General features: G+C 43.3%; 11 protein-coding genes, 1 non-coding gene and 1 pseudogene across 21 annotated transcripts; 9 read left to right on the forward strand and 4 right to left on the reverse strand.

Moving 5' to 3' along the window:
• Positions 1 to 17,036: 17,036 nt before the first annotated feature.
• Positions 17,037 to 61,326, reverse strand: akap12b (A kinase (PRKA) anchor protein 12b). Of its 2 annotated transcripts, XM_029002168.1 has the most exons (4): positions 60,927 to 61,326; positions 37,935 to 38,034; positions 19,633 to 24,531; positions 17,037 to 18,638 (listed from the first exon to the last, which is right to left on the reverse strand). In XM_029002168.1, the coding sequence occupies exons 1-3, from the start codon at positions 61,032 to 61,034 to the stop codon at positions 19,637 to 19,639; spliced, it is 5,103 nt and encodes a 1,700-aa protein (XP_028858001.1). In that variant the 5' UTR covers positions 61,035 to 61,326; the 3' UTR covers positions 17,037 to 18,638; positions 19,633 to 19,636. The 2 variants fall into 2 exon arrangements, with proteins under 2 accessions (XP_028858001.1, XP_028858002.1); XM_029002169.1 differs by lacking the exons at positions 37,935 to 38,034; positions 60,927 to 61,326 and adding an exon at positions 28,008 to 28,221.
• Positions 61,327 to 64,557: 3,231 nt separating this feature from the next.
• mthfd1l (methylenetetrahydrofolate dehydrogenase (NADP+ dependent) 1 like) lies at positions 64,558 to 103,669 on the reverse strand. The gene is made up of 28 exons (XM_029002170.1): positions 103,387 to 103,669; positions 102,331 to 102,415; positions 102,115 to 102,165; positions 101,969 to 102,022; positions 101,751 to 101,875; positions 101,337 to 101,437; positions 100,578 to 100,714; positions 100,159 to 100,270; positions 99,960 to 100,042; positions 99,786 to 99,883; positions 99,100 to 99,273; positions 96,397 to 96,533; positions 95,642 to 95,688; positions 94,744 to 94,851; positions 94,433 to 94,507; positions 93,324 to 93,426; positions 90,761 to 90,837; positions 88,653 to 88,793; positions 87,953 to 88,021; positions 84,602 to 84,713; positions 78,761 to 78,900; positions 78,563 to 78,604; positions 77,485 to 77,585; positions 76,079 to 76,256; positions 72,538 to 72,645; positions 72,170 to 72,322; positions 65,364 to 65,465; positions 64,558 to 65,203 (listed from the first exon to the last, which is right to left on the reverse strand). Exons 1-27 carry the CDS (start codon positions 103,584 to 103,586, stop codon positions 65,376 to 65,378), a joined length of 2,901 nt encoding a protein of 966 aa, XP_028858003.1. The 5' UTR covers positions 103,587 to 103,669; the 3' UTR covers positions 64,558 to 65,203; positions 65,364 to 65,375.
• Positions 103,279 to 108,061, forward strand: LOC114802979 (syntaxin-11-like). The gene is made up of 3 exons (XM_029002171.1): positions 103,279 to 103,372; positions 105,871 to 105,942; positions 107,001 to 108,061. Exon 3 carries the CDS (start codon positions 107,017 to 107,019, stop codon positions 107,818 to 107,820), a length of 804 nt encoding a protein of 267 aa, XP_028858004.1. The 5' UTR covers positions 103,279 to 103,372; positions 105,871 to 105,942; positions 107,001 to 107,016; the 3' UTR covers positions 107,821 to 108,061.
• Positions 108,062 to 108,654: 593 nt separating this feature from the next.
• Positions 108,655 to 108,759, forward strand: LOC114763993 (U6 spliceosomal RNA). The gene has a single exon (XR_003742466.1). It is a non-coding gene; the product is annotated as a U6 spliceosomal RNA (small nuclear RNA).
• A 340-nt stretch (positions 108,760 to 109,099) lies between these two features.
• LOC114763799 (syntaxin-11-like) lies at positions 109,100 to 111,614 on the forward strand. The gene is made up of 2 exons (XM_028953575.1): positions 109,100 to 109,324; positions 110,224 to 111,614. The coding sequence occupies exon 2, from the start codon at positions 110,230 to 110,232 to the stop codon at positions 111,133 to 111,135; it is 906 nt and encodes a 301-aa protein (XP_028809408.1). The 5' UTR covers positions 109,100 to 109,324; positions 110,224 to 110,229; the 3' UTR covers positions 111,136 to 111,614.
• Positions 111,615 to 115,328: 3,714 nt separating this feature from the next.
• On the forward strand, positions 115,329 to 116,513 carry LOC114763692 (choline kinase alpha pseudogene; annotated as a pseudogene).
• A 7,027-nt stretch (positions 116,514 to 123,540) lies between these two features.
• Positions 123,541 to 141,483, reverse strand: ncoa7b (nuclear receptor coactivator 7b). Of its 6 annotated transcripts, none has more exons than XR_003742348.1 (17): positions 141,171 to 141,483; positions 140,303 to 140,427; positions 136,982 to 137,169; positions 133,709 to 133,773; positions 133,394 to 133,501; positions 133,128 to 133,214; positions 132,606 to 132,731; positions 131,489 to 131,673; positions 130,264 to 130,991; positions 130,015 to 130,186; positions 129,079 to 129,226; positions 126,961 to 127,086; positions 126,724 to 126,876; positions 125,768 to 125,863; positions 125,442 to 125,515; positions 124,819 to 125,033; positions 123,541 to 124,702 (listed from the first exon to the last, which is right to left on the reverse strand). XR_003742348.1 is itself a non-coding variant. In XM_028953272.1 (17 exons), the coding sequence occupies exons 3-17, from the start codon at positions 140,338 to 140,340 to the stop codon at positions 124,898 to 124,900; spliced, it is 2,430 nt and encodes an 809-aa protein (XP_028809105.1). In that variant the 5' UTR covers positions 140,341 to 140,427; positions 140,603 to 140,694; positions 141,171 to 141,483; the 3' UTR covers positions 123,541 to 124,897. The 6 variants fall into 6 exon arrangements, 4 of the variants coding, with proteins under 4 accessions (XP_028809105.1, XP_028809106.1, XP_028809103.1 ...); XR_003742349.1 differs by having other exon boundaries at positions 123,541 to 124,743; XM_028953272.1 differs by adding an exon at positions 140,603 to 140,694 and having other exon boundaries at positions 123,541 to 125,033.
• A 19,798-nt stretch (positions 141,484 to 161,281) lies between these two features.
• gata4 (GATA binding protein 4) lies at positions 161,282 to 168,810 on the forward strand. The gene is made up of 6 exons (XM_028953345.1): positions 161,282 to 161,717; positions 165,818 to 165,984; positions 166,614 to 166,739; positions 166,984 to 167,065; positions 167,698 to 167,828; positions 167,922 to 168,810. Exons 1-6 carry the CDS (start codon positions 161,282 to 161,284, stop codon positions 168,045 to 168,047), a joined length of 1,068 nt encoding a protein of 355 aa, XP_028809178.1. The 3' UTR covers positions 168,048 to 168,810.
• A 1,003-nt stretch (positions 168,811 to 169,813) lies between these two features.
• On the forward strand, positions 169,814 to 176,317 carry fdft1 (farnesyl-diphosphate farnesyltransferase 1). Of its 2 annotated transcripts, XM_028953344.1 has the most exons (8): positions 169,814 to 170,016; positions 171,574 to 171,671; positions 173,150 to 173,333; positions 173,665 to 173,793; positions 173,875 to 174,066; positions 174,669 to 174,845; positions 175,139 to 175,291; positions 175,664 to 176,317. In XM_028953344.1, exons 1-8 carry the CDS (start codon positions 169,918 to 169,920, stop codon positions 175,886 to 175,888), a joined length of 1,257 nt encoding a protein of 418 aa, XP_028809177.1. In that variant the 5' UTR covers positions 169,814 to 169,917; the 3' UTR covers positions 175,889 to 176,317. The 2 variants fall into 2 exon arrangements, with proteins under 2 accessions (XP_028809177.1, XP_028809176.1); XM_028953343.1 differs by lacking the exon at positions 169,814 to 170,016 and having other exon boundaries at positions 171,050 to 171,671.
• A 1,408-nt stretch (positions 176,318 to 177,725) lies between these two features.
• On the forward strand, positions 177,726 to 181,774 carry ctsbb (cathepsin Bb). Of its 2 annotated transcripts, none has more exons than XM_029002614.1 (10): positions 177,726 to 177,748; positions 177,908 to 178,039; positions 178,180 to 178,265; positions 178,341 to 178,455; positions 179,077 to 179,192; positions 179,398 to 179,483; positions 179,568 to 179,711; positions 179,797 to 179,913; positions 180,054 to 180,182; positions 181,050 to 181,774. In XM_029002614.1, the coding sequence occupies exons 2-10, from the start codon at positions 177,917 to 177,919 to the stop codon at positions 181,124 to 181,126; spliced, it is 993 nt and encodes a 330-aa protein (XP_028858447.1). In that variant the 5' UTR covers positions 177,726 to 177,748; positions 177,908 to 177,916; the 3' UTR covers positions 181,127 to 181,774. The 2 variants fall into 2 exon arrangements, with proteins under 2 accessions (XP_028858447.1, XP_028858446.1); XM_029002613.1 differs by having other exon boundaries at positions 177,731 to 177,760.
• A 675-nt stretch (positions 181,775 to 182,449) lies between these two features.
• LOC114763693 (protein ABHD1-like) lies at positions 182,450 to 191,187 on the forward strand. Its single transcript, XM_028953453.1, is given in 12 exon segments — positions 182,450 to 182,456; positions 183,768 to 183,879; positions 184,215 to 184,245; positions 184,247 to 184,261; positions 184,953 to 185,065; positions 185,156 to 185,308; positions 189,022 to 189,070; positions 189,618 to 189,765; positions 189,818 to 189,858; positions 190,025 to 190,145; positions 190,148 to 190,197; positions 191,182 to 191,187. Coding segments are annotated over 12 exon segments (846 nt in total).
• A 1,855-nt stretch (positions 191,188 to 193,042) lies between these two features.
• prkg3 (protein kinase cGMP-dependent 3) lies at positions 193,043 to 204,403 on the forward strand. The gene is made up of 22 exons (XM_028953267.1): positions 193,043 to 193,377; positions 195,207 to 195,296; positions 195,442 to 195,504; positions 195,591 to 195,723; positions 195,806 to 195,972; positions 196,059 to 196,172; positions 196,877 to 196,982; positions 197,832 to 197,895; positions 198,278 to 198,355; positions 198,567 to 198,655; positions 199,110 to 199,175; positions 199,450 to 199,497; positions 200,936 to 200,980; positions 201,075 to 201,186; positions 202,159 to 202,295; positions 202,538 to 202,627; positions 202,715 to 202,856; positions 203,059 to 203,222; positions 203,536 to 203,652; positions 203,837 to 203,899; positions 204,013 to 204,088; positions 204,235 to 204,403. The coding sequence occupies exons 2-22, from the start codon at positions 195,209 to 195,211 to the stop codon at positions 204,319 to 204,321; spliced, it is 2,049 nt and encodes a 682-aa protein (XP_028809100.1). The 5' UTR covers positions 193,043 to 193,377; positions 195,207 to 195,208; the 3' UTR covers positions 204,322 to 204,403.
• Positions 204,404 to 210,749: 6,346 nt separating this feature from the next.
• On the reverse strand, positions 210,750 to 228,807 carry LOC114763566 (potassium channel subfamily K member 2-like). Of its 2 annotated transcripts, none has more exons than XM_028953327.1 (7): positions 228,638 to 228,807; positions 227,485 to 227,845; positions 222,149 to 222,266; positions 219,111 to 219,271; positions 215,528 to 215,711; positions 215,008 to 215,147; positions 210,750 to 214,275 (listed from the first exon to the last, which is right to left on the reverse strand). In XM_028953327.1, exons 2-7 carry the CDS (start codon positions 227,815 to 227,817, stop codon positions 213,949 to 213,951), a joined length of 1,263 nt encoding a protein of 420 aa, XP_028809160.1. In that variant the 5' UTR covers positions 227,818 to 227,845; positions 228,638 to 228,807; the 3' UTR covers positions 210,750 to 213,948. The 2 variants fall into 2 exon arrangements, with proteins under 2 accessions (XP_028809160.1, XP_028809159.1); XM_028953326.1 differs by having other exon boundaries at positions 215,528 to 215,714.
• Between the last annotated feature and the right edge of the window lie 40,759 nt (positions 228,808 to 269,566).

The raw sequence follows: 269,566 nt of genomic DNA on the forward strand, positions 1-269,566 counted from the left end.
AGGTGACCGGGTCTGGCTCTCCACGAGGGACCTGCGCCTCAAACTCCCCTGCACCAAACTCACCTCGCGATTTATCGGCCCCTTCCTTGTTGTGTCCCAAGTAAACCCAGTAACATTTAAACTGAAACTCCCCTCAGATCTTCGCATTCATCCTGTGTTCCATGTTTCCCTACTTAGGCCAGTCACGAGGGGACCCTTGCACTCGGACGACGCGGACGTGACTCCCCCAGTGGCAGTAGAGGTGGATGGTGCCCCTGCCTACAAGGTCCGGAGGCTCCTAAATTCTCGGAGGCGGGGAGGGGTCTTGCAGTACTTGGTGGACTGGGAAGGTTATGGTCCGGAGGAAAGGAGTTGGGTACCGGCCGGGGATGTGCTGGATCCGGGATTGGTGGAAGAATTCCATCGAGCCCGGCCCGGCCGCCCAGCCACGCGGCCGAGGGGCCAACCTCCCGGTTCATCACAGTCCTCGCGCCCACGGCCAGGATCAGTGAGAGGGCGTCGCTTCCGGGTCGGAAGCGTGCCTGGAGAGGGGAGTACTGTCACGTCCGTGCCGGCTCCGCCCCCCCCAACACGCTCACCCTCCCCAGAGTATTAGACTGTGTGTCCGTGTCATGTCGTGTAGCCGCGGGTGCCCGGGTAAGTCCCAATTCCCTAGTGTGCATGGGGCGTGTCCCTTATCACAGTCCTGGGTCGTGGGTTCCTCAACACATTCCCTCTCCAGGCTCCTTCGGCACGGCTAGTGATCCTCACGGGCTAACGAGCGTCAGGTGCGGCTGGTTTAGTCTAATCCGCCTCATTATAAAAGACCCGTGTGATCCAGAGTCTACAGAGCGATTCTCCAACGTGACTACTGGAGTCTGAGCCCCTTTGTGTCTGTCAAGTGTGGTTGTGTGTACGAACGCCCCAGACCCCTGCGGATTCTCACGAACCTGCCTGGTCGTTTTGTTACGTCCTGGTATTTTGGGGTGTGTTTCTGTTCTGTGTTTTGTGTTGTTTGCAGGTGCCTGGTGATTTGTAAATTGAGCCCACCTGTACCTGCTGTGGGACAGACAGAATAAAAGGAGCCTCAGTCTCCTTTTTCGGGGGCTGCGCTTGCCGTGCCATCCACCCACCCGCCTTCCTACCCTTTCCCTTTGACATCACTTCCGGTTTCCCCTGCGCTTCCCCTAGGAGGCGACGCAACTTGTTGTGTCGGCCTGCTTCGGTGTTTGTCTGTTTTTCTCTGTTTTCCTGTTTTGTTTGCCGTTATTCGTTGTAATTCGTTTTGTATGTATTTCTTCTTTATTTATATATTTAGTAGTTAATAAAATACTTGTTAAAATTATCCGTTTCGTCTTAGTAGGTTTACGTTTGTGTCCTTTCTTTTGTTACGGGCCGGAGCCCCTAGACCGGTTCGTAACAGTTTGTGCAGGAGCGCTCGTGAGGAGGACCCCGCCGGCGAGCGCCGCACCAGCCTGAGGGTCGAGTGGGACTCCGCCCCTTCCCCCGGTTCAGCGCAAGGCGCCGTGGTTTTGTTCTTTGGACTTTTGACCTTTCTTTTTCCCTGACGTATTTTAGTTTTTGAAAAATAAACTGTTTTCCCCTTGTCACCCTGCCATCCGTCATTTTTCCCAAACAAGACTCCGGCGTGACACCCTGACTGGCGGGGGGCTGCAGTGATGGTTGACTTTCTACAACTTACTCCCATCTCCTGACTGTATCACTGGAGCTAAGCCACAGTGATCTTCTGGTTCTTCTTTACGTCTCTCACCAAGGCTCTTCTCCCCCAACAGCTCAGTTTGGCCTGAATACTCTCTGTACCCACTGTTTCTCTCTGTACTCACTATCATTATTTCTCTGTATCACTATTTCAAGCCACTGCAGGATCATAGACAGGCTAGGGGAACCTGTATTAATGTTAAATCTCATAAAGTCAAATTTCTATAATGGCTTTGGTCAGTAGAAATAAGTGAAACTATTGGGTAAATTGGTAATTGCACATTGCCAAGATATTGCGCAGGGCCATAGTCAATAGCAGCAGTGAGACGACTGTACAGAAGAAATCTGCACACACACACACACACACACACACTGTGAGAGTTCTGACTGCCCTTGTGTAGGAGCTATTCTTTTGTCTGTTGGTTTAGCACTTGATGGATCTGAACCTTTTACCAGAGGGCAGTATGTTGAATAGGTGGTGGTTAGGATGGAGATGGTCTCTGGAGAGACATCAAGAGCTGGCAATGGAGACCAGGGAGGGGAGTGGGCAGCCGATCACCTTCTCTGCTGTTCTGGTGACCCTCTGGAGTCTCTTCTAATGTACAACCAGCGTACCACACGGGGATACCGTGCACCAGCACACTCTCGATTGTGACTCCGTAGAAGGACACAGGTCGGTTTGCACCCTGTTCCATCCCTTTTCCAAGCTGCTGGGCTTTCTTCACTAGGGTGGTTGTGTTTGTAGACCAAGAAAGATCCTCGGAGATCCCGAGGAACTTGAAGGAGGACACTCTCTCCACATAATCACCTTTTATGGAGAGGGGAGGGGTGATTGTACATAGAAATCCCGGTCCTGGCGCGTCTCCCCACGGAACTCCCAGACCCCACGGGCAATCCTCCAGCACCCCCCGCTGACACCCTGTCTTTTACATTTTACATTTACACTATTTATCAGACGCCCTTATCCAGAGCGACTTACAATCAGTATTTACAGGGACAGTCCCCCTGGAGCAACTTAAGGTTAAGAGTCTTGCTCAGGGACACAATGGTAGTAAGTGGGATTTGAACCCGGGTCTTCTGGTTCATAGGTGAGTATCTTACCCACTAGGCTACTACCACTTACCACCTGTCTGAGTTCTTCCTCATAGTTGTCCTCTGCCTTTTCACTCTGCACTTTAGGTTTGGGCTGCGACATTCTGTCACGTCCGAGAACTGACGGGGGGAAAGAAGCGCAGAGGCAGGACATAATGGAAACAAGATTTATTACTATAAGATAACAATAACCAAACCGGCGTGAGGGCCGAAAACAGGAGAAACAAAAGGAAAGAACATAAAAAAAACCCGCAGGTCGCAATTGCCATTTGTGAAGCCCTGGCTGAGGCTGGTAGCTCCTGATTTTTGGGGAGGGCTTGGGAGTGCAGACTATATATGGAGCACTGGATTGCTGTGACATTTCTGGTGGGCAGAATTGCATTAATGGATTTTTTTTCCTTTACAAGTAGTAATAATAATAATAACTAGAAGCCAAAATTCCAGGGGAAATTTTGATGGGTCTGTCCGGGCATTGGTCACAGCTGCGGGCATGGGATTTGTAAAATGGGGCTTCTTTACTGTGGTACTGCAGTATCACTTCAAAGAAGTTTTATTTTACAAATCCGTTGTTTCTTTACGTTTGACGGTCTTCGCGTGGCGGTCTTTAACGTAAGACATGTTCTTTTTTGCCATTCATAGCACAATAATAAATGGTCTGTCTTCCTGACAGACCCAACTAGAAGCCAAAATCCCCAGGGGAAATTTTGATGGGTCTGTCCGGGCATTGGTCACAGCCGCGGGCATGTTATTTGTAAAATGGGAATTCTTTACAGTGGTACTGCAGTATCACTTCAAAGAAGTTTTCTTTTACAAATGCTACCAATGCTAAAATTAGCGATCAATACATTCCAATGGGAAATGACCCTGTTTCAGCGTTAATAGCTCGGCCAGGCCCAGTCCGATCGCTTATAAAAGTAATAGCACACCTCACACAACAAAGTTCTAATTTTTGATATATAGCACGCGAGTGTGCGTGCTTCGGTACGACCCGCATTAATTGCCGAAAAAAGGCTGAAATAAATAATAATAAATAAATATTTTTTTTCTCGCCCATTTACACTTTTTTGTTTTCCCAAGTTTGTGCATGATCCGTAAGACGGAGATAAACCATACGTCAAATCGTCGGCCATGGCGAGATCTACGAGACGACATCAATATCTTCTTTGTATGTCAAACCGTCTGGACACAAACTCCAAAAAAGTCCAATTTTGGGCTAGAATAATAAACGCGTTCCGAAAACGCTTTTTGGCTAATTGCGCGCGGACCGTAAATCCGGCCGAGCCGAGCCATACGTCAAACCGTGCGTAACGACAAGCCGCACGATTTGATATGAGATTCGTGTGTGTGCTGTGAAGCGTTTCATCGCAAATTCTTGGAAACCAGATTTTTTCACACTTTTAATGTTTTGGACGTGATTTGTGGCCCTCCTGTAATCCCCAAAGAAGCAACCAATACGTCATTGTGTGTGGAGAGGTCAGGCCTTCGGCCTGACCTCTCCGTTTTTTTTGTGCGTCTCACGGCCTTAGCGTGGCAGCCACAAATGCGAGACATGGCCTTTTTGGCCTTCTTCCCTATTTCTCATGTTTTCCTGACCACTGTTGGCGGTAGCAACACGTCCAATATGTCAGATCGTGTGTCTCGGCGAGGCCTTTGGCCTCGCCTCGACTCCCGTGTCTCTAGCTTTTACGGCTGGTCACAGGGAGCTGAAAACCTCTTCCTCTGCGCAACAGTAAACCACACTTTTTACGCTTTGAACCCGATTTGTGGACGGGCCTTGCGACCTACCAAAACAAAACACTCCGTTGTTTCTGTGCGTTTCACGGTCTTATCGTGGCGGCCTTGGACGTAAGACGTGTCCTTTTATTGCCTTTTTCCCGGTTTTCCGGCTTTTTCCGGGTTTTCCAAACCCCCGTTGGTGCCACCGACTCGTCCCATACGTCGGATCGTAAGACTCGGCGAGGCCTTTGGCCTCGCCTCGATTTTCGGGTCGCTAGCTTCAACGGTTAGCCCCAGGGAGCCAAAAACGCGTTCCCGGCACGATGGTAAACGGTACTTTTTACACGTTTTAACTCGATTTGTGGCCGGGCCGTACGACCTACAAAAACAAAAAATATATCATCGTGTGATGGGTCTGTCCGGGCATTGGTCACAGCTGCGGGCATGGGATTTGTAAAATGGGGCTTCTTTACTGTGGTACTGCAGTATCACTTCAAAGAAGTTTTATTTTACAAATCCGTTGTTTCTTTACGTTTGACGGTCTTCGCGTGGCGGTCTTTAACGCTCTTTAATGTTCTTTTTTGCCATTCTCAGCACAATAATAAATGGTCTGTCTTCCTGACAGACCCAATAATGATACATAACTTTTCTATCAGAACCCATTGTCCTCTGGTCAGCACTAGATTACCAGGAAATATGGCATATAAAGGTTATTGCAGTGCTGTTGTGTATTGTGAAGTGATGTAGCATTTTTGAGTTAAGGACAATGACTGTAAAAGTTTAGGCAACAGACACTGACAATTGATGCTAATTATCTGGGCAACATTCTCCAACACCAGTCAAGTTAACATTATTTGTGTCAAACAAGTTGTGAATATGTTGAAACATTAAAACAGAAAATGACGTACTCTGTGCTTGAATCTTCTCTTGAAGCTCCTATGAATGGGGTCAACAAAAGTTTTGGAATGTTCGTTAGAAGTAGCAGAATAAGGCAAAGAATTCAGTAGGCCTTTTCATTGTTGGTTGATGGTGATGTGTTGCATTTTAGATATCATACTGCTATTTTTCTGATTGCCAGTTGTCTAGGCCAGTAGGGGCAGGCTTTAGGCGCACTTATTTCAGAGTAAAGAGAGCCCTGTTTACAGAGGAGGGGGTTGGTGTGGACTGCGGTGGCCTGATATGAAAGTTAGGCATCGTTATTATTATTACTTCTATTTTTTAATAGGTTTTGCTAACCCGGTAAATTCATGTTAGCATGTTCTTTTCATATTGTAAGAATGGACATCACGGGAGCCTGCTTTTGTCTTGCATAACAGATGTCTGCAGGGGGAGGTGTGACATTCCTGTGTCGACGGTTGTGGGTGAAGATTCGACACCCCGGTTTTTACATGCCTTTTGTCCAACGTCAACGTGTGAAGTATCAGCCGTCAGGACCGCCCACCCTCTTTGTCTTCCCCAAATGGGAGGCACCGGGGGGCGTGACATCAGAAACAACAGGTTCTGATTGGTCAGTGACAACTTCCTGTAGGCCAGTGACAACTTCCTGTAGGCCAGGGGTATAAAAGTCTGCTCACATGTGGAAAAAGGGACCTCTGAGCTTCTTGCTCTGGGGGGTTTGCCTCAGAAGCCGGAAGGCTTCTGAGACTTTATCTCCCCCTCTCTTTCTCTTCTCCCTCTTTACTCTTTCTTCTCATGTTTATTTTCTCTGCAACCTTGGTACCTTTTTACATTCAATATTCACATGTAACTACAATAATTATTTACCGGTGTTTATAAATTAGAAACTGTTCATTTTTAACCTCTATTGTGCCATGCCTCTGCAAACCCTATTTTATGTTGCAGCCACCATTAGCCAGGTAGTTGTAACACTATCAATATCACTATTGTGATCAACCACCCTGCCCTGAAATTGTTGACATCATTATCATTAAATTATTCTTGCCAATAACCAAAACACAACTATTTAAAGGCAATTAAAAAAAATCTTAAGGAATTTATAATGGAATATAATAGATCTTTAGGAAATTTTGGTTCATCCCATCCTAAAATATACACGACACATAATTACACCGGAATCGAGGACAAGTATACCACAGGGTTCACATCATGGCCTATACCTGATGTAGCAGAAATAGATCTTCCCGCATCCATTTTTCAGCCACGTTATAAAGAGTTTGAAAGGTCTAGATTCGCACAGCTTGATGTAAACCATATAGAATAGGAAAAGGACATTTCAGCACTTGTGGAGCATTTTAACATGGTAACTTACTGCCACCTGTAAGGTGAATGGTGCAAAAATTGCTATCGCCCTATAGATGTTGGGTTGATCAATGCATTCAGAATGGCCCAGCTCACCCTGGAATATCTGCTCCATGTAACACAATTCCTGAACAACAAATTGAGTTTAACTGAGTTGGCTAAGGAGTGCCAAGAAATATAGAATGAAGGCCTCAGAACTGAGCTGACATAAAATTTGGATGTCCTTACATCTTTGAAAAAGCAGATCAAAGCAATGGAGGAAAAGACTGAAGGTCTGAAACTTGACCACTCAGTTAAATTGGATGATTACCTTAGAAAACATGCCGAAAAGGAAGAATGGTCCAGTAAAAATTTTGTAAGAAAGCAAACAAAATGGAGAGAAGATAAAAATCACATGAAAAAGCTAATTGATGAAATAGAAAGCAGCAAATAACAAGAAATACTCTCTCTCCAACAGACAAATGCAAGTTTGAAAAATACACTCCAACAATCTGAAAAAAACAACAAAATGCTGATGGAAGAGAATGAGAAAAATGCTAAAGAAAAGTGGGAATCTCTGGACAAAGCTTTAAAAAACAATTCCATTCTGATGGAAACGATTGACAGTTTAACAAAGGAAAACAGTTTGACTAAAGACCTTAATAAGAAGTATCAGCACGAGGTTAATAGTTTGCTCTTGCAGATAAAGGAAAAAGAGGATATGGAGAGGACATACAAGCAAGAGGTCATATGTCTCCAGAAGCAGCTGCAGGAAGAACAGATCATGTCGAGGTGTAAAATGCAAAAGGTTCTGAAGAAATATGAGATTAATAAATCTAATATTAGTAAAGCCCTGGAGAGTCTACAAATTTCAATCAACGAGGAGCACAACAAGAATGTGGAAGATTTTACACACTTGCTGCAAGAGCAAAATTTAAAAGCCACGCCCCAAAGTGATTCAGAATTAAATCTGGACATATCAAGTGTAGATTCAGATGAGAGAATTTACGTCTCAGGGCATGCAGGCTGACATAAAGGTCCAGCAGGTAAAATAATATGACACAACACATATTAATGCATAAAAACAGTATCAGTATCAGACAACATACCTGTTTATACAAAACAAAGCTGAATTTCTTGCACTGCTTACTTGTAATTACGTCTCTGCTGCCCAATGGAAGATATTAATCACAAATATTAAATAAAGCAATTCAGAACATGCAATTGTCAATTCAATATTCCATCTCACCATGTAATTTGATATTACATTTTGCAATTGGCAATTCAATGTGCCTCTTTTAATTAAAATGTTTTAAATAATAAATATATTAACAAATCACTGAATTGAAGTTTGTTTTGTAAGTCCTTTTGCAAACTGTCAGACCGCTCATCAAGGCGGGCTGTCACTAACAAATTCACTTCTGCTCCCTAGATCAGGGCCTCGCTACAATACATTCGATTAAACATGGACGTGCCATAGATAGTGAAGGCCCGTCTTGATGAGAAGTCTTTGATAGTTGGGAATTTTTTATTTCTTTTAGTACCTGTAGATATCTGTCAATTTTAACATCTGTCAAGTGGTTCCCAATCCAGAATAGTCACAATTGTATCTGCGCTGAAGTTACCAAAATGATGTTCGTAAACACGAAATATGTATAAAATCCTAAAAACACACCCAATGTTGATCCACACCCAGAACCCAGGATACCCAGGATAATCCTCTATATAGAGGTGTAATTCTTGTAAGTCTTTGTACTCAATTTCTGAGAGTCCCTAAACGCTTAATTTATCTGACTAGGAACTAAAATCCAAAATCCACGTTCCGCCTCTTTTACAGCTCACAGTATAAATACACAGATAACCCAAACTGACAGTGTAAGGCAGATTTTTGAATCATTACGATCTTGGCTGTACCCCCGTATTAACCTAATGACAGGCAATGGGAGGTTAGGGGGAAACTATAAAAAACTGGCATGTCAACACAGACAGCCTGGTGTTTGGATACAAGAATTTTGTTCTGAAATTCGCTGGACAGGTTTACAGCGTGAAGTGTATTATAATGATCTCCACCCTGGACACAACCAATAAAGTTGAACTGTCAGGACCCAATCAGTAACTCGACCCAATCAAGAACGTCAGACACACACCAGTCCAGCCAAGATCTCCTACGCTGCACCACGGTTGTTGGTACAATACTCGTGTTTTTATGTGTGGGTACCCTGAACAAAGGGATGCACTCAGTTTTTGTTTTGTTCCTCTCAGCAATTCAGCAGTTAGACAATATCACGGCTTATTGTTTTAGCACTTAAATCCATAAGGTGGTTAATATCTGATGGAAAGAGGCTGTATTTCATGCATGCATTTTTATTCCTTTGAACTTGTAAAAATACACAAAATGCATATATCGCAAACTTTTTATTCCAATGTGACCATGAAGCACAAAAGGAATTTTACTTGCACCTAGTACAAAGTACTGTGCAAATGTTTTAGGCAGGTGTGAAAATAAACTAAAAAAATGTTATAAAAATCTAAAGAATTTTTATTCTTTAACAAAGATCATTGTCTAATAAATAACACAAGGTGTATTTGTTATATTTATAAAATAATTCTTTATTAGTCTTACAAGAGGGAAGTTTATGGCAGAATGTGGATAGTACAAGACAAGAATCAAAACTATATCAACGGCACTAGTAGTCTAGTGTGTAACACACAAAGTCACAGGTTCAAACGCCACTTACTACCATTGTGTACCTGAGCAGGACACTTAACCCTGCGTGGTTCCAAGGGGACTTTCGCTCTGGATAAGAGCATCTGATAAATCAGAATCATGTTTATTGGCCAAGTATGTGAGTGAACACATACAAAAAAAGTATAAAAAGAAAGACAATATACATTATAATCAAATCCTATATATATAAACTACAAATATAACAGATTCCTAAGATAATACAGATGTACATAAAGTGCAATTGTGAGTTGTAACTGTTCAACCGCAAGGGAAAAAAACCTGTTCTTGTGTTTGTATCGGGTCTGGAGGCTTGACAGAATCAGAATCAGAATCGTATTTATTGGCCAAGTAAGTGCAAGCACATACAAGGAATTTGATTCCAGTAGATGGTGTCTCTCAAGTACAGTGTAAAAAACAACAACAACAATGTGCAAGGATGTGTGTAAGTGTTATTGTACAAGCTGTGGAATTTGTTTGTTCTGTTTATAAATAACTATATATACTGACTATAAATAAATGTATGTAAAAATGTACATAGGTCTATAAATAAATAGGCATAAAATAAATCCTTTATACAGAGTGTACATAAAGTGCACTGCAATGCTTAAGGTGATTTGCAGTGTGACAGTTCAGCTGTTTAGGACGGAGATGGCGAGGGGGAAGAAGCTGTTCCTGTGTTGGCTGGTCCTGGTCTGCATTTCTATAACGTCTGCCAGAGGGCAGCAGGTCAAAAGTCTGTGTCCAGGGTGTGAGGGGTCTGAGATGATTTTCCCTGCCCTTTTCCTGGATATTGAGAGCTACAGATCCTTGATGGAGAGCAGGGGGGCACCGGTGATCCTTTATGCTGTCCGTACAGTCCGCTGCAGTCTGATCCTGTCTCTTTTAGTGGCTGCTCCATACCAGCTGGTAATGGAGGAGCACAAGACAGACTCAATGACCGCAGTGTAGAACAGGATCAGCAGCTCATGTGGAAGACTGTACTTCCCCAGTTGCCTCAGGAAGTACATCCTCTGCTGGGTCTTTTTGAGGATGGTGGAGGTGTTGGTCTCCCACTTCAGGTCGTGGGACATTGGTGGTGCCCAGGAACTTGAAGGTCTCCACAATAGACAACGGGCTGTCTGATATGTTGAGGGATGTCTCCTGAAGTCCACCGTCATCTCCACAAATATAAATAAAAAATATGTCAAAATATGTGAAAAAAATATAAGTAATGGTGCTGTGAGATCCAAATTTAATATCTTGTATGTCTTCTATGAAGGACTGCATCCATGTGGTTTGGCAAGGATTCTTACAATTTATTGATGAAGTCATCAGGAATGGCAAAGAAGGCAGTCTTGCACGCCTCCCAGAGTTCATCAATATTCTTTGGTTTCGTCTTTCATGCTTCCCCCATGCTGTCATGTCTGGTGACTGGGCTGGCCAATCCTTGAACATCTTCATCTTCTTCGCCTTGAGAAACTTTGATGTGGAGATGGAAGTATGTGATGGAGCACCATCCTGCTGCAGAATGTGGTCTCTTTTATGGTTGGGAATATAAAAGGTAGCTAAGATTTCTTGCTATTTCAGACTATTGATGTTGCCTTCCAGCCTGCAGATCTCTCACACACCTCCATATTGGATGTAACCTCAGACCATGATTTTTCTGCCACCAAACTTCACTGTTTTCTGTGTGAATCTCGGCTCCATGCGGCTGCAGTAGGTCTCCTGAAATATTTACGGTGACTGTGGTGTAATTCAACAGAAGATTCATCTGAAAAATCCACCTTCTGCCACTTTTCCAGCATCCAGGCTGTGGGGCCTTGGCAGATGCCACACGGTTTTTCAATTGTCTTTTGTTTAGTGCTGGCTTCTGGGCACTGATTAGACCATGGAGGCCATTTCGAGACAGAATCCGACATACTGTTCTGGTTGACACAGGGACTTCAGGTAACCAGGATTTTTGAGCCAACAAATGGTCCTCTCGAGCATTTGTCCTGCGGGGTCTGCATGACCTGAGCTTGTCAAAAACTTCTCGTCTCTTTAAATCTTTTTTTTATCCTATGTACTTGACGCTGAGACAGACTGAAGGTGTCTTCCACATCAGCAGTGGATCTGGTCTTCAGCCTCTTCATAATCAACACTTTAGTCTCAGGGTGAATCTCGGGCATGTTTGTAGAGGTCTAGTTGCAGTTGATGTGAAGGTCTAGTGTTCTGGGCTTCTTTTTATACACCTGAGACCTAATTGATCCATTATTAGTCACAGTGAAGCTCTTATGACAAAGTGACAACACTTATGTCTTTGCAAAAATTGACTCAATGGGCTTTACAAGCTTTGACTATTAGAATACTTTTTGACTGTTTCGTTTTGCACTGAAAAATTGTTACAAAAGCTGTTGGGAATAAAATGAGCCATTTCTTGTAAAAAAAAATCTTGATCAGAAATATATTTAAGCGGCACTTGAGGTCAATTTGTACACAAGCGACAAGACTTTTGTCAGGGACTGTATGTATGTGTAGTCTGTTACAAGGACTTTATTGACAGCTGACAGCTGTAGGAATGAAGGACCTTTTGAATTTCTTCATTGTGGATGTAGGTGCCTGCCACTGAAGGAGCTTCAGACCGTTCCACCTTACCTCGGCTTCCCTGTATGCAGACCTGTCAGATTCTACCCTTTGCAGAGGCTGTGAGAGCATCACTGCGTGCACAAGGATTTCGCGTACAGAGGAGGAGAGCTTGAGCCAGCATGCTAGGAATAAATCCTCGAGGGGCTGAGGTGCAGCAACCATGGCAACGATCTTATCAGGTTATGGGTCCAAACTCTTTGTGGCACACTGTTGGAAATCAAACGATATGGTAACTACATATATAAACATACGTATTCTACTTTTCTTTTTTTGTTTTAAGAAATAGTGTCAGGATTGCCTGCAGCTGGGCTCCACACCGGAATCCAATCCTGACGCCCCATAAATGCCGGAAGTTTCCGCCCGTTCGGGGTCGCTGGCATTTTCGTGAACTCTCTGCACGAACTTGACCTTTAGTTTCATGTGTTTTGAGTTCTGGCAATCGCCACACGCCTACGGGTTAGTTTATGTTCGTAATTTAAGTTAAATTGTTTTCGGCCACTGCGCCATTGTTTATTTGTATTTCTTTATTGTTTGTTATAATAAAACCCCCTTCCCAGTATGTCAAACCTCTGCGCTTCCTTCCCTCGTAAGTCCGTAGTCGTGACAGAATGCCAGCGACCCACCCAAAAGCGCAGAGGTGGAAAGCAGAGGAGAAGAAACGCCGCGAAAGACGCAGCCCGGCGCGGCGAACGCGGACGGCAGGGGAGAGACGCGCCGCCCGTTCTGGTGGAGCGTTTTCTCCCCGAGAAGCCGTGGTACGCGGCGCCGCGTGATGACGTCACCCCCGGGAAACTCCGCGAAACCCGGAAGCGACAACGTCGGCGGGTGAGTGGGCGGAGCGAGGACGTTGGCGTCGGCAGCAGCGAGGAAGTGACGTGGGCAGCGAGCGCAGAAGATGCGACCCCCACGATCTTTGCCATGTCGAGCCAAGAACTCTGCGCTCTGCTGGCAAGGCTCCCCGTGGACGACACGGACGACGACGAGAGCACGGGAGACGAGAGTTGGGCTCCGCCCATCGCGCCAGTCTGCGATCGTCGCAAGGTCCGTGGGGAGCCCGAATGGGTACTGCCCATGGGAGCTTATCGCGCCATGGGTCCAGGATGTCCGCAGGGTGGACGACCCTTGGAGTCACCGGTGGGAGGACACGGATGACGAAAGCGATGATGACGTGGATTTTCGGTGGGCGGTCGGTGCCGGGATGGCTCCGCCCAGCGTGCGCGTCCGAGATCATCGCGGCGTCCGTGATGACCCATGTGACTTCCGGGGGTACGAGGTTGACACGGACGACGACCAGGATGACGCCGTTTGGGCAGTCGGTGCCGGGATGGCTCCGCCCATCGCGCCCATCCAGGATCGTCACGAGGTCCGTGGAGACCCACGTCCCTCCCAGCAGTGTGAGGAAAGCTGGTGGAAGAGGGCGACGGGAGGTCGCCAGCCAGCAACTGCGCTGCCGGGACTGCCTCGCAGGGAATCCTCCATTCCTGCTCCAGTCGCCGACCCGCCTTCCCTCTGCCCGGACGTTCCCCAGCGAAATGGCAGCGCAGCACCAGCGTCCACACCTGCTGGAGAAGACGTCCACCCCCCTCCACACCACACACCTACCACCATCTCCAGCGACGTGCCCAGCCCCGTGTGGGACAGCCCAATTGTCCCGGGACCCTTCAGTGGGGCAGCAGACACAGACGAGATCACTACCATCCTCACGTGTCTGACTGGATCAGCATGGGGCTGGAGCACAACCCTCTGGCAGCAGGGAGAGACAGACAGGAGTTTTCGGGACTTCCAACAGAGACTGAGGGCGGAGTTTGATCGGCCTGAGCCAGGGATCGAACTCTGCCCCTCCACCACATCCAGTGCCAGTCAGGATCCGGGGCAAGAAGACCCAGCACTGGTGGGCGACGAGAAGGTCGCTCCTCCCGAGATCCTGGCTGTGCCCCCTGAGGAGGTCCCGGAGAGCCCAGAGAGGGAGCCAGACGACCCTCTCTTCTGTCTGTCTCTGTCTGTGTGTGTCTGTGTGGCATATGTGTCCGTATGTCGCCCCCACTTCCCCTCTTTGTGTCCACCAGATGGCGACCCAGCCGCGGAGCCGAACCCCAGGGAGGAGGTTCCTGACCCGAATGTGCTGGTCCAAGGCGAGGTGGACAAGCCCCAAGGTACCCCTAAGTCCAGCCGGGGGGGGTGCTCCCCCAAAGAATTTTTTGGGGGGGTGCAGTTCGGGTTGGGGACTCCTCCTGAGGGGAGGGGAGGTGGGGAAGCGATGGAGCTGGGTCCTCCGGTAGCCAGTGAGGAGGGCGGGCCAGGCATGGGCCTGCGTCTGCCTCCAGAGGGGTGGAGCGCCATAGAGCCCCCGGGTAGGCATGAGGACCCAGCTGGGACAGGCAGGAAGAGGGCCTGCTTGTCCCAACGGACGCAGAAGGGGCTAGCCGGATGGTCTGGCAATGCCCCCCCCTTGGCACCAGGGCCGTGCAGCGAGAGGGGCTGCATAGTCCCAGAAGGCACCAGCCTGGGGTGCCTGGAACAGTCGCCGGAGACTCTGGGACAATCTCCCTGCGCGGTGCAGGGGGTGACACAAGACGTGTCAGAGGGGACATGTGGAGACAGGGCCCACACGTACCCAGATGGATCGGCCCTGATTATTGTGTGCAGGTACGGGAGTCCGGGGCCGCCATGCGGGACCACGTCGGGGAGCCAGGCCGAGGGTCCGGGGCCGCCATGCGGGACCACGCCGGGGAGCCAGACCGAGGGTCCGGGGCCACCATGCGGGACCACGCCGGGGAGCCAGGCCGAGGGTCCGGGGCCGCCATGCGGGACCATGCCGGGGAGCCAGGCCGAGGGTCCGGGGCCGCCAAGCGGGACCATGCCGGGGAGCCAGGCCGAGGGTCCGGGGCCGCCAAGCGGGACCACGCCGGGGAGCCAGGCCGAGGGTCCGGGGCCGCCAAGCGGGACCACGCCGGGGAGCCAGGCCGAGGGTCCGGGGCCGCCAAGCGGGACCACGCCGGGGAGCCAGGCCGAGGGTCCGGGGCCGCCAAGCGGGACCACGCCGGGGAGCCAGGCCGAGGGTCCGGGGCCGCGAAGCGGGACCACGCCGGGGAGCCAGGCCGAGGGTCCGGGGCCGCCAAGCGGGACCACGCCGGGGAGCCAAGCCGAGGGACCGGGGCCGCCCACGCCTGACCACGCCGGGGAGCCAGCCCGAGGGACCGGGGCCGCCACGCCTGACCACGCCGGGGAGCCAGCCCGAGGGACCGGGGCCGCCAACGCCTGACCACGCCGGGGAGCCAGCCCGAGGGACCGGGGCCGCCACGCCTGACCACGCCGGGGAGCCAGCCCGAGGGACCGGGGCCGCCACGCCTGACCACGCCGGGGAGCCAGCCCGAGGGACCGGGGCCGCCACGCCTGACCACGCCGGGGAGCCAGCCCGAGGGACCGGGGCCGCCACGCCTGACCACGCCGGGGAGCCAGCCCGAGGGACCGGGTCCTCCAAGGGGAGGATACAGCAGGGCAGGAGCCCTGTGGTTGCCGCCGTCCGCCCCGCCGCCTCCACTGATGGTACTGTTGGGGCTCCGAGGACGTAGCCCTTGGAGGGGGGGCTCTGTCAGGATTGCCTGCAGCTGGGCTCCACACCGGAATCCAATCCTGACGCCCCATAAATGCCGGAAGTTTCCGCCCGTTCGGGGTCGCTGGCATTTTCGTGAACTCTCTGCACGAACTTGACCTTTAGTTTCATGTGTTTTGAGTTCTGGCAATCGCCACACGCCTACGGGTTAGTTTATGTTCGTAATTTAAGTTAAATTGTTTTCGGCCACCGCGCCATTGTTTATTTGTATTTCTTTATTGTTTGTTATAATAAAACCCCCTTCCCAGTATGTCAAACCTCTGCGCTTCCTTCCCTCGTAAGTCCGTAGTCGTGACAAATAGCCTGTATAATAGCACAGTTTTGTGTGTTTATTAGAATGTTTTTTTTTTTTTTAGAAATGAGAGCCAAACAAAAAAGAGCTTAAGATTATTCATTTGTAATTTACAAAAGTAATCAAATAGAATTAGTTAGATAACTTTTATATTATAATTAGTTACACTACTATTACACGTTAAATAGGGTGACGAATTACATTTCCAAAGTAATCTTCCCAACATTGAAGAGTGACTGATCTCAATCCTGACTCTTTTTCCCAGGTTGTGCCTTGCTGGTGGAACATGCTTCCATCTTTTCACTTGGCCAAACTTCCTGGCAGTATTTAAGAATCTGCTTAAAACCCACCTCTTTAAGAGGTTTTTTCTCTTTAAACATTTCTTGGTGTTATAATTTCCTATAATTTTGTATCTTAAAGCTAGTTCTATCATTTGAATGCACTTTGGTTTTGTATCTCTATATTGACACTATGACCACATTACCTGAAAGTGAAGTGATTGTCATTGTAAAACACTGCAGCACAGCAGACGGTGTGCTGGTGAGCAGTGGGCAGCAATGACAGGCGCCCGGGGAGCAGTGTGTGGGGACAGTGCTTTGCTCAGTGGCACCTCAGTGACACCATGGCGGATCGGGATCCCCTAACCACTAGGCGTGCACTTCCCCGGCTCACGATCACTTCGATATAAAATACCCTCCTGGGATAACTGACTGGAGTTGGAGGATAATAATGTTAGGGACCTGGGGGACGAGGGTGAGGACTGGTGGGAGTCTGCTGAGAATGATTAGGTGCTGGAGGAAGTCCAAGAGGGTACTTTCCCCATGTCAGCTTTGAGGACTTCCCAGCATCCTGCCACTATTTCATCACTGTGGACACCATGGTTCACAACAACTTTGTCTCCCCTCCCTTAGATGTCACCCTTTCTTTCGCTCTTCATTGCATCAGAGCTCATGTGACCTCCATCTGCCCTGGTGCATCCTCCAGAATGCCCCAACGAGACATATGGACTTGCATTACTAACAAACATTACAGTCCAACAGACGCAGCCACACATGTTTATGGTTTTATAGTGCTAGCTTTATTTGAATGAAATATAGACATGAATTTGTATTCATACTATTAACAGCTTTTAATATATAAAAAGGTAGAATGATGTCGTGCTACAGATGCATATTTTGCTTTTGCAGGGTATTATTATTACAATATGTCTAAAGTACATAGGTATACAATTTGTACAAATGTTATGCAGTTCACAGTTAGATTGTGTTACTAAAAAAGCTTGAATAGATGAAGAGATGCAGTTATGTTTAGTTGAACTGTATGTATGAACTGTATGTAAATTAAGTTTACATTTAGTGAATCGATCCCTGAAAATGGTGGTAGTTTACCAGGATCTTACAGTTCTTTTCATTTACAGCCATTTTAACCAAAGCCTACAACTAACAATGTGTAAATCCTCTTGACAACTTGTCTTGTTACAAAACACAGGAATTATGGTTTGTGCCACAGCACATAAAATTTAGCTTTATGTTATTAAACAATTGAATGTTAAAAAAGAAAGAAAAACACGAAAGGTCCTGAATTTACAGATTATAAACAATCACCAAACTGAATATAAGCCTGTGACTAGTCTGGGAAAAGGCCACGGCCTCACCAAACTGAATATAAGCCTGTGACTAGTCTGGGAAAAGGCCACGGCCTCAGAGCACATTGTTTAGGCCTTTACTCCTGGTGGCCATAAGGTGGCCCCAAGTGGCTGTCACTAGGAGATCAATACATTTCTCCCATGCGTCTCACTACAGCATTTATGTGTGCTGATGTTAAGCACCAACCCTCTCTAAGCATGCAAATGTGTCACAAATGCAACAATCCATTGATCACCTGTATGCAAAGTATACCTCAAGTCCAAAAATACTTTTTGTTCACATATCAAAGTCATATCTTTACATGATTTGCAATTTCACAACCAGTCAGTGACATCTTATCTACTAAAGTAAATTAACTTATCTTTATTAATGTTAAGGCTTGGATAGACCGTACTGTGAGAAATTAAGTTTAAATTATACGATTGAACTTGTCCCACTCTGTTCACATTACTACATGAATCAAAAGTTTTGATCTGAACATAAATTGACAGTAAATCTGTACCATACTTAAAATGTGGTGACTGCCTTTGTACAATAAGCTTTAAAAACAACATGAAGCAAAGCGAAAATAATAATTAGTTATAAATAAAAATATACAAGGTAATAACCCTCTTGACAGGTTTCAGGTCGCAGACACACACACACCAACAATACCTCAGACAGGTGCATACACACTTTCATATTGGATAGCACTCTACAATGAAGTGGAGTGTGATTGGATGCAACTGTAACTGGAAGCATACATCAAATGAATAACAAGCAGGACAAGAACGTGTGTATTTGTGTTTTGAGTTTGTTGACCTGTGTATACAGGATTTCTGTAAAGGTGGTTGTGTAAGAGGTTGCGTTTGATTAGAGAATTAAGGACATCCAGAATTAGGGGGAAGGGGATGGTGCTCCTCTGGCAGGTGTGATAAAGTTCAGTCTCAGCGGATTTGCCAGAGGAACCTCAGTGTCCCAGGTCTCAGGATCTTCTAGGCCCCACTCTCACACTCTCCTCACATCTGCAGGCTGTGACATAAGGTGGGAAAATGTTCTGTCATTTTTCACGATGACATCAAAATAATTTTAATTAATCAGAGATTTGTGTCACCACTCAACAACAATGCAAATTAAGAAATTCCTTTTTTATGGATATATTTATTCGATCAGCAAAGGGTAAATAGAACCCAGATAAATAGTTTTGTACTAGCCTTTGCTGTCTTGGTTTACCCAGCTCCCCAGTGCAGTTTTTATTACTCGGCTGGGATGTGCTGCAGAAGTGCAGACACAGGCAGAGGGAGGAGAGCCCTATACCACAGGCTGTCATTCTGCCGTATTTCTCTACGGGCTGCACCATTGCAGTGCTGCATTAGAGCTCATTAAAAATGTATCTCGGTCCCGCCCAGCTGTTCCTCCTCATCTATCTTTTACACATCTTCAACTTCAGTTCAATCTTCTGTTTTTAAATGTCCTAGATCCAAAAGGTGAGTTCCAAATGCTGTGTTTGCTGACATTATGACATAAAGATAAAGCTTATTAATTATGCGGCCCTTTGTCCTAAACTGTACAGTGTGGGAATGATTTAATGGGAGGGTTGAAGGACAGAGCCTGATCTGCGGAGGTCAGAATAATAATCAGTCTGTCAGCACAAGTTCATCTCCCCTTCACACAGCTTCCGCTGAAGAACTCGGCCCTACAAAGCACTGGGGCAACCCGTAGCATTCTTGCTTTGATATCGAAGGTCCCTTGGTTACCTGTGCGTGGAACAAAAGCTTTTTCATCATGCCGGCCAAATCCACCCCTTACAAAATTAGGGCCCATTGATGCCTTAAAAGCACCACATGAAGATTATGAGATGGGATGCTGAAGGAATTTGAAAATTACATGTTCTTTTTTTTCCTCCTTTGGGTACTCAATACATTCACACAGTGCTCGGGGTCTTCATATATTAACTTTTCTGGCTATTTTATGGGACGATAGCTAAATAACAGTTAAAGGGTAATTGATATAAATTATGACTAACCTGCTCATGATACTGTAGCAATTTCATTGGAAACTGGCTCAATCTCCTTCACTGCCTCTTCAATGACCTCCTCCACCACCTCTGCAGCTACAGCATTCGCCGTCTTCTCTACCTTGGGTTTGGCTTCCACAGCTGTGTCCTTAGCATCTGCATTTTGACAGGTGGCATTTTCTTTTGCATTTGTGGCTTCCTCTTGGCTTGGCGTCTCCTGTGTTGAAGCCTCCTTTTGAGGCTCTTCCAGGGGTGCTTGAAGGCTGTCTGGTGTTAGTTCCTGACCCGCGGCGCCGTCGTCTTTCATGTTCGTTTCAGCAGTGATTTCTTGGGCCACTCCATCTCCGGCACCCTCTGCGTTCTCAACACTGTCGGTGAATTCCTCTGCCTTCTCGATCTCTATCTGCTGCACTGTCTGGCACAGTTCCACCACAATCTCAGGCTGGTTCAAGCTGTCAGCAGCGTCCACTGGTTGCTCTGCTTCCACATCTGTTGTTGTTTCCACTTGACTCTTTTCTTCTGTTTGTACTGAGGTTTCTGAGAGAACTTGGGAATTCCCTTGATCTGACATTTCGGCCAATCTAAAGACACATATCACTGGTTCTGCTACAACAGCAGTTGTCTCAGGTTCCTCTGTGGTGGGTTGTTTTTCAGGTTGTACTTCTGTCACCTGCTCAGCCTGTACTTTGCTCTGAACGTCCATTTCCATCTCTGCTTCCTTGGTCTGAACTGTGTCCTTGGATCCTACTTTCTCTTCCTCTAGACTAACTTTGACCTCTTCTTCAGCTTGCTTGAAATCAACTTTTGTCTCCTCCTGACTCTCCTGTGTACCATCTACAGTCAATACAGCGACCTCTTCGTCCACGGCTTCAATTTCACGCAGAACGCAAACCGGAAGGGTCTCTGTTACTGAAATGGCTTTGATAATTGTTGTTGGGTGTATTTCTGTAAGATCTGGTGTGATGTCCTCTCCTTTGTCCGTGGCTTCTGGCACAGCTGGCTGTTCTAAAACTTCCTCTCCTGACACTTTAACAGCAGGCGCTTCGGATACCAGATTATCATCAAGTTTTGTCTTGGGTTTTGTTGGCTCTGGCTCAGACTTCAGTAGCACCTCTTGTTCAGCCATACTAGCCAAATTCTCCTCTGGCTCCATTCCACTTTCTGCTTGCTCTGTTCCCACAGACAGGTTCTCCACGACATTTTGAATGACAGTCTGAACAAGTACTGTACTCTTTTCTTCAATGATTTCTTCCTCTTTAACATGCTCGGCTTGTGTTCCCTCTGGAAGATCCGGTACCTTCTCACACACCTCTTGGACTATGGCACTGACTTCGGACACAGACTCGCTGCTGGGCTGTTCAACGGTTTCTGATGCAACAACATTGACTACTTCCCCCTCGATTTCATGGTCATCCGTGGTCTCAATGGCAACCGTCTCAACTGCAGCCTCTGCAGCAGAGATACAGACGGTTTCTTTGACAAGTGTAAAATCATCAGCGTGAGCATTGACCGCGTCAGGAACCTCCTTTGCCTCAGTTGTCTTAGCTGGTTCAGCCAATAGGGATGTTGCAAATTCCTGTGTCACAGCCTCAAAAACCTCTTCCACTTTTGTTAACTCGGCTTTGGCCACCATTTCATCCACACTATCAAGTTCTTGAACCTTTTCAGCCTCTGCAACAGCAACTTCTGTGACTTCAGCTGTCTGTGTACTGAGAGACTCCTCAATGGTAGGTTCAATGGGACCCACTGTCTCTACTTTAGGAGAGTTTTCTACCATCACAGGCTCCTCCAAGACCTCAGCCTCCACTGGAACAGCATTGATGGTTGCGATCTTGACCGCTGTTGGTTCTTGGATTTCACTTGCTGCGGGGTCCTCTTTAATTTCTTCCATGTGCATTTCAATGGCATTTTCCAGTGGCATAAGGACTTCGGTAATCTGCACCTCGGCTTCATGAACTCTATCCTCTGTTACACATGCGTTTTCACATTTTTCAGCCTTGTCCTCAACAACAACCTCTGTGGCGACCGTTTCAGTGACAGTAGTGAGAGGCTGCATAGAGAAGACAGTGGTCTCTGTCTTGTCCTCCACAACTACCTCTGTGGCGACTGTTTCCGTGACAGTAATGATAGGCTGCACAGAGGAGACAGTGGTCTCCATTTCAAAACTCTCAATTTCCTGAGTCACCAACCCTGTGCAGATAGAAGTGGCCTCTGTTTTTTCATGGGCCACATACACCACCTTATCTTCTAGAGTGGCAGACTCAATTTGATGAGGTTCAGTGGAGACTGCTGCAACTTCTTTTTGGTCTTCAGTTAATGTTACTGACATGGTACCTTTAATAACAGTCACAGTTTCCACCACTTCCTGTAGAACCACTTCAGTCTCCTTTATCTCACCGTCTCGTGGAACTGGGGTGGTTTCTCCTGAGGTTACAGGTGATGCAGTAATCCTTGAGACGGCAGAGACCATTTCCGTTTCCTCAACAACAGAAACCAGTGGCTGCTCTAGGGCAGTAACTGCTTCTGAGGTTAATTCCACAATATCTTCAGCAATTGAGTTGTCTGTGGACTTGGGGGTGGCAGCAGTGTCTCCTTCTTCTGGAATGTCACTTAGTTGCTTTCCCTCTTCCTCAACATCCTCCACAGTGGCTGAGATCCAAGATGGTGCCCTGTCCTCAGCAGAGACTTTGCCCGGAGTGGCTGAGAGAGCAGCCTCTGGCTTGGTTTCCTCTGTTTTGGAGTCTTCTGTGGTTGTTTGAGTCTGATCATTGTCATATTCAGACAGGGGCACAACGGCAGGCGTGTCAGAGTCTTCTTCTGCTGAGCCTACATCAGAGGAAACTTGTTCTTGTTTTCCCTCAGACTTCTTCTTCCTGCGTCCAGGGATCAGTTTCTTCAGGGAGAATGTTGACTCCTCTTTGGGTATTTCACTGTCAGACGTTGTTTGTTCAGCTCCTGATGTGTCCTCAGTTTTGTCATCAGGTTTCTTCTTACGGTGAGTAACAAGCCTTTTAAGGGATTCCCAAGTAGAGACCAGTTCTCCCTCTGGCTCAGGAGAAGATGCCAAATTCTCATGGTCTGCCTCCTGTGAGCTCCCAAGAGCAGATTCACCAGTCTTAACCTTCTCCTCTGCAGACTGCTGTGCTGTCTCTTCTATCTTGGTCTCTTCATCATCAGAGTCTGATGTCTTTCTGGCCCTCTTTTTGGATGAACCCACACATATCAAAGCTTCCCATGACACAGAAGTGTCCATTTTCTTTTTGGGTTCTTCAGTAGAAGATTCTAACTTCTCTACTTTCTGTTCACTTGCTTTAGGCTCTTCTGGTTTTTCATCACTTGGTTTAGGTTCTTCTGTTTTTTCTGCAGACACAGCACTTTCTGTGGAGGACAGTGTGGCAGATTTGTTTTTGTCAACAGGGGCAGACTCATCCTCACTCTCAGAAGGTCTTTTCACTCGCTTCTTTGGAGTTACAAGTTTTTTGAAGGAAGCCCACGGCAGAATTCCATCCTTTTTACGTTCTCCATCAGAAGTGGATGCTTCCGCCTCTGCCTCTGGACTTGCGTCAGCTGAGGGAACCTCCCCAAGAACGTGTTCCCCAGACTCTTCAGGAGATGATGGGCTGCTGTCTGGTCTCTGGCCCTCTGCAGATTCTGTGGATGACTGAATTTGTTCACAGGCTGCTTCTCCAGATTCTGTCAGCTTTGTCTCAGCTTCTTTCTTACCCTTTTGCTTTTTGGAAGACAGTTTCTTCAAACCTGCACCTGTGAAGAGTTTTTTCAATGGACTTCCCTGGACCTTTGCTTTCTCTTGTGATGAAACAAGTTCAGACTCTGCAGCAGCTTCAGCAGGAGCCTTGTCCTGGCCTGGCTGTCTCTCTGAGGCATCTTCAGCATCTTCCTTGGTAGTTTTGGCACTGTCAGTGGTTTCAATTTCTGAGACCTCGTCTTTCTCAGTTTTATCTTTAGACAGTGGTTCACTTGGAGCTTCTATCTCATCTTGTTTAGGTTCTTCTGTGACTGTGGCAGTTATGTCTACAGTAGGTTCTTCATTGGTCTTTTCAGGTGTTGCTGGTTGCTCTTCTTCTTTAATGTCTGCATCTTCCTTGGGCTCTTCTATGACCTTTTCACCCTCTTCTGTTGTTTTCTCACCCCCTTCTGCTGGAGCCTCTGCATCAGCATTTTCTTCAGCTTCTTTGATGTCTTCTTCAGCAGTTTTATCCTTTGATGGCTCTTCATCTTTGGTCTTTTTGAAACTGGTCTTCTTTCTTAGGTTTGAGAAAATACCCTGTGTGAAAAACCTCTTGAAAGCAGAAGGTGTCTCCTGAGTAACAGGTGAATCAGATGGCACAATCTCAGACTCTTTTTCTGGTGTCAGCATTGCCTCTGCTTCAGTGGCCGGTTCTGTAGCTTCTGCTTTCTCATCTGCAGGTTCAGTAGCTTCAGCTTCCTCATCTGGTGCCTCAGTTTTGTCAGGCTCAGTTACTGATGTCTCAGCCGTGTCATCACCTGGTTCTACTGTGATGGTCTCTGCCTCAGTTTCTTTGACTCCTTCTGCATGTGCAGCTTCTTCTGCAGCAGACTCCTCTTTGGCATCGTCAGAAACACCCATTTCAGCATCTTCTTCTTTCTTGACAGTCAGCAGCTGCACAGGCTCGGACTTTTCATTCTTGTCCTTTTTCAAAGTGAATTTAAACCCAACAAAGCGGAAGATCTTCTTGAATCCCACCTCATTAGTCTCAGTTGGCTTGTCTTCAGCAGCCTTTTCCTCTTCTGTGGTTGTAATCTCATCAGCATCAGCCAACTTGTTCTCTTCGTTTTCTCCATTTACCTGAGGTGCAGTCTCATCCTGGATCATTTCCATTCTAGCAGGGCTGTCCTCCTTCTGAGATACAGCATCTGTTTGGCCAACTGCAAAAGAGTAAGTCCAAATCGATTAACAAAATGGGATCAAAGATAAAGGATGATCATCACACATTAGGGTTTTGGGCTGCACTGTATTGAAAGTTATATACTGAGCCTGTGCACAATGGGAAATTCACTGGAAATGAAAGTGGGGTACTGTACACTGTTTTAAGTGTCCCCTGTTGTGAAATCATGTTTTGAGGAATATGTTAGCACACATGGAACCCCACCAGTAAATTTGTTTGATTCGTTATAACAACATCAATTCCACATTTACCAATTCATGTCCAAGAGACATGGTGTGATAAAGTTCTTCTGTTCCATGAGCTGAACTGTGGTCTTGGTCAGCCAAAATGTGTCAACTCACAGTGACAGGTGTGGAAAAGAAAGGCATGCACACACACTTAAAAACAAACGAAACACACACACACAACATTGTCTCTCTTCAGCTGCTCCTGTCAGGGGTCGGACAGTGGATCACCCAGTCTGTGAGTCCGCATAATTGATTTTACTCCATATGCCCTTCCTGACGCAGTTTTGTGACTGGCACCACGAAAGACTGTCACATGCAGCGACAGTTTCTGGATTCTCTCTCTCTCACACACACACACACCAACAATGCCTGAAATTCCATTCATATCTATCTGTGTTTTAACAGGAGCGGGGAGTCGATAGAGGGCATGAGGGGGAAGTGGTTCTGAGTTTATATGGCTTCACTGGCCTTTAAGACTCTCTGTCCTTTGGCAGGGAAATGCTCACATCTGGCACTGCTTGCCTTCTCTCTGGGGGTCCTGAACCCACCCTGTGACTTTCAAAACAAAATCCCAATGTTTTAATGCCTAGATATCACCTTACTCACCTCAGATATAACACACTAAATTGGAGTGAGTCAAACCTTACTGTGAGCACTCCAACTGCATCACCATAGTGTTTGTTTTAACATAGCCAATCAGTTCAGAAAATACATTAACCTCTTAAAATCCCTTAAATAACCATGGACAGCTCCGCTTGTACCGTCTAACTGGATTTATTTAAATCGAGACTGGACTGCATATGAAAAAGTCTCTCAGTGAGATGTTTTGGGTTTAATACAATAAATATACCAGTAGTAAAAAAAATCCTGTTGTAAATATTATGTCTACTGAGCGTATTATAAAAACTAAGTCTAAATAATCCAAAATCCTTCAAATGAAGAGCTATCAATCATGTGGATAGGTAAGTTCACACTTGTGAATAACCTTAGTAGAAGAAGGCATCGCAAATCAAATTTACACAGTAAATTATGATCTGCTATTTCACTCAAATTAATTATGCAACCCATTGTTGTCTACTCTGTTCCCTGTAATTTACCACCCTACCGTAATAACCCCAGCACCCCTTCACATCCCTGCAACTACTGACTAAAGAACACAGTTGGACACCCTTTTCCAAAGTTTAATTATATTAACAGATTAGTGGTAAAGAACATGCAATAAATTTTGGCCTCAAGACCAAAACACGCAAGGCTCCATGGGAGTAGCAGATTAACATTCTACGTGACTTACAGACAGCAAAACACTTATAAGTATCCCCCACTTCTCTCTGTAGCACAGCACTCCATCCATCCCCCTACCAACCCAAATTCCATCACACCACAGCTAAGAGCTCTTTGTATTCCATCCTCCTTACACAATGGACTACTGGCTCCTTCTACACCAGAATTTGAATGCCCAGGGGGGCCCAGCTATGCTATTGTACCTCCTTGTAGACCTAATGGTTAAACTTCCATTTTGAGCAGCTATGGTTATAAACTTCCTATGTAATGCATTTCAAATGTAATGTTGGAAAACAATTACTGTAAATATTGATGAGGTAGAAGGCAAACGACCATTAAAAAGAACCACTTACTTCCGGATCGGTTCGCCAATATGTCTCACATTTGTTTCTGGGTGAAACCAAACCAATATATAGCAATATATAGAAAAATATGTCATTTGTCAATTTGTAAATGTATGCATGATATAATTTTGGTAAAGGAAACTCAAGCCTGTGTATCCACAAGAATAATATGCATTTCCTATATATGCCTTGATGTGTGCTGTATGAGCTAATGAGTGCGAGCTACTCAAACATGAAAAATTCATGACATGTTGGCGCCAGTGGTCCATTGCATCCCGAGTCAGAACTCACACAGTTAACACGGCCCCTAAATGAGGAAAAAAGACGCAAACCAAACTGCAGTCTTTCCGTGCCCCCCATCCACATAGACAAGCAATAGCGATCTCTGTGCTTCTAGAATTCGTGTGTGTGCAAGTGTGTGAGCTGGCTGAGGTCATCCGTTGCCCTACATCTCCCATTGTTTGCGAGTATTTCCTATGGGAGAAACTTGAGCAGCGATACTCTCTGTGTGGCTTTCTCCTTGTGAAACATGGTCCAAAGTGGACTGGTGGGTGAAAGGTAGCTTTTTGCTCATCTTGTAGTGTTTGCTAAATTTGGCCAGCAGATGTGTGCAAATACAACCTCTAAATTACACAGAAGAGGCTGTGAAAAAAAATCAAGGTTGAGTCTAAGGGGTGGCAACCCCCCTCCCCCTTTTAACCCAGATACCCCATCTCCACTGACCACCCCCCACTAAACACATACACGCCCTTACTGATCAAGGTTTTGTTACAAAGCTGCCAAAGTAATAAAAAAGAAGCACACATGTTGAAATGTAAGTCTTTGCCAGGTTCCACAAAATACGAGGAACTCAGATCTGATCCCGAACGACCCCAGCTAGAAGGTTTTCATTGAAACCTAAACTACTTTCAGCCTGCCACATTCATTGTTTGCTTAATAAGGATAATCTGACTCCGATTAAGGTAGGGCTGGAATAAAACATCCCGGTTTTGTTTACTACAAAAAAAAATTACAACAAAATGTCATACATGCTTCTAAAGCTACAACAATGCCATAAAATTTCACCCTAAAAACACATGTTCTTTCTGCCAAGAGTTCTCTAACACAAACCCTACTAGCATGTAACAGAGCCTGTGTGCCATCCCCAACCCTCAGGGCAAATCGAAACGCAGCCACCAGTACGATTTTTTACAATCTTCACGAAGCAGCTCAGACAGCAGCTGTGGGTGTTTCTAAAATAAAAAAGTTTACTCCCAAACCGCTGTCCAAGCAGCAAAGAAGTATTCACACCAAACTACACTCCAAGTTGGTCAGGGCTGCTGCTCATCCCCAGGAATCATATGCATCATACATGGTTAATTATAAATATACTGCATTTAGTATTATAAATCAACCCACTGATCTCATCCAAGCAAAATCCCCATTAAAGTGACATTATTGAAACCCTGAAGATGAGCCAGACAAATGCAAATGGAACGTCTGTGATGTGATAGAGAAGATTTAACCGCAAATGCAACCACACCCACAGTGCAACAATGCCCTGAGCTATACACATCACAACCCAAGGGACGTACAGAAACACATGAATTTGAGTTTCAACTCACCTGTTAGAGTTATTGTTCCAAGCATTGGGGAAAATGATCCCTCAAGATAGATACTCAAGGCAAAAAGGACAAAAAAATTGAACAAAATAAGTTAAAAGGGTGTGTCTCTGGCTGGTCTCCAGTCGGTGTCCCTCGCCGTGCTGTGTGCGGGGGCCGGAGTGCGTCTCTCCTCCCGAATCTGTTCTCGGTCAAAACTGAGCAGGCTCTTTCACATGCTTTTTCAAGAGACCCCCGACACCACTCTTATGTGGGACCACCCCTGCCTCCAACTCCTCCTCCTCCTCTCCCAGTTCCTCACCACCTCCCCCGCTTGCCTCCTCCTCCTACGCAACTACTCTTCAGCTGTGAGCCCCTCTTCTCAATGAGTTTGGTCTCCACCCCTCCTTCCTGCTCCTAGTCCGTTTCTAGTTCGGCCCATTCCCCCCTCATCACTGCTGTAGAATTCAGTGTCAGCTAAGAATGCTCGTCCAACCCTCTTTTTTACTACTGACCTGAATGCAGAGTGACAGATCTTCGGGTGGGGTGGTTTGGGGGAGATCCCCTCCCTACTCTGTTACCGGCTAACTTCACCCCTTCCACTTCATTGTGTTTCGCAAATTCTTCTTCTCTCTCCTCCTCAAAAATCTTTGGTCCTCCCCCGCTCTGTGTTCCTCTCACTCCCTTTTTATACCACCTCGCCAAAAACCTAAACTTCTCCTCTCGTATCTTATGAGTCCAAGGCTACAGGAATGCTACCTCTGATAGGCCCAACACAGGAGCGAGGCTGTGTGCTACAATTGCCTAATGAGGAAATGAATCCTCAAGCCTAGCAGCCAAACTATCTTTTGGCCAAATACCGACAACCCTGTTGTTCCCTAATTCACATTCGCGTACCATATTGAAACATGGCCCATACGTCTGTAAGGAAAGAGCCCGGTCTACTCATTTGAATTTAAAACAGTTCCCATATTTAGTGGGAGAAGGGGCTCCGAGGAATCCTTCAGGTAAACAGGGGTCTTTGAGGCCGGTAACACCTTTGCATTGTCCCACTGGAATGTGTGAATTCCATGCCGAATGTTCCCAAACAGGTGATAACAGCCCAAATCCAGAGTGGTTCGGAGCCCACCCAACACCCCTGCCCCCATCCCCAGGCACAGCAAGAGGACGTTGCTCAGGTTGAACAGTTCAGAAACAATCCAATTCTTGGCAAAAATACAATTCATTACATATACAGACTATTTTTATCCACAGTTAATGCTGATGAAGGGAAGCAAATAGGCCTAGATGAGAGCTTTTATTAAAGAAATTATCTTTTTTCCCAGACCACTTCATAGAGGAACAAAACAGCAGGCTACATGCTAAATGAATAAAGAACTTTTGCTTGGTTTTTTGAGTGAAACCAAAAGTAGCATAATTCATACTAGTACAGCTTTAATTCCCATCATATTTTGGAGTATGGTCACTACCCCCATTAACTATTACTTACTGGTTAATTACATAACAATAAGAGCAACCTCTAATAGACAGAAGCAAATATGGTGAGATGATTTTAGATCCTATCAGCTAGGCTTACTGCCAGAGAGGATATAATGGTATTACAAAATTGTGTTTAGGTCACAGTCTTATATTCACAAGGAGTTCAAAGTGACAATGTTAAAGCGACAATGCACTATCATCAGTTACAACTCCCCTGCAGCAACTCAGGGAAGCAATTGTAGTTAATAGGGTTTGAACCTATGACTTTGCTGCCATTCAGGTCACCCACTAGGCTACTGCATTCTAACTAGAAAAAACTCAGGGTTAACCATTTTCCTCAGTGACTAAAGATTATGTCTTAAACCAATGACTTCAGGGTCTATTGGCAATTTTAATACTGTAATAATTTCTTTATAAAACCATAACGGACATATTATGTATCAAACTAAATGTTTCATATTTTAGGCAGCAAATGTTTTGCGGTTGTGACAACATTTCACACACTTGGTAGATAGACAATGGTTCAAGCTCTCATGAAGCGGACTCATAAGTGTAAAAAAAAAGAGATTTCCTCCTTAAAGTGGGTGTGTTACAACTCTTGACTCATAGTGTATAGTCGTAATAACCAGTCAAAAAAACACTCAAATGCTACAGGGCCAAAGAAAGGATGTGACACCTGCAACAGAACTGTATCTGGCAGTGACTGGCCGGACAGGAATGTACAGGATACAGAGAGTACATGATGCTTACTGGGCCGATGTGACACAGAAGCTTCCATCTAATGAAAATTCCGCAGAATGAGCTGGCAGCACTTGTTCCCTGCTGATTTGACTTTTTGGAATGGTCTCCACAGTGAACTTCCCTTTCCCTTTTGACCTGGACAGCTATGCGCAGCTTAGAGTAGCGTGGCCCAGAATCGATCTCGCTGACAGCCCATAGTGTTCGGAGAGGTCCGGCATATCTCCACCATCTGAAGACGTGCCAGAGCACAGGAATGCAAGCCAGGGTGGAGCTGGGAAGAGGGTGGGGGGCGGATTTTTAGGGTCTGAACGGGGTCGTTATGACGTTATGCTCCCCCCACCCACAGAACAGCAGTATGTGCGTTCCTAGAGCCAGGAAGACAACGTTGAAATAATGGGAGGAAGAAGGAAATGAGCATTCTGCACATATCTAGCGAGGATCAGACAGAGCTCTTTCTGTCCACATGTACCCCAGCCTTCCACTTTCTCTTCAATGGCTCGACATGGCTCGGAATGTGAAAGGACAGGAAACACAGTCACTATTTGACATCACAGCTTCCTCTCCCATTTCCTCGAGGTACACAGCAACCCTCTCACCGCACGCTCTTTCTGCCGCTTCCGCTGTTCCCCACCGGCCAGCAGTTCACGCGCAGCCGTCTGGTGAGCTGTCCATGTTCCGCACGACGTGACCAAACCAGAAAGAGTCGCCCCGCCCCGCACGCTGCGTAATTCCGCAGAAATGTTTATCCTGAGTGGTGACTGATGAATTCTGGGGCCGCTGTGCTTAGATGCCTGCGCTGGCAACAATGTTTTAGATGCTTTCGTCTGATGCAACTACCCGCAACCATTTTTTTACAATGAAATCAGATTGCAATTCAGGGAGGGTTTTCAAAAGAATTTGGAGAATGAAAACAAAAATTGACAGACACAAGTCAAAGCCAAAAGTCAAAAAGAACTTGTATAGTGTACTTTAAAGGGTAAGGTTACATCTGTGCTATATTCAATACATTGTTTTTAATATTGATGATTAGATGGATCAAGTATCACAAATCAAGTAAATCAAGTATCACGAATTGTCAGAATTCATTTATACAGTCAGCACTTGGGCTAAAGGGTATATGAATTCAATTACATAAATCGAATTAAATTATGTAAAGTAATGATGGACAAAGAAAATGGTTCTGGTTTTGGAGTCCAGTTTGAGATGTAGGTAAAGTGAGCGAGAATAGCTGGGAGATGGATGCATGTGGAAGGTTGTGGCAAAACAAAAGCACACAGACCCTCACAGACACTTCTGAATGTAACATTGGAGGTTGGAGGTCTAGAAAACATCTCTTTCCTCTCTTCTCTCCCCCTGTCTCACCCCACCCCAGAATTCTCAGACATTCCTGTCCTGTCTGAAAGGCCTAAGAGCTTTTACTAGATCACATCATGTATCCGAAATCTCAGTCCTCTTAATGGCCACCAACACGCCCTCTCTGTCTCCTCTCTCTCTCTCTCCCTCTCTCGCCACGCAAATCTCCTCTCACTTCTCACTCTCTCAGCCTCCCCACTTGAGCTCACAGACAGGCCCATTAACGGCTGATACAGGCTGTGAATGAGAGAATGCAGGAATCGTGGGGGCAGGGTTCCCCCCCCACATTCCGGGATCATTCCTTGTGTGCCAGCATGGAACTGTAAAAAGTGAACACATGGTTAAACATGGTTAAAAATTAAGTAATCTGTCACACCTAATATTTTAGCATTGGTGTAATGCAAATAAACCAGGTTACAGCAGGTTTGGTTGGTTTATTAACATTTCCACAAAGCTAAACTATTAGGTGTGACAAATTAGTTTAGTCAGAAGGTGGGTACATGACAGGAGATACGTTCTCTGGCCCTATTGTGTGTGAATCCGACTTTATAAACCATATAGTGCAATAAAAACGCAAAAGCAGACTCCACTGTCATGATCAGTTACATTTCTCTGCGTGAAGTGAATGCAGTGTTACGCCGGTGTAAATTATTATCTGTCTTTGCTTCATTTTACAGGATGAGAAGGATTCACAAATGAGGGCTTCCAAAAAGGAATGGCAAAAAATCACAAGGGATCACAGGGCAATTTTAATAATATTATTTTAGCATTAAATTAATAGTAAAGTAGCAACGCTGTTCCAATGGTTCTTGAATAATATCCACAGCACCTTCATACATTTGGAGGCATGTCACATCTGTCCTGTTTTTAAAGCGCTATATTAGATGTAGGCCTTGGGGCGTGTTCACTATTGTCACATCATGTATGTCTTCAGGATTTATAGAAATAAACAAAAACAAGAATGGACTAATTCTGTCATGATTCCTGTCACCCAGAAGACGAACTGTGATGAAAGAGCCCATGGAGCCTGATTGTTTCATCCCATAATCTTCCAAAATGCACACAAAACTGCTGAAACTATCTGACAAGTAAAAAGACTGCACTTTTTACACTGGCCTTTCATTTGTGCGGCCACAGTTTTATATATGACATCATTTTGCAATTTACTTTGTAATAAATCATTTGAATAATTTTAGGTCAAATATAGCCAACCTGCAGGGTTAATTCACAGATAATTATCTATTCATGAATAAATGAAATGAAATTTTATGGAAAAAGAGAACATGGCCTCTGTGTCATCAATGGAAGGCTATGGGCATGCTGATGTGTCATACACAGTGTGTGCTGTAATATAATTTACTCAACAAGTTCATCAGGTAGGAGCACACGTTATGTGAAAAACACACACACAGAAGAACACCTCAGTTAGGTCCCCTCCTCGCTTGTCTCTCCCTGCCAAGTGTCTGGGAGGGGAGTCTGTCCAGTGAGTGAGATCAGGCATGAACTCATTCTCAGAGCCCCGGTTCTCCCACTGAACAGCAAGCTGACCCCCAGTGCCTCTGTGTGTGTGCTTGCATCAGCATATGTGTGTTCAGAGGAGTTTCTCTCAGCTGGCCGTGTCCAAAATCCACACTGTGTTCATAACGTAGGCCTGTATCAGGCTTAGATAGAGTTGTTTGTTGCTTTGTCGAATGCAATTGCTTTGTTGTTGCAATTTGAAAGGGCATCAGCGTGGTTTAGTTTCCAAAGCGTGCCTGATTAGCAGAAATCTGGTAAAAAAAAAACAGGTTCAAACCCCACTTACTGTCTCTGAGCAAGACACTTAACCCTGGGTGTCTCCAGGGGGACTGTCCATGTAACTACTGATCGCAAGTGACTCAGGATAAGTGCATCTGATAAATGCTGCAAATAAATGCCTCTTTTCAGTATCAAGGGCACTGTTTCCCCCTGCAGGTTAATTTCACGACCAGCGTTGCACAATGCAGAGCTGAATTTTTGGCAGGACTGTAGTATGTAATATTTATTCAACTCCTTCCTCCCCATTCCAGTTGTGCAAACCCTGGGCTGCCCAGCAGAGAGTGACCCGCCATTTTGGATGGAGGCTACTAAATGAGGGACCGTCTCTGACACCCCCCTACTCATAATGTAAATCGTCCAGGGCTAGTGCTGACACACAAAGTCTCACACAATATTTGTATGCATGCACACAAACACCACTGTACATTAATTTGTATCCATACATATAAAACATACATAACGCCATTTATATTTTCTTATATCCAAACACTTGTATGTATGTGAACACAGGCACACTCACACACACACACAAAGAGAAAACACCAACATTAAATCCAGTAATGCACAGTAATGCAAAGTCTATAAACTTATAGACTTTGGCTAATATAGGTGAAGTAAGCATCACATAAAATGTGCTGTAGACACATTATCACCATGCAAGAACTTAGTAGTATTTGATAAGGTTGAAGCTTCTTATCCCTCCTCCTGGTGTTTCATGTTCTCATTCAGTATTTTTCATGGGATTCAGCTCCATCTTTTGGTTCCTATTCAGTAAGTCCTTCTTGCCCCAGCAGTAGGCTAAAAAAGCTACAGTACAGCAGTGTGGCATGGTACGATACAGTATTGTACCAGAGTGTAAAGGGGGCTAATCTGCAGTCAGAGATCTCTCAGCACTGTGGTGTGTGTTGGCTCAAGTTTAGGCACAGCTGTGTTCCTCCCTCTCGCCTGAGACATTTGGGCCTCAGTTTCATCCCTTTACAAGGGGATGCTGGAGGGATTATGGTCGTACTCACTGGTGTCACTTGACTGGAATGTGTGGGCTGTATTGTGTCAGTCCATTTCTGATCCAAAAAGCTGTGCTGGGATTTCTAATTGATTGAAGAACCCTGCATGTGTTTTAGAAAATGCCCAAGGCACATAACATTTATCCTTCTAAAGCATGTAACTCCTCAAGCTAACCAATGGCTTATACTAATGGTGTCACGATCCGGTCCGAAAAGGGGTTACTCCAGTCCGGGATCCGGACCGGAGTTTCATTGTTGTCATGTGTAATGTTCTCACCTGTGTTAATTGTATAAAGCTGCCCTGTTCGTTTCTGTTCGCTGTCAGGTCTTTAATGTTATGTTCCGTGTTCACCAGTGTCAACGTCTCGGATGTCTCCCCTGTCCTGTGATTCACCATTAAACCCCGGTTTCGTGATGTCAGGTGAAAGCGTCCTTCATTCCTCGTCTCCGTCACTCTTCGTCCTGCTCTCCGTACACCCGCATGGACGTGACAAATGGCTTATACCAACGGCTTATAAACCAAATCCAACATAAGACATTTGTGTTGGGAACTGTGATTCACCAATTCGTTTGGTGTTTTAGAGATGTTTGAGATTTAAAACCACACCTGACAAAATGCCTTCCATGTATTGTGCATGGTGTAATAGCTACAGGGTGCTTGTCAAGTCCATGAATTGAAAAAAAAGGCAAAATTAAGATGCTTCCCTGCAACATCAAATAATTTGTTACCACCTGGTAGTCTTCTGAGCTGAGGTTCTGAGGTGTGAAATGGGCGATTTGTAATTCAAAATATTTTGTGAGGTTAAATGCAATGAATTACAGAGCGACTTACAATCAGTAGCTACAGGGACAGTCCCCCAGGAGTAAGTGTCTTGTTCAGGGACACAATGACAGTAAGTGGGTTTTGAACCGATGACTTTGTGGTTGTCTAGTTCATAGGCAATTGTGTTACCCAATAGGCTACCACAACCTCTGGTAGTATTCCCCATTATAAAACGCAACAAAAAAGTAATGTCGACAGAAAAACACAATAGAAACAGAAAACCATTATGCAATCCAAAGTAACACCCATTGTGTGAGAAGTATACGATTTCTTAAGAACTCAAGGAACTCGTTCAATAACACAAGTTTACAATTTCATAATGTGGTCGTTCCAAAAGTCTGATGTGATATAGCCCATTAGTGGTTGAAAAGGTCTGACCTGCCCCAGAAAGTGCTCTTTCTAACAGAAACTGCTCTTATATTTCATGACTTAAAGTTTAACTGAATTAAAACTTTTGTAAAAAAAAAACATCTGTTATAAAAAGAATAAAAAGTCACAGGGTAAACCAACTAAACCTAAAACTAATGTAAACATATAAACAGAGGATTTTAGGGAAGTGACGGAGTTTGGAGTTCAGATCCTGTTCAGACTCTCATCTCTCCATCCTTCCTATCAGGCTCCTCTGCTTTGACTAGCAGAACTGAGACCTTCTTGATTATTTGAATATACCAGTACTAATCATAACAGTTTGTTCTCTCTTATTATTAGCTGTTTTATTATGATTTCATTTTTAGTTTTTCATCCATGTTCTGGACATTGATGTACTGGTGAGCTTCATGTTGTTATATCAGCCGCTGGTTTGACTTTGTGTTTGGGCACGTCTGGATGTGGTGTTATTGGAGTCATTCCTGACCTGGCTTCTTCAGAGGCTCTCCCTGCCGGGGTTTATCTGGTCCTCAGAGGAGAGGAGCCAGACTGCCAGACCACCTCCTGAGTGGCCAACCCTCCTCCCAGAGAACCTCGGCACCCATCCCCCAGAGCCTGACAATCTTTAAATCCAGATCAGGAGAATCACAGAACTACAAAGCTTCCAGAAAACACTAAATGATGGGGCCCTGGTTGGCCTAGTGGATAAGGACACTGAGAAAGGTACCGTCCCCACACACTGCTCCTGGGGCGGCTGTCATGGCTGCCCACTGCTCACTAAGGGTGATGGTTGAAAGCAAAGGACACATTGAGTTGTGTCACTGTGTGCTGTGCTGCAGTGTTTAAACAATGACAGTCACTTCACTTTCAATCAGGTGTCCCAACACACATGAACCTGCCCCAATTACACCTCAGAGGTCATGAGGTCACGTCAGGACAGCATGGAGGAAAAAGCAGATTATGGGTGACATCACCCCAACATTATTAAGTATCCCAGAATATCGTAGTTCAGCCTGCATCTTTTAATTTCACAATGCCTTTCTAATATACATTAGTTGACATTATTGCCTCTTCCTTTGAGAATTCCAGATTCTCAGCCAACCCAAAGCAGTGCAGGTGAACAGGTATATCCAGACCTGTCCCAATACATTTACATTACATTTACATTTTTGGCATTTTTATCAGACGCCCTTATCCAGAGCGACCTACAATCAGTAGTTACAGGGGACAGTCCCCCCCCAGGAGACACTCGGTGTTAAGTGTCTTGCTCAGGGACACAATGGTAGTAAGTGGGGTTTGAACCTGTTGTTTTCGGGTTTATAGGCGAATGTGCTACCCACTAGGCTGCTACCACCCTAAAAACCATTCCAAAACCATTCAGACTTGACTGGGGACAAAAGGTATAAGTTTGTGTAGTTTGGATGGCCAAAAAATGGCCTACATGATATTGAGACGAGGCACAGATCCCCCTCATAATTAACCGCTCTACATCAAAACACAGCGCATCGGTTTTGCTACTCTGTTAACATCCATGATTGATAACAGTGTGACCTCTTTCAGTTCTCACCATGTAGATGTACACTCGCTTGTCTGATGGTACATCTCAGGCTGTTTAATGTAGGGTAGGGTTTCTGCCCACACACTGCCAGCTTTATTAAAAAGCCGTACAGACCCTTTGGTCACAGCCGAGGTCATAGCCTGCTAAATATTTTTGGAGGGAAGCATCCCGGTGGTCCTTAACCTTTGAAAAAGCAAAGCAAAAATAAATACAGGCACACACATACAGTCTTGGTTGAAACAAATGCTGGGGTCATATCATGAGGAACACAAAGAAATTGAACAAGGTCAAAACCGAAACATACACTCCAGAAGCACATGACCAAAACTAATTAGGAGGTGTGATTATAATAAGTATTCCAAGCAAAAAAAAGCCAAATGTAAATAAACCTCAATAGATGTTTGACACAAAAAGAATCTTCAAATGAACATGTTATGGACATTTAATTTTTTTTTTCTCATTGTGTGGGGGTGCTAAGCTGTCTGCTGTCAGCAAGTCGCGGGGAACACACACAGTTTCACATCTAATCAGATCGGAGTTTGTGATTCTAACCCCTGAAAGGGACGCCATTGCTGGGCAGACCTCCATGGGTGCCCCATGATTGGATGGCCTTAGAGACTCTGTTGGTGTTCCGCCATTGTTGTCGGAGGGATTACTGCCTGGATCAGGACGGACCCGAAATGCCAAGCTGAGGACAATTACCTCACTACTCACACATGGGAACGTGGGCGGTCGTAAACTCTTAGTGTCTGTCACCATTTCACTCACCAGCGCACGTCCAAACAGCGCAATGGGACGCTACTCACATGCACACACACTCACAGACTCACCTTCAGCCAGCGTGTTCTCCTCTGAGTGGTCCAGTTCAGTCTGACCATCTGACTTTCCGTCCAGACTGGATATGGAGATCTGTCCATTCTTCTGCAGGACCTGAAACATGAAATTCTACTATTTAGAACCATTACTATTAAAAAAAACACCCCAGAAACATTAAAGTGAAAGTCAAGTTATCGTGATCACACAGTGACATGATGTGTCCTCTGGTTTTAACCATCAGCCTTGGTGAGCAGTGAGCAGCCATGACAGGCACCCGGGGAGCAGTGTGTGGGGACGGTGCTTTGCTCAGTGGCACCTCAGTGGAACCTTGGTGCATTGGGATTCGAACCGGCCACCACTACCGCTTATGGCCAGTAAACAGGATCACTTTGTAATTATGGAAAAAAATTTGACATAACCTGGTGAGAAATTGGCATAATACATGGTACATCCTGCATCCCAGCATTTCAAAATGTCACAAGCCTACTCAGACATGTTTACATTTTGAAATACACTCTGAGACAAAAGTTTGTACCCCCCCAACTCTGTGGTGGTTATAAAGACTAAGAAGGAGCCATTTTGAAGCATTTCATTTGAGGTGTCATGTCACATCAGCAGAATGAAAATGTTCTCAAGAACATTAGACAGAGTCGAATCCAATCAACATCTGTTTCTAGCAGCTATGGAGCAATTTTCTCAAGAGAGGCTGTCACAGTTTAGGGGTATTTTACATATGGAGTTCTTGCTGGACTTATATGCTTTTGCAAACAAACAAAACGTTTTCTGCAGAAACTGCACAGGGAATCCGCATGTGCGTGTGTTTGTGTGTGTTCTTGTGTGTGTGCGTCATCACTGGCCTGGTCCACCACTGCAGTCTTTAATCAAACAAATGGATCAGGCAAAGTCCCAGTGGCACAGCGCTTTCCAAGAAACTGCTTTCGGATGGTTCGGCTTTCCTGAAGAAGAGTCTTTGGTCATTTTACTGAGCGCCAGGACTCATTAACATGCACAGAGAGCTGATTTCATTCGACTTGAGTCGGAGGAAAAGGAAACATAAGGAACTGGAAAAACACACAACCATAGGCGAAAATCCCGGAGGATGACATAAATGTGTCCCCCCACAAAACCCCATATTTTTTTATTTGAACAATATATTCATGTTTGTTGGACGCACTATACAAATTGTGCTACTTAAAAACACACTGTTTGAAAGTTCTAACAAGTGAAAGGTTTACATGGAAAGACTTCTAGTCAGGTCAAAATGGCAGAGAAACGACAAATGAAAGACATCCGGTCGCTTTTCAGTTCACCAAAATGCCAAGTAAGTTGAAAGATTCTAATAATATTGAGGCAGTTTGTTAAAAGTGTCCACATAAAGGAATGATTTGTTCTTGGAAATGTTTAATAATGGTATCGTATCATTAGGTACAGAGTACAGAGCTGGACAAAAAGAGATTTGAGTTTGAGATTTGAGGTTTTGGTTAGTGTCATGAATTAAGGAGAATTCTGTCTTTAAACTACTTAAACTAACATATTTTGTCTATTCTAGGAGGCAGACTGTTCAGAATCAGGGCCACTGATGGAGGTCAACAGATATTATTTAATATTATATGAGACATTTAAGAAAGGGTCAGCAGCACATGAAAAAAACTTTTTTTATGTCCCCCTCAGGAATTACCCCTGAAAATGTTACTGTCTAATGTCCCCCGCAACTATGATGATTGATTTTCGGCCCATGCACACAACAGCAATCAAACGCTGAAAAATCCCAGCATAAGAGCAGAGGCAAATGTGTGTGATTAATGGCCTTGAAAAAAAGTTCAACAATTCTCATATCACGAAGATCAGCGCTGCCTTGATGGTTGGCAGAAAAGAGGAGAAATCTGTTTCCGAGAAAGAAATGTAAATCTGAACCAGGGCTTCTGGGTGACTTTTATGGGCTTAAGGGCGTTAGGAAACATGGTGTTTACGGGTGGAATCACCACACTGACGTTCTGTAAAACATGAAAGGCATTCAAAATTTCTCAAATTCCAGTACAGAAACACACACACACACACACACACACACACACACACACACACACACACACACACACACACACACACACACATACAAGGAATGGGCCAGCAGGTGTCCTTTTGACCTCAAGCGACCTCAGGCCTTGCCAGTCACATGAGTTTCATTCCCTACATTCCATACCAACTTCCCAGAATTCCAGCAGGCGACCAAAGTGACCCCCCACAGGCCCACCGCCATAATGTGTCCCACACCCTTTTTGCAGTAAAGCACACATCAATTTATCTATTGACAAAATGACAGAAAAAGACCCATGAAAAAGAAAGAATGAAGAACTGCACACACACACACACATACATACTAAACACACAACTATGTCATTCTTGCCTTAATTACAGCTGGAGACACTGATGCAGGCCAGAGGGAGGACAGTGGACAGAGAGACTAGGGAGATTAGATACAGAGGTCAGAGGTCGTGCTGCTTTTCTACCCTCATTTGAGGCGATCTCTGTCAGCCAACAGCTTCTTTAGCACACACTAGAGATGAGGAGATGATTGATAGAACGGAGCAGATAGCTGTGTTTATGACGTGCTATGGAATGATTTCTATCTGTTTCACACATCCATCCATCCATCCATCCTCCTATCTCATTCACAAAATCCAGCATTACTCGGTGTACAAATACATATGACTCTGTAACATACTGTTTAGGTGTATGTGTGAACTACCTGCCCAGCTTGTGTCACATATCAATAATGTAAATCATACACCAAGGCAAATTCTTCATATGTGTAACATGCTGATCCTTATCCTTACTCCACAACCCTCTATCCATTCACTTTTCAACTTTTCAACGTGGACTTTTTTGTGTTGAGCATTTAACATCCCTAAGAATTTTGTATCAGGTCCAAACACTATGTCTTTTGATGGGTCAGTTACCATGACAGTTACTGAACAAAATCTTATTTAATCAAATGAATTAACATGGAATTTGTGATAGTGTTTCATTTTTAATTGAATGTACAGACAAGCATCCCCCATTTTTGGCTGATTCTATTCACACATTAGTCACATTGGTCTGAGAAAGTTGCTTTCAGATAAATGCGTCGTTAAGAAAAAAAAAAAGTCTCTCTCTTTTGTGTTTTCATAGACTCCCCCTTCTAATTACCACACAGAGACGGCATTTTAAAGAGGGGGTCTTTTCCCACTGTAAACCGCCTGCCGAGGGCCCACCCTCCGGGCAGAAAGCAAATAAACAGCCAAAGCCGAGGGCCATTTTAAGAGGCAAAGTATTTACTGTAGGCAGCTGAGCAGCGGAACACAAAAGACGACCAACCCCATCATTAATCACCTTCCTGCTGTCCGCGGGCCGCTGGGGCCACAATGTGTAGAAAGACCCCCCCCCCCATCCCCCCCAAGGACTCAGGGAGTCATTAGACCTGTGCATACAATCCGTCCATTAGCAAAGCAAACATGCAAATCGCTGCTGAGCCACTCCAAATCTGACTTTTTCTTTTCTTTGTTCGGGGCTCCTTTTGTCCCCTGGTTAAAGAGGGAGAGTTTCTTTCTCCTCGGGGCTTAACCAACGTAAACGGTGGCGTCCACATTTACAGCCCCGAGCCAGGCCGATGGACAGAATTACATGGAGGTGCGACTTGAGGTTGATGTTTAGCTGGGGATGACTGTGGTTGTGTGTGTTTACTCTGCAGTGTACACACCGCCACACACTAGAAACATAAGTGCCTTGTGTCGTCGGACCGGCTTGTTCTCCTCTATCCTGACTTCATCGCTCCATTGTTTTTCTCTCCCTCTCTTGTCACTTGATGGATCGGCATCGTCCTCTTCTTCATTCTCTGACCGCCCCACCCGGCTGCATCGGGGAGTCTGGTTCTTCCCCGTCCCAGCAGATGTACGATCTGTCCTCCCAACTGGCCGCAGTCTGATTTACAGCAGCCAGAGAGACACCCAGAGACAGACAGGAGACTAAACTCTGTGTGTGGTGAAAGCAATGCAATTTGTTTACACACCTGTGTTAAAGTAACCCCTGAAAAGTCACACACACACACACACACCAACACATACACAGAGATGATTGTACACCTTTAGTAAAACTTGAAATGTTTGAATCTTACACAACTAATGTGAAGCCAAACCCACTGTATAAAGTTATGGCTTCTTAAAGTACGAGACAGCAGTTGCAATTATGTCCCATATTTCCCAAATCCCACCCAATGTAAATGTTGTTTACCAGGAATATGCACAAATATATACAAAAGAATGATAAGGCAAAAAGAAAAACGATGACTGATGATTTTAAACATATACACATTTACAACATTTACATAAATGGTGCCAAGGCTAAACAATGAATGAAGAGAATCTGTATTATGTCAGACTAACTACACGCATCTGGCAGCCAGAGGGCTCAGGTCTGCTCATCCCTTCAAAGAAAGGAGAGGAGGAGGCCAGATCTGAGCCTCCCAAATACGGACCCACAGTGTTATATCTAATCACAGCCCCACAGAGAACATCTGCACTGTACTGACACTTTAAACTGGTTTATCTCTGAGTTGTTATTTTACTGTTACTTTAAACGAATTTGTATATTTCTTACCAGCTTACTTTGGGTGTCCGGTTTTTCCTTTTTATGCACTAATATGACTCTTGATGTTGCAAAGATGTACTTGATGTACTTGATGACCACAAGGTCACCTCCTAAATGTGATAATTTTACTTAATGTTGGTCTTGCACTAGAAAATTATGAAATATCTACATGTGTTCTGGTGCAGTGGGCTCTAACTCCAACAACAAACATTACAGACTGCTCATATATGCTCATGTACGCACACCTTATATGTTCACCTTATACACACACACACACACACACACACACACACACACATATGTATATATATATATGTGTGTGTGTGTGTGTGTGTGTGTGTGTGTGTATATATATATATATATATATGTTTATATGTGTGTGTGTGTGTGTGTGTGTATAAGGTAAACCTTTGCCCCAACTATGTTTATAACTCTTGCTGATGTAAATCTTTAAAATTGCAGGTGTCAGAGTTAGTTTATGTGTTTGGTTCTGTCTCACTGGTGTGAGAATGACTTTTACGAGCACTGATAGATGAAATCTGGTGCCTGCGATGAAGCTGTACCGGAAGCTCTGAGCAGCACCTGCAATCCAAAGTGGCCTTGAAAATGATGGACGCTTCAGCAGCCTGACTGAATGAGCAATACTGATCGTTTTAATTTTCTAAAATCTCATTTCTTTTAACAAATGGATCACAGTATACACAGTAAATAATATATTTTATATTAAATATATAGTGTTCTTGTTTTTGTTTAATAATTAAAAGTTTTTGTAAAAATTATTTATTAATAATGGATTATTATACCTGTCACTTGCTATTTATTAATAGTTAAATAATTGTTAAATGTCACTGTTAAATTGTGTTTTATTGTCAATATCCTGACAGATATTGTCATCCTCAAATTGTCTGAAAATGATACGGTATTATTTTAACTTTGCTGTAGTATGAAAATTGGCACAAAGTGTAAATATTTGCCAATGTAGCACCTATTAACTAAAACAATTAACAAAAAACCAAGCCATGCCAAACATAACATTCCTGACATAAAGTAACAGAAGTGACAATTACAGACAACAGAACAGAAGTCTCTCTGTGGTTGTGACTGTGTGTGGTCACAAATAAACCAATTTTGCCTTCTGCCTCATGAGGGACAAAAAGGAAATTGTTACAGCCACGGACATCAAATGAACGGGAAATATGGCAAACCAAGAATAAGGAACGTGACGGTCCGCTGGGAAGAGAAGGGGAGAGAGGAGCCTGGTGGAGCTCCTGTTTGTTTAGTCCCATTTAAAGCAACAGACGTCAGCGACAGCTCTGTTTCAGCTCTCGCCTGTTTGGTCTGATCGCTTTATCAATGCTGGCTTGTTGTCCTTTAGGCTCTGAAACAGGCGAGCACTTTGAGACCGAGGAGAGAAACAAGCTGCTCAGTATTTCATATGTTCTCCAAGTCAGAGGCCAATTAACTCCAGTTAGATTTAAGCACCCTGAAATAGACAGACAGGGCCTTACTCATCCAGTGTAGACACACTCACACATATATAGTGAACAAAGAGGGCACACTCATAAAAAGTGTATATACACTTTCACACACAGAGTGAACACAGAGTTTATTCCCACTAAGACAACACTCACCCACATATTCAACACAAATGTAAATGTCATTAATATCCCTAAAATTGATAAAAAAAAAAAAAAAACTTTTATCACCACACCCATCTAAATATGTACAACAGATGATAAAGACCTTATTTATTATTTAGCAAATTTATTACAATATAATATTTGTAATATATGTATTGTTACAATATAATCTAAAATACCAATGGGTTATATCAAAGGGTTTATACCAAAGGTAAATTATATTGGTGTAAAAATGGTATCCATTAAGTATTTAGACTGGATAACTATATTTAACAATTAAAAAAGAATTATCGCATATATGGGAGTCTGCTGCTCCACCCCAGGAGAGCCCACATACATCAACTCCACTAACACAGATGCACACAGCTGTTCAAAGCGCAGCTTTGGCCACTTTCGGGGAAAAAAAGACACATCAGCACCCTGCTGCCGGATGGTCCGAATCTGACTGAACGCAGCTGAATGTGCTGAAACAGAGAACACCCCTTTTAACTGCAAGACATCCGACGCGCTGCAGGAGACTCGTCTGGAACAGAGATGCAAGGCTTCAGTCTGACGTCTTCACCATGGTTTCCTATCTAAGACTCTCATCAATCAGCCCCAAAAATTGTGGTCGCACCCAAAAAATAACACGTTGATTTAATCAGTTTGACTAATTGTGGCATTCACGCTGTTGTTGACTTCAGACATATTTTATAGAGTTTGAATAGTTTTCTGCTGTGCAGTCTGAGACAAGAGACCCCCTTTCTTCGGAGATTTACTGGAGAAGGAAGGGAGTGAGGTTTTGTCTGCCTCCAAAGATGTCAGACATTTCTCTGTGTATCCGTGTTTGTATCTGTGTGTGGGAGAAGCTCTCCCTATTCCAGGACAGGCTCGCGGCGGGAACACGTCCCCCACGCTGCTCAGGAACAAACAGCAGTGGGACACCAGAGGACCTCCCCGAGCCTGGAGCAGAGACACTCCGAGCCGTCTGGGCCTCGGCCCCAGAGTCCAACCTCTCATCACGGGCAGAAACAATAAACCTCGCCCCTCCTTCCTCCATCCCTTCCCCGCTCCCCCAGGCCTCTCACCAGCTCCGCTTTCAGCCCAGAGCAGCACTGGGGAGGGGCGCGGTCTGGACAGAGCCTGGCAATAAGACAACCAGATTGTTGCACTTTCCCTTGGAGACATATTGCTGACAAAACGAAATGCACTGGCGACATAAAAATATGTAATCATTTGAAACAGGATATGATGAAGCAGCAATGTCGGAGAATCAGAGAATAAATATTACACACACCCTGGCCGAAATAAGCAGCACAATGCTGGTGACTGGTTTCAGATGGTCTTAGCGACCAACATAAGCAGGTCAATCCTGGCTGGTCTTAGCGGGTATGACTGGTGCGAAACTTGCATAACATTACGAAATGAATAAACGGCAATCATCAGAAATCATCAGACAAACACAACATCCCCTGGAGCTCAAGACTAATTGTTGCTAATAAAATTCCTCTCTACATTTTTCCAATGAAAGAAAAACATTTGCAAAGAAATGACCAACTAGCATGTCAGCAGTAGCTACGAAAGGAAAATAAATGATTAGCCTACTTTGCTGTTAGCTGTGCAGAATATAGCAAAAAAAACGGTTAAACTAGCTAGTCAATCCTTTGACGTTAATAATAGCAATTGGACTAAACAAATTAGATTATCTAAGTATATTTAACAAGCCATTTACAATTACACAAAAATAAATCGTAATAAATCGAATAAATCTTAATGTTATAGTTGTGTCGTAGGGAAAAAAACACAGATCATGCAATTTAATTACATTCTACAACCAATTTTTTCTTTCCTGATTTTAATTATATTAGGCGAAATGTTTGGTATGTTCCACCCCAATACTCGCCAATCCTTGTTTAGCACATTTCTTTCCCTTGCTGTCATCACACACTCTCCTTTATCATTTAAAAAAAAAATGGGCAGAGCAATAAATGTGTCCAACAGACAATTCTTCATTGTAGCTTGAGAGGCGTACTCAGTACATAATGTGAGAACATTAGATAAGTGTGTGGGCACTGCCCTCCCCAACACCGCCGCTGCTCCCATGATTCAATTTCCAGCCAAAAACAGACACAGCATCTCTGCAGACAAAGGGACCCCATGGCTATTTTTGCATCCCAACTTAACAATGTTACTGGGTGACATTTGAATGACTTCTGAGAAGAAGAGTGCAGTCGATTAAACCGAACTATTGCTGCATTCTAAATATGGACCTTCATTCCTTCCGATAAAGGCATCACAGGTTTGAAGCAGTAATCAATTAGTCATGCTAAAGTTTTACAACAAAAAAAAGAGTGTGTGTATGTGTGTGTGTGTGTGTGTGTGTGTGTGTGTTGAAAGAACAATGGTACTTTTCATCAGCAAAAGGTCCCAGCACTGCCATCCAATTTCCTCAGTCACAGCTGAGTGTCTGTGGTTGAGGCAACAGCTTTCTAGCATGGTTTCACAGTCATGGGCCTTCAAAATTTCAGCACCCCTGCAGAATCAAGATTCCATTTAGATAAATTGAATTTTATGTGTTATTCCACTCTACACCCTCATGAATTCAGGCTAAAATAACTACACAGAACAATCAATTTGTAATACTACAAATATTTCATAAGACTGCAAAAAAAACATATGAACATTTTATTTCTGTTGCAAAGGAACAACCAACAGAAGGTTTTGAATGAAAACATTCTTGCACCTTTGTTCTCAGATTGTAGTACGCTGTGGTACACAGGCTCCACCTAGCGGTAGTGGTTGGGAATCTCTGAGATGGTGGTTAACATTTACAGCTGCTGTGTGTTTTTATATGTTGTAGTTATTATTCTTAATATCATTGCTGTAGTACAGTTAAATATGTCTTTGACTGAATGTCACGGGTGGGCTGGACATGGCGGTGAAGGAGGACGCATTCGCACGATCACAGGACAGGGGTTTAATACAAACTACACACGAGACAAGGGAACATTAACACGCACAATGACCCGACGGCGAACAGACACGAACAGGATAGCTTTATACAATTATATAAATAGACAGCAGGTGAACACGATCAGGGAACATTACACGAGACGAACATGAAACTCCGGTCCGGACCCCGGATCCGGAGTCAACCCCTGCCGGTCCGGATCATGACAGTACTCCCCCCTTAAAAGCACTACAACCTGGGAGTGCCCACAAAACGGTCCATGAAAGGGGGGAGAAGTCCATAAGGACGAGTGGCGGTTGTCCTGCACCGGCGGCGTCAGGCCCGGGCCAAAGCACAGCTCGTCCGTGGGGGACCGGGATCCTGTCCGCAGTCCGCAGGCACCGTCACTCCGGTCAGTCTCCGGTACGCCCCGCCGGAAAGTTCGTCGCCTCCCTCGTCTCGGTTAACGCCGGGAGCACCTGAACTGCGCGACCGGTCTCCTCGACCCCACAGTAGCTTTCGTAGGCCATCGAGGTCCGGTCGCACGGATTCGTCGGTACTCCCCGCCTCCGGAATCGCCAGGGGGAACATGGACCGCGTGACAGATCCTCTCGACCCCACGGTAGCTTTCGTAGGCCGCCGAGAGTCTGCCACGCTTGGGGAAACTTTAAAAACATGGACTGGATCTTGGGCAGGGCACTGGCGATTACCGGAGGTGCGTCGCTGGAATCCGGACGAGACGGCGGCGTCGGGGGACGTCCATACATGGAACCTTGAACATGGATCTGTGGGGCAGACGTCCTCCCGACCATCCACGGTTCCCTGGATCTCAGCGGGGCGTAGATCAGCTGCATCCACATGGTCGGGTCATTCTGTCACGGGTGGGCTGGTCATGGCGGTGAAGGAGGACGCATTCGCACGATCACAGAACAGGGGTTTAATACAAACTACACACGAGACAAGGGAACATTAACACACACAATGACCCGACGGCAAACAGACACGAACAGGATAGCTTTATACAATTATATAAATAGACAGCAGGTGAACACGATCAGGGAACATTACATGAGACAAACATGAAACTCCAGTCCGGACCCCGGATCTGGAGTCAACCCCTGCCGGTCCAGATCATGACACTGAAGTAATAAAGAATATTCATATTAGGGATAAAAACTGGTCAATAGGCCTATGCTGGTCATTAAAACAGTGTAATGAAAGACACGAGATTACACAAAACTGTGGACTGGGAGGGAAAGCAGAAGGATTGCACTCGGAACCCCAGCTGTAAGTGGAAACTGGGCAGGTGTGTGGATTGGGAGGGCCATGGCCTTTGTCATGAAAATTAGCATTAACTAATTCAATTTTGGGAATGGCAGTGACAGTCACCAGACATTCACCTCCACAGAAACCTCCACATCCTTCTGCCAGTTCTCCAGATCTTAGAAGAAGCAGGCATTTCTGGATCAGAAGGTAAATTCCAGAACAGGATTTAGCTCTAACCAACAAACTGAGTAGTGGACCCACAATCAGGGCAAATGCAAGAATGTACCAGACAAAGCAGCCAATTGCCAGGGGTCCAAGCTTCACAAAAATGAATATATTGTCGGGTCAAACCAAGTATCATATGGCCACACTAATATCTCATGAGTATCTTATTTCAATCAGAAATACTGATTTTGTATGTTTTATGTACATTTTACTGCTAAGAAGTAATTAAATCCATAGTCATAAATCCATTAATCATTTCAAACATTTAATCAGCTAGTGTCCGTCAAGGTCCCCTGAAACGGCCTGGCCCAGGACTGTTTGACTGGTTCATTGGGGGAAAAAAAACCCAATAAATTTAATATGTTCTTCCTTTCGGACCTGAATTTGGAAAAACATCTCCCTTTACTCACTTTCACTCACCACCTTATAGGTAAATACAAGTTGCATCTATTTACTGCTTTTATGTTTTTTTCTGGACAGGGGGGTGATAACCAGAGGAAGACCATTAGTGTAATCTAATTGTCCAGCTCGCCATAGCTTTCTGCTTTTTCTCATTCAAAGTCGGTTTGATGAATAAAATGATGATATCACCGTGTGATTGAGCCTCTCCCTACAAATATGAAACACGTGAAACTATTAGGGACCGCATGCATGGAAGAGGAATGAAAAACACGTGCACAAACCAGCTGCTCCACAAAACGCTTTTAATTTAAGGAACTATAACAAAAATGTCATCTGACATTTGAAAAAAAAAAAGTGTTGGTCTCTGAAAAACGTCAACCTCCTAACTAGTCAATAAAGATTTGTCTGATGAAATCTTCAATACCGCTTTACAGAATAACGCAGAAGCCATGGAGCTCACTACTGAGGAACTTCATACGTCAGGTAACAGGGTCACATAAACAGGAAACACCAGAGTTAGTCAAAACATCTTATGGTAATCTATAGATGGCACCATGAGATTCTAAGAGGAAAATCTTTCACAAGACTATTGTACATACCAAGACTATTCTACCAACACAAAATTAAGCTACCAACACAATGTTGACATATACATAAGACACTACTGGATCAGAAACAGGTAACAATTCATCATAGATAAATTAAGAATTTAGTGAAGTTAGAGTGAAGTTAGTTTATGTGTAAAATATACAGTGGGTACAGAAAGTATTCAGACCCCCTTAAATGTTTCACTCTTTGTTATATTGCAGCCATTTGCTAGTTAATTTTGTTTCCCTCATTAATGTACACACAGCACCCAATATTGACATTGTTGACATTTTTGCTGATTCATTAACAAAGAAAACTGAAATATCACATGGTTCTAAGTATTCAGACCATTGCTCAGTATTTAGTAGAAGCCCCCTTTTTAATTTTTTCACACCTGGATCTTCTGCCATTCCTCCTTGCAGATCCTCTCCAATTCTGGCAGGTTGGATGGTAAACGTTGTTGGACAGCCATTTTTAGGTCTCTCCAGAGATGCTCAATTAGGTTTAAATCAGGGCTCTGGCTGGGCCATTAAAGAACAGTCACAGTTGTTGTGAAGCCACTTCTTTGTTATTTTACCTATGTGCTTAGGGTCATTGTCTTATTGGAAGTTAAGCCTTTGGCCCAATCTGAGGTCCTGGTTTTCATCCAGATTATCCCTGTACTTGGCCGCATTCATCTTTCCCTCAACTGCAATCAGCCGTAGCTGCAAAACACCCCCACAGCATGATGCTGCCACCACCATGCTTCACTGTTGGGACTGTATTGTACAGGTGATGAGCGGTGCTGGGTTTTCTCAACACATACCACTTAAAATTAAGGGAAAAAAAGTTATATCTTGGTCTCATCAGACCAGAGAATCTTATTTCTCACCATCTTGCAGTCCTTCGGGTGTTTTTTTAGCAAACTCCATGAAAGCAAACTTTCATGTGGCTTTTTATGTCTCTGCCATAAAGCCCTGACTGGCAGGGGGCTGCAGTGATGGTTGACTTTCTACAACTTACTCCCACCTCCCGACTGTATCTCTGGAGCTCAGTGATCTTTGGGTTCTTCTTTACCTCTCTCACCAAGGCTCTTCTCCCCCGATAGCTCAGTTTGGCTGGACGGCCAGCGCTAGGAAGAATTCTGGTAATCTCAAACGTCTTCCATTTAAGGATTATGGAGACCACTGTTAGGAACGTTAAGTGCAGCCGAACTATTTTGTTACCTTGGCCAGATCTGTGACTTGCCTCAATCTCTGAGCTCTTCAGGCAGTTCCTTTGACCTCATGATTCTCATTTGCTCTGACCTATATTGTGAGCTGTAAGGTCTTATATAGACAGGGGTGTGGCTTTCCTGATCAACTCCAATCAGTATAATCAAACACAGCGGGACTTAAATGAAAGTGTAGAACCATCTCAAGGATGATCAGAAGAAATAGACATTTGAGTGTCACAGCAAAGGATCTGACAATGTGATATTTCAGTTTTTCTTTGTTAATAAATCTTCAAAAATGTCAACAACTCTGCGTTTTTCTGTCAATATGGGGTGCTGTGTGTACATTAATAAGAAAAAAAATTACTTAAATGATTTTAGCAAAAGGCTGCAATATAAAAAAAGAGAAAAACATTTAAGGGGGTCTGAATACTTTCCTTACCCACTGTATAATCTATTACATATTTTCAAGCTTTTTCACGCATAAATTATGCATGGAATGCAATGTTTATGTTTTTTCCTGCACACCATGTAATTTCATGTATATTATTATATTAAGTATTGATCTTCAGAATGGGATACTGATACAGACAAGCAAATCTACACTCTTGATGTCACATACAGTGATTACGGGTAACTGAATACTGGTATAGGTGTTGAAATATCATCTAGGGACAAAAAACTGCATGCTCAATTCAGAGGTTTGGGGGATATGTACTGCCTCAAACAATGGAAATAACTATATTGTTTGGCTCAACTATAAAAAGGAGCAATCCTTGTAATGTTGCCCTAAAAATGTCTCATCTCAAATATCACCAACATAGCAGGCCAGGCTCCATTACTGACAGGCAGCTGAATTATTTTATCAGCAGGAACTGTTTGTAAGTAAGAGAACCTTCACATCATCTGGACTCACAATGGACTCTACACTTTACGAGTTTCTGCAAATTACACAGACAGTCCCTTAGGGAGCATTTCCACTGATAGGCTGATCTCTGGATCAATAAACGGACGCTACATCAGCCTGAAGCGGCTGAAGTTTTAATGCAGTATGTATCAAAACCTACCCCTGCCCCCACTTCCACAATTCCCACAATCCTTCAGCACTCACACCGCCCAGCAGAGAGAGACTTAGGATGCAGTGTCCTTCAGCAGGAGGGCTTCTTTCACCTTCACCACCCTGCAGTACTGCAAAGCAGCATCTACACTCAGACCCATAAAATCTGCATGCCTCTAGATGGGACTTACAGTATGGGACAAGGCGCTACGGGTGTCTGTCTGTTTCTGTTCCATTTCAGACAGACTACGAGCCAGCAGAGACTGCACACCGAGTGAGAATGAGGGAGAGAGGCAAAAAAGAATGAAAACATCTCAAAAACACATCTTCTGCCAAGACCCTCTATTTCACTGTAATACCGACATTATGTACGGAATGTATGGAATGTGATGTCTCTTCAGCACAACATTCAAATGGTGAAAATATGATTCAGGATTTGAGCCTGTGCTTAGCCTTGATGCACTAAAGATTTAATTTAATTAACACTCAATTCCACTATTAGTTCTCTCTCTCTATGCAGCAAATATGCAGAATTCATGCTATAGAAGTGCCTTACTTGTTTTTGAGTATTTAGCATAGTTATCCTGTACCGCATTAGGAGAACAGGGTTAGTGCTCTGCAAAAAACGCTACTCTTGCTTGTCACTACTCGGGACGGACGCGCTAACACAAACTGGACTTTCACTGTAAAACTTTATGAAATGAGGTCAGACTACTGAGTCTTCCTCGTACCTTCAGCGGTGGAGGGACCAGGCGAGCAGTACTGGAGGGTCGGAGAATGCGAGGTGCAGTGCGAGGTGTAATAAGGGCTGTGAGGTAGGATGGTGCTAGTCCATGTTTGTCTTTGTAGACCTGCATCAGTATTTTGAATATGATGCAGGGGGTCCAGCTACTGGGAGCCAGTGGAGGGAGCGCAGCGGTGGGGTGGAGTGGGAGAATTAATGAAGTTTGAAAACCAGTCTTGCTGCTGCATTCTGTATTAGTTGTAGAGAGTTGTTCAGGTTGTTCAGGGTGGTAGTAGCCTAGTGGGTAACACTCTCGCCTATGAACCAGAAGACCCAGGTTCAAACCCCACTTACTACCATTGATGTCTCTTAACCTTAAGTTGCTCCAGGGGGACTGTCCGTCCCTGTCACTACTGATTGTACGTCGCTCTGGATAAGGGCGTCTTGATAAATGCTGTAAATGTAGATAGCAATGCCCTGATGATGTGAAGAATCTGCTGGAATATAAATTGATTTGGTGGGATTGAGTTTTAGATGATGGGCTGCCATCATCAAGATTAAATGCCAGTTAGACATGCAGGGATCTTTGTTTGCTAGTATATTTAAATTCTTTTGTGGTACTTTAATTTCCAGGATTCTTTTAATTATCATTATAAGGTGTTTACAGTCTTGCACACTGTGAATTCCTGAAGCTTCACAATCTCGTCTCTCTCTGTGTACTTGTATGTGGTAAGATGACAATAATGTAGATTTTGACTTTGAACATCCCACATCCCTATTTTAGCTTCAAATATATGATTTCATTAAGGGCTCATATTATAAATCACATTATGTATAATATATATAATATATATATAATGAATAATTGTCGCAGGGGGAATTCGATGACGTACTTGCAGACATACTTTGGGTGTGGGGATAAGCCGTCGTACCGGTAGAGGACACTGGGCAAGCGGGGCAGCAGGACCGGGGACGCCTGGCCGGCGAGGAACGAGGAAGCAATGGACGCGCTGCAACGCAGCAGGGAGTCAGTTCGGGATCTTTGGGAAGGACCGGGGTGGAGGAGAACCGGAAGACGGCGGGTTTCAGGATGGTCCGGGATCTTGGACTGGACGGGAGTAGGTCTTGGGCGGCAGGAAGTTAGGGGAGCATGGAATCCCGTCTTAACCGATGGGTCAGGTAGGTTCAAGGTCAGGGGCAGGTAGAGGTTGTAGCCAGGAAGTTCCGGTCGGGGTTCCTTTCGTGGTTTTCAGGGGGTCAGGCAATTCTCGAAGTCGTCGTCGTATTTCAGGAAGGTACAATTATCTTAGGTCAGGGGTGAGAGATCTAGCGTCTCTGGCGAGTAAACTCATACAACTCATACAAAGAGCGGGCGTGTCTCCTTGGGGTTACCTCACTTTTATACTTGCCACCGCCCGCTTCCATTTCCTCTTCCGGGTCGTCGTCTCCCAGGCTGGTGAGGTGCCCTCTAGCGGGCTGGAGGCGCGTTGGCCATGACAATAATATATATAATAAAGTTAAATATAATATCACTATAGTGGGATTATAGTGATATATATTTTAGTGATATATATTATATTATAGTGATATATACATATTCTAAATCACATAGTGATTATAAATCTCTGTGTTAAACTGTTCACACTATATAATAATGCTTACTGTTTATTTAGAGGGTAACGTTAACATTAGACAGGTATTGCACAGGTGCCCTTTCTTGTCTTCTCTGGTAGCCTGCCCAACATCCCTATTTTTATTATTTATGTTGATTGATTATTATCTGTAAAGTCACAGCAGATAACTGACCCTTTCCTCCTGTCACTATAATTAGTGGGAAAAAAAATGCTAGGTTGTAATTAAATGAACCATAAAAGGGAGGCTAACAACCAAGGAGCTTCCTGAAAGCCACATGCTGGGGTCAATGGTATGGATCTCTGGGGAGCACCGGTTGCATGTGTCAATCTACCACACTTTCATGACTGAGCTCATCATGTGTGCAATAATCAATTCAGCCGCAGTGGGAGATTCCAACTGCCCCCAACTGAGTCAGATGGTGGGAAACTGATAAATGTGGAGAACAGGAACAAGTTATAATATACAGTATGCATGGTATTTGTTTTGTGTGTATCTTAAGCTGTATTGGACAGGGTAGGGTATTGCCTAGTGTAGGGAAATGTGGAACATACATTATATAACAGACACGCTGTATGTATCACAAGACATAGGCCTTCTTTGTGTATACATTTCTTTTACAGTGTCACACTCGTTTGGCATGGCGAGGCAGGTGATATGGAACGATGACTGGACATGACAAGGAAGAAGGGCGCATTCGCACAACGTCAGGGGTTTAATATATGATGAACCGGACAGGGGAGACATCCAGTAACAAGTAACACTTAACAATGACCACAAACAGGGCAGCTTTATACGATCTTACACAGGTGAACACGATCAGGAAACATTACACAGGACGAACATGAAACTCCGGTCCGGATCCCGGACCCAGAGAAACCCCTTCCGGACCGGATCATGACATAAATCAATTCTTTTGTACTCATACATGATTATAGTCTTTTGTTATTCTTGCTTTACCTGTATGAGACCAATTTTGTGTTCTTTTTCATTCGTTTTGGATATGTAAAACGTAAAAAAACTGAATCTAATGTTGACATACACTTTATAATCTTAACCTCAGCGTTGATTCAACACCCTGCAATCTCTGGTGCCAACCGTAGGTTGAGAACCACTGGTGTAGTGCATATATTTTGTATGTACAGAATGCCATAATAAGAGGTGCAGTCATCTTAAGCCACACCGGCATTCAAATATGATGCTATTAACGGGTTAATGTCTTCCTTGACCATAAAATCAATAACAAAGCCAAGCTAGCACTGAACTCCCCACTGTCATTTCTCCAAGTGAAAATGGATCCAGTCCAGTTTGCCCTGTTTGTTGTTTTTCCTCTGTTTGTATAGACAATGTTCCCATGTCCGGTGGGAAAGAACCGCTAGTGCTACTTAAAATGGCCTAGTGTATGCTACATACATAAACCATACATGCGTCATCGCTCTACTGTACTTCTGACGTAAGGAAAAAGTGCAACCATGCACCCCATTAATGAATTACAGACAGAACAACAAGCTAACAACATGGTGGCGCAGATCCGAAACAACAAATTCAACTAAATCAACACATCCAGTGCCAATACAAGTCAGAACCATATGTACCCGAGTCATGCGGTGAGAGGAAAAAAGGGCCGATATTAATTATAACGCGCTGTTTTATAATATGCCTGGAGTCCTCTCTGTTACGCCTCAGAACCGTAGCATAATTCACACCATGTGTTTACGCCGCGCGTCTCCTGTGTACTTCCTGGTTAATTCGTGCCCCACTGGATGTTCATTTTCGTGAAAATCCGCGCCGAGGGGACCTCTCCAGACTACAATGAAGAGCTGTGTTGGAGAGATGGCAGCCTGCGCTAGGTCGTTGCTAGTGAGGGCCTTTTGTCTGTGAACAAGGGACACCGGCAGAAGCGCCGGACAATGATTCCCTATTTGTGATGGGCCTCTAATGAAGTGGTATTGATGCCAACCTCCATTTCCAGCACTTAGCCCTCATGAGGGCGGTACTCACAATGGCTCTCACATTAGATCTGGTCCCAAAATATCACCTTGTTGTGGACCAATAACCATCAAAGCTATCCTTCCTACTTCCTCATGAGATACTCAGGGTTAAAGGAAGTGAATAAAACCCATTCTTTGCTTCCTGCGATGCTCTATGTTGAATTTTGCACTTATCATGATTCCCTGTTTCAGGTTGTCCATGAAGTTGTCGGCTGTTTGTGGATTGGCCAACATTTCTGAACATTTCTGACTTAAGCCATAATTTTTTTTTGGTTTAATTTGAGACATTCGTGGAATACATGTGATGCCTGATATATACACTTGGCATTATGAGAGCAGTGACAATTTGGGTTCAATACTGTTTACTATGAAAAATAAATATCAAAGAAACTCTCAAATATTTCCGGCAACATTTCAGTAATAAATGTGCCTATGCAAAAAATAATGCTGAGATTCAGGAGGAGGTATGCAAGGTTACACCCAGATGAAGAGAATATCCATCGAAGCCTCGCTCAGCAAATTGTGAGCAATTTGTTAATAGTATTTTTTTTACTTAAGGCCACTGATACAGAGTGACGCTTCTCTCTCACTAAACTCCATTGGGGTGCATAACTCATGGTGAGTGCTGAAATTGCTGAAAAATAAAGAAGAACACGAGCTCAGCACTGGACAGTCACGCTCAAATGCGAGTGCACTTGGCTCACTTATACCAGTGCACGCTTTTGTGCACCTGCATGTACGTGCATGCACCACCCGTGCTTGCGCATGCATTCTTTGCCCTGCTAAACACACAACTTTTCGCTGTAATTTCATCCTGTGACACACACTTCTTGCGACAAGCCAACAACATGCCACATACAGACCCAAACACACTGTACAAACCAGTTAAACTAATACAAACCAGTGACAAAAAACACGGTTTATCTGCTGCAAGCACATTCTTACGTAGCAAAAAAAAAAAAAACATTATGTCAAACACTGATCAGATTTTGATTTACCTAAATGGTTTACTGCAGAGTTTCCTTATTTAAATGAAACAATGACATGTTGTGTATGTGCAGCAATACGGTTTTGTTACGGTACCCGCAGTTCTTATAGCACATCTCTAGATATCAACAGTTTTTTTTTTTTACTTTTTAATCATTATTATTATTATTTGTGTGTTTGACACTTTTAGATGGTCCCTTCATGAACATCTTACTGTTACTAATTCAATGAATTTCACTACTTTTTCACTGTACTGTACACACTGCAAAGTGTTTTGTAGAACCTCATGCTACATGACAAATATTTACTGTCTGCCGAAATACCACCAATCTACACTCACATCTACATTCAGAACGTGGTTTCCATCGCAAGGGACACCAATGACGATTCTACCAATGACTCACTATGGAGGATGTTTTCAAGACTATACAAGACATATTGCATTGTGAATATCACGTACACTAGTTTGATGCTAGCAAATCTAAAGTGCTGTTGGTTGCGATCCACACCAGTAAAAACGGCTGGGTGAGTTGTTCGTTTTTCCACTCCAAGATAGCTAGCAAGCAATTATTTTTTGTAATGCACAGTCATGGACAGAAAACAAGCGCGAAGATGAAATGAGTCTTCAGGCATGGTCTGGGCAACAATCCATAAAGGCCCATCAATGTGCCATGAAGGTATCCTTCATGCCACATGTCTTGTGGAGCTTTTGTCATAGGATAATATAATGTAGGTGGTTTGTAGCTGATTGCTGTAGATACAGTCCAGACATGGGCCTCCAATAGAGCAATAGAGCAAGACCTTTGTAAACGCAACCAAGGGCAGTATTTTCAACAGAAAGCATCCTTGTTTTTTTTTTTATGAAGATTTTAAGCGACGCGATCAGATCTGGTGCCGAAAACGTATCAAGATCCCCCTCCAACATCCCTGACCCAATTCTGCAACAGGGAGGGAGGGATGAAGCATTGCTAAAATTCCTGTGCATGCAGAGAGGATGTTTATCAACCACATCTCCAGCGGCATGGCAGCCATCAGCCAAACACAGAAACAGACATCATCGTGAATACACACTGTGATCAACAGGTCACACAAATGTGCACACACACACCTCCTCAAGGGTCAGAGAACGTCTGGGTCAATGGAAATCTGATTCCAATCTCCAACTGGGGGACACACAACTGCCAAGAAGGACTGGAGGTTTTTAAGAGAAATGGGCGTTAAAGTAGCTCCCTCACACAGTGAGAAAGGTTCTCTTCTGAATGGACCATCTGTCTCAATTCCACTGAGGCACCGAGGCCACACCTGTTCAGGTACAACTGACTTCTGGAAGAGCTTACTGAAGGACACGGGAAAGCCGCATTTACTGCGAACTTAGCTGTAGTTCAGGTAGGCGTTGGAATCAATAAGAGAAACTATCCATATATAGACAACACATAACACAATAATTCCATTATAATATTGATTCTGCCTTTCTGAACAGTACACTGTGCATGTGTATGACCGATGTACAACTTTTAGCTTTAAACTTTGGACGTTGAACTGTTCATCAGTGGATGAATTGACCATGAGGTACATAAGTATGTGAACTATGTTGTCTGCAACGTTTGAATTGTATGACCTTATGTTTGTATGTAAGAGAAGCACGAGTGACCCTTTAAACTTCGATCCAGAAAAAAAAAATACATATAGTAACGCAACTAGCCGGGGCCGTGGTGGCCCAGCGAGTAAGGAAGCGGACTCGTAATTTTGGTCACATTTTGTTGTGTGCAGCATGTGCTGTGCTGTGTATCGCTTTCACTTTCAATACATTGCTAGCTTGACACCCACAAAATAGATAATAGACAGGGAAGTGGCTTGTCATATATCCCCGAGTCAAATTCAGAAGAGCTGGTCTGCTAACAAAAATGTAATTCAGGTTATAGCGAAAGCATGACCACTATCAGATTAATACCCTGAAGCCCTTTTATTCAAAAGCACCGTAGTGCTGGTGAAAAAGAAAAAGAAAAAACACTAAACCACTTAGGAATCATTTCCCTGGTTGGACTGCGTGAAGACCATCACCCCCAAACCCTTCTCACTGACCAAGCATCTTCCTTAGGCTTGCTTTGTATGAGAAATAGACCAGTAAAATGAGTCCATGAAGTTCCTGCTTCATAATAATATCTATAACGACAAAGATAATCAGACACACACTCAAATAAAACACAAATCGTGGGAATACCCTGTTTAAACCCGCATAGTCTTGGACCAGAAAGAAGCTGCTGGAAAAAAAAAAAAAAGAAAGGCATCCACAACGTTGACAGGCTGGACCGCCACTGACCCCGGGGTCAGGATCCCACTGATCCCGGCAGCACTGACCTGTCAAGCCAGTACGACCAGGGCCAACCAAGCAGCTGCCAGGGGGCTCGAGCTGAAATGGCTGAGAAGGGCTAAATATGTACTAAATATTGTACAGAGAGAAAGGAACTCATCAAATTATGTTCTAGTTGAGGTTCATTGTAAAAAAAAAAATATTACAGAAATGATTAAAATATTACAGAATTAATTCAATAATATGCAAATCATTAAAAAAATATCCCACCCATTGTCATTGACCCATAAGAATATATCTTACATACCAAAGGCTTGTTATACAGATCACTGCCTAAGAAGTCAAATAGATCCATCATGTGATCATGTGGCATTAAACCAACTTCAATAGACTATAAATATTAAGTAATAGGGGCTAGCGGGTGAGGAAGTGGACCCGTGATTGAAAGGTTGCCGGTTCGAATCCGGAGCCGCCAAGGTGCCACTGAGGTGCCACTGAGCAAAGCGTCATCCCCACACGCTGCTCCCCGGGCACCTGTCATGGCTGCCCACTGCTCACCAAGGGTGATGGTTAAAAGCAGAGGACACGTTTCGTTGTGTCACCGCGTGCTGGAGTCAGGCCCTCATGATCCCTATCGCCTGGGGCCCCCAAAGCGGCGTGAAATGGCCCTGAATATGGCACATACATGCCACTTATACACGGACCTGAGAATGGAGTGAACTGGCCACAGGCAGTTTTGAAGGGATTTACATGAGCGCGATAGGAGCCTAGTGGGCAAAGTACTCGCATATGAATCAGAACGTCACAGGTTCAAACCCCACGTACTACCACTGTGTCACTGAGCAAGTTACCTAAACCCGAGTGTCTTGAATATCAAGGTTCTCAGCAGGTTTAGGGTTCACTCCACACCCATTCAGTTCAGCATGTTTCTCTGGATAAGGGCATGTGATAAATGATAAATGATGTAAAGGTAAAATGATGCATTAATGTATAAGTAGAAATGTGGCCTACTCTGCTGTCATGTGATAAACAGTGTTGAAGCACTATTGTAATTTTTTAGACAGCGAACACATTAAGCGTGCATATTAATTGCTAGCAACGATTATATCCACATTATACAAATGGGTAAAAACGTTGTTCTTATTATTTAATCTGTTACGTTATAATATGTATAATATAATATGGTATGAGGAGTGACGTTGCGCGTTTTATTCCCGCGATCTCCCGCACGCCGCAGCGCGTTACTCAGCAGAAAAATGCGACCAGAGTAAAAAAAATAAAAATAAATGAGACGGGACGCGGCGTGGAGGTGTGATAATGTCCCGTTTCGGGGGGACGGGGGCGCGGCGAGCGCGCGTCCCGTCTCGCCTCCTCGGCCCGTTATCAGGCGCCTTATCGGGTCTCACGGTCCAAGCGACACCGGGCCCGTCCCGCGTTACCTTGGCGTCGGCGTCTTGCTCCTCCGGACCCTGGCGCGCGTCCTGCTCCTGCGCCACCGCGTCCTCCGGGCTCACCGCGTCCCGTTGCGCGGACGTCGTCGCTCCCATATCTCACGCGTGTGCGTTCCCCTCCTGTCGCTTCTCTCTCTTCTTCTTTTTTTCCGCGTCCCGGAAAAAAAAATAAAAGGTATAAAGGTGGTTCGGAGGTTAGATGTGGCCGGTGGAGGTGTATCCAGCAGCCGGTGCGGCGTCCGCAGTGCGCGCCGGGGGAGTGTGGTCGGTGCGCGGCCGCCGGTAAACTCTTTTTAGGAGCCCTCCTCCCCTCCCGATCACACGGAGGACGCACCGGCACGCCTTGATGTCAGCATCGAGACATTAAAAATGTCCCACACGCATGCAGCTCAGAACATGAGCATAGAACCTTCTTTCTTTTTTTTTTTTTTACTGTCTCGGTGCCAGCAAAGATGGTGAGAGGCTCGGCTCGGGCCGGTTTGGGGGTCTCTGTTATGCGACGCGAGGAAATGTCTAATTAAGGGTCACGCAGCACAAACACACCTCGGCCTATATGGGGAGAGGACACGTGGTTAACGGGGCAGGTCGCACCTCATCAGTGTGTGTGTGTGTGTGTCGGTTGTCGCACTTGTCCTGATCCCATGTGGCCCCTTTATGTATTCAAATGCTGAATAGAAAAATAATGTAAAAAGATTGCCGTGTGTGAGCGTGTTGTTTCAGCAGGAACCATGTTTTATGTCTCTATAGTGAAAAAAGGAGAAGCATCCAAAGCATTTGAAGTGAAAATAGAATCAAAAGATTCAGAAATGAATGCCTGTATGTATGTGTGTGTGTGTGTGTGTGTGTGTGTGTGTGTGACTAGCAGGCATAATTGCCGGTTTGGCCGCTGTCCACTGCATTTTGTTTGGAATCTCTGGATGCTCAAATTACAGGACAGCCACAGTTCAGCCTCCATGGAGCTCACACAGCCTGAGCCTCCTCCAGCCCGGTCTCCTGTCCGAGCCAACCAGTGCATTTCTACTTTGAAGTCATTAAGATGAGTTGCACCGTCTCGCTTTGGCTTCAGTGCTCGCCTTTTGAAAAGATAATAGAGGCAGAACTTACCGTACGGCCCGTTCTTGCCATGACTCTTTGAAGTTTGCAGTTTCAAGACATGTGTACCAAGACAGGACCCACCAGTCCTACATGTCAAACAACAACTTAATAACAAGAGGAAGCCCATCAAGCGCACTTGAACTGATAATTTAACATTGGCGGAATCTTGTCCAGGGTTGCAGGGCGGTGTGGCGGTTACCAATATGGACTCACATGGACTCAGTTTGAATGCCAGTCTGGACCTTGTGTGTGCAAAGTTCATGAGTTTCCACCTGGTTATCTTAAGATCAGAAAATGTTACCAAATGTAGCCAATATCCTTTATGGAAAATAAGAATAATAAAATTGCTAGATCTGCGCCCCCCCACTATGGACACAGGCCTATTTTGAAACTGTGTTTAGATACTTGAAGGAAAGACCTGGGGTGTCAACCCACTGATGTCCACCATGATGACAGCAATGATAAGAATCAGTGCTGTTGATGGTCCTGGAAATGAACTTTGGACGAACCTTGGAGAACTCTGTTACCTGATTCTGTCCATTAACGAGGACAAAAGTGGTGAAAGCGTTCTGTTACGTGGGACTGTTGTGCACTTTCATTATCTTGCCCAGTGAAATGTCATCGCTCCTGATCAAGGAAATCGTGAAAAAATCATGGCTTTTCAACTGATCATCCAAATTGAGTTTGCCCTCTTGGGGTTAATGGACAATTGAGGGGGATGGACATTTTCCAGTGCATTTGGTTAATTAGTTATTTTGGTGACTATTTATTGGCACATAAAATATATATTTAGACATTTCAGTTATGACTAAATGTGCACTGATAACGTTATTGAAATGCGCCTACTGTGTACCCAATCACCTAACAAAGACTGGCTGTTCATAATGATTAGACACAACAGAAATGACGTAATATTTACAATGAAAATGTGCAAACTTAAAAGATTCTTGGTGTACACAGTGTAAATTTAGGTTGTTCTTATAATGTGTGATGTATATTACACTGCTCAAAAAACCTAAAGGGAGCACAAAAATAAGACATCCCAGATCTGAATGAAATATTCTTAATAAAAACATTGCTCTTTACATAGTTTTTGTCAGCGCATTCAACTATCCATGGAAATCAAATTTATAAACCCATGGAGATTTGGATTTGGAGTCAAACTCATAAAGTGGAAAAACACACTACAGGCTGATCCAACTTTGACGTAATGTCCTTAAAACAAGTCAAAATGAGGCTCAGTAGTGTGTGTTCCCCACACACACTGCTCACACTGTGCCTTGGCAGATGGGGACTGGAACCAGCAACCTTCTGATTATTTTTTTGAGCAATATATATATATATAGTAGTAGTAGCCTAGTGGGTAACACACTCACCTATGAACCAGAAGACCCAGGTTCAAACCCCACTTACAGCCATTGTGTCCCTGAGCAAGACACTTAAACCTGAGTTGCTCCAGGGGGGGACTGTCCCTGTAACTACTGATTGTCAGTCGCTCTATATAAGGGCGCCTGATAAATGCTGTAAATGTAAATTAGTTGTACGCTTAGTAAAAGTGGCAGCGTGTTTTTTTAGGAAAGAGGGTGGGTGGTAAAGAGCTGCCCTCAGGGTGCTTCTCTGACCGCTCAGTTTTCCTGAAGCAGCAGGGATTGACGGCCATTTTCCTTCTTATATTTGGTTACAACGGTTTTGGCCACTCCAGGCAGCAAGTTCACACAACTCAGGGTTACACATCCTGCTTATAAAGACAACAAAAGTCAGGTAGTACGTGACATTTGAACCTGTGACTTTAAGGGTCAGCAGGTTGGTGGTCACGTTTTGCATCCACTGCATCACAAGCACTCATTTTCTCTCAAACACAAGAAGCAATGTCCAGCAGTGAGACACAGCAGGCGTCTCGTTCTCCCACTGAAATCCACCCCCTGGGGTGCAGTAAAGAGGATGCAGGGGCTGCGCACTCATCGACAATAGTCTCAAAATAACAAGACACGTTTCTGGGAGAGCGTCCCGCTTGTCGCTTCCAGCGGATCGTCATAACGGATTGAACAGATGTTGGGATGAGTCGGTTCATTCATGAATTGTGCAAAATAAAAATAAAACAAGATTAATATAACAAAAAGGGCAGAGGCAGCATAGCCTTTAAGCAATTTAATCACCATGACTTGGAAACATGAATGAGGTTACACACGCAACACCACAGTACTCAAAAATACTTAGAAATGTGTTAGAAATGCATGCCGTATAAAAAAAACAAAACATTTTAAATAGAGATAAAATGTAAAATGTGTCACAAATTGCATTCATAAATAGAAAACATTGTTATTTACCAGCAGAAATTTTTTTTTAAATGTTGACTGAACAATGCCTTTATTTAGAGATTTTTTCCAGCAGGCTAATGTTATTCTAGCAGCAATGTGAAATCTATAAAATCCCATCTAAATGCTGCAAAAAAATAATAATAATAATAATAGAAAAGAAAGCACACACACACACCTTCTAAAAAAAAAAAAAAAAAAAAAATCTTTGGCTTAAAATGAAGACATTCAGAAGTATGGCTATTAGTTGTGTACTGACTATGACACTCATTGCACAAGTCACATTGCTATGCAAACAATACAATATTTCTATGAATAATAGTAAAGTAAAAATAATAGTAACAGATATTTATTAAGGACTTCCAGACAAAAGAAAATCTCAAATGTTGCTCAGTACAAACTACCTGGTGTGCAATAAAACGTAAACCAAGAAAAATGGCAGGTTGAAAGCTGGTTGGGTTGGAATGGAAGAATTGTTGGCTATTGGGTTAAAACCAGCCTGAATAAAGAGTGAATTCCGCTTGTATAAATGATAATATGAGTGGGGAAAATGATCACTTTTGGTCAGTGGATATCCTGTGACAGCATAATCTGAACCTGCGTTCCAGTATTTGGAAGTACTGTTACAATCACTTCAAATTATATTTCAAGTATTTCTTTATCAACCTTATTGGTCATTTACTGGTCAAGAAAGTGAGATGCCGAGAAGGTGAATAAAATGAAACAATAATTTGCTCTTGACAACAGGATTGGATGCATCCTGTAAATCTCAATCAGCAGGCATGCAGGAGGCAAGGTATTCAGTTTGTAGCAAATTCAGGTATTCATTTGATGTAGCAAATCTCGGTGGACAACCTGCAAGCAAAAGAAAGAGAGAGATAGAGAGAGAGAGAGACACAGGGATTACCTTTAAATAACGGTCCAGAAAAAAAAAAGCACACACACCACATGCCCTAATGAAAGTGTGTAAAATATATATTGTTTTAAAGGCTCTAGTGGACAATGGGTGTCTCACCATGAGTCACGCTCAGAAGAGCCCAGTTATCTCCTCCGTCACTGGGTCAAGGTCAATGTCGTAGAAACAGGGCCGTGTAGGCAGACCAGGCATGGTACTCATCTGCGAGAGACACACAGAGTAGCAACAAGAAACAATGATGACAGCTGATTTCTCTAGTAAGACATCTTTAAAGAACAATTAATATTTTTCAATTATTACAATTTTTTCCCCCCTTTATCGGTCATTTAGAAATTCAGAATAGAAGAAGAAAAAAAAAAAAAAAAAAAAAACAAGCTAAAAAAAAGTAACTGCCCTCCTACTACTGTCATACAATCTTTAAAGGAGTGTAAAGATACATGAAAATAATCTCACAGAAACAAAAAGCGCTGGGTAACTAATTAGTTCCCCCTCTCCAAAATGCAGGAAACTGGCAAGCAGTCCTTCTTGTTCTGCTCTAGTTCAGCAAAAATTTTGCCCCTGAAAATGAAAGCGAAACACTGCAGCACAGCACACAGTAACTCAAACTAAATGTGTCCTCTGCTTTTAACCATCAACCTTGGTGAACAGTGGGCAGCCATGACAGGGGACGGTGCTTTGCTCAGTGGCACCTTGGCGGCTCGGGATTCGAACCGTTTCCTTACCAGCTAGGCCACCATTGCACCATTTTTTAGAAAACCAGAGAACCTTTTTAGCAAACAGGCTTAAAAAAAAAAAAGCAAGCCATGAGGCAAACAATCTAGTAGAAGTAGAAGACTATTGTGACAAGAAAACAGATGAAAACAGACTGGGCTTTTATCAATGCACAAAAGGTCAGCTGTCAATGGACTCACTGCATGATGCCTTACTGCCTTCTGAGAAAAAGTCCCATCTCCTTGTTTCCAGACCAACATCATGTGCTGGAAAAAACCTGGACGTCATGCCCAAGTCTTTAGAAACACACACCACCACCTTCTTGTTAAAACTACAGCGAGACGGAGGTCTGAATACACTCGGCCCAGTACCTGTGGTCAAACTACAGACACGATAGAAATCCTATATTAATGCAGAATTATGCCAGATTTTGTATAAAGTGTCCTGGTATTGATGTACTGAGCACAGCATATATAGTGAACTGTGTTCATTAGCTATCATTAGCTGGGACATCAACTGACTGTTACAAAATGTAATGAGTGTTAAATTATTTTGATTAATCAACTCAACACACAAATGTGTACATTATCTGCACAACTTTAAGTCAGAAGAGGATCCATACAAGATTCAAATTCCAAGACATGATCGTAATCCTAATATTTACATTTACAGCATTTATCAGACGCCCTTATCCAGAGAGACTTACAATCAGTAGTTACAGGGACAGTCCCCCCTGGAGCAACTTAGGGTTAAGTGTCTTTCTCAGGGACACAATGGTAGTCTTCTGGTTCATAGGCGTGTGTGCTACCCACTAGGCTACTAATATGAGCATATGGCCCATGTTCAATTCACTGCAATATGCTGGATGTCTACAGAAGCTTCAGAAGAGCAGTGATGAAATGGTGATACTGTAAAGGGCATGCAATGTCAACGGAGTATACGAAGAAGAAAACCAAAGAGCATAAAAAGTTGCCATTATGTCAGCTGCTTCACAAAGTGCACAGACACATTGACCTCCAGCAGGATGGAGAGGTGAAAGTTGACACAGGAAGGAAGGAAGGCCAAGGCAGAGAGGGAGGGCGGGACGAAAAAATAAACCGGGTTAAAAAATTGTGGCACCTCAAGATGAAAATGAAACTGTGACATATCCTGAAACCAGCCCTGAACAAAAGATGGCCTCACAGACTTCCATCATATTTCAAGCAGAGCGACAGTAACGGTACAAAAACAAGCTGAAAGGCAGGAGATCTTTTTCAAAAAAGCCTAAATGAAAATCAACTGACTGGCAAAATGTTAATGGGGAGTGAAACAGAGAATTATCTTAATGAAATTTGGACATTTAAAGGTTTGAGAGCGCATGTGAACCGTGCATCACGAGTTCAGTAAACAAGTCCGGGGAGGCATGGAGCAGCTCCCTCAGCTGCCAAGTAAACAGGAAAGAGCTCTACTGTGGTTATGTCCCATTTTAAAACCACTAGTCAAAAAAGGGGGCATGCTTTTAAATCGTCTACCTTGACATGGACGGTCAGAAAAAAGTTAGCAAAGGTCTCGTGATCAACACATCAATATATATCTCAATAATCCAATAAGTCATCCGCAATGGTGCAAATGCACATCATTTTATGACGAGTTATTTTTCTGCAATGTACATGTGCATGTCTGGTCTAATTTAATTGAAAAGGGCAGCATTGCACATGGTCCCATACAATCAATCATCACCCTCTGGTCGGAGCGTCCCTCTTCTTTTCCTTTATCACAACACAGATCGCCATTTGAACCCTTAAAAAATAAAAGGTTCCTTAATGGATGTTACCACATTAAAAGGGACAGATTCCACACATGCCTCCCTGCTGCTGACCCATGGCCAGTTTATGAGATGATCTGAGAAGGAGGGGGAGGGAAAAGGCGACGGTGTACGGGCCAATGCCAATTTCCTGTCGGGGGAAGCGGAGCTTTCTGAGCGGCCTGTAAAAAACAGGGGCCTAACGAGCAGATGGTTAATGCCACATCACCGGCAGAAGCAGGTAAACACAGCAGTCATATGCAGATTCGGTTAAAAATTAAAGACCAGAGGGATTCTATATATCGTAATATATATATATATTCAAATAAAAACATATATTCAATATTCAATCTGCGGTCCTAGAATCACCATTCTAAATGAATTTGGCAGCTATGAGACAGTAAGTCCACTGATGTCGTTTTTTCATTTACACAAACCTACCTAACTTTGGGGAAGTGGGGGCCTAGCGGTTAAGGAAGTGGCCTCGTAATCAGAAGGTTGCCGGTTCGAATCCTGATCCGCCAAGGTGCCCCACGCACCGTCCCCACACACTGCTCCCTGGGCGCCTTTCATGGCTGCCCACTGCTCACCAAGGGTGATTGGTTAAATGCAGAGGACAAATTTCACTGTGTGCACCGTGTGCTATGCTGCTGTGTATCACTTCACTTTCTCACTGTCTCTCTTTCAAACCTAAGTTAAGCCTTGCGTCTGTTACTGAGATTTGCACTTCACATTTAACATGAGATTCATAATCTTACTGTGGGAAACAATTGGAAACACATGCAACATGGTCAAGTTATGTATATACGTAATAATGACACCATTTAGAATATTTCATTGCTGAATGGTCCCATTGTCCTAAACGGGGTCAAAAATCAGCAGGCATCACGGCAGTCAACATGATGGATTGGACATGATGTCAAGTAGCTGGACCGACTTTTTTTTTCTTCTTTTTTTTGGGGCTTGGGAATTGTAAGGAAGTCAGACTCCTCGGGATTCCATTGTTCTAACGGTGACCCCTCCCTCACATGTCTGGAGTATGACATCAACGTCCTTCTCTTTCTGGTTCCTCTCGCAGGCCTCCCGGGGGTCTGGAAGCTACTCCGATATGTTCACCTGCACCTCCAGCCTGATGTCAGGGCCACAGTCACACTGACATGGCACAGCAGACGCCACCGCGCTAATTAAAATCCTCGGGTCATAAATAGAGACTTTTTCTACCCCGGCGCTTTCTTCACACTTCACACAGGACACTGAAGGTCTTGTTGATCTAATTTACCACAGTAGAGCTGTACGGCATCTACTACGCGTCAAAATAACATTTATACTTTTAAGTCATGCAGTCATTAGTTGTGTTGCTGCATTGTTTATGATGATTCCGTGGTACCAACTTTGCTATGAAAAAAAAACGTAAGACAATAGACAAAGTAGCGAGCAGGCACATCTTTTCACGAACTATATTTGTAAAACAATACATACTTTATTCCCAGATAATAGGAACACAGCTTCTATAGCTTGTTACCAATGAATATCAGCAGTCTGACATTTATTCATCTGAATGTTTTGTTGTCATGCCATGTTCTGAGGGTTCCTAAATATACTTCTGAGCTGGGAGTTTTGGGGTCCTGCCTAACATCAGGCAGTCAGCAGTATGTAGATGATCTGAATCGACTTGTGAAAAACTCTGGTTCATTACACTGGGGAAAAATAAAAGCATAAACAAAACATTAGAGAATAAATTTGTCCACTTAAATGAGGACTTCTGCCCCAGAGGTTAACTCAGTTAATAGCATGAAAGGAAAATGGGGCCAGAGGGCCTTAAATGTTCAGTTTTACAGGTTGTAAAATTTTTTGACTGCGTTTCACTCTCCTCGGGGTGCCTCAGATCAAAGGGCAGTAACGGTGCGGTCAAGCAGACTCCTGGATGGGTTAAACGCAGCATCCTGCTCCCAGGACGCCACCGGTCTGTCGAGTCTATCTGTGGATGGCTGATTTTTGGGCTCCAGCCTCAGGAAGCCTCCTCCCTCCTTCCGCCTGGCTTTCCTGCCCCAGGGACTCTGGGGCCGGAATGGAGTAGTGAGGGTGACACCAGGAAGTGCTGGCGAGATAAGGGAGATCTGGGCCACGGCACGAAAGGAACCAGAAAACGCATTCCGGGTGGAGGAGAGCGCTTCTGGTGGAGACAGGCAGACAGCTTTTTGGAGAGGTTACACGGCTTAGACAGGTTACAGGTTACTTATCCAGAGCGACTTACAATCAGTAGTTACAGGGACGGTCTCCCTGGAGCAACTTAGGGTTAAGAGTCTTGGTCAGGGACACAATGGTAATAAGTGGGATTTGAACCTGGGTCTTCTGGTTCATAGGTGAGTGTGTCACCCACTAGGCACCATTATGGGGTTAAAAAAAACTGGCGGATTCTTGAGATTTGCAATAGTTTCTTTTCCTTATTAGGTCTTTCCTAATATGATCCTTTAGCACTAAGGTATTTTGGAAATATGCATAGCAAATGCATACGAGTTTCTGAAGAAGTAAAGAATGCAAATTTGGAAAGAAAAGTCCCAAATCAGACTGCGATATGATTTTCTGGGAAGACTGCCCATCATTAACGTTTAATAGCCCTTATACATGGCTAGTGTACAGCGCCTTTATTCTCCCAAACATGCAACAGGCTTATTTACAACTCGCAATGACGCCTTAGGTGATGCAGCTGCATGAAAGCACGCAGCACACGGGGTCAGGAATGTGTAATGAAAACCATGCTAAGGACAAGAATTTGTTCGCCGCATGCTGGGGTCTAAAGACCAACTGACCCCGCCATTTTCGATACTGAGCCCTACTGACATCTTTTTGCTTGTTTTTAATCATTTCACTGCGCAGAGCCCCTTTTGGCTTTTATTAAAGACACGTTGCGCGAACTTGAGACGGGGTCCAGTCGGACCCACAGGATCGATGCCGCCTCAGGCCAAACAGCAGTGCCAATCAGCAAGACAAATATGAAAAGTCTGATGTTTATCTACGGCTGCATACTAATTGAATTCATGGAATGGCTGTAATGACAGAGATGTGCTGTTTGTCCTTGATAAGGGATGGGCGGATATTAAAGGAGGAAGTGAAACAGCTGGCAAAAGAACCGTTTTCGTGCTCTAATTCGATTCGGAGACAATTTTGAGCTCTAATGCCATTTGGCAGAGTGAAACTAGCCTGGATTTTGTCCTTTGCTCTGTCCTCTCAAACGTCAAGCAAAACAGGACTAGTACTGGTGGAACTGCTGGTCTGGGCCTGTATAGGTTCTGGCTGTGTTGTGCAGGGATTTCTGAAACCTGTGGGGTAGTCAGAATGACCCTTCAGCATAAAGGATCAAGAGAACCGCGAACTCCTGCTTTCTGTAATACCCCCGGCATTGAATTTTCTCAGATTCAGTTCGAACTCTGGGACAGTTCTAATGGATTCTTCAATCCTCTAATGCATTCATCAATCCTCAGTTTTCAGGAGGGCGACATGCACTCGTTTTTTTCCACCAAGGCACCAAGTCGATAGTCTGAAACCAGGTCCTTATGTTTCAACAGATGAAGAAATGTCTCTGCAGCAGGACAGCTGGTTCAACAGGCAGCATCAACACGTTGCTTATCTAGAATCAAGAACCGCTTATGTAAGGAAGTCAAGTGGCAGGAATTTTATACAGACAAGCTGGGACATTTCGAAGGAACAGAGCTAGAAGGGGACAAAATAACAATACAGAACCCAGGGTTTTGTTACATTTAAATTTACAGCATTTATCAGACGCCCTTATACAGAGCGACTTACAATCAGTAGTTACAGGGACAGTCATCCTGGAGCAATTTAGGATTAAGTGTCTTGCTCAGGGACACAAAGGTAGTGAGTGGGATTTGAACCTGGGTCTTCTGGTTCATAGGCGAGTGTCTAAGCCACACATGTGAAATTGTGGGATGCCATCAATGTTGGGAAAATGATCTGGAAACCTGAACACATAATCATATTGTCAGGACCAGGAATGGTGCAGACAGAGATGTAATAAAAAAAAAACAAACAAAAAAAAAAAACACATATGAGAACACAGACAAGAAGATGCAAGTCAAAAGGAAGTGCTAGTCTGATAAGGGTAATGCAACCAAATCCTACAACACCGAGTAGAGTTCAGAAGAAACCAAAGCAATTAAGAAAAATGAGAAGATCCCATATGATGTGACCTGGATGTTAGTTTACTAGTATGCTCCTGACTGTATACGTCAGATTGCTGCACATCTGTCTATGGTGGCTCTTCAGGCTGTGGTTATACAGTAGAACAGTCGTTGAACCTGCACTAGCGCCCTCCGGTCCAGGACTAGCACCTGATTCATGATGGAAAAAGGACAACAGAACTCGAGAGGGAGACACGAAAGGTTCCACTCACACTTCCAACCAGGGGATAGATAAATCCTGCCCCGATGCTGGCTCGGACATCTCTGATTGGCAGCACGAAGCCAGTAGGCACACCTTTCTTCTCAGGCATGTGGGACAAGGATAGGTGGGTCTTTGCCATACAGATTGGCAGTGTGTTGTACCCCTGTGGAATTAAACATACAAAAAGGGCATAAAAAGACTTACATTATTTCTTTAAAGGAGTTCTATCAGATGATAAATAGATGAGGACTAAATTATTCAAATTTCAATAATTTATACTGATCTTTACAGTTATATGCATCCTATCGTACAGAGATTATAAATATTTAATAATAAACAGAACGGGTTATTGTTCTGTATAAACAGTGGCTGTCTCACCTGCTGGGTGTAGTACTCGATCTTGGCCTGGGCCTCTGGGGACAGATCGATATCTTCAGCCCCATACACCTTCTGCGCGATGGTTCGGATTTTCTCATGTATGGGCATCTGTGGAGCACGGAGAAGCATGCATTAAATAAAAATATTAATAAATGTTCGGAAACTGAGGTCATCGCATGCACAACTGGGCTACCATGTGTGGCTACCAACTGGTGCCACTGGTGTGTTCAGAACCAAATACCTTTTTTAAATGAGGCTGTTAAATCTCAGACATTTGAGGACACAGAAAGAGTCCGGAACGCTAACTGGATGAGGCACATGAAAGAGGACACACACATAAACACACAGGCCTACACATACAGCTTTGACTGTCCTGAATTTAATGGCAACGGTTAATGAAACTCACAACTTCCCCCAAACACACTAACTCAAAGCAGCTGATGTTTTGAGCTCAGCCACCCATCCCACACACACACACACACACACAAGTTTGAGCAAGATTAGGAAGACCATTTTATAGAAGACTAGCATTTTTGATGTAAAACGAGATTTATTCAGAGCTTTAAATCCTAAACCCACCCTCACACCAAACGTTTTATCTTATTTAGACTTTTTGTCAGGAAGACAATGCTGATCTCTCACCAAAGTTTAAAAAGCAGCGCAGTGCAGTGTTAACTTGAACTGAGGTGCACTCCCTCGTGATGAGCAAACATACTGTAGACACCAACCAAGGTACATTTAATAAGCGTCTAACAAGAAAATCACTTCCCATCACATTTTTGCAATGAATCTAATTCAAGTAAAACACACAAATGAACAAAAATTAGCGGAGAAGACAAATTTACGATTTGATAAGAAGTACCATCCCAATGGTACCAAGAAGGCACCGTCCCCACACACTGCTCCCCTGAGGACATATTTCGTTGGGTCACCGTGTGCTGTGCTGCAGTGTTTCACAATGACAATCACTTCACTTCACTTCAGAAGCCCTGTTTTATGGATTAGTCAAGCCCTCTGTAGTTCTGAATGGACGCTGAATGGAGTGAGAAACACACCAATAACACACAAGCATATTAAATCAGCTAGAAACAAGAACACCACTGCAAATAATGCTAAATGCCGAATGGACTAAGGGAGTTTTGGACAGGGTGCTCTGGCCCGCGCTGCTTCTGACGAGTCTGAGCCAGCTCAGAGCGGAGAGGACGCCTCACTATGCAGAGACCGCTGCTCTGCCACGACACCTTGCAGTTCAACCACTACTGCCACATTCCAAAGCCCCCATTTAAAATGCCTCATTAAATCAGAGAGAACGAGAGAGAGAAAGAACTAAAAGAATGGGAAAAGTGGCTCATTTCACACCAACAGAGTGTTTTTTTTTTTTTTTGTTATTTCACAACCTAGGATAGACCAGAGGTGGAAATCACACAATCTTTTACCTACATTAACAATGACAACCCAGTACTGGAGGTTTAGTGACATGCAATGTAATGTACTATCAAACTGCAAATTAATTAAATATCAAATTACAATATGTGAGCAAAAGAAAACAATACATAATGATCGGGAATTTATAAGCATTTAAGAATTACTAGTCAAGATTATCTATTTATGTAAATCCTGAAGACACTTTTGACCAGATACTAGCTAGAAGGACCGATGCTTAACACATGAAAATAAAAAAGGTAAAATTGTGTGTAACTTGCTAAAATTCTGTATGAATGTGCCGTTTCATACATTGTGTGAAAATTCTTGACATCAATGTCAATTAACACAATTATGAAGCAAATGATCTTATTTTAGAGAACACTATTACAAACACGCACCAAAACAGACACTCCACGATCACGCAGCACCCAGTGCAGAAAGAAAAATCCACCGACTGCCCACAGACAGAAGGGAGCCAGCCCAGTCTCCTAACAGACAAAATAATGAGTAGGGCAGTGGTGATAATTTAATCCCATAATCTCCTAACTCAATTGTAGGAGACAACACAATCGATTCATAGTTTAATTGAGGTAGAGACCCCCCTCATTTTCGATATCAGCCATTGTCTTAAAAAAGAAACTTGTTTGGAGGCTGATTGAAATGTAAATAGTCTCACGGTTGGTCGTTGTAGTTTTCTTTATGGGTAATTAACTGTATACTTTTACCCTGTTTAACCCTTGCAAAATGGCATGGCATTAAAATGTATTAGTGCTGCACTTGAACCAGTACACTCTCGAGCCATAATGACAACATGAAAAAAGTTTACTTCAGGTTTTGGCAAATGTAGTCAAAAAAATTTTGAAATTATATAAGTATTCACAGCCTTTGCTCAATGCTTTGTCGATGTCTTTGGCAGCCATTACAGCCTCAAGTCTCTTTGAATATGATGCCACAAGCCTGGCATACCTATTCTTGTCCAGTTCCACCCATTCTTCTTTGCAGCACCTTTCAAGCTCAGTCAGGTTGGATGGGAAGAGTCAGTGCAGCCATGTTAAGATCTCATCAGAGACGTTTAATTGGATTCTACTGTGTCCTGGCTGGGCCACTCCAGGACATTCACGGAGTTGCCCTGAAGCCACTCCTTTGATAGCTTGGCTGTGTGCTTAGGGCTGTTGTCCTGCTGATGAACCGTCGCCCCAGTATTGGCCTGGTGAGTGTTGCCTGGTTTCCTCCAAATGTGATGATTGACATTCACACCAAATAGTTCAATCTTTGCCTCATCAGTCCAGAGAATGTACTTCAGGTGCCTTTTGGCAAACTCCAGGCAGGTTGCCATGTGCCTTTTACTAAGGAGTGGTGTCCCTCTGGCCACTCTACCATACAGACCTCAGACCTCTAGAAGGTTCTCCTCTGTTCACAGAGGATCTCTGGAGCTCTGACAGAGTGGCCATCTGGTTCTTGGTCACCTCCCTGACCAAGGCCCGTCTCCGTTGATTGCTCAGTTTAGGTGGCCAGCCAGCTCTAGGTAGAGTACTGGTGGTTTTGAACTTCTTCCACTTACAGGTGATTGAGGTCACTGCGTTCATTGGGACCTTCAAAGCAGCTTCAAATGTTTCTGTAACCTTCACCAGGTTGCCTTGAGACAACCCTGTCCCACAATTCCTTTGACTTCATGCTTGGTTTGTGCTCTGACATGAACTGTATACTGTGGGACCTTATATAGACAGGCGTGTGCAAATCAGGTCCAAGCAACTGTTTTTCCACGGATGGACTCCACTTAAGCTGCAGAAACATCTCAAGGAGGATCAGAGGAAACAGGAGGCACCTGAGCTCAATTTTGTGTTTCATGGAAAAGGCTGTGAATACTTATGTGCTTTCTCAGTTTTTGTTTTAAATAAATTTGCCAAAACATCAAGTAAACTTTGTTCATGTCGTCATTATGAGGTGTTGTATATAGAATTCTGAGGATTTTGTTTTTATCCATTTAGGAATAAGGCTGTAACATAGCAAAATGTGGAAAAGTGAGCTGTGAATACTTTCCGGATGCACTGTAGAAAATTGTAATGAGTTAAGAGCAACCTGAGAGAATTTCTTAATTTTTATCAAAATCCCTCACCTGCAGGTCATATAGGAATTGAAAGTTGTTCTTCTGCCTGGCCGCTTCCTTCACAGCATGGGCCAGATCTACTGAGCCACGACCCCCACGAGACCAGTGATGGCAGGGCACTGCTGCAGTCGCCCCAGTTTTCTCAGCAATGCGGCACACAAGGTCAATCTCTGCCTGGGTGTCGGTCCTGTTATGGGAAGAGAATTTGGGAGAGCTGCTGTAAACACTGGATACTTTAACATGCAGACACAGCAGTCAGCTATTTGAGTTCATGTCAGATGGAATTTGGGATTAATTCATTAGAATTCTCCTTAGTCTTGGACCAGGACCCTCATTTCTAGTCTCTGTCACCATTTCATACAATTATGAAAGTTTTGTGTACATTTTCTCAACTGCTCATTGATTGCTTGCATTGCCACAGAGTGTTGCACCTTCCAGCCATATCCAGTGAAACCCATCTTGTATTTAAAAGTTTGTCTTCAACCCAGCAACGATAATTGTAGGTTCCAGAGCATGACATTAATATTCTGTGGTCAACGATCATCCAGCCAAAATGAAGTTGTCAGGAAAACACACACACAGCACATGCAGAGATTTATATTTCCAAAGAAAAACTGTTTTTTTTTGCCTAGAAGAATTGTTTGTGAAGTGTTGACACCAGCAGCCAAAACTAACCAAACGGAATGTTTCCTATCCACCAGAATAAAAAAAAAAAAAAAAAAAAAACAGCCCATAAAGCAGAAATGCATCCACAGCAGTCTATCAGAGGCAAATTCACATTTTTTTTCAGGACAGTCGAGTTGACTAAGTCCTAGTAAACCTGCTGATCTACTGTCTACGACACCAAACACTCACTCATCAATGCTTTCAGGGACATCAGGGCATTTCAGGCAGCTGTATTGGATTAGCACTAACCCTCGAACCTACAGGACCTTCAGATCTGCAGAAGCATTCTAGGACATCCTTCTTCTCTACTGAGTCACTAAAACTCTTCATCAAGGACCTAAATCCATACAGATCATCTGATAGCCCAGTTAATTACACTAACCCTGCACTGACAAATAACTGCGATAACATTAATGATCAAAATCACTACTGTTGCATTTTGTGTATTGCGATGCAAGAGAACACGATGGTGGTATTGTGGTAACACACTCGGCAATAAACCAGAAGACCCAGGTTCAAACCCCACTTACTACCGTTGTGTCCCTGAGCAAAACACTTAACCCTCAGTGTCTCCAGGGGGGGACTGTCCCTGTAACTACTGAATGTAAGACACTCTGGATAAGGGCGTCTGATAAATGGCATTAAATGTACATGTAATGTAAATGGATCACATTGTTGACTTTTTGTCATAACACTGTTACAGGCTGAATATACACCACTTTCAAGAGGCTTGGCAGAACCCTGCTTACTGAAACACATTGAGGGCCACTACCACAGGAACCCCAAACAGGTGGGCGATCTGGATCTGCTTCTTCAGATTACTGCAGCCGTCGGCAACCAGCTTCAGATTCTGTTGAGAAATGGAATGAAAGCAATTTCCCATTTGGAGCTGTACATAATTTGTATTCTTCACAAATGTAAAAAAAAAAGGATGTTTGCAAAAATATAGATTGAATAATCTATAAATAGCCTGAAGCATTATATGAAGGGCTCTGGCCACATGTGTGTCATCCCTTCTCCAGGCCCCAAATTTGTAGTTTCCTATGACTGGACTCAAAGCCAGATTTCATTAGCTATGTCAGGGTTGAGTAATAACCTATGGCCAGCCGAGTTTCTCATGTAAGGGTGGGGTGGGGAGCTGGGAGGGATAAGGGTGGGTGATTTCATTAAGGAACCATTAGGAGCCATGCCCTTTTAGAAAATCACTGGGGCTGCGGGGAGGCACAGTCACCATGAGAGCCACAAAAAAGGCCGGACGGCAACCTGGAATCACAAACCTCACAAACCTCAATTGTATGGTACTTGATGTCAGGTTTTAATTAAAAGCCTCCAGCTGGTTCCTCAAGAATGCTACATGTCTAGATGGTTCCGGTTGGTCTGTATAGTAGTTCCGCGGCCGCTCTACAAACAACAGCCAGCGGCCGGCACCCAGGAGAGCGCATATTTGTGTGTTCTGGTTCTCATTAGAAACCCGCACGATTAGCCTAACCTCTTTAATTATTTGCTCTGCTGACACTGCTTTGGAAGGCTGATTGAAAGCAGGCGCAGGTATTTAAACTACAATTCCCTCAATGGTCCTCTCAGGGCCAGAGAAAAGATCGGCTACTCTGCCCCTGTTAATCAAATAATGACACAAAACCATGTTTGGCAGAGGAAGCAAGGAGGCAGTTGGGGAGTGCAGGTCATTCCACTTCATACACACACACACACACACACACACACACACACACACACACACACACAGCGTAATATACCTATTTTCTATACTGTAAGACACTTTAATATGCTACTGATGATAAAAGGACTCTTGAATCATTTCTTTCTTACCTCCATAATATATTCTTTGGGAAGCGGTGCTCCAGCTGAGACCTACAACAAGAATACATCGCTTATGAATAGATGGACATATTGAGATGTACAGCTTCAGACGAATGGAGTGACAGTTGTTATAGAAGATTGACGTGGAAGGGATGGGCTGGAGGGAGGAATGAGAAGAGAAATGGTCATACGGTCGATAAAACTCACATTAGGTCCTCCACCATGCATCTTCAGAGCTCGTACTGTGGCCACCAGCACCACCACGTTGGGTTTCAGCCCAGATGCCCGACACTTTATATTAAAGAACTTCTCCATCCCAATGTCAGCTCCAAATCCAGCCTCAGTCACTAGAAAACAAAAGGACGTGTTTTACAGCAAAGTATTGCTATTGCACAAAAAATGCTTATGTTCCCTTCTCAGTGCCATGGGCTCCATTTTGTTATCCAGGCCAGGCCTGTTGTTGAGGTTGAGGCCAAAGGCTATACGAGCAGGTCAATGCCCGTGTGATTGGGTCACCACTCATCCTGCAGAAGGCCAGCCAAGAAAAGCAAATTTTCCAGCTGAAATGACAGCACTGTAAAGATAGCCCTTCCTCTGGATCCCACTACAGGAAAGTCAAGGTGCAGGCACAGAGCAACAAGTATGAGGGTTTTAAGCAAGAAAAACATTTAATAACGGCTGCATGCTGATACCTTCTTGGATAAAAAGGTGAACAGGGAATCACCATTCTGATATTTACTGTATTGGCCCAAAGGATATTTTGAAATGATTGTTTTGATTAAAATTTTAATTGGTCTTATATTCAAGATCACCTTATGCAAAAATTACCTGTATATGTTCCATAAATGTCTAACTGACACTTCATCTTGGATGGCCCATCATCTAAAAGCTCAATCTCACCACAGCCCAACTAATGTACATTACATCAGATGCTTCACCACACCAGGATCTTGCGATGTACCTGAACAACTCGCAGCTCTCTCCTTCTACAACTGCCCGCAACAACCAAATCTCTGCGGTGCCTTGACATTTTGTTGTGGGCACTGGATGCTGTGCTGTGGTGTGTCGCATACGAAATCACTTTCACCATTCACATCACGTGAATGTCACAACCGTTCTGAGCGCCAGGTATATATTGGCCACGTGGTTGTAATATTATGGCTGTCTTGGAGTATCTTGTGACTTTGCATGTTACTCAAACGGTGTGTGTGGCAGGACAACCTGGCAGTGACCGCACCGAATCAATTTATTCCCTGCCAAGGCAAAAGAAAAGGGCTCTGGCAGAAAAAAAGCACTCTGCTTACAACACAGGTCCCGGCGAGCTCAGGGGGTCTGTACTGATCTGAAGGTCCCGATGCTGCGCCAATCCCCCGCATTATAGCAGAACTTGGGCGCGAGGCCCACGGCGCAGGAGGGAGGAGGGTCCTGTATCTTTTCTCTCTCTCACTCCTTCTCTCTGGGGCTGCCGTTTCCCAGACGCAGAGATCAAGAATGTAGGCGTGGCGACTATTAGGCCCACGTTCCTCCCCCAAGGTGCTGGCATGCCTTCCCGGGCTGGTGTGCGAACAGCAAAAAGCATGTTTGGGATCCCAAACTCAATAACATTCACTTCTGCCAAACTAACAAAGGGCGACCTTGGGCTCTTGGACTTCTTTTGGAAAAGAAATGAGTTTTTGTAGCCAAGGCTTGAGGCAATTTTTTTTTTCCCAGCCAAAACGGTCACATTTGTTTCCTTTTTCACAAGATTTTATCCACATGGAAACAAGTGCAACCATACGCGAAACTGCTAATCTGTTTCTGGATGACAAAGAAAAGCTTGGTCGGCTGCGTTCTTGAACTTGAGAGCCCCCATAGAAAAATGCAGACCAACCACAGAGTAGCGTAAGGCTGAAACCAAGCAGGTTTACTGGAAGAGGACGGTTTCTATGGGAAAAAGCAATCAGGCAACATTAAAGCGGCATTACATCACCCTCCACACCAGTTGTCCAGCTGGACCGGGGCTCAATTAACGCTAAGCAAAACCACACAGAGTCATGCTCCTTTCAGTGAGTTGACATTGAAGGTCCCCTATCATGAAAATTTTACTTTGTGAGATTATGTCACATCAATACGAGTTCCCCTAGCCTGTTTACGGTCCTGCAGTGGCTAGAAATAGTAGGGTGGTAGAAGCCTAGTGGGTAACACACTCGCCTATGGACCAGAAGAACCAGGTTCAAATCAAACTTACTACCATTGTGTCCCTGAGCAAGACGCTTAACCCTGAGTGTCTCCAGGGGGGGGGACTGTCCCTGTAACTACTGATTGTAAGTCGCTCTGGATAAGGGCGTCTGATAAATTCCACAAATGTAAATGTAAAATGGAGATATGTATAAAGACTGTTTTTGGCCATTCTGCTTCACCGTTCAGAGTGAAAAAAAAAAAAACATGATCTCCACAGACCGTCATGGCTTCCAAACCTGCAAAGAAATGCAAATTTTTGTTCATTCACGCTATTAATTAGTTAATTCCTGTCTGCGCCGAACATTGTGGTTAGTGAATGGTGTTGATGACGTAATTTCCGTGAACTCCCCCTTATCAGTGCGTCCTGAGAAAATATAATTGTGGCTGAAATTCTGCACCAAGGCTGAATTTCGGAAAGAGTCTTAAGGACCATTAAGACCTATATAAAAGCAAAAAAAAAAAAAAAAAAAAAAAAAAAAAACGGAAAAACTGTCATGGGACTTTTACGAACGTGATTCTGAATAATGAAAGCTGATCATTTGTTTTGAACAAGGCCGGCTCTCTCCTCGGGCCAAACCGGAACACGCCTTCAGGAAACCCATTAGGACACCACTGATATGTTGATTTCCAAAAAGCAACCAAGGAATTCAAAAACGGACCGAGGGGGAGGAAGCGACGCAGCACCCGTGTTTAAAACGTTTACACAATCGACTGAAAGATGTAAGAGAAGCTCAAAATTGGCCGTTTACGTGGTGACCAATGGGTCAGATTTCCCTGTTCACCGAAGAGGCGCTGACAACAAACAAATAAATGGATTGGATTTGGATTGGAAGTGACGCATTGCGGATCCAGGTTAGAATGTCTCAAGTCAAAGCTAAAAACACATTTTTATACATTAGCTTTCTTTCTTTAAATCTTAAATTCGTAATCGTTTTTAAATATTTATTGTAAAGCACTGACTACTTCTCGATCACTTGCAGAAGTGGACATAGAGCCCGGAGAACCTCTGATGGCTTCAGTTGTTATGCTGGTTTTTACACAGAGATTTTGTTTTGTTTGTTCACATTTTATATTGATAGCATTGATATCGTTGATAGCTGGCTGACTCGCTTTTAACGAATAAAAGTATATTTTTATACACATTTTTGCCTGTAGACTGTTTTGATGACAACTGAATGCTATGCAGTAAATGTTGTAGCTATATTAATAGGAAGAAAAACATTACAGCAAAAAACATGCACAACATAAATAATTGGGGGCAGCGGTGGCCTAGCGGTGAAGGAAGCGGACCAGTAGCTGGAAGGTTGTGGGTTTAAATCAAAATTCACTTTCATCATTACGAAATCAACAAAAATATTTTCCAATACTAAAATAAGTGAATATTAAATAAGCATGACCATCACAGAGATTACGCTCTTCGTGGGACATGCAATGATGGGTAAATGGAGACATGATGTGTTTCCAATATAGTATTGTTCTAAAAGTGAGTGCAACTATGAGAAGAAAGAATCCCAATGCGCAAAACAAAGACTAAAGACAAACATTTAAGGACAGAAACAGTAAGAACTGGAAGAGAGGGTGTGCAGGTTCTCCCTTTCCCATCAGCCTCTGTGTCAAACTACATCGCAGTTAGTGCAACCGCCACGTTCACCGTGACCTTGGTGTTAATATCAACGCGTGGGGAGGAGACCTCACTCCCCGCGTCTCCGAAAACACAAAAACACAGAGAGAAAGCGGAGCCTGCCGCATGACTCCCATTCCTCAGGGTCAGGTAGCTCACAAACCCCTGCTCTACTAAGGGTGAAATTTTTAAAAAACAGGCCACATTCCTACAGTGTCATCCACAGACCACCAGAATTCCTCCCCTCGGCCGCAGGGACTATGGTCAGGGCTGCGTACACACCCATGCACATGCAACCAACGTGTCAAATTAAGAATCTCTGTTAACGATGTGCTCAGGATGAGAGTACAGAAGAGAAAAACTTTCCCACGCACATTTCTACAGTCAGGATCCCTGACTGGCATTTTGAAGGACCCCCGCCTTCATTTAGAGGCTCCAGGCCACGAGTACGTAAAAGTGAACAGTTCGAACCTTCTGTGCCAACATGCATTTCTAAAGAGGACACATCTCACAGCTTCGAACTAATAGTCTCTATTCCAAATGAGGTCAAGGTCGAGTGGCCTTTCACTTATTTTTCTTACTCAGGGACCGTCACTGTCTTCCACATGACAAATCGAGGGAAACATTATGATTCCATGCAGACATGGAAGCAAAATTATCCTAGATTTGTTTATGAAATTTCAAATCAATTTCTTGCACGAAATGTATTCAGGATCTGTGTAATTTCTAATATTTCAGCATGATGACATTAAGGTGAAAATGTCAAATATGTCATTTACGCAATTCACGTGATTTGGTGGGCACGCGGTGCAAAAACATTAATGTTGCAGTAACGTCATCCCCACAAAACCGCGTTTATCTGGTCAGGTGCTCCTGCATCCTCCCTAAAACATCCCGGACGTCTGCACCGAGGTCGAGCCACCCCTACACTGTCCACCCCTCCCGTGATTGTTTTCCTGCGTCGTTTTCTGGAAAGTGTCCTTCAAGTCAAGCCGATTCCCTCCTCTCCTATCATCTGGCATTCCTCGGCCTCCCAGCCTTATTCTCGTTCCCTACATTCCATCAGAGGTGCAGACAACTCTGAGTGAGGGATAAAGGAAAATGAGGGGTGTGTGTGAAATAAAGACGACTTGCATTCCAAATGAAATTCCAAAGGGTTTTAAGATAAAGGACCTGTTTCCATACACACACACACACACACACACACCATGCTTCTTAGTCCCTTTTTCCTAGAAGGTTCATGCTCCAGGCCAGGAAGGCAGCGTGCCCTCCAGCTCAGTCCTGTGTTTTTATTACCGATATTGGGAAACATGACACTTCTGTGACAGAGATGGAAAAAGTGTGTTAAATGACACAGGAGGAGAGGTCGTCGAAATGTGGTGGTGTGAAGCAGGATACGACCGTATCGAGCCAATCAATCTCCGATGAGTCTGTGAGGGGACGCAAGCGACTACAGATTCCACAGGAAACAGATGCCGCGAGCCCGATCCCACAATCAGTGCCAACCAATCCTTTTTGAGTGAGAGTACATATTTGGTATTGATAGGTAGAGGTGAGTACGTAGTTTTGCTGGTTTTCCTAGTGGGGATCAAAACATCACATTTGGAGCAGGTTTCTAAACTGAGTAAATAAATTAATAATATTGAACAGATAATGGTACACCGTACAGGATCCAGTACGACAGATCTGATTTAAACAGTCAGATCTACACACTTTGACCCAATACGATTTCTGAAAATCAATTTTACCAGGGAATCAATTTTTACAATTGATAGACAAATGCCCAAAAGGTATTGATGAGAGGCACTCAGTCAATCATAATTAAATATATATATACATATATTTAACAAACGGATTTGAATACCACATTCAGCCTATATATATATATACATACATACATACATACATACATACATACATACATACATACATACATACATACATACATACATACATACATACATACATACATACATACATACATACATACATACATACATACATACATACATACATACATACATACATACATACATACATACATACATACATACATACATACATACATACATACATACATACATACATACATACATACATACATACATATATATATATATATATTATTTATTTTTATTTTTTTACCTATAACGTCTTATATTACAAAAGTGAAGCATGTGCAAGTGTGCAGATTTTAAGTCACTAACCCACATATCCATCCTCTCCAACCAGTTTGAGAGCCAATTTGTCTGCCAGGACAGATGAGTTGCCATGGGCAATGTTGGCAAAAGGTCCGGCGTGAACAAAGACCGGTGTTCCCTGCAACACACGCAAAATTCCTAGTTAAGATCATTGCATCGTGACACACTAGCAAACATAATACAAAAAAATAACAAAATCAACTCATGCCCTACAGTCATTGCAGTGGACAGTATTTGTGACTAATTTGTAAATACACAATTCATTAACACAGCTGCATTTTGTCCCTAGATAAAAATGGAGAATGGACAATTTATGTGCATGTTTACTTCCACATGGCCGATCAAATGAGCAGCGCTCATGTGTCAGGCACAGAGAGTGGAAATCAGACGCACACAGTACCATGGGACACCGTATGAATGATGGGCTTAGCGGTTAAGGAAGTGGTCCCATGGTTGGAGGGTTGTCTGTTCGAATCCACAACCGCCAAGGTGTCACACCTAGGTGCCACTGGGCAAAGCACTGTCCCCACACACTGCTCCCCGGGTGCCTGTCATGGCTTCCCACTGCTCACCAAGGGTGATGGTTAAAAGCAGAGGACACATTTCATTGAGTCACTGAGTGCTGTGTTGCTGTGCTTGACAATGAAAAGCACTTTTTTCGCATTTATTTATGATTCATTAATCGCAGAATGCTATTTTTTTTGTAATCGTTTGACTCGATCGTTATTTCGTATTGTAGCATGGGCCTTGATCATATGCCACTGAATGGGAAAGTACCATGGAGCATGAAAGAACACATGGCAAAACATGCAGCAAATGAGGAATCATGTGAGAGGGTGCACAGTTGCAGTCTTTAGAATCTCATGACAGAAAAAGGGGAGCAGGAAGAGAGAATTCCAGTCCTGTGTGATGGGATAATAAAAACAGCAGGGATGTATGCTACACTTTGTTTTCGGGCAAAAGACCGGACTGGACCTTCCAGAGCAGCTGAACAATGCTGCCGCTTGTCTGCAGGCACTTCTCGCCATTTTTAACTCGCTTCCTTAACAAAGACCCTCTGCAGGCTGTCAAGAGGTCCTCTTTTGAGTTATATAAAGTTGTTAAAAAATAAGGTTCTGCAGGGGCAGAGGGCTGAGAGCTCATTTAGAAGTTAGCCCAGAGGTGTCTGCTTAAAGATTAAAAGTGTAAGAGCACTAATGTGGAACTGGGGCTTGATTCCTGGTGTAAAGTAAAAAAAAAAAAAAAAATCCTAAGGATTAATATTTGCATGCAAATTACAGACAAATGTTTATTGCAAACCTTGGCGAAACTGGTAAAAAAAAAAAAGTAGTTCTTCTGACATGTCCGCAAATGGAACCGATCCATTTGGGAAGTCTGCATCCATTCGTTCTATGTGCGTTTCTGTGTACATCCGAGGTTGGGAAAAGATGACCTTGTCAGGGTCAAATCGACAGGACACAAAACCGGTTGCTCATGACCAGATGGGAAGTGATTGCATATCATGCCAAAGAATTAAGCCCAAAAAAAAAAATAAAAAAAAACAGGAAAGATAAAAGGTTTCACCCCTCTGTCCATTTTTCCCCGAGAGTCAGGGAAGATAAAGGCATTTTTTCCTTTTCTTCAGGCAATGGTCACAAACCAAATTTTGGGTATTTGCATTTACATTTGCGGCATTTATCAGACGCCCTTATCCAGAGCGACTTCCAATCAGTAGTTACAGGGACAGTCTCCCCCTGGAGCAACTTAGGGTTAAGTGTCTTGCTCAGGGACACAATGGTAGTAAGCGGGATATGAACCCGGTCTTCTGGTTCATATAATTTTACATTGTTGATCAAAACTGAAGACTCACATCTTCATGTGAACCAACACATGCGAGGTTATGCAGTAAATGAAAAAGAAATGTAAACTTGCAGGCTCTTTAAATCAGTGATTAAAACATTTGACACTTATGTGGGGATGGTTTTCCAACAGTCCCGGTAGAGTTGAGCATGTTCAGCATTTGTTGCTCCTTCACGTGTTTAAGGATGACAATAATGCACAAAGCAGTCATAAAGTAAAATATCTGAAAGAATTTCACATAGGGGGGATCTGCGTTCATACATAATTTTTTCAGCACTTGAATTGAACCAAGACAACACAAATCACACACAAAGCATTGAATACCATGGTACAAAATCATTTAAACACAACATTTCAACACAATATTATATTGTGCGTAACAGGAAACGAAGTGGCCGGTAAATTTTTTTCTCATTCATGTGAGCAGATTTGGTCTTGAAATAAACTTGTGACACCCGGTAGTGAGATGTAGTTTCTTCTAGTTTAGAGCCATTTGAAAATTGTGTTAAAGCTTGTTAATTTGTTAATCTTTTAAGGACTTTTAAGGCAAGGGTCAGCACCTCTTTCGTCTGCTCCCCACATCCAAAGCCATTAAACTGTAGTCTCAATGGTCAAAGGAAAATCTGCCTTCTATCCAAGACTCAGTACCCAAGAACAGATAGTCATTTTATTTTAAGTCCTCCTACCCCTAAAATTCACTTTTCTCAAATGGTAAAACCCCCCATTTACATGTTTTAGACATTTCTTAGGTCTTAAATAGGATTTTGTACACCACTATCCACTGTTTTTTTAAATGCACTTTATAAATGGCATTTTGCCTTGCCAGGTCGAACCTGTATCCGTTTATGGATCACGGTGTGGTGGGTGTTTTATCTAAACACAGTTTCTTCACCAAGAGAGACGTTTACAGTGATGAGGCGCTGAAGAACCTCAAATAAAAGAAGAGAAAGACCCGTGAGGAGAAACAGATGCAAGGAGGTCGTTCGGAGATAACGGCGCTGGAGATGGGTGGAGGGGTGATGTCATTGTGCTGGTCCAAGACAAAAACTGTAGTGTGAGTGTGTGTGACTTTTGTGTATGTGTGTGTTAAAAAGGCAGGGAGGAAGCAGCCTCCAGACAATTGCTCCAACTTGGGTCCATCTGTGAAAACAAGGACCTACACCCTGCATGAACTACCTAAAACACACACACACACACACACACAAGTATAGAAAGTACCACACAGAGGGGCACAGAGGGCCTGGTTGGACGGAAATTTCCCATGGACCCCTTCAGTGACGATACAACTCCCCGCACAAAAGAAACACAGGAACCCGGGCAGGAAAAGTTCCACAAAACAGCCCCTTCCACATTTCCTCACAAAACACACCAAACACACAGGAAACTTTCTGCCTCGTTTCAGCCAAAAACGTTCCCAAAACCTAGCCTTGTGGGTAACATGCTCATCAGGTTCACCCCCCCGATACACTGAGTAACTGCTGACTGTAAGCAGGAATGGCAGGAACTCTAGCAGCTCACCTCCAGCGTCTGCATCAGGGTGGGTTTGATGGCGTCCTTCATCAGCACTGCAAGTGCACCAGTCACTCCCTGAGTGATGAAGACCAGAGCGCAGCAATGAATAAACCCGACTGGATGAGATAATGAATATAAAAATCACACACACAGAGAGAGAGAGAGATCAGTGATCACTGAGAAGTAAAGTAAATTAAAAAAATATCTAAACCCTGTTCACCATTGGCAATGATATTAAAATATTATGGTATGCTGTGATGAACTGATCTGGGATCCTCCTCACCAACAGGTCCCATACAGTCCCTGTAATGTTTAATGATGTCAAGCTGCTAATAAATGACGTATTAAAAACCCTCAGGATGTGAAGAACTGAGGATCTACAGACAAACCACAGTCTCGATCGTTCATTCCACGCATTTCCGGAAATAACTTGTGTCCAATTCATCGCAGCACCTTTTTCAGCATGCAGACTCAATGTCAATGTTGTAAAGACACACCCGATTTTGGCATGTTCAATAACCAATAGTTCAAGGCCTTGTTGCGAAAAAAATCTGTTACTACAGATCGACCGAAAGTTTTTAGATTAGGTACCTCTAAAAATACTGAAATATGCAAATAAAGAAAAACCAACCAATTTCTTTTAAATGTAACGGTGGGCCCATATTTCACCGTGTTAAACTATATGAAAGCAAACACACACACTCACCAGGTCATCAGCTGTGACTGGCTGTCCACTCCGACTGCTGCCAACCACCATTCGGCCGAGCCGCTGCTTCATGTCGGCCAGCCCGTCAGACAGGGCCAGGATGGCCATGATCTCACTGGCGACTGCAATATCAAACTGGGTCTGCGAAAGTGACACACACACGCATTTCACTAAAAGGCCGGACAATGCCGCTTCATGAGCATGCTGATGAGTGCACCCTTTTGCACGGTGACCTCACGTTTAGGCCTTTTTTCCCCCCACAGCGATGCCAGCGGTGCTGAAATTGAAACAGACAGGGACTGGCCTGCCCCTCAAGCCATTTCAGAGCCCAGCAAGGGCCAAATGACAACACAGCGGCCTCCACGCCTACTGCGCAAAGCAACAATGGCAGGACACACACTTCTTGTCATTTGGTGCTGCCTCTGAGGCTGTTATTTGGGAGAAACCGGCGGGGACGTCCATTCCTGAAAAACGCAGCTTCACTGGTAACATGAAAACCTCAGTTTTTCTGCTTGGAATTAAAATAAAATCCGTATTCTGTCGCTAAGAAGAAAGAACGAAGGAAAGGATCTGAAGGGTTTATAAGAGTTTTTTTCCCCCTTAAACACAACAATATTATGGGTACCAAAAAGATCTAGCGGAAGATCACAGGACGTGCCAGAGGTTTTTCTGCTCAGCCCCACCTCAAGTGTTCAGATATCATCAGACGACTGCAGGCCGACGCAGAGCCTTCACGTAGGAGAGCAGTCAGATGGAGGCCCCCTTATCGCACATGTCCAGAACCCCCCCCCGCTGGAGCCCGTCCAGCCCGTCCCGGGTTAGTTCCTCAGCCAATAAACAAGCGGCGTTCATCCCCGGAAGGCCGGGACGAGCCATGGGGCTCAGCGTTTCGGGGTGTGGCGGCCTGTCTAACCAGCCGCAGCAGAGGAGGATGGGTAATGCCGGAACGATGCAGGGTGGGAGGCCTGGGTACCATCTGACGGTTGAGTCATGATCTGAGGAGTTCAGGGTGGGTGTTTTCAGGGGGATTTTGGGTCAGTCCTTTCTGGTAATTGTACAGTGAAGAAATGAGATGGGCGTGGTGTCTTCCAAGAAGACATTAATCCACAAGATGCAAAGGAATGGTCACCTTTAGTTCTAAACCAAACTGAACACATGAGGAACATTTCCGATTTTAGATCTTCAAAACAGCAAATATGGGAAGAGCTTTCAGAAGTCACCCATCTGCGCTGTTTATGAGGAAGCCCTCTAAAGAGAGCGAAAGAATATCGAGGGGGGAAAAAGCAGGAACAGGATTTATAAAATGGTACGAGGATCGTTATGAGAGAAACGTGATGGAGACGAGAGCGGCCTGAAATGTAAGCACATGCTTGGCAGGCAGTCAGGAAGCCCTCTTTTTCTGGGGAGGGAGGGAGGGGTGGAAACATTTGCTTTTGCTTAGCCGATTTCCCACTGAGGTGCGGTGTTTATTTGCATGGTTTGGTTTAGCGGCCATTACTAGTGACAGTCCGGGAAATACGACAGTATTTAACAAGATTTAAGGAATTGGCACAAGTATATATTGTTTGTTTGTCTCTCTGTGTGTGTGTGTGTGTGTGTCATTAAAAAAAATATTCATTGCTTCCCATTTTTGCGTTCTCAAACTTCCCACGATAAACGCCACCTCTAATAAATGTATAATTACGACCAGCATTAAAAAGCCTTTCTGCAGTCAAACATGATCCAGTAAGAATACAACAGTCGTATGAAGTAGTTTTTTACGGTAACATTCTGTCACATTCTAGTCATTGTGATCACAGCATTGTACGCAGTTCAGTTTTTGGCACCATATGAATCAGTCGGAGCATATACAGTATGTACAATTGCACCTTTAGATTACAGTTTTAATACATTATAAAGCATATGTACATTATCACATGTTATTGTATGGTTACAAGATCAACTACTTTCCTTCAGGTCCATGCATAGTAGCAAAAGTGTCACATTTCCTGCAGAATGGCAGTAGTGACGACAGCTGTGATATACACACACACACACACACACACACACACACACACATAACCCATATCAAATTTACGGACTGACATTTAAGAATCTTTTATGCATACCTGACGGCTGTGGCCTTTTTCTGTGTTGGCTTGACCGACAGTGATCTTCCTCAGGAAGCGATCGTTGGTGTCAATAACTGGCAGAGACACGGGGAGATAGTCATTTTCTGGAAATGCGGCTTCACGCAGTAACCCACACACAGTACCAATATTTTACTACGCCTTCATCACACTGTAACAAGGAACGCTGCAGAACATCATTCCTGCCAACAGCAATAACTTTATGATAACCTGTCTTTGTAAAAGGATATCGATTTTCTGAGTGTGGGACCATCTACATTTAAATGGAACAATGTGACTTAATGTACACATTATGCAGGCATTTTATATACATCAGGGTTCTTACATTTTTACAAAGTAAATTTCATTACTTCTGAAATTTCTGCGCTAATGTGGGGAAAAGAGAGAAATTTTTTTTTTTTTTTTTAAAATTCACAAAAATGTCAAATTTACCAGAAAATTGTTAAACTAAACTTGTGACAACCCTGTAAAGTGTTTCTTCCTCAAAGTTTGCACAGCAACAGTGCCCAGGGTGGAATATAGAAGAAACGCACGTAGTACCAGGTGACATGGTTCACTACGCAAAGCCAGCAAAGATACTATAGACCTGCGCCAGTTTTAAACGTTGTAGTTGTAAACGTAGGAGGAAAAAAAAAGGGTAACTATGTTCTTCATGTTACACATTCATGTGTCAATGACTTTTCCATAACTTTATAAGTTTAATTCATATTACAAAACATTTCAAGCGCTGGAAATTCTCTCTTCAAATTCCATGACCTCAAAACCCCTGATACATTTATATAGTTCATTTTATTATTTATACAACTTTTTACTAATTCACAAAATGTATATCAATAACAGGACAAATATATACATATTTTATTATTAATATTGTAATCTACTTGATTTTTCTGGTTTTTATGTGAATTTCTCCTGTAACACTTATGTCCGTCCAGGCCTTTCTATATAAAAACACAAGCGCTCTGGCTATCAAGCACGCAGCCTCAGAAGCTAAATTCATAATGCATAACTTTGCAGGGTTCAAACATGGTGCAGCTGCATATTTTGACTGGTGTCTAATCCAACAACAACACACTCAAAGCCATGTTGGGTCTGGAAAAGTTGGTGACCCTCGCCCGCTAGGGTCTGCGTTAGTCCGAGCTTGGGCAGCGTGCAGCGTAACGCGTTCGGACAGATGATGTAAACACAGCGATGGACATGTGTTGGAGGCTGTGGGAATGCAGAGGGTGGGGTCAGCCTGCTGAGAAGGCCCCGAGCCCCCACCCCACCCCAACTCCCATTTTCCCATAAATCCCAGTTCCTGCTAAAAATACTCAAGTCCAGCAACACAGACTACATCTGACCAGAATATCCTGTGTGGCATTATTAATAAATTGTATCATTCCAGATAAAAATCAAGTGCAATTCATCGCTTTTGTGCTGGTAAACATGCTGATTGTTGGAGCGGAGTCGGGACCAGCTGCTTTCTCTACGTAGAGCCATAAGCCAAGAATGAAAAAATAATACAAATTGTGAAATACAGTTTTTCGTTCTGGAACTGTACGAACAAATAGACGTGTTTTTGTCCCCACATGAAATGAAAAATAGGGAAAACAACACAGATGAATTTTTTTTTTCTGGTTATTTCAGCATGTTATTTGAAATCTCCATCTCATCCCTGGACTTGTGTTTTTTTCTGAAGTCATTTAGAAGCTGCAAGTGACATATTCTGCACATTTTTGTCAAACTTAAATGTGTCATGTTAGAACTGACTAAGAAGTTAACTTATTTTTGCGGTTTTGGATTTATAAACACAAAGGGTCAAATTGACAGGGCCTAAAGAAGAAGAAAGGCTTTCATATTTTGCAGTGTTTTAAATCTGACCTACTCCTAGTCTGCGATTTAAATTTAAACACTCTCTATGCATCAATGTTGGAGTAGAGAACGGATATTACTACTTTATTCTCATGCTGTTTCTACGTGTGGGATGATACATCAATTAGACATTATAAAAAAAAAAAAGGTTTGGTGGCAGCAGTAATTACAGCTAGGGGCATACCTAAAATTTGAAAAGTTACACATGAAAGGTACATAAAAGTCATTCCCAGCTCTGACATCCAATGTCATTGGAACGCTCCTCAGCAGACATCAACGCAAAGAGCTGGTTCTAATGGTCATGACCCCTCTGTCCTCAGTGCAAACTTTTGAGCCCTGTGAGTAAATATCCCCATCAGTCCTTGCGGAGAGCTTGGTTATTCCCAGTACAGTCCCAGAACACTATACACATACACTCCAGGTAGGCGGAGACCAGGCTCATGGGTAAGATGGAGCATGATGACAAACAGCAGGGAGGAAAACGAGATAACAGCCATCATATGCTCCCACTTGTTGAGAGCGGCGTGCCTCAGTTTTTTTAACTCAGCACTCAGGAGGGCCCAAATTATCCATTAAAGTCTCCATTACCCACCTACAAAACTCAACACAAGCCCCTCCCACATGCCCACAGACCAGACCTGTCAGGAAAGCAGCCATGCAAAAGTTCATTAAAAAGCGGTGGACCTACCTCTTTGCCACGTAACCTTTTCAGGGTCGAGGTCAAGGCGTACGAATGTCTTCGCTTCCTCTGGAGTGAGGGCACCAGGGTCAGACTTGCTGATTCCAAGACGCTGGGGGGGAAACAGGGGGAGAGAGGGGGGGAGCAGAAGGAATCGGATTAAGAAAAAGTGACCAGCACACTAGAGTACACATGTACTGAAGATACTGAAACTGATATGCAGTCAGATTTTAGATCTGCAAATGAACACTGACAAGTTAAACTTGTCTCTAAACTCTGCTATAATAGACCAAGTGCTCTGGGCATGTTGGTTTATGACATATGGCTTTATATTCCGTGACACACACATCGTTCTGGACTATTTCAAGGCTCCTGTCAACAAGTCACTCAAAAGAAGTAGCACAACCAGTGCTGCCTGATTTTGATCACATATCACATTTAAAACCGGCGAACGCTGCTCCCCTTCATTTCATTTGCTAATGATAACTTGTTAGGTCTCGTGTTCCCAGTGTCATCAGTGGATAACACAAACATCTCAGGACAACGGCCACTAACCAACCAAACATGCAGATACATTATCAGCACTTTTACATTAGTACATTCACAACTGTCCTCAACTTGCAACGTCTTTAATAGCATGATGTGTGTGTGTGTGCATGTTTTTGCATGTGATTAACATTCAGTTGTATTACTATGAGACAAATATTAATAGTCGGTAAGGAAGTGGACCCGAAAGGTTGCTGGTTTGAATCCCGATCCGCCAAGTTCCCACTGAGCAAAGCACCGTCCCCACACACTGCTCCCCGGGTGCCTGTCATGGCTGCCCACGGATCACCGAGGGTGATGGTTAAATGCAGAGAACACATTTTGTTGTGTCACCGTGTGCTGTGCTGCCGTGTTTCACAATAACAAATCACTTAACTTTTAACTAGTGCACAGCAAAGACCATCATGCTGTGGCCACCTAATGGCGACTAGTGGTACAACACAATTTGCTCGTTATGGCAACACTTCATTAAATGATCTGAATAAATATGAGCTTAACCTTAAACAAGTTTAAATAAACAAATGGCTCATTTTCCCCCCCCCCAAGGTCATAACTGGTATAATAAAACTTACGTGCAGTCTGGCCAACTGGATTGGAGAGAAGCGCCTCATTCCATTAACAGAAGGCACCAGTCTGTTGTATAAAGCCTGCAGAAGAGTTAAAAGGTTGGACTTAAACCTCTCATATCTTCACAAATTTAATATTTTGACTTCACTTTCTTATCCAATCAATTTTGAATTTGCAAGGTCATTTTTAGGGGATATTGTGATGTAAGTTGGTGTTCATTTCCCAACCTCTAATTAACCAACTGCTGGTCAGAAATAGATGGTGATGCCGGCGGTACGATTCTCAGTAGAGACCATTATGAAGTTTATCCAGCTACCTTGTCTGACTGGGTGGACTCGTGAAGAATTCGAGCGTCGATTGCAGCTGCCACCAGGTTGTTGGCTGCGGTGATGGCGTGGATGTCACCAGTGAGGTGGAGATTAAACTGAAAAGAGAAATTACGCTTTATTGAATAGTTCATTTCTCATTTGTGGCATTTATCAGACGCCCTTATCCAGAGCGACTTACAATCAGTATCAGAACTAGGGACAGTCCCCATGGAGACACTTGTGTCTTGCTCGCGAACACAATGGCAGTAAGTGGGGTTTGAACCTTTGACTTTGCGGCCTTCTGCTTCATGGGTGAATGTGTTACCCACTAGGCTACTAGCCCTACCCCATACAGGCGCCAAGGTGCAATTGAGCAAAGCACCGTCCCCACACACTGCTCCCTGGGTGCCTGTCATGGCTGCCCACTGCGATTGTTAAATGCCGAGGACACATTTCATTGTGTCACCATGTGTTGTGCTGCAGTGTTTCACAATGACAATAACTTCACTTTCACTACAGTCCAAATGACAGGTATGCACCTAAATTATAAGAATTAATTAATTTAATTAATACATTGTGTACTTAATCAACTATCTACTATCATGTCTTTAGTTACAAAGAGCATTTTTCAAGTTCTTGTCTATTTCTGCCTGCACCCACACACAATGGTGTAAGCAAAAAGAGCATGTAAAGGGCCACAAGAGAAATGACCTCACTTCATTGTTCACACATAAGGAGACTGACCAGAAACAATGTCTGTGTGTGTGAGAGAGAACAAGTGTGCGTGAGCGTGAGAGACTTTGAAGTCCAGCCGCTCACAGCGCAGCAGCTGACTGAGAAAGGATGTTGTGCTGAAGCACAGCGGGGAGTTTTGGCTTTTGAAGGCCGCCCGCGTCCGACACTCACCTCCTCCATAGGGATGACCTGCGCATATCCCCCTCCTGCAGCGCCCCCTGCAGCCGAGAGAGGAGGGGTGGAAAAAATGAGGAATAAACACTTCCACAAGGTCCAGCTGTGGGATCCAGTAAGGTGAAATAATTTATTGCAGTTTAATTTGTACACCACAAAAATTTGGCTTTTCTGGAGTAAATATGAGGTGTAAAGGGCTCTCGACAGTTCAACATGGAGAGGGGATGAAAGCAAAACTGCAACTAAACAAATAATTTCAGTGATAACTTCAACAAACATACAGTACAGGCCAAAGGTTTTCATTCAATGTGTTTTCTTTATTTTCATGACCATTTGCATTGGTAGATTCTCACTGACGGCATCAAAACTATGAATGAACACATGTGGAGTTATGTACTTAACAAAAAGTGGAGACCTGACCTCCACAGTCACCAGACCTGAACCCAGTCCAGATGGTTTGGGGTGAGCTGGTCCAACAAGTGCTAAACACCTCTGGGAACTCCTTCAAGACTGTTGGAAAAGCATTTCAGGTGACGACCTCTTGAAGCTCATCGAGAGAATGCCAAGAGTGTACAAAGCAGTAATCAGAGCAAAGAAACTAGAATATAAAACATGTTTTCAGTTATTTCACATAACTCCACATGTGTTCATTCATAGTTTTGATGCCTTCCGTGTGAATCTACCAACGTAAATGGTCACATTGAATGAGAAGGTGTGTCCAAACCTTTGGCCTGTATGTACATACAAAGTACCTTTGACGCCGAACGTCGGGCCTTGGGAGGGCTGCCGTAGACAGGCAACGGAGTTGAGTTTTAGATGGGCGGAGAGGGCCTGGACCAGCCCGATGGTCACGGTGCTCTTCCCCTCCCCCAGAGGTGTGGGCGTAATTCTGAGGGCAACACACAAAAACTACATATTACCAGAACAGGTGTGTTCCTGTAAAACCTGGAGAACACAGGAACTGTAGAAAGCGACATCCGATTACTTTTTACAGTAATACGTACAGAACACGAACACACAAACACCTCTTTAAGAGAGACTCGTGTTATTCACACATCATACATACAAGTTATACATTCACTTGCATTTTCATAAATGAAAGTATTTGATCCCTTATCAATCAGCAGGATTTCTGGCCCCCAGTTGTATTTTATACAGGTAAGGAGCCGACATTGGGACCTTCTCACCTCGTTACCTGTATAAAAGACACCGGTACATAGAAGCAATCAATCTATCCAGACCAAAGAGGATGACAGGGACGAGATGGGTGAGAAGGTGTTCCTTCCTTCTGTGCGACCATGCAGAAATGGAAGAACCATGAAATAACTCAGTATCTCTTGGTCTGGAGCTCCTCTGGAGTTTCAATGATAATAAGAACGGTGTGGAACCAGCCCAGAACGACTCGAGAGGAACTTGTCAATGATCTCAAGGCAGCTGGGACCATAGTGACCAAGAAAAGAGTAACACACTACGCTGTGCAAGACTGAAATCCTGCTGACGACAGGACGGACCATGTCCAGTCAAATCTTCCATGAGAACCCCATTCCCTCAGAAAATGGCTTGGAGAGGACACTGCGGCGTCAGATATAGAACGTTAACAAACGAATGCACACACACTCACAGCGTATACCACCACCTTACTTCACAGAATTTGCGGCATTTATCAGACGCCCTTATCCAGAGCGACTTACAATCAGTAGTTACAGGGACAGTCCCCCCCCCCGGGAGACACTCATGGTTAAGTGTCTTGCTCAGGGACACAATGGCAGTAAGTGTGATTTGAACCTGGGTCTTCTGGTTCATAGGCGAGTGTGTTACCCACCTGGCTACTACCACCTCTACTTAAATATACATGTATAAAATATATATGAAATAATACAAATATAAATAAAACAATTTTATTTATATATATATATATATAAAAGGGAGGCAATGTTTGTCTCTCCATGCTCAATCCCTCACTCTCCTCCATTTCTTCTCTCCTGCCTCCATCCTTTCTCCTGACTTGGCAGCGTTTTAAAGGCCTGTCCACCGCTGACACTAATGTGGACGGGGTTGGGGGCCACGGAGGTTCTGAGGAGGGAGGAACAAAGGGCCGAGCTGTACTTAAGGTGGAGGGGGTGGGCGACAGGGAGGGGTCCGCACATTCCCCAAACACATGAAAGCGCCCAGAGCGACGCTTCACACGCCCAGATGAAAGCGAGACCCCCGAGGGCCCCTCAAGACCCAGGCCAGATAAGACCCTGCGGCCACGGTCACCCTTTCGGCTCGCATTCTTTTTTTTTTTTTTTTTTTAAGGAATTTGATAACTTTAAAAACACACACACACACATTTTACTCCCTTCCCACACACACTGAAAGTGGTGTTGTTATGATGATGGGTGCTAACGTCAACCAAACAATAAAAGTTAACCGGGGATTTCATCCATCCATCCAGTCCGTTACCGTCTTCGACACGTCCCAGCCACCACTTCACCAGCAGCAGGTATTACTGGAGTCTGAAATGATACTGAAATATGAGCGCTGTCGCCGTGAAAAATGCCTCAATCGGACGCATGAGTCGCATCGTGGAATGCTGCACGTTGCATGTTCAATATGAACTCGGCAGATCCTTCACCCGGGGCCTGAGCGATCCATTTACCTGATCTATTAACAGGTTTCATGAGTGAAAGGTGCTGTTCTAGGGTAATAACTATATGTATTATAAATGCGGAACCGTGTGAAATAACCCCTTTCAAAACAAAATGAAATGCCTCAAAAAGCAAAAATACCTCAACATGCCTACTACCATTACAGTAAAGGAGTAACTACGGTATAAACCATGTATGGAGCACCTGTTTTGGTATGAATAGTAACAGTAAAACCCACAACTTGGTAAGTTTTGAACTCCTGCCGCCTCCCACGTGTCCAACACCCTGTTACACGTGGGGACTGGACCTCCATTCTGAGGCGTCCACAACAACTGCCACTTCATTAGAAAAATGCAACCCGTGGTAACCAACACCATCTTTGTCCGACCTCACGGTGGCTGCTGGCTGGATATTTTCGGATGGTGACCCGCTCCCTACCTCGTAGTGACATCGACACGAGGGGAGAAAAAAAAAAAAATCCCACCTACGCTGCTACGCACGAAGCAACTCCTGCCGACATACCATAACCGTATCAGTGTCACCCCCGTCAGCTGTTTTCTGGAGGTCAGGGGTCACCAGGGAATGCCCATTGATAATCACGAGATGGCAAACCCGTCAGCACGCAGGCTCATGTGAGGATCTTGGCTCTCCGGACACTCCTGAGACTTCTGCGCCTTTTGTTAGATAGGAGCAGGTGAGTGGAGGAGGGCTCTTTGTTTTACTCATTTCAAATCAGCAAACTTTTAAAGTGGAATCAAAAGTGCCCAACTGAGTTTCTGCTTGTGTATAATTGGAAAAGATCAATAAAGAAAAAAAAAGCCGTACCCTGCAACTAGAACGTATTTTCCATCAGGCTGCTCCTTCAGACGGTCCAGCAGAGACAGCCGGACCTTGGCCTTGGTTCGGCCATAAGCCTCCAGCTCCTCCGGGAGAAGTCCGATCTCCTGGGCCAGCTGGTCAATGGCTTTGGGCGTCTGGGAACGGGAAATCTCTATATCACTGCAAAACAAAAATATATGTAATTTATTATATCAAATAATAAATGAAATGTATTATTTATGATTGTTTTCAGTGGGTGCTATTGCACTGGTAGGAGTACAGCAGCAGAATCAAATACATTTTTCATTCATGACAGCGCAAAATAATTAATTAATTTTTCGAAAATGCATTTTTTTGTTAATATTCTGGGTAACACACTCGCCTATGAACCAGAAGACCCAGGTTCAAACCCCACTTACTACCATTGTGCCCCTGAGCAAGACACTCCAAGGGGACCGTTGCTACAGGGTCCCTGTAACTACTGACTGTAAGTCGCTCTGGATAAGGCCATCTGATAAATGCTATAAATGTAAATATTAGACTGATCATATCTTTGTTAGTGGGCAAACTTACAAACTATTTTAAATAACATTTTACACAGCCCAATAGAGTTTACACACTGACAGCCAACCAAAAGAGGCTTGAGCGTGATTAGGTGGGAGCAGAACGGGCCGTACTCGCTCATGTCCTACCTGGGGACAGGTGACAGCGGCTGCAGCTTGAGAGTGCGTAGCTTCCACGGGAGATATTGCTGCTGCCGGACCCACAAGCTGCTGCTTCGAACCACATTCTGATTGGACACCACATAAATATCAGCAGACACCTCCCACCGAAACGGTGATAAACAGAGTGGGCCGCAGGCTCACCTGCATCCTGAGAGCTGCGGTTAGTGACTCGATTTCAGACAGTGGCCGTGCCTCCATGTCCTTAAGCCCCTCAGCTGCGACCTCTGGAGAATTCCAATAATAACACGCAGTCAGCACGATGGTTTATAACATATCGATCAAGCTCTACGGTTCATTGAATCATGCGCAAATGCAGGAATGGAACTGCTTCAGGTCATACCTGGTTTTAGGACTGGGCCACAGTTAATGACCGTGGCTCCCGACTTCAGCCACATGGGCGGTAAGCCCCGGTGCGCGTCCCCAACCAAAACCGCGACATCTGCCTGCATGACCTGCGTAGATCCAGACCACCAACTTCACACCCAGTTTACAGTGACGCGATTTAACAAAAGTCATTTTAATCATAGCCCCATATGGGGTGGGGTCACGTCTGGCATCTCATGCCCTGTCCTTACAACGAACCTATGACAGTCACAGGACTGAACAAATTATTTTCACGCGGTAAACCAACTCTGTGCAAATAGTTAAAACAAGAGTGCCACCTATTGGCTAAAAAGGGAATCATGAAAAAACAATGGATTGTTAAAGAAGCAAATGCAGAAAACATGTATTTTTCTAGCGTGGCAAGAGACGCTGAACCTGATTCTGCAGATTGGCTGAGCTCCACTGACTATTCAACACCAGCATCCCATTTTTTTGCATCAGGCACTGCAGAGCCACCCCAAGAGGTCCTTCCCATCCTATCATCAGAACAGTCTTCCCCTCCAGACAAGTATCTGATTGCAAAAAAAAAAACAGAATAAATCAGAAATTAAAAATTTGCTGCAAAAGCATAATTTGGAGAGTGAAATCTATGTATACTTGTACATAATAATACAAAATCGAGAGTGTGATGCACAGATGGTAAGTGAAAGTGAAGTGATTGTCATTGTGAAACACTGCAGCACAGCACACGATGACACAACGAAATGTGTCCTCTACTTTTAACCACCACGCTTGGTGAGCAGTGGGCAGCAATGACAGGCGTGTGCAGTGTTACATTTACATTTACAGACGCCCTTACATCAGACGCCCTTATCCAGAGCGACTTACAATCTGTAGTTACAGGGACAGTCCCCCCCTGGAGCAACTCAGGGTTAAGTGTCTTGCTCAGGGACACAATGGTAGTAAGTGGGATTCGAACCCGGGTCTTCTGGTTCATAGGCGAGTGTGTTACCCACTAGGCTACTACCAGTGTGTGGGGACGGTGCTTTGTTCAGTGGCACCTCGGCGGGTCGGGAATCGAACCTCCAACCTTCTGATTACAGGGCCGCTTCCTTAACCACCACTGCCCCAAAATGAAACTGCATTTAAAAGCAACAGTAAGTGTTATGAAGGGGGAAAATCTCATTAGTTCACCATGTCTGGCCAGAAACTCCACCACGGCGCTGGCAGCTGGTGGGGTGAAGCCCGCCGTCAGACCCCCGCAGACCAGCCTCCCCACATTCACGTCCGACCTCCTAACACACAGGGGGAAATCGATCGGGTCAGGGGTTGCACTTCACTGCTAGGAATGGGCAACAGCAGATTCGGAATTAAGACTATTTTGAAACGGCACGCAGAGCTCATGAATTAGAACCGGGCCAGAGAAGGTCCCAGCAAACTATTGAAGAACAAAAATACGTAATTATGTAAGATTTACAACAAAAGAAATTTTATTGTTTTTGGAAGTATTTCTTCTGCCTGTTTTTTCAGTTTCTCCCTCGTGATTATTATCTTCTTATCTGCTATGCCCATTCAACACAGGGGCCACAGAAAGAAACAAGGACACACCCGTCCACATCCTTCTCTGGCTGGATGCTGTTGAGCACTCGGCTACTGAGGGAGGAAGGGGGCAGGTGCAGGAACACGCCGTGAACCCCGGGGTCGCCGTTCAGCCGAAGAAGTTCCTCTACCAGCTGCAAAGTGTGAACACGGTTACCGTAAAATCGAGAGACGGACAGCGTTCCAACGTATATATTTCACTTTGTGTCTCAGGCATGGACACCAACCTCATCTTCTGTGAATTCACTCGGAAGACAGATCTGCATAACGTTCAGCCCGACCTGTTAAAATAATGGAAAACACCCAGCTTGTCTGTAATGTGAAATAAACCGACTGGAAGAGATGCGGAGTCGGAGGCGCCATAGTGTATTACTTTCACAGCCATCTTCTTGTTGATCTCCAGCAGGGCGTCATCTTCACCTGCCTTAAGAACAAAAGCGCGTCAATGAGTACTACTTAACGTCAAAAACAAGCTGTGGCACCAACGGTCACCTTTTTCTCGGTAGGTATTAAAGATTGTTTACGTTTTATAACTACATTTATAATTGTTTTAATTAGAAGACAAAATTAAATGTTGCTCGGAAGTTACCTGCACGATCGCAAGAACAGGCTGGATTCCGGGGTGCTGTTCATGCAAAGAGGCCAAATCTTCACGACTTCTTCGGACAATCTCACTGGAAGAACATAACTGATTACCATCTCGTCATTTTTGGGTTTAAAACAATTGTATGGATATGGAGAAGGAAAAAAGTACAATCAAAATAGCACGCTTTACATTAATGTTATGATCTATAATGCATCTTGTGATATATAATGCATGTGTAAAACTGCCACGCTGAGTGAAAGTGAAGTGATTGTCATTGTGAAACACTGCAGCACAGCACAGCACATGGTGACACAACAAAATGTGTCCTCTGAGCAGTGGGCAGCCATGACAGGCGTCCTGGGAGCAGTGTGTGGGGACGGTGCTTTGCTTAGTGGCACCTTGGCGGATCAGGATTTGAACCAGTAACCTTCTGATTACGGGGCCGCTTCCTGAACCGCTAGGTCACCGCTGCCCCTTAACTTCTTCATAAAAACATATTCATTAAAAAGAAATGAATGTTTATTCCGTGACTATTGTCGGTTTTTCAAGGTGAGGTTGTGTGCTTTAGTCGCATGGAACTTCGCTAATATTCTCAATTAAACAGTTTTTGAATGCGGGCTCCGCCTCCCATTGATTTTCGACCAATCAGGCGTAACGCATATGGATGGAGGAGGGGCGTCCACGCGTGGAACCGGCGTGGGGTGGGCGGAGCCAGAGAGGTCATTTGAGTCCATGTGGTGTAACACTGACCTATATACCTGGGATGCAGATCTTTACCCAACGTGCACAACATATGCATATTATACTACAACCTATTATACAACATATTATGCAACATTCATTTGTACGTTCTTAATTCGAACCCGAAGAAGCGGGGGATGACGCAATGTGCGTGGGAAACGCGAAATTCCACGTCAGCGTTACATCAGCTGGCTCGTCCGCCGTAACTACGCGCGGCACGTGGCGCGTTGGGCCGAGAACCCGGAAGTCGCCGCGCCGCGAAACGCGGCCACAAATTCATCGGAAATGAATGAATCCCGAGCGGGTGCGTTCCGTCACCTGGTCGCGTGTTCGTACGCGGGTCCCTCGGCGTTCTGGCGGCTCAGCTTCGGCGTCGCCTCGGACGCGGGGCCGCCGGTCGAGCTGGACCGGCGCGCCGGCAGCCGGCAGCCCGGCGGCGGCGTGGGCCGCGCTGCGTGGCCGGACGCGGCGGCCGAGAGGTGCCTGCAGGCGCTGCGGAGGAGGGCGGACGGCCTCATGGCGGGCGGGTCAGCGGTCGGGAGGCGAGGCGGCGCCGGTCTCGGGATGGAGAGTCAGACGGGGCGGGAGCGCGCCTGGCGGTTCAGAGCTATATCCGGAGCGGACAGGCGCGTGCACGCGGGGGGGGGGGAGTGGAACGTTGCAATAACGTTCTTAACCGTTTGCATCTAAGACTCCTTCACTGACAACCATTATACAACGTTTCAAGAACGTCAGCTGCCTTGGTTTTTTTTATGCATAAGAACTTTTGACAGGATTTATTTAGTTAGGTGACAAAGGCTCACGATTCATTGGCCCACACTCATTCCACTGAAGCGGCTGTTGGTTTACTTGCTTCTTCTTAGACCGCAAAACGACACAGTAATGGTTATGGGGTCCAGCAATCCCTCTCACTTTCTCTCTTGATTCACCCTTCATTCGTGGTAGGAGCCTAGTGGTTAAGGAAGCGGACTCGTAATCAGAAGGTTGCCGAATCCCGAGACGCTAAGGTGCCACTGAGCAAGGCTCCGTCCCCACACACTGCTCCCCCGGGACCTGTCATGGCTGCCCACTGCTCACCAAGGGTGATGGGTAAAAGCAGAGGACACATTTCATTGTGTCACCGTGTGCTGTGCTGCAGTGTTTCACAATGACAATCGCTTCACTTTAATGCCCTGTAAACAGGCAGAATATGTCCTCTGCTTTTAACCATCACCCTTGGGGAACAGTGTGTGGGGACGGTACTTTTCTCAGTGGCACCTTGCGGTTCAGGATTCGAACCGACAACGTTCTGATTACGAGTCCACTTCCTTAACCACTGGCTCCCACTGCTGTAAATAGAGTCTCGCATTTCATGTTATAACAGGGTTGTACTGTTTGTTTGGTTTAGTAGCACCAGCAATGCATATTCATTCCCGCACATGTCCAACAAGTTGCTAAACTAAACACAATTTGAGGTTGCAGTTTGTAAAAACTAAAAAATAAGTAAATAATATTAAATCTTTGAATTGTACAGAGAGTTAAACCATACACTTTGTACATTTCAATGAAATTAAATTTAGGCCCATGCCCTTCTCTGAATGCATTTGAGAACAGAAGGACGGCTGTGAAGGAGGAGGAATAATTTGAGTCACTGGAGTCTTGGTTTGGTCACATTTAGGTCACGAGCAAGTTCACGACTGAACAGTGAACTGAATTTATGTGTGCATTTTCTCTTTATTCATTGGTCTTTCCACAATCAACTGATGTCAACATTTATTTCTTATTTTGGGACATTTACTAGCATTTTTTTCTATTAGCACAATTTGAACAATTTGCAAAGCAAATAAAGTACATCAAAGTACGTGGTCAAGACATGGGTGATTGCAATGTCTCTAGGACTGCATGGAAGCAGGGGGTGCTGAACCTGAACACGTAGTGGGCAAAACCGGAATTTATTGACGTAGTTGGATAGATTTCGGCACTTCCTGACCAATATCTATTTTAAAGTCACCCATATAAAACTGGAGGAATTATGGATGTTTTCATTTTCTATTTCTAACAGTTTATGACATTTTTTTCTAATAGTTAATTGCATTTTTTGTATTTTATGTACGGCGCTCATAGCCCTCCATGTTGGCCAGAATGGGTGTTTTTGGCGCCATCTAGTGACATCAATGGCGCATAGCGGCCACCACGTTTTCGCACAGTGGACAACTCTTATTAACGTCACAAAAATGCCGCAATACTACGACGTTATATGCATTCAGGGCATTTATCAGACGCCTTCATCCAGAGCGCCTTACGATCAATATTTACAGGGACAGTCCCCCTGGAGACACTCGGGGTCAAGCGTCTTACTCGGGGTTTGAACCCGGGTCTCCTGCGTAAATTTACTTCGTGCAGTTTCTCCCATTTTGGTTAGTCCCCAACATGGGGCTTAAAGGAAGCGGCCCCGTAATCAGAAGGTTGCCGGTTCGAATCCCGATCCGCCGGGGTGCCACTGAGCAATGAACGAGAATTTCTGAATTGCTGGCGTCTTCCTCTTGTAAGTCGCTTTGGATAAAAGCGTCTGCTAAATAAAGTAAAGTAAAGTAAAGTAAAGTAAAGCAATGGCCGTCACGGGTGATGGTTAAAAAGCAGAGGACACGTTTCACCGTGTCACTCAGCGAAACCCGTGTGTTCTACCTCTGTTTGCATTTGCGTACTTTGCAAACGATTGTAAATGATGTAAACACGTAAAACGAGCACGGCGGAGACCCTGGTCCGGCCCAGCAGGTTTCTGTCCACGCGTGTCCAGGTGACGTCATCTTCCTCTTTACCCAGAAGCACCAGGCCGCGGACGCCTCGCTGCACGACGCCGGAACCTTCGGGAACACTTTCGGTTTGGAGGGACAGGTGCGTAAAGAAAGAAAAAAAAAAACGCTGCAAAACGAGATGATTTCTCCCGCATTTACTCGGCATCCTTCGCGTGGTTGAATAGAACCGGGCGAGGCAGCTCGGGTCGCGGGGCGAACGCCGGTCAGACCTGACGTTCCACCAGACGCCCTCATCCAGAGGGACTTACAGTCAGTAGTTACAGGGACAGTCCCCCCCTGGAGACACTCGTGGTTACGTGTCTTGCTCAGGGACACGATGGTAGCAAGTGGGATTCGAACCTGGGTCTTCTGGTTCACAGGCGAGTGTGCTACATGTGCTGTGTTCAGGTTCCTTCGTGTGTTCTTAAAGTAACTTTTCGCAGTAGTTTTTTTTTTGTTGTTGTGTGAATTTCACTTGCGTTATAAAATTAGCATGTCGAACATTTAAAGAAAATAATCAAAAATCCAGATAATAGGTTGTGAGTAGACATTAATATTTATTAATCAGTAATGTTTACACATCAGACTGTTATTTCGTTGGATATTAAGAACAACGTATTACTACTGAACAGGGACGTTTAAAAAAATATCTATACAGCAATATGTCGCGCTGTTTTACGTGGTGATGTTGTACTGGTGCAGGGACATCGTTTATCGATATTTTTGTACACAGATTGTGTCCACCGGGTGGTGCTGTCGAGCGTTTTCTTTAGTGAGGTCAGCAGAGACGAGAACCTCCGCTCCTGTAGGTGGCGCTGTACAGCTTGGTACTTTGAATGACTTTTGAGTAAACTCGCAAAACATGACCGACCGATCGCAGCATCTTGTGTTTCAGCCCTGTTTTTACCATTTCAGTGTAGAATATCGCAATATGTACAATATATCGTGATATAATCATATTGTGACGCGTGTATCGTGATCCTTGCCAGCACACCCCCCTTTTACAGAATGACTTTGGTGACAATACAGCCCATAATAATAATAAAAGTGTCTCCGAAAGTGATCCTGTTTTAGGTCCATTTCTATTCATTTTATTTGTTGAATAATGTGTGCATTGCCCAAGTGAATGAATGAAATATCTATGATTTCCTGCTAAAGATCCCTCCAGGAAGCCATGCGAGATAGGCTAGGCCACCTGCAGGCTCTGTCGTCTGAAGCGGACGACGAGCTCGACCTTCCCACGCCTGGTGGGGCCAGCAGTGACGTGGAGGTGGTATTGTCCTCCGCTCAGGACGCGCACCGCGAGATCCAGCTACTCCGGCTGGAGGTGGGGCGCCTGCGCGAGCGGAACTCCCGCGTCCTCGGCGACCCGTCCTCCCCGGGAGACGCCATCAGTTCCGACGTGAAGACGCGGGGGGAGCGCATGCTGGGACAGCTTCGCGACATGGACGTCCGCGTCAGGGAGCTGGAGCAGGAGCGCGGCGGGGACTCGGCGGTGGCGCGCATCGCCCGAACGCAGTACGCCTGTCTCAGCAACAACTTCCGAGACGCCATGATGGACTACAACGAGGCGGAGATGAGCCACAGAGACACCTGCAAGGCTCACATCCAGCGACAGCTGGAGATCGTCGGCCAGGAGGTGACGGGCGAGGAGATGGAGGAGATGATGGAGGCCGGGAGGTGGAACGTCTTCACCGAGAACATCCTGTCTGAGGGGAAGACGGCGCGCTCCGCGCTCAGTCAGATCGAGAGCCGCCACCAGGACCTGCTGGACCTGGAGAGCCGAATAAAGAGCGTCCGCGAGGTGTTCCTGGACGTGGCCATGCTGGTGGAAGAGCAGGGTCCCATGATCAACACCATCCAGGCCAACGTTCAGAAAGCAGAGGTTGCGTCTAGTGAAGCGCTGGGCAAAATGAACGCTGCGAAAAAACACGACAGGAACCATCCCTTCAAGAAGCTATTCTTCTGGAAGCGTTAAACGGAAGATTGAAATCTCCTCCATCTTTTCTTTTCATGGCATCCCATAAAATACGTTGGATTGTGGGCAGATTGTAGAAATCAAGCGTTGCCTTCATTAGTCTTCATAAGTGCGATGACAGCGTCTTTGTTCTTCTTTTGTACTTGTTGTTATTGTCTATTTATTCATCCATTCAATAAATCAAGTGTAATTATTATTATTATTAGTGTTATTCTGATTGGGCAGGATTGGTATGTGCAATTCTTTAAAATGTCACACACATTTGTTGAAAAGGTCAAAATACACTTTAACACTTGCAGTGACTGCAATTCATACGGAAGAAGGCTTCGTATAATAGATGTACACTAATTTTTCAAAAAAGAAATAATCAAATAAATACCTTACCCTTTCACCTTTTAAGGTCCATCCTCATGGATGCACACAGTGGTACTTTGCATGTTAAAAGGCTTATTTTTTCTTTAAAAAAATATATATATATATGTTTGACAATAAATAATAAAAAAAAAGATAACATTTTGCCTCCTTAGACAGATTTGGTTTCTTTGTCTATTTAAGCATTCCCACTTTCTTCAAATGTGCCGAGTTCGAAAGCTGCACGTATCTGTAATGCGCAGTCTTCACTACGTCGACGTCCAACGATGGTGAAACTGACACCATCCTGTCCTGTAATACACCCATCATGCATTGCAGAAGAAGCCAATGCAGCCGCGAGAGCTGCAAAATGTCACAAAATGCTTTACATTGTCAGGGTTGATGTAATGATATAGTGCGTTTATACGTATATTAATCCTGCTGTGACCTGTCTGAAGTGCACCTTGGTCCTGGAGGATGTAATTGCTTCGGCAGCACGCATACTGAAATTGGAACGATAGAGAGAAGATTAGCATGGCCCCTGCGCAAGGATGATACGCGCACATTCGTGAAGCGTCCCATTTTTTTTGGGGCAGTGGTGCCCCAAGCGGCCCCGTAATCAGAAGGTTGCCGGTCCGAATCCCGATCCGCCAAGGTGCCACTGAGGTCCCACACGCTGCTCCCCGGGCGCCTGTCATGGCTGCCCACTGCTCACCAAGGGTGATGGGTTAAATGCAGAGGACACATTTCACTGTGACAATCACATCACAAGTACATTCACTCATAAATTGGCCTCAGTGTATTAGGTTCTACTTTAGCAGTTTAAGACCAGAACCGTAAAGTTCTGACAGTAGTAGATCCGGTTCTTGGCCTGTAGAACTGTAGAAGCATGCCGCTTCGCTGTCATTCCATGTCCCACGGCGTCTGAAGCGGTCCGACTCGTCTCATACCTTCACTGCTATCGCGCAGCCCGCGCCTCGACGCCGACTATTCATAAGACAAAAGTTGAGGGAGACGCTACGCCCAGGTGAGGACATTCCTGCCACACACCCTCACCTGACACCGAGCTCAGAACCGCGGAGAGGATGACTCCGCCACAGCCTGGCGTCACCAGGAAGGACGAATAGTGACTGACACCGACTTAAAAAATAAGGTAAGGCGCTGTTCCTTAATACCGTAAAAAAGATTCTTTTTTTTTTCCTTTTCAAATTCTAATCAAGTGTCCACAGATTATAAAACTAAAATATGTCTAATGTTGCATAGCAGAATGAATCAGTTAGGGAAGAAGAAACGGCACTTTTTCGGCCAACCTGTTTCAAAACGACCACAAATCTTTCCCTAAGCGCTCGGTTTACGTAAAATATGAATACCACACTCACAGGGCAAAAACGAGTGCTTGGAATAATGGTACGTTTGGCTATACTTTCATTGAATTTTCATTGCTCTTCAAGTCATGCAATCGTAATTATAATGATTTTATTTTCTTCTTTTTTTTCCCCAATGCAACTTTCAAATGGTTAACAGTAGAGTCGGATAATTCACGAAAACTCGTTTGGTGAGATACGCCTCCTACAAATACCAAGGGTCAAAACTTGTCAAACGTGTGTCTCTTTAGTTTTCGGGTGTTTTCGCCAGGGGCCCAAGACACGTCGGTGTACTTTCTCACCTGCAAGTTCGGCTTCCATACCCATCAGACAGTGGGGCATCTCAGTGGCCCCTAAATGGGTTTGGCTACGTGGGACCCGTATGGGGCTTTTCATACGTGGCCCTGGTGGTTTTCATTAATTTCATTTCATTTATCAGACGCCCTTATCCAGAGCGACTTACAATCAGTAGTTACAGGGACAGTCCCCCCTGGAGACACTCAGGGTTAAGTGTCTTGCTCAGGGACACAATGGTAGTAAGTGGGATTTGAACCTGGGTCTTCTGGTTCATAGGCGAGTGTGTTACCCACTAGGCTACTACCACCTGTTTTCACAAACAGAAACCCATTTGAATTGTTTCCTACAAGCTGTGTCCAATGTGTCCATGTCTGTGAATTTGTCCCCCCAGACAGCCATGCGGGACAGACTAAGCCACCTGCAGGCTCTCTCTGAGTCCAGCAGCCACCTGGATGAGCTGGAGAGAATCGAATATGCCGAGTCGGCCTCGGACACCTTCAGCAACATTGACCTGGAGGACTTCCAGCAGCAGGCCGTCATCTTCCACAGCAGCGACGACATGGATGCCGTGCTGGACTCGGCCCAGGAAACGCGGCGCGAGATCCAGTTGATCCAGCTGGACGTGAAGCGGCTGCGCGAGCAGAACTCGCGCCTCCTGAGCGAGCCCACGCGCACGTCCACCATCAAGCGAGACTCCAATGCCATTGCCACTGACATCAAGACCCGCGGAGAAGAGATGCTGACGCGTCTCCATAAAATGGACACCGAGGCCAAAGACCTGGAGGAAGAACATGGGGTCAACTCGGCGGTGGCCCGGGTGGCCCGAACGCAGTACGCCTGTCTCAGCAACAACTTCCGAGACGCCATGATGGACTACAACGAGGCGGAGATGAGCCACAGAGACACCTGCAAGGCTCACATCCAGCGACAGCTGGAGATCGTCGGCCAGGAGGTGACGGGCGAGGAGATGGAGGAGATGATGGAGGCCGGGAGGTGGAACGTCTTCACCGAGAACATCCTGTCTGAGGGGAAGACGGCGCGCTCCGCGCTCAGTCAGATCGAGAGCCGCCACCAGGACCTGCTGGACCTGGAGAGCCGAATAAAGAGCGTCCACGAGGTGTTCCTGGACGTGGCCATGCTGGTGGAAGAGCAGGGTCCCATGATCAACACCATCCAGGCCAACGTTCAGAAGACGGACGCAGAGCTTGCAGGGGCCCTGATCAAACTGGGAAAGGCCAAGAAACATGACAGTAACAACCCTTTCAAGAAGATGTTCTGTGGCTGCTTCCCGTGTGTAAAATGAAGGATTTTTTCGGTGGGAAGAGGCAGAAAATGATTGACTGAAGACGGGTTTATCAGAATCTCAGGCCCACTGTTAGCTGCACCAGTTGTTTCTTTGTAGGGTTTTGCATGAGACGTGCGAATATTCTACATGCAAACGAGTTACAGCTCAACATGTGTATCCTTTAATACATACTTGAATTGTATTTTATAAATTTCAATAATCATGCCATAATTTAAGCCACTTTTTAAAAGATACATTTACCCTGTTTAATATTAATAAATAAAATAAACAAAGCTTTGCTCAGTTTGTGCATAAAACATGACTCACTGATATAGATATTTAATCCTCGCCTTTGTACCTACGTTTTTAGAACGGTATTGGTTTTATCAGGAACTATTTTAGCGTCTGGGAATCTGTGAACCATCCAGCTGCGTACATGTACAAGATGCTTATACGTCCTCGTTAGAATGAGGAACTAGAAGCTACTAGAACATTCCTCCTCCAACCAACCAACCATCCGTCCATTCATCAGGCACGTTGAGATTCATTTGATCCCTCGTTCGGAACCTCCAACAGTGCCAGAATCTTGTTTGAGCTGAGCGGATGAGGTAGAGGACGTTTCCTCATTTCACAAGTTCCATGTTGTGCCATCGTTAAGGTCATTTGGAGTAGAAGAATTTCGCTTCCTGGTGCACTGATAACGATACTGATTTGTTTTTCTATAAATTTTTTGAGTAGGGACAAGAAATGGTTAAATGGTTAAATAAGTGTCAGTGCAGATATGTACATATATACTGTAGATATAAAAATCTACAGGAAGGACACAGGCTAATTATATTGTTTTGGGCTTATCTGAATCAAGCACACTTTTATTATGGTTAATTGTACTCTCAAGGTTTTGATGACACGAAAACACAAGTTTTATATTTATTTCATATTTCCTTATGTTTACATGTCTTAATGTACATGACACATTTATAAATATGCAGACTTTACTTAAGGCACTGAATTAAACAAAACAGACGTGTTGCAGTGTCTCTAAATACGATCTGTTAGAGGTCATTTAAAATCGAAGGCGTGTTTCTGCTTGATGTGCTTTCTGGTGACCACAAGGGGTCACTATGCTTCAGCTTGTGGAGAAACTCTGCTACCTGTTGGGGGAAAACAATTATAATTGAAAAGAAAAAAGTGACAGTGAAGTGATTGTCATTGTGAAACAATGCAGCACAGCACACGGTGACACAACGAAATGTGTCCTCTGCTTTTATCCCACCAGGCTTAATGAGCAGTGGGCAGCCATGACAGGCGCCCAGGGAGCAGTGTGTGGGGACGGTGCTTTGCTCAGCGGCACCTTAGCGGTTTGGGGTTGTTCCGATTACGGGTCAGTTTCCTTACCCGCTAGGCCACCACTGCCCCATTTTTTCTTTCTTTTACATTCTTTAACTTTTTAAAAAATTATTAAAAGCTGCACATTATGAATAGCCTATGAACAACATAAACTACATCTGAATACACTGAGAGTAACATGATAACAGTTTATATGGAAAATTCTATATTTGTTTCAATAAGTGTTTTCACAAAAGCCTAAGAAGTTTTGCTATCCACACAACAGCTATCCACAAAATGTTAATGACAATGATTTTTCAAAACTTTGAATGCATATAAAAATACATATACATGTATATACATTTATTTTTTATATGCATTCAAAGTTTTGAAAAATCATCGTCATTAATATGCATTTGTATGTTTGCCTATGATGTCAATATTTTAGTAAAAATTTTCCCTCATAAATTTCCCATTCTCTTACATTGATAATATTATTATGGTATGTACGCTTGCAGTGGGAACGTATTCAGAACCCTGTGGACATGCAGGAGAGAAGAGAGAGATGTTTGTACTTACTGTTATAAACCGATAATGATTGGGAGTGTATTTGTACTTTGAACAAATGTACAGCTGACTTGCAGGTGCAAGGACGTGCAAATGCAGATGATCAACAGAGGTGTACGGAGGCAAGTGGAAGCCAAAGCTGTGCAGAAGAATGCAAACAAATACAGTGGAATAAAATTATTAAGATGCGTGGGACTATTTCACTGTTTTATGCAAGAGGCAAATTTTTTTCCCTGAAATAAATATTATTTATTATTATCAGTGCTGCAGTCAAACACACGGTAAGTGAGGATATGAACTACACCTCACTGAGTATATTAAGAAACACGGAATTTGGAACAAGGAAAGTTGATAACAGGCAACATCTCTTCCCTGTACATGTCCTTTGTTTTAGTAGGGTGGCAGTAGCCTAGTGGGTAAGACACTTGCCAAAACCAGAGGACCCAGGTTCAAGTCCCACATACTCCAGGGACTCTGTTCCTGTAACTACTGATGGTAAATCGCTCTGGAGAAAGGCATCTGATAAATGCCGTAAATGTAAATGTTCTGAGACCTGAAAACTGTCCGGCGGGGTTTTTAGAATTGCCTTAAACCTTGCTGCTTAACATTCATCACGTCATGGGAATCCAACAATTCCATTACCTTACTCACATGAATATAGTCAAATCATTCCCATGTCTGCTCTTAAAACAGCCATTAAAAGTGTCCCGAGCAAAACATGACCCAAGGCCCTGTTCACTTCTGAAATCAGGTCATTTACCAGACGCTCTTGCCTAGACTTACGATCAGTGGTTACAGGGACAGTCCCCCTGGAGACACTCAGGGTTAAGTGTCTTGCTCAGGGATTTGAATCCAGGTCTTCTGGTTCATAGGTGAGTGTGTTACCCACTAGGCTACTACCACCCCTTCATGGATCATGCTCATGGCAGCACACCAATTGAAGAGGACAGCTGGCAAGGTTTCAGGTTCATAAGCAATGGGTTCCTCAGTACATATACTTGACCAGCAATTTTACCTGAAATCTCTAAACCTGCCAAAACCTGCCAAAACACCAGTGTTTAATGTAGGGAAGAATCGGCAGGTTAAAGAAGACAGAATAACAAAGAACTACATGAAAGAACTTTCTTTTCTCAAGTGCCACTGAGCGAAGTGCTGTCCCGATGCCTTTCATGTCTGACCAACGGTGATGGGTTAAACGCAGAGGACACATTTCAGTATGTGCACCGTGTGTTGCGCTGCAGTGTTTCACAATCACTTCACTTTCACTATCTTGTAAACCCCTGCGCTCAGATCAGCTAACTTGGCATTCCGAAGCCAAGTATATCACTTTACTTTACTTTACTTTATTTAGCAGACGCTTTTATCCAAAGCGACTTACAAGAGGAAGACACCAGCAATTCTCGTTCGATTTCTATAGAATATTGAGTTTACAAACTAAGAGCCCTGATAAGGCTCAAACTTGTCAGTGATGAGCATGCTCAGAGATTGTTAGGTGCTAGACAAAGAAAAATTATAATGTATTTATATATTTTTGTATTGTTTGTGCAATGTGTACGCATGTGCGTGTGTAAGTGTTAGATTTGTCTGTAATATTTTTGGAATAAGAGGGTTTTCACCTGCTTCTTAAAAGTGGTGATAGTCTTGTCTAGTCGTGTGGAGGAGGGCAGGTTGTCCCACCAGCCAGGGACAACAACGGAGAACAGAGATGATTGGAATCGGAGACCCCGTGAAGGAATTTTTAGTCTCCTTTCGTTTGCGGATCTGAGAGAGCGTGCAGGAGTGTAGCTAGGTAGTATTGTATTGATGTAGGAGGGCGCAGTTCCATTTACAGCCCTGTAGGCAAGCATCAAGGATTTGAACTCAATGCGAGCAGCTACCGGGAGCCAGTGGAGGGAGGTAAGAAGAGGAGTAACATGGGTGTATTTTGGCTGATTGAAAATGAGACGGGCTGCCATATTTTGGATCATCTGGAGTGGTTTTATGGTGACTGCAGAGGCTCCAGCCAGGAGAGAGTTACAGTAGTCGAGTTTGGAGATGACCATTGCCTGGACGAGGAGCTGCGTAGCCTATTATTGCGTATCAGTATTAGATTAGTCAAAAATAATTACGTAAGAATCTTTTGGATAAAAAAAATGGTAAATAACCAATAGTTAAAGAATAAGAAACATAAAGAACACAGAATAAACATTAAACATAAACTACATTAAAGAACTTCTGTCTGTGTGGGCGGAGCCATCTGGTCTTTTGATAGTTACAGGCTATTTAATATATTTAAGCAAAAGAATCAAATTTAGTTCAAGAAGTAAAAAAACAAAAGTATGGAGTTGAGGTCAGGTAGGATCTTGTCCCGCCGTGATGGACGTGATGCCTCGCGCGCGTCACGGAAGTCCCTCCAGGACAAGAGAAAAGATGTGGTCAACTCGGAGTTGCGCGAACGGGCCTTGGCCTGGTGCAAAGACTTTCTCTCCGGGTCGTGGAAGAGCATCAGCGCGGCGGACTTCCAGATCCACGTCTTCAGAGTGGATCTCCGGCACCAGTTCTACCTGTGCCGTTTGCCAAACCACGTACACCCAGTCGGTGATGAGCCGCCTCGGGTGCTACTGCGGATGTACGGGGCCACGCGTCCGGATGTGGAGTCTATGCTGCTAGAGAGTGTGATGTTTGCTATGCTATCAGAGCAAGCGCTCGGACCACAGCTCTATGGGCTATTCGATGAAGGACGACTGGAGCAGTACCTGCCTGGTAAACCCCTGCGCACAGATCAGCTCGGCATTCCGGAGCTTTCTGCCGAGATTGCCACCAAAATGGCGCATTTACACCAAATGGTCGTGCCCTTCAATAAGGAGCCCAAGTGGTTGTTTGGCCACATCGACAAATACATGGATCAGATAAAAACGCTCAAGTTCGTTAAGAAGGCTTAAAAGGTGAAGTTCAAGAAGCTCATGAAGTACGACCTCCCTGCCGAGCTAGAGAGTCTCAGGTCACTGCTAGCAACGACGCCATCTCCTGTGGTGTTTTGTCACAATAATCTTCAGGAAAGGAACATTCTCATGCTGGATGGCTGTGATAAGGAGTCCACCTACAACGTAATGTTTACAGACTATGAGTACAGCAGCTACAACTACAGGGGCTTTGATATCGGGAATCACTTCTGTGAGTGGATTTATGACTATACATATGACCAGCGGCCCTTCTTCAAAGCTAATCTGGACCACTACCCCAACCAGCAGTAACAGTTGCATTTCATCCGGAACTACCTATCTGAGAGTGGCGGGTACGGTCACAAGGGAGACTGCTCCCAGGTAGAGGAGAAACTTCTCCTGGAAGCCCGCCGGTTTGCTCTGGCCTCCCATTTCTTCTGGGGACTGTGGTCCATTATCCAGGCCAAGATTTACACAACTAAGTTTGGATACCTGGAATATGCCCAGAGTCGCTTTGAGGCCTACTTCGAGCAAAAGAAGCTCTTTTGGTTGAAGACTAAGTTTTTTAAAAAACAAAAATGATGTCAACATTTAATTGTCCCACATGAAAATAGTTTTTGCTTTTATATTGGTCTTAGTTATCCCCTAAGTCCCTTTCCAAAATTCAGAATTACAGCCACTTTGCACCAGTCACAAAATGAGATTTCCCCAGGATGCGCATAAAAGCCAGAGATTTCCGCCCCTTCAGGAGGGACGACATTTTCGTGGACTTGGTGCACAAACTTGAGTTTCTGTGCTGTATTTTGAGTTCTGGCAATCACCACACGCCTGCGGGCTAGTTTTTGTTGATTCCCTGTTAGTGGCCACCGCGCCATGGTTTATTTGTATTTATTTGTTAATAAACTCCCCTTCCAGCATGTCCTGCTTCTGAGCTTCTCTCCCCCGTAAGCATGCAGTTGTGACAGAATGTCGTCCCTCCCGACAAAAGCGCAGAGGAAAAAGGCAGAGGAGAAGAAACGCCGCAAAGGACGCAGCCCGGCGCGACGAACGCGGACGCCAGAGGAGAGACGCAGCACTTTCTCCCCGATAAGCCATGGTACGCGGCGGCGCGTGATGACGTCACCCCCAGGAGAAACCCAGAAGCGACAACGTCGGCGGGTGAGTGGGCGGAGCAAAGACGTTGGCGTCGACAGCAGCGAGGAAGTGACGTGGCCAGCGAGCGCAGAGTATGTGACCCCCACGATCTTCGCTATGTCGAGCCAGGAACTCCCCGTGGACTGGGGCGACACGGATGACGACGACGAAAGCGATGGGGACGCAAGTTGGGCTCTGCCCATCACGCCAGTCCGCGATCGTTGCGAGGTCCGTGGGGACCCACGTCACTTCCAGGGGGGTGAGAAGCGACAACGGCGGCGTCCCTCCGGCGAGGAGGTGGGCAGGCTCCAGCCCGTATGGCCAGAGTACTGCCCATGGGAGTTGATCGCACCCTGGGTCCACAATGCCAGCAGGGTGGACGACCCTCGGAGTCACCGGTGGGTGGACACGTATGACGTAAGCGACAATGACGTGGATTTTCGTTGGGCAGTCTGGGCCGGGATGGCTCCACCCAGCACGCGCATCTGAGATTGTCGCGACATCCGTGAAGACCGACGTGACTTCCGAGGGTACAAGGTCGACACGGACTACGACGAGGCTGACGCCGATTGGGCGGTCGGTGCCGGGATGGCTCCGCCCATCGTGCCCATCTAGGATCATCGCGAGGTCCGTGGAGACCCATGTCACTCCCAGAGGTGCGACAACAGCGAGGAGGAAGACGGCGATGCGGGGGTAAGCTGGTGGAAGAGGGCGACAGGAGGTCGCCAGCCAGCAACTGCACTGCCGGAACTGCCTCGCAGGGAAGACACCTTCCCAGCTCCAATCGACGTTCCCCAGCTGAACGGCAGCGCATCACCAGCGCCCCCGCATGCTGGAGAAGACGTCCACCACCCCCCACGCCCACCACCATCTCCACCAACGAGCCCAGCCCCGTGTGGGACAGCCCAATGGTCCCGGGACCCTTCAGTGGGACAGCAGACACTGATGAGATCACCACCATCCTCGCATGTCTGACTGGCTCAGCATGGGGCTGGGGCGCAGCCCTCTGGCAGCAGGGAGAGACAGGCAGAAGGAGTTTTCGGGACTTCCTGCAGAGACTGAGGGCGGAGTTTGATCGGCCAGAGCCTGAGCCAGGGATCGAACTCTGCCCCTCCACCACATCCAGCGCCAGTCAGGATCTGGGGCAAGAAGACTCAGCACTGGCGGGTGAGGAGAAGGTCGCGCCTCCCGAGATCCTGGCTGTGCCCCCTGAGGAGGTCCCGGAGACCCCAGAGAGGGAGCCAGACGACCCTCTCTTCTGTTTGTCTCTGTCTCTGTGTGTGTGCATAGTATTTGTGTCCGTATGTCGCCCCCACTTCCCCTCTTTGTGTCCACCAGATGGCGACCCAGCAGCGGAGCCGAAACTCAGGGAGGGAGTTCCCAACCTGACTGCACTGGTCCAAGACGAGGTGGAGGAGCTCCAAGGTACCCCTAAGTCCAGCCGGGGGGGTGCTCCCCTAAAGAATTTTTTGGGGGGGTGCAGTTCGGGTTGGGGGCTCCTCCTGAGGGGAGGGTAGGTGGGGAAGCGATGGAGCTGGGTCCTCCGGTAGCCAGTGAGGAGGGCGCGCCAGGCATGGGCCTGTGTCCGCCTTCAGTCGTGACACAATGGCCAAAGCACTCTTTACACCTATCACCATTTCTGGCCACTGCAGGACCATAGACAGGTCAGGGGAATTCGTATTAATGTTAAATAATATCACAAAGTGAAATTTTCATGATAGGGGACCAAACCCAGACCGGTGTGTCTCGGTGTGTTCGGTTTTAGGGTTTTGTGCTGGTGTACGTTGCACTGGTTGGTTTGGTTCTCGCACCGTAATAAATGCACATTTATTGCACTTTGGTTTGGTTCGAGTGTTCCTCCTTTACACTGTCCACCCTTTTCCTTCCCCCTAGACAAGAACGTGACATCCACCCTGCTGCAACACAGTGAATTTGTGTGTTTTATTTCCGCGTATCAGATTGTGTTTCCAGATTAAACCGTATTAGACTGACGTAAACGACCAGTAGAAACACTTTTTTTATGATGGATCTCTGCCTTGCCATGGCTGACGATGGCAATATGCATAAAAGGAAGGATTACATTTACATTTATCAGACGCCCATATCCGGAGTGACTTACAATCAGTAGTTACAGGGACAGTCGCCCCCCCCGAAGTCACTCAGGGTTATGTGTCTTGCTCAGGGACACAATGGAAGTAAGTGGGGTTTGAACCTGGGTCTTCTGGTTCATAGGCAAGTGCGTTATTCACTAGGCTACTAACAACATTAGGATGCTACTGTCACTGCCAGGTCTACTGCCACATGCAATACTCTGCACGTTCTAGGTTATTAAAATGTAAATATGGGACCACTTTGAAGGACCAGTGCAAGACATAATGGTTTCGCTCCAGTACAAATTAACCTTAATGGTTTTAAACCAATTTGAACATTTCTTACACTGGCTGGACCGCGCACACTTAACTGAGCAGCTTGCAAAAAACAGCCACCCGAGAGAGGAATATGACACAAGACCTCACACCAAAGCGGACCAGGAGGTAACCTGAATTAACATGAACAAATTACCCTAAAGCATAAACAAGGTCAAATAAGTGGGTAAGAAGCTGGTAAGGAGCTCAAATTCATATACAACATACCTGGCGTCATTCATGTCAGTGAAGTTATTTTCATGTAGTACTTTTAATCCCATGTTTGCCATGCTGACAACTGCAAATAGTAGGTTAAATATATATATATTTTAAAGGAATCACACTTATTGTGAGTTTTTCCATGTGTTTATAATAAATAAAACATTCCTAGATTTGCCTGGCTTTTTTGTAGATATGTGCAGTCCTTTATATGGTCTCGCGGTACGACCAGGTAATGATGCTCGGCTCCAGGGCTGATGTCTTTAAAGCACAGGACCTCGTCATCCTGCAAAACACACACAGACAGTGAGGGCAGAGTGGTGTGCATTTAATAAGCCGTTTAAAAAAAAATCACACTGCATTTCACTTACTCGCTTCAAAATGAACAAACCGAATCATGAAATGGTGATTGTGTTCAACCACATCCCCAGAATTAAACTTGGTAATGCTGATAGTAATAATCTTCACTAGCTCACCCGCTTTCCATATCCGCTTAGTCCTACTCACCCTCCACTGACCTACAGACAATTCGGAGTCGCCAGTTCACCTTGTGTACATGCCTTTGGGTGCTCAAGTCCTACGTTTATGAGTGGCAATGTCGAGTCAATTGGAGTTTATTTCAAGTATTTGCAATAGGTTTATTTAAATAAAAGAATGTCCAAGGCAAAGCTATTATGTTTCTTGTGAGTAAATCTACACTAGCAGTGGAATTTATTGCAATGCAAATTTGTTATAGGGCTTTGAATTTGTTAGGGCCGGCACTGACGTAACGAAAAAGTGGTGACCTGGCCTCCACAGTCCAACAAGTGCTAAACACCTCTGGGAACTCCTTCAAGACTGTTGGAGAACCATTTCAGGTGACGACCTCTTGAAGCTCATCGAGAGAATGCCAAGAGTGTGCAAAGCAGTAGGGCTGCAACAACGCATCGATTGAATGGATAAAAATCGATTACTAAAAGAGTTGGCAACGAATTTCCTAATCGATTCGTTGTGTCGCGCGACGCGGAGACATAAAAAAACCAAACTTTATTTGAGCGCGGAGCGGAGTGAACACACTCGGTCTCTCTCGCGCACAGATGCTAGCAGAGTTTGCCGCCTCGTAGACAGCGCGAAGCAAAAATAAAAAAAAAAACGAGCGGAGGTAGAGGACAGATACATGGCGGAGGCAGAGAAATCTGCGCGAAAATATGCAAAAGCGACATGGCACGGCACGGGAGCACCACGGCAATGATCCAGCATCTGAAACGCGTGTTTGATGAGGAGGAAGGGAGTTCAGCAGCAGGGGAAGTCACTACAGAATCCTACTTTTGATCCGCTGTGAAGTGAGGAACGTAATGTCCCTGGTGCTGGTGTTTACTCATTATCCAGCTTGACAAGCATGACAAGTTAGCGTTAGCGCGTTAATAACAGTAGTAAAGCAGGGGTGCTATAGTTACTTTGCACTTTGCATTAAAAGACTAAAGACATGTTTTTATTCACTAGCCTTTTTTGGACCATTAATTTTTCAATCTGTTGTCATGTATAGCTACACTGCAAAAAAAGCTTTTCTTACCTTGTAATTTTGTCTCGTTTCCAGTCCAAATATCTAAATATATGTGTGTGTTGTACTTTTTAATTTAATTTTAAAGTTATTTTATAGCACTTGGTAAATGTGGTGTATAAATGAACCTTGCACTTACTACACTGATGGTAATAATTTAATGAATATGCTTTAAGTGAGCTTAAAGAGAGAGAGAGAGAGTGTGTGTGTGTGTGTGTGTGTGTGTGTGTGTATGTGTGAGAGTTTGTGAGTGTGTGCATCTGCGAGTGTGCACCTGCAGTGTAGTGTAGAGAACAAGTTCTGACATTCAAGCAAATCCTGATTTGTATTGTTCTTAATTTTTATTTTATTTATCTTTCTGGCAGCTCAGGTGGCACTTTATTTAAAAAAAGTCTATATTTGGCAGATGTAAAGCATACATGTGTATGTTTTTTGTGTTAGTCCACTTTTATTTTATTATTATTATAACAGCTCAAGGAGCAACATGTTTGTGCACTTTCTAAAGATTTTGGTTCTGTTTTTGAATAAAGGGTTGGAAATGAATGCTTTTCTGTTTTTTTTTTTTTATCCGATTCTATGATTAATAAAAAAAATAAGACAGATTAATCGATTATTAAAATAATCGTTAGTTGCAGCCTTACAAAATATAAAACATGTTTTCAGTTATTTCACCTCTTTTTGTTAAGTACGTAATTCCACATGTGTTCATTCATAGTTTTGATGCCTTCAGTAAGAATCTACCAATGTAAATGGTCATGAAAATAAAGAAAACACATTGAATGAGAAGGTGCTGTAAATGTACTTGTAAACAGGCAGTTGTCATGTTTACCTGTCCCAGGATTACAGTGTTCGGATCCTCGTCGCGGGCAATGCAGCAGAAGATACAGGAAGGGTCGTAACCTGCGGGTTTCGAACACGCGCCGGTTATCATTAATGAGCCCATTGACTTTGCTGGGGTCGAGTCATCCTGCAGCATATTTAAGGCGCCCAGCGGCCGGCGGAAAGTGACGGGAAACGAGAAGCTCAGGGCGAAACAGGGCGGCAACCTTCCGGGACGGGACGTTTCTTGACTGGGTTGCCAGTTCCGCGATGAAAACAATCAGGCTCTACATGTTTTTTTATGAAGTTATGATATAATGTAATTCACGCTTATGACTGAGAGAAGAGTTTTGATCGACGACAGTCGTAAATTAGCTCAGAAACTGCAGTTTACGAGGTCTCTATAATACACTTAATAATGTCCATACGTGGCAACGTGTAAACCAGGAAAACGTAAACCAAACGCCTGGCCCTAGAAATAGTCACAGAGTGACCATCAAACCCTATTTCTATGACGAAAGATGTGAACGTCATAACTTTGGTTATAACTTGATCAGCACACAGTATCGTGTTAAATTTAAAAAAAAAAAACATTTACGTGACAAGCCTAATTGCTCGAATTGTCGATTCAAAAAACGTTATTTGTCGCCGAGGGGCAATTTAATCGGCATAGTGGAGCAGCGCACACATACAACCGTTGTTATATGTACATTAGTGAAAGTGAAGCACAGCACACAGTGAAATGTGTCCTCTGCCTTTAACCCATCATCCTGAGTGAGCAGTGGGCAGCCATGACAGGTGCCCGGGGAGCAGTGTTTGGGGACGGTGCTTTGCTCAGTGGCACCTCAGTGGCACCTCGGCAGATCGGGATTCGAACCGGCAACCTTCCGATTACTAGGCCACCACTGCCCCCCATTCACAATATTTACATTTTTAGACACAACAGATGACAAAAAAACAACTTTCTGTGCATTGCACTATACGCAATGATGAAGAACCGTACACAACAGATGCAGTCAGGTGTCAGGTTCAAGTGGAAAAATGAGTAGATCTGGGTTGGGGGGTGGGAGTGTGAGAGGTGATAATGGTTGTTTTGGGGGGGATGTCAGGACTTCAAAAGGAGGACAGCTTTAGGGACATCGGAGCTGGTGTTCAGGCAGAGTTCGGCGGGTGTGAGGCGTCTCGGATGATCTTGAGTGCCAGCCTGCTGGATCTCACACGCATGTCCAATAATGTTACAGCACACGATGACAGTGCTCTGCAAGCAGTTTCTGTGCTGCACGCTGGTGGAATTGAACCAGCAGATGATGGAGAATGACATGACACTCTCTATGAAGGAGAAGTAAAAATGTCTTTCCTGACTCCAAAGGAATTGAGCTTCCGAAGGTGGTATTGTCGCTGATGGCACTTCCTGAGAATCTCCTCTGTGTTAAATCAGTCGTCAAAATTAACAAACATAACCAGCAGTCAAAATAACGAATGCTAAGAATGATTTCACTGAAACATTGTGAATTTCTTTATTACATATCACTTAACATGGAATAATACAATAAATACAAGTGGAACCACAGGATTATGGAACACTGTAAACGGGGAAGACCCAGGGGAATGAGTGTGGGGGGGGGGGGATGGCGCATGTCATACTTTGGAAGAACATCACATGTATTACACACACCAAAGCTTGAATATTATATTCAGTTTCTGAGAGTGAACAGAGCACAAGGTTACATGGTGGCACATTCCTGCATTATGGATCACAGGTTCACAGTTCACATGAGGGAGTACTTCATAAATATGTTTCTGACAACGAATGCAGCCCTCGGGAAAGATATTTTGAACAGACGAGACCAAGCAAAAGCACAGGGATGCTCCTGAAAACGGCCGTCCTGTACGGTGAAATGTTAAATATGAGACGCTTAAAATTCAGAATGCCCTCAGTCATTCAGATGTATAAGTCACAGTGGGGAAAAACAACAGGACAAGAAACAGACCGGTTACCGTATACAACCAGCGTGTGTGCACATATATATCACTTGTACGATGAAAGTGGTCAATGCATTCATCGCAAATAGTGTGCGAGCAGTGACGTAACTACAGATTAATACGAATACGCTGCAAAGTGTGCAAACAAAGCGCTGCTTTCAGTCTCTTCTGTAATTACAGAAAAACGTTCATAACTATAAAACAGAAACATGATGGAAATGTATTAATTTATATAAAAAAAAAAAAACTTCCAAAAATTTTCCTTTCAGCTTAAAAAAAAAAAAAACATGTAAAACTACATAAAAAAAACATTCCAATTTCAACTAAATTCACAGGGCCGAGAACATAAACAAATGACCTAAAAATGATTCAGTCAACGGATCTTCATGTCCTATTCTTGTCACATTTCTATTTAGCTACAGGGTCGTGAAAAGCTCTAAAACACTGAAACAAGTAACATAAACCAACAAAATTCCTTTAATACAATTCATTCACTTAGTCCAGCAAAGATCTCAATCAGAGGTCGGCAACATTGTCCTCTGACCTTTCTGACATTCCACCTGAACATGGCCAATACGCTTCGGTATACGCTGTGGCTGTGAAGGTCTGCGGTCAGGCCCAGTGGTGCATCAAGGGCCAGGCTGCATGCTGGAGAAGGACCAAGCTGGCCGCTGGAAGCGTAAAGCAGTCCCTTTTGTACCCATCCCATGCCCTCAAAACGACAGGAAGTACCAGCTTCCATCAGTCATACCGTGTAAAAACCGCCACGTGCAGCGCGTGAACTTACCACACTCATGCACGCTGTGAGCTGATTATAATGGATTTTTAATATCATATTCTGCAGTGTTGAGGAGAGCTTGGTGGGTTCATTCAAAGGCCCAGACCTCCAGACTCTGGATTATGAAGTCTTGCTGGGCAGAGAGGGGTTGGTTGTTGAAGGTGGAGCAGGTGGAGGTGGTGCCGTGATAAAGGTCTGCATCCAGCCACAGACCAAAGTGACCACTGCAAACATGATGGGAGTTTATATTATAGTATACTACATATGTTAGGGGTGTTAGAAAATATAGAGTGATATTTTACGTGGTTCTATAAAATATTTACGTCAAATATCAATAGTTCTGAGTTTTGTTGTTTTGGCTAAACTATTAATATGATCCAACGAGATCGTGCACAGCATCTTATATATCAGCTCTGTTTTTACATTTTCAGCGAACTATAGACTAATGCAATATGTACAGTATCACAATAGATCATGATATAGTCGTTTCGCATCGTGAGATCCTTGCAAATACACACCGCTAATATCTATGTACAATGTGCCTCATTGAAATATTAATAAAGACCCTCAGTCTATGTAATTCTATGTTATCTCTTCACGATAACGCACATAATGCAGCAAATGATGCTTACCTGCCTCCTCCCATCTGAAGGGAGTCCGTATTGCCTTTGACAAAATATGAGTTGTCACCAGTCCAGCGGAAAACCTGCACAACAAATTCAAGACACACAGAGATACTGTGCTGTGCAAGCATGTGTAATGGGCAGTAAGGACAAATTTGCGGTGGGAACAAGCATCAAAGAAAGCAACATTTTGTTTGTAGCACAATTTCTGGCTCTAATGCCCATTTGCCCAAGGTTCTGGGAACTTAATTCCTAAAAAAAGGAAATTTATTCCTGTTTTTTATAATTGGCAGCACTGCACCGAGGCCACCATAGCAAAGAAGAGGCTGACACACCTTAATCTCTGGGCAGAAGCTGTAGAGGAACGTCTCTCCTGTCCCATAGAAATGCTCACTGACTCTGAATGGGTGGGTGGAGAACGCACCAAACACCTGGACGAACACAGCAATTAGCTCTGAGAGAAACTCACAGCAGAACTTACAGTAACAGATCAGTTTATTTGTTTTTTTCAGCACTCGAGATACGCATGGCTATTATGGGTTTCAGCGTGAATAACAAAAGACCATATTCATCTAGAGGAGCTATAAAAATTGTGACTTGTACCAACAGCGCTGATCCTATCTGCACAAATGTGAGAGCTGCTTAAAGAGCAGCTGACTGTTGGCTGAAAGGGAGGGGATGGGAGGAGCTTAGGCAGGGGGTGTGACCATGTGAAGCAGAGGCATTTCTTGACATGAAAGAGCAATGGATCAAGTTCTACTCATCAACAAAGTGAAGTGATTGTCATTGTGATACACAGCAGCACAGCACACGGTTCACACAGTGAAATATGTCCTCTGCTTTTAACCATTACCCTTGGTGAGTAGTGGGCAGCCATGACAGGCGCCCGGGGAGCAGTGTGTGGGGACGGAGCTTTGCTCAGTGGCACCTCAGTGGCACCTTGGCGGATCGGGATTTGAACTGATTACGGGGCCACTTCCTTAGCTTTGGGTCCATTGCCATTTCAACAAATAAAATGTGATTGGTGAAAATAGCAGGATGGTACAAATAATCATCATGGGTGGGTTGAACAGGATATTACTGAGTCTGTAGCACTGGTTCCAAATTTTTGGAAACCAGAACAGTGGAAAAGGGGTACAAAACATTTCACAAACACTGCATGTAATAGGCGGACCCATCAGGGTTTAGATTCCAGATAGGTTGGCAAAAAAAAAAACCGAATAATCTCCTGTGATATATTTTGCAAGCAATAATCAAAATGTGTTGATATTTTGGTGGAAGTTACACCTACCTGATTGTCCTTGTCTTTGATGACCAGCAGCACTGGGCAGTCCAAGTCTGCCAAGTTCCGGTACAGAGTCTTCAGGCTGGTGCCATGGACCACCGTGCTGTACGCCAGTCGCCATGGGTAGCCCTGGGCACGGGCAGGCAGTCGAGCAGCAAGCTGTGTAAGGCAATGTCCAGTGTGATTGTGAGAAAATGTGAAATATTAAAGACGTTTGAATATTTATAATAACACTGTACATACCTTTTCAATATGTGTGTCCTCCATAAGTGCACTGGAGTCGCTGAGTACAGGAAGCAGATCGAGAGGCTCCTCGTCCTCAAAGCTCCCAAAACTCTGCCTCCTCTTGGCCTCGTTAATGGTGATTATCTGAAAGTGATGAATCAAACACTGAATGTTACGAAACTGCAACCACAATAACAATGATGAGCATAAGGGTTTTATCGGAAAAGCCACACCGCATTTGGGTGGTGAGCAATGATGCCATAATCTGGCATAAATAAACAAAATGTACTACAACAAAAGAAGTCAGCAATGATTAGTGACACTCCTACACAAGTACTTGCCTAAGAACCACAAATGTTAGTGAGATGTATAATGTCACCCATCTGTATATGGTTCCAACTATACATACAGTATCTCACAAAAGTGAGTAAACCCCTCACATAATTTGTAAAAAAAAAAAAAATTCAATGCATACGACATAATTGATTATATCGTAATGAAGTTCCTTGGTGTTTTTCTGATGGTGGTGTAAAAAGTCTAGTTATAAAGTAGTACAGGTTGTGACTGTGGCTGCCTGATTGGATTAAAGCGCTGCTCAGGGTAGCAGTAAGCCCTCGTCCACATGGACATTTGAAATGAACGCCCTCTGAACACCATACGCGTTCTTTTACGAGTGTAGCTGTGTCCGATTGCAGTTTCATTGACGTGCACTTGATGGCGTTTAACATTTGCCAAGAAAAGCACTGCATGCAACGTTATTTATTATAACGGGCAGTGGTGGCCTAGCGGTTAAGGAAGCGTCCCCGTAATCAGAAGGTTAATCAGAAGGTTCGAATCCCAATCCGCCAAGGTGCCACTGAGCAAAGCACCATCCCCACACACTGGTCCCCGGCCACCTGTCATGGCTGCCCGCTGCTCACCAAGGGTGATGGTTAAAAACAGAGGACACTTTTCATTGTCACAGTGTGCTGTGCTGCAGTGTTTCACAATCACTTCACATTCTCTTATATAGGGAGTGCAGAATTATTAGGCAAATTAGTATTTTGTCCACATCATCCTCTTCATGCATGTTGTCTTACTCCAAGCTGTATAGGCTCGAAAGCCTACTACCAATTAAGCATATTAGGTGATGTGCATCTCTGTAATGAGAAGGGGTGTGGTCTAATGACATCAACACCCTATATCAGGTGTGCATAATTATTAGGCAACTTCATTTCCTTTGGCAAAATGGGTCAAAAGAAGGACTTGACAGGCTCAGAAAAGTCAAAAATAGTGAGATATCTTGCAGAGGGATGCAGCACCCTTAAAATTGCAAAGCTTCTGAAGCGTGATCATCGAACAATCAAGCGTCTGAACAGTGTCTGGGAGGCTGTGGTTGCTGCTGCACGCAATGTTGATGGTGAACAGATCAAAACACTGACAGAATCCATGGATGGCAGGCTTTTGAGTGTCCTTGCAAAGAAAGGTGGCTATATTGGTCGCTGATTTGTTTTTGTTTTGTTTTTGAATGTCAGAAATGTATATTTGTGAATGTGGAGATGTTATATTGGTTTCACTGGTAAAAATAAATAATTGAAATGGGTATCTATTTGTTTTTTGTTAAGTTGCCTAATAATTATGCACAGTAATAGTCACCTGCACACACAGATATCCCCCTAAAATAGCTAAAAATAAAAACAAACTAAAAACTACTTCCAAAAACATTCAGCTTTGATATTAATGAGTTTTTTGGGTTCATTGAGAACATGGTTGTTGTTCAATAATAAAATTATTCCTCAAAAATACAACTTGCCTAATAATTCTGCACTCCCTGTAATTGTAATCTAATTGAATTGTGAGACCAGGAAAGCTTGACCGTTCCTCTAAACACACAGCCATTAATGTCTAAACCAATAGCGAAGTATAAAAATCTAAAATATTTTTAAAAAGAATATATGTTTATATAATATAAAAAGTATTCTATTGCAGCTGAGAATAGTTGTAAAAATTGAATCTGCATATTTACATATGTGTAGAAAGGTCTATGGGGCGTGCACCATAGCACTGTGTGGAAGGGCAATTTGATGATAAGCATAATAATTACATAAAAAAAATGTTATTAAATAAAATAAATTTTTAAAACCCCACCAGACTCACCTCCCAGCTGCGAGATCCAGGATCACTGAAGAAGTTGTCAATCATGTTGAGTTCATCCTTCTCCACCACAACAAAGCCCTGCTCTCGGGCATCTTTACCGTATACGTCTGGTGACCACTGGATGAAGAAGGAATACAGGTGATCCACCCTAAAAAAAAAAAAAAAAAAAAAAAACCATCACAGAGCGTTCATTGTAAGAAAGCTCTATGTTAGGACTTCACATGCATCCAAAGGCTATGGTTTTCAAATAAAGTTAATATTAATGTTAAATATTTTTGGCAACTATTGTCTTAAACCTAGACCAGAAGGCAATGAACGTAAATACTGTCTGTGCTCCATGTAGGGGTGAGACAAGATCTTGCAATAATTCAAATTGCATTTCCCCAATAAAAATAATTAAATGCTGAAAGAGACAGACAGGTCCCAAACAATTTGCAAGTATTGGTCAACAGGGGTGTGTCATGATACGATACATGGGACATATTGTGATACTATACACATTGTGATATTCTACAGTTCACTGAACTGATATATAAGATGCTGTGATCGGTCTGTCATGTTGTGAAATTTCACTCTGCCTGAAATGCCAGGCAGTAATTCAAAGTACCCAACTGTACAGCGCCATCTATACGAGTGGAGCTTCTCATCTCAGCTGACCTCACTAAAGAAAACGCTCGACAGCACCACCCGGTGGACTAAATCTGTATACATTTACAGCATTTATCAGACGCCCTTATCCAGAGCGACTTACAAATCAGTAGTTACAGGGACAGTCCCCCCCCGGTTAAGTGTCTTGCTCAGGAATTTGAACCTGGGTCTTCTAGTTCATAGGCGAGTTTGTTACCCACTAGGCTACTACCATCCTAGTGTATACAAAAATATCAATATTTCATGTCCCTGCATCAGAGTATAAAAGAGTATAAAAAGCCCACTTACCTTTCCTGTGGAACAGCAAACCAGTACTCCAGTTGCTTCACCCGGCCCCCAAAAGAGTGAACAGGGCTCGAGGTACGAGCTGTGATGAAAGACTTCCTCATAGGCCTGCCCACTTTAAAACAAAGGAACATGGGTGGAGTCTTGCTCTTCTCCTCCGAGGAAAGCAGCATACCTGTGGAAAAGATGCAAACATTGGCCCGATTTCTCATATATGCAAATGATGCCCAACTTCATGCTTCTGTCACTCACTTTCTATTGGTCCCTGAATTTTGCTCAGCAGCCACGACTTCATCTCGTCCTCGCTGTTCTGCTTGCGTCGCTCCTCTGCAGAAAGTTTCCTTTCTTCACAGTTTGATTTTTGGTTTGTCAGCACAGTCCTGTCGTCCACTGGTCCCAGGGAACTGGACTGATCTGAATCCCCCTTCGTTCCATCGTGGACAGACTTTCCGTTTTGGTCCTCTAATACTTCGGTGAGCATCACAAACGACTCACCTTCTGAAGAGCTCAAGACACTGACATGGTTTTCTTTGGCCTGTTGTGACTCAGTGGAATCAGCATCTTCACGTTGCGATGGTTTGGTACTAGTATCACTGGAGACCACTAGAGCACTAGAAGTCCCTTCACTGAATGCAGAGCGAAGTCCAACATCTTCATTGTTTTCTTTGCTTGTCTCTGACTCAACCAGTGCGTCCTTTTCTTCATCGGTACCCCATTGCTCCTTGGGACTGACCATTTCAGCAAGCTCCTGCTGGAAATCCATCTCGCTCAGCACTGGCTCCAGTTCGGTGAAGCCCTCGTCTGAAGGCGACGACTTGTCGCCCACGCTGCAGATGCCCGGCTTCATGTCGTCCAGCACGATGGGCCTTTTCACCGGGTTCATGGCCTCGTAGCGGCTGAAGGGGTTGAGGTCCCTCTCGGATGGCAGCTCCTCCCACTCTCCGGGCCTGTACAACGGACACAGATCCTGGGGAATATCGCTGGGAGGGGGTGGAGTCACCAGAGGAAGAGGAGGATGGAGAGATGAAGGAAGAAAAAAAAAAAAACTGAACAAAAAAAAAAAACTGAACCAAATTCAAACTGATATTACAAAACACAGCAAACACAAATAATAATAATAATAATAATAATAATAATAAATGAATAAATAAGAAATTCTGGAGAGAACATGCACAATGGGGTATAAAGTGAAAATGGGTGATAATGGCTTACAGCACTGCTCTGGGAAATCCTGTGTGATCAGTTTAACCAATCAGGGAATTAGAGGTAAAGGTAACTAGAAGAACAAAGAGGAGCAGGTAGGAGAAAAGAAGAAGAGCCAGGTGAGACATTTCAGAAGTCAGAGCCATAAAACCCTGAAGACGCCAGTGGGGGGGGAAACAGAGTAGGGCCAAGAGGTTACACAAGAATAGGAAAAAGACAGAAAAGGAGCAGCGAGATGGGGGGGGGGTCGGTCAGAATCAGGTGATAAGCTTACGAGGGCAGAGCATCCTTCAGCTTCATGCGGGACACGTCATCATACAGGGCCACCGAGACCACTTCCTCCATGGGGCAGATCAGGCCGTATTCCTCACAGCCATTCTCAATCACCAGCGGGTCAGACTTGTGTGGGTCAAACATGATGTTATTTGGGGTCACAATCATCACCCCGCCCACCACTCCCTGTAGAAAACAATCAAACCAGACACCATTAGGGCTGCATCTCCAGGCAACATCAGGCAAAAAGATTATCTATAACAATAATCTTGCGATCAGCAATTTCCAGTGGTCACTAAAAAAAAAAAATCATATTGCTTAGAAAGTTTTCCAGTGAATACAGACAACAATAGGGGTCCAGGAATCGCACAGAATGGGCCATACCACCATTTTTTGGGCCAAAGTGCCACGGTAGGTCTGTTCAAAAGTGGATGTGTCCCATACTATTTTTGCTAGGTTGTTACCAAATCTTTGTTGCATCTTTCAAGTCAATAGTATTATTCAAAAAAGAACCTTATTGAATATTAAGTCATTAAATTTAATTAAAATTTGTCTTTTGGCCATGTCATCTTTTCTAAAATGCATGCAAATTTTCGGAAATAGTAGGAATTAAATAAAAAAAAATGTTCATGTTTCTTTCCAAAAAGTAAATCTTATTCAAACATTTAGCATAAAATGACTATTCTGTGTAACCTGCAGCATAAACACAGCAGTCTTTGCATTAAAAGTTGAAACAAGGAACAGCGATGAAACACAACTAGTGGCTAAAAAGTATATTACATATACTGGATGTGATATATGGGTGGTAGTAGCCCAGTGGGTAATACATTCCCTTAAGAACCAGAAGACCCAAGTTCAAACCCCACTTACTACTATTGTGTCCCTGAGTAAGACACTTAACCCTGAGTGTCTCCAGGGGGACTGTCCTTGTAACTACTGATTGTAAGTCACTGATAAGGGCGTCTGATAAATGCTGTAAATGATATATATACGGTTATAAATAAATGTTTTGAAAGAGCCAATCAATATGACATGCGGGGACAAGTGATCTACAATAATCAATGTTCATGTTTTTTTTTCCTGTGCAGGCAGCTTTGAATTCAGATTTCGCCACCCACCATGCCATCAGTGAAGTACTTGCAGCTCATCTTGATGAACTTGACAGTAGCTGGGCTCTCGTCCTCTGATGGTGGGGACAACTCCCTGCGAAGTGGTTTCCCTGCTCTGCCTGCTGACTCGCCATCCTGATAACACAGGGCCACACAGAAATGAACAGGCACAGTTAAGCAGCTCTGCCAACAAAGGTCACAAAATATATACGATTATTTCATGATATATTGTGATACTGTACTGCAATATTCTACAGTTCAGTGAAAAATGTAAAACAAAGCTGATATACAAAATGCTGTGTACGATCTGTGTGGATAATACTACATTAATGATTCAGTCAAAACAACATAACTCAGAAATGATTTTTGGACAAAATTTGTGTACAAAAATATTTGATATCCCTGTATCGATACAATGTCACCACGTAAAATATCACATTATATTGCTATAACAATATTTTCAAACACCCCTACAAAACGTATATGAAAAGTATACACACTACAAATTCAACAACTGACAAATTGACCAACCTTCTCTTTCTCATTTGACTCTCGGCCAGCAGACCTATTGACTTGGCTACCGGTTTCTGATTGGGCACCATCTGGCACAAACAGCTTCTACAGAATTATTCAGAAAAATTAAATCAGGAGATGAAATTTTAATATGGTCAGACCCTGGTCAAACAACTGCAAGACGACGAGGTTTTTACGAAACCCGACTTAAAAATGCATGAACAAGTGGATGTGGACAACGGGGCGTTTAGAAGTGAGAGAGGTGGACGTGGTCCTGGCCTCACCTGTCCAGTGACTACACTGCGAGAGAACAGGCAGTTGAGCTGCACCAGTTTATTTGGGGTGATGTTGAACTTCAGAGCGATGCTGTTCAGGGTGTCCTGGGGTTTCACCTAGACACAGGCGAAATAGCATTGTGGGTAGACTCATGTTTTAGGGCATAAGAATGATGCATACATTTTTAGCAGGTCTTTCGAAGATGAAATATTTCTGTGAAACAACCTACTTTGCAACCTCGGCTGAGTTGAGCAACTAGGCAGTCAGATTTACACGAGTGTAAGTTATACGCTATAACTCCTCCGTCACTATGATTTACTCACCGTGTATTCCACAGTGCATGGGGGTCTCTTTTTCTCTCGCTTCGCTTGGCTGTTGCAGCGGTCATCTGGAAGAATTTAATTGCAGAAAGACTAAATATATTAGCCAAACACCAAACATTCCAGGAAATCCTTGAATGCTTAATTGATGAGTCCACCATTTACAAAACCCTGTGCTTGAATCAAAAGAGAGTCAGCAAAGTATAATAATAAGAATGAGAAGGTAGAAAATTAGTCTGCCAAGAATTGTACAAGTACAGGAAATTGCATCAGAAGAACCCGTACAAGCAGGAATAATTCCACTGGAAAGTAATAAACCCAAAAACAACAGCATAATATTATATCCATTTTTCATCTGTTAACGTCCAGGATTAATATTATTGCGGCCTTATTTTTAAGGTGAAGTGAATTTTCTTTTCTTATCAATGAATCACCAGGGTTGTGATATTACTGCTACTGTGTGTGACGTTTTGTGATTGCACCATATTTCAGTCCCAACCCCTACACTGTAATACGTGATCTTTTAAACCATAAGTCATAAACTGCACTTTCAGTTTACCGATAAAACTGCCATTTCTGCCTCTTACTGAAAAAAGAAAAAGAACTTCCCGCAGCACAGTTCACGGTCATGTTTGTGTTTAAACACTGCGGCGCTCAATAACAGGCTTTTTAACAGCTGACAGATAACAGCCCGTGCTGCCGGGCAGGCCGGAGATAATGCGCGAGATGTCAGCAGCATGCAAACAGGCGCCGCTGTGGCAGGGGAACGCGTCAACAAACATACAGAGACGCCTATTCCTTCTGTTGCCGTTCATGAACACGCCATTCTTCCAAGAAGTCAATGTGAGAAGAAAAAAAAAAATACACACACACACGGTGCATCAAAAAAAGGATTTCCAGCCTTATTCCAACGTGGATTTACTTTTTTCCTCAGAATTCTACACACAACACCCTATAATGGCAATGTGAAAAAAAAGTTCACTTGAGGTTTTGGCAAATTTTGTAATAAATAAATAAACACACATTTCATCAATTTTGGAATGAGGCTGTAACGTAACAAAACGTGTAAAAAAAAACGTGATTCCGGATATTTCCCTCTAAAATGTATTGCCATTTTAGTTCAGCTTATCTATGCATTTCCTCCAGGCATAATAACGCAATAACGTCTTATTGTTGTTCCCAGGGTACAAATTCAGCAACTCTACCAAAAAAAAGCTGGACAATAAGCTTCAGGGGGCAATTTCCGGACACAATTTCCTTCATAAACAAGATTTGCACAAGCAATGACCTGCTGTCATGGTCAGTGCTTCCTTCCTTCACTATGTCCCCATGTCATTCACCCCCACCTTATTTTTTCCTTTCTTTTTTCTTCAAAACCTCATTACGTGCAGAGTTTTTTTTTTTTTTTTACATGGTTCCCGATGTCTGATTGTGAATAGTAAAATTATTGGGTTGTGGAGATGTCGGCATAAGATATTTCAGAAATGGGCTCGGTCACCTGATCTAAAGATAGAAGGTGAAAACCTGTAGCATTTTCTCCAGGAATAAGACAGGGGCTAGTATATCACTAAAAACATTTAAGAAACAGGACTTTGTGTGACTCCTAGTAAGCAATTTTTTTATTTTTATTTTGGTGTACCACCATTGCCTTTCTACATATCCCCCTAGGGGTCACAAAGTAGAAAAATACTAGGTGGCAGGAAAAAAATTATAAAAATCAAGCAATGTGGTAGGAAAAAAAAAAAAAAAAAAACTGCTGATGTGACAAAGCAAGATGCCTGTCCTGAGACGTGAAGCATGAGAAAGCTGGCCTTATACAGTACTTAGCATGTTGATAATGCATTCCGTACCTTGCCATTCACATTTCCATTTTTACATTTAATGGCGTTTGGCGGACGGCCTTATCCACAGCAACTTACAACGTGCTTTCATGTTACCATCAATAAAGCAATCAGTTCTGGTTCACTAGGACTCAAACCATGAATACAAATCATTTTATTCACTTGGTTGTAGTTTTTCTAACATAGGTTAGACTATAAGAAAGTTAAAAGTTAGTCTAAGTATTCTCTAAAGAGGAATGTTTTATGCTGCCGTTTGAAAAAGACCACGCTGTTCTGACCTCGAGGGGAAGTTCATTCCACCCCCGAGGGGCCAAGACGGAGAAGAGTCTAGATGAATGTTTTCCTTTTACCTTCAGAGATGGAGGGACCAGGCGAGCAGTACTGGAGGCTCGGAGTAAACGAGGTGCAGTGCGAGGTGTAATAAGGGCTGTGAGGTAGGATGGTGCTACTCCATGTTTGGCTTTGTAGGCCAGCATCAGTATTTTGAACCTGATGCGTGCAGCTACTGGGAGCCAGTGGAGGGAATGTAGCAGAGGGGCGGTGTGGGAGAATTTGGGAAGGTTGAAGATCAGTTGTGCTGCTGCATTTTGTATGAGTTGTAGAGGTCACAAAATACAATTTAGGGATGGCTACAGGTATTTATGTAGTACTTTTTCCAAACGTTCCAATATTAACTAGTATTGAAACATTAATTATCCTTTAGTGCCAAATTATGTGACTGTAAACTCGCTGGGTATTTATCTTAACAAGGTCTCATGAAAAGAGACCTTGAGACACATGCAGAAGTCCAAAACTGAGAGCGCAAAAGTTAAAATATTACCTGGTCACATTTGTGCATTATGATCGTATGTTGGGACTAATTTAGCACTGGTTGCATATTCACAAAAGATGCCAAGAGAAAAAGTTATTAAACAGCTTTAAACTCCCCACTGAGCAAAAAATATGTAATATTTAATGTATGTTTGTATTATTTGTATCAAATTGAATGATTCTCAGCCCTAGACACAATAAAGGTGTTTGTGAATTTATTTATTTAGAATATTTTTTTTTTATATATATATATTTTAAAACAAAAATCTTTTACGTTGCACACGTTTAATGTATTTTTATGTGCTCTATTTACATACGCTCGTCCCTAATCCAAAGTTGATCAGCCCGATCGCATCTGGCATGTGCTTATTGGTGGCACCATATGGTCTTCGAATGGTCAGCATTGCAGTTTCCTCCTATGTCGCTTTGGAAAACGCTCACACCGGTGTAACCTCCGATTTTTACCTTTTTTTTTTAAGTCGCACTCTAGAGCCCTGCCTTTATATGTTCATTTTCTCTCTCCAAAAATCCATGAAATATCCCTTGCGTGATTCCATCGCTCTTCACGTAACCGGGTAATGCGTTAATGTCACAGGACACACGTGCGGCATTTCTATCGGCGTACCCGTGCGGGAGTCCCCGTTGCGGCTCTGGCTTCCTTTTTCCCGCTCCTCCTTCTGGCCCTTCTCCTGCAGCTCTCCAGCGGGGCCGTGTTCCGAGATGATGGCTGCCTTCAAGCTCGGGCTCGACTGGTCCTGCTCGCTCGCCAGCTTCTCTGGTTGGCTCTGCTTCAGCTGCCGCCTCTTCTTCAGCCTGTCCGAAGATTACAGTTTAAAAACGTCCCTTCCCCCCCCCCCATACATAATTAAACCTCCAATTACAGGCCGTCTGGAAAGACACGATGCAACATTTGGCCACCTGTCAGCTGGCCTTTTCTGTTTAATGGTGAACACACCCACACACTCCCATGCAGTCAGCAATTCCCATCATGCTGATTAATCATTCATCGCACAGTGTGGCGTTTGCTCATTGAGAGGCAGGAAAACGGCTGAAATAAGATCACGTCCCTCTTCCACTGCAGAAAGTTGCTCTTTGCTCTCACTTCCTCTTTCTGGGCAAAAGATTATCCAGCAAATGATCATCTTTTTCCAAATGGAAAACTAAAATGTCAAATGTCCAGGACACGTCCCAATGTACGAACTGTGGATTCGTAAACTACTGCATTACTAGCAGAGTAATAATTGAACATGCACAGCAACTCTACCAAAACTCCTTTCTGTTTCTTCCTTGTATGGGAGCAGGAATAATGCTCCTGATTTAATGCGTTAGACAGTTCAGAATTAAGAAAGAGAGTGATTCCTATAATGGAATCGGAGAACTGAAGATCAATATCACAGGAGACAAAAGCATTTCCAGCAGCCTAGTGGCTCTACAACACAATGCTACTTCATGGCAAAACAAGCATCTATAGTTGCCCGAACCTTTCCAGCTGAAAGTGTAAATGACACAAAAGGTCAAATTTACCCGGAATTTTTAATACATTGCATTTAATGACACGGTTTTACAGGTTTGCAGTGCATATAGGGACATTTGAGCTGTAAATGATTAAATATCAATCTGGTTAACAACGTTCTAGATTTGAAGCACAATTCTATGAAAAAAAAAGTAAGTTACTGAAAATGTGTTGGTGCTTAAAGTGCTTCACTGAGCTGAATAAAAATAAAAATCGAAATTAAAAGTGTAAGTGTTCTAAGGGCTTGAACGTGATGATCACCTCGGCCTGATGATCTGTTTGCTGCTGCCTGTTGCTGAAAGGCCAGTACACATATCACTGCATGTACTGTGTTATATTGATGCACTGTGCTTTTTCAGTGTTTAATTTCTATCGTTTTACTCAGGCAGTAAATGCGCGGTAAACACTAAAAAGTAAAACGGGGTGGCCTAGCAGTTAAGGAATCGGACCCGTAATCAGAAGGTTGTCTGTTCGAATCCCAAACCGCCAAGGCGCCACATAGTAAAGCACCGTCCCCACACGCTTCTCCCCGCCTGTCGCCTGGACGCCTGTCATGGCTGCCCGCTGCTCACCAAGGCTGATGGTTAAAAGCAGAGGACACATTTCGCTGTGTCACCATGTGCTGTGCTGCAGCGTTTCACAACGACAAATCACTTCGCCCCCATAAATTGCCCAGCCTAGGTACGCATCACACATCTGCTTATGCAGCAGGGCTTCAGCATTCCACAGCCTGACTTCCTCCCGCTTCCCACTTCCTCCAGGCAGGAAACACGTGAGCTCTGCACCCCGCTTTCCTCAGGGGCGAACTAAACAAACGTGGGCGAAAAGGACAGCGCCACCCAACGAGCTGAACACACATGAAATGACCGCGTGCGATGCGTTCGACATCATTTCCTTTCAGTCTGTCAGGGGCCTCCACGATACAGAGAGAACGGCAAACGCGGAAAAACAAAGAGCCGTGGGCCGCCCGACAAGGTCCGTTCGGCGCTCACAACCACACATTACAGTAACGTACGGCTTGGTACAGGGCGCACGTGTGGGCGCGTTCACTTTCACTTCCCCTTTTGCAACGCCTCTCCACCGTTAGCGAACGAGCTAAAATAAACTTGACACTTTCGTACTAAACCGCACACTTTCATGCACCTGGGACCTCAACCGGTCATGGTGTTAACGTCGTCCATCTATCACACTGGCGCCCTCGACAACCAACTTGCTCGGGCAAAATCTGAATAAGGCCCTTCGAAATCGGCACCTTAACCACGGCAAGCTTAAAACAAACAGGCTGAGTGCACGGTCATCAGATTTCCCACCTCCCGCCAGCAAAGCGCAGTGTCCCTCGATGGCGTCCTGGCCACGTCGGTTATAACGGCATGAAAACAGGGCCCTACACGTTGGTCACTACACACACCGGGCCACGCTCCTGGCTTGAGATCGGTGAACTGCAGACCGTAGCATGTTCCACTTCGCAATAAACTGATTTGTTGGATATTAATAATGGACAGATAATTATATTTTTATCTTTAGTTTTTATTACACCCTTTAACAAAAAAAAAAAAAAAGAGCATATTTGGATCATATTTGATACTTTATTTGATACAATAACTTTAATCATCATGCTCTGCATTAGGAGTCCAACTCCTATCTTCCACTTTGTCTGAAGATTCTCAGTCATCCAGGGGAATTTGTCTGAAAGTCGAGTCATGGCAACCGGACTTTCTTTCTTTACGGTAGAGACGTTTCGTTCTGCATCCAGAGAACTTAAGAATTGTCAATATCTTCCACTTTGTGATCTGTCTCCACAAGGACCTCCAAGTTGCTCAAATTGCCATCTAGCAATTAGTGGACTTCCTTTTAACAATCAACATTATGAATATAATGAACCATCTACATTATGAATAAGATTTATTCATAATGGTAATGCAATGGGTCTCAGAATTGCACGTCTCAAATGTGACACGCAAGGGTTAACAACACGGCAATTTCATGAACAAATATTGCTCGCCAGGGTTCAGCGTGGGGAGTAACGCTGTGATATAACCGTCATCATAATACAAAGTCGACGATTGGGGGAACGAAACGTCCGAGAACCAAGGCGCCTGTAAATATTTGTCTGAGACAGCTGACGAACGCGTGAGCGTGAGGTTGAAGAGCTGCTTACACGTAAATTCTCCTTTTCTGCACCACGGAGCGTGCCTGTGCAGGTAGGACGGGCGTGGCACGGGCATGTGACGTCAAGCCCACCCGGTCCCATCCGGCACACTGTAATTACGCGTAAAAGGCTGAACCCTCCAGCCGCATCGTGTGTCTAATCTCGTCTTGCAGGGGCCGATCACGGGAGACGCTGGCATTGTCCTCCGTTCCGGGGCCACCGGGCCACCGCCGGGCCACCGCTCGCAGCTCCGGCGGCACGTTCTGTCGGTGAACACCACTGACCTGGCGAAGTAGCCGGGCCGCTTCTCCTTCTTCTCCATGTTGGGTAAGAGGGGCCGGGAGCAGGAGGTGAGGTGGAGGGGGACCCCGCTCCGTCCGGGTCACGGCGGCGCACGGCAGCAGTTTCCCTTCAGCACACAGTGGAGACCAGCAAAGCCGTAAAAAAAAAAGTCAATTATTAAAAAAAATTAGAAAAAAAAAAAAAAAAAAAAAGGTAAAATGGCACAAGAAGCAATCGGGGCGTGGCCCCAAAACGCCTACATGGGCATCGCGCCCATACTCGCGATAGAATAAAACACGTACGTGACATAAACGATCTCGGCAGGCGAGTTAACTGCGCCGGACCGGGTCCATTGGGTCGAGGTGACGTATCAGAACGTCGCTGCTCGGGCCGGCTGGAGAAAGGCGAGCGATCAAAAATCGGTGCCACAAAAACGTGCAAAACTGGCGACAAAACCCACCCCCACCGCCCCGCTTAAGGCCACCAAACACACATGCGAGTCGTGCGACGGCAGCACATGACGTCGACGGTGCATCGCTGGCGTTCGGGGGACTAATAATGGCTAATAAGGCCAGCTAATGGCTATATTATTATACATATAATATATGTAACAGAGAAATCCCGTTTTGGGGAAAAAAAATAGGCTGCACGAACACACGATCCAAATCGGATTTCGGCGTTTTTTCCTTCAGGCGTCCACACCTGCGCCGCAGAACGTCAGGACCGAACGGGCACCGCGCACACGCCCTGTTATTAGCAACGCGCCGCGTCTTTCGGGGCCAACGACGGCAACAAAAAGCCCGATTCCAACCGAAACGCGGGCCGGAGACGCGCGATCGGCGTCCAGCGTCCCGGTGCCGCGGAACCCACCTCGCCAGCTACATCGTGGATCCGGCAGGCCGAGCGGCGCGGAGATGGGGGGTTTATTATCCGGTCCTCGGTGAGACGCGCAGCCCGTCAGAGCTCCACGCTACACGACGCACGGCGCATCCCTGCCTTCTGGTTGCTGTTGTTTTTTTTTTACTGGTACTTCCTCGCGATTGAGAAGCACACCCGTTAAACGTGTAACAAAGCGATGCAAAATGACTGTAAAAAAAAAAAGAACAACAAAAACAACAACAACACGCGCTCTCCTGAACGCCGCTTTCGGATTTGGTCCCGGAGCCTGGAGCTGCACGGGCTCCACCTCCTTTTGTGACGTCAGAGGCAGCGTGTGCGTATGTGAGAGAGAGAGGGGGGGGTAGAGGGAGAGAGAGAGAGAGAGAGGGAGGGAGGGGGGGGACTCACCTTTATTACAGAGCATGTTACCAAAGACAGAAGTCAAAGAAAATCAGTCAATCAAACAAAAACCCAAAGTAAACGCAGGTAAGACGACGATAAACTATACACACAGTCCATGATGCGGTCAGTTTCAAAAGCTCAAAAGAGCTCATCATTTCGTTAAGAATGCACAAAACCCTTTGCGCCCCCCAATTCTCCATAAACACAGTCAGTCTCCCCACCAACTTGTAGTGGCTGTACTGCCACTAACCCCTTAACCGCTGCAGTGGTTAGGGTTGCGCCCTGACCAATCCTTTTACTTTTCCGTGTTCTCCAAATTTACATTTACAGCATTTAACTTACAGTCAGTAGTTACAGGGACAGTCCCCCCCTGGAGAAACTTAGGGTTAAGTGTCTTGCTCAGGGACACAATGGAAGTAAGTGAGGTTTGAACCTGGGTCTTCTTGACAGAAAATATAATAACACTATCCTTTCGCTTGGCCTATTTTGTATTTTGGCCCAAAAATGAAACCACTGAGACAACAGCGAGAAAAGATCCCCCAGCCTGGGACACGAAATAAACAAATGAGGAAGTGAAAGTGAAGTGATTGTGAAACACTGCAGCACAGCACACGGTGACACAACGAAATGTGTCCTCTGTATTTACCCATCACCCTTGGTGAGCAGTGGGCTCTATATCTGCTCTGTTTCAATCCAATTTTAGCATATGTGCAGCTGTAGCAAGTACAACGGGTATCATCTGCCTGACAAAAGGGTCAAGGGTCAAGGTGCACCACATGTCTGTCGCTGTGGCCCCATGTACAATCTCTCATGTACAGGTCTCGGTGTCTGGCAACAGCCATTGGGGGAACAATTCAACACAGCCAGCTGCCACCAACCGAGAGCGCAGCGAAGCTTGAATGAGTTAAAAAACAATGGTTCCTCCAGCACCCAAGGTCCGGCATCCAGGATCCAGCATTGAAGAGAGAAATGGAGATATGACTATAAACCAGGACCACTTAGCGCTTGACTTGAGACCTCGGGAGTTAATATTAGCCCCACTTTTGATTCCCGGTTGTAATTTGTTTGTAATGAATGGTTAAATTGCCGTGTCACTCAAGTTTGTATGCATATATATTGGAAATGTCGTATTGTGTAATGTTTACAGCGGTACGATATTGGGGCACACTTGAAAGGGCAGTGGTGGCGCAGCGGTTAAGGAAGCGGCCTCGTAATCAGAAGGTTGCTGGTTCGAATCCTGATCCGCCAAGGTGCCACTGAGGTGCCACCGAGCAAAGCACCGTCCCCACACCCTGCTCCCCGGGCGCCTGTCATGGCTGCCCACTGCTCACTCAGGGTGATGGGTTAAATGCAGAGGACAAATTTCACTGTGTGCACCGTGTGCTGTGCTGCTGTGTATCACATGTGACAATCACTTCACTTTATAAGTCTCTGAGATTTTATTATGGAGGATAAAAATATATGCACCATTGATAGGTGCTTCACTCAGTGGAGTAAAGTCAATTGCACATAATATTCACACAAATACTGTTAATTAAATAGGCCAAACGAGAAGAATGAGGAACACTGTCTTTAGATTACATTTATAATTGTGGTCATTTTTATTTTTTACCACTAGGTGACGTTGTATGCATGTTTTTTTTTTTTTATCTCTTGAGCTGTGGCCTCCGGGGGTTCAGAGGACAAAGCTCAGGACACACAGATCATTCTGCAGTTGTGTCCTGTACATAACTGTGCACGTGGCAGAACTATTCAGCATACACGAGCAGTTATATACAAGACGTGTGCTGCGGCTGAAGCTTTTCTTGTGACAATACGACTAGGTTAGGTTGCACTTACATGGCAGCAATGTCAGGAGACAGCCAATCAGTGTCCGAATGGAATTAATACGATATCAAGTGGATTTCTTAATCTTTGATTTTAAGCGAGTTAAGCGTCACAGTAAAATACACAGTAAAAAATTGATCTTTTTGGTGGATTTTATGCAAGACCCCACTGACCTGAACCGGACAGGTGGGGCTCACTGGCCAGATCATGCAAAAGTAAAGTCTCTTTATAAATGGTGGGCCGACAAGCATCTACCACAGGTTTTAACCAGTTCTGCTCCACTATGTATCTTGGCAGTTATTTTGACAGCATTATCACTGACAGGGAAGATAAGATGTCTAAGGAATCGACATGGCGCCAGGGCTCCCCTCCCCCGGTCAGACATCCATCCCAGGTTGGTTTGTGGGGAAACAGGGTTTGTATTGGCAAGACCCCAGGGTTCTGTGCAACATCGTAGTCTGCCATCCCCCCTCAAACCCCCCCAAAATCTGTCCACACCCTTCCGAGCCTTCCTCCTTTTTATCCTCTTCTTTTGCCTTTGAATCCTTCTATCACTTTCCCTGTTGGCTAATATGCATTTGCTCAATTAGCCTGTACTCTCCGCAGCCATATTTCACTGATTCATTCCAACAAACCTGGACAGACACACCTGACAGCAAGAGACACTCCAGAGCCATGTCTACATTAAGATAAAGGGACATTTGACAGAGTGCAAGTTTGTGCGTGAGTGTAGGCAAACACTTACGCGTGTGTGCTGCAGCTCGCTGACACGACAAGCAATATTGCAAAGAATAATTCTCTTTGAACTTTTGACTCCTCGGCACAATAATACCTTCAAGATGTGTTCAGTATTGTTCGGCACTCGCCGTCACATGCTTCCCTTCGCACGGCCTGGTCTGTTCTCTCAAACTATTGACCATAGGGACCTAGTGCAGGGGCTTCCACTTCCACGTCTCATCTTCACTCAGTGAAAGGTCCAGTAAGTGAAAATGAAAATGTTCCTGCACGGAACTGTACTAAATTCATAGCCAAATTTTCTGCATCATTTAGCTGAACCTTACAAGGGATTTTGCTTGTTGCAACCTGGGGCTATGAAGCCGGTGAAATTATTGACTCTTTATTATGTGCACAAAATGACTTATGTCCTTAACAAAAGGCATTCTGTGAACAAAAGGACATTTTGTCCTTGGCAAAATTCCTTCTGAAGACAAAATATATTTCTGTTTATGACAAAATGCATTGTGTGAACAAATGAATTTCTGTTGTTCCCCAATTGTATATTGTGGACAAAATAATTTTCCGCCCTTGACTAAATGCATTATGTGAACAAAATAACTTTTTGTCTTTGGCAACAAGCATTCTGTGGTTGCATTTTTGTGACCAAACTGACTTTTAGATGAAGACACTAATTATTTTCTGTCTGACAAAAGACATTCTGTGAACAAAGAACATGCATTTAGATTAAATAGATTTCTCTTGTTGATTCTGTAGACAAAATTACTTTCTGTCATACAGACTGACTTTCTTTTAATCAGACAGAAATTATATATATATATATTTTAGGCACCGTAATATATAATATTTAATGACATTGTAAGAATGTAAGTACACAAATAAATTATATAAATTATCACTGTTATTATTTATACTAGAATCCTCAACCTGTGGAAAGAAATTTGGAGGGTGGACTGAGGTTTGTAATGTGCTTGTATGCTTTTCACTTAAGTAGGCACCTTCAACAACAGAAAGAGAAAGACAAAACAGCAGACTGACCCCACGTTTACTGTGGAAAAACTCCTCGACCCTTGACTTACGCTCAAAGACATCTTTGTGTGAATCTTGGGTCTAGATAGTAAAGTTTTGAGAATATTCAGCCTTGAGGACGCTTTAAAGTCATTTTGCATAGACGTCACAGCAGCAAAGCTTAGACTACAGTCACTGATAAAGGCAAGTACACTGTGGCATTTAAATCTAAACAAGATCAAAGAATACGTAATACGAAAATGCATGTACAAAGAGTATGGAAACAAAAAAAATTATAATTTTACTTTTTTCACTTTTTTCTTATTACCTAATGATGAGTTTTTAAATGCTGCAGAACCTATTCAGTGATGGTGGATTTTGGAGAACTAAACCTCTGTTACTTTCATCCACTCTATTCAAAGCCATTGTATTGTTCTGTTGTTACTCAGTATATTACATACAGTTACATGGTGTATAGTTAACTTTTTATTAACCATATTTGCTAACGTTAACAGGCCATAGAACTGCTGTAATTAAAGATCAATTAGATATTATGCAGCCGACTGGGAACGGCAACTGGCCCACATTTATTAAATTTGGCAGTGCTCACGTGTATTGGACACTACTTTGTACCCTGTATGTATATCTACTCCATGCCTCTTGATTATGTTTCTTCCCCCGAATGTAAGTGTACATTTGTAGTGTTAAAATGGTGAATGCCCCCCAAAATGAAACTTAAGCAAAAAGCAAATCAGAAATTTCAGTCGTCGGGAAAGACAAACCAAAGGCATGGGTTTGTGATGGGAAGGGTGAGACATTGACAGTGTCAGAGAGAGAAAGAATGGCTGAGAAGGAGAGTAAAGGATAAAAGGGACGGAATGGAAATGATAGAGAGATTCTGGTGAAGACAGTGAGGGGACAGACAGAAAGCTGGTAGTGGTGGGTGGTCTTATATGATCTCCCTCACAGAGAAAGACAGGAAGAATATTCATTGTACAGATGAGGTCAGTGAACCCCATCTCCCTCAATTACAGGGGACAATCAGGAGAAAAAATGCACAATCTAGCCCAGATTTCATAAAAAAAATACAGAAATAGCAGACATAGAACATAACACAAGGTGTTGGGCACCTTGAGACAAAGGACTATTTTCAGAGGAGGGAATGAGTTCAGGTGATTTTGTTTGAAACGCTGTCTAAGACGTAGCTCCAGAGTCTCTGGATCTCAAGACTTAAGAGTTAAATCTTATGATTTCCATCCTCGTCAGCCATTCATGTCCGATGGATGGGGCATCACCAGCCTATCACCTCCCGCACATCAGGACATAAAGGACTTAATCACTTAGTACTGATCTGTAGAGACAAGGCTCCATAAATTAATGGTCTGTATCTTACAGTGGTAGGGTGGTAGTAGCCTAGTGGGTAACACACTCGCCTCTGAACCAGAAGACCCAGGTTCGAATCCCCCTTACTACCATTGTGTCCCTGAGCAAGACACTTAACCCTAAGTTGCTCCAGGGAGACTGTCCCTGTAACTACTGGTTGTAAGTCGCTCTGGATAAGGGCGTCTGATAAATGCTGTAAATGTAAATGTAAATGTACAGTAAATAATTTTTATTTCCAGAATTTTTGAACGCACCTATGAACAGGCCAACACACCTTATCAAGTATTTTGAAGAATTGAATATATATATATTTTTGTCAGAAGTATATGCAGTTTTGATTAATCAGATTGCTTTTAGACGGCTCTCTTAACCTTCATAACAGATTTGCACACTGTTATAATCTAGCATTAAATTGAGTGAAGAAGCGTTCAACAAAGGAACTCTCTCATCCGCATTGTCCAACTTTGTCCATCACAGCACTGCTCTGAAGAGCTATGAAGAAACTATTCTCACAATATTCTACTATTTCAAAGTTTTAAGAGTTCAGTTTTGTTCCACAATGTAAAGATCATCAGGAAAAAAGAAACCTAAATAAGCAGGTGTGTGAACGGGAATTGTATTTCACGCAATTTGCACAAACTGGCTAATTCATGCACACACACATAAACTCATCAAGCCCAAAACACCCGGTTACACGCTCACACTTCTCCCAACTCGGCCAGGAATCCGCTCGCATTCTCATTTGAGGTCACATGATGGTGCATGAGCAAACACTGGCCCGCTGTTTACCCTGCTTATCGCTGGTGTTGTAACAAGCTGAGGGACACGGACTGACCCCTGTGCCGAGCCGTGGCAGAGCGAGAGCGAGCAGGGCGTGGCCCCGGCTGGCGCGTACTGGACTTCTGTACCACGGCGAACACGGCTTCGCCAAGCTTAACAGCTACTTCCCACTTGGCACGGCCACATTCGAGCTACATGCTAAATCCCATCTGTCGCATCATTATTAACGAGGGTGCTTCTTGCAGGCATCTAACGTAATTGGCATGGAGTCTGCAATACTTTCTTTGCATATTTTTCATAATCCCGTTTTGCAGCACATGACAACAATGGCAATAGGCTACACTGACATGTCGTCTGGAACAGTGGAAAAAAAAAATCTGCAGAGCAACATGCTGCAGGTCATTTACATAGACCTACATTTCCTTGATTTCTATGGCTAAAAGAAAAACAAATAGATTTGTATTCAAGCTTTTTCAATATTAATGGGAAATACATTTAACATTTTTACATTTACCAGATGCCCTTATCCAGAAAGACTTACAATCAGTAGTTACTTAAGGTTAAGTGTCTTGCTCAGGGACACAATGGTAGTGTATGGGATTTGAACCTGGGTCTTCTGGTTCACAGGCGAGTGTGTTACCCACTAGGCTACTACCACCCATATAGTCATTGGTAAAGTGAGAAACAACGATTGTAGGTGTTAATTTGTTGAGGTAATTTTAATAATAAATAAACCTTTTAAGTAAATTCAAGACTAATTGCTGCTGATAATAGCCCTCTCTATGAGTATACAGTACAGGTCAAAAGTTTGGACACACACGTTTTCTTTATTTTCATGACCATTTACGTTGGTAAATTCTCACTGAAGGCATCAAAACTATGAATGAACAAATGTGGAGTTATGTACTTAACAAAAAGTGGAGACCTGGCCTCCACAGTCACCGGACCTGAACCCAATCGAGATGGTTTGGGGTGATCTGGACCGCAGAGTGAAGGCAAAGGGGCCAACAAGTGCTAAACACCTCTGGGAACTCCTTCAAGACTGTTGGAAAACCATTTCAGGTGACGACCTCTTGAAGCTCATCGAGAGAATGCCAAGAGTGTACAAAGCAGTAATCAGAGCAAAGAAACTAGAATATAAAACATGTTTTCAGTTATTTCACATAACTCCCCATGTGTTCATTCATAGTTTTGATGCCTTCAGTGAGAATCTACCAATTGAATATGAGGGTGTGTCCAAACTTTTGGCCTGTACTGTATTCCGACAGCTATTTCCAGATACCACATTTACATCATTAACAATGTTAGGACATGAGTTTTGATCACATCGGTGTTTCCTTACTTTTGAACAGCAGTTTATTGTGCATATATACAAGGTAAATTAGTCATTATTTCACTTTTTATGGTGAAAAAAATTGTTGTCAGATTTCAAATAGTTTGACTAGCAGGTACCCACTTTACAATTCATCTTAAAATGTTAGTACCAATGATCCTAAAAGGGATGATACTCACTTCTCATTAGATAATCCATGAACATCAGGAGTCATATCATGTTTACACCTCTTACACCTCTTTTTAGCCCCTCCCACACGTAAAGCCTGTGCCCTAAACAGACTGTTTCTGTTTGCAGCAATTCAAGACTGCGTCATGCAACCAGCCTGCTCCCAACCTGTTTTAGGCCTAATCTTAAAAAGGCCAGTTCTGCAGACTTGCTTTCCATTAAAATAAGAATGAACCCGCGTACAAAGACCTCAGTAAATCACGGCCATAAAATCCAGCCGAGCAGCGCCTGCTTGAGAAGTTCATATGAGTTTGAATTTATGACGGCGTAAAAAAAAAACGAAACAATTTTCTTTACGCCACGCCGTTATTAGTGCATCATTCTTTTCAGAGTGTTGTATGAAAGAGTGGAATTCAAGGGGTCACTAGAATGCTAAAGTTTTGTCGGTGTGTGTTGGGGGGGGGGGGGGAAGCGAGAGATGTGGGAGGAGAAAACGGTCAGTCTCTGGTTTTTAATCCTAGCGCCACATCACTCCATCATCGGAGATATGCGTTTAGAGAGATAGATAGCGGGGCTGCTGTAGCACAAGACGTTTTGTCCAGCCAGCGTGTCATGTTTACTTACATTGATAAGGTATGATGGATCCCTCGTGAGGTATATAGCACCCCTCTCCCCATCCCACCACCTCTTCCCTCGCTGCGCACAATAGAGGGCACTTCAGAATTAGCAGAGATAAGTGCAAATCACCTCATAGCTCACCAGGGATATTCTCATTAGGGAGGGAGCTGTGTGTAGGTGTGTGAGTGTGTGTGTGTGTGTGAGTATAGGAAGAAGGAAGGTTATCAAACTGCCAAGAGTTCACAGGTAGGTCTAGGCCGTCATGCAAACACCCCTTACAACTTCCATTGCACCCTACAAAGCGTGAGCCAGAATCTCCATCACTAACCATGCAGAATATGAGATCAACTTCTACTTCTACTCCAGTGAGATTACCTTCAGGCTGAGGAAATGTTAATGTGCATAATTGTGACGTATGTTGAGGATGACCGCCGTTGCTGAATCAATGAGTTGTTTAAGGGAATTTTACACAAAACAATCCTTTCTAAAGTGTGATCATTATTATTATAGTAAAGTACTCATAGTATATCGGCCTGGGATGGGAAGTGCTAAGCCACATGTAGTGTGTGTGTGTGTATGAGAGAGAGAGTAAATTGTACATCTACAGGGTGGGCCATTTATATGGATACACCTTAATAAAATGGGAATGGTTGGTGACATTGAACACATTTTATTTACATTTACATTTACAGCATTTTTCAGACGCCCTTATCCAGAGCGACTTACAACCAGTAGTTACAGGGACAGTCTCCCTGGAGCAACTTAGGGTTAAGTGTCCTGCTCAGGGACACAATGGTAGTAAGGGGGATTCAAACCCGGTTCTTCTGGTTCATAGGCGAGTGTGTTAACCACTAGGCTACTACCACCCAGTAGAGGTTACAACATATGACAGGGCTAGTCCAGATGAAACAATGAATGCTTCCAGAATGTTGCATGACAATTAACAACGTCATTATAGGAACGCATATCTCCTGACCACTTTTATAAGTGGTCAGGAACTTGTAAATAACTCATGAAAGAATAAAGTTACGTTAAAACCATGTGTCACATGACCCTCTTCCTATTGAAGAAACAAAAGTTGGATCCAAGATGGCCACTATGGTCACCATCCATCTTGAAAAGTTTGCCCCCTCACATATGCTAATGTGCCACAAACAGGACATTAATATCACCAACCATTCCCATTTTATTAAGGTGTATCCATATAAATGGCCCACCCTGTACATTGAACAACTAAACGCAATGTTGGGTACTGCAGCCATTGACCTGTACTGTAGGAACTATTTCATGCATCAGGTGAGGGAAATTTGGAGGTCAGCGCAAATGCTTTTAGAATGTTAGACTAAAACCTTATAACAATTGTTCCAAGTGACTGGAATTGTTTTTATATCCATAGTGTAATGGTCATTGTCACCAAGTACATGAAACGTTCCTATAATGACGTTGTTAATTGTCATGCAACATTCTGGAAGCATTCATTGTTTCATCTGGACTAGCCCTGTCATATGTTGTAACCTCTACAGTTTTTTTCTCATTTCATTTTTCCGCAACCTTTTCCGGACAGGTTGACTCCGGTACTGCCTCCAACTTAAGTGCGCAGCACTAAAGCCGTTCTGATGTGCTGATCTGTAATTCAGCCTGCCAGCCCCCCGGCCTTAATCCCTCCCCAATATTCTGTGCAGTGTTTCCGCCATGTCAGTTTACACTCGCCTGGCACCAGGCCAGCCGTGAGCTTGACCCGCCACGAAAACAAGGCAACTGGCCTGAAGTATTTCTGACCAATTAAAAAGACTGATGGGGCATGCTCTTATCACCGCAAGTGCTGTCGGTGGTTCTGGGGGGTTTTGGCCAGGAGCAGGGAGGGCGCGCTTTCATGTTTCCTAGTGGTCCACTCTCCTCCCGCCCGGAGAGTCCGAGTGCCCAGTCGCCACTCCTCAAGTCTGCTCTTGTTGACACTGACACACTGAGACGTTATCAGCTCCTATCAGCCTGAGCTGATGAACTATGAAATTAGTTTAACGGAAGAATTATTTATTAGAAAATGATCAGTCGACTGATCGTTTGTCTGCCAAATGCAAATCATTGTAAATGTAATCATTTTAGAATGAAAATTTGACTTCAGTAATGTATTGTTAATTTCTTATGATTAGAATTAAAACAAGAAGCCATGGTACCACACACACAAATGTTCATAGATTCATAGTCACATATTAAATAAAAACAAAGGTCATTAAAAAGTAATAATTGTACATAAAAATGACATATTAAGAAATCTAATCTTTTCCCTTTTTCATTTTCCAGTTCTGCATCTTTGGGCAGGTGAGAAATGAGGAAAAACCCAATATTCATATCTTCCTGAACTTCGTTCAGTCTCCAGAGTTGCATGATTATGGAACATGTGGGCAGATTGGATTGTCTGTTTTACAGAGACTGTTGAGGATTCCCATTGTTCCGGATATTTGCGTGTCTGTGAAGAGTTGGTGATCCCCATGAGGGATTTCAGGATTCATTCATGCAGTCTGAATTGGGTCTTAAGGTGGACTTTGGGACATAAAGGCCAATCGGACCTAAGATTTAACAGAGAAAAAATACAACAGACAGAAGGCCTCCACAAAATGATTTATTTTGCTATCCAGCACACCTCTCCACCTTGTTCTCCTCTCACGTTTTTCAAAATTATATACACCCAAGGACGAGGTGGCCACTACAAAAAAAAATTAGGGAGTGTGGGCCAAAAAGACGGAGAAAGAAAGAGAGAGGAGTGAAAGAAAGGAAATGATGGCCTGGAAAGACACAACTCCCCTCTTCACTGCCTGCATTTCAAGGCCGCTCATCCCGCCCTCCTCCTGAAGCCGCCGAAAGGTCACCGCTGATACCGCACAACGACGCAACTGTTACAAATCTTTCCCGCTTATCTGCAGTGCCGCCCCCCGCCCCAAAAAAAAGAGAGAGAAAGAAAGAATAAGAACAACAATAAGAGATAGCTATGTATGTGTCCTCGTCCTGAATAATCCGTCTTAGCAGGTCCTTCACCGGCCGGATCCCGGTGGCGAGGCCCAGAGCAAGGCTAGTCGCCGTGTTCGGCTCCTCTGGTCGAGGCACACGGAAATTTCCAGCGCTGACTCGGGGCAAATTTCCTGCTGGGAAGACATCAGCACCTGTGCATACAGTTCAGGGCCTTGGACACCCTCGACCGGCACCGCCGGCAACAGACCCACCTCCCGTCCAGCCGGTTTCCCACTTCACACCTGCTCACACCCTCCCTCATTCCACACTTGTAATTTCCTAATTTGACAATAACCATACCCCTGTGTTAAGTACCTCCTTAACCCAGACATTTACGACCGTTTGAAATGCACATAGGCAGAGGAAAAAAATCCTTAGTAGGCATTTTGCCATATAAAAAAACTTAAAAGAAAATGAACTTGGACGTTGTTGATGTTGTTGCCCTGTTTGACAAGTGAACACTGGCTAAACTTAAAATATGCAATCTGTCACATCTTATATTTTAGCATTGATGTGATGTAAATAAACAGGGTCCTAGCAGGTTTGGTTGGTTTATTTACATTAATGCTAAAAAAAATTAAGTTTGACAGATTACATCATTTTTAGGTTTAGCCAATGTTCACTTTTTTCAGTGCATAAAGATGAATAATGTTTTTCTAAATATATTAAAAAAATGTGAACGCTGCAATGTAAAAATATACGAAATAATTATTTTTTCAATATGTGGACAACATTTCCCTTCATTTTATTTTGATTTTGCACTTATATATGTTTATTGATAAAATATGAAAAAACACTTGTCTAGGAACTAGAAGACCCAGGTTCAAATCCCACTTACTTCCATTGTGTCCCTGAGCAAGACACTTAAAAGTGTCTCCAGGGGGGACTGTCCCTGTGACTACTGACTGTAAGACGCTCTGGATAAGGGCGTCTGGTAAATGCTGTAAATGTAAATGTAATGTAAATGATAACATTAACTGTTCATTTTCATGGGAAGTGTGGATGCAGGGCTTTCGTCTTTTATGAAAACTGTTTAGGTACTGATAATAAAATTCTAATAAATTATCAAATAACATTCGTTATGTGGTTTTTGCAGCCTGAAGCACCACACCGATCTTCATACATCTCCTGAGAGTCGCCCCTGTCCTCCTGGATGTCCATTTTATGTTGGGGCCAGTGGACGTGCACAGCCACTGGGCCGGGCCAGGTCCAGGCCGGCGTTCCCACAGACCAGCCAAGCCCAGCGCTATCAGGGTCCGGCTCCGACATTCCGCCCAGCAGCCCTGACGTCAGCGGGCCCTGATAACGGGGTCCGGTGAGGGTGAAAGGGGGTTGCTGTGGAGCTGGGTCCTGGGGGTGTGTGTCTGTGTGTTGTGTTGTGTGTGTGTGTGTGTGGGTGGGGGGAGTTACACTAACAGAGACAGCCCTGGATAAGGCCAGAGACTGATAAGAACTCAGGCTCTGGAGCCCTATTGTTCCACAAGCCCCTCCAGGAGCTCCTCTTCTCACACTTTGACAGTGTGTGCCTTTGTGTGTGTGTGTGTATGTAACTGTATATGTCTTGTGTCTTGTGTGTGTGTGCATGTTCATTTGGTAGTGTTTGTATGCGTGTCTCAGTGGCGTGTGTAGGGACATCTATGTGTGTCTGTGCTTCTGTCCCTAACTGATGAAATTTGTGTCTGTGTGTAGTCTGTGGGGTGATAGGAGCCTAGTGAGTAACACAGCCGTCTATGAACCAAAAGATCACAAAGTCACAGGTTCAAACCCCACTTACTACTATTGTGTCTCTGAGCAAGACACTTAACCCTGAGTGTCTCCAGGGAAACTGTCCCTGTAACTACTGATTGTAAGTCGCGCTGGATAAGGGCATCTGATAAACGCCATAAATGTGTTGTATACAAATGTATATATTAGTGGGGACAATATTAAATCATAAAATGATTTAACCAAAAACTAAACTTGATATGTCTCAATTTAATTGCACACATTACATGGTAGAGTACCACATGTTGGGAGATTAAAATTAAACATAAAATAAATAAATATAGCATTAAATACCCATGACAGTTTACTTTACTGTAGACATTTACTTTACCAGCCTGGTGTAACTGTTCACAAAAAAAAAATCTACTTTACAACAAAATCCAAAAAAGGAAAAGAATGTGAAAATAATAGTATTGTTATTAATTGTGTGATCTAACCTCCGTAAAATAGATTGTATGCAATGTAATGATGTTTATGAGCCAGATGTTGGCCTTGGTTATTCAAAAATATATGTGGAAATGTGTTAATGTGTGCTTCACGTTCTTTCACCCCATACAGGAATATTCACTCTTATCGCAACATTTTTTTCAACCCTCTCTCCTGACAGTCCTCTCTCCTATTATTTCCTTTCATTGGGCGTGCTTCTTCTCCTCTGTGGGTTTTTTGACCGGCGTGAGACAGTGACTGACATGAGTAAAGACTTTTTCTGATTGTAGAAAGGTAGGTCATTGAGCACTGTGGTACTTTTTAGAAACGTATTATAATATTATAACTTACACACCCCAGCTGTCAATTTGCAATATTGATATCAGAACAATTAACACAACGTTTAATAAAATTATGGTTAAATTATAGATGAGCATCATGCAATCGCACGTCACCATAAATTCACCAGCACTCTACAAATACACACACAGATCAGGCAGCTATCAGCCATAGATGAGACATGAATATCTCATCTTGCCCACAAAAATGACTGTTAAAAACAGAGCGGTTTTACTCTCCCTTGAACAAGTTGTATTCGATTTTTGATGAAAAGACTAATGGACAGTATAGCATGTAGAATGTAAATAGTTTTAGAGTGCCCACCCCCTTCATTCATTAGGCACAACGTCTGCCCACTAGTGGTTGCCCATTGATGGGCCCTTGTCACTAGGGAGCCCCGGCATGGTGTAATCAGGGCCCCGGTTGGCCACGGCTGCGCTATTTGCTCTCCTGGTTCGGGCCAGAGGACTTTGGCCGACCCTTATCTCAGGGAGAGGTCCTGGGATTTCTGCCTCTGGGGCCGCTAAATATATACACAAGTCGATAAAGTCACCCATAAGGCAGTCGCAACACGTAACCCTTGCTGCATCACCAGCAGGGACCCATAGGACACTGTTGGAGAGCACCGATTGGCTGCCAATTGGCTTTCCACAGGTATGAAATGGGCGTGGCTTCACACTTCCCATCCTAGACCAGGTGACTGTTTTCGGTATATCAGCCTGTGCTCTATATCAATCTATATCAGCAAGGGGTGTGTAAATAAGATAGCGCGTTGACTATCAGACTTTGCATTTATGGGGAAACAATAATAATTGCTTGCTCACGTGCAATTAATCGCTGTTGTTTAGCGTGTGCTTGCATGCGTTGTGGTTTTTACGTGCGTGTCTATTCTTCCAAACAATGAACCTCTGTGATTCTGATCTTTTGAACTCTGATTAGTTTTTTTTTTTTTTTATTGCTGCCAACATAAATGATCAATACATTACGTGCACAAAAGGGATCTGCGTTGCGGTTGAGAAGGCCTCATTCAAAAGAGGTCTGACTTGACACTTCAAAGCTTCAACTGAGAGTAAAGACCAGTTAATTATTCAGGAAAGGACAAATGTTTGGGAAATGCGACTGAAAACGGGTGCATGATGGGCCACGGTGAAATCACTACCTGTGTTTGTGTGTGTGTGTTTGTGTGTGTGTGTTTGGGGAGCATCCAGGTGTTCCCAGGGTTAGGGCTATTCCACCTTTACTTCACCCTGTTTAAAACATGCAGAGTAAATAATAAGAAAAAAACAACAATGGAAGACCTTAAAACAGCCCAGCCCCCCCCAAACACGCACATAAATCACAACCTGTGGGAGCCTTCACACGTTTGAGGTATTAAAAATGATTGAGGCTAAATGATCTGCCATTGTGGGATAGAGCTGCCATATAATATATTAAACCCAGATACATCCCGTTGGTCCACACACTTAATCTTGGTCTTTTTTGCTATGTAATTGTGGCATTGCTGCAGGGGGAGCATGAAAAAAATGTTGAAAGCAATAAATGCTGTTAGGGCTTATTCACATGAAGAGCCTTTGAATTGCTTTTAATGCAACAAACTTGTTGCCATGCCCTTACACGGTGCAAAATAGAGGACCTGCAGGAAAGGTTTGGCCACCACTGACCTAAGACGACAAAATGCTTCAATCCCACAGACCTTGGGAATGTCTTCATTTCATACCTTTTCTGTGTGGAGATTTAGACACTGGACCTGTGTTGAACCATGACCGAACCTTTTGGTCTCCATGATGCTTTCATGCTTAGGTTTTATTTCTTGAGTGTCCAGACACCACAGGTTGTCCAGCGAGAATAGAGCCAATTCTCCAGCCACTCAGCTGATGGGATCAAAGACCCCCAGCCGTGACCAGCACTGATCAAACCATTAAACAGCGACAAACTGAGCGCAATTCTTCACACAGACTTCTGGGGAACTTGGAGCGCGGTGGTCCTGCGGGGTGGGGGGTCGCTGATTAAACGTCAAGATAACGCAAGTAAACGCACAACACCTCTCCCCTCGTCGCACACAAGCCCCCTGTCTTTCCCTCCATTGATTGCCACTGTTTCATCATGCGCTCGGATCAATGGGGCGAGCGCGGAACAAACAACATCAACAGTTCCGACCCTCGGGAGACGATGTAACTGCTAAGCAATGAACAAGATAAGAAAAGAAAAAAAATCGCTGGCAGTAGCCTAGTAGTCAACAAACTAGACCACTGAGGGGCTAATAGGGCAGTACACGATGTGTCAATATAGTGGTTTATCATCCCGAACCACTGTTATCTCCCATTAGCGATGTGCAGAAAGTCCTATTGATAACGAAATAAAATACATATGTGTTCTGTTGCTTTCATATGTATACACTTCTGCCCATCCTGCTACAGTGTTTATCGCTGTGCCACAATAAATCAGTGGGGCAAATGCTTTAGCACGTCATGCATTATTGTCCTTATATATTCATGGAATGATTGCAATCTGATCTGTATTTACAGCTCGCAGAAAAACGAAATTACTTCTAACGCACCAATATGACAGCTTTTATTAAAAAAAGACAGTTATAATATATAATTCAGCTTTTTTATTATTAAAAATGCACAGATGTTATTATTACTCAGTTATACATATTGTGATCTTAGTCAAAGACAAGTCAAAATCGCTAAATTCACAATACTGGGGATCGTTAATATCATGACATTATTGTTTTTTTGGATCAGTTAGGGACTTTGCAATGTCTTGCAATGTCAAAATTAATAATAATTATTTCTTTAGACTAAAGCTTAGTACTGTGGATGTTCAAAATTGTGACTGAGACAAGTGTGGTAAAGAAGCTCAGTGGTGTGGGTGCGCTTCGTGTCTCCATTATGAACGTTATGTAAATGTGACATGGAGAATATCATTGGCCCAGTATGGATTGGCTAGGATGAGTTTCATATCTGTTTCGTAGGTCAGACTTACACAGGAGGAATTTAAATGAATACGAACGCATTCATGTGTTGTTAACCTATTCATGTGAATAGAAATCTTAATAAAAGAAAAGGAAAGTGTAAACACAATTAGAAATATGTGCCGCAAACATTTCTCCCATCACAGCCGACATCCCCACATTAATCAGTGTGCAGTGGCGTCTCACCGTGTTTTTGTGGCGCCCCGGCCTGAAGGGTCGCCCTTCTCATTTGTCAGGCCTTTACCCTCATTTTCCAGGTCGTCTCTGACAATGTTTTCCTTGCTCTGTTCCTCCCACATGTCCCATTTGAAGTGGTCTTCCTGGAGCCACTGGGCTCTGCCAGGGGTCTGGCCCCAGAGGAAGAGGGGCCACGGTGGCTAATGACCCCCCCAGCGACTGGTTGTCTGCTCGCGGCTGGATGCAGAAGCTTCCGGCAGTGTTTTCTGGGGATGAAGACTTGATCATTACACACAAACAGACACACACACACACACACACACACACACAACCAATAACCTCAAAAACATCCTGCTTCATCTGAACTAGCAACCAACATTTGTTTATCCAAGTTTTGGACTGATAATAATGATGAACTAATCAATCTATTAAATAATTCTATCTAAGCTATGGGTTTGGGTTGATTTTATTGCACTTTTTCTCTTTCTGAATTCTTACAATGTATAACAAAAAAACGGACAACTGGAAATAACACGTCAGGTTTCACAGAAAGCAAAAGAAATAATGCAGAAAGTAATGCATCAAAACCTTCCAAGCAGCATAGTTTTGCGGTTGTGACAGCATTCTGCAGTCCTGGAAGACGGTCAATGGGGATGAATTTCCCCAAAGTCCTGAATGACTTCCTATGTCGAGAATTTGTTGCTGCTTTTTTCCACACATGTTAATGGTCATCTTATGATGTGCGGAGCAGCAACTCTGAACCATCATATAAACGTCGACCGGTATAGCGTTGCTGCCGGCTTTTAACCATAACTTGTCAACATTGAAAGTCTTTAGTGGGTAACACACTGGCCTATGAACCAGAAGACCCAGGTTCAAACCCCATTTACTGCCATCGTGTCCCTGATTAAGACACCCTGAGTGTCTCCAGGATACCGATTGTAAGTCGGTCTGGATAAATGGCGTGAATGTAAAGGTAAATGTTAAGCTTTTTGGAAAAGCGCGGGAGGGCGTGGTTGAGTTTATTTACTGCTGAGCTACTACCACACCTGTTATTACAAAGATATCAAACCCCCCTCACATCCCACATCCCCACTCCTCCGCTCCTCTCCACTTTCTTTTTTTTTTCTTCCTCCCTCTGATCGGTCCACCACCCCCCAAAAAAACACCTCATTCAGACACACACACTGACAGTAGCCAGACCAAGTGGCATTAAGCAGGTACTGGGCAGCAGTGACTGAGCTCACACCCGGGGCCAGAAGATCCACCGAGAGCTCTGTGCTCCGTCACCTGCTGACAGTGGTGCTCTTCTGGCGGTGAGTATAATGAAGACACACACACACACACACATTAACATCAACACACTCATTCACTGGAGCTGCATAGGGTGTATAAGGCCCAGGACAGACATTTATCAAAGTCCGCAGCCATCCAGAGGTGCTGCTGTCTACGCACTTTTCCACAGAGATACACGGCTCATTATTAGTGCCAATTTCAGGATTATCAGCACAGAAACAGTTACACATTAATAATATTTCTGTTTCTTCGGGAGTGGCATTGAGCCAATCTTCTGATGGGTCAAGGGCAGTAAATCAATACTTGAAGTGTTTTAGAGCAGCTCTTGTCATTCATTCTGAGAGTAAAGTTTGATGACAAAGTTTGAAAGACAAATAGTGTCAAACATGAAAACATGAATTCATTTTGTTTTTTTGATGACTAAAGTCTAAATTAATATTCTGAATCCTGTCAATACATAAAAAATGTGAAAAAATCGTTTTGTAAATATGTTGAATTTAATCACATTTCCAAATTGTCTAATGCCAAATAGAATAGAATAGAAAAATATTACTGAACATGAGAAACCAGGCAAGCCAAAACTAGAAAAGAATGATAAAATGGAATGGGATTAATGAGACAAGGTTAGACTAGACTAAACCAAAATAGAACTGACTATAGGCTAGACCCGACCAAACTCGAATAAAATAGAACAGAATAGAATAATACTGACTGACTGGACGATGCAAGCTAATCTAGAGTAAAATGGAATGGGACAGAGACAAGGCTGGGATCTGGTTCTGGGATCGAGCCGCGTCTCCGGAAACATTCTCATCAGGCACCGTGAAGTCAGCCCACCCACGAGCTCCAGCAGGCAGCAGGACCCCAGTAATGCCACCAGTTCGGAGAGGAAACTCTCACTGATACAGGAGCGACATCTGGTTATTTTGGCCACCTCCTGACAGCCGGTAGCCATGGCGACAGCCTCAGCATCCTGTTTGCCCAGAGTGCTGGGATGCTGAGATTGACAGGTTGCGACAGATCTCCAGACAAAGAAAAATATTGACCGAAATGAAGACAATAGACACAGGAAGACATCCCTGCCTGTCAATAGACCAAGCAGCAGAAGTACAAAGCAAGAACTGCGCATCTTATCAAGACACACTCTCTACTTTCTGCTCTGCTCTTATGCACCAATGATGACTATTCTGGAACTTAGGGTATAATATAATATAATATAATATAATATAATATAATATAATATAATATAATATAATATAATATAATATAATATAATATAATTAAAGGCCATTAAACTGTAAAATTAATATATTAGTACACAGATTTGTAGGAATATATTGGGTATTATAAGAAACCTCAATCGGACCCACCACTGGTTACACTATTACACCATATTACAGGGATATTAACAATGAACAGAAGCACAGAAAGGATTTATTTGGCCTGGACAATTCGGTTTCTCACTATGGCCGATGTGGGATCTTGAGAGGGAGCCAAAACCAAACCACTTTTGCTAATTCAGGTTTAAAATGTAATATTTGTGTTTGCAGATGATGATGCAGATTAGGTGACAGGAATAATAAGTCTACATTTATTGATTTATCATCAGAAATAATAATTTTTAAAAATGATTTTATAAATTGACGTTTGGGGGCCATTATTGATTGTAATATTACGATCCACGTGACCCGAGTCCCTGGAGCTGGCGAGCAGGAAAAGAGGAGTGGAGAAGGCGGAGGGAGGGAGAGGAGGAGAGAAGGAGGGAGGAAAAGCAGGCAGCGCTCCATCCCCGCCGCGGAGTTTGCTCGAGTCCTCCTGGTGTCCGGGACCCTCCGGATGGTTCCCACGTGACGCGCCGCGGACATGTACCAGGGCATCACCATGACGTCCAACCCCGGACCCCAGTCCTACGAGCCCGGCTTCCTCCACAACCCCGCCGCGGCCTCGCCGGTCTACGTGCCCACCACGCGCGTGCCCGCCATGATCCCCGCGCTCCCGTACCCGCAGCAGGGAGGCGCGGCGTGGGGCCAGCAGGGCGCGGAGCCCGGGCCCGCCTACGCCCACTTCTCCACCGCGACGCCCCCGCTCAGCTCCGGCGTGGCCCCGGCGCGCGAGACGCCCACCTACACGAGCCCCCACTACGGGGCCCGGGGCCTCGGCGGCTCCTACCACAGCCCGTACCCGGCCTACGTCAGCCCGAGCGTGGGGAGCCCCTGGTCCGCGTCGCCGTTCGACGGCTCCGTGCTGCACGGCCTGCAGTCCGGGGCCCCGGGGGCCGCCGCGCGGCACCCGACTTTAGGTGAGAGCCCCGCTTTCGGCGCCGCGAGTTCATTCCACGGGTTTTTCTTACTGGTGGTCCGGGCTTTAATTGAAATTTCACTTTTAGTGAAATTATTCAAAGGCAAAAATGACACACACTGCGCGCAAACCGATTAAAAAAAGTCAGTGATCGTTTCAGAGGCTTTTAAATATATATATATATATATATATATATATATATATATTTAAAAATGGTTAAATATTCCCGATGTCTGTAAGAATGAACGGTTTTGACTGGAGAATATTTGGTGACTGATCGTTATTCTGTGAATATATCGTATGGATGTATTTTCTGTTGGTACTTTTGAGGGTTCGGTTTACCTGCTGTGGGGGGTCGTGGTAAAAACACGAGAATCAGAGAAAGACGTTCCAAGCTGCTCGAACGTCTCGTGTGTCGTAAAAGTATTTGGTCCGAGGGCTTCAGGACAATATCAGCGAAACCGTCGCTGTAATTAGCAAAATTGTGGAAAATGAATCCAGTCGCTGCTATCTGTTGTTAAAAAAAGAAATGAAACCAAATCCTTTTTTCTCCAAGAAAAGTTCAAGTGAAAAGTGAAAATTCCGTTTTTCCCCAATCCGAATCCCAATGATGACCGTCGATTTCATAGAAATACAATTATAATACATTAATAATTAAATTACTTCTTAGAAGTATGATATCAGTTCACTAAAAATAAATCACAGAATATGACGTTCGTCGTGTGAATTACTTTACTTTATCGCACTTACTTTATTTTTTTTCTTTCTAAACCATCATTACACGCAGCAGAAGCGATCTAATTAAAAAACAAACCAACTGGCATAATTAGCTTATATATAAAAAATAGACGCATTTTAAGTATTTAACCGCAATTTTATTGCAAAATTATATTTATAAGAAACAACAGATTATGTAAGTATCAAGTAATTATTTTAGTTTCGTTTCGAGGAATATGATTATTCTGCTCATTAAACCGCAGCGAGATAAATGTATTCTGAATTATTGTGTTGTTTCGTTGCACTTCATTGCTGAATATGACTTGGATGAAATGATTATAAAACCTTGAGGTTTAAAAGCGCTTCATGAAAATTTTAACACAAGGAAGGATTAAAAAAATACTAGGTCCGTCGTGAGAATGTTATTTCTACAATACGCGACTTTAATAAAAGAGGAAGTTCAGTAAATATCTTTCCATGCAGATGGATTCGTTTTTTTGATTAAATCTCTTCAGATATTGTGAGGACATAAATATACATAATAATCCCTGGACACAGAAATAAGAACCACTGGAAACTATAAGAAATGCTTCCATGTTTGTTGGCAGAGCAGGGTTGGTGGATTTGGGACGTGGTAGTGGCCTAGTGGGTAACACACTCGCCTGTGAACCAGAAGACCCAGGTTCAAATCCCACTTACTACCATTGCATCCCTGAGCAAGACACTTAACCCTAAGTGTCTCCAGGGGGGGACTGTCTCTGAAACTACTGATTATAAGTCACTGCAAATACTGTAAATGCAAATGTAAATTTCCACGAGACACGTAGCCACGCTCGTGGGAGCAGACTTTCACCTAAAATATCGGCCTGGCGTGACCTTTGCAGCAGGGCGAGGCATGTGCAGCGATTTCCACTGTGGGATGAGGTCAGTTTCATGGAGGCAGTGGGACTCGGATGCTTTCTCGCCAGTGAGAACGTGAGTCTGGAAACACAAAGAAACCTGTGAATTCCTGCTGTACTTTCTATCAGCAAAACATACATACATAAAAATGTCATTTTGCAAATAATAATAGTAATAATAAATGACAATGACTTATAATTCAATGTTTGTAGTTTTATACCTTTAGACTATTTCTTGTTTCCTTAGTATAGATAATCAGGGCTTGTATGTGTAATATTTTCTATATATAATAATGATAATGAATTGATAATTATTATTGTTATTATTAGATTTTTTAGTATGAAGATGTGATGTGAATAGATTGCTTCTTTGGAGCCACAATGACGTCTTGTGTTCTCTGCGGTGTCACTTGGGTTTTTCTGTCCTCCAGGGTTGCCAGATATTCCACGCCTGCAGTTATTCTGCTCATTAAAGGTGCTTGTTTCTGCAGCACGGGGAGATAAAAACACTGCACTGCATCTCTCCTCCCCACTCCACAGCTGCGAGAAGCCCTCACACACCTGGGAAGACTGTGGGTGTGTGGGTGTGTGTAACGCTTGGTCATGCAAAGTCTGCACTGATAGATTAAATTTCTGTTAAGAACCACAGACAGACAACATTTTTTTCTAATATTTCGAAAGACACGAAGCACACATTTTTGCATAATCTCATTTTATTCCTTTCAGCATTGAAACGTTTTTTTTTTCTGCCAGTGTGTGTAGTTCTTTGGGAACATTTAGGAAAGTAAGATTCATTTGTTCACCAGTCCAATTTCCAGATTAAGAGTGCTGATAATCTCTCTGCAGTGGGTGTGGTCGCGAGAAAACTATAATGTGAACGAGTGGCGTTTCAGACAGTAAAACAAAATAGGACGCAGGAGGAGGGGAAGACCGTTGCCAGATTGTGCAGTTTTGTGATTAAAGTGAAGTGATTGTCACACGTGATACACAGCACACGGTGCACACAGTGAAATTTGTATCCGAGGTAAAAAAGGTTACTTAAAAAAAAAAAAAAAAAAAGAATATGTGAGCTAATTTTATGTGCATCTTTGGCATGATTGTGGGCTGAAACAATCATGTATCCGGCAGCACATCTTGATGAGTATAAAATTGTGCAGAATGAGGAAGTACGGTACGTGAGAGATGTCAATCGTGGCCATGTTGAACAGAATTAAAGCGGAATTAAAGTGAAAGAAATAATGGCACAATAATGGCTGGGTGGGAAGTTTTATTAAACAGATAACTAGCACAGTTTAATCTAACAGTTTAATGTAACATTGCTGTGGAACGACAAAAGATGAACAAAGTTCCTGAAGGCATAATTAGAGCCTACACACAATTTAATACACAATTTAAATATATTGTTCGGATTTATTACTGAAAACTGTGAGAAATAAATACATCCATTCACTTTTTACTGATGTGAAATATATATTTTTCCACTTTACACCAGCACATCAAATGCAAACAAAAGCCTGTATTAATGGACTGGATTACTGACACTTTCGCTTTAAGGGCCCCTCAGGGAACAGACAAGCGGCTCTTTCCATTTTTAAAGATGAGCTCAATTCCAGCTCTATTTACAGAACGGCTTCTTATCAAAGGAGGACCTGTCAGATCCAGAGACAGTCCAGACCCCCCCAGAGAGCTTCAACCCATTTCTGGATAAATAGCACCACCTGTTGGTGAACATGAACAATACCTTCTGTCACTCACTCACGCACTCACTGTCCTGTTACTCAGCCCATCCCGGGACACTGGCACAGGGTGGGGTCTCATCCAGGACACCAGACCAGCGTAGAGCACACACACACACACACCATTCACTCTCGCACACTCAGTGTTATGGACAATTCAGAGTCTCCAGGCCACTTGGTAGAGTTGAACCCGCAGGAAATCAGCGGAAACACAGGGAAGGCATGCATCCTCATCACATACAAGGTCCAACCCTGGAGGTGGGAGGCCATGCCACGATTTATTAAAATCAAACACTTTTAAACAACTACAACACACACACACACACATATATATATATATATAGAAAGAGAGAGAGAGAGCTCACTATCGTCTGAGCTCTCATATTTACATTTACGGCATTTATCAGACGCCCTTATCCAGAGCGACTTACAATCAGTAGTTACAGGGACAGTCCCCCTGGAGCAACTTAGGGTTAAGTGTCTTGCTCAGGGACACAATGGTAGTAAGTGGGATTTGAACCTGGGTCTTCAGGTTCATAGGCGAGTGTGTTATCCACTAGGCTACTACCACCCTATTAGATGATTCTCGATGTGTGGCCTGTTTCCTCTCCATAACGTGTGACCGATCCACCGTCTTGTCTTAAAATGCACCTCTCTGGTCATTGCTGTCCAGATTATTCTCATTTATTCACCACTACTTTTATGGGAAAAGACAAAATACTCAAACAATTACTCACTTTCCGTCGCAGAATTGTTTGATGACTTTGCGGAGGGCCGGGAATGTGTCAACTGCGGAGCCATGTCCACCCCGCTGTGGAGAAGGGACGGGACGGGACACTACCTGTGCAATGCCTGTGGACTCTACCACAAGATGAACGGCATCAACCGTCCACTCATCAAGCCACAGAGACGCCTGGTGAGATGCAGCTTCTTCTGTCTGCAGACCCCCTCCCCCAACCCGCCAACCCCAAACAGTGAAATAATACAAATAGAATAAAACAGATTAAAAACAGAGCAGGCAGGCATTAACTAAAACGCTTTTGGAGACCATGCATTAATACAGATAATAATTCTTGTCAGGCACATCCCATGATAATAAGCAATTGATTGAGAATAACAATTATTTTAAGCAGAATAGAAAGAATGAAGAGCAAGCTGGTGCATCTATGTGGAAAAAACAAAACAGAATAAATATACAGGTTGTTTCCATGTGTGCAGTACACAACGTTATAATGATATTGTAATCAAACAAAATGGGAAAATTAATGGACAAACGTAAAACCATTAGGTGTGGGTAACTGCAGCAGATATATGATTTATGAAGGGTATAAATCAGCATAAAGTCAGAACGATTTCATCTCGATTTTTTTAGCCTTAGTTGTAGGCTATTCGCATTTTGTGACTCTGTGCGCCCCCTACAGGTTAAACACGTTCACCACTGGGCCTTACAATAGTTCTTGGGATGAGGCTGAACTCTGTACAACCCTTGTTTTTCGCGCGTCCCTCCTCTTCTCACTCTCGCACCGCTGTCCGTCTGTGTTGCAGTCCGCCTCCAGAAGGGTGGGCCTGTCATGCACCAACTGCCACACCACCACCACCACGCTGTGGAGGCGCAACGCCGAGGGAGAGCCAGTGTGCAACGCCTGCGGCCTCTACATGAAGCTACATGGGGTAAGCAAATCATTCACTAAAGAACGAAAGAAGCACAATCGGCAGTAGCACAGATCATGCTGGCATCTAGATCTATATTTATCTGTGTGCGTGTGTTGTAGCTCTGTGCGCTGTGCCACTTTTAGCCACTGTCGCCTCAGGAAAGAGGAAGCCAGCAGCCTTTGTCTGATCACAGTTATAGTTGTGCTAAGAGTGGCAGAGAGGCTGTTTTTGCAAATCTGAAATCCACCTCGCTCCCTCTAAGGTGCCTCGCCCTCTCGCAATGAAGAAAGAAGGCATCCAGACACGCAAGCGCAAGCCCAAGAACCTCAACAAGTCCAAATCTGGTGAGATGCTCAACACATTTACATACATTTACATTTAGAGCATTTTCCAGAGCAACATACAATCAGTAGTTGTACGGACAGTCCCCCCCTGGAGACACTCAGGGCTAAGTGTCTTGCTCAGGGACACAATGGTAGTCAGTCGGATTTGAACCTGGGTCTTCTGGTTGAAAGGCGAGTGTTTTACCCACTAGGCTACTACCACCCGCTGGCGCTGAGCGCCAAGAACCAAATCTATGAAGGCAAACGCATTTCTCCCACAGCCTTCATCCCACACTACACCTGAGACCCCACATCTCTTAGTATTCACTCTGCTTACATTATATGTAGTAATGAAGCTGATGCTCTTATCCATCAGTCCCACCCCCCTGCAGTTGTGTGTGTTGGACAAGGACACACCGGGCTCTAAATTGGATTACAAAGAGTGGGCTTCACACTTATGTGGGTCAGGTGGAACTGCGTTGCAAATGTGTGAATCATAGCAGCTCTTATTTTCAAAAGGCAGCTTAAAAGATATTTTTAGAATCTTGATTTCAAAACAATATTTTGTTTGTGTATATACATATTAGAATAATGCATACAATAGTAGTAACATCATTAATGATGCTTTAAAATAATTAATTCTGGTGTAACAGGAACTCCTGGCGCTGAAGGCCACACCCCCTCCAGCACTCCCAGCTCCAGCAGCACAGCAGAGGAGCACCGGCCAATCAAAACCGAGCCAGAGACCCACGGGCTCTACTCACATCATAGCATACACACACAGGTGACATTAAAACACGCACACACGCCCATTCACAGCATCCAAATACACTCACAAACATAACATTAGATATAATAAATGATCTGCTCATCCTAGGTCTCAGCTCTTCCTGCCTACATGGGCACTCCAAGTGGGGCCAGCACCATAAAGCTCTCTCCTGGAGGGCATCTGGGATCCACCAGCTCCAAAAATGAGCCATGGAACAGCCTCATCCTGGCTTAGGATCCCATCTCACATCCCACATTTCCCAGACTCGGTCAGACTCCAGTGTAGGAGCACCAGGACGCACATCCCTGGGCCTGGAAGCATCACTCAGAAGCCCACGAACACAGGATGAGCCACCAAAGGACCTTAACTCAGCTTAAGCTAAGCCTGACAGATGGACAGACTTTTATTATTGATACTTACGTTTCTCTGACACGTTTCTCTGAAGGCCTCGAAGACTGACCAGAGGAGACAAAATAATGTTCTTCTTTATTTAACGCACCTCCAAAGTGAAGCCAGCTTGACTTTGTTTTTCACAATAGAATTGTTGCTCTTGTTGTCTTTTCCACATTTTGAATCCTGAATCCCGCATGTCTGGAGAACAGTTCCGCACTCCAGCAGCCTAGGCTTTTCAGGGCGGACCAGCGGTCAAAGGGCAAATACGCCCACGGCACATTCAAAGCACTCCCCACACGTTAGAACCATGGAGCTCGCGAGAAGCGGCTCCATCCAACATGGAAAAAACGTGGCCTGTTCCAGATATTCTCATATCCTTATCGAAGCACCCGCGGGAGCAGTGCTTTGTTTCCGCTGCATTTGAATATTTACCTCTGTGCCTTATCTTAGTACAAACCGACTAAAGACATCTGATTAGATATTTTTAGTAGCTGCTATAAATATGGGATTTTGGGGGGAAAAATGAACCTAAGAGAAATGTAACAATGCCTAAGGCTTTGCTTAAATGTTTAAAAAAATGGTTTCATGTTAATATTTTTGTCATATCCACTATCCCTTTTTCTTGAGTGAGTTGTACTAATTTGCTTTTTTGAAGAACTTTTTGAAGAGTATTTAGGGCAATGTGTCTTCTTGAGTTTTGACCTTGACCCTAGTTTCGAGGTCAAGTCATTATTGGCAATTTGTGCATTTTTGTACAAAATAAATATCTCACTCCATTATAATGTCTTGTGAACAATGAAGGCAGGTTGGATCAGCACTAATGTCCTTTATAATAAGCATTTTGACCGATGAGTAGCATTAAATAGTCAATTTAAATGACTTTGGTGGGGGAAAAACATTTGATATAATTTGTAAGCATATTCAACTGGTTTTTTTAATGCATGTGGCAATTATTTTAATCATCCAAGATGAAAAGATATAAAAGGGATTATTCATTCAGTCAGCAGGTTACAATCAAAACCTGTGTCCCTTTTATTATCTAGCTGCATTGAAACGCGTGTCTCTAATGTTTGGTTGCATCTGATGCACATTAATACGTTTTTTTTTTTATTAAGTCGAAGATTTGTGTAATTCAATGAACACGCATGCTTATGTAATGTGGTAAGGATGTGGGCCCCTGGTGTAAATCTTGTCATTAGTAGCAAAGCAGAGGGATTAGGATGTACAGATCGGTACCCTCCTCAAGAACGTTCCACTTTCACACGCAATAACATTCCCTGCAAACTCCAAAAAAAACAAACAACATATCTACATTAAGCAATATGTGAACGGTTGATGTTTTTCCTTATGCGTTTGTGAAAGCCACCTGTAGAAGGGTCCAGCTCTGGGGAAAAGACACGCTGCGTTTTAATCGACACCTAAAAGCGTTTTAAACCCCTTATTACGTCGCCCGAGCTGCAGCCAATTAGAGCCCTGCGCTATGAAAAAGGGGGCGGGCGTCACGCCAGGCGCGGTCTCCGCTGATTGGCCCGCGGCCGCTGAGCCCATGGCTCGGGGCCAATCAGACGAGTCAGTCGATCTGACCATCCGCCTGATTCGAGGGGATTGTGTGCGCGGCGTCGGGGGGCAGTTCGCCGCGTCGCGGCGCCCGAATGGACAGGTTATTACCGCCGAGAACCCTTCCCGGCCGCCACAGGGGTGCAGCGCGGACATGGACGTCCTGAAGTCTCTGGGGCATCCCGAGGAAATGTACAACCTCGTCAAGTACAAGATGGGCGGCTGTCGAAGCGTCATGCCCAAACTGGACTACGTAAGTAAGGCGCGTAAGATGCAGCGGTCCCCTCGTCATCATTCATCCCCCGCTTCCCTTAAACAAATCATCAAGATAATTCAAACCTGTCGATGAACGCGCCGTAATCTGCACCTTAATTAAAAAAAAAAGTATTGCACGCGTTTTCCCGCATGGTGTTCGAATTGTAATGGACCTGGACCGGATTTATTCGATCAACAGCAGGTTCCCATGGATGGAACCGGACCACCTCTGACCTCCGCCTTATGTAATGAGCTTTGACGGTTCAGTCGAGGAGGGGACGCCGTGGCGACTAATCCACGGCTGTGACACCGAGTTAAATATTTTAACGCCGACGGTGCAAACGCTTCCACGTCGGTGGCCGAATCTCTGCAAAACTTCAGAGAGCAACATTGCAGGCTGTTTGTGTTACATATACATTTCTGGCATTTATCAGACGCCCTTATCCAGAGCGACTTACAATCAGTAGTTACAGGGACAGTCCCCCCTGGAGACACTCAGGGTTAAGTGTCTTGCTCAGGGACACAATGGTAGTAAGTGGGATTTGAACCTGGGTCTTCTGGTTCATAGGCGAGTGTGTTACCCACTAGGCCACTACCACCACGTGTTTCTTTCTGTTTTCTTTCTGATATGGTCTATTTACATCGTTGTGTATTAAAATGGTGTACAGGTGCACTTACCAAAACAGCTCTCTTTTTTTTCATTGCCCCCTGGGAATAAAAGGGCAGTGGTGGCCTAGCGGTTAAAGAAGCGGCCCCGTAATCAGAAGGTTGCTGGTTCGAATCCCGATCCGCCAAGGTACCACTGAGGTGCACTGAGCAAAGCACCGTCCCCACACTCTGCTCCCCGGGCGCCGGTCATGGCTGCCCACTGCTCACTCAGGGTGATGGGTTAAATGCAGAGGACAAATTTCACTGTGTGCACCGTGTGCTGTGCTGCTGTGTATCACATGTGACAATCACTTCACTTTTTTTTTTTTTTTTTTTTTTAAATAGGGTGGTAGTAAAAAACGCGTGCAGCGTTATACCAGTTTCTGCCACGAGGGGCCGCTGTCGCTCCGCTTGAAGCAAGTGGCGCTACTTTGTTTTCGTTCGTTGTTAAGTTTGTTAATTACAGAAAAAGTTATTAACTAAAATAAGTTTAGAAAGGAAAAATAGTGTTCGGGGGAGGGGGGTTCGCTTTTCGGGAATGACCGCCGCTTTCCGCTCCAGTTCTGGACGCGGTGCCGCAAACTTTACGCCTGTGCGCACGGCCCCCTCCCCGCCGCCTGACAGCTACGCCCCTTGCGTCGCGGCGATCGGGTGGCCGCACGCGAACGTCGCCGCGACTCGCATGGCTGGAAGTTGCTGCAAGGGCGCCGCGTCTCTCCTCGTGTTCAAGCGCTCCCTGTCCGTCACCCCGCGGACCCCCGCGCCCTCGCCTCCTCGGCCGCTCTTCCCCGGCGGGCGGCTCGGGGAGCGCGGCGCGCAGGAGGCACGGTGGGCCGCTCGGCCCGGCTGGCCCAGGCCGCGCGGCTCCCGGCGTGACCCCTCCGTCTTCCCGTGCTCCTTCTGCCAGGAGGCGATGAGCGAAAGCCTGCGGACCTGCTACGTCTACCTGAACCAGACCAGCCGGAGCTTCGCCGCCGTCATCCAGGCCCTGGACGGGGAGTTACGGTGAGAACTCGGACGTTCGCACGCAGAGAGCCAGAAATGTCCACTTCCACCAAGGCACGATTTTTAATCGCTGCGGCCGATTAATTATGAAAAATCGAAATCAAAATAAAAGTTTTTCAAAATAAAAGTTTTTCAAAATAAAAGTTCCTAATGAAAATATTCAAGATTCGAGATTGGCTTATTGTCAGTGCAACAGTAGACACGGTACACCATGTATTGAAATAATGTTTCACACAGAACCCCCCATAGTGCAATCATAAAAGAAAGACGAAAAAATATATGTATATATGCACTATACTAACTAAAACTTAAACACTGTACACGTTATCTCTAAAGGAGAAAAGTACAACTTTTTCTGTACAGTGAACAGGACAATAACTGGACTGGTGGGAACGGTCGAATTTACATTAATATCGTGCCTTTCATCTCAGGGTTTAACTACACGTGTAAATCAGTGCACACCAGGCCCCTTCACACTTGTGTAAGCCGTAGATAACGGTGTAAGGATTAGGGTTTTAGTTTGGAACGCTGCACATTTTCACAATGTATCTGTTGCAGCAATTAAAAAAAAAATGGCTTTGTGGAAGTGCCAACTTCTAGTTTTTATGAGTGAGAGAAAATCCAGCGAAGTTCTGTGAATGTCTGTCGAATACTGAACCCACTGCTAACTGTACACGAGTTTTATTCCAGCCCACAGTAAACGAGAGAAAGGTCAGTTTTGTGTCACCCTTTTCACCTCCAAAAGTTGTGTGCAAAAAGCTGCCGTTTTGTTCACACAAGTCGACTGCAGCTTAAAGTAAATGTGAAGGAAAAAAAACGTAGTCGTGCAAGTGTGAAAAGTTTCACCCAGAACAGATAAAAAAAAAAAAAAAAAAAATCAATATTTGACAAGTCGGAAGAGATCAGCATGCGTGGTCAGAGTAGCGTACTTGTAGTGCCAACTGATAGCTGTATCTATCGGTTCAACATACTTTATCAAAATAGCGTACCGTATTTGGAGTGGTTTTCATGTGGCCATTTGTATGATGGTGACACTAAGTCCCTGCTTGGTATTTTAGGTTTTTTTTTTTTTTCTGGCTTGAAAATGTATCATGTTATTATCTCAAATGCAAATGAAGTGAATTATCAGAGAAGTTGACTTCTCGGACTGTTTCTCCAGGATGTGGTATCCTGTTTGGCTCCAACAGACTAATTTTTTCCAAGGTGACCTCTGGGGTGAGGTGGGGTAGTTTTCTTTTTGGTGTGTGTGTGTCTTGTATGATTAAAATGTATGATTTTAAAAAATCATATCATAAAAAATATCAAATACGGAGTATTTGTTCGTACAATTAGTTACCTTTATCCTGCAGTAGAATGAAATGATTATTAACCAGGAGTATGCAGAAATGTCAGAACACTAGACCGCTTATCAGTGGTGTTTCCGGAATCCTGAAAATGTTGGGATAAATCACGCTCCTGGTCCAACCCCCCGACCCCAGGCATGCCGTCTGCATCTTCTACCTGGTGCTGAGGGCTCTGGACACGGTGGAGGATGACATGACCATCCCATTTGACAAGAAGGTGCCGCTGCTGCACGACTTCCACACCTTCCTCTACCAGCCTGAGTGGTGCTTCACCGAGAGCCGAGAGAAGGACAGGCAGGTCCTGGAAAACTTCCCCACGGTTAGTGGTGCCACGAGAGCCACTTGATGGCTCTTCTGCAGAGCAGTTGCCCCACTGCAGGTCTTCTGCTGGCTGGATAGTTTAGTTTATGTTGGTATGTTGAAAATTGTTCCACACCTAAGTAAACTCTGATAGATCACATTTTAACATGTTTAAGTGTTACACAAGAGGACATGGCGACCATGAACGTAAGGCCAGTAGAGTTGTTTGGTACAGTGATATTTAAAGATGAAACTTGCTGTCAATTATAAATGAATGAAGTCCAGCTAATGTGCACTGTAGTTAAAATGCTTCAGAACAAATAGCTTCCTTCTGTATATTATTCCCACAGATATCAGTGGAATTCCGAAAGCTAGGCCAGGAGTACCGGGATGTGATTGCAGACATCTGCCATCGGATGGGGGTCGGAATGGCAGAGTTTCTGGAGAAGAAAGTTGGCTCCATGAAGGAGTGGGACAAGGTACCACCCGCAGTCCTTCACAGTCAGCAGCGTGTTGCGGGAAGCTAATTCTGATTCTGAAAATGCCGTCGCTCTCCCCAGTATTGTCACTATGTGGCGGGCCTGGTGGGCGTGGGACTCTCCCGACTCTTTTCGGCCTCTCAGCTGGAGGACCCGGAGGTGGGACGGGACACAGAGCTGGCGAACTCTATGGGGTTGTTCCTGCAGAAGACCAACATCATCAGAGACTATCTGGAGGACCAGCAGGAAGGTCGTGCTTTCTGGCCTCAGGAGGTATCCAATTGCTCTTTTATAGTTTACAGAGAGAGCATCTTTTTATTTATTTGGTGAAAAAAAATATTTAAAATGAATCAGTAGAATAATCAGACTAAGAAACCATCAATATATTTGAAAGTATAAAATGTCATTTTTGACAGTTGATGAAACAAGTTTATTTTTGTGTAATAGCCTAGTGGGTAACACACACACACACACACACACATGTGAACCAGAAGGCCGTAAAGTCACTGGTTCAAACCCCACTTACTACTATTGTGTCCCCGAGCAAGACATAGTGTCTCCAGGGAGACCGTCCCTGTAACTAAATGCCGTAAATGTTTTTCTGCCACAGTAGCATACGGGGAGTGTTCATGAATGTTATGTTCTCAAGATTGCCAATCTAGTCTGGCATGATAGTGGGCGTGGTCCTCAGATGATTGCAACAGAGACTGTATTTGTGACGAATGCTCAGATTGTGTAAAAGAGGTCATGCAGACGAGTGCAATCGGCTGTTTCTTGCTCGGTGTGATGAGAGTTGTTGCCATACGTTGCCATGGTGCTACTGGCGAGTTTTTAATGATTTTAATACATGACACTCATTTCTCACTGTGCCACAGGCCTGGAGCCAGTTTGCTGCACGGCTAGAGGACTTTGCCCAGCCTCAGAATCTCAACTCAGCCCTCGCCTGCCTCAACGTGCTGGTGACTGATGCCCTCCGCCATGTCCCCGATGTTATCAGTTACCTGTCCCGTCTTCGTAACCAGAGCGTCTTCAATTTTTGTGCTATCCCACAGGTGAGGATCACTTGGTGCAAAAAAAAAAGAGAAAACAAATGTATTCGCTGATTATTGCAATTTAAAACTTTTATCTCTACAAAAAGTTGTCTGTTAACAAATGTAACCAATTCAATGCCAGGCTATGACTATACGATATCAGCAAAATAATATGGTTCTGATGAATATATCCATTCAGTAAAACTGCATGATCTTTTGATGAGTTTAAATTAATTTAATATTTTGTTTTTGACTATTTAAGTTCAATTTTAACCCGAATCTTAAAGGCCGGATGCGTTTCCTCCTTTGTCCAGGTGATGGCGATCGCTACGCTCTCAGCCTGCTACAACAACCCACAGGTTTTCCAGGGTGTAGTGAAGATCCGTAAGGGCCAGGCCGTCACTCTGATGATGCAGGCCACCAGCATGAGGGCCGTTCAGTGCATCATAGCGCAGTATTGCCAGGAGGTGAGTCCATGTGGAGTGTCGGAGCCATGGGTTTGGTTGGAAAGAACAGTTTGGATGTCTAGACATTTTGGTGTTGCTGCCATGGGGGGTAGAAAATTGAGGCCTTTAACATGTTGGTTTAAATTCCTGACTTTCCTCAAGTTGAAGAAAAGCATGAGAGAATATATAACTGCAATGGACTTATAGCTAGCATGTAGCTCAAAATGATCATGCGTCAAATGTGTTAGAACGTCGTGTCTACAGTGAAAATCTCAAAGTTTGAAGCAAAAATGTTTCTTTTTGTCATCCTTGAATGAAAATTGTTGTTTTAGGTTAAGTCGACTAAATTAATGAAGCCTCAATAATTGAATCTGTCTTTAATATGTGCACCAGATTCTTCAGAGGATGTCCCTCACAGATCCATCCCGGGATAAGACCCTTCTCATCCTGGACCTGATCAGGGAGAAAACCCGGTCCCAGGATACCCTTCCGTCACGCATTCACCACCTCTCCCCCGTCTACCTCTCTGCCGCTATGCTCCTGGCCGCCCTCAGCTGGCAGTACCTGAGTGCTAGCACAGGGCAGCCAATGAGCACCACAGACATGCAGGGCCACTAAAACCCCCTCCTTCCCTGCTGAGAACCCGCTTGACCCGGGAATGCCCCACCTGGTCGCATTTGTTTCTGTGATCACCTACCTACATTTGGCCTCAGATGCCATACAAATGATTGTTTTTACATGTTGGTATGTATGTATGCTGGATTGGGTTTAATGTTCAGAAAGCTCAAATCATTCAATTCATTCACTGATCGCTGATTACACGTCCTCTAACAGAAGAGATTTTATGTCTGAAATGGGTAGAGGGCCTGCAGCCGTGCGCTGTTAAGTGTCCTTATTGTAGAGCTTCCTTGGGTTAATGGGTGGGCAGACTGGACCTTTTGTACATAACCAAAGCTGATATTTGTAACATTGCTATGTAATGTGACTTTACGGTGTGTATATAATTGCAGACAGAAAAAAATAAATGTCAGAGGATGGAATTCGTAAGTCTTCTCAGATGTGGTGCTTGTGTGTGTGTGCAAAATAAGTTCAAGTCCCCACAAACCAGCAGTTCAACACTTCGTTCTGTGGATGCAGAATGAAACGTCTCTACATTAAAGAGAGAAAGTCTGGTTGCCATGATTCGAGTTTCAGACAAATTCACCTGGATGACAGAATCTTCACAGACGTATTCGTGTCAACAGTTATTTTAACCCTCTGAGACCCAGCCATTAATTATTCACCCGTGTCACAGGGACTTGAGTCTCAAGCACCATTTTTCTTTGTTATTTCTTAGAATACTCTGCATAGGGTTTTGTTAGTTTTGTGTTTCATCTTTTATTATTTTTATTATTATTAACATTTTTAATTCAGCTTAAATACACACATTCAACAAGCTTCTGATACTTCTATTCCTGCTCTACGGACTGATGTATATAGCATTTATAGATATAGCAAGATATAGAATTTAATGCTTTTTTAAATTTTGTTTTCAAGACTGCATTGACTAAAGCTTTTTCTCTATTTATAGAACACAGAAATTGTAAGAAATTTACTTTTATCTGTTAATTCATGTACCTGACTTAGGATGGCCATAATACCGATATATTTTCAACAGGAAATTGTTTATGTGTTTGGTACATTTTTGGGTGTAGTATTGCACAATCTCCAATGAAAACCATACAACCTGTCAACCAAATATGGATTCAAAAAGAAAATTTGATAAGGAAACATGTACTCTGGGTCTGTGTAGCACAGAATATCCGTCAACCACAAAAACATGTAAAACCAACACCGACTCATGAGGACTGTCCCTGTTACTACTACTTGATAGTTGCTCTGGACAAGGGCATCATTGTTGGGGATATTTTTTATGGTGACCAACCCCTCCCCCCCCCCCTCCCCTACGCACACCTGCATCTGTATAAGCTGATGCACATGAAGCAGTCACGATTCAAGCATGACTTGTCATTGTGACTTTACAATCATCCTCCTCCTCAAACCAGCTCACACTGAGTCGCACAAATTTAGGAGTAAATGTGTTGCATGTCATGCGCTTTCTGCCGTAAAAAAAAAAAAAACAGCAGTGATTGAACGTATCATGTGCGCGCTTCATTTGCAAAGTCAACTGCATTCGAATGAACTCTGACCCGAATAAAACACGCCTTGATTCATCGCCGTTCCTTTTAAACATTTGAACGCAAACACAGCTCAGGCATGCAAGGTATCAAAAATATATACCTTCTTAAAACATAATCAATTATATTATCTAGAAGTTATTGTGATGCAAGGAAAGTGCACTTCAAAAATGCTTCTCTTGCAATAGATTACTGAATCAGCTGACTGCCGTGTGACAAAATGACACTTCATCGCGGTTTAAAAGCTGATTCACGACGTTCAGTTCAGTGCACAAGACCAGAAACCAAGACACAGACACAGGTACATTTCCAGGTAAATACGTTTTCCCGTTCTTTTTCAGGGGAGGCTGGCTTCGCTCTTTAACGCTGATCCGCGGTTTCTTTCCATGCGTTTGTTGGCGTATTGGTAAAATTGTGCAAGTAATGTCGACCAATTCTTCCAACGATGCTTTATGTCCAGCACTTCAGCATGCTGCGCATCACACTCCTGTGTCTGCTCTGCGGACTGCCAGGCATCTGGGCCAAACCGAGCCCCCGTCCGCTTTCAGACGACATGATCAAGTACATCAACAGCGCCAAGACAACATGGAAGGTAGTGCTATATTCTTTTATGCGCAATGCAAATTGTTCTGATGACGAATGAGGTGGGAATGGACTTATCCTCAGTTCAGATTTGGACATTTCTGTTCGGGAGAAAAAGGGTCTTGCTCACTGTCTGCCAATCCCCTCCAGGCAGGACACAACTTTCAGAATGTCCCTCTGGCCTACTTGAAGAGTCTTTGTGGGACGATCCTCAGGGGACCAAAGCAGCCTCAGATGTGAGTAAATCAGTGACAAAGAGAAATGTCACTAACGCAAAAGAAAAGATAAATTGAAATGCTTTTGGTGTGTAGGAAAGCCTTTCCCAAGAGCTTCACCCTGCCTGATCAGTTTGATGCAAGGCAACAGTGGCCCAAGTGCCCCACCATCCAGGAGATTCGGGACCAAGGCTCCTGTGGTTCCTGCTGGGTACTGCAGGCTTTGCTTCGGCACCATAGCATTAGGGTCATTTAGAAATGGAGAAATGAATGAGAGAATACTTGTGAGAAATACTGACTGACAGAGTTAGAAATAATGATGTTGTCATACCCATATGTGCTGATGCACACTATTCTGAATTTCTCCAGTTTTATTGTTTCTTTAAATCACCTAAATCAACTATGCCTGGACTGGATTTTTCATCAATTTGATGTTAATTTGAAACAAACTATTGTTTTCTCTAAAAAAAAAAAAGAAATTTCTAAATGACCCTAGACTTTTGAACAGTAGGCTATACAATACAATGCTATTCTCTGATATTTTATTAAACTATACTACACTAAAATACTATAAATATCGTATTAATATATATTTTGTTATAACCATTATTTTGCATGTTGTAGTGAAGCATAAATAAATAAGCATTAATAAAAATAAATAAAAGCATAAACGAAAAATCTAAAGGAGTAAAAGTAATAACAGCGAACATTTATGCTGAGTTACATGAGAAAAGTAGCATGATAGCCATGCCAACATGATTAAAGTTTAGGTAAAATGCAATGCCTATGGATGTCTTTGGTTCCTGAGCGACTGGCACTTGTTCCCCCACAGGCCTTTGGTGCTGTAGAGGCCATGTCTGATCGGTACTGTATCCACAGTAACGGAAAGATCTTGGTTGAGATCTCTGCCGAGGACCTTCTGTCGTGCTGTGACGGATGTGGCATGGGGTATTTGAATCTGTTGAACATTTCGAGAATGAGTAATTCTTGTTAAAATTTGCTTGTAGGCTACTACTACACCTTAGCATTAGGGTTCATTCTTCAGTGTTTACACTGTTTAATACATTTAACAATAGCTTGCAATTAAATATAATTTATATACGGCAAAAACTGGCAATAATGGCTCTTTAACGTGGGGTGTTTCATTTTAAAGGTGTTTTGGAGGTTTCCCATCTGCTGCCTGGGACTACTGGAATGAAAATGGTTTGGTTACAGGCGGCCTGTATGACTCCAATGTTGGTGAGCATTAATAATGCAACTGGTTTTGGCAGAATTGGTGACGTGAGGACGATCATCTTGTCTGATTGGATGTTTCTGGTGCAGGCTGCAGGCCTTACACCATCCCGCCCTGTGAGCATCACGTGAATGGCTCAAGACCACCCTGCTCTGGGGAGCAGGACACACCAAAGTGTGTAAAGGAATGTGTGACTGGATACAGTCCCACCTACAAGGAGGACAAATATTTTGGTACTATTTTCATTTTAAACTAATAAAAATGATCATGCAATAAAATTATAGTCTGATTGCTGAGCTCTGTGTTGTCTGTTCTTAGGTAAGACCTCATACAGTGTACCTTCAGACCCAGATCAAATCATGACAGAGATCTTTAAGAACGGCCCAGTGGAGGCTGCCTTCACCGTCTATGCAGATTTCCTGCAGTACAAAACAGGTACACCCACCCTGGACACAAGAAAAAATGGGACAAGGAGCTTGTTGCTCGGCGTAACCATCACATTTGTACAGATTACAGATGGAAGCCTACGTTTTTATTTAGTGAAGTCTGTTGATGTCTGTTGTGCTGATTATCAGGTGTGTACCAGCATGTTACTGGTGAGGTACTGGGTGGCCATGCCATTAAGATCCTAGGCTGGGGTGTGGAGAATGGCACTCCCTACTGGCTGGCTGCAAACTCCTGGAACACTGACTGGGGAAACAATGGTGAGTTCATTTGTGCATGACAGAATTGTTCATTGTTTTGAAAAAATATGCTGTGATAAGGTTCTTCAACTATAGGCCCCTACGCATTATCAAAAAATTGTTAGAAACTCAGTTTAAAAACACCATTTTTTTCACCCAGTTTTTTAAGTGAGTGAAGTGATTGTCATTGTGAAACACTGCACCACAGCACACGGTGACACAACGAAATGTGTCCTCTGCGTTTAACCATGACAGCCATGGGCAGCCATGACAGGCGCCCGGGGAACAGTGTGTGGGGACGGTGCTTTATTCAGTGGCACCTCAGTGGCACCTTGGCGGTTTGAGATTTGAACTTCAAATTACGGGGCTGCTTCCTTAACTGCTAGGCCAATACTGCCCACCTTGGCTTTTGGTGGCATTGAGTTTTTGTCTAGATGAGAATGTAGGATAACATCATATTTTCAGATATAGTTTGAGAAAAATGAAATTCTAAATATATTTAGAACAATCGCTTCAACAATGCAGTTAATGATCTTGGAGAATGAGATTGTGCTTCCCTTCTTCTCCAGGAGCTTCCATTCCAAGGTTAATAGTGTTAAGCTCACCATTTCAAGAATACTTACAACAATTTTAAACCTTTCCATTAGCTTTAGTTACTAAAAGCTACTAAAAATGCCTAAAAATAACTTGAAAAATGTAGTAATAACATAATATAAATGAATTGAGGAATGAATAATGAACAGTCGCCAAATAAATTGTGTCTGAAACATGAGGAAACCACTGAAATCTGAATTAACCACAATAATTACCATAGTACCCAAATAAGGAACCTTAAGTGTGTCACTTGATTGCCTTTGTGTCTTTCTGTCTCATTGTTTTGAACTCCAGGTTACTTTAAAATCCTGAGGGGAAATGATGAATGCGGAATTGAGTCGGAGATTGTGGCTGGTATGCCGAAAGTTTAAAGATGCCTTCAGCCAGTCACTGTTACCTGCTGACCAGCCTCATCAACAAAGATACAGAAGTCCAAAATGTACCAATGGATTTGTTTAAACATTTGATAAGATTTTAGGTTGACGTTTAGGTTGATGTTTAGTAAAGCATACATGTATATACACATTTAGTTAAATGTGATGCCAAATCAACACAAATTAATCCACTAGTGATAAGGTTTTATGGGACGTGATATCACACACAAGGTTGTTGCACAAGGTCGAGACCTTTATTTCCACCACATTTATTAAATAACTCAAAAAAACTAACAAATATACAAGATCTGTTCTTCATTATCAGAAGAATGTGGATACAAGGGGAGGGAAGGTGAGAACAAACACACTTTCACAGTCCGGCTAGGATTCCAAGGGCCAGAAAAGGACCTGAGGTCAAAAACACAGCAACAGCACCTAAACCAGAATGTCCCACTCAACCTTGACTATGACGAGGGAACGCAAGCGTCTTAAGAGCAAACAGTGTTTAAGGCGACTGTTCGGTTCGCAGTGCAATACCAGAACCTGACACACCAGTGCGGGCAACCTTATAAAGCGAAGGAATTAACTGTAGAGAATCAGGGGGGCGTGGCCTGCGCTCAATCACAAATAAACGTATGTATTTTATTCTGCCTGTCTGAGTGAATTTCTAATTATTTCACACCTTATATATGATTTACAAAATCAAAGCTTTCAAACATGTTTGTCATTACTTTTTCACAGATGTGGGAGTGTGATGGGAGTAGGGAGTAAGGTGAGCATAAACCACCCTAACCCTAACCCTAACCCTAACCCTAGTGTAAGGTCAGAGGGTGTCCATAGGATTTACACTCTTATAAAAAAAAAAAAAAAAACGATACAACGATTCTTATACAATGTGACTGCATATTGTATTGAGGGGCTTGAGATTAAATAATTGAGAATGAGTATTTCAATAAAAACACTCCTCCCATTATGTGATAGATGTGATAGACATAATTAGGCATAATGTGATAGACATAATTACATACCACAAAATGGGTAGATACAGGTCAGGACAGTCCCATTGCCCTGCAGCCACTTCTACTTCTGCTCCTCTATCCGATTACGTACTTCGAAACTCCCGCAGACGTAGTTCTGCCGTTTTCTTTGGAAACATGTGAAAATCCTTGGTGTTTGCAGATTCTTTTTTTTATCCCAGTAATGTGCTGTACGCTGACGATGAACAGTTTATGGCTCATTTAGGAAAGTCTCTTGTTTTTGTTTGACATTAAATGCCATTCCAGACATTGTATATATTGTAAATTACTCTGGAACCTGGAAATGTCTGGTAATTATTTTTTTCACATATGTAACAATTCATCTTGAGATCCAGTAACATGATATGTTTGTAAAAGCTTCATTCATTATTAGAACAGTTTTTCAATAATCGTAGTACAGCTCAAAACAGATCTAAGAAGCAATAAAACTGGCCAAATTCTCAGTGGTACGGTATCTAGCACATCAACAGGTGCGAGTTCAACTATAATTCATTATTTTACATTTTTTTTAATTTATGCTTTTTGTATCATTTTTCTTTTCTTTTCAGGTGTGTTTTCATGTCTAAAATGACTTAAACCTTTGAATATTAATGTATTTCTGCTTGAGACCAGCAACACCCCTGTCCAATTCTCCTTCTTGTAGCACTAAATGGCAAAAACGTCACTGCTGTTAATCTTTGTGTGTTACTTAATTATAGCAGAGTGTGTGATTTATGTCCGCTGCTTTTTATCTTGCTGTGTACGTTTCTGTGGATTTAACCGGTGGTGACAGAGAGTTTTTGCGCTACACCGTGGTGCTGGCTGCGGACGCCTTTAGATGCTGATTTATATCTTCGTCAAGTCCGATCCGACCATCACCTACAGAAAGTAACAGCTGGTGCCACATGTTGCTTTAGGCCGGAGCTCATTGAACAAAAGTACTTTTCGTACCACAGGGGACATGGAGAGGTTACGTTTTTACAGTGGACAGTGTTAGAATTCACATGTTCATTGTGTTTCCTCTTTAAACTGTCTGTCTGGGATGTTTTCTCCATCCCCGTTAGCAGTAGGGTTTCCACCATGTATGGTGCATTGGGCGCGAGCTGAGGTTAACTTAGCCCCCTAACTTAACCCCCCTATCTCCCTCCATATCATGAGATCTGCCCCCCAACACATACACACACACACACACACACACATTTTGTATCGCTAAAGGATGAATTGAGTTTTTATGAGATCCGTAATCCGAACTACACTGTTCACTTTGTATTTCTCGGACAAAGTTCTACAACTGTAAATTTAACCAGATTTTTTATGGACTTCATTCTTCTGCCAATAAAGATTGTGTTGTGTTTTTACACCCTGTAAAATGCTCTGTAGAATTATCCTGGTGAAATTTACATTCCTAAATATTTCCTCGTATTTTCCTCTTGGACTTTCTAAGTTAGAGGTTCCTTTTTCTATGAAGCACCTGCCCTTGTCGGTAATGCATGTACCAGGACTCACTTATAGAAACTGTGCAAAAGCAGTTTTCCATGTTAAAACGAACACAGACAGACACGGGAGAGAACATTCTAAATGTGCAATGCTGTGTCTTTCTTGGTAAACTTATTCTTACTCAGAGTTCACTCTTACAGTGAACTTACTGTCACTCATTCTGCCGGGAATGACTGGAAGCAGCCAGCAGACCAACGTCCTCCATGCAGTCGATCAGGCTCAACGCAGCGGTTATAGGTGGACATGGATTATTATATCATACTCAGGAAATTGTATTTTTCTCAAAGGAAAATGGGGCAATGGTGGCCTAGCGGTGGCCCCGTAATCAGAAGAATGCCGGTTCGAATCCCGATCTGCCAAGGTGCCACTGAGGTGCCACTGAGCAAAGCACTGTCCCCTCAGGGTGATGGTTAAAAACAGAGGGCACATTTCGTTGTGTCACCGTGTGCTGTGCTGCAATCACTTCACTCCCACTTTCAAATGAAAGTATAACATAGTGAGGTTTACATTTTGTGTTTTAATGTACAGAAAATTCTTGAAAATTTTTTTTTATTTTTGTTTTTTCTTTCATTGTGTGTGGTCTTCAATAACAGAGGATTTGGAAGGGAAGGAGTTACTGGTAAGTATAACCATATTTGCTTACACCTGTAAATGGTCAGGCTAGTGTAACCATATTTGACTGTTTGAAAGGTTTTCACCTAAATGAACCTGTATAGGTGCATGTTGGGATGCCTTTATGCCAAAGGTTTTAATTGGATGATAAGCAAGACAGATGCAGAAAACAGGATTTGTAAAATGAACATGTAATTTATGTTTAACTGAATGAAACAAACCATGCTGGATGAGAACTGCAGGGTAAAAATTAATCAATTAATTTAAAGTATTAAGAAATCTGAGGCTAATTTTCCTGGAGTCTGTAGCGTGAACTACTGAGATAAGAGAGATAACACAGATGTTTTACTGCCAGGTGGGCACCCAAAACAACAGAGACACACCTTAAATCAGATTAAAGACAGCAGGTGATGTGCTGAGATCTAATCTCAGATGTTCCCAAACACTACAGAAGAAAGGACACACGCTCTTTAATTTGTCCATGAAGCAGGGATTTTACAGACACAATAGTCTGATTCTAGTAAAAGGTCTTAAAGGAACAATGTCCATTTGTGCCATGTGATGTGCTGGTGAGTCCCCATCCTGCGCCCAGTGTCCCGGGATGGGCTCCGTCACCCACGACCCTGAGTGACAAGACTAGTATGGTTATTGAAAGAAAGTGAGTGTGTCCAATGGTCCATTTTTTCTGCACATTGTAGACCCATGTTACGCTCTGTGCTGCAGACACCTCTGACCTAGAGCAGGTGGTCAGCCACATAAAGGACCTTTTCCCACAAGCCCCTCTACTTGGCAGTGGCATGTCCTGTGGAGGGTAAGCCTTATTCCTTATGTGGACTGTTAGAATGCTTGATGAGATCTCATCTCATCAAGTTTTAGTTTGTTTTCATTGCTTTTTAAAAAGGATTTTACTGCTAAATGCAGGACAGCTTGCCTCTTCTTCAAAGAGGAAGGTCATTGGAACCTCAGTGGAACCTTCTGATTACGGGTCCGCTTTCTTACCCACTAGGCCACCACTGCCCCACCTGACCAGGAACTTGTGCAACACTGTAAAGTGGTGAGTAAATAATGCCCAGAAATACACTATGTCTCCTTTTTTTGAGAAATGTGATATTCATTTAGTATATTCAGAAATGCAAGGTAAAAAAACAAGAATGTTAAATGCTAGAGAGAGACAACACAAGGCACATAAATTGCTGTGTAATTACTGATCTCCTACTGTGTAATAGTGGTAGATATAGGTAGAACTGGGCAAAATGGAATATGGAAAACATGGAGAAAAAATCTATTTTCATATCAGTCAATATTGATATAGATCACAATATTTTTTTCTAACAGAGATATGACAACATCTTTCATATTATTTGTATTATTTACTGTCAGAATGTGGACCACTGCAATAAAGAAAATTATAGCCAGGGTGCTGGTACAAAGGTATTTTCTTTTTCTTTTTTGAAAGTAATTTAAGTAGACAAAACATTTCCAAGCTATGGAATCCATCGAACCTGCAATGTCATTTGAGCCTTGAACAGTGTCCAAGCTATATAGGGAGTGCAGAATTATTAGGCAAATGAGTATTTTGTCCACATCATCCTCTTCATGCATATTGTCTTACTCCAAGCTGTATAGGCTCGAAAGCCTACTACCAATTAAGCATATTAGGTGATGTGCATCTCTGTAATGAGAAGGGGTGTGGTCTAATGACATCAACACCCTATATCAGGTGTGCATAATTATTAGGCAACTTCCTTTCCTTTGGCAAAATGGGTCAAAAGAAGGACTTGACAGGCTCAGAAAAGTCAAAAATAGTGAGATATCTTGCAGAGGGATGCAGCACTCTTTAAAATTGCAAAGCTTCTGAAGCGTGATCATCGAACAATCAAGCGTTTCATTCAAAATAGTCAACAGGGTCGCAAGAAGTGTGTGGAAAAACCAAGGCGCAAAATAACTGCCCATGAACTGAGAAAAGTCAAGCGTGCAGCTGCCAAGATGCCACTTGCCACCAGTTTGGCCATATTTCAGAGCTGCAACATCACTGGAGTGCCCAAAAGCACAAGGTGTGCAATACTCAGAGACATGGCCAAGGTAAGAAAGGCTGAAAGACGACCACCACTGAACAAGACACACAAGCTGAAACATCAAGACTGGGCCAAGAAATATCTCAATACTGATTTTTCTAAGGTTTTATGGACTGATGAAATGAGAGTGAGTCTTGATGGGCCAGATGGATGGGCCCGTGGCTGGATTGGTAAAGGGCAGTAAGCTCCAGTCCGACTCAGACGCCAGCAAGATGGAGGTGGAGTACTGGTTTGGGCTGGTATCATCAAAGATGAGCTTGTGGGGCCTTTTCGGGTTGAGGATGGAGTCAAGCTCAACTCCCAGTCCTACTGCCAGTTTCTGGAAGACACCTTCTTCAAGCAGTGGTCTGCATCCTTCAAGAAAAACCTGATTTTCATGCAGGACAATGCTCCATCACACGCGTCCAAGTACTCCACAGCGTGGCTGGCAAGAAAGGGTATAAAAGAAGAAAAACTAATGACATGGCCTCCTTGTTCACCTGATCTGAACCCCATTGAGAACCTGTGGTCCATCATCAAATGTGAGATTTACAAGGAGGGAAAACAGTACACCTCTCTGAACAGTGTCTGGGAGGCTGTGGTTGCTGCTGCACGCAATGTTGATGGTGAACAGATCAAAACACTGACAGAATCCATGGATGGCAGGCTTTTGAGTGTCCTTGCAAAGAAAGGTGGCTATATTGGTTGCTGATTTGTTTTTGTTTTGTTTTTGAATGTCAGAAATGTATATTTGTGAATGTGGAGATGTTATATTGGTTTCACTGGTAAAAATAAATAAATTGAAATGGGTATATATTTGTTTTTTTGTTAAGTTGCCTAATAATTATGCACAGTAATAGTCACCTGCACACACAGATATCCCCCTAAAATAGCTAAAAATAAAAACAAACTAAAAACTACTTCCAAAAACATTCAGCTTTGATATTAATGAGTTTTTTGGGTTCATTGAGAACATGGTTGTTGTTCAATAATAAAATTATTCCTCAAAAATACAACTTACCTAATAATTCTGCACTCCCTGTATGATTCTGTAACCATATTGCTTGTCGTACTATTTGTTGTACATGCTTTAGCAGGTGTAAAGCTACGCTTACTTAACTGATGTGAGCTGTAACTCTTTTCCCACCACACTGTTAGAAGAGGAGCCCATTGCCTCTTCTTGCCAAGTGTGGGTGGCATTGTGGGAGATTGAGATGTTTTGGGGGCAGGACACGTTGATTGTGTGTGTCTAGACAGGAAGAAGGGTTTTAGGGCAGGTCTGCTCTATAAATAAATACTTAGTTCTGATCTCGTCCCGGCTGATTTGTTTTCCGGACCTGCATAGATGGCGTGCACCATGAGTTGATATTGCCCTGCTCTCCATCCCACAGAGTGGAGGCACCGCGAGGCAAGAAAGGCAACAACATGACTGGTGTGGCAGCTCTGTCAGTCAACCTAACTGACGTCAACAGCAACTTTTCCAACTGTGTGATTGGTTCAGTACGGTTCAGCACTATTTCATTGGCTTCTCGTGTAATCAAAGGTAGACTGAATGAGTCTATTCAGACTATCAAACTAAAGCAATTTTGTGATAATTTTCATTTTACAGCCCAGATCTAGATTTAAGTGTAGATAACAATGTACACTGCTCAAATAAAGAAAACACTAAAATAAAACATCCTAGATCTGAATGATTGAAATATTCATAGTAAATACTTTGTTCTTTACGTAGTTGAATGTTCTGACAACAAAATCACACAAAAATTATTAATGGAAATCAAATTTATCAACCCATGGAGGTCTGGATTTGGAGTCACACTCAAAATAGAACTTGGCTGATCCAACTTTGATGTAATGTCCTTAAAACAAGTCAAAAATAATAATAGTAATAAAATAAAGTGAAGTGATTGCCACATGTGATACACAGCAGCACAGCACACGATGCACACAGTGAAATTTGTCCTCTGCATTTAACCCATCACCCTGAGTGAGCAGTGGGCAGCCATGACAGGCGCCCGGGGAGCAGTGTGTAGGGACGGCGCTTCCTTAACCGCTAGGCCACCACTGCCCCAAAATGAGGTTCAGTAGTGTGTGTGGTCTCCACGTTCCTGTATGAACTCCCTACAACGACTGGGCTTGCTTCTGATGAGGTCTCCTGAGGGATCTCCTCCCAAAGAAATGCCACACCACACCATTACTGACCCACTTCCAAAGCGGTCATGCTGGAGGATGTTGCAGACAGCAGAACGTTCTCCACAGTGTCTCCGGACTCTGTTACATCTGTCACATGTGCTCAGTGACAGTGTGAACCTGTTTTCATCTGTGAAAGTGACGAAATTCATCTGTAAGCACAACCCCATCCTGTGGATACTGGGCACTCATGGAGCCGGTTTCTGACTGTTTGAGCAGAGACATGCACCTTTGTAGCCTGCTGGAGGTCATTTTGCAGGGCTCTGGCTCTCCTCCTCTTGATCCTCCTTGTACAAAGATGGAGGTAGGGTCCTGCTGCTGGGTTGTTGCCCTCCTATGGCCTCCTCCACGTCTCCTGATGTTCTGGCCTGTCTCCTGGTAGCGCCTTCATGCTCTGGACACTACACTGACAGACACAGCAAACCTATCATTACCATTTTATTATACTCTTGCTCCATACAACATCCTATTGTACTTGAATCTACAGTAAATGAATCTTGTATCTTTTCTCTTTATCTGACAGGTACAGGAAGATGCTGGAGACTGTAATAGATGTGGTCCATGTACTGAAGGTGGGTTACACCATTGTTTACCCTCTGTCTGGTTCTTTCCAATCCAAGCCATGGTTCCCAAATCAGGCCTTCGGATATAGAAGAAACGTTGTTTTTGCTAATTCTGCCATTTCTTTTATATCTTCCTGATATATTTTTTCCTGATAACTTTTTTATTATTATTGTCACATCACTAAAAAACAGCATCGTACATTCTTACTACATTTTTCCAACAGAGCTCTCTCCAAATACGTGATTATGTTGTAGATTGTTGAAGTTTCCAAATACTCAACCATTCTTCTTCCAAAATATTTAAATTCTTTATTAAATATAATGTTTAAATATAATGTTCTATATTTCTTTGTGTTGTAAACTCAACATTAGGTTTTACTTTCCCTCATAAAAACCTCATAATTCTATGTTCCTGGTTACATAATGTGTATTTTTGTTTAATCTCCTGAAAGGTCATGAAATTCCCATCTTTTATTACTGTACACAAGGCTGTTATTGTCCACTGTTTGCATCTCCAGTCAAGAGCGCTGAGAATGAAATGCTTGTCATAATCCAGTCTCGCACCGTTCGAGAGTTTGACGAGCACTACACCTCTGTGATGTTTGGTTACATGTCCTGCATGGAATACTACCAGGCGGTCGGCCCTGGCTACAAGCTGCCAGGCTCCACCGTCCTTGATCTCTGCCTCAGTGCAGCTGATGACAGCTGATGACAATGCAGACCCCTTCTCTCCTAAACATGGTACATTCCAAATAGGTGTTTCCTCACCTGTCTTGTTGATATATAATTATTGCAGGGTAAAATGAGATTTGTTGAAGTTGAGGTTGAAGTTATTGTCATTTCAGCTATATACGTGTTAGACAGTACATAGTGAATGAAATAAAGTTTCTTCGGAACCTGGAACCTGGTACATGTAGCATTTGAACGATTAGACAAAGTTATTTGTGTGCACTTTGTTTCCAGCTCTGCCTGCCTAACGTGGCCCTATTGGGGACATCACTTGGTGGTCACATGGGCTTTCTGGAAGCCCTCTTCCACCGTGGCGAGGGATACATGGAGCGCCTGTTTGGCCCGTTCATTCAGGCGGCATTGAGCATGCTGCAGACCTGAGGGCAGCCTGTGGTAATGAGGACAGGGTCAAAAAAACATACCCGAAACCCAATGGAGAAAAAATATATATATTCAAATAATACCTAAATGAACAACAATAATACAGAAAAACAAGCTCACACAGGATCTTACTCTGTACCAAAGGGGACCCCAACATGTTCAGTATATCTTAAGGGAACCCCTAAGTTAAGCAACTTGGCAAAAGCTAGCACATCCCTTTGATGAGTAGAAAAGGAAGGGGTTGAGGAGAAAACCCCAAATGAAGAAATTTGTGCTCTGCTTTCCCCCCACAAATAATAATGTGTCAAATGTCTCAATCTTTGTATAAACTATGTATAACATTAAGGTAGATCAGGTAATGTATTATGAATGGAAACTACACACTTGAAAGAACCTAAAAAAAAAGCCAAGTCGTTCACACTACAAATCACTCTCGGCCTGGAGTTGTGTTTCTTCCTTCCTTTAAAGCTCTGAATGCTGGATGGGGTGCTTGGACATTCAAAGGAACTTTTTAAAAATATCTAATTAAATGTGATAATGATGATAGCATGTTTTATTTTTCAAATGGCCTCACTGCCCTCATGGGCCAGTAAGGCATTTTTCATTATCAGTGGTAATAACATTTTCTTGAAAATAATTGGCTTGCTGCATGGTATGATTTGAGTTGATTGTGCCTTTTTATCTTGTTATGTGTTTTGAACTGAAAAAATATTTTTGTTATCTACACTTATATTTGCTGTAGTAGAGAAATGAGTCAATGTGGCAAAAAACACTTTCTCAGATGATAATCTATTCTATTCTATTCTTCATTATAATTTTCTATTATAATGAAGGTGGGGGGTTTTGTCAGCAGCATTTTATATTTTATTTATTTATTTGTAAAAGGGCCATTCAACACAGGAACTCAGTGCATATATTTAAAGGTTATTGTTAGAGCGGGATTTTTAGGAATTGTTAGAATTTTCATCCTGACCGGTTCTGCATTACCTGTGTTCTGTTGTCACTTTCAGTTTTAAGAGCAATGAAGACACTAGATGGCACTGATATAAAATCATAGTGTAAGATGATGAAATGTATTTTATGTTGTTGTAATTCATGTTCTGAAACATTGCATCTGAATTGCATCTGAATTAATCCAGGGTCTTATTTTTAAACTAGATTTGTTGTACACATTAAGGTGATGGAAATGCTGGCAGTATAATTAAATTTTTTGTTTTTCATATTTCCTTTATAACTATCAGGCCTTATTTTGTCTCTCATCGTCTCTACCCATATTGACTCGCATTGAGAAAACGAAGTCTGTAATAAAAGACTAAAAATAGGTGTTCCATGGGTGTGGTTTCCTTTTCCTCAGATGTGGTGGTGTACTCCCTACACCAGTTTTTTGTACATCTTATTTTACTGCCCCATGACCTTTTTATTACTTCTTGTTTCTGTAGACCTGTAATCCGCAACATACCCACAGAGAACAATTTTATATGATCTCAAGCCATCATAAAGTTCATTTAGCTGGATATTGATTAACTGCTAGGGTTTTAAACATTAACCCAGTCTCTTTCTGAGCCCTAAGGTATTGGTTCTTCTGTGACGATGAAGGTCTACTGAGGTAACCAATTAGAAAAATGGTGAGCTGTAATTTTTTTTTATTTGTTCAATCAGGGTTAATGAGCCACTTCATGTACCATCGATGGTAAAGTATTTTAGAATGCATATTTATTAAAATAACATTTACATTTTCTGTCCTGTCTGCATTCTGACTGTTGGATGGTAAAACAACACACTGAGAACATACTTATTTTTAATTATTATTTAGTATAGAAAGAGGGAATGAATTTGTGTGATGTGTGCCTTAAATTCAGATATATGTAAGCATTTTTCTTTTGAAAATATAGGGCTAAAATACACGAAACAGACATTAAAAAGACAAAAATACTAAACTGGTACTCAGATGGATACAAAACAATAGGAATTGCAAAAAAATGGTGTTTTTGGGTGTAAGTATACAGGTTTTCTTAGAAAAGAAAATAGCAAATAGGAGGAACAGATGCAGCTTATTGCGTACACCTTGGTATTTTAGGAATATTCCAAATTTACCTTGTAAACATAAATATATCTAAATATTGCAACACTTTTCCAAGGAATCACTTCCAAGGAATTTTTCCAGAAGTGCACAACTTGGACCTCGTCCATAGTTTTACAGTTTGTTTGCAATCAATACACTTACAATAGATTTTTTTTTTCTGATTAAATTAAACATTTTTTAAGGAGCCTCAAATAGTGCTGGGATCTTACCACACAATAGTTATTAATTATTCAGCCCCAATTTCAATTTCGAAATATTGTGAAAACCACTAAGTATTCAATGATTTTAATATTTATAATATTCCCTGCCCTGAAGTACCATGGCTGTGTCCACCGAAGGCACTGAAACAACGCCCCTCTCCCAGGTAATCCTGGACAGTAATGACCACTGACGTTTACAGGGCATTGAAAAGTTTTTATAGTAGTCACTACCAATCCAGGAACTACCAGGAACGATGGTAGATTTTGAGGTCCACAGTGGTGTTACAGGAATAATTGGAAAGCTGCTAGCTTGCTAAACAGTAAATATTCCCCTGATATCCTAGTCATTTGTCATTTGAAACCAGGACTGGTGTAGATAAAAAGTGGGAGAAATGAGCGAATATTAAATGGTATGAGGACCTGTTCACATACTCCCTTGTTTATTTAGGGAAGTTGAGTCCTTGACCTCTGTTGACCTGTAATTTTGTGCAACAGCTATCATTTTCACACCTTCTCTCTCTTTTTGAGAAGGAGGGACCTAGGGTTAATGATCTGTGCCAGTGAAACTGGCTGATAAGGAAAAGAGAGGACGAGTGCCACAGCAGGTGGGTTGGGATGACCAAGGAAGCTAGACATGAAAATACCGAGCGCGAGCAGAGCTGGACTCAAGCAGGAGGAGATTAAGAGACCAGAACTCAAGAGGTGACAATTCCAAAGGGACGAACCTGGGCCAGGCAGCTGACAACTCGGCCGAAGTGTGGGATTCTCAGTCCACAGGGGACACACAAGGCGTCAGTACTGTGTCTCTCACACCCAACGCAAAAGCCCACACTCACATATATCTGGACTGGCACATGGTCGTGAAAACTCATGAAGTTCTAGCAGGAACTCTGTTTTGTCCGTATAAGGATCAGTTCATACAGGTATGTTTAAATTCCAAATGATTTTTAAGGTTGTCTGGGTGCTGTAATATAATATAGAACATGGTACATAATGTGTGGCTGTACAGATTGAAGTCAAATGTTTACATAGAGTCATTGAGATGTTCCACTTTGACACTTTGATTACCGCAATGCAGGGGCTGTAAAGGTGCTACTGGTGAAATGGACACAATTGGTTTGTGTGATTATGTTTGATATGGAAACCCATTTCCGCCACTGTGGAAGACAACGATTAAGACTTTCTTAGAATAATCACTTTGCTTTTCAAATTAAAGACTGTTCTGTAATACACATATAATATATGTGTTAGTAGCCTAGTGGGTAACACACTCGCCTATGAACCAGAAGACCCGGGTTCGAATCCCACTTACTACCATTGTGTCCCTGAGCAAGACACTTAACCCTAAGTTGCTCCAGGGAGACTGTCCCTGTAAAATACTGATTGTAAGTCGCTCTGGATAAGGGCGTCTGATAAATGTAAATAATATATATTCTTCAACTATTACAGGGAGACACTAAGGGTTAAATGTCTTGCTCTAGGACACAATGGTCGTACGTGGGGTTTGAACCTGTGACTTTGTGGTCTTCTGGTTCATAGCCTTACCCACTAGGCTACTATAATATTTCTTAAAATATTTTATTCCAGGAGAAATTAACTGTATATTTACATAATATTATACATAAAAATATATTGAGAAAATTAAATGCATGCTGTGATAACTGTGTAGTTTGCCATTAAGTCATTATTTCGAGACAATAAGTCATATTTAAATAATTAAGTTGTTATTTCAACATACAAACTGACTATTTTGAGATAATAAACCATTATTTTAAGAAAGATTCACATTATCATGACAATAAATTACATTACACAGAATGATTATCTGGAGACACTAATTCAAGTTTGTTAACTAATTCAACAATTCAAGACACTAATAGACTTTTTTCAGATGATAAGTTATTATTATGATAAAGTCCATCATTATTTTTAAATAACTTAATAATAGTTTTTGCATTGCACTGGTGCAAATCCATAGTTTAAGCCACTGTTTTTTAATAAGTGTGTGTGTATGTGTGCATGTGCCAGTCCCTCAGTTCTATTCATATAGAAGTTGCGCTGGCCGCAGAGCAATCACCATCACGCCACTGTCTAATCACGAGCCCTGTTCAATGTCCAGGGTGAAGGGCCCATAATTAGCTTCACGTGTCCCAAAACATAGTAGCACATTGTACAAATGTGACTCGGCCACAGATGTGGCACAGTGTTTTGGAAGGAAGAGATTATGCTTCTGCGTTTGTTCTGAAGGCATGTGTCATGCATGCATTACCCCTTTACCAGTCAATAGGCCTAATTAAAATGGAAAATACATTTTTACTTATCCAGAATAAATAATAATCGATGGAATGGATGGAACATTAATTTCAGCATTCTGAAGGCCTGAACATGATTAAATAAGAATAAGTGGAGGATATGAACAGATCTGTTTTTTTTTGTGTGGTGAAGGTAGGCCCGCTGTGGAGGCTGCCTTGAAAGAGGGAATTGATGAGTGTAGCGCCCCCTGCAGTCAATCGCATTTATAATTCATTGGGCAGCTGGAGACCTACTGGGCTCCGATTCGCAGCAGGATCCACACTCTCTGATATCGTCCAATCATTAACTCCTCTCTAACTGCGTCTGTCTTTTTCTTGAAGCCTCCCCTTTCAGCTCTCCAGCGTGTTAATATTTGAATGCCCATGCGTTGAATTGTGGCACCTTGTGCATAACATTTTTTTTCTTGTTTGTTTGCTCTTTTGCCATCTCTGATTCCCAGTCATGGAGGCTGAGCTGGAGAAACTGAGGAAGAAACTGAAAAAGCAATGCCAGCTGAACAAGGACCTCCAGAACCATAACCAAGAACTTGGTAAGTTGGCCACTGAGACCTTGTCTGCCTTGTCATTGCTATAGCAACCTGCCAGAAATTACTTCCATTTGTACGTTTGTTGTACCACGTCGGTGCAATTAAAATGTGAGATGTGCATGGGAGATTTTAATCTTCTTCTCTCCAGAGAGACGACTGCAGGAGAAGGAGAAGCTCGTGCAGGAGCTGCAGAGCCACTTTGATGAACTTGGTAAGAGTTGAGAACTTCTACTTTTTTTTGAAAAAGTTGAAGAGTTAAAAAAAAAAAAGGGTCAAAGCTTGACTTTTGCTGTGTAGCAACTCCAGAAAGTAATTCCCAGAGAAGCAGCAATGAGAGTGTGCCGGAGGTACAGCAAATTCGTGCCGCTGTCATGGCGCCGGAGCCCATCCCAGACATCTTGGAGGTCACCAGGGTCAAAAAGACCGCTGGGTAACTGACTGACCAATGCAGCTCTTACCTCCCTCCAATGCCCGTTGGTCTTATTCTTGATGCGTCTTCTCCGTGCCCTCAGAGAGACAGAGCAGATAAAGAGATCCATCCAGAGGAACGACTTCCTCCGGAGACTGGATGAGGAGCAGATAACCATGATGGTGGAGCTCTTGGTGACTTTGGACAGGGCTCCTGGGGATGAGATCATTGTGGAAGGCAGTGAAGGGGACAGCATGTACATTGTGTCAGGTTTGTGTCCTAACACCCCAATATCAGGTTCCATGAGCGCTTCTGTGACCATGAAACCTCCTCTTTCTTTTGAATGCTGCTTCTAGCTGGGGAACTTAAGGTCTCACAGGCTGGACGAGACCTGAGAACTCTGACGTCTGGAGATGTGTTCGGAGAGCTGGCAATTCTTTACAACTGCAAGCGAACTGCATCTGTCAGGGGTGAGGCTCAGCATGATTTTTTCAGGAAGACATGTTACAGCATGTGCTTTATGGGGTCTGAAGTGCATATGGTGTCTGTGCACAAAATGACTGATGTAATGGCAAAATCAACTTACGCCTTGCGGCATTTCCTCCACAGAAAGAGAAACCCCCTCACATTTTGTACACAAAACCAAGTCATCACTATATTTCGTTAGAAGTGGTGATTCATTTTGTGCAGCTGCCATTTTGTGGACAGAATCTGTATTGTATGAAGAATAGAAAATCATTTCATTGCCAAAATCTCATAAAAACTCTTCAGAATGAATTGCATCAAAAAACATAAACTCATTTTGTTTACTAAATGTATGCGTTTTACCAAGTCACAGAATGCACACAGCGGCGTTGTATTGAAAAAGACTAATTTCCGCCCACCGTTGGGAGAGTGTTTCCATTGATTGCGCAAGTGTACAATACAAGAGCTCCACCTTGGCGGTGTGAGGCCATGCAGTGAAGGTGCCACTGAGGTGCCACTGAGCAAAGCACCGTCCCCACACACTGCTCCCTGGGCGCCTGTCATGGCTGCCCACTGCTCACCAAGGGTGGTGGTTAAATGCAGAGGACACAGTCCATTGGGTCACCGTGTGCTGTGCTGCAGTGTTTCACGAAGACAATTACTTCACTTTCACTTATTATATGACTGTAAAGCTTCCATATCTGTGCAGCTGTCACCCCAGTCAAGTTATGGTGCATCGAGAGGCAAACATACCGAGCCATCATGACCAACAAGTCCAAGAAAAGACGAGAACAGCTGCTGGGCTTCTTAAAGACGTGAGTCACGGCATGCCCATGCAGATGGGAAGCAAATTGTTGTCTTGAAAAATGTCAGCAATTGACTTTTATCCTTGTGGGAGTCTGAGTGGGATTAGTGCAGAGCCATGACTAAACGTACAGTACAGATATTGGCTTGACTCTCAGAGAGGTCATAATACATTAAAGATAAAGGGAGGTTAACAATAGTAAACAAGAGAGACTTTGCAACAGTTGGAAGATATTTGACTCAAAACAAGTGAAATTTACACATTTACACCTGTCATTCAGGACTCACTGAAAACATGCAAACTATCGGTCACTCTACAGTATAAGGACTACATATAATATGAATATGTATAATATGTATAAGGACACAATATGGTTTATCCAACATGGTTTATACTATCCTTTACTGTAGTCAAGCAACCTTTCTATTTTTATAGGATAATAATAGAACAATCATTTTTAATGAAATGATTATTTCATTGTGTACACGGGTAGCCACTTCTCAGATAGGTTTCAATGGGCCTGGAAAATGGATTGCCCGTTGGACGCTATATTTTAGGTCAGTTCATTACTTTCCATTGTGATTTACCTGCTTTGATGAATAATCTGTGCGACCAATGTAATTTGTACTTATGGCCTTATTGCACATGAACAATGGAGTACATGCGTTTTACATGCCACGCAAGGTAACTTTTACACTACTTCTAATTAGGGACAGAAAAATACTAATGGTAACTGGGAGGTGTGGTCTGGTAGATGTTTTAAGGAAATTAGCTTGACCATTAGCTAAGTGAGGGTCACAGATTGTGCTCTGAAAACATATATGATTTTATACACTAAAGTCCTACCGTTCTATTCTAGGGCTCAGACCCTGAAAGCCCTAAATGACCTGCAGCTTTCTAAAATCATTGACTCTATGGAGGAGGTGAGTTATGTGATCAATAATTAATCTACTAATTAATGTTCTATTTGCCTATTTAGTCTTCTTGATAAAATATATATATATATATTTGGTCAGGCACTTTATTAAGTCGTTAAGAATAATCTTAATAGCAGTTTGAAAAACAAGAGGAGGGTGGATCTTAAGCACTGAGAACAAAAATGATCAATGATCACGTTTGTCAATGTACCTTTCATCTATTATCATGAACAACATCTATATTACTATAAGTCTGAATATGTCATACAGAAAATAATTATGTGTTTTTAATCTACATTTTTTATATAATGAAATGAACGTCAGTGTACTAGTCTGAGAAAAAATAAACGTGTCTCATAATCTCATGGTTTGATTCTTCGTTCTGCAGGTGAAATTCCAGGACAGTGAGGTAATAGTACGGGAGGGAGAGGAGGGCAACTCATTTTACATCATCCTCAAGGGAGAGGTGAGGGTCGATACTGCTTATATACATACAACCATCCACAGAATCCAATACAGGGTCACCCGGTAACCATCTGTCTGCTACAATGGATTTCCAATGTTATTCTGGTGTCGGTCTAGTGTTATTTTGAATATGCAAAGGACAAAACTGTATTCAAAAGGCTTTCTGAATGAACACAGTTGACACAGTAAGTCCTGGTCTCCTTGTTGTCCAGGTCCTTGTGACTAAAAGAATGAACGGGCAACAGAAACCCATCCGCAAACTGGGTCAGGGTGAACATTTTGGAGAGCTGGCTCTCATACGGTAACTACAGGCAATTCCTGGTGCTTTTGGGGACCAAGTGTCAAGTGCTTATTTACGTGCACCAAAAACAATCTGTGGCACCAAATTAATTAATTGTGCACAGAATCTGTATTGTATGAAGAAAAATGTCAAAATACATTTTATGTATTTTACATTCTTACATTAGCAACATGCATTGTGTGGACAAATTTAATTTTCGTGGATTTACAGTACAGATTCTGTCCACTAAATGGCGGATGCTCATGTCAGTTTGGTGCAAAAAAAAAAAAAAAAGAAATTTTGATTTTGAATAATTTCTTTTCTGTAAAAAATGTAAAAGGATATTTTACTATAGACAAAATGCAGCGTGGATATAAGTACCTGACACTTGGATCTCCATACAGCATGTCTGCTAAATACCTCCTGATGTTCTTTTGAAGCACATGATAATTAAAAAGCTCTGACTTCCCATCAGTGAAATCCTGAGAACAGCTACATGCACTGCAGTGGGTCCTGTCACTTGCTTCTGCATCGACAAAGAGTGAGTGTTCTACTTACTATGCAGCACATACATAATAAGAAAGAACATTACGGTACATTCTGTTGGAACCAGATAAATACATCAAGCAGCATAATTAGCTGTGATTGGTTTAAGGACACAACCCCCCCTCCCCTCACACCTTCTCATTCAAAACACATTGAATGAGAAGGTGTGTCCAAATGTTTGGCCTGTACTGTATCTTGTCTTAAAGCTGCTGTAACACCTGGACCAGGACAAATCTGTCATCTCATATTGTTTTACTCCATTCCAACAGAGTTTTTGAAGAAACCATCCCAATTGAGAATCTGGAGCTTTATGACGAGTAAGTTCATTATCTGTGTTAAGGCTTTGCGATTATTGGGCACTTTAGAAACTCAAAGATCCCCTTTAAAGGTGTTAGGACCTCTAATCGAGTGACACTGGTCTCCAGTGGCAATCATTTTTTGCCCCATGCTCCCTCCAAACATATTGCATATTGCTGTCGTTAACCTTGCCTGGGTGGCTGCTAGCATGCATTTACATTTACAGCATTTATCAGACGCCCTTATCCAGAGTAACAGGGACAAACTTAGGGTTAAGTGTCTCGCTCAGGGACACAATGGTAGTAAGCGGGATTTGAACCTGGGTCCTCTGGTTCATAGACGAGTGTGTTACCCACTAGGCTACTACCACCCTACTACCACCTTGCATGCCACAGAGTTAAAGACTACACTGTAGACATGTTTGGGTCTAGGATGTTATTCCTGCGAATGACAGCGGGAATCAAAGTTCTAGACAAGATATCTCCGCTAGCATGTTAAGCTTGTCGTCAGCAGTGTAGAAACAGCACGTGATACCTATAGACCTACTTTTCCGTCTGTGTGCTGAAATAGTGCGTTATAGTTATCACGTGGTTCGATCGCAAGGGTGGTGCTCGGCGACAGAGTTAGCCACGCCTACCTTACTAACCCCCTTCGAGTCTCACATCGATATTTGCTGATCCTTTTTGCACTAAGCAATAATTGATTCTTGATTTTGTTTATATAATCACTTTGCATTTGGACTCATCATGTTTGTTTGCGATAGTTTGTTGTTGAATTTTTATAGTTTGATTACATTTGAATTCCTGACATATTTTCCACTTTTTCTAGTACTGGAATTGTAAGACCTGTAAATTTTTAATGTTGTAATCAGAAAAGCTGGTACACATATGTTTTTGTTATTTTAATATTGTGTATTTAATAGGTGTACGCATAAGTTTATGTAATTGTTATATTTTCTTACAAGTATAGAAATTTGTATTTAATACAATTAGGTCTCAAGTTTTCTTAAAAGTAAGAGAATAGGACAGTGTCATTAAATAATGGGATGGGCCAATATCCATACTCCAGGATTTAGTATCGATTTCGGAACTGAGGAAACCAGATTGTTCACATAACTATTAATAACCCAACAACCAGCATAGTCCCATACTGCCACGGTCAATTATTCAGACAATGGTCACTAAAATGTGTCTTTGAGATAGATGCCCCGACTAAGTGGCTTAGGGGTGGCAATGTCAGTGAAAAATGTCTCTAATAAAGGGTGGTTGTAGCCTAGTGGGTACACAAATAAAGCGAAGGACAACAAAGTCTCAGACTGAGCAAGGCACGTGGCCCTGATTTGCTCCTGCAGGACTGTCCCTGTAACTACTGATGGCAAGTTTAATTGCATTAAGTTTAAAACTATATGATTTTGACACTGTTAGCATCTTCGTGTTACTTTTATCTCATTGTTTTAAGCAGGCAAAGTGTTCTGGAGGACGAATCAGAACCAGAAAGGATCCAGTAAGAAACTTACACCTAGATTTTGTCATCGAAATGATCATTAAGTAGGTGACAAGCTTTGGTCCACATGTCCTGTATGTTTCCTGTGGCCCAGGCCTGGCACCACACTTCAGCTGAAAGATCTCATCCCTGTGCTGTACCAGGAAGGACGCTATCAGGGGGAGCCCGTCACCCTGGGTGTAGGGGGCTTTGGAAGTGTTCAACTGGTGTGTATTCTGAACAGTACTATAGCTGGGCAAATGTTTGGAAGAACTCTATTTTATGAGTTTATTTACCTAAAAAGACATAAGAGGCAAAACATATTAAAAAAGCACATTAATAATAAACAGCTTAATGCTTATTACATTTACATACAATAGTTTATATTCAATTTTTATAAGACATTTTATTCACTGTCTTCAAAATATACACACATGAAACATGCTAACATGCTAAACCATAAATCCAGATTACAGCGAAGCTTTCAAAATCTTTTTGGCCTCTAAATGTAATTGCTCCTGCCTGTAAAAACCTAAAATGGTGAGTTCAGGCACACTTGGAATTAAATTATCGTGGTCAAGTAGTGTTAAATAATGCAGTGACGGTCATAGAGATTCAGCATACAAAAATAAGCATCTGTATTGAGTGAAAGTGAAGAGATTGTGAAACACTGCAGCACAGCACACGGTGACACAACGAAACGTGTCCTCTGTATTTAACCATCACCCTCGGTGAGCAGCCATGACAGGTGCCCGGGGAGCAGTGTGTGGGGACGGTGCTTTGCTCAGTGGCAACCTTCTGATTACGGGTGTGATTTCTTACCCGCCAGGTCACCACTGCCTAACTGGGTGTATAGAATTTAGAATACAATTGCATTTTAATAAAACATAATAAAAAAGAATACTTTTTCAATATAAAGATATTCAGTTTGTTAACAGCCACCAGAGTCTTTTACTACATGAACAGTGTCTGGACAAATTTTTATAAAAAGAAAAAATTCTCCTTAAAAAATAAGGACATGTCTAAATGACCCTAAACACTTTGTGTATTTAGTTAAATATGCAGTGCAATGCTGAAGTGACATGCCTAATTCATTTATTTTAAAATCTAATATACTGCATACATTACAAGTATTTTGCTCAACCCTGAGTATAAAAAGCTGAACCACAGTTTTATTTTGTTTGTTATTTGCACTGAAGGTAACCACATTGCACCATGGGAAATACTTTGCCATGAAGAAAGTCAGCAAGAAGCTCATAGTTTCCAAGCGACAGCAGGAGCATGTCCTGTTTGAGCGGAGGATCATGCAGTCCCTTCAGTGTGACTTCATTGTCAGGTAGGTAGGGGTGTGTTCAGCACTGGGCCACATCTTCACCACCTAAATAAAAATGGCCTGATTCCTGGAGAAATGAAAAGGTTTCTGTCTGAGATGAAGACACAACGGCGTTTTTAATTCTCTGGAGTCAGAGGTGCTGTGATAGTGGCCCTTTTATTCTGCCGGGCTTGTTAACAAACAGACTGCATTGAAATGACTGAAATTCTTCAGCATCTGACCTCTGCTGTATTGTCCCCGTGCAGGCTGCATGCTGCATTCAAAGACAGCAGCTATATTTACATGGTCATGGAATTCTGCTCTGGAGGGGAGATCTGGAGCAAACTGAAGGAAATGTGAGACTTTAATGCCTGGCTTTTATGTTTTTCACAGTTTTGGACCTGAAGCATTAAATCATGAAATAAATTTGTCTGTTTTGGCAGGGGCCGCTTTGAGGAGCCCGTCGCTGTATTCTGCACCGCCTGCGTGGTGGAGGCCTATGCTTACCTCCATAAGAAGAGCATCATCTACAGGGACCTAAAGCCAGAGAACCTGGTTCTGGACCATCGTGGTTATGTCAAGCTGGTGGGCGTGCAGATTAATTTGAAGTGTCATTAGTTATTGTTCAAAGTGGATCCACTCAATATAACTTTTTATCCTCGTTTCCCAATGGAGAACATTGCCCTTCATCCTCATCTGAGTCACCACTCTGGCCGTATTTTTCTCATATTTCCGTTCATTATACTTCAACTCCATCTCCTTCATGCTTTGGGTATCTGATTTGCAGGTGGATTTTGGATTTGCAAAGGAGCTGGCCAAGGGGTCGAAGACGTATTCGTTCTGTGGCACTCCTGAGTACATGGCCCCAGAGATCATTCAGAACCAGGGTCACGACTTTGCTGCAGATTTCTGGGCGTTGGGGGTTCTGGCATATGAGCTTCTAGTGGGCAGGTAGGAAGGCTTCAGTGTTCAGAAATTTGAAACATGCAAAGAGTTCTTGAAAGATTCAGAAATGTTAGTGAAGTATATAACACTTTTTGTTGATCTTCAAGTTCTTCTTTGCTCTTTAGAAGACCCCTAAAATGTCACGAATGTCAAGTCAGATTGTGTTATGAACATTAGTCAACAGGGGGCGTAGTGAGCCCTCAATATTGCTTGCAGTCAATATGCACCGAGTATGCTGTTTGATTTAGACCCGTGGGTCTGGTAAGCAGACGTGTACGTGCTGCGTTGCTTTAATGATAACCTTGGTCTTGTTTTCCAGCCCCCCGTTCTCCAGCTCAGAGCCCCAGAAAATCTATTCGAAGATTTTGGATGGAGTCCTGAAGTTCCCCCCTAACATGAATGAAGGAGCCAAGTCACTTATCAGCAAACTCTGCAGGTGGGAGCAGTAAAATAAATCCATATGTATATATATATATATATATGTATGTATGTATGTATGTATATTTATATGATTTACAAATGCAGTGGCTCCTTTTTACCCCTTAAACGTGACAAAGGTGTAATAACATAAGTGGCAGTGTTTAGGGGTTAAATTAATGTTTTTTCCCTTTTACTGGCAGACAGCGACCTGGCCAGAGGTTGGGGAACACCAAGAATGGAATCAAAGACGTCCGACACCACAGGTAACCATGAAAGCCGCTCACTGTATACAACAAGTGATGCTGTATACGGAATATTTAGCATCCGCAAGCATGCAAAGGCAGGCTGATGTCCTGCCCATTCCCGTTCTGTGCAGGTGGTTTAGCAGTATAAACTGGCACAAGCTGCGAATGAGGCAGATGGATGCTCCGACAGTGAAACTCATCCGAAAGGTCAGTTCTGCTGGCGTCGGGGGCGTACGGGGCAACATTAATGAGCAGGTTGGAATGGTTAGAGCTGAGGAAAAGGCTGGTTTCGGAGCATGGTGGGTCTGCACGTGTGAACATATGACTGTTTGCGTTCTCTGCTCGCTCTGTAGGGTCCATGCTACATCAACTTTGACCGCTTTCCTTTCGACAAAACCCAAGCAGACCCAGAATTCTCAGGATGGGACCAAGACTTCTGAATTCTTCCTTGTTTGCCCTCTGTTGGGTACAATAGTTTTTCATTTTGTTTCCTGCCATTAATAAAAGATGATGTTAAAATAAGGGAGTACATTGCTTGTCTGTGTGGTGTGCTTTTGAGTTTCTTGAGTAATGTTCCTTGTATATGACTGCACCTTTGTCACTACTTTCTATCCATTACATCTGATACACACTTCTCAATATCGTCAGGGAATCTGAATCTGCACTACACCACATGTTTGATGTTCACTTCATATCAGGAACTTGGGCTGGACCTGGGGTGCAATTGCAGAGGGGTTGGGTTGTGCGCCCCCTGGGGGCTTGGCGGTGGAACGACAGATGTTACACTTCATTTTCCGAAGCATTCAGTGTCGCATTGTTTAGGGTTTCACAGCACATCCCACAGAAAGAAATCCAGGGACTTCGGGCAACATGGAGCGTACAAGGTCTGCAATAATCTTGAGGAAGGGGGTATGTACATCCACTTGACACAAGATTTCACTGCACAGAGCCTGGGTGGTAGTAGCCTAGTGGGCAACACACTTGCCTATGAACCAGAAGTCCCAGGTTCAAATCCCACTTACTACCATCAAGTCCCTGAGCAAGACAATTAACCCTCAGTGTCTCCAGGGGGGGACTGTCCCTGTAACTACTGATTGTAAGTCGCAGTGGATAAGGGCATCTGATAAATGCTGTAAATATAAATGTAGCATGGCCCTCAAACCGTTGGTTTCTCGAAGGTATCCTTAAACTGGTTGTCCTCCCTTGACCAGTGAATTTTTTTTTTCAAGACACTGAAGATCATACAGCTTGATCCTGTCAATCAACAGTCAGACACATCAGGGGTAGAAACCCTCTTCTCACTCTCCTCAGAGATTTAAAGATCCCCTATCATGAAAATTTCACATTGTGAGATTATTTTAACACTAATACTAGTTCCCCGCGCCTGTCTGTGGTGCTGTAGTGGCTTTTTTTATGGAGTGCTTCGGTCATTCTGCTTCACGGTTCAGAGAGCGGCAGCTCAGACGGTCGGATCTGGAATTTCTCCCCTTACGTTGTCATAAGGGGAAAGGTTACCCCCCCTTTCTCATGATTTGTTTGGCCAGAGAATTTCCCACCCCTCCCCAAAAAGAGTAACTCCACCGACCATCATGGCTTGAAAACATGTAAAGCATTGCAGTTGCTCAAATGTGAGCACAAATGTATTTTTTAGTTCTGTCAGGTGAGACTCTTTTCTGAAAAAACTGCGCCACGTGGCTGGTGAACGTGTCCTGCTCACTTCTATAGGGCGCTTTCCTCCTCGTCCCGCCTATCTCCTCCTCATTTGAATAAAGCTACACCCACCTAAACAGCATGTCCTGCACTCCGACAAAAACAGCATCCTGGTCTCAAGATGCTTTACTGTTGGCATGAGACAGGACTGATGGTAGCGCTCACCTTTTCTTCTCTGGAAAATCATTTAAGTTTAAGTTTATTAAGTTTATTTTCATGGCAAAGAGGGACTTTGCAATTCATCAGATCACTCTTCATAACATTCTGGAGTATATACAAATTGGCATAAAACAGAAGCAGCAAACTTTGTGAAAAACAGTATTTCTGTAAGAATTTGTGAAAACCATTAACAATATTCTACATTCTTTCATTGCACTGCAGTAAGATTTTATAGTAGCAGACAAACAGTATATGGTGTGTTTTAAATATGATTTTTCATGCACTTACACAAGCTTTGAATTCCCATTGCATGTGTTTTTAATGTTCTTACATTTTTTTTTGTTGTCAAACATGACGTCATGAAAATTTAACACAAATATGAACCAAATGTGAACCTAAAGATGGCCTCAAAAAATTAACTTGAAAGAAACTCTCCAAGAAGATAAGACAAACATAAAACCAATGAGAATAACATGATTTTATCATAGTTCACAACATATTAAAAACATCAACCTACGCATTACCTATAATGATGCTGCAGTAATTCATGTTGTAAACATTTTGCAGTTTTTCCTGAACATTTTCATGTTGTACATGTTCATCAAGTACAGAAATGTATTGGACATATATTTTTGGTTTCTACAGGCTCTGTTGGCATTTAATTGAAACCTCAGATGATCTGTAGGACATTGGTGACTTAAATGAAACCAAATTACATACAAATTGTGTTTTTTTCATGCTTTATTTGAACATTATCTGAAGGTACAAGAACTAAAATCAAATATTACACCAACACTTGAGAAGGAGTTTTAAAAGCTTTCAAAAGTATCACCACTGTGCTGAGGAAATTCAAACTGGGAGAAGAGCACAAAAATCTCGCTGAATATCATACGCAGAACCCTACACGCTGTTTCTATAGCAACCTCCTCGCCACATTGAGTGCAGTCCATGAATCCTTAAATTGAAAAATAACAAAAGTGACTCAGCTGTTCAAACATCTAGTGAAACTTCAATCCACCACCTAGAAGCCAGGACAGAGAAAAGTCTAGATGAATGCTTTCCTAGTACCATGAGAGATGGTGGTACCAGTGGAGAATTGGACAGCTCGAGGTGCGGAGCGAGGAGTGATGAGAAATCTGAGGAAGGAGGAAGATCCTTTTGAATCTGATGTGGGCAGCTACAGGAAGCCAGAGGAGGGAACACAGCAGTGGAGTGGTGTGGGAGAATTTGAAAAGGTTGAAAACAAGTCGTGCTGCAGTGTTCTGGATCAGCTGGAGAGGTTGAGTGGTGCTAAGAGGAAGACCAGGCAGGAGTGAGTTACAGCCGTCTAGTTTGGACTGTACTGCATGTGAATGTTGTCTTGGAATCTAGTCTCTTTACTTCTTGCGTCTTTACTTCCTGCGGAGGCTGAGGAAAGCCCATCTCCCCCCACCCATCCTCACCACCTTCTATAGAGGAACTATTGAGAGCATTCTGGACAGCTGCATCACTGTCTGGTTTGGGAACTGCACCAAACAGGACCACAAGACCCTACAACGGATAGTGAGGACAGCTGAGAAGATCATCGGAATCCTTTTTGATTCCATAACGGACATTTACAACATGCACTGCATCTGGAAAGTCACTCTACACACCCCTCACATGCACTCTTCACCCTCCTACCATCCGGAAAAAAGGTACTGAAGCATTCAGGCCCTCACTTCCAGACTCTGCAATAGCTTCTTTCCACAGGGGACTCCCCCCCCACACACACAGATGCTACCTCTGTATTATCTATTAATGTACCATTCCATTTAGCCCAGCAATATTTGCACTATTTCACTTTGCACATTTATTATTCATTTCACTAGTTTGCACGTTATGTAGCCCAGTTTGTATGTGTCGCACACGTGCACTTTATGTCAGTATGTAACTATGTTTCATTGTTTAAATGTTACACGTAGCACCGGTTCACTATGTACTGTCTAACACGTATATAGCTGAAATGACAAGAAAGTTCAACTTCAAAATGTATTGCATGTTTTTCTGAAAACTAACAAATATCAAACACAATGCAAAAACTAGTGCACTTGCACTCTAACCTCCTTACATCCACTATATAGCTCATAATTGTATAACAGTGTTATTGAGCCCTGTGCCACATTGATTTATTCTTGTAAAAACCACAACATCTGCCATGCAGTGTGTGGTTATTTGCACTATCGCATGTCTTTACAGAAACTGACAGAATGTTATTTTATATTGCTGTATAGACTATGTGTGTTGCAAATACATCATTCTAAAATATGGTTTTGTGTTGAATCATGTAAATACTTGAATTTGACCCTGAAGCATCCTGTAATAGAAAAAAGGGCCATGTAAAAATCCCTTTGTGTGTAAAAGATTTCCTTTGAAGCCGGCCTGAATACTTTCTGATTGCATTGTGAGAACAGATTTGCCACCAGATCATCTGAATTCCAAATGGAATAAAAAAATAAAAAAAAACAAAAAAAAAACACTGTTCCATAGTATCTAATATCTGATCCGGAGCATCACCCTGTCTAAATAAACTTTTTCAAAATCCGTGTGTGTTAGTGCTGACAGACTTTGGACCAGTAAAAGGTCATATCTACATTCATCTGTGCCGCAGGTGACACGCTTACATAAAAGAGGGGAGCAGAGGCGCTTGCGACTGGCACCACCTGCACAGCGCTTTCCAAAGTCGTGGAAAGGTCAACGGCGCATCGCTGGGCATCCGCCTCAGCCCACACCCCCATCGATTTTTCATAACTTATGTTTGCATTCATCCTCATCCTCAGTCTGATAAATACTGTAAATGTTAATGTAAAAAAAGAGTTCATGTTAATGTAAAAAGAGTTAATGTGCTATTAGAGCACCACCGAGGGTTTGGATGAAGAGATGTTTTGTACGAGGAGATTTTAGTGCCCATAAAGAACTGAACGACGCAAATAACTCTCTTTATCGATGTGTGTATCAGTGTCTAAGTTAGTTACAGGCTGAGCTGCCGTTGTTCTCCATATATTACAGCCTCATTGCCTGCCTTGTTCAGAAAATTCTATGTGAGGAATCAACATAAGACACAAATACAATCTGAATAGAGATTTAAAAAAACTCAAGTTACCATCACACAGGTTTCATCCTTTGATGCTTCCTTACATGACACATAAACATAGAGGTTGGAGTAATGTAAAAAAATATGTACTAATAATAATTTAGTCCTGTACTGTTACAATTTCATTCTTGAAATGCATTATTTTCAGGCACTTACCCTAAAGAATGAAACTGATTTATGTGCACATTACACAGATTCAACACTGAGGTAGGGGGTAAATGCACAGAGGGGGTCTTGCTGTTTATCATATCCTATCAACCTCCTTATATGATGGACAGAAATATCTGTAAGAAATAACAAGAAATTCACTTTTGAGCATTGAAACCCTTGAGTAACTATTCAAAACTTTAAATTTCATTAAAGAACGGTGTATATTTAAAGAGATTTTTAGGCATATATACTCATGTGAAGCCAAATACAGCTATTCTGTTGACCTCCCCTGCCTAAAGGAGGGTTTATTTCACTCTGTAGGACAAATATGCTCAAATCATCTGAAAAACCCTGTTCCAGCTAAATCACAGTCAGTAAGAAGCTTCCCAGCACTCAGTGGCATCTCTACTCTTTACACCCAGGAGCACTTCTGAACATCAGACAAAGCAATTGGTGATTTGAGTAGCTCCCACTAGAATTCAGAAATCAGATCACCCAAGAACAATAGGTTCTTCTCTACAAGCATTTCTGATATTTTTTCTTCTTTCTTATACTTCAAGGATTATATCATCCCACCGATCGGTCATTAGAAAGATTAAAACAATGCTTTCTCTTTCTTTTTGTTTCCCTCTTAAATGTAGTGTGTGTAAATGTCTATGTGTGAGAGGGGGAGGGGCAGAGAATATAAGATGAATCTTGAGCTCTTATGTAACCTCATCTCATGTATGCATTCTCTCTCATTCAGTACCAAATGCACACACACACACACACACACACACACACACACACACACACACACACACACACACCACATCAAAAAGGCCTTGAGACCTAAGAAATCAGTACAGTACAAAAAAAAAAAGAAAACCAAAGGATGACTTTAAAGGAATTATGGATGTGATGATGTCCACCATTGTACATTAAATACAAGCAGCTATCTCACAGCTATCTGGTGACTATATATTCACTGGTGATTGTCAGTAGCAAAGGGTTACTTACATTTGCATTCTGGGAAAAAAGAATGGATTGCAGTAATGGGCACTGGAGACATACGTTGCATACTTACAATAAATGATTGCATGAACAGATGATGTGCTTCTCATGCAAGCGCACATAGTAATAGGATATCTAACACCATCATTTTAGCCAGTTTAATTGCCTACATGAGACCTTTTCTCTGGCCCCTGCGTTTCAGGAACCATCAGCCTCCCGGGAGAGCATGACATACGCAGCTGATTATTCCTCCTTTGAAAGGCAGAGGCAGTAGGAAACCAGCCCCCAACATTTAGAAGCTGAGGAACCTCCAATGATTTTGACTCCTTCTGTCAAGCAGGTCGGGGTCTCCAGAACCTTGGAAGCTATCTTTAGGGTAATTAAAATAAGCTGTCAGATACCATTACAGTACAGCATGTCAAAATACAAAACTTCTTCAGGGGACTGGGTCACATACAGCGAATACTAATGCAGTGTGTTATTAAATTGCTCTGGTTTATATAAAAAAACAAATGGTTTATACAGACCAAAATCTACATAGGATTCATTCACAACTGATGATGCGTTGAGCTGAAAATTGTTGGTGCTGAAATTCAACAAATGATGGCTGCCACAGAAATAGAAAGGCATTAATTTATCCATTTTTTCCAACTTTTTTGAACTTAGACAGTAATTTAATATTTAATTGGACAGTAACTGTCACTGATCTCATGCCTATATATTGCGAAATATATATTGCATGTTCAGGGCAACACATCATTAATTTTTAACTTGAAAACAATTATTTACACAGCATACATTTTAAAGGAAAGCTTTATTGTTTATTTTCTGAAACAATTTTATGTTGTTCAGTTGTCACGGTGAAATGCTACACCAACTGAAATGAACTTACAGTCGGGGGGCCTCCAAACCTTGTCCTATAGAAGATCTGAGCAACCTCCCTGCTCCAGCAGCCTGAAGAACTGGGTGATATTCAGCAGAGAATTTGAGTCATGCTTGATAAAAAAAGGAAACCAAGGAAATGTGCATGGTTCCTGAACCAGGACTGGAGTTGGAGACCCCTGACTTAATCTCTCATCATAGGAGGCATCTGATACAATAATAAAAAAAAAGAAGCAATTTTACATACAGGCCTACATGCAAACAATCAATTCATCCACAGCCACCATTCCTCTTGACAATTCGGTGTTTGCAAGTCTTTGTTTTACACAAGAGAGAAGACTTTCACTACTGCATACATTCTGGGTACACATTCGTAAAAACCTACCTCGGCATCCAAGTATTCCTGGTAATAAAGCTTAAATGTGACATCACACAAGCGTCTGTGAACATATAAAATTTTTCTCAGTGTGACAATGTGACTTTATTACATTTTATTAAGAAAAAAAAATTAATTGCTACTGAAGCAAAACACAGCTCATTGGAATATGGATCTATGTGACTTTTAGTCAATCACCACCGGCATGCGTACATTCATGTGGGGTCTGAGGTCACTTTTTTTTTCAGGGGTTGTTTGCTATACATTCGTGGCATCTACTGAGCAGGTGGACACCGAATCGCTTCCCTATCCTGTATGACTGCCGGTTTTATGGCCAACAGAAACGAGTCAGGATATTATGTTCAAGACGCAGGGCGTTACTTTCAAACGGGCATTTGCACAAACAAGTTTAACACGTGCAGTTAGTTTCTCTGCTTCAATAACTGGATAGTGACAAGACGGTTTATTCTTGTTACATCTGCTTATGCAAATCTTGAGGACGCCTTTAACAAGCCTCACACTTTATGCATAGCACTGTGATCAGCGCCAGGTCAAAAAATAGGGCCAACAGACCCAAACACATCTTACACACACTAGGCCAGTACATTGATGTCAATGGAGATTCACTCTTGTGGCGCTAACTAACAAAGCATCATTCCTATGCAGATGCAAAAAGCACTGAAAAAGTATCATGCTCTATTGAACTGGCGATTCATGGAGTGACTGGGGACAGCGGCATAAAGAAACTGCCACCATACGCATTTGCTGACACAGAAAATGCTTTAAATGGCTTTTCAAGGAAACATTATGTGCTTGGAAAGAATATTTTTTTCTTTACAGTTTGAATGTAATGTATGACTGACAAAAGACCATAATAATATATTTTGAATATGGTGGCTACTGGTGATATTTCCAGTGCATTACTGGCTGAGTGTTATGGTTCAAGGCCCACTTTTATCATGTCATTGCTTCCTCTTTAAAGCTCATTTTATACTTTATCTGACAGCTAGATATACATCTACCAAGTAGAAGTAATTCTTTTTTAATTCACCTGTAGCCTCTATCATTTATCATGAAGCCTTTTTTCATAAACAAGACTGTATCACAGTAATAATCAATAATGGCTGCATAACAAAAAGGGGTATTTAAGGCCAAATAACAGTAATATGGGTTAACATTGTTAACATTTTCTGTACACTGCAGACTACTTCAGTGCCAGCTTTCAGTTTAACACACACACACACACACACGCGCGCACACACACGCGCGCACACACACGCGCGCACACACACGCGCGCACACACACACGCGCACACACACACGCGCACACACACACGCGCACACACACACACAAACTTTCTCAGCTAATGAGTGTAAATCTGAAGCAGATGTGTCCTATAATGAATTGGCAATGGCGGGCCAGTGATTCATTATAAACAAGAGAGTTGTGCCTGCTAGTCAATGCTGATGAGCTGCATCATGATATTTTTTCAGGAAAAAATGCACTGTATTGAATAAAAGGCGAATTTCCATTGAAATATGTCTGAAAAATGTGGATCTTGACAAAAAACAAAATACCGATGTATGTTGCCAAATATGTTAAATGGAGAATCATCTGATACTCAAGCCAGTAGAGTATAAAATTTTACACTGGGGTTTTCAGCGATGTGAAGAAAATATATACATTTATGAACGAATCGATGTAATTGTTTAAATTCCACTTTGCAATAAATTACTGTTAGCGAACAGCATAAATTCTCTGTAAACCTTCCAATAGTTTAACATTATTATTTATATATTGCACGAACATTTTCTCTTTGCATAAATGTTCAAATTCACATCATACATTCTTGCTTTTAAATGTGTTGGGAATGTGGGAATGGTTGAGAAAATTGTCTCTAATTCGCATTTATACATTGGAAGGAACCAGACTAAACAGCTACAAAATTCAACATGCAGAGTCCTGCGTACCAATTAAAAAAAAAAAAAAAGAAGAAGCCGCCCAACGTTTTCCAGTTTCCATTGCACCTCTGAGGCATCCATAATTGAAGTGGAGCCTAAAACATCCTTCATCTTAAGGTGAATAGTGAATAAATTAGCTGTTGACAATCAGACAAATGTTTTCTGGTCCAAACATGCATTTTGATTTGAAAGTGTTTTTTTTCTTTGCGCGTTTAAGGCACTGGCATTTTTCCTTAGGTAAAAAGCTACATGTCCCCCTGCGAACGAAGCACTCAGACCAGATGCTCTCCTTTTGCTCTGCGAATTTCACGGTTTAACAGTCTCTTTAGTAGAAAATATTGTAAGGTGCGAATTCACACCGAGAACACAAAGTGTGGAAAAAAACGGACTTTCAAATCCTCCCACGTCCCCAAGAACAAAAGTGAAACGTTTCGTAGGAGAATAGAAACATTGGCCAGTAGAAAGGAGAAAGCGCACAGGTTCATCTTTGATGATACGACTTACTGTCACGAAGAGCCATGTTATCTGATGCAGACGTTGGGGCCTCAGCGTTCAGTGAGGTGGGTCAGTACTTCTCCCAGAGGCTCTTTCAGGAGTCCAAGAGATTCTCGTGCTGCTTGTGCTGAGAGGTCCAATCGATCTGAGACACGCCCTCTACACACTCCTTCTCTGCTCTGACGTAGTTGCCTCCACCGCCTCCCCCTGATTGGGTTTCTTTCGCTGTCATTTGAGGTGCTCGATGACGGCGATGTCCCGGCGGTCGCAGTAGTCGGGGCTCAGGCCGTTGAGGTACAGGCTGCCATTTCGGGTGAGGCCCATGGCGGGGTAGGCTTCTCGTTCTTCGCAGAGGTTGACGGACAGCGTCCTCTTTCCGGCCGTGATCTCCTGATTGGTGGGGTTGAGGCCCAGCTCGGCTGACAGCTTGCGCTTTATGGAGGCGGCGCGCTGAAACTTGTCGTAGATGTCGACGCTGAGCCGGCGCCTGGTCTCCTTGAACTCCGCCGAGACGTTGGCTGTCCACTCCGCCGCATGGGCCCGGAATTCCCCCACCTGAGGAAGTGTGAGGTGCAACCAACCTTTAACCTTTGCTTACACCTACCGGCTCGGCACCACCACACTTAGCACACTGCTCTGCGCCTGGCGCCAGACTGAAAATAGTGCCCGAAGAGTCGCTTCTTACCGAAGGCCGCGTGGTGTCGGTTTGCGGCCATTTGGAAGTGTTTGTTTGCGCGGACGCTCCCTGAGAGTCGTTCCGTTACTGGAGCAGAACTAATGAGCAGGACGGCACAGTTAGCGGGCCGATTATTCACGAGCAGTAACAGTGCGCACACTGAGACGTGATTAATGGGTTTGTATAAGACTGAGGAGGGCAGAGGGTTGCCGTTGCTGGGACGTCGGCTAAGCGCTCTATTCTATTCCGCTCCCCTCAGAGTGCGTGTTCAGCATCGATTTTTTTTTTCACTGCCGCAGTTCACCTTTTTTTTTTTTTTTTTAAAGCAATAACTCTTCAGGGAGCCAGAGATGAGATAGCTGATAAATTTTAACAGGCGACAGTCCTGCCCGCTACGCTTCAATCCAATAAAAACTGACGGCCCCCAGGGGGAAACGACTCCATCTTGATCAAACACGCGATTATGAAGAGCTGCTCTGCCGTGTGGAGGTGGAGACGGGTTAACTGACACTTTAATCCCACCTTTCGCCTCAAAAACAGTGGCCACAAATGGAAACTGAAACTTTTTTTTTTTTTTTTATCCAATCATAGTGGTTGTCAGAAGATCTTACCTCCTCTTTAGTCTTCTTAGATATGACCCGGAACCAGTCTCCAATCATGCTGAGAACCGCAGCGAAATAGGCCAGGCCAACCAGGATCCAGAACCACACCACCGGTTTATAGTAGTCCTGATACTCAATCTCAGAACCACCTGAAAAGGGAGAAGCACAGCATTCTGGGAACCGATGCAATCATCCTGCAGCACACTTTAAATATTTAGTCTAGCAAATTACGTCCCTTTGGTTTTTCAATTTTTCTAAAGACATCCGCCTGAACTGAATGGAATACAACTTTGCATGTGGTTTTGTTAGTTTTTTGAACACCACGCGCACTATTGTTATTCTCAATGAAGCAGCATTTAAATCCGAGTTCTCGCCAAATAGAAGGGATCATCAATTTTTCACTCCCTTTAACCAAACAACAGCTGCATGAACTGCAGCTTATATCTATTATGGATTTCTAATGGAATGTTGTAGATGCACATTGAGCACCTTTGTGAGTCAAAAAATCAACACACACAGACAATTTTACCTGCCACAAAATCACCAAAGCCAATGGTGGTTAGGGTGATGACCACAAAGTAGATAGAGTCCAGAGTATCCCAGTCTTCAATGTACTGGAAGATGATAGCTGGCAGGGTGACGAAGAGGAGGCACCCGAACAGGATGAAGAGGACGGTGGATATCACACGGATCTTCGTCTGACTGACGTTCCACTTCTGGGGTGAAATTCCGAGTGAATAAATGATCAAAAAGCACTAGAAGCCTCTATAGTTTTTCTTTTTTGTAAGGGTTGAACAGGAGCTTGCTTTCAAGCAGGAAAACACTTTGATAACAACAACTGCATGTTCTTGTAATCATAGTTAAGATTTAGTGAAAGTGAGGGGAATTGTGTTGGCCCTCAATAGAACTTATGAGAAGAGAAAGCTTGTTTCAGGACTGCCAAAGTTGCTTATTTGCACACAGGCTACATTAAATCAAATTACAATACATGATGTTAATTGCACAGACATAGACATCCAAAGTGACTTACAGGTGAGATATTTAATAAATAGTTTAGGCTTTTACTTTTGCAGGTATATAGACCCAGGAACATAGAGACGTTCTTGTTCATAAAGTAATTATTCAGGTTTTACAGACACCGGCTCGGGCACAGAAAAGCAAGCTTTCTCTATCCATGCACTGAGCTGGGACTCATAAATGGCATAATTTTATATTAATCTAACTATGTTAACTCTGACATGCCTAATAAATGCTCATATTAAGACCCAAACTTAAAATTAAGGTAAAATTAAATATTGCAATAACACATTATAAACATGTAAAAGGTATTAATACGTAACATTTTTGTTACTATCAGACAGAGACATTGGTCCACCACCTGAAAAAAGAAGGTGAGGTTATTGTGAAACGGGGAGCAGTGTGTGGGGACGGTACTTTGCTCAGTGGCACCATGGCGGTTCGGAGTTCGAACCGGCAACCTTCCAATTACGGAAGATACATGCAATGAGGTGCAGTTCAGGGCACATTTAAAGTCCCCTAACTACATTTCCAGAGAGACTTGCAGTGTTCCCATTACTAGGGAGAATAGGCTCACTTCAGAACAACATTTCATGGAAAAATGGTCACTGGTTTAAATGTCTATGGACCTGCTTGGATTTTCAGGTCATAGAGATCGTCTGTTCACTTCAAGCATCGAAGCGAGGCTTGAATCAGGCAGTTTCCTCCCACTCCCTTCTCCTCCCAAGTAACAGTAAACAGTCTCTCCTGCAACCTGGTGCACGTAATCTGTCATTTTTAACCATTTTAATGATTTTTTAAAATGAATTACTGCATTTTGTGTTGCTCCAACTGGTTACTGACTGGAGAAGTTCATAAAGTCCATTCTTAAGACTGATATAATGCAGATTTTAAAACACGACAGAGAAAGGTGTGGGAAATTCTTAGATGTGGAATAAATCATTAAGTGTGTTCAGATCTGAGTTGAATCGGCCCTAAAACTCCTTCACTGTTTGGTCTCCATCTTTATGTAGGGATTGTCTCTGTCTAGGATGAATTTTGCATCCATGTCATAGGTCAGACCCACACAGGAAGTAAACAAAGGACATATCCATTAATTGTGTTCATATATAGTAAGATGTTAAATAATTGCTGCTGGTGTCTTTCTCTTGTAAGTCACTTTGGATACAAGTGTCTGCTAAGTAAAGTAAAGTAAAGTAAAGTAATTCTTGTTGGATGTGGATGCCACGATTGAGCTGAATTGGAGGTGGAAGAGCATGTTGACTTCCAAGGAAGGAAGGAAGGAAGAAAAGGTCCACACTGCTCTGCGCTTCATCATGTATATTTCACCGTGAGGGTTTTATGGATGTTTATGGGCCGACTGCTGCTCTGCTCGGCGGTCGGAGCTGCATCGGGCCAAGCGAGCGCGGCCGAATGGAGAATGAGCCTCGGATTAAAACGTACAGCCAGTCTCCAGTGACAAAGAGCCGTCTTCGTTCAAGACTGCCGCACAAAACGAGGAACAAACAAACGGGAAGTCCTGATGGCCCACATTGCCTCTTAGTAGGAGGATGGACGAAAAAAGCATAACCTTATTTTGGTTTATTTAAAGGACAGGGGCCTATCACAGATCCATTATACACGTAATGACTGTTTTCTTCCTTTTCAGTGACTCATTCCTTCTTTGGCTTGGCAAGATTGGGCTTGTTTGGTTCATCTTTTAAGAACCATATGTAGGAACCGTATTTCCCCACTGTTTATTTCCTACAAAACAAATATTTTTGCATTGAGACATTTTTATAAGAGTAGTTTAGTCACCCTGTCATCCCTTTTCTTTTGTCTATGTCTCCTAGGGCCTAGTAGGGGCCAAAAGTTTTTAATCATTAAAAATATTGTAAAAAAAAAACAAAACAAAAGTTAGAAATAATGATGCAGTTGAACTCGCATTCGCTGAGTCACCAGGTAACTACAATCAAACTTCACTAACAATGAAAGTGACAGACTTGCATTAGCGATCATCCAGCATCCACTGGAAAACAAGACTAATTGTTGCTGATAATGGGCTTTTCCACATATCCACGATATTCCCTTCATTTTCAGCCATTTGCAGCAACCAGAGTCATTTAATACATTAACTTTCTGGACAGAAAGTTATTTTAGTTCAACAAAAACCGTCAGAATGGAAAATACCTACAATGCAAAATATATACTGTAAATATATCTACAGTCTGCTTATGGATAATGGCAACAAATCAGTTATGATCTTGTCATAACCCTGCTCTCTCTGTGGAATACAGCGGCTGCTCTGCGGCTTGTGCTTTGCCAGTTAAAGCCATTATGTCTGGTTTTAGCTTCAGGAACAAACAGTCCCCAGAGATAGATCTACCTAAGACGCTTGGAGGGAGGGTTCAAGGTCAAACTGAGCACCGGTTTGCACAGAGCGGATGCATTTGCCATTTCTTGGTATTAATCCATGAGTGGTTGACATGGAAACATGTTTCCTAAAGGTCTTTCTCTGTTTTGGAGTCTGTTCCCCAACAATAGATTTAGGAAGCATATGGACACAGGAAAAAGCAGCAGCAATGGACAAAAATCAAATCAGCAGTCTGCAGTGGATCACAAACTGCTAAAATGTATTTATAGTTATTACTGGATGATGTCTCAATTAAGAAACATATTGGGAGCTTTAGATTTAGCTTCTACAATGAAGTTCTTCAACAACTGCGCCTATGAAACTGATGTAATATGGTGGCATGACATTTGAAAGAGACATTATGAGATGACTGCAAAACAAAATGTCAAGTCGTATCTCTGGAAAAAAAATCTTGGAATAAAGTATGGAAGATTGATTTGTGTCCAATAACATCACGTAACTACCAAAAATGTTGACGTTGAATGTAACGTTAATGCTCCAGACGGCAGTATTACTTTTCCGTCATTCAGACGGATGGAACGACAATAAAATCCTTCTGATTGTGTAAAATGCTTTGATTATTCAGTAATGGGTGGTATTGCTTATGGGTGTTATTGGTGAGGGGGTCAAGCTCTTCATCAGGACATCTACACAGAACATCTGTAGCCTCCACAGGCAACCGAGGGAAATCAGAAACACTCACAACAATCATCTTTTCCACTTTGGCAATCCCCTTCCCGAAAATAGTCCCCAGCTGGTCTCCCACTCCAGCCAGGAGGAAGCCGAAGAGCGGGATCCCAAGCAGGGCGTAGATGATGCAGAAGATCCGACCTCCTTGGGTGTGAGGAGAGATGTTCCCGAAACCTAGCAAAGGGTGAGAAATAAAAAATGACGGCCACTGGTAGCAGAGAAAGCCATTATAACGTCCCTGCACAGTTTTTTTCTTTTTCAATTCGCTCTGGTCCCCGTGCAGAACGCTGCAATGTATAATAAAAGAAGAACATTACCGTCCCCAGGCACACACAAAACACACAAAACGCATCTTCTTGGCATTCAAACGCAACAACAGCCAAATTCTTTTTTTTTTTGTGTGTGTGTGTGTGGAAGAGGCAGATAAAACCCTCCGATGCGCTGTGATGGTAGGTTCCAACCGGGCGTGCACCATTAATAATCCGGAACCTCCACACTCCTCTTCGCCTGGGACGTCGCTCGGTTACCGTCGAGGGGCAGGATGAGCAGGGACACCTGATCGTATTCCGGAATTACACGGAAAGGAGGGAAAAGCGTGCGAGGTCTTCCTGACACGGGGCGTTGGAGTGAGGCCCAATTTAAAGGGCGGTTGCGTAACTGCAATTATGCGGCCGCGGTCGGTGCTCCGGCCTGAACTGCACCTCGAACAACTCTTGACGAGACCGCCAAACGCAAACGAAGCTCCGATTTCCCGACAGGCGCGTAACGCAGCGTCGCCGCGGTAACCCCGCATGCCGCCGGCCTCTGAAACAGCAGCCGCAGCTGCAGCGTGGCTACGGGACACGAGGGTCGCCATTTTTGTGCATTTTTGAGCCAGAATATCTTTAGGCTGCCCGAGGTCAGTGTTCACGCGGGAAAAGTACTCGTTCATGTTCATGGTTCACATTCATGATCTAAAAGAACCAGCCGCTGTCGTTTTCCTCTCAGTCTGTGCGTTGCTTTTTCATGAAACTGATCGAAATGGTCAAACAAACTGAACTCAGGAGACGCTTTTGAACTAAACCATGCATAAATCGGCATCATTCGAACGTAAACGGTAAAGGGCTAATTTCCGATATTTAGCCTCTATATTAATTGCCTGCATGCGAACAGGCTAATACAAAATACCCCCGAAAATGAAATGTTTCCACTGCGTAGGATCAGCAAGCGCAGTATGAATGAAAGGTGCTAAGCCGGCTCCCCGCAGCTCGCATTACGGCTCAGTGGAACCGGAAGGAGGGAGCCGGCGAGCGCCGGCGAGCGCCAGTGACCGCATGAGAGGAGCACAAGGCGTGGGCATTGCGCCCTGTGATCCATCCGGCCAATTTGTCTCCCAGCTGCAGCCGAGGGCCCCGGGGGTTTTCCGGGGGGGGGTTGGGGAGGCTTCAGCTCGTGGCTACGATTTAATCAGCCCAGGGCGCGGGGGGACGCGCCTCCGTCCAATTAGCCCCCCGAACACTCCACAACCTCCTCCTATTAACTAACAAGGGCAATCTGTCATGACGGCCGATGTCGGAGTCGCTCTAATTAAATCGGAGCGAAGCGAGCGGAGAGATGGCTATAAAAACGAGTTATGCGCGGACAGGGATGGATGCGAGACCAGGAGAGTTACGTAACGAACCGGTCCATCGCTGGATGTTGGATTGCTGACAAAGTCACCTGATAAGGACGCATTTGTCACACCATTATTCTCCGGCCTGTACATAAAAAAACGTACTGTGCGCACAGATCCGGTAAAAAACCCACCACGCTAGAGCGCTAATGACTTACAGTATTACAATGGGCCCAATAGTCAATAGCGCGAGGATTTCCCCCTCGAGTCTACTCGGAAAGAACCGCCGTGTTGTCCTCAATTATCTCTCCTCCCTCAATGGCTGACCTCGCTGATATTAGCTGAACGATGCTGGATCACCTGTCCTCTGATGTTTTCCGTATCTCTAGTCTGCAGCTTTGTCTTGGTTAAAGGCCTTTGAGAGATTGCTTGAGCACTCACCACAAGAATGATAAAAATATCAATGAGAAACAAGTCACATTTTTTTATGTGTCTCAGGTTAGTGTATTTTGCATATTTGACCACTGTCTGATTTTAATAATAACTGTAAATGGAAGGAAAAGTTTCTGATAAATAAAGACAATTTTTTTCTCAAACGGGTGCCAAGTGTCTGTATCTAGATGAAGAGGAATTAACCACCCACTATTCTCTCATTATTTTTGCCATCCAGAACAGTCTTTGTTTTTTTAAACAGTGATGTAAATGGGAGGAGTCCAGTGATTGACAGCTCTTGTGCATGCTATTTCTCCATCCTGGATGATTTAGACCTGCCCCGTCAATACATCACATGAGCATAGATCATTAAAGATTGTGATTCTTTCTTCTTTTATCTCTTTATTCTTGTCAATGCTGAGAATGTGTCTGACAGTAAACTAGCGAACAAGCCTCACACCTCCTGCATGGCCCTGTACTTAAAGCCAGTTTGAAAATAGTGTCCAGTATTTCTAAACTGCGGTATGGTGACAATAATAAACTCTCAGTATCATTCAGCTCCAGTGACTCGTGTCTTACTGGCCCACAGTACGGATCAAACCCTAACTGAAAATCCATCCAGTCAGAAAAGGGAGTCCTTGTGTATGTTAGACACAGTTCTGTCAAAATGGTAAGGTCTATACACCATTCACCTTTAACTCTTCCCTGTGTAGAGAGGTACAAATGACTGCAATGGTAGAAACCATATGACTGGTGGTCCAGCTAGTTAATGGTCATGAAAATAAAGAAAACACATTGAATGAGAAGGTGTGTCCAAACTTTTGGCCTGTACTGTATATAAGTTTCTACTTATGTTCTTCACATCCAGTGTAATGTGTTCCGCTGGCTGGTCTCTTCCTCTGTTAACAAGGTTCTTCCAAGGTCCCATGATAAGCAGGACAGGAAAATGTCATGTTTGTGTGAACTGGTGCCTCATAAAGTGCTGAAAATATCCCTGGAGTGCAAATGTAGGTTCAGTCAGAACTCACCTATCGTTGTGATGACAGTGCCAGCAAAGAAGAATGAGCTACTGAGGTCCCAGAGGCTGGTCTGGTTAGGCGGGTCCCCCATCGGGTTCACTCCAGCTTTCAAAGCTATTACCACTTGCTGTGGTTTAGGGAAAACAGCATAAATACACTGAATTTACACATCCACAAGCATTTCCAAAAAGATGCATTAATACTCAGCTAAAGTAAATGCATTAATGTTTACAGGCAATTATTGTTTAGGCTTTATAGAAAGCTCTCAGTAGTTGAGAACAGCTCATCTGACATTATTCACTTGGGACCAATTATGTTACAATATGGAATAAAGATTTGGAACGTAATGGTGTTTGTTTCCCAAGGGATCTGAACCACAATCAGGTAAAATGAAACCAATTAACGGCCCGACCGGCATCCAGAGGTATTCGATGCAGAGGATCCAGAGCTTTCAGCAGCATCGGGGAAACAGAAAATGGTCAATTAGCAGATAAATAGAGGAGGTCGGCCCAGTGGAGTATGGAAAAGTCGGTCTAATTCTGACAGGAAACCTGTCACCAGCAGTGTGAGCTTCATTAGCCACATCTTAGTGCTTATCTGACACGGTGTGTGCTTAAGTGACAGAAAAATTTCATTGGTTTTTAGCACCTCTGGGGGTGAAACTTTGACAGTCCCTACCATGCTACTACTACTGTTACTACTACTATGACCTTAATGTCAAAGAATCATCACATTTCTTTTAAAGGCTACACTGACAAAACACTGGCTCAACTTGGAAGTAATCTGTCACGCCTAATAATTTAGCATTAACACAATGTAAACAACCCAAACAAACCAGTAAAACTCAAAGTAAAAAAATACACATAAGCATAAATTATGCAGCTTAGTTTAGAGAAATTAAAATTACCTTTCTGTGGCGTACTGGATACATTATAAAACCAACCAAATCTGGCCTGCAACTCCCAATACAATTTTCAATTCTAATGGAAAGGGGTTGGGCTGCGATTCCGGCCCCTTAAAGCCCTTGCTTGGATCAACCACCGAGACAGACAGACACGCTCACGAAGACACGCCATATTCACTTGGGTCCACTAAAGCCCTCTGTCGTGACTGTGCGTTTGACTCAGTCCCCGAGACGACAGCTCTACAGTCGCTCAATAACTGCAGCCATCAAATGCTGCGAGGCTCTAATGGGGCTCGTGTTGGGAGGGCCCTGCTGAGGTGAATAATCACCGCTGAGCTTTAACTCTGTGCTTTGCCAGTTAAATAGCTGGTAACAGCTACCATGCACTTATTTCTATTGCGCCTTTTTTGAGGCGTATAATACTTACACATGCCCTGAGATGGTACTGCATTGTTGTAGTGTAAACAAACCTGCTGTTATCTGGTTTATTTACAATATGTTAATACGAAAATATTACGTGTGACAGGTTAATTACATTTTTTTAAGTTTAGCCAGTGTTCACTTTTTAGTGTGGTGAGTGTTTAGTATTGACAACCTGTCATAAAATACATGACCATTACATATCTAATTAAACCCTGGTATTGTAATTGCATCTGGATATAAAAAAGTGCTAATTTGCATGTGCTGTACGAAGGCTATACTGCAAACGCAGGAGACAGAAGTGAAGAACCCGTGGAGTTAATTAAGAAGAACCCAAACCAACACTTGATCAAAGGCACCCTGGCACTCGCAAACCCACACTGACGGGACCGAGCACAGGAGGGAAATCAGCTCTTCCCAGTCTGAAAAACTGAAAGAAAATGGAGACCAAATTGAGGATATTCAGATGAGTTGGACCAACTTAGGGGCACTGAAAAGAGTGAACACTGGCTAAACTTTAAGTAATCAGTCACACCTAATATTTTAGCATTCCCGTAATGTGAATAAACCAAAAAAAGCCATTTACTCATAGACATAAATTAGACATCTTAGTTTTAATAAATGTTTTATCTACTTTAAAAAAAAAAAAGTTTACCTTTTTTTTATAAATAAAGTAATATAAAGTGAAGTGATTGTCACATGTGATACACAGCAGCACAGCACACGGTGCACACAGTGAAATTTGTCCTCTGCGTTTAACCCATCACCCTGAGTGAGCAGTGGGCAGCCATGACAGGCGCCCGGGGAGCAGTGTGTGGGGACGGTGCTTTGCTCAGTGGCACCTCAGTGGCACCTTGGCAGATCGGGATTCGAACCGGCAACCTTCTGATTACGGGGCCGCTTCCTTAACCGCTAGCGTTCACTCTTTTTGGTGTTGAGCGATTCACTCGTCGCCCATCGCTGGAGTAGTGGAAAATACAGCCTGAGGTTGCCTAGGTAGGATTTTTGACTCAGTGCACACATGCATTTCACTGCCAGTGGTCATTTGGCCTGTTTTTTTTTTCAGTTCCCGCATTGCTTGAAGAATCTGGACATGGGCTCTGTGTGTAAATCTATATCATCTCCTCCTTCTATCAATATAAAGCTCAGTTATAAAGCTCACTGCAAGAGTTAGTGCCTCCTAGGTTAAGAATTCAAAAAAGGTGTGAGTGGATTCCCTGCAGCGGGCTGGTGTCACTGAGTAGGACTGGGCAGTTCTAGAAATGGAGTGAGTGAGTAAGATTTGTACAAGTACACAGCAGCTGGCCGTTGTGCTGAACATTTCCAGGCTGCAGCGAGTGCTAATCGGAGGCACACACAGTACCCGTGCTGGTGCACCATCACCCATCGCCTGACGTGAAAACGCCAGTCCACGACAGCAGCGAATCTGTTCCACTAACCCTTCCCGACCCGCCTCCAGAGACCAGCCGAACGCGTCAGCAGAGCCCCATCGAAAACTGAGTTACATGACTGAGGTCAGGAGAGGTGAAGTAATCTCTCCTGCAGGATGCAAGCTAGTGAATGTCACAGTCCAGTACGACGCACATGTCACTGGCTCGATACGTTGGTTCAATAAAAGCCCCTTTGTTTGAAACATGCCTTGTGTACAGCATGCACATTTTACCACACCTGGTATTGGTAGACAATTTGATACAGATGTGAACTGTGAAACATTATAAAAATAGCCATGTACTAGGTCTGGGTCAATTTTCCAATCCGTTTAATTTTTTATGATATTGCCAAACTAAACACCAAACACAGACTGAATCACTATGGCCATAACCATAACTATTGTCTTTTCTGTCAACAATGAGTTAATGTACAGTGGGTACGAAAAGTATTCAGAACCTTTTTTGCTTTGTTATGTTGCAGCCATGTGCTAAAATAATCAAAGTTATTTCTTCATTAATGTACACACAGCACCCCATATTGACAGAAAAACACAGAATTGTAGACATTTTTTTTGCTGCACTTAAGTTTCCTAAGAGCACATTGGCCTCCATAATCCTTAAATGGAAGACATTTGGGATGACCAGAACCCTTCCTAGAGCTGGCAGTCCAGCCAAACCGAGCAATAGAGGGAGAACAGTCTTGGTGAGAGACGTAAAGAAGAACCCAAAGATCACTGTGGCTGAGCTCAAGAGATGCTGTAGGGGGGGGGGGGGGGGGGGGGGGCAACCATCACTGCAGCCCTCCACCAGTCAGGGCTTTATGGCAGAGTGGCCTGACAGAAGCCTCTCCTCAGTGCAAGACACATACAAGCCTCCATGGAGTTTGCTATAAAACACCTGAAGGACTCCAAGATGGTGAGAAATAAGATTTTCTGGTCGGATGAGACCAAGATGGAACTTTTTGGCCTTAATTTTAAGCGGTATGTGTGGAGAACTGCTCACTGCTCATCACCTGTCCAATACAGTCCCAACAGTGAAGCATGGTGGTGGCAGCATCATGCTGTGGGGGTGTTTTGCAGCTGCAGGGACAGGACGACTGGTTGCAATCGAGGGAAAGATGAATGCAGCCAAGTACAGGGATATCCTGGATGAAAACACAACAGCTCTGTGACTGTTCTTGAATGGCCCAGCCAGAGCACTGACTTACACCCAAAAAGCATCTGTGGAGAGAGTCTTAACACTTAGGACCATGTGATATTTCAGTTTTTCTTTGTTAATAAATGTCAACATATCTGTTGTGCTGTGTACATTAATGAGGAAAAAATGAACTGAAATGATTTTAGCAAATGGCTGCAATATAACAAAGAGTGAAGAACCCACTGTAACTTAACTTAAACTTTTCTATTAAAAAGTTTCTTCAGGAGATTGGTCAGGTTTAGGTGATATCTCCAACCAAAGACATTGCAGGGTTGACATTTCCCGTCAATGCAAAGCAAAACATTCCAAGTTTAACTTTCCCTCACGGTCCCGGCCCCGTTGTTCCTTTACCCGTGAAACCACAGTGAATAACAACTCCATGAACTACTAGATGGGCTGAAATCCTATTCACGATGCAACGGCCACTCATCAGCACGTCTGACGCGCAAACTCACTAACCCCAATCCAGGTCAGCAGAGGCTGAGACCCCCCTGGCCTCACCGAGCACACCACAACAGCGACAGCACACTCCGCTTTCCTTCCCACAGCTGTCTCTGGCAGCAGGGACGTGTCATGTGCCTGAGTGAGGGGCGGGGGACGAGAGGGGGGGACGCAGCACGCACCGGAAAAATCAGGAACGAGCAGAAACCCGCCACCGCGGCACAGATTAAGTTCCGCAACTAATAAATACCCCTGAACACTTTTACAGCCCCACAGAGAGCTGGACATTAATGTCCTCCTCCAGCTCCTGCCGCTCGTGATAGCGGGACGATAAAGGGACGCCGGGGCGGAAGCTCTGCGATGAACGGGCGTGTGTGTGTGTGTGTGTACGTGGGAGAGACAGAAAAGGCACCCGGGCATTAATAAATCATCACAGAGCGTCTGCCCCCGGCCCCGCCTCTCGCCCCGCGGCCCGACACAAGGGGGTCAGGTTCAAACACCGGCCAAATCTGCACCGCACCTAATTCCAATGTGGCCTGTTTTACTTATTTATTTTGTTTGTGGTGCAGGGGTCAGGGCTTCCTCAGTAGGTGACAGACCCCCGAGAGCAAAATGTCATCATCTGTAATGGTCACAGCTGCTACTAAAGGTTAAACGCTTCCTGGGTGACGCGCCGGAACAACCGAAACCGAAAAAGGGCTGGAGCTGACTGGTCATGGCTTAACACCAGGGATCTTCACCTCGAGGTCCAGAAGTTCTGCCATATTTTCCAGGTGTGAAGCCTCTACGGTCAATAAGATTCAGTAACTACTCGGGAGGGAATTCCAGAGCCTGGTGGACACCACGTAACAACAAAAGCGTCTCATTGGCAGTTAAAGTGGACGCTGGGCATTAAAAAAGTGGCCGCTTGGTGGAGGCATAGCATGTGTTAGCCGGAAAGGTTAGAGCGGTACCTTAACCAGTTTCTCCAGCTCTGAGGAGTTAACACAGGGGTGCTCGGCCAAGAAGTTCATCTTCTCCATCAGGATGAGCACCTTCTGGGAGGTCTCGCGGGGCTGCTCCAGGGTCTTGAAGACGGTGGCCCCAATGATGAGGTACAGCACCACCAGCAGGAAGATGGCCGACACGGTCTTCCAGCGCATCACGGTGACTCGGGCGGTGTCGAAGTCGTCGGGCGTGTTCACCACCACCGGCTTTGCCGAGAAGGAGAGGCGGGGCTTGGCGTTGAGGGCGGCTGATTTCGGGTCCAGAAGGTCAGGTGTGGCCACCGACAGGACAGATGTCATTTTGTTTTGGTCTCACAGGCCAGTCCTTCTGTAGACCACCACAGAGTTTCACACAAGGTTCTCAGGTTAGGTCACGGATCCCCTGACAACAGCTCTACTTCAGTCTGTATCTATGCATCAGAAGGCTGAGGGATGAAATAACCAGAACTCCACCCGGCATCTGCCAAGAACCCTTCACAAGCATCTACCCACACGCAATTAAAAGGAAAAAACTTTTTAAATGATCTCCGTTAAAACTAATGAGTAACATATACCACGTGAAGAGCTCGGGCTATAAAGGAGTGATGAAAAAATCTGACATAAATATTAGTTCCAGGCATCCTGCTAGCTGTTCCATTATTGTAAAAAAAGTATATATTTATATAATAATAATAATTAAACAAAATAAACAAAGCACATTATTATTAACAAACGAATAAATAAATATGCGACCTCGACTGGCATCTCCACAGCAACCTCTCCTTTGTCATCTGTCAACTATTAATACAAAATGACGCTAAATATTATATCATTACATAACCCGCCGTGCAAGTATATCATTTTCTGCACCTAGAAGACTAGAAATCATCGCAGAGACAAAAGAACGATGGCTGAATGTTTTGATGTTCAATCGTTCAGTTGAGATATGGGTCGCGAAGAAGGACGTTACGCGTGCAGGTATCAATAAAATGGTCATATATATATATATATATATATATATATATATATATATATATATATATATATATATATATATATATATATATATATATATATATATATATATATATATATATATATATATATATATATATATATTTATATCATAGATCTTTCTTACGTCTCTGCCAAGTGCCGTTTCCTTGCTGTTCCTCATCGGCGGAGATTTGCGATCGTCTTTGAGGAAGGTGGTCTGAGCTCCTCACGGGCGCCAGTGGCTCTGAGCGCTCCGGCGTCTCCGATTCCTCCACTCGCGCACCTGTCTCCTCCTCTTCCTCCTCCTCCTCGCCATCACCCAGCACCCTCCTCCTCCTCCTCACCACCATCCAGCATCCTCCTCCTCCTCATCACCACCAGCCAGCATCCTCCTCCTCCTCATCACCACCATCCAGCATCCTCCTCCTCCTCATCACCACCATCCAGCATCCTCCTCCTCGACCCTCCCTGCCGTGGCCCGTGTTTACTGCGATATTTGCCAGCACGGTCCGTTCGAACCCGTGCGCGCCTGCGCTCCTCCAAGTACGGCACTTGGGTAAAGTTGGCTAGAAATCGGCAGACTCGGTTCAACAAACCCGTCACGGCGCGTCGTGCCAGCGCAAAGGACGGCTCTGTCCAACAGTGGCGCCGTAGATAACGAGATACATTCCGTTTTCCGTCCCGAAGTCGGTAAATTGCAGTGGATCCGACGTGCAGGAGCCCGGCTGCAGAGAGTCGAGGGAGCGTCTACAAAGTGCAAACCGACGCACGCAAGTGAATGCGCAATTACTCAACTTCTACCCAGTCTAGTGCAAACAAAATTACGCCATAAAACCAAGACCTCTTTATAAATCATACCACCCGTTACAGTTTGCTTTAGGTATTTTACTCGTGAAAATAATCAATAGCTTGGAACCTATTTAATGTGATGCACGGCACATCGAGTGCGTCCCTATGATCAAATCACACTTCTTAGTTTGGAGAAATGTGCCTCTTTTTTATGAATTTAAATGGAGAAATAGACATTTGAAGGACATTTTAATCGACTTAATGAGTCTGGGGGACCAATAAAACGGCAACATACCCGCCATGTCCGGCGATAATTATTATTCATTATCACGCTGAATAAGTCATCCGCGACAGAGGACAGCACCGGCCACATCACGTCGCCACGAGGTTTATATTTACCTCAAATCAATTCATCTTTACGAATTACAATAAAGTTTATATTCGGTTACATGAATGACAACTGCAAAAAGAAGACAAGAATAAAAAATATGTTCTGTTAAAAGTGCTAAAAAGCAGTGAGACAATTAAATAGGTTATTTAAAGTCATTGCGAGGAATATGTATATTTAGCAGCACCTTGTAACCTAGTTTGTTTCATATGCAGCAGTTGCAAGGTTATTCTTAGTAAATAAGTGGACGGAATTTACAGCAGCATGGTTAGCTGGCTAGCCAGCTAGTCAATGTAGCTTCTATAATACATTAGCCACAATAGTAAAAGATTTTTGTTGAGGTTATTAGTAAAACCTAATAATAATAATGAAGAAAAAACACAGAAAGAGCTTAATGCAGGTTTTTTTTTTTTTTTTATCTGCTTTGATCTTCATGAGAGCGACTACTGAATGAATAAGAATGAGACTTGCATTGTGTGTGTGAGTTAAAATGTCTTTCAGGACATCTATTTAAGGACGTCGAAGAAGAACATTGACTCCGGCTGCGCTGCGCACCTGCTGCATCTGGTGCATCTGCAGCCGAAATCGAATTTTCTTCTGCTCCTCCCATCTGGGTCCCACCGAGATTGAGAATCTCAGCGCAGTGGCGAGTGGGTGACAGCAGGAGAGCGTGTTCTACGCCACGCCGTTCACCACACTCCGTTCCGTAGCAGAACGTTTTCCTGCTGCTCTTCTAAAACGGAGAGGAATCTAAATCCAGTCCAGCGTTGGCCCTGTTGGCCGTGTGTGTGTGTGTGTGTGTGTGTGTATTCTCACTGTGAGTAGGTGCGGGATGGAAGAAAAATCAATACAGCAATACATCGTGATGCATGATTGATGCTCTGGTAGCCAATATCAATGCGCCAAAGTTTAAGGTGAAATACTGAAAGTAGACTCATCCTAGAGAACTATAAAGTATCAAGCATTGCGGTCATGGGCAACAAATCAATATGTTGTCATGAAAAATGGATGGAAGTAGCTTATCTTATGTATAGTAGGAATGCTTGGTTATGTATTGAGGCACTCCGAAAGCAAGAATTACACACAAAACGTTATTATTATTCTGATGTAAAAAGAAGTTCCCTTCAGTAGATGAAGAGCTGATGGGCAGTGTGAAAAGGCTGAACACACCGACCCTGTGGATGCTTCTTTTTTGATGAGGAAGAAGAAGAATCTAATGCAGGAAACTTTTTTTTTTTAAAGTAGGGGGAAAAAATGAATGAATCAGATTGTGTCGCCTTTCTTTACCTTCATCATTGCTTTGTGCATGACAGTTGTCATCATAATAACCTTTACGAGAAATGCAGTCAGCGTATAGTGCCTTTAAGGCGCGGTGTGGGAGAAAAGGGTGTGCTGGAGAAGTCCGACCCACGTGCTGCTGGAAGAGAACGGCTGGAAAGAAGGAGGATGAATACATTATTCAACCTGTTTAATAAAAGATTTTAATTAGGAACATTCCTCCGTCACAAATCACCAGACCTCGGTTGGTGGCCTTACACAAAGTTATTGTGCCGGCTACCCCTTTGGGGCAGCACTACATTCAAACTATAATCATAAGCCGTGCCCGAAAAAAAGATGCGTCATTTAATATAAAACTGTTTCATGGAATTAACTCTGCTTCCGTTATATTCTTCTCACATGTCAGGGTGGAAGGTGTAGGGTGGTGGAAATAAATAAATAAGACAAGCCCCCCCCCAACAAAAAAAACTGTGTCAAACAGAGAAGATGGTGTGTGATTGCAATGGGGCACCAGCAGTGACTCATAAGGGAAAGGAAACAAAATCCTTGAAGCAAAAAGTCGTAATGGCTGCTGGACAGCGGATATTTCAAGAAGGCCTGCAGCGGATGATGTGAGGCGAGAAGGCGGGAAAGTGGGGATGTGTGAGATTGTTGAGGGCTTTGTGAGTGAGGTGGAGGGTTCTTCCTGGTAATGGATATGTTCTTCGGTGGGAAGCAGGTTGAGGTGTAAATTACAGGTGCGTTATGGTGCCGGGAACAAGTGTTTATGAGGAGATGTCTCTGGACCTTTGTGAATGAAAATTGTCATTACGATTATGTAAACTTGCAGCCCCAGCAAATGTCATCCATTTTGAGTAACAAAGCATTGAAACTATGTGCATTTGAACATATAGATTTTTTTATAGTAGGTTTGGTTAGTGTGAAAGTGAAGTGATTGTCATTGTGAAACACTGCAGCACAGCACACGGTGACACAACGAAATGTGTCCTCTGCTTTTAACCATCACCCTTGGTGAGCAGCAGGCAGCCGTGACAGGGGAGCAGTGTGTGGGGATGGTGCATTGCTCAGTGGCACCTTGGTGCCTCGGGATTCGAACCGGCAACCTTCTGATCATGGGTCTTCCTTAACCGCTAGGCCACCACAACATTACTGCATTTTTAAAGCTGGAGATTTCCTTCCATGTCCGATGCATGGCTGTAAATTGAAAGCTGCTTTAAGACAAATTGCATTTTTTAGATGGTGTGAATTTTGCGAAGGCGCAGTGTTGTCATTTTGTGCCAGTGTCATTGCTTCCCACAGATGTGTTGTGTATTAGCGTACAGTGTTGGTGCGAGAAAGCGTCTCCCTTCTTGCACATCCTTGTTCATACGTGCATATAAAAGCCCAAACTGAATACATAATGTATAAAAATATACACATTCTATAAAAGATATTGTATGTCGTTTTTCTCCGGGTTTCCCTAAGTGAACTGGCAACTCTGAATTCTCCATAGGTGTGAGTGTGTGCAGATGAATGGTGTGTGTGTGTGTGTGTGTGCGTGCACCTTGTGGTGGGTGGGTGAGTCTCCACCCTGCGCCCAGTGTCCTGGGATGGGCCCTGGCAGCCATGAACCTGCATAGCAGAACTAAGCAGTTATGGAAAGTGAATTACTGTGAGAACATAAACCCATATATTTTCCATCATATTAAATTCTGGATGAAAACAAGGTAGAGTAGGGCTATTTAAAACTTCATAGAAGCCAATATGATTTGAAAATATCATATTATAATATGAATATTATTTATTATTGACTGGCACAATACTGGCACATTACACACAGCTCGTGTGGGTATTAACTGTACTATACTCAGGATAAGAGGAATAATCACTACACTGCATTTAAACACACAGCAGCTGTGAATATTAATAATCCTGAACAGTAACTCTACAGGAAACCATGTACCAGATTTTAAGGATGAATGCATTTGTAATCATTTGGGTCTCTCTCGCTCATTATTTAGCATGTAACAGATGTCTGACAAAAAATCTATACAATCTCTAGAGAGTTTGGATTCATTTTTGTCTTGACCTTGAGATCAGCACCAATGATCAACTCTGCTAGCACACTGAGCTCTACATCACGCACTAAAACGCTTTAGCACACACCTCCTCCTACATGTATCACATGTCACGATCACAAGGCATGGCAGGGGAAAAATGAACACAGTCGCACCAAGGGAATTTCAAACAAAACACAAGGTACGTAAAGAGACACTGAAAAACGACCAATGACCGGACGAGGACATGACACAGCAGCCATACATTTATACACATGAACACAGATGCACACAATCAGGAAATCAGAGAGACAACATACACAATGTGAAACACAAGCCAACAGATCGTGAGATGAATGAGGTAGCAACTGCTTGAAAGCACTCTGATTTTCAGGAATCTGGAGGCTGTAAAGTTTCTATATTTTCTGTTGTAGGGTGGTAGTAGCCTAGTGGGTAACACACTCGCCTATGAACCAGAAGACCCGGGTTCGAATCCCACTTACTACCATTGTGTCCCTGAGCAAGACACTTAACCCTAAGTTGCTCCAGGGGGACCGTCCCTGTAACTACTGATTGTAAGTCGCTCTGGATAAGGGCGTCTGATAAATGCTGTAAATGTAATGTAAATGTTGTAGTTCAATATCTGACATAATAGTACAATATCATTAACATAAAATATAATTTTTTGCTAAATGAAGATCCCCTGAAGAGCTAGCGATGAATAAACCATATTTGAATGTTTATTGAATTAGAAAATACTATGGCCATAGTTTAACATTTTAATATAAAATATGTTGTGTTTCCGATTGGTTCTTAGTTCTTTTTTTACTTTTCAGTCCGAGAAGCATCAGGTGGCCAAGGGCCCTTCTCCATCCTCAGCATTTATTGACAATCTAACTTAACGGCCATTCAGGTTATGTGGAGGGCCCAGATAAAAAGGGGGACCTATCTGGAGTGCTGAAGCTTCTCATTGAGCGAGCAGCCAACCTTTACCAAAGGGTATCAAGAGAAATGTCCTGCAGTCTGCCAGTGGGCGTTGACTTATTGAATCTATCTTTCAAGCTCCATCCTGAGAGCTTAATTTCCTTCTCAATATCTCATGTGTCCACTTATAATATGACAATAATGCGTTTAAATATTATGAGAAGTATTGCACGCAGCGCAGCATTTCTTAATAAGCTTTTCATTGGGGCTTCAGCTGCGCCAACAGCAGCTGCTACTGAATCCATGCCCCAATAATGGCCTTTTTTACAGTGTTTTTTTTTTTTTTTTAAGCTCTGTTCACTTGTATCTTTTGTACTTGGCTTTTTATTATTGCTGATTGATTACCCACCATTTATTTGGTATACCAAATCATTATAAATCAGAACCCTCCTGGTCAGCAAAAAGTTGCTTTATGCATATTTTCCACATAAGCAGTCACAGACTGCGCTTCATGCATTATTCATGCTGTAAAGGTGACATTGATGCATGCCAAATGTACAGTATGCTCATGATAATTCCGTTAAATGCCCTCCCTGTATAGCACATTTTGTCTGAACTGGTGTGTTAATCACTATCTGGGATGCGCTTGGGTGCGGCGGTGCTTGACATTGCCGGTGGTTAATCTTCATCCTCATTCCTCAGTCTCGGAGCTTGTGATTGGGACTGTGTTGTGGTCTGAGTCCGGTCCTGTGCTTCCAGTGCTCTGGTTTTCTTCAATCCCTGGCACTGCGTTTCCCATTGAGTCGGTCCCATAACACCCATCCAGGCAAAGAGCTGATGAAGGTGATGTTTGCCGGTAGATTTCACTGCAGGTGGGGGGTGCAGCAGCTGGGGGAAGATAATGAATGCCATTACTGCAACGGAGACCAGGAGACACGCGAGTGTTCATTTAATGGAGTCATTAGACCAATCTTCAGAGCTGGGGGCCTTTGTCTAAGTTTCTAAGCCTGACGACTAAATGTAACTTCGAATAATGATATGTTCATTTTTTGGTAATGAACCATATAGATTCTGTCAGAACACAACATTATTAAAATTGAACACTTGCCAAAAGAACATCCTGTCAAACAGAAATAAATGAGGGACAGAAGAATAAGGAACATCTGTGGTGTAACAAACAAGGTGCACTGCCCCCAAATTATAAAATATAGTGCTGGGGGAGTGTTCACCACAGTCATATCATCTATATTGACAGAAAGTACAGAAATCATCAGACTGCTTCATCTAGTTCATCTGTATAGAGTAAAAATGACCAAACATCAAGCAACTTCTCAAATTTAGCATAATTATTTTTGTCGTAATGAACATATGTTATAAGGAGAGTATCATTCTGGACCTCATTTAAACACACTCCAAATCATATGTCACACGTAAGCAGTATTGCCTGATTAGATCCCCCAAGGTTTTAGCCCACAATAATCCAAAAATTCAATTAAACACACAAAACTGCAAAAACGATCTGATAAGTATTTGACTTCCATGACTGTTCACACACACATAAATAATTCTTTTTTTTGTGACTGCAATAGACAGAAATATGTAGATATTCTGCCAAAAAAAAAAAATTTGGATAAAAATTCTGCCCCAATGTTTGGTTTAAAATGATCCCCACAACCTGTACAGAACGCCATTCAAATCTCACTCTCTTCTCTAAAGTTCCAGTGCATGGGCACATTGTAATACCCCCTACCAGATTATCAGGTCCACGTTGTAGGATCTTGTCCATGGCCCCTGTCCAGATAGCAGCCAGGTCCTAATTGACCGCGGAGTATGAAAATCATGGCCATGAATCGTTCCAGAACTGCATTCTGCAGCGAGCCTCCGTTGGCACAGGCACTCATCTGGCTTTGTTTGCCTTATTGTTAATGTATGCTCCTTGGCAAATGTTCCTTTCATTAACTGATTCATTTAAATGTCTTCCATGCACAAATGCATTTGTAAGCAAAAAAAAAAAACATCACAATTTCCAAATGTATCATGTATTTCATCATTTTGTACACGAAACTCAGCACAATGTGGAAATGCTAAATATGTGCTGCATCTTGGTTCCCCTTGACTGAATATTGCAACAACAAAGTAAAAGCTTTTCATTTGTAAAAGTGCTGAAAGCTTCAGGATCATTTGATGAGTTTTCAAAGTGATTTTTTTGTGTGAAAACACAGAGATGCATTAACTTGACCTATAACCCCAAACACATCATACATACAACAAAGGTGGATAACACGATTGTGGTTGTGCTGCAGCATCTGCAGAACCTCATAAAGCAACTCCTTTCTACGTTGCACATTTCAAATGAAAAGACAAGACTGGACAACAGTGACGTGTCCCAGATGTGTAACGCCGCAGAGAAGAGCCAGACATGAAACAAGGAGAGCACTTTGCAGAGTTACAGCGCCACATACAAACAAGCGTGGAGGGGGGTTGGGGGGGTTAAAACAGCCTTCGGGTCCTTCTCTGCGTCTCCGCGTGGATGTGTCAGAAACCGAAAAACCATTATAGACAAAAGTGTTCACATGTGGACGGGGCCTTAGTCATACTCAGGGTCGCAGCTGACGGAGCCCAAGCTGGAGAACCTGGAGGAAAACCGAGCCAACATGTGGTGAGCATGCAATGCAACTTGTGCACACGCAACTTGTGTGCCAGGATTCGAACCTTGGAGGTGTGATGCCACATTGGTAACCACCGTACCGCAGTTCAGGCCGGTTGTAAATATATATCCTCAACAAATGCTCATGAAGATCTGGGTTGTGGGAAGGTTGAAAAGGGGGTTCAGCAATATACAGACACATGGACAGGCTTGACCAAACCCTGGGTAGGACTAAGACCCCAGTCTGAACACACACTTACTAAGGATGGTGTTCATCAGTTCACGTAAACTGCACGCCTTTGAGCAGCTAAACGTGAGGTCTCCCAGGTCTCATAAATTAGAGCAAAATATATAAATGAATGAATGTTTTGCACTGTACAAATATCACAAACAGGCCTCACAAAGAGGAAAACACTGAGTTCCAGTTCGAGTTTGTGTCTCAGCTGACCAACTCATTTTACACAAAATACCACAACTGGGTAAGACAGTCAAATCAATAGTCTGCAAGAAACTGAGTTTGTTGAATGTGTGCTTGAAATCCTGAGTAACTCCAGGCTCTGAAAAAAAGATCATCAGTGTCAACATAGCCCTTCAATTATTAAACCTCCACCATCAAAGATTGAACTGTTCCAGCTCAGACTTGCAGTGAACATTCTGGATGTTTCAGAAGCAATAAAAATTAATTGTGCAAAGTCGTTCTTAAACACAATGGATTATAGATTGTTTTTTATTCAAAGCACAGCACAAGCGAGAAGAATTATTGCTCCTTGTTTCATACACAAGGTGGACTGATATTTGGTTAATTTATCTGGCACTGTGATCCAGCGTGACCTGAAACTAATTCTGCAAAATTTGTTGATTTTGTGAATAATTGTGGTATGAGGTAAATAAGATGCGTTTAAACGATTTTGAAAAAATCGAAGATTTAATAGTTATCACGTTACCAAGACAGGACAACATCCCAGGACCCAACAAGGATTTTATACAAGAGGCAAACATTTATACAAACTAAACAACTGTGAACAATCAGGGCAAACAGGAACACAACATCAACAATACAGTTACCTACTAGACTATGATTGCATTACTACCGGGCAGAAGGTTGCCAGTTCGAGTCCAGAACCATTAAGGTGCCACTGAGCAAAGTACCATCTCCACACACCGCTCCCCAGGCGCCTGTCGTGGCTGCACACTGTAGAGGGGTGATGCAGAGGACACATTTTGATTTGTGCACCAGGTATCACTGGTATCAGGTTGTGGACATTGTGAAAATGTAACATTAATACTATTTCCTTTAGCCTGTCTATTGTCCTGCAGTGGCTAGAAATGGAATATATATGTATAAAGAGTGCTTTGGCTATTCTGCTTCACTGTTCAGAGAGTGGCAGCTCATACGGTGAGAATTTATCCTCTTATGTAGTCATACAAGGAAAGGTTACCACCCCTTTCTCATGCTTTCTCAAGCACTAAATGGTTACGCCCTGCGGTATCTGAGTGAAGTGGTTGTTTATGATGCATCATGTCCCCTGCGATCGTAGGATGCGGGCTCCCTGCTGGTACCCAAAATAACGAAATCTGGAAGCAGAAAAAGCTCTTCAGTTGAAGAAGGGTCTGCTGGTCAGTGTTCATGACTGGAGTCTCTGTGTTTAAATCTAAACTGAAAATTTCATCTATTTACTCCGGCATTCCGTAAACGCTGCTTTTCACGTCCCGTTCAAAACACAGGTAGTGTTCATTTCACCGCAGTTATGCTGTCCTAGCTAGGGTACCATTAGCTAGGGCAACCATTGAACTACTGTACCAGTTGTAAATTGTTTTTTCACGCCATTTCACGTTCAGGGTCCATGCAAAAAAAAAAAAAAGGTTTGTGGGATTGTAGGGAAAAAAATGATTTTGAAATGTATTCGTATTTGATAAAATACGGTAGAATGACACTTGGCTATAACAACCCACATAGTGCATCAGCGTGAGCCAATTTCCCTTCTGGCGTTATGCTAATCAGGTGGCATGTCTGAGGTTAAGTCATGTCTGCTGCCTCTAAAGAGCACAGCTGTTCCACTCACCCACGCAGTCTGTCTCTGGCCTCTTCCCTCCCTCACGCCCTCTCTGCCGGCCTTCCCTTTCTTAGGTACGTCTGAGCGAAGGAGGCCACCTTTTGCAGGAATTCTAACATATGCATGAACACAGAAACATTCCATGTTTTATTCTGCTTTTTCACTCCAGATAAAAGTGTTTTGTTGTATTGGCGGGTTTTTTAACTGATAGGACAGGCCTACACTACAGGTTCACAGACGTTACCACACTGTTTTGTTTCCGTTTTTACGTCACACTCGGCTTTTAAGGAGGGCTGCGTTCCATTTATTCAGCATTATTCAGCATTACCCCTCGCTGGAACAATCCGTTTGTTGTCACTGCCACTGTTACCAGGGCAACATTGTTTTTTACGAGGTAATGGAAATCCACCTCCACAGCGGCCTGACGAAAGTTGAAACATTTCAAAGGCCCTTTATGGGTGGCCACCGTGCATCGTGCTGGCTTTTTTTTCACGTGGAACGTTCCTCAGGATAATCCTGCTACTCCTTCGTCGACCCGAGGCCAATGTTCTGCATCATTACAGCTGCAGAAATGGAATCTATTTCAGGCATGGCATGCAGTAAGTAATTACAAAAGCAGCACCTTTATTTCTGGCAAGCTGCGAGATGTGGTGCTGCCAGGGAACTGGAAGACGAATGGGGACGCCACATTTTCACCTTGCTGTGGAACAATGTTCTCCATTGAGCACAGCGCAACTTACAGACAGAATGGGGGCTGTAAACAGTGTTTGACACTGCAAGCGAAAAAGATGGCGCAAGTGCAGCGTAAACAGATAGGACAACAACAGTCGGGTACACAAAAAAGGTCGCAGTATGTGCAGAAAGACAGTGTGTGAACAATGTGTGAACCTGTACCACATTGTCCTGGGAGCAGTCCTTATATCCTATTCAACCTGCTATCCTTGCACAGCAGAAATTATGATGTTTTCGGGGCGTCAATCCAATTCATGTTAATGCAAAATCTTAACATTTTTCTTCGCTTTGATGCAGAATGTTTAAATGACTTAATTCAATATTCCTATTAGCATGTTTATATTGTTATGTCTATATTTAGCAATGTCTTTGTATTAAACATACAGTATATGCAACTTAGGTGGGCTACACTAGCAAATGGGATCTGGGTACCACTTGGCCCCCACATCCCAAAAAACTGTTCTTGCGGATTCCAAAACGCTGATACTTTTGATAAACTACTGCACTGTTTTATTGCATGTGAGAGAGTCATGGATTTGTACCTTCTTACCCATGGATATGGATGGAAGGATGGCTTTATATATGATAGCTTGCATATTTTATTCCTTGTTGTAGGTCATTTTCTGGTTATTGGAGTTGAAAGTCGTCCTTTTCAGTACTTTCACCCACATGCTTTCATGTGGAGAAATTTCATTTCTTTTTTGTGCTGCTGCAGCAGACACATAAGCAGTTTCACAGTGTCTGAATTACATCTTAATGATGCCACTCAGACAAATGCTGCTGCGCTTTTGCCACCCAGGAAGGAAAGAAAGACAGTGTGTGCTGTATTCTTTTCTCCAGCTCATGCATATATATATGTGTGTGTGTATGTGTGTGTGTGTGTGTGTGTGTGTGTATATATATATTCAGTAATATGTGTGTGCGTGTGTGTGTGTGTGTGTGTGTGTATATATATATTCAGTAATATGTTAAAATTTGACAGTGTATTATGTGTTTAAATTAGTTTTTTGCAGTACATTCGCTTGGTATTGGTGAACAAGCTAGTTTTTATTCGCCAAACATCAATTCAAGGACTGCAAAATCCAAGAAATAATGCCGACAACGCTCACACAATGCTCACAAACCTTCAATTGTGGAGACGGTGCAGCCAAGTGTTCATCAGCCCTGCACAACTTTAGTTTCCAGTTCTCCATGTTCCACCACATCTGATTCTACTAGCCGGGAGGTAACAAGGACAGAGGCTGAATCAGGGACGTTATATGTGCAGGGCTGGTGCTCTGACTGGTGCAGACAAGTGACTGAGCAAAGACAAGGTGCAAAGCAGGCGTATACACAGGTGAACACAATCTGGGTCAAAGGTTCATGGGTGGAGAGCCTCTCCCCCGTTGCTATTTGACTTGCGTGCCCACCAGACAATGACATAAAGTGCATCAAATTAGGCGTGATCAATGAAGGCATAGTATGAGTGACCTCCGAGACTAGGAGACAATTGATTATGAGTTGTGTGTCTGAATGCAACTTAATTTAGTGATGTCATATGGAATATGGCACCATTATATAATAGGCTTCTTCCTGAAACTCCCTGACTCCATGACCATGTGGACATATGTATGCCGTTTGCACTCAGTTCCTCACTTAAGATCCCTTTCACACGGTGTCTGTTGGTCAATAGCTTGAGGATGTATTGAAATCTATAAGGTCCTTTCTATATTATAGTTTTCCAAAGGACAATAGGAAGCCTCCAGAAATGTGTCTTGTTATTGACCCTAGTGTGTAGGACAGAAGAAGCTTTCTTTATGCATTACAGTCTGCTCAGAAGAACAGCATATCTCAACAGTCTCAATCCAACACGCTTCCAGAGATTTCATAAAAGATTTTGTAAATTAAATCATTGTTTTGCTGCTTACGCACGTAGAATCAATGGGGACGCATTCTTGCAGAAAAGTTTGCGTTTTACTGAAAACAGGGATTCAGTTCAGGGGCTTTATGCTAGTATCCCAGCAGGAAACATCTTCACCTTAAAGGAAAAATACTGTGCCAGTCCAGGTTGCCTAGTAACTGTATGCAGGACTGTATTCCTGCAGTCCTCGGTGGCGATGTTTTCTGTTCTCTCAGAACAGGTCTGGACAGTCAGGGTGCACAGCGTGGAGCTTCAACATGATCCGATAAAAAGCTTTTGCGGGACTGAAGGTCATGTCTTAAAGCATCTTCAGCAAGGAAGCTCTTGTTTGAATGCACAACCAATCGAATCCTAATTGGTTTTACTTGTACTCCACTCTAAAATGTTTTTGGAGCTGGAAATTAAATGAAATGACTGCAGTGAGACACACATCAATGGTGATGTTTATACTGATTAAATTACAGTTATGAAAAGGGCTTTTTATGGTGAGATTACAATTTGGTACAGCTCTGTGTTATGAAATTCAAATGACAGGGAACTGAATATATGGAATGAAGTCTGAATATATGGAATGAAACCCGAATATATGGAATGAAACTTGTAAGAAATGATAGTTATTATTGAATATATATATATATATATTCAATAATAACAATAACTATCATTTCTTACAAGTCTTACAAGTACATATATATATATATATATATTCAAAACTATCATTTCTTACAAGTATATATATATATTCAATAATAACTATCATTTCTTACTTCTTATTTTACCTGGGACCTGCGACAATCTGAATCTGACCGTGATGTTTAATTAGTGTTCATTTAATTCGTTTTTGCTCATTTAATAGCATCTCTTGTTAACATATTTGATGACAAATATTAACCAGGTTACTGCCTTGAAACATTTGTGCAAAAAAATCTTCCCAAAAAAAACAAAGCATGTTGAAAAATAAGCTTTGAGGATAAAAATGACAGCAAAATGACAGGCTTGCCACACGGGAAACCGCCAGATTCCTGTCATCTTGTTTTACATCTTGCACCATGTGCATTTTTTCCTCAGGGAAAACTATGTTTGTACACTGTTAAAAAGGAAAGATATGTGAGGGCACTAGTTGATATTCACGATAAAAAATCATTAGTGGTGGCACAGAAAAGAAAACCAGGTCAAGTATTGAGAATTAAGATTTCCCTCAGAACTTTGTCACATTTCAGCCAGGGCATGTTCCCATGAATGGCTTGAGGAACACAGATGTTTAACTCAGTCCTTATCCACAGTCCTTATCTAACTTTAACGTCTAAAAAGGATCTTCGGCTGACAGCTTGGGGCCAGATACCACAACATACTTTCAGAGGTCTAGTGGGAGTCCACGTCTCGACAGATTCAAGCTGCTTTGTAAAAAAAAAAACAAGTCAAGTAGTCATAATGTTTGGGCGGACTTGGTGTGTATTTAATCTTTGGTGTGATCTGCGATTATGCAGTCTCACTGTGGGTTCTGACACCTTTCAATTGCAATCAGAATGAATGATTTCTGCTTCAGTAGCTTCTCTGTGGGATCGGGCCAGACGGATGAGCCTTGACTCCCACTCCCACTCCCACTCAGCACAATAAGATCTATTTGCATTATCACTCCACTGTATTGTATGAGTTTGTATATTCTTGTATAGTGTTGTGATATTTGGCAATAAATACAGAGTGATTTGTGTCTTTTGCCTCACAAGACTAATTTACATTATTGTCATGTATCCCTCCTATTCTACTGTGATAACCAGTCTTTATATTTTAATCCCATGCACTACCCTGCATGCAGCTGCAACAGAGGCTTAAGAATCGCAAAATGTGCATTACATTGCTAACTCTCCTGCCTCCAGAACATCATCTTCAATCTTCAATACTTTTTTGTATTGTATTGTTGATTCTGTTCTTGTGTATTTATGGAAACAACATCCATCTGCATGAAGCCATGCTTTGAAGGATGACATTGTCACATTAGAATGAAATGATCAGTCATTAAACCCTCGTCCCACGGGCCTACTGGCTTTGCAACTGATAGATCAAGTGAAAGCAAGCAAATTCAATCCAATCCCATAGAGACCTCCAGTTGCATTTACTGCAGCCCACAGTGCTGTCATGGCAAATTCAGCCGAGCACTTGATCAGCTGTGTCAGGTGACCTGGGGCTCTGGGCTGGTGGCTACTGGGAAACCGGGCTGCTTTCTCAGTAAGCAATATTTCATAAGGACTAAAAGAAAAGGAAAAAACAAAAGGCACAGCACAGACCAAAGTGATGACAGTACTGAACAAGAACGCAAAATCACGCACATAATGGATGTTCATGAGTTAGAGCAGCTCTCTGGATGATTAATCGGACACAATTTCCCACAATATCCATTGTTCTTAGGAGTGAAAATCAATTGTGCTTTTGCCATGGTGTACTGGGAGTCCATAGTTGTAAAATAATATGCTAGCTGCATGTCCAAATGATTATTTAATAAAAAAACTAATAATCTGTTTCCATGTGTATTCACATACTAGACCTAAGGTCCTCTTTTTGAACAGATGATAAATGTTTGGTTATGGTTGGGCTACTGCCTTAGAATTTATGTAACTGTCATGGCCCAAACTTTACCTGGCACACTGGACAAGGTTTTCCTGGTGTTCCGTGACCTTTGTGTTCCTGATTACCTGTCACATTCCAGAAGGTTTTGAGTCTGCATACAAGCATTTTTACTGTCACCCGGTGTGTTTGCTCTGCCGCTGTCTTGTTCATTAAACCCCTGCTTGTAGTCAAGCATTTCCATCCTCCCTGCCCTGTGCCGCCGTGTGAGTAGAATTCACAGTAAACAGGTTGAGTGAACAAAATAATAAAGATGGTTGCTTTATTTGTTCAGACATCTTTGAAGGGAATCTGCCTTTCACATAATTATGAGTGATAAAGGATTTATTTTACTAAGTAATATATATATATATATATATATATATATATATATATATATATATATATATATATACATACAAACACCCTACCCACAACTCATCACAGGCATTACCTGGAATTGTTTGAATGTTAATGTGAAGCCCATCATTCATTTAGTCCTGTACATTATAATGAAGAGCTTTCACTGCTTGACTGTGCCTGTGTCTCTAAGTAGATCAGTTCAGGGACATTGCGTCCAAATTAGCCATTTCCTGAGTACATTGATGATGTTCTGGGGCTGTTTTCATCCGTGGATGCTTCCAGAGAAAAAAAAACTCCCATGTTCCCAAAGCTCTGAGGTACATCATGAGAACTGTTCCATTTAATGGGTTTGAAGTTATGTTTGCACTGGCGCAACTGAGGCAGTCGGTCTTTTGCAGAGAGTAATAGACCCACAAGGCACCTACCAGATTCTAATTGCAGATAATTGTTTGTTGCCACATGCTTATTACATGGACAGGCAGAATTTATTACAAAAGCAGTGAGATTATTTGACTTTACAAAGGTTTAAGAACAGCACCTTAAACGTCTAAACATATTTGGACTACTTTTAAAAAATTTGTTGGAATTAGTCAATTTGTTAATTATTAGACCTATTAGTCTTCTGAGTAAAGCCGTGGAAAAATATGACTGTAAGGACAGTTTTTTCTAACTGGTGCCAAATACATCCTCAGGATCTACATAAATAAACATATTTTTTTAAAAGAAAATGTATTATGTTTTTGTATGTCTCATATTGACAGCGTGGGTTTAAATTCTCCAGAGGAAGTAGCACTCAAGAGAGCTGTTAGACACCGGGTTCATCTTGCTTTATACTCCTGTTAAAGATTACATTGGGGTGAAAAAAATTATTACACACCAACAAAAAGTTGCATATCCAGAACACAAAAAAAAATGTTGTAATAAGTCCACATTTATTTTTAAGGCAACATTTAGAATTGTGTTTTTTATAAAGTTTCAAATATTGGATGTGATATGGGTGATGGTGATATTCATGCTGATACCCCACATGAGACTTCTTTTGTTGTTTGTCGATATATGTATATAGTAACATATATGTTACGTTTGATGTGCTGTAACATAATACAAATGTTATTGCCATTTATTCTGATGTATTCAGTTCCATTTTGCCCAAAGACTAGATAAACCTGAACAAGTTTACATTCCACACACAGCACGAAGACAGCTTCTAAATACAGTCGGTACCGGCTGCCACCGTAAAAGCTCAGCACTAAACAGCAGCTTTCAAGATGCTTTCCCTTGAACTCCTCCAGGCCCCATAAATTACTCACTCTCTCACTATCCATTACCACGTATTCCTTGCCCCATGAGCCAACTGACAAAAATAATAGAGTGACTGAAGTGAAGAGTGTTTTTATGCAGTTCTCTTCATGGGTGATGGCAGTTTAATGTCAAAAATAAAGCATCGAGGCCATGTACAGATCAGAATCCTTAATGACATATATTATTATGTAAAGTAAAACAGAGTATTTGCAGTTGCGCCATCATGAACATAGCATTACAGTGAAAGATAAGAACCAATGAGAGCACATGTAGACACTTGTGAAGAGAAGGGTGGTGTGGAGAAATAAGTTTAAGTCAATTTTATTGAATTTCATTGTTTATTGTTGTTTAACCAAATACATAATTATTAATATATTCTACTACCCTAAAACAACATGCATGGTGTGGACAGTGTTGGGAAGGTTACTTTTAAAATGTATTCCATCACAGATTACAGAATACATGCCCCAAAATGTAGTTTGTAACATATTAAGTTACTCAATGTGAGTAATGTATTCTGAATACTTTGGATTACTTAATATGTTGTCATGCTTTTTACATTTTTGCAATCACAGATAATAAAAAGACCCTGTTTTTCCCTAACAATTTCTTTATTTATAAAACTGAAAAGTGGAAGAGAAACATAAAATATGCCATTGAAAAGTATTTACTGTTATGGTCACCAACATATTTCATCACTTAGTTAAAATAAAAAGTAGCCTTGCACAAGAAAAATGACCCTCTTTTTGATTACGACCGCACCTTCCTCGCAGCCAATTACAGCCGTCTCTGTTCCGCGTGCCGAGGTTAAACCGGGTGATGGCCTGTCACCTTACACACACACTCAGTCCATGTGCACTGTAAGAGTATAAAGAGCATGGTGTAATAGTGAATTAAATCATATTTATTTACAATTTCAGGGGTAGCATGGATTTATGGGCCTATTTATTTGACCTGTGGGAAGGTTCGTTTGGGCATCCGGCCCAAACCCGGTCTCGTCCAATCCATGAGGGACTGCGCATGCGCAGATCCGCTAGGTAGCACAACTCGATAGGTAGCATGTTCTGACAGAACACCTGTGTTATGCGTGGTCCACGCAGCGTGGAATTACCAAAATTAGAGAGGAGCTAGAGAGGGGATAGCCTCACATATGAAACAGGAAAAGACCGCCGTGTAATCCATTAATTTTATTCTGATTATCACTCATTTAAACGGTAACTGTAAAAAAATACAGTTACTCATATTTTGTATTCTAAATACGTAACGCCCGAACATGTATTCCGTTACTCCCCAACACTGGGTGTGGATATAACATTTCAAATACTCAGATAGCAAGTGATTAGCAAGTGGGTGGTAGTAGCCTAGTGGGTAACACACTCGCCAGAAGACCCAGGTCCAAACCTCACTTACTACCATTGTGTCCCTGAGCTTAACACTTAACCCTAAATTACTCCAGGGGGACTGTCCCTGTAACTACTGATTGTAAGTCGCTATGGATAAGGGCGTCTGATAAATGCTGTAAAAGTAAATGTGCTACGTAAAAAGTGTGAACAATTATCTGATCAAATCAAAGAAAAAAAAAAAAATCAACGACCCCCCTAGGGTCACAAAATACACAGTCACAGAATACAGGTGTAACACCTGTATAATCAAAATCTTTCCCGTTGGCCAAATTCATATCACATTCATACCACACAGCCCTAGTTTCAATACAATAAACTTGTTGCTATAAGGGATTTTCTGACATTTGTTTAATATGCGAACCTCTTACAAATTTAAAGAGAACCAGTTGAACAAAATCATCACAAATGAACCACAACAGCATACAATCTCGCAATTCCTTGACAAGCTATCACCAATGCAATTCTCTCCGGAGACGAAAGTGGTATCTCCTTCTCTTTCAGAGTTATCACTGCTGCACACAAGCACAACATTCGAAGGTGAGTTGGATGCGGAATTTTGGGAACAGAAAGGCATCCCTGGTGCAGTCAACACAAGATGGAACTCAACACTGAGGCAAGTAAAGGCGGTTCTCCAGTGCAATCATCTAATGCTTAGTGCTATTCTGGAAAAGGCTGGGCACAGGCTGTTGTCATTCACAGCATGGGAGTGGAATCTGCTGAAGGAGTTGGTGGACATCTTGAAGCCATTTGGAGAAGCAACTGATTTGACACTGGGGGGAGAGGGTCGTCACAATCAGTGCTGTTGTTCCATCCGTCTTGTCCCTCAACCACCACCTTGAGAAGCTGAAGCCACAAGTCTGTTTCCTGAGCGGCCTGGTCAAACATCTTCAGAACAGAAGATTTCTTGGAATCTTTATCAATGTGAAAATGGTCAGGTCACAAGATGGGGTCACTGCTCCATTTTCACATCCAGTCTACCTCAAAGCATCTCCCTTGGATCCAGCCTTTTCCTATTGTGGGTGGAGCCCCATGTCCTGGTCAATTGTGACACCAAGGCACAGGTGGCACAACAAGTTAAAGGTAAACGTTACAGATTCTAACTTTTTTTCTTCGTAATCTGATCTAATTGACTGCAACGATAATTAAGTATTTCAGTCTAACACACTGCAACACCAACACAAATGGTAATAAGGACTCTATTGTTTCTGGGATTGTTTTGACATGTTTTGCCAGAATTGATCCTGCAAGATGTTGCACAGACTGAGGAGCCTGTGCATTCAAACAATTCCAAGTAGGAGAAGGGCTGTTTTCTGCAGGATGCTGGGATAAGGTCAGAACCTTGACATTGCCGAAGGACAGAATGCCCTTTTGTTGTGGGCATTGAACACAAAGACTCTGACCATCAGAGTCTTGGCAGTGCCTGCCTTCAGTGCTCCAGTTTTCAGCCATGGTGGCACCAATTAATAAAAAGCACAGTCCTGTATTTATTACGTTTCTCACAAAGAAAAAAAAACACACACACATAAATCCAATTAAAACACATAAAGACAAAATGAGATAAGCACAGGACAGGACAAACTGCTGCGGAACTAGTTGAAATGCAATATGCCTTGTAAATACAATGTTGGCACTATTCGTTCAAATAATTACAGTTGCACTTGTTTTTTTGAATGTGTTAATTCTGTACAGGAGTGGTTTAAAATGAAGAATATTCTCACAAAATAGAAGTTAAATGTTAAAAACAACTGGTTAATAGTGCATTGTCAGCCCTTTTCTGCAATTTCAATTGGACTTGTTTTAATAAATACAGATTTTAAAATCACACATGATTGGTGCAAATATATTATTACTCTGCGGTTGTAAGGACTCAAAATCAAATTGCAGGACTTAGGAGTTGAGGCTTGGCAGTCTTGACTTTGGAATCGACTCGGGACTCGACTCAGAACTTGAGGGGAAAGACTTACTTTTGATTTGCAAAGCAATGACTTGGTCCCACCTCTGACTGCTAGTACCCAGAAGTGGGACAAAGGCATTGCTTTTCAAGTCACATGTAAGTCTCAAGTCTTTGCCCTCAAGTCCCAAGTCAAGACAGGCAAGTGTCGAGTCAAGTCCAAAGTCAAGACTGATAAGTCTCAAGTCAAGTCCTAAGTCCTGCAGTTTGAGTTTCGAGTCCTTTCAAGTCTTTTCAACCGCAGAATATAATATATTTTCACCGATCGTGTATGCTTTTAAAATCTATTGTTTTATTAAAACAAGTGCAATTGAAACTGCAGAAATAAATAGTGCTGACATTGCAATATTAACTTCATTTTTAACATTTAACTCCTATTTTTTAAAGAATATTCTTCATTTTAAACCACTGCTTTGCAGAATAAACGCATCTGAAAAAACAAGTGCAACTGTAATTATTCGAACAAAAAGTGGTAACATTGTATTTCCATGACATATTGCATTTCAATTAGTTCCACAGCAGTTTGTCCGGTCCTGTAACAAATAAATGAACATAACAGACTTAACCGCGGGAAGTGGAAAATAAGATGTACTTGTGTTTACCAACTGTTTATTCAGTTATATAGCTGCATCCATGTTACCACGTCACGTTTGATGTGGTAATTTCACAGTTCGAAGACTCGTTCTCGCCCCCTACAGTGCAGTTCGGCTAGGTATACATCCGCGCTAAAATATCAAGGTGAAAGTCATCATAGTGTAGCAGTTCTTCTTCTGCGTTGTGTAACTTTTTGATTTCGTTTCTTGAACCACAAATGATGAGCTGACACCAAAGAGATTTTCTGTGCAAAGTGTATTCTGTACAAAAAGCAAGGTCGCGTCAGAACATCGCGCCACACATCGCGTCTTTCTGCACCTCTCTCTCGCTCTACTCACGCCATGTGTCCAAGAGAACTGAACATTAACATAAAGCATTCACAATTTACAATACTGCATTCCTGTACAAAAAGCAAGGTTGCGTCAGAACATCGCGTCTTTCTGCACCTCTCTCTACAATATACAGTATTAAAAGAACATAAAAAAAATATTCACAAAATAACACACATGCAAAATATTCCTAATATGTACATAAATTAAAATGAAAAATAAAATGCACACAAACCCGACGCACCTCACAACTCACGCCATGTGTCCAAGAGACCTGAACCGGGTCTCAAAAACAAAATAAAAGTCTTTAGGAAATAAGAGACACAAGAACATAAAAGACACAAGAAATAAGAAATATACTTATAAATCTAACCATTTAACTCTGGCACAATAGCTTGCGTAGTATAGACTCAGCCCCCAACCCAACTTTGTGAATAGATTAATGGCGATATTTTTTTAGCGGCCGATAAGAGTCTCACGTTAATGCAGCACGTTTTTATCGCCCGATAAGAGTCTCACACAGCACGTTAACGCCGATAACAGCCCACCACTAATATGTATGTGTTGTATGTCTTTGTTGGTGGCTAAAATACACGTTGCTGCTGACCTCCGTCTACTGTGTGCGATACTGTACATTGGCTAATGTTATGTATAAGTACCTCATCCTACCAGGTTTAAAAAAAATCACTTTAATAAGTGTACGAATTAAGGGAGTGAACTCGCAGTGGACAGATTACCAGTTTGCGACGTTAACAGCGAGTTTACAGCCTCACTGATTTAACTACACAGCAAAGAAAAGTTAGCAAATAAGCGTTAGCATTTACTCAGAACTTACGGTTCTTTGTGCAACTTCAAATGTCGAACGAAGTTGGAAGTTGTTGCATCTCCGTCTGTAATCTTCGACCCGCATGTTTTGCATACTGCTATTCGTTTTTTGTTGACCACCTCGTAGTTTTTATATCCGAACGAAACTATCTTTGGTATCATTTTGTCTAACTGGCGCGTTATTTGAGAGTTCCACTGCATTGGCTGTCCTGTAATTTGATTGGATGGATGCTGTTGGCTCAAAACAACGTGGATCTAATTTGATTGGATGTCTTGCCGACAGCAAATACGCGCACAGACGCACATGTACACAGACATTGAAAGATACAGAGCGTTCGGTAATAACATACGTTTTAATCTTTGGGTTTTCTGGGAAACAGCAAGTCTTGTCAAGTCAAAAGGCTCAAATCCAAGTGAAGTCACGAGTCAATGATGTTAAAGTCCAAGTCGAGTTGCAAGTCTCTTTACATTTTGTCAAGTCGAGTCTAAAGTCATCAAATTAATGACTCTAGTCTGACTCGAGTCCAAGTCATGTAACCCGAGTCCACACCTCTGCTAGTACCACTACATGTACTGCTGTGTGATTGGTTTTGCAAATCCCACAGATGTGCACAGATGTGAATTGTGCACTACTGTTTTTTTTTAACCTACACTGATTTTGTCCAACCTGTTAAAATGCAGCAAGGTGTTTGTTGGTTTCATCATTATTATAATTCATTCTGTGGCCCTTGATGCCCCTTTTACGACATTAACATCTATATCTATGGGGCCCCAACAAATTATTTTACATTTTATCAACTGGCTATAGAAATTCAATGTAATCATCCCAGTCTTCAGTTACACTGAAGTTGGGCTTTGGCATTCTGACATCTCCGTAGCCAGAACCTGCATCGTCTTCTGTTCCAGTGCCTTCTCCAACACCTCACCTGATGCCACAGCCATCACTCACCACCAGCTTCCTCCAATCCCGCCGCCCTGGCATTCTTCCATCATCCTGGCCTCAGTGGGGCTGGCTGCTGAAATGCTGGGGTCTACATTGCGACACCTAGACCCTGGATGTTCCATGGATGTCATGCTTTGGTTCTTTAGCTGAACACTTTAGTTCGGTCCTTTAGTGGGGAAGTTATGAAATGCTAGGATGCCCCTGGCCCACCAGGTGACACCAGCTTACTGTTGAGTTTTCCATAGATCACCCCTTTCACATGAATTCAGTGTTCCCGATATATATGCCTTTTCTTTCCTCATTCGTTTGTCACTCATCTGCTCGGTCTTGTGCTGTTCACAGTTTAGACCACTGTTCTGCTTTATTTATATTGGACCCACACTGTTTTAACTTCTGTTCATCTTTATTAAACCTCAGTATGTCATGCACTTGTGCCTCCGGCTATTTTTACTCCAGTGTGACGTACCCTGAGGTCAGAAATAAATACCCTGATACCTCAAATGTGACTGCACACAATCTTAATGAGTTAGGAATACATATGTACATTGAACTTATTATTGTAATGCATGTGTGCAGCAGATATTGTACATCTAATATCTACCTGTCCTTGTGGCCCTTCTTGTCTTCTTAATTTCCATCCTTATGTGTACTGTGATGCCTAGTTAGTCCTGTGTTATGCATGTGCTGCCGAACGCATGCACGCAAGGGTTCTAATCAAGGGTCCGCTTGTTCGATGTGGGTGATTAGAACCAATTTTATTTGTTAGATTCTCCTACACCCTCATGTCCTGCATCACCACTCCTCTGCTGTGGCATTACATGTAATTAATTATTTAAAATTACTTTCTTATTGAAGCTCCAGTGCTTCCTCACTCCCTGTCTCAGGTGCATATACCTATATGCATGTCCTAGTATGCCCACTGTTTTGAGCATGGTGACTGTAAGCGGCAAATGTTGCTGTCTGTTAAATGTTGTAATGTCCTATGTGGAACACTGGGTGGCGCATGCAGTTGTTTCAGGTGTAAAGGTAGCAAACTCAATGTTGTGGGTAGGTGTTTGACCCGGAAGGGGCAAAGGCTTTTTGAGTGCTTATGCAATGCCGAAAGGTTTAGCATCGTTAAGTTTAGCATCGTTACCTCAGTAGTTTGGTGTTAGACCAAACTGGTGGTAGCCTAGTGGTTAAGGAAGCCGCCCCATAATCAGAAGGTGCCACTGAGGAAAGCACAGTCCCCACACACTGCTCCCTGGGCGCCTGTCATGGCTGCCCACTGCTCACCAAGGGTGATGGGTTAAATGCAGAGGACACATTTCACTGTGTGCACCGTGTGCTGTGCTGCTGCGTATCACATGTGACAATCACTTCATTTTACTTTATTATAACTCCTTTAATAATGACTATAACTAACTGACCTCCCAGAGTCCTACAAATTCTGTCCTAGCTTAAAGTGTCCGCCCTGGCATGGACACGGTCACCACCCTAGTTAGGAGACAGCGTTTGTCAGCCGAATTGTGCCTCCCTGTTTGAGCAGAGGAAGCTACCCTAGAATTTGTGTAAGTAGATCAGACTGGTGGTTCACTCAGTATAAAGGGGGATGCTGAAATGTGTCCAGTTGTCCAGCCTTAGCCTCGTGGGGTTCAGTGTTTTTCGGCTCAGCTTTGTGCTCTTTCTGCCACCCTGCTCTGTGCCTTCTTACTGTGCTTTTTCCTGTCAGCTATTATTTGCTATTTTGAAAGGCCATGTCTTTTTGTGTTGACAGTGATTGCACCCTTAATGTACTTGCTATTATTGAAAGACTTCTGAGGCAGACCTTGAAAATATCAGCTGGACAGAAACCTAAAAAAAAAAACATGAACATTGAAGTCTATGACTAAATCGAGGGTGATATTAATGCCTATGTCTGTGCTGAGGTAATGTAATGTTGCATAATGCTGTTCTAATCTAATACACTTTTAGTGAAATTTAGCACAGGTCTTCTAGCTGTTCGTTCTATGTGCACCTCTCACGCTCATTTCTGCCTCATTGTGCACCAGATTATCATCTCGTTCTTACACTGCCCCTTTCCCCCCATTTGTATTGGATTAGAAATACTTACTGCACCTATAAGGGTACAGGATTTAATGGACTGCGATTGAGCTGCTGCCACCTACAACCTTCATGTTCTTCCGTTTTGTAATTGCGAAAACTCTCACCCCCAGTGAGGCTTAAATAATGAGGGAGTCACGACTTTGTGGAGCATTCACAGAAAGGAGCTTTCCCGTGACTACACATGAACATGAGTAGAAGTGGAGATAACAGACATCCTTCCCCTGGTTTTAACCTTGGACATTTTGACAAAGGACACATGCACAATGGCAGAAATGGAGGTGGATAACAACTGCAAACAGGAAGCACTTTAACAGAAGAAGCATGTAAAATTGTTGCTTATAAGTGAGACCACATGGGTTACATGCAATTATAACACAACACCAATGCATTATAAAAACAGCAAGAACCCAATTTACACAGACGTTTTACCCTGACCTGTGGGAAGGTTCGTTTGGGCATCCGGCCCAATCCCAGTCTCGTCCAATCCATGAGGCTGTCAATCATGCTGTTGAGAAAGCGCTTGTTTTTGAGAGCAGGGCTGTTGGCCTGGGTTGAATGTAGGCAGGATCCATACCAGGATGTTTTCTTAAAGAACAAATTCCAGCTCAAATTCCAAATATGTCGCGCTCTCTTATCCAACATGGTGTTGTAGAATCCGTAGGCCCAGACACTCCACGTGTTTCACCTTTGGTCATGGAACAGCCATGGTGGTATAAATATGCTTGTGAACTTACTAAGGGGGGGAGCCCCTTACCATGGGCAGTGATGGCCTGAGCATAGCACCGTCCCCACACACCGCTCCCCGGGCGCCTGTCAGGGCTGCCCACTGCTCACTCCGGGTGATGGGATAAATGCAGAGGACAAATTTCACTGTGTGCTGTGCTGCTGTGTATCACATGTGACAATCACTTGGATAATCAATTCAATTGACTTCCTTTATTGCAGCTCCCCAGACGGGAAATTTCCCACCACAGTGTACTGCCTGTTAAAAGCAGCCTCAAAGATTTCCCACAGCGCTACTCACCTAACACTCAATGTACCTTCTTTCTGGGTCTAGACTGCAGTTTTTGGAATATCTCCCTGTGCTTTTACTGTACACTTCGAACTTCACTCTGAACATTGACGGCCGATTTTGTGTTACGCACATTTGGATTTATTGGTGAGCGGCATGAGGAGTGTGTCTTCCTGACTACATTTCGCCTCCATTATTTTCCTCATTGAAATGAGCTATATTCTCCATATGTGTCCATTTCCTGGTGGTGACATGCTGCTATGAAAAGGACTGATGACTAGAGTGGTAAACAGAAGGTGGAGACGCGGTTTACGTCGCCTGGTGAGTAGCCTCGGGCAAACAGCACAAACGACGTAGCCGCTCCTCTCCTTGCCTCGGCACACTTCCACTCCTTCACCTCCCCGCTGCCATCAGCACCTTAAATGACATTACTCCTCAACGCAGGCGGCTCATGATGGACGGTGACATAACTCACCTCCCGCCGCCCCTTCTCTTACCGACCCTGTTAGGGGAGTAACAATCAGTAAAGTCATCCCATGTCCTGTCCTCCTCACAGCTGAGGCCTATTCACCCAAAATCAGGGTGCGGTGCGCTTCAGTGCCTGCCACCCTCAATGTCCATTCCAATGTCCAATCCATTCAGGGAGCAAGGACTTCTTATACAATATCGTATGTGTAGTATATTGTTGTAAATTGTTGCTTTTAATTGAAAAGTTTTACTCTTTACTGGCAAAAAAAAGTCGGATTAAGGGCACTGAACCTCCCACTGGACCTGGATTTGGATTTTCATGGATATTCACCATGCTCACGTTGGAGTTTCTGTTGGGGTCCCTCTCAAACATTCCCCCATTTCCATTTCCAACATCAACCCCTGTGATGTTCCAAAGGCCAGCGGCTCCCCTCTCCTTCACCGCCCCCCAGAGACAGAGCTCAGAAATGAAATTGCTGCTGGCACTTGGAGTCATTTCAGTTACAGATGAAGGAAAATGTGTCCACGCTCTGGTACCAGAGTACCAGAGCAGCGTTTGGACCAATGTCACAATACAGAATTGCCAAGCATTGCAGGTCATTTGGTATGTTGAAGACAATCAATAAATGCATTATAATTTTGCTGATGAGAACAGTTCAGGATCAGCTCAGTGTGTGCTTCTATTAATGTCAAGAACAGTAAGTGATTCTCAAACATCCACAATACCACAACCGTTCTACATACATATGACTGACAGGTAATACACATCCTTCTGATGACCCATTATAAATAAACTGGTGTGTAGTGCTTGTTGTATGTATCATAAAACTTTAAATCTGTGCGTCAGAAACTACTGAGTGAATGATCAGAAAGTGCTCAGCATAAACCTTCAGGACTGTTGGAAACCGTCCCTGTTGTCGCCAAGAGTGTGAAATGCTGCCATCACAGCAGGAGCTCCCTGATTTGGAGACTCGAATGTGGACGCAACTTTTTGTCTGTTTATTACGTAACATCATCTGTGTTATTTCATAGTCCTGTGTCTTCAGTTTTGTTCTATAATGAGAAACATGCAAGACGCATTACGATTAGCAGGTGCATGAGCAGGTGCATCCAAACTTTCCTTTCTGCACAAAACACAAACATACCTTAAAAATGACCTTCTTTTTTGAGGCTACACAGACTCTGTCCCATTTAACCCTGGTTTTACATGCCCAAATGAACACGCAGCAACTGCTTTTGGCCTGAATTTACCTTTCGCCAGCTTTTGCCTTGCAGTGTTACAGGGGGGTTTGATTTATTGGCTACACAACAGACACAGCTTACTCGGTAGAAATGTGCAGTGGATCAGATCAGTCAGGCTGTACAGAGGGAGCACGTAAACCGCAGGCCTTGACAGCACAATTTACGAAACCTTGCAGTGTCTGCATGGCCTAATTCTCAGTTCATGGGCTCTCATATGCATATTGTCTGTGCTGAGTGGGTGGCAGGCTAGGGCAGCAGACTGAACGTGTTAAGTGGCAAGCAGTAAATTCACAGTCCTTCGTGGATTATCCTTCCACTACATTTGTTTCCATCAACGTACGTACGTGTCTTTAGACCTTTTAAAAAAAAAAAAAAAAAAAAACTTTTTCTAGGTTTCTCCCATCTTCTGTCTTCTCTGGGGGCTCAGGGCTCCTCCTGATGCACCTTTTATCATCAGCAGTCATCCATTGTCACCGCACGTGGGTTTGCTTTCGGTTGATCAGCTGCTTACAGACAGGAACAGTGACGTTTTGTGAGCCTGTAACATTTCGCACGCCTTCAGTTTTCCACAGTTCTACAAGCCTCAAATACTGATGCAAATGCGCTTGCTCATGAACCAATAGCACAAGCTTAACTTTATCACTGCTAAATAAAACACATTGCAAATAATGAAGAAAGAACGGGATGGATAAGAAAATATTTTCCCACTCCCACTCTTGTTAAATAATAACTGATTTTTATTCCCCTTAATCCATAAAATTGAACAGAAAATATTACAAACTGAATAAGAAAAAGTCACAGACAAAGACAGAATTAATAAAGTAGACGACCCAACATTTGCGGATGCACCAGATACTCATCTAGTGGAAAGAAGGCCAGTTATATTGCTTCTATAATCAGTGCAATTTATCATTCAGCATTTCATATAATCAATGAAGCTTTTAAAGTGAATTATTGGGCTAATTGTTGCAGACAATCCCTGCCTTCATGCAGATACTCCATTCATTCGCAAGGCTGTTTTTAACTGTGACGCCCTGCACAGCCCCTGCTGTCAATTTCTGTCAATTTAAGTGCTTAGTTGTAAAACTAAGTCGCTTTTACATTTTTTAAATTGTCCCCTACTCTGTGGTGGTTTTGGAGACAAAGATGGAGCCATTTTGAAGAATCCAGTACAAGGAACATATTTAGTATTTTTGTAGTAGTTGAAAGCGAAGTATGTTTGATGAATCAGTTTTGTCGGAGTTGCCTATTTTCACCTTCATGGCTGCTTCAAAACCTTTGGAAAACCGTTGAAAATTGAAAGGTGGTGCTTGATTCTTGGGCTGAAATCCAAAGTTCAATTGGAATGAGGCTGGGCGATTCTTTTTTTTTAAGCAGAGTTTATTGAGAAGTGTCTCAGTGTCTCTCTCAAACTCCTCATTAAGCACCGCTGCACTCCCACTCACTCACCGGGTTCTTGTACCTTCCTATCTGCTGTGTGGATCTCAAGGCCAAATGACTGGAGCAGCATGTCTAGTGGACACATTGCTTAGCAGAGCTTGGCCTTGCAAGAAAACCATTATTCCATGGAAAAAAACAGAAACGGCGAATAAATGATCGATAAAAGTAGGAAACCTGTATACTAAATACAGAATAAATGTAAAAATGTACTAAATCCATTAGTGGTAGATAGACGACAAGAGTGTGAAATGTTGCCATCTCAGCAAAAGCTGTGGAGGGTCGCAAATGTTCAACTTTTTGATGTTCTGTGATTCCGTCCCTCGATGGTTGGACGGTGGGACAAGTCCTTGCTGCAGTCTCACTGGGTCTGTCGAACAGCTGTCAGCGTTTAACCATAACAGCCAATTCATCCTGCCTTTCAAAGAGAACCTCGACAGAAGTGACAAGCGCAAACCGGTGGTGATGGTCAGGCGCGGCCAGGCCACACCCCTTTACCCTTCACGTTCCTGCGTGTCCGATCTGCCACACCCATTCCCTGTTTGACATTTACCAACTCTCGTGTCTGTTCATATCTGTTTCATGGGGGAAGGAGGCCTGCAAAGTCCTCGATGGACAGCAAAGTCCATCGTCCTCGGTTACAGGGTGAACGTTGTTAAACTGATGAGGCGTGGCTACCAGTAATGCCTGGCCCTGGCACGCAGACATGCAAATCTTATCACCGTGTTCCGAAGAAGCGAAGCGTGTAAAGAATCACGTCCAGTGGGAACGGACGGAAACGCCGCCCTGCCTGACGTGGAGGGCGAAGGCGCTGCCATCATGAAACATTCATTAAAGCACAGCCTGGCTGCATCGCGGCGCTCGCCGCTCCTGCTGCTGAGCCTTCTCCTGCAGAGGCTCACAAAAACGCCAACGTGCGTTACGCTTCACAAGAAAGAAGAGTACATACTAGCGAAGTGGGGGTACGAGGAGTCACAGCGGCAAGATGTGTCCATGTGTTCCTGTTCTCTTCCTGAAGCAATAGGCACCGGAGCCACCTGCACTTATCCAGGGTGAAGTGCACCCTACGGCAGATAGTGTCCCACGACAGTGACTGGACGATCGATTTCAGTCACGTAGAGGCTGTAAGTAAAAGGTGCAGATTATTCTGAGAAGCCGACTGGCCATTAGAAATTTGTACTTTCGATGCCTTCAGAGCCCATCAACCACCGGTTTCCACATGTACTGTCACATTAAATAATACATCTGAGGTCAGAAGTTCACCGAGGCTCATCGCGAACACGAATGTCTTTGTCACTCCAATGAAGCTGTGCCGTTAATTGTCACAGTGAATGGAATAAAATTTCTGACCACATCTATACATTGATCGCCTTTCAGTGAATAAAATTTAAATGTCGCTGGAGTCAGGGGTTCCTAAACACGCAGTTATGGAAAAATAAAGTTTTCGTAGAAAATCATGGCAATGGCTGATCCTACTGTGACGAACACAAATGGTGTCTGTCCCATATTGCACAATAGCTAGAAACCGTCCCCTGTCCCTGGCTTGTAAGGACATGACAAGCTTCTGACGTCTTCCCTGTGTAATTACGACTGACACCTCATGCAGTGTCACTACGTAATGTAAAAAGCACATTCTAGATTGTATAGTGTACATTTAATACTTAATTGTTGTATAGGTTTTTATTCTGTTCTATTGTTTTTTAATTTTTTTTGTTCTATCCACTTTCTGCCGTGACAATGCAAATTTCCCACTGGTGGGACTAATAAAGGTTTATCTTATCTTATCTTATCTTATCTTATCTTATCTTATTAGACAAGACTGATTAGGCAAAAAATTGAAAAGGAAAAATGTAATATTTATCTGTCGGCAAAATTCTGTTGGCAGGCCGATTTATTCAAAGCACTCGCCTCAGTTTTTAACTCACCAGCACCGCTGTCATTGTTTTGCAGGAGTGAAAACCCATTCCCAGTTTAGCTCTTTGTTCCAGAAACCATTTGACGCCCACTCGTTTTTCCCGGGACGTACGCGACGCCTCTCAGCCCCCGCCTTTTTTTCCCGCGGTGACCACTGAAAGTATGGCTTATCAGATTGCTCACGTCCGAAAGGAGCAATTACTTTTTAGCGCCCGTGTTAAATGCGGCCTCTGGATTGTTTACCGGCCGTGACACTGCGAGGGCTTGTCACGAGTCTGTGGTTTTGCGGTGCCTCTCAGTGGTTGACATTTTGTCACCAAGTTTCCTGTGGCCAAGTCTGTAATTGTTCTAGGACTAGGCTCTAGAAGTGAGAATAATGTTGGGGTGCTGAAAATGTGACATCCAATTATGCTCAGAAGCCCTTTTTTTTTTTACATGATTTTTGTGCCCGCCATCTTATTAGTTCTTCGCATAATGAACATGCCGCATGTCTGCTGCTGAATGTAATATAACGGATTTGTTGGGCCACCACCAAACAGCAATCAGGAAACAGACTCATGACAGAACATTCTCAACCCGATCCACACCTCGGATGCTATTGTTGTTGTTGTGTTTATGTGGGAACTGTAAAAGATCTGTTACACTTCGTTTTGTACCATTTCCAGTTCAGCCACTTTTTAATCTAACTGCATGGATATTCTGTTCCAGGTGAGGAATATCACGACACTATTAACAGGGTCAAGGAGTAATAACATTCCGTGGAATAGAATTTAAGTGTTTAACCACTAATATATTTTACCAATTTAATTTGTGTAATTGGTTAAATGTCTAATTAGTTTTTTCCATGTTTAGATTTTACTAAAACTCCTGGCCAGACATTGATAAATAGTGAAAATGACTGCGGTAGCTGGAAATGGCTGTTAAGGAACTGATTACCTGTAAATATAATTATCAGCAAAAATAAGTCTATGGGTCCAATACAAGGTAGCAGGTAATAGCAGGTAAAAGCTTTATTATTACATTTATTACAATTGTGCACTTTTTGTCCCACTGTTATACCGTATGTAAATGCCAATGGGATGAATCATCCTATATTTACAGCTAGGCTCCTGAGGGACACCCCCTGTCTGGTCCATCAGAGCTGTTTATTATCCATCATTACCCAGAATCCCAGTGCCGCAGACGGGCTCGCTGATACCGCTGCGTTTCTCACAGCTATGTGGCGAATCCTCCAGCTAATGGCAAGATGTGCTTGATGTCACATGTTGCTGTATGTCACATGTCTGTGTGTGTGTGTGTGTGTGTGTGTATATCATTTACATTTACATTTAGAGCATTTATCAGATGCCCTTACCCAGAGTGACTTACAATCAGTAGTGACAGGGACAGTCCCCCCCCCTGGAGCAATTTAGGATTAAGTGTCTTGCTCAGGGACACAATGGTAGTAAGTGGGATTTGAACCTGGGTCTTCTGGATCATAGGCGAGTGTGTTACCACTTGGCTACTACCACCCCAGAATTTACCCATCATGGTAACTGAAAAATCTATTGAACAGCATTATCAGTACATATAATTTATCATAGCAAAGCCAGGCATGTCACAAATGTCACAAACCAGTTTACATTTTCGTTATTAAAAAACTTTAGTTGAGCGTGGAGCAGAGTGAACATGCTCGGTCTCTCTCGCGCACTGATGCCTGCAGAGTTCGGCACCTCATAGACAGGGCACTGAATATAAAAAAAAAAACGAGTAGATGAAAGACACAAGGCCGTATGGGCCATAATTCGCCATAAAACACGTGGTTTTACACTAAAAAACGCTTTGACAGGCGTTTATAATACCTGTTGCCTGACGCAGCAAGCAGTGCTCTGTGCACGTGATCAGCACAACCATGCGTTACATGTGCTTCATGCACTAAAACAGACCACGGGATACGCCTGGTCCACCGCGTGGTCTGTTTTAGCAGACGTCTGGTCTGCCCCGCCCATTTCTCCTCCCACGACAAAGCAGCGAGCTCGTCAGCCCACGGGACAACGGAACTGCTCCCTTTTCTCACTGTGTTTCGCCAAGGGTGACGGTTTAAAGCAGAGGACACATTTCATTGTGCCACCGTGTGCTGTGCTGCAGTGTTTCACAATGACAATCACTTCACTTCTTACCTTCATCCCTGCCACATCAACACCATCTGAGCGGCTGTTTTCCGCAGCAGGCAACGTGGCCTCAAAAGAAAAGAGCGAGCCTGAGCCGGGAGCGTGTTGACACGCTCATTTTTGCCGTTTTGGCATTGCAATGCAAAGTGTCTGAACAAAGGCAGTGAGAGAGAATAAGTGTGTGTGTCAGCAGTCTAGTGTCTGACATTCAAACAAATCCTGTTAAATTTTCTGATTTGTATTGTTCTTAGTTTTTTTTGTAAATTATTTATTGTTCTGGCAGCTAAGGTGGCACTTTATATTTGGCAGATGTAAAGCATACACGTGTATGTTTTTTTTGTGTTAGTCCATTTTTATTTTATGTTACTATTATAAAAGTTCAAGGAGCAAGATGTTTGTGCACTTTCTAAAGATTTGGTTATGTATGGAAATGAATGCTTTTCTTGTTTTTTTTTTTTATCTACAGTTAATCAAAAAATAATCATTGACAGCCTCATTGCTGCTGATGCAAATACATTTTTCCACCAGATTCTATTAACATTTTTGATGTAGACTGTAAGTGATGTCAGCAGATGCTGGCTGGTACATTTAGAAGATTCAGGGGATGTCTGAGGACTCTGACAGAATGTAGGAACTGACTCCTTAATTTCTTCTCATCTGTGCTGCATTGCTCACATACAATATATTAGAAGACGGTACAGCACTGTTTAAAAAAACAGTTGTGTCAACTAAAAATAATGATTTCACTAGAGTTTAATAAATCAAGTAAACAAAACTAATTCAGTTGTGATCACTTGCCATGGGACTGGTCCAAAGGCACACTCACAGGCATTCCCGACCTGGATACAGTCTTCATTGAGGAAGCAGAAGAGCGGGGAGAAGAAGGAGTGATTTAACACGTTGGCCGGAGGTGAGCGAGCGAGCAGAGAAGGTGACCGTGCGGCGGTGGCTGGTATGCCCGGAGAGTTGAATCGGGGTGGAGAACAGGGCTGGTCAGAGGTAGAATCGTCGTCAGCGGTACAGTGCTGCTTAACAGGTAAAGTCATGACATTTATTAATCAAGTTTTATTTTAAAATGGGCTGATCCTAATGTACCTGGAAATGAACGGTTGGGGCGACAGGCAATAATCACAACAAGAAAAAACAGCTTACGGCAGGGACAGAATCACGGCGATAAGTTAGCCACGACCAAGATGGCGGCCAGATGTTAGCCCAGTCCAATAAACTCAACGTATTGACTTCTTGAAATTAAAAGAGCATTGAACTTAAGTTAAATTTATGTCAATCTTATTATGTCAGTCAAGGGTGGTAGTAGCCTAGTGGGTAATACACTCACCTATGAACCAGAAGACCCAGGTTCAAATCCCACTTACTACCATTGTGTCCCTGAGCAAGACACTTAACCCTAAATTGCTCCAGGGGGGACTGTCCCTGTAAGTAATGATTGTAAGTCACTCTGGATAAGAGCGTCTGATAAATGCTGTAAATGTAAATGTCAATCTTTACCTTCATACTTTGAAATGCAGAGCAGCAAATACGCCAGTAAGATGAACAAAAAAGAGTCTTGTACTAGACGGTTGCAACAGCCTTGAAACTCCACCATCAGAACAGACCCTGTATTCCATGATTTTAAATTGTGTAGCCTTGCCCTGGAGCATTCTGGGATGCTCTCTAACTTGTTATCTTTTGTAAAGTGGACAGAAGGCCTTAAAATGGGTCCCTGCAGCTTTACTCTAAAACGTTTAAGCAAAATCAACAAAACAATGCATGTTTAATAAGTGAAGTGATTGTCATTGTGATACACATCACACCACACGGTGACACAACGAAATGTGTCCTCCATCACCCTTGGTGAGCCGGCACCCGGGGAGCAGTGTGTGGGGACGGTGCTTTACTCAGTGGCACATTGGCGGCTTGGGATTCGAACCGGCAAGCTTCTGATTACGGGGTCGCTTCCTTAACCACTAGGACATCACTGCCCAGTTTTGTTGAATTGAACAAACTTGTATTGATTGATTTGCCAAATTTACACCTCTCAATAACATGAATTAAACAAACTTTTTGCAAGTTTGGTCTTTTTTACAGTGAGAGTATATTAAAACTTCATTTCTCCACATCCTCTCAAACAGCGCGCCCACTGCATACCGGATATACCGGATATGGTACAGTGCTGTTTAACAGGTAAAGTCATGACATTTATTAACCAGTCAAGATGTATTTTAAAATGTGCTAATCCTAATGTACCTGGAAGGGAACAGACAGACCAGAAAAACTTGGCAATTTAAGAGTAAGGGCAAAAGAAAGAACTTTCGTCCGGCTCTCGCCATGTCCTACATGTGTCCTCATGAGCCAACCGCAGTGACACAGTCAGTGCCAGTCAGCTCCTGCAAACGTCAGGGAGCATGAATGTGAGCTGATTCGGCTGAGACTTCCAGTTTCGTGTTTGAAGACCACATTCAGCACATGTTCCCTTGAACATTTAAAAATCGTCTAGTTTACCAAATGGCCCCATGGGTAGAACGTGCGAAAACATTTGTCCTTGTTAACCGCTTAAAACTCAGATCAGCTATTTGTACCTTTCCACCTCGGCCTTGTCTGTGTTCAGAGGAGACGATGGCCCATTACACCCTAATGGTCCTGTCGTTCTGTGTTTATCCAGTGGCATTTCACTGAATGTGCTGCTGGGCAGCAGATGCTGGAAGTCACAGCGCCGGAGACGTTGTGCGAGGCAGCTGTGGACGTTCTCCTCATTAGATCAGCGGCGGGCATGTTCCCGGCAGAGCTGGAAGAACAAACAGGGTGGACAAACCAAAGCCACTTCCAGCCGGTTTACCCATTTGAGATCGTTTGTTAGTGTTTACGTCACCTGGAGGACGCCGATGATCAAGCAAGCAAACAGCAGGCATGATCAAGCATGAAATGTGATCAAGCTAATAGCTATAGTGGGGTTCAGAAACACATTTTTTTACATTTCCATAAGACTGAAATCTGCTTCCAGATTTTCTGGTTTAATAAGCACAAATAGGTGTGACAGACTTACGTCACTTTGCACCAGTCAACTAAAAATGACAGAGTGGAACATCATTTCAGAGATGCACATTAAATACAGAAAATTGTACTTAAATGTATGATTAGAGGCAGATCAAACTGGTCTATAAAGATATTTTGAGAGGAAAATACAAGGAACAAAAATGTCACTGTATAACAGAAACCTCTTACCTACATGTGGGCCTATGTGCTGTGTTGCAAATGTGCTGTAAATTGAACTGCAGTACGAGTTACACTCATCACGCGCTAATAGTGAAGATAGTGGCAGAGAGGGACATTCTTCTGTTGAATAACTCATCAAGCGCCCCTGCCACCTTTTTCTTTTCGCTCAATCAGACTACGATTGTTCAGCCGTCTGCAGTGGGATATCACGTCCGAATGAATCAATTCATTACACTCGCATGAAACACATTCATGCGAATGCGTCAGTCACATGGGAAAGTGTTGGTTTCAGGTCATTCCAGCCACAACTGAAATAAATCTTCTGACCACATAATGCAGTCCCCGATTATGGATTCTCCAAAGCACATTTTGCATGAGACAGAATGAGTCTCACAACCGACATACAGGCAAACCAGAAAGTTGAAAAGTACTTGAGGAAACCACGACCAGGTCTTCATGGAGCCGCTCCAATAGTCGAATTGGGGGGGGGTTAAAGGAGAGTGAAGTGAAAGTGAAGTGATTGGGAAACACTGCAGCACAGCACACGGTGACACAACAAAATGTGTCCTCTGCTTTTAACAATCACCCTTGGTGAGCAGTGGGCAGCCATGACAGCTCAGTTTTTGCTCAGTGGCACCTCAGTGGCACCTTGGCGGATCGGGATTCGAACCGGCAACCTTCTGATTACGGGGCCTCTTCCTCAACCGCTTGTCCACCACTGCCTGAATTTAACACATCTCACATTTCCAAAAATCCTGCTTGACAGTTTTAATCGGTGTCGGAGCTTGGTTCTCTGAAAAGGTCCACAGCGTTCTTTCCTCTCATCCGTCTCTCTCCCTGCCCACCTCACCCATCCTCCTTTGCAGAAATAATTTATTACCAGCAGACATCACACATGCATGCAGCGTTTCTCTTGCTTCTCCGCTATAAAACACAGACGAGGTTTTAGTACACAGCAGTTCTCTAGCAGTGACCTACTGTCCTTCTGAAACAACGTGGAATGCCGAAACGTCCACGGCGTATTCATCTTCAGTCGGCAAAACGTTGTTCAGCACACAGAGCATGATCATTACAGGAGTATAATCTGAAAAGCCTGAAAGCACCATAATGTGACCAGCAGTGAAAATCTAATGTTACAATAAATTTATATTATATCCTAATTCATTCAATCAACAGAAAAAATATTTTTTTATTACGAATTAGACTTGAAATATCTTAAAACTGTACATTTTATTAAATTGACAGATTGCAGAAGCATCAGAGGAATATTTGAAGCGTCGTGTCACCCTCTACTGGTAGCCAGATGCCACAAACGTGGGCATGGACACAGTCCAAATCATCACTAGGTGGCGTAGTTCCCCTGAGATTGAAACTTAATCTTTTTAAAACGTATTTTCAAAAAGTATGTCATTTGTCTGGGTTAAATTTGTATTTACATTTTTTGGTTTGTTTTGTGTCAATAAAACCACTATGCAAGATCAATTTTCCATTTCCCACTCTCTTCCTATGTGTCCAAGAAGCAGGTGGGCCATCATTTAAACAGGGTTACGGTGATTGGGGACATGGTGGTAATACGATATTATTATTGCTATGGTAACCACACAGATTACAGCAAATCACTGTACAGGACTGCAGAGGAGATGGTTCCATCAAACCTGAGGCCATTTGTTCTGAACAGCTGGGTGAAAAGAAGTGCTGCTCTGGCCATCGATCCCCATCTGGTGGTGTGTGGGATCAGATGGCAGGGAGATAGATCACAAACCTGGGAAAAACCTGCCTGGAAAGATTTTGGATCCAGTCTCCGGCAGAGATTTGCTTTCACATTGCAGATGAAGTCCCAAGGGGTCTTCTACAGTTTCATTTAGGAACATACCCTCTTCGTGACAACCAAAAAAACCCACTGAAGGAGGTTATAAAGGCTGTTTATACGAATAACCTCCTAGCCCTTTTAACACAACCTGTTCAAGACAGGAATTTTGTACCTTTATTCCTCTGTCTCGCCAATGATGGGACATCATTGCTATTTTGCCTCTGTGTCAAAATCCGCTATTTTTTTAAACTGGCACTATATGCTTTGCCATCAGCCAAATGTCACATATGTACAGGTAGTGTGAGGTCACTAGCGTGATCGGGATTTATATTAATAAAAAGACACAATAATAGTAAGACACAATAATAAAAAGAGGCACAATAATAATGTTTGTACATAAAAATATATAGATTTTGATGGGCGTACCTGAGTGCTGTCCATCATCAGGCTCCTGCCACTTAGAATTAACCACCATTGTGTTCTGTGCAACAATCGCCGAAACCGTAGTTCCTGTACGTGTTATTGCCCTTTTGTCATTTTCATTTTGTTGCCATGGAAAGCCGCGGATTTAGCGTTGCCCGTGCTCCTGTGAGAGCAGCATGAAGAACAAACGCTGCAGGCCTGACGGAAAATACGGGGCAGTGGTGGCCTAGCGGTTAAGGTAGCGGCCCCGTAATCAGAAGGTTGCCGGTTTGAATCCCGATCCGCCAAGGTGCCACTGAGCAAAGCGCCGTCCCCACACACTGCTCCCCGGGTGCCTGTCATGGCTGCCCACTGCTCACTCAGGGTGATGGGTTAAATGCAGAGGACAAATTTCACTGTGCACCATGTGCTGTGCTGCTGTGTATCACATGTGACAATCACTTCACTTCAATACAGTGCCGTGACACTCCCTGCTTTTCAATATTTTAGGCCATAACAGACAAAGGGAGCAAACATGATGCAGAAAATCATAGTAATCGGCCAACGGGCATGTTATATATCTCACTAGCTGCACCGTTGTGTTATGGCGTGATCCATAAAAGCAAGCAGATGGCGTGCTAAATGCTATTTCTTTGGTTTGCGGTAAGGTGGAGAGGTTTTTGTCAAAGCTAACCATCCACAACGGTATAACGGGTGTTGACTCTCTGGAACCGAACAGAGCAATAACAATCACGAGAGCAGAAAGTAAAGCATGTAAAACCGAACGTTTTGAGGTGTGATTCCCGGTGGATGAGTCTCGCATTAGCATTGCGCATGCTAACGTTGGAATTTCTCGCCCTTGCTCCTTGCCAAAATTGCTTAAGCTCCTCCAAGCAGGATGAGGAACGTCTCTGAACAGACATTCCACAGAGGCTTAATTGGATTGAGGTCTGGGCTTTGGCTGGGACAATGCAGTAAATTAACCTTTTGGTGTAACTTTTGGGCAAGGTTCCGGAAAGATGCTCCTAAATAGCCACGCCCAAAAGTAGTTTCTTCTGTATTTAATCCCAGTCAGACTTGTAGAAGTCCACATCAAGATTGCAGAGTATTGCCTCATGGAGAAAGGCCAAATGTCTCTTTCTGAGATTCTTGATTCCTCGTGAGCTTTAGAGAACAGAGGTCAGAGACAAGAATCACTGTGCTTACAATGCCTTGCAAATGCAAATCCACGTTTACAGGATGCCCCCATTAAAATGTCTTTTTGTGACTTCGCCATTATAGCTGACTTGGCTAATGCTCAGGTCACAAGATTTATCAGATGCCCTCATCCAGAGCAATTTACAATTAGTAGTTACAGGGACAGTTCCCCCTGGAGACACTCAGGGTTAAGTGTCTTGCTCAGGGACACAGTGGTATTAAGTGGGGTTTTGAACCTGTGACTCTGATAGGCGAGTATGTCACGCACTGCGCTACTATGTCATGGAGACCGGCGCCGACGTGGACACGGAGGACACGATCGCTCGACTCGTACACACAAAGATGGACTTATAGAACAAAGCACACATGGTTACATGGGACAGGACATACAGCACACACAATACACAACATTTAGGACCCGACGAGGACGTGACACGAGGGGTAAACATTTATACACTCGAAACAGCTGCACACAATCAGGACAATCAGGCACAGAACATGGACAGGACAAAACTCCGGACCGGACTGTGGAACTGGAGTCCAATCCCCCCCCTCCCCCAAAACAGGAGCTCCACCTCAAATTTTCATTTTCCCTTCGTTGCCATTTCAGATGACATGTCAGTACTTGGAGAAGCCGGTCACACTGTGTAATGTGTAAACTGTGGTGGTGACAGGCCATAGGACATTTAATGTTTTGGCACCAAAACCGTGGAAGTCACTCCCACATAACATTCATAAACAGAAGCACAGAAAATCTGTGCTTCAGTGCGGGTTTAAAACCCGTGTAATGTTTCTGCTTTACTGCTTGATTCTTCAGTTCAAAATTTATTTGCAATGAATATGTTGTCCAACTGTTTTAATCAGAAAACAGCCAATAGTTACTCAGCTAATAAATGTTTTCTGAAATTGGCACCATTAAAAATGAACTTAAGTATGGTTTTATTTCTTGAAAATAAAATACAGTGTTATTAACTATTATAATAAAATAGTGTTTACCATTCACATTGGGGACAGTAACAGTGATTCTTGATCATTATTATTGATAATCAATATTGCAGTACATAAAAAAAAAAACATGATTTTTAGTC

The sequence above is a fragment of the Denticeps clupeoides genome, chromosome 14 (assembly GCF_900700375.1).
Source record: "Denticeps clupeoides chromosome 14, fDenClu1.1, whole genome shotgun sequence".
In the NCBI taxonomy this organism is placed as follows: domain Eukaryota; kingdom Metazoa; phylum Chordata; class Actinopteri; order Clupeiformes; family Denticipitidae; genus Denticeps; species Denticeps clupeoides.

Excerpts from the sequence above, each read along its gene's own strand:
- akap12b (XM_029002168.1), bottom strand. The coding sequence starts at position 61,034 with ATGGGAGCGACGACGTCCGCGCAACGGGACGCGGTGAGCCCGGAGGAC. Across the intron at positions 38,035-60,926 it reads AGCAAGACGCCGACGCCAAG|GTCCTGCAGAAGAATGGACA; the intron begins GTAACGCGGGAC and ends TTCATGTTTCAG. Across the intron at positions 24,532-37,934 it reads GGAGAACACGCTGGCTGAAG|TTGGCCAAACAGATGCTGTA; the intron begins GTGAGTCTGTGA and ends ACTCTTTTGCAG.
- mthfd1l (XM_029002170.1), bottom strand. The coding sequence starts at position 103,586 with ATGAGGCCGTCCGCCCTCCTCCGCAGCGCCTGCAGGCACCTCTCGGCC. Across the intron at positions 100,043-100,158 it reads TGGCCCAGTCCTAAAACCAG|AGGTCGCAGCTGAGGGGCTT; the intron begins GTATGACCTGAA and ends GGAATTCTCCAG. Across the intron at positions 76,257-77,484 it reads GTGGCCCTCAATGTGTTTCA|GACCGACACCCAGGCAGAGA; the intron begins GTAAGCAGGGTT and ends TTCCCATAACAG.
- LOC114802979 (XM_029002171.1), top strand. The coding sequence starts at position 107,017 with ATGCGAGATAGGCTAGGCCACCTGCAGGCTCTGTCGTCTGAAGCGGAC.
- LOC114763799 (XM_028953575.1), top strand. The coding sequence starts at position 110,230 with ATGCGGGACAGACTAAGCCACCTGCAGGCTCTCTCTGAGTCCAGCAGC.
- ncoa7b (XM_028953270.1), bottom strand. The coding sequence starts at position 140,340 with ATGGAGAAGAAGGAGAAGCGGCCCGGCTACTTCGCCAG. Across the intron at positions 130,992-131,488 it reads CTGAAGGATGCTCTGCCCTC|CGATATTCCCCAGGATCTGT; the intron begins GTAAGCTTATCA and ends ACCCCCTCCCAG. Across the intron at positions 129,227-130,014 it reads TTTGCTGTTCCACAGGAAAG|GGTGGATCACCTGTATTCCT; the intron begins GTAAGTGGGCTT and ends TTTTTTTTTTAG.
- gata4 (XM_028953345.1), top strand. The coding sequence starts at position 161,282 with ATGTACCAGGGCATCACCATGACGTCCAACCCCGGACCCCAGTCCTAC. Across the intron at positions 166,740-166,983 it reads TCTACATGAAGCTACATGGG|GTGCCTCGCCCTCTCGCAAT; the intron begins GTAAGCAAATCA and ends GCTCCCTCTAAG. Across the intron at positions 167,066-167,697 it reads CCTCAACAAGTCCAAATCTG|GAACTCCTGGCGCTGAAGGC; the intron begins GTGAGATGCTCA and ends CTGGTGTAACAG.
- fdft1 (XM_028953343.1), top strand. The coding sequence starts at position 171,205 with ATGACCGCCGCTTTCCGCTCCAGTTCTGGACGCGGTGCCGCAAACTTT. Across the intron at positions 171,672-173,149 it reads GCCCTGGACGGGGAGTTACG|GCATGCCGTCTGCATCTTCT; the intron begins GTGAGAACTCGG and ends CCCCGACCCCAG. Across the intron at positions 175,292-175,663 it reads TAGCGCAGTATTGCCAGGAG|ATTCTTCAGAGGATGTCCCT; the intron begins GTGAGTCCATGT and ends TATGTGCACCAG.
- ctsbb (XM_029002614.1), top strand. The coding sequence starts at position 177,917 with ATGCTGCGCATCACACTCCTGTGTCTGCTCTGCGGACTGCCAGGCATC. Across the intron at positions 178,266-178,340 it reads GGACCAAAGCAGCCTCAGAT|GAAAGCCTTTCCCAAGAGCT; the intron begins GTGAGTAAATCA and ends TTTGGTGTGTAG. Across the intron at positions 179,712-179,796 it reads CAAGGAGGACAAATATTTTG|GTAAGACCTCATACAGTGTA; the intron begins GTACTATTTTCA and ends GTCTGTTCTTAG.
- prkg3 (XM_028953267.1), top strand. The coding sequence starts at position 195,209 with ATGGAGGCTGAGCTGGAGAAACTGAGGAAGAAACTGAAAAAGCAATGC. Across the intron at positions 199,176-199,449 it reads TGCTTCTGCATCGACAAAGA|AGTTTTTGAAGAAACCATCC; the intron begins GTGAGTGTTCTA and ends CCATTCCAACAG. Across the intron at positions 203,223-203,535 it reads TATGAGCTTCTAGTGGGCAG|CCCCCCGTTCTCCAGCTCAG; the intron begins GTAGGAAGGCTT and ends CTTGTTTTCCAG.
- LOC114763566 (XM_028953326.1), bottom strand. The coding sequence starts at position 227,817 with ATGACATCTGTCCTGTCGGTGGCCACACCTGACCTTCTGGACCCGAAA. Across the intron at positions 219,272-222,148 it reads CACTGTCATCACAACGATAG|GTTTCGGGAACATCTCTCCT; the intron begins GTGAGTTCTGAC and ends ACCCTTTGCTAG. Across the intron at positions 215,148-215,527 it reads CTTTGGTGATTTTGTGGCAG|GTGGTTCTGAGATTGAGTAT; the intron begins GTAAAATTGTCT and ends CTCCCTTTTCAG.